The sequence below is a fragment of the Pholcus phalangioides genome, unplaced genomic scaffold (genome assembly GCF_987345545.1).
Source record: "Pholcus phalangioides strain wild (caught in Gottingen) unplaced genomic scaffold, Ppha-v1.0 ptg000002l_1, whole genome shotgun sequence".
NCBI lineage: Eukaryota > Metazoa > Arthropoda > Arachnida > Araneae > Pholcidae > Pholcus > Pholcus phalangioides.
In genome coordinates, this window is record NW_028301595.1 from 6683287 (window position 1) to 6962478 (window position 279192).

The following is a 279192-nucleotide window of genomic DNA, read 5'->3' on the forward strand; positions in this document are numbered from 1 at the left end:
CTCAATCCTCAAATTTGCCGACCTTCTGAACTTGCCGCCCTGGGCTATAGCCCATTTAGTTCTGTAAATAGGACATTGTCTTCAGTAACGGGGCATGAGGATGGTTAAAATCAGTGTTGCAAAAAAAAAAATTGAGGGGAAAAACTGAAAAATTACCAGCAAAAAAAAAAAAAGGCTGATGGAATTCAATTTTTCTAGAACTAATAGAGATATGAATTATTAGTAAAGTAGACTCTCGCTAATCTGGCACATATCACACCAGGGTGTACTGGGTTAACGAAATCGCCGAATTACTGCAGATTGATTGAAAAAGTCCATTTAAATAACAAACTTCTGCTCATAAACATGTGCGCACTATGTTTTCCTCTTCTATGCTCGGAGAAAACCGGCCTAAAAACACCGGATTACTGGAGGGATTATTGAAAGTCTGACTCTATACGTAGTAGGATGGGAAACTTTATTTGAAGACATAAATGGGTTTCAGACGCAAAATATTTTCATAAATCGGGTATACAAAGCTGGAAATTTTTAATTTTTTTAAATTTTATCGTCTTGTTTGAAAATTATAAGTGATAAATGAGGAAGTTAAAGGTATTATTTGTAAATACATGTCATAAATGGGTGTTTTATTGTGTGTAGTACTTATTTTCATTTTAAGAAAGGATACAAGTTTGGTGTGCTATAAAATTGTTCACAGAAAGAAAAATTAACTGTCTAGAACGTGAGTAACTGAAAGAAGACTGCTTAATGTTCTCTACATCAATCGCCAAGGCCTCGAAGCGTATACGTGAACACGAAAAGTTGCTGGAGTGAGTGTAGCTCGGCTTTGGATGCTTGAGTTTCCAGCAGCGGTTCCGAACCTTTTCAGTGCATACGCCAAGCAGATCATGAGTAAATACTAAACAAGGTATTGAGCGAAACAAGAGGGACCACCTTAGGGACCCCATGGATGGAAACAAAGTCCCTTTGGTCGGGTCCAGTGCCGAGTGGGGAGTACTGAGCTGATATGAATTAGTACGAGACAAGCAGAGCCAGTTGAGGGCCCCACATGGATCTGCCGGCAAATAGATAGAATTCTCTATCGAACGAGACAGACCACAGAGGGTTCAGCTGGAATCACTGATGTAAACAAAGCTCATTTGGCCGATCCCATCACCCAGCTGACAGGGCCGGGGACGATTCTCATCATTTTTTTTGTTTTTTTAAGCTATAAATTAACTATAAAGGGGCCCGTGAAAAGTCTGGTCTGGGGGCCCACTAGAGGCTTTAGCCTCGGGGCCCGCTCTTGGATGTGGAGGCCATGGTCAGGGCTTTAGATAATTTTTTTTCCTTCAAATGTTCAAGGATCGTCTCTCTTAAACGAGGTTTCTTGTATCCGAGTTAGCTTAGAATTCATTTCCTCTGGTTGACCGAGATCCTTATTTTATTCATATTAATTTGCCTAATTGTTATCATAACGTCACAAAGAGAAACGTTTAATACTTTCACAGGGATCAAAAAAATTAAATTTAAACGGAAAGTAGCTCTCTACTTTGACTTGAAAAGCTGGAAAAAAGCATTTATCGAACACATTCGGATGAATTTTTATTTGTGCACATTGTTTTGTCCGGTTAACTGTGAGCCTTAATTTTTATCAAGCGAAGGAGGAAGAAGTAGTATTCTAGGAACATTTTAAAATACCAATTCTTCATACGCTTTTCATATTCTGCTCTCTTTTCATATGCAAAGTTTTTATTTATTTGTACAATTGCTCATGATACTGTTAATAAAAAAACATTTTTAACTGGTAATGTGCATCAGAATTCCTTACAATGTTTATAAATATAACACACATTATTCAGTCTGCACCTCAACCTTTTTTTTCGTACGGTATTTTTTGCGAGGGTAGCCGGCACAAACGTTCAAATTTATTATCAAAAACAGCTTATTCATTAATTGTAACACCAGTTGCTGCAAGCAAGTTTTTAAATAAGTATGCTGCATATTGAAAAAATATAATTTTTATAAATATAAATTTTAATTTAGATTTAATTTTTAACTGCCTTCAATTTTTAATTAATTTTTATTTTCAATTAAAATGTAATCGTAATTAATTTTAATGTTAATTTTAATTAATTTTTTAAATGAAAATTAATTGAAAGTTTTAAATAATTTTAATTCTTAATTAATTTTTTATTAGTTTTTTTATTTTAAGTACGTTTGGCACCTGCGGACACTAGGTTGGGTCTCACCGATCGACATCTTCATTGTGAAAAATCGCCCCCCCCCCAACACATCACCCTGGATCCGCGCCTGGCTGTAATACCTGTCGCTGCCCGGGTTTTCTTCAATGAGGCTTTTTGGATCACGTGATATCTCCCTCCTTCTTTGAGGGACATACCAACTGTGTCCACGTTAACCAATATGGCGACTTCCTGCGCTACTCATGAAAGAAACATCTAGATTTAGAGAAACGTAGAAATGAATATACAGGGTGTTTCAAAAGGAATCATCCGATTTTAAAAAAATAACTATTCAGCTTTTAATCCGTTTGGATCGAATAATGTATAGGTAAAAAGAGGGAAATCTCGAGTTTTTCCACGCAGTTGCCGACAGTATATCGCTAACGCTCTTCCCTCGGCCACCAATTCAGTGTTTGTCAAGATTAGCTACTCCCACAGTTAGAAACCGATTCGGATGACTTCATTTTCCAGCAGAAAGGGGCACCACCACCATCACACTGGAGCTTGGACGTTCGAGAATTTTTGAACAATCGCATTCCTAAACGGTGGATAGGCCGTACGGGACCTGACGATTCAGATGAGCATCACTGGTCTCCAAGATCGCCAGACCTCACAGTGTGTGCGATTTCTTCTTGTGGTCTCGCCGTCATGTGCCTCCCCCTTCCAGCTACATTCGCCGAACTGAAGATACGCATAACAGCCGCCGTGGAAGCAGTCGACGCTAATATGCTCACAAAACTTTGGGAGACGAATTTCACTACCGTATAGGCATATGCCAGGCATCCCAAGGTGGACATATTAAGCACCTTTAATTTGGTTTGTAAAGAAACTTGATGATGAGTCACGTAATATAAAATTAATCTTAAGTGTCTATCTTCAGTAGTTTCTGTAATATACGTATTTCAAATCGGGCGATTCTTTTTGAAACACCCTGTATTTTTTTCCCCTTTTCCAAGGGGCACTAGGTTTTTCGATTCCCCCCCCCCCTCCCTCCCTCCCTTGAACTTGAAGTTACTCCGTCTGCTCAGTCTCGCTTGCCGGATTCGGGGTTCGAGTCCCCGTGGGGGCAGTGATGAATTTTCTTCCTTGTAATCTTCGTCGCCACAAATAACCAGTCTTTCAATGAATCTTGTATTAACGAGTGGAGAGGACATTTCTATATGTATTATACATATACTGGCAGCGTTAAAGAAGTGACAGACCATTGTAAAGGCATATACACGTCTCAAATGCATTGCTAGAGAACCACGGTAACTAAAATAAACATGCCGAAAGTGATTGTTGAGGCCCAGAAAAAAACCATTGTTGCCCGACAATTTTTTGCCCTGCTCTGACGAAATTTTAAAGTAGCCCATCATTCACGTCGGGCCCCATTTGGTATATATATGCAAAATTTTGGGATGATCGGTCTAAAATTTGTAGATTTGTATAGAGAACGTACACACACGCAGACAGAGTATTAGAATAAAAAAATAAACCAGTGGTTCTCAACCGCGGGCCATTATGCCCCCCTAGTGGTACTGGGATACTTCAAGGGGGCCACAGAAGAAAATGGAGAAAGAGGCAACGACAGGTGGTTTGGAGGGTTGCAGAGAGATGAGAAGAAATATTAAGGTGTGAAGAAATAAAGCTCTTATATATTAGTGACTATAAACTTACAGAATCCAACGAAAAAAAAGCCACCCATAAAGCCGGGGCCGTCTTAGGGCATGGACCCGCACGGGCCACATCACCTACATTTTACAGTAGGTTCGCTAGGATGGGGGTTTTCCGCAGGTCCCCGGCTAGATTTTTCACTGAACCCCTCCCCCTATATTAAATTTATAGAGTAAAAAAAAAACAAAAAATGGATGAAACCCTATCAGGCCCCGGGGCTGCAGCTCTGTCGGTCCCACTCTTGTGAGAGGTCATGCCCATAAGCGACCTCTGATATTTCATATATTACAATAAATTTTGCAAATAAGTAGGAAATATGTAGACTGTTTATTTCCAGCTAAGTATGGGACTACCATAGCATAGCATCACTTTTCCTGAGGGGGGCCCATGATGTTGAGACGGTCCTGAATAGAACTCGGATTAGCGGGGAGCTCAATAAATTCTAGGCCAGTGGTCTGGAGACCGATCTTATTTCTCAAAATTTTCGTTCAATATAAATTCACTGAAAAAATCAATTCAGTACGTATAAAGGACCTTGCCTTTAGATGAAGGTCGAAGACTCTGGGTAAGACGGGGGAGCCACGAGGGAAAAAAAATGCTTTAAAGGGGGGCCGCAGGCAAAAAAGGTTAAAAAACGCTGATCTAACCCATAGGATCCTATGTTATACCCGTAGCTTCTACCGCCCCTCTGGAACATTCTACCCAACGCCCACATTGGGAATCACTGCTCTACAGCAGTGTTTCTTAACCTTTTTTTGCCCGTGGCCCCCTTTGAACCATATATTTTTCCTCGTGGCTCCCTTGTCTTATCCAGAGTCTCTTCGACCCTCATCTAGAAGCAAAATCCTTTATATGTATTGAATTGATTTTTCTCAGTGAATTAATACTGAACGAAAATTTCGCAAATAAGATTGGTCTCCAGACCACTGGCCTAGAATTTATTGAGCTCTCCGCTAGGCCGAGTTCTATTCAGGGCCATCTCAACATCATAGACCCCCCCCCCCCCCCCAGGTAAAGTGATGCTATGGTAGTCCCATACTTTGGTGGAAATAAACAGCCTACATATTTCCTACTTATTTCCAAAATTTATTGTATTATACAAATATCATGAGGTGGGGTTACTTATGGACATGAGAGCCCCGGGCATGACAAGAGTGGGACTGATAGAGCTGCAGCCCGTGGGCCTGATATGTTTTTCATTTTTTTTTGTTTTTTCACGCTATAAATTTAATATAGAAGGGTCTGGGAAAAATCTAGATGGGGGAGCCTGCGAAAACCCCCATCCCGCCCAAGGAACCTGCTGCAAAATGTAGGCGGTGAGGCCCGGGTGAGTCCATGCCCTAAAATGGCCCTTGTTTTATGGGTAGTTTTGTTGGATTCTGTAAGTGTATAGTCACTGATATAAAGCTTTATTTCTTCACACCTTTTAATTTTTCTTCTCAGTTCTCTGTAGCCCTCTAACTACCTGTCATGGTCATGGCCACTTTATCCATTTTCTTCCGTGGCCTCCTTGAAGTATCCCAGTACCCCTAGAGGGACCCCAGGTTGAGAATCACTGCTCTATGACCATGTCCCCTGATTGAAAGGATTGCTCTTTAAGAAGACACAGTTGATCCCGCTTATAACGTTTTCCCCCGCTTAGTGCGAGTTATTATTGTGGTCCCACGCAACCAGTGGCCCCTTTACAAGAGAGGGGGGGGGGGGTGGGCTTAGCGGGTTATAGCCCTGGGCGGCAGATTTGAATAATGAGTGACCAAGAAAATCAGTAGAACGGCAGAAGGGCGGCGAAATTTGTACGACCCTAAATAAATCCGCCTCTGCCAAGGCAGCAAGGGACTAGATCAGTGGGTGACCTAGAGAGTTTGCAAGCACGTGAGTGAGCAGAAGAGGGACTTGGAGCGTGAGCAAGCATGTGGACGACCAAAAGAGTGGCATACAGAGCGAGGAACCAAGTCAGTGAGTGACCTAGAGCGTGTGCAAGCATGCGAATGACTAAAAGAGTGATCTAGAGCGCGTGCAAGCATGTGAACGACGAAAAGAATGATCTGGAGCATGTGTAAACGGGTAGATGACCAAAAGAGTTACCTATAAAACCAGAAACCCATGCCAGTGTGGTGCCATTCACACTAGCATGCGAGCGACCTAGAGCGTGTGCAAGCATGTAAGTGATCGAAAGTGTGCAAGCATGTAAGTGATCGAAAGTGTGCAAGCATGTAAGCGATCGAAAGTGTGCAAGCATGTAAGCGATCGAAAGTGTGCAAGCATGTAAGTGATCGAAAGTGTGCAAGCATGAAAGTGATCGAAAGTGTGCAAACATGTGAGTGACCAAAACAGTGTGAAAGCATGTGACTGACCAACAGTTTGCAAACATGTGAGTGACCAAAACAGTGTGAAAGCATGTGAGTGACCAAAACAGTGTGCAAACATGTGAGTGACCAAAACAGTGTGCAAGCATGCGAGTGACCAACAGTTTACAAGCATGTGAGTGACCAACAGTTTACAAGCATGTGAGTGACCAACATATTGCAAGCATGTGAGTGACTAAGAGTGATTTAGAGAGTGTGTGGGCGCGAGACTGACCAAAACAGTGACTTTAGAGACACGGTATACTTGCAGGACGGGGAGAGGCGGGGGAAGGCCAAGTGGGTTATAGCGCAGGGTGTCGAATTCGCGGAATGAGAAGCCAAGAAAATTAGACTATAATGGGACTAAAATGGCGACAAAAATTCGCGTGTCCACAGGCGGCAAAAAACATAAATACGCCACTGCACACTCAACTCTAACTAATTCTCATTAAGATTTCCCGTTTAAAACGTTTTCGCGCTCACAAAAACTTTTGAAAACGTTATAAGCGGGAAGCACTGTGCATTGTGAGCCTGATCAACACCGTTGGGGACAGTTCTGCAGTGAATTTTGCTTATGTAATGCACGAGGATCATTTTTCACAGACCGATGAACACACAGTATACATATATATATATAACCTTGTGTTTTCAGTTTCGAGAGTTGCTAGGGATGACTAATGCAGAGGTGGGGGGTTTACAATCTTTTCAATCCACGGGCCAGACACAGTAGACGCCGCTTATTAGAATAACGGACAATGAATGATGCTGTGTGTGTGTGTCATCCGTTATAGCTGAGGGCGGAATGGACCACTATATACGATGAAATTCATCAGGACTGCGGTTTATTCGTAGAGAAAGACGTCCTCTTGCTTTTTAACGCGATAAAAACGGGAAAAGTGGCTGCGTGTGAAGAGATGTTTTAGGAAAGGCAAATCCCCATATTTGCCCTCACGAGGGCACTCGAATCCCGGTCTCTCGTATTCCGGACGCATACTTGCCGGCTACTACGGAATTTCCGTAGCGTCTAGGGATTTCTGCATCGAGCTTATATTTACTGGAGCGGAGTGTATGACGTCTCTCAACGTTGGTTGGTTGGTTGGTTGGCAGTGCTGAGAACGCCGTCCGCGACATCATTCGCCGGATGATCACGTGACTCGTTGAATATCGGTGCAATCTGCGCTATTTTTTTCGTGTGGCATCAATAGGAGTTTAAAACAATAAATGAAAGAAATAATTTCAACTTCGAAGAGATAATTCCAGCATTAATTAAAGATCATTTCATAATTGATGAAAGAGATAATTCCAAAATTAATGAAAAAGTGATAATTCCAAAACTAATGAAAAAAAAATTCCAGAATTAATGAAAGAGATGATTTCAGCATCGATGAAAGTGATAATTCCAAAATCAATGAAAGAGGTAATTCCTGAATAAATGAAAGACATAATTTCAGTATTAATAAAAGATAATTCCAGAATTAAGGAAAGAGATTATTCAAAAATTCGAAAATTAATGAAAGATAATTCCGGATTGATGAAAGTGATAATTCCAAAATTAATGAGGGTGAAAATTCCGGAATTCATGAAAGATAACTCCAGATTGATGAAAGTGATAATTCAAAGTTGATGAAAGTGATAATTCAAAGTTAATGAAAGTGATATTCGCAGAAAGAGAATTCCAGAATTAGTTAGATATAATTCCAGAATCAATGAAATAAATAATTCGAGCATTAATAAAAGAAATAATTCCATCATTAATAAAAGAAATAATTCCATCATTAATTAAAGATAATTGCATCATTAATTAAAGATAATTGCATCATTAATTAAAGATAATTGCATCATTAATTAAAGAAAATTTCATAATTAATGAAAAAAATAATTCCAAAATTAATGAAAGAGATAATTCCAAAATTAATGAAAAAGTGATATTCCAAAATTAATAAAAGAAAAATTTTAGAATTAATGAGAGAGAGAGAGAGAGAGAGATGATTTCAGCATCGATGAAAGTGATAATTCCAAAATCAATGAAAGAGGTAATTCCAGAATCAATGAAAGACATAATTTCAATATCAATGAAAGATAATTCCAAAATTAATGAAAGATAATTCCAAAATTAATGAAAGAGAAAACTCGAAAATTAATGAAGGAAAAACTCTAGAATTAATGAAAGAGGTAAATTTCAACATCGATGAAAGTGATAATTCCAAAATAAATGAGAGATAATTCCAAAATAAATGAAAGATAATTCCAAAATTAATGAGGGTGACAATTCCAGAATTAATGAAAGATAACTCCAGATTGATGAAAGTGATAATTCGAAGTTAATGAAAGTGATAATTCGAAGTTAATTAGATATAATTCCAGAAGTAATGAGATATAATTCCAGAATCAATGAAATGAATAATTCGAGCATTAATAAAAAATAATTCCAGCATTAATTAAAGATAATTTCATAATTAATGAAAGATATAATTCCAAAATTAATGAAAAAGTGATATTCCAAAATTAATAAAAGAAAAATTCTAGAATTAATGAGAGAGAGAGAGAGAGATGATTTCAGCATCGATGAAAGTGATAATTCCAAAATCAATGAAAGAGGTAATTCCAGAATCAATGAAAGACATAACTTCAATATTAATTAAAGATAATTCCAAAATTATGGAAAGATAATTCCAAAATTATGGAAAGATAATTCCAAAATTATGGAAAGATAATTCCAGAATTAAGGAAAGAGAAAACTCGAAAATTAATGAAAGAAAAATTCCAGAGTTAATGAGAGAGGTAAATTTCGACATCGGTGAAAGTGATAATTCCAAAATAAATGAAAGATAATTCGAAAATTATTGAGGGTTATAATTCCAGAATTAATGAAAGAGATAATTCAAAGTTAATGAAAGAAAACTCCAGAATCAATGAAATGAAGCGAAAGAAATTAATCTTTATCTTCAGAAAAGTTCTCTATCATTTTCTTTTACTCTTTAAAACGCAATATTTAGAGACCGAACTGTACATTCCGATGGGGAAACTGAATTCCAGGCAGGGATTGTGTTATTCAACGAGTCACGTGATTTCCTTGCATTCGATGTTGATGCCGTCGCAGCGGCTCCCTCTCCAGTAATACGTAGATAAGCTCGACGGATTTCTACCATAAAACACGGAACTACGGCGGGAATCGTGAGAAACTACGGAAACCTGTTCTTTCTCTTTTGGAAACTTCTTTCGTTCAATGGATTCCATTGAATTCTCCATTATCGTGTCGAGTGCAAAATGACGTCACGCATCTCAAAAAGGTATAAATATCAAGCCACGAATGAATACGTATCAAACTAATATTCATATCAAATCAAACCAATCGAAAGATGTGAGGTTTGCATTCGTATAACTTATCGTGGCCTAGAACTCTTTTTTATATATAAAGTTCACAAATTTCACTCCCAGATGGCGTTGTAAAACGAAAAACTCGTTGTATATATTTATATTATCGGGTCAGTTTTTGGAAATCCCAATTGTTGTCTATGGAGTTTTAACGTTACCAAATCCCGCTTAAGGAATATTTTTTGTGTGAAAGCACTCTTTCGAAAATTACCATTCAAATATGAAACTCTGTGTACAAGTGCAAGGTTCACCCTTACCCATGGGCCCCCACAAGAAGTGGTGGGCTGACAAGGCTCAAGCCCTGGGGGGTCCGGGACGATTTTCACAATTTTTTTGCTTTTTCACGCTATAAATTCGTCATAAAGGGGCCCGTGAAAGTGTGGTCGGGGGGGGGGGGGCCGCAAAAGATCTTACCGTGTCAGAGATCTAACTCCTCTGTAGCAGAAAGCCTAGCTCGTGCGAAGCTCATGACGTCACTGAAGTCGGCCATTTCACCTGTAGTCACTGGAATGGAAAGATTTCGCATACGTCGGGACTGCTATATCCAATGGCTACATATGAAATGGACGGCTTCAGTGACGTCAAAGCTTCGTTCGATCGGAGGCTTTCTGCAATAGAAGCTGTTGCCACTGCAGCTTCCATTTCTCCCCTCCTTCCTCCCTTCACTACTACCAGTACTGAACACCACACATGCACCTCGTCCATATTCCTCTGCGGAATTTCTAACGAAATGGTACATGTTGGAATGTGCTTGCACGTGTAGTGTTCGCAACATCAAATTTTTGTTTCTGCGTAATGTTTGCTATGTGTAATGCTGCCATCCGTCGTCAATTTTTCTAACTATGAAGGAAGTGTTATATATCTCTCTTATATATATATATGTGTCTATAGTTATTCGTGGGCCCCCCTTCGAGGCCTGCTGGCGACGTGCGTATGCACCTGCCTACGTAACATGAACTTTTGTCTCCTTGCCCGCTGGTGGTTTTCCGGTGCTTAGTGCTGCTCACCACAGTGGTGGTCGGCTGAAGTTGGTTTCCTGTGGTTCCCAAAATGGAGGCGTAAATGTGAGCCCAATAAAAAGACTCGCCAGAGAGCAACAGGCCTGCAACGACGATATCTTCGAACATTACACTTCACTCATAGTTCAAAAAAATAGGTGGTAGATGGCAGCACTATAACAAGCATTGCACAGAAACAAGCTTCATGTTAGGTTCACAGCACGGACACGCACATTCCAACATGTACCAATTCTTTAGAAGTTCCACAGAGGAACATTGACGAGGTACATGTGGGGTTTAGTAGTAGTAGTAGTAGTGGTGGTGCTTGGTGCTCCGGACGTTGCATCGCACTTCCACCTTGGCCCAAACACTCTGGGTGACCAGCTCATATTCCCCCTATGGGGACAACGCGGGGGGGTTATGGTCGGTTTCGGGTCCTCGCGATGCGAGTCCGTCACTACGACCACTTGAACATCACAGCGCCCCCTTTTCACAACTGCTACTCTCAATCGTACATACACCTCGTACACATTCCTCTACGGAATTTCTAACGAAATTGATACATGTCGGAACGTGTTGTGTGAGAGTATGTATTTCCCTAACGTATCCTTACTAGTTCTGCCATCTGCGTTCCATATTTCGAAGTAAAGATGGCAGAATTCGGGTTAATTTTCATGTTATGTGCGTAAGTATCATGTTAAAGTGTCAGCCCGCTCTTAGGGCCGTCTTAAGAGCATCATAGCCCCCCCCCCCCACGGGGCCAAATGATTTTTCTGAACCCTGCGTGGCGAATTCTCAGAAATTTCAACCACGTTTAATTTTGTGAGGCCTCTTTTCTCTTGAGGCCCCCCGGGCCGTGACCGGGTGGGCCCATGCGTTAAGACTGCCCGCTCTCTCCGCAGATAGTTTTTCAAATGGGAGACCGGAATCGTCTTCACACCTTGAAGTTGGAAGCCCCCGCGGGACAATGCAGGACGTCCCATCCACAACAGTGTACGAAAATCACCCCTCCCAACAGCGAGCTCTATATCAGCTCCTGGTTGTAGGTGTTGGGAGGAGGCATGGGTGGAGATACGGGGGGGGGGGGGTCGTTGGGGCACCCCCCCCCCCACCTCCCAGCGTGAAAGCCAAAGTCGACTGATCTAATGCATATATGAATTGACATCATCATCATCGCGGTGCCCCCCCCCCCCCCAGACTTCCAAGTCTATCTCCACCTATGCAGGGGAGCCAAAAGCTTAAAGTACGGGGAGTTCAATTAGAGCAAAGAGTAGTCAAGGAAATTAGACTAGAATGGGAGACAGCAAGGCGACAAATGTGTAGTCCGGTGCAGCCAACACCAGCTAGAGCTCATCGCCGGTGTTGGTGTAGCCAACAGGCGGTTGAACCATATCAATGCACCTCAGCCCGTCGACCACTCCGTGAGGACGGGCTCTGCTTTTATCTATACAAGTAGGGTTACCAGACGTCCTCCTTTGTGATGCAATTTCCTCTTCATTGACATGGGGGGGGGGGCACACACATCTGAAATTAACAGATTTGTTTTTTGCGTTTTTGTTTCAGTCGGGAAAAATCACTTTCGTAGTCATTTTCATTGGTTAGAATAGTGACGCCATCTGTTGTGGAAATTGGTGAAAGTGATGTCATGTGTTGCATACGCAGGTGTCCTCATTTTTCAGTTTTCGAATGTAGTACCTCCATTTAGGGGGGAAGCTGATAAGCTCGTTGAATGTATGGTTACAGCCATCGTTCTTTAGGAGAGGATATGTCCTCCTACGTTTCGGAAAATTCGCCCTTTTTCTGTCCTCCCTTTCAAGTTTTTCACTTTGAAACATAAATTTCTTCATTGTAGTGTTCATATGAGTGTTTGTGTGTGTGTTTTTCCCCCACACGCATTCATCAATAGCCACCGAAATTCTCAAAACTTTTTTTCTATTTCTGCTTTTTTAACAGTTTTGTTTTACAATTGGGAAAAATTATTGTTATTACTGGTTTTTACTGATCATATGTGGCGCCATCTATTGTGAAAAGTGGGATAAGTGGCATCACTAAAGGTTCATGCGCAAGCGTCTTCCTTTCTCAATTTTCCACTCTCCTAACCCTAGTTAAATGGGAATTTCCACTGTTTGATTGATATAGTTGCTGCTGCCATCTATTCTCGAAATTAGAGGTGATTACTGCAATGATCAGGTCAAGGAGTAGAATTTCTTCATACCGTACGGTCCCTTGTGAGAAAAACTCACAAGTTTAGCTGGGTGAAAAATTCAGTTCTTTTGTTAGCACATAAGGAGCCGTCCAAAACGAAGAACGAGGGGAGGAAACAGAAAACAAATTAAGGTTTTGAAAACTAAGGACTCCTGTGTGTGTGTGTGTGTGCGTGCGTGCGCTCTCACTCTTACTTTCAGTCACTTTTTTTCATTTTCCACAACAGATGACGCCACAATTCCGACAAATTAAAAAAAACCAACCATAACAATTAGGGTGACCATACGTCCCGTATTTCCCGGGACAGTCCCGGTTTTTTTCCTTTTTCTGGCCGTCCCGACTTTTTTGCAAAAGTGTCCCGGTTTTTACATGACGCCTACTTGGATTTTTATCCTTCATTGAAGTCAACGATTGAAATTATTTTTCATCTCATAAATTATATTATGATAATTACAACTATAAATAAGAACATTAATCTCCCGCATTTGTCTTATTGAACGTTTTATTTCGTGGAATTCATTTTAATACACTGCAATTCGCAGTAACACTTCGTTTCCCGCCATTTCGATTTTTCTGTATTTTCAGCTATAGTTGGCAACTTTGTGCACTTTTGGCGTCGTTCTTGGCGATAATTGGCGATGTCCCGTATTTGGAATTCCAATTTCCCGTATTTCTCTGGAGGAAATATGGTCAGCCTAATAACAACAGTTTTTCCAGCTCTCAAACAGCACCGCTAAAAGAAGCAGAAACAGAAAAAAATTCTTTGACGTTCGACGGCCATTGGTCAATGTGTGTGGATAAAAAAACTCTAATAAAACACTCATATCAATGAGGTGCATATAAGCGGTGTTTCAAAGCGGGAAAAAATATGACCCCCAGAAAAAACAAAATAACAATTCCGAAAACCTGAAAAGAGGATGAATTTTCCAGAATGTAGGAGGACGCGCGAATTGACATAAAAAAATAAGGCATGCCCTCCTGATACAGGACATCTGGTAACCCTAGGGCAAATGAGGTATAAATTCCCACTGTTTGATCCATAGTGTTTGTGCTGCCATCTAGTCGTGAAATTGTAGACGACTCGAACGGTGATGGGATCGAGAAGCAGAAATTTTCATTCAGTAGGGCTCCCTACGTGCGAAGCTACAAAAAACTGAACCGGAAAGCAAGTTCAGTTCTTTCTTCGGGGCACAAGGAAACGTCCAAAACAAACAGCCTAGGAGAAAGCAGACGACAGCAGAAACTTTTCGTTCCGTACAGTTCCTTACTAGCGAAGCTCATAAACTGAACTGAATGGAAAGTTCAGTTCTTTGTTGTTCTGGGCATATAAGGAGGCATCTAAAAACAAACAACCTGTCGTCCATTCACATTTTTGATATTTAGAAACCCGTCTGCAAGTTCACCAACTGATCGCTAGATGGCTGTACACGCCGACAGGTATCACATACCCAATACTAAATCAAACTTGTTCACAGCCATTGAGTCTGAGTTTAAATTTTTATCAACAGATTGCAGCAGCGGCATTTTGATTTATTTCCAATGAAATCAGGTATCTGCGTAAATTAATCTCGAAACATTGTCGAAATGAAAAAAATCATGTGGGCGGGGGGAGGGAGAGCGAGACATTAGGTCAGTGAGTGACTAAACGAGTGAACTACAGGGTTTGCAAGCATGTGAGTAAAATAACATGCAAGCACGTGAGGGATCAAAAGAGCGACCAAGAGAGCAAAGATCTGTCGATTAGTTACCAAAAGAGTTACCTCTAGACTTTCTGGGCCCGAGGAGTAACCTGGATATCAAGTGATTAGTGAGTGATCAAAAGAGTGACTAAACAGTTTGTAAGCGCGTGAATGACCAAACTGTTTGTAAGCATGCAAATGACCAAAAAGAGTGACTTAGAGATCCAAGGAATACATCAGTAAGCGACCGAAACATTGACTTGCAGAGCGAGGAACGAGGTCAGTGACCTACTGAAAGAGTGACCTAGAGCGTTTCTCAGCAAAAGGAGTGACCTGGATATCAAGAGAACCGGTGAGTGAGTGATCAAACAGTTTGTAAGCATCTATCTTGAGTGACCAAAAGAGTGACCTACAGAACCAGGGACTACGTCAGTAAGCGACCCAAACATTGACCTAGAGAGCGAGGGGCCAGGTCAGTATGGATCGAAGGAGTGACCAAGAAAGTGTGCAAGCATGTGAGGGACGAAGAGACTGACCTTAGAGAGCGAGGTATTATATCAGTGAGTGACCAAAAATGTGAGCTACAGATCAAGTCAACAGGTTAATGAGCGATGAATTGTGTAAACATGTGAATGACCAACACAGTGACATAGAAAGCGCGAAACCAAGATGATGAGCGACCAAAAAAGAGTGTGCGAGCCTAGAGCGTGTGCGAGCATGTAAGTGACCAAAACAGTGTGTGAGCATGGGAGTGACCTATAGAGAGAGAGAGAGGGGGGAACCATTATACCGAGCGACTAAAAGAGTGACCTACAAGTGTGAAAGCATGTAAGTGACCAAAAGAGTGTGTGCGTTTCACGTATCGGTTGAGATACCGCTAGCAGAGCCTGACTTTGACCTAAAGGGAGGGGGGAGCTGAGCAAAGAAGAAATTGGGGAACCCTGCGAATGATGTCAAAAGTGTTTGTTGATTAGGGGCCGTTCAAGTATTACGTCATCATCGATGGGGGGGGGGGTTACCGATTTGCTGTCTTTTGATGACAAGGGGGGGGGGGTTTGGATAATGCTTACGTCATCAACCACCTTTTATGAAAATATGAGTTGGATTCAGAGGGGCAGAGCTGATGACGAAATTTTGCTGACAAGTGCGGGGAGGGGGGGTCAAAAATGGCTAAAAATTTGCTTACGTAATACTTGAACGGCCCCCTGTTTCACTGGAAACATGTTAACTGTTTAATTATTCGTCTAGTCGAATTTTCTCGACCACTCATTTCTCAAATTACCGACCTGGGTTACAGCCCGTTATCCCCCCCCCCCCCGAAACCTCCGAAAATACGCCTCTGTCTCTAAAATCTTATTTCACAGACCCTTCTTTACCATATAATTTGACTCCTGGGAGAGATGATAATCCGTTATTTGAATCTGGGCCTAGCCAGGATTCCAGAGATTGATCTGATTTATTAAAATTTCATTCATAATAAAAAAAATAGAAAGTATCTCACTCTTGGATGAGGGTAGAGGGGGGGGGCCTGGATAGGACAGGGGGCCACGAGAACAAAAATGTGATCCATGGGGGGGGGCATGAGCTGAAAAAGGTTAAGAAACACTGCTCTAGGTCACACTTTGGGTCACTTCTATTCTATGCTTACACACTCTCTCTCGGTCTCTCCCATTCTCGTGCAATCTCCGTGTTTGGTCGTTCATTGGCTTGGGGTGTCTTTCGGGTTCATAGGGGCACATGATAATGGGATCATGTGCTGTGGTAAATAGGTGCCGCTTGGGCAAATACTGCATATTTCCACGCGGAAATTCCAGCAATGTTAACAAGGGCCACACAGTTTCAGAGCGCTCTGATTAGGCTTCACCCGGGGTTCCCTGAAGCGAATTTATGTTGTCTCTGTGTCTATGTCACTCTTTTGGTCGTTTTCACATACCTGCATACTGTTCTGGTCACTCATATGCTTACTCACGCTCTAGGGTGGTGTTTCCCAAAGTGGGTAATGTAGTCCCTTGTGGGTTGATGAAAGGGTCGGGGGGGGGGGGTAGAAGCTTAGGGTTCAGCATAGGATCCTATGGGTTGGCTTGAGTTGGAGGGTGGTGAGAAGAGTGAAAAATTGAAAAGGGGGGGGCGATGTAACGAAAAGTTTGAGAAACTATGTTCTAACGTCTAGAGCAGTGATTCCCAACGTGGGCGTTAACGCCCCCTTGGGGGCGATGGAAAGTTCCAGGGGAGCGGTAGAAGCTACTGGTATAAGATAGGATCCTATTGGTGGGATTGCGTTGGGGGGGAGGGGTGCGATGGGAGGCAAAAATTTCTGAAGAAGGCGGCGATGGGCCAAAAAAGGTTGGGAAACTATGGTCTAGAGAGTTTGCATGTGGCCAAAAATGTTGTGCAAGCTGGTTAATGATCAACAGAGTGTTGGAACTAACGGCTAATTTTGCTATGCACATTTATTTTATTTTTTGCAGATGGCAGCAGTGGTTCCAGTGTGAAAAAAACCTCTAATATTAAACACTGTGGGACCCCTGCTGCCACCTATCAAATCAAAAACATAACCGTTTGCAATAATTCTTAATTAAAATCGGGAAGTTGGTAAATCCGGACGTAAGATCTGTTATTGGTTTTAAACCGGTGTTCAGCATAAATAGTCACTCACCGACATCACCCCTCACTCTTTCGGTCACTCACCGACCTAGTATCTCACTCCCTAGGTCACTCTTTCGGCGCTCATTGACCGATTCCCTCGACTTCTTGGTCACTGCCATGCTCAAACACTATCTAGGTTTTTCTTTTGGTTACTAACATGCTTGCACACATCTGTGGTCACTCTTTTTGCCGCTCACCGACCTGTTCCTTCGCTCTCTAGATCACTCCTTTGGTCACTCACATGCTCACAAACTCTAGGTGTTTCTTTTGGTCACTCACTCACCTATTTCCTCGCTCTGTAAGGCCATTCTTTCTGGTCACCCATATGTTTGCAAACTCTATGGATCGCTCGTTTTGTTGTTCACCAAGTCCCCGAGCACACGCGTATTGATGATTTTCCCGCCTGTGTGGTATATTATAGAAATTTTTCCACCCTTCTCCCACTCTACTCTAATTTTCTTTTAATCGCTCCTTTCTAATATTTTCCGCCCCTCTTTCTCCTGTAAATACACCTTTGTGAGGGGACCACCACTACTACTAAACCACACATGCACCTCGTCCATATTCCTCTGCGGAACCTCTAACGAATGCGGGAATGTGTGTGTGTACGTGTAGTGAAACTGACTTGAAGTTTGTTTCTGTGTAATGCTTGTTATGTGTCATGCTGCCATCTGTCACCAGTTTTTCTAACTGTGAGTGAAGTGTAATGATTGAATAATTTATCGTTGTAGGCGTGTTGCTCTCTGTGGCGAGACTTTTTAATGGGGAGATCGGCTCGCATTTCCGAGCCACAGGAAACCAACTTCAGCCGACCACCGCTGCGGTGACGGTGGGGTTCGAACCCGGATCCCCGCGATGCGAGTCCGTCATTATGACCACTCGACCACCACAGCGGCTTGTCAGGGGACCAAAAAACACAACATAAATCATTCAAAAAAATCCGTTGGCAATAAAATTTCATGAGAACTTTTATTGTACAAAAAAAAAAAAAAAAACGTACACAAAACATAACGCAGTATCAAACAATGGCGCACAAAAAACAAGACTTTGTAATAAAATTATCATCACATCATAATATATACAGTAAAACCCCCTTTTAACGGACACCCCCTTTTCCCCCAGATGCGGTCGCCCTTCTTTTAGGGACGATTTTTTTTTTGTTCCACCTGTGAGAGAGGTTTTACTGTAATTATGTACAAAAAACATATACTACATTTATTATGCTGACACGCACATAGATAAAATCAGTAGGGTTGCCAGGAGTCCCGTATTAAGAAATCCAAGTGTCCCGGAAAATGTTTGACTATTTAATTCTTTGCAAATAGGATCAATGACAATAAAATTTTAAAACTCAGTTAAAAACATCCTGTAGAGAATTTTGAGATCCTCCACGACAGGGTGATTCTAAACCAGGGCCGTCCAGTGTCATGGGGGCTGCCGGACCAAGTGATGTTTCAGTCCCACAGGGATGAAATTATCTACCTATCAATTCTTACGCGCGAAAATCACAATATTAGATCTATGGCCCCTTGGGCTAGAATCTTTGCAGGCACTAATATAGTTAATATATAGTAGGGAAAAAAACAACAATCCCATGCACCCCCGGGAGAGAGCTGTGTCAGCTCCATCCTTGTCGGGGGGAAGCATGACTAGATCCCCAAAAATATTATTATTATTGTTGCCTTGAGTCTGTGACTAGATTACATAAAATTGTCAAGAGCCAATAAAGTTGTCAGTTACGGTCAAAAATTGTCATAAGAAAGTTTTGTTGGCAATTACAGCCAAAAAAAAAAAAAAAAAAAAATGTCAAAGGCAGATAAAGTTATCAATTACAGCAAAAAAAATTGTCGTAGGCTAGTGAAGTTATCAATTGCAGCCAAAAATTGCCATAGGAAAGTTGTCAATTATAGGCAAAAAAAATATATTAAAGGTAAGTTGAGTTGCTAATTACAGCCAAAAAAATTGCCATATGCAAGTAAAGCAAACTGTGTAATATGCAAGCAGCCAAAAAATGTCAATTAAAAGTTAAAAGTTGGCCCAGAAAGTTACCATCCTCCCATGCTAACGCGATAAGACGGCCCGGTCTCAAAAGCATCATACCGTCCCAACCGGGCAAAAATTGTAACAAACGGGTGAGAAAGGGAGAAAAAACTAATTCGTTCAGATACCTCCGGGGCCATTAATAGTAGCGCCATCTATCGCAGACGGAAAGAAATCTTCAGGAAATATTTGACATGGAAAAACCATTCGATGGGCAGGTGAGGATCAAGGGCAATGTGTATTGACCAAATAAGAGATCTATTTTTGAGTCGCGAGCACCGTTCATGTCCCAAGAGCACTATATGGCAACTATCACACGTGTTCAAACTTAACGCAGAAAGTTTAATGGTGGCGGGAGAGATGCTTAAAAACGAGTTCAAATCTTTCACAGGCATCATCAGGCACTTTTCGAGTCTTCAGTGAGCACTTTGTTGAAGATGCCTGTTTCAGACGATGACTGTTTCATGGATGGTAAAGATGAATACACATTAAAAACGCATAAAAACGATGATATCTATACAAATGTGACAAACAAATGAATTGTACCGCTGAGCACTGGAAAGTAATGAGCACTGTTTGTCGGAAGGCACTTTCATAAACGATATTTACAACGTGACTAATTTCACCAATGAAAAAGTCATTTCAATTTCAAAATAGCCATCCTGCGACGCATGTCCGAAGTCTTGGCACTTCAAACATTGGCCATGCTTCGGAAATTGGCAGTAAGATATATGATGTTGCGACAAATTTCTGAATTGTCATTAATGCTTGAATTATATCATTTAGAAATTATATTTTATCAGTTCTGAAATTATCTTTTATCAGTTCTGAAATTATCTTTTAATCAATTCTGAAATTATCTTTTAATCAATTCTGAAATTATCTTTTAATCAATTCTGAAATTATCTTTTAATCAATTCTGAAATTATCTTTTAATCAATTCTGAAATTATCTTTTAATCAATTCTGAAATTATCTTTTAATCAATTCTGAAATTATCTTTTAATCAATTCTGAAATTATCTTTTAATCAATTCTGAAATTATCTTTTAATCAATTCTGAAATTATATCTTTTAATGAAATGATATCGTTTAATACTTCCGAGTTGTCTTTAATTGTGAAATAATCTTTTATTAATTCTGGAATTTTATTGATTATCAGAAATTATCTCTTAGCAATTCTGAAATGGCTTTAATTCTGAAATTATATCATTCAGAAATTCTTAATTTATAATGACTCTGAAATTTTCTCTCTCTTTTAATAATTCTCAATTGTCTTTAATTCGGAAAATACTCCGTTTCTTATTTAGGAATAGTCTTATTATAAGACACTTTTTAGTATAATTCTTATTTAGGAATTCTGAAATTATATTCTTCATTCCTTATGAATAATTTTGTGAATTCTGAAATTATTATTTTTCATAAATTCTATATTTCCATAGATTCTGAAATTATCTTTTCTATTAATTACGAATTATCTTTGGTTTCGAAACTATATACTCTATAAATTACTTTTCTTTGGTTATGAAATTCGGTGAATTTTCCCAGCGGTGATTTCTCCTTCTGGAAATCATTTGCCGGTGAATTTTCCCTGCGGTGGTTTTTAGCGTCGGTAAATTTCTTTGGCGTGTCTTTTCCCTCTGAATTTAACAGCGGCGATTTTTCCGTCCGGAAATTGTTCTTCGGTGGATTTTCCCAGTGGGGATTTTTTTGTCGGTGAATTTGCACAGCGGTGGTATTTTGTGCCGATAAATTTTCTTAGCGGTGGTTTGTCCCTCGGTGAATTTTCGCAGCAGTGACTTTTTCTTAGCGGTGGTTTGTCCCTCGGTGAATTTTCGCAGCAGTGACTTTTTCTTAGTGGCGGTTTGTCCCTCGGTGAATTTTCGCAGCAGTGACTTTTTCTTAGCGGTGGTTTGTCCCTCGGTGAATTTTCGCAGCAGTGATTTTTCTTAGCGGTGGTTTGTCCCTCGCTGAATTTTCGCAGCAGTGACTTTTTCTTAGTGGCGGTTTGTCCCTCGGTGAATTTTCGCAGCAGTGACTTTTTCTTAGCGGTGGTTTGTCCCTCGGTGAATTTTCGCAGCAGTGACTTTTTCTTAGTGGCGGTTTGTCCCTCGGTGAATTTTCGCAGCAGTGACTTTTTCTTAGCGGCGGTTTGTCCCTCGGTGAATTTTCGCAGCAGTGACTTTTTCTTAGCGGTGGTTTGTCCCTCGGTGAATTTTCGCAGCAGTGATTTTTCTTAGCGGTGGTTTGTCCCTCGCTGAATTTTCGCAGCAGTGACTTTTTCTTAGCGGTTGGTTGTCCCTCGGTGAATTTTCGCAGCAGTGACTTTTTCTTAGCGGTGGTTTGTCCCTCGGTGAATTTTCGCAGCAGTGACTTTTTCTTAGCGGTGGTTTGTCCCTCGCTGAATTTTCGCAGCAGTGACTTTTTCTTAGCGGTGGTTTGGCCCTCGGTGAATTTTCGCAGCGGGGATTTTTCGCACCGGTGATTTTTCGCGTCGGTGAATTTTCCCAGCGGTGATTTTTCCGTCGGTAATATTTCCTATCAGTGAATTGCACGGCGGTGAATTTTCCGTGTAAATGGCACGCCACACATTTCTGTGCGAGTCCAGTCCCGTTTCCATAGAAACAACAAAAAAGGCCACTTTGGTCAATCCTTTGATGAACCCGCGAATCCACACAGGGCAGTTTCATCAGCACTTTGTACTCGTTTCAAATTCTTTCATTCTTTTCAGAAATCCTGTGAAAAAAAAGAAAAGAAACAGAATAATATAATATGTATATTCATCAGAGAGAGAAGGTGGCGAACTTTTCATTCTATTCGAGAATGATCACGAGCTGCGTCGAGGGCAGCAAAATTTTTCGGGAACTCAATTAAAAGTAAAATCGGCATGTGTTTTTCAAAGAAATAATTATATGTGCTCTCACAAAAATATATTTACGGGGGGGGGGGCCCAGTGCATGGCCGTAATGTGCCTTCTCGGGGCCCCGGGACCCAGACTTTTTCTTGAGGGCCCCTCTTGAAAGAGTTATTGTTATATAAAAGATGGGTAAATTTTTGTAGGCCCCCATTTTTCTCGGGACCCCTGTTGCCCCAGCCTGGTTACGGGCCTGGCCCAGGGCAGCAAGTTCGGAGTGGCGGCGAATTTGAGTAATGAGTGATTAAGAAAGTTATTAGAATGGAAGAAGGGTGGGAAAATTTGTATGGCCCACCATCAAATCGCGTCTGCCACGAGAGCAAGGAAATAAGTTAGAGCAGTGTTTCTCAAAGTGTGCGTCGCGCCTCTCAGGGGCGTCTCCAACCTTTGTCAGGGACGTCACGATGTGTTGGAGATATTCATTTGTGTGTCTATTTATGCTTTGAAGTAGTTATTTTCTAAGCGAAAATATCTACTAAACTAGTCTGGGAAGCCGCGAAGTTTGAGATCTTGGGCCATATCAGATGACTCAGAGGGTCACATTTGGGCCGCGGGAAATTCATTGAGCATGTATGGTTTAGGCCATAGTTTCCCAAACTTTTTTGTTCCACATCGCCCCCTTCTTAAAAATTTTTTTTCTCCCACCGATTCAATCGAACCCATAGGATTCTATATGTTATACTTTTAGTTTCTATCGCCCCTCCCCCTTGGACCATTCCATCGCCCACCAAGGGGCGATATTGCCCACTTTGGGAAACACTGGTTTAGGCCAACGGTTCTAACCTTTTTCAGCCGTTACCCGAAATCAAGAACAGAATCAGCTTCGTGACCCATGGGACTGTTTGTTTTTCAAAATTAATCAAGCCAGTAACCCAATAATTGCATTTATAGCAAGACCGTAAATGGAGTTTACGACTCATCTAGGAAGCTCCTGAAAATTAGAATCGGATCGCGACTCAAAGCTCAAGAATCCGTGGCTGCAAGTGGATTTGAACGATCCCTCTCGGAAGCCTCTGAGAATCAAGTTTGGGTCATGAGACATAGCTCGAGAATCCCTTTCTCCAAGTGAATTTTTACGACCCATCTCGAAAGACCCTGCGAATCAAGTTTGGGATCGCGACCCATGGCTCAAGAATTTCTGTCAATAAGTGGATTTGTACGACCCATCTCGAAAGACCCTGCGAATCAAGTTTGGATCGCGATCCATGGCTCAAGAATTTCTGTCAGTTAGTGGATTTGTACGACCCATCTCGAAAGAACCTGCGAATCAAGTTTGGATCGCGACCCATGGCTCAAGAATTTCTGTCAGTTAGTGGATTTGTACGACCCATCTCGAAAGACCCTGCGAATCAAGTTTGTATCGCGACCCATGGCTCAAGAATTTCTGTCAGTTAGTGGATTTGTACGACCCATCTCGAAAGACCCTGCGAATCAAGTTTGTATCGCGACCCATGGCTCAAGAATTTCTGTCAGTTAGTGGATTTGTACGACCCATCTCGAAAGACCCTGCGAATCAAGTTTGTATCGCGACCCATGGCTCAAGAATTTCTGTCAGTTAGTGGATTTGTACGACCCATCTCGAAAGACCCTGCGAATCAAGTTTGTATCGCGACCCATGGCTCAAGAATTTCTGTCAGTTAGTGGATTTGTACGACCCATCTCGAAAGACCCTGCGAATCAAGTTTGGATCGTGACCCATGGCTCAAGAATTTCTGTCAGTAAGTGGATTTGCACGACCCATCTTGGAACCCCCCTGCGAATCAAGTTTGGGTCATGACACATAGCTCAAGAATTCCTGGCTGCAAGTGGATTTGAACGACCCATCTTCGAAGTCTCCGCGACCCATAAGTTAAGGGTTTAGGCAACCTGGGTTGAACCCCTGGGTTTAGGTAATTCCTTTCCTACGAATTGCTAGCAAAAAAAGTGGGGAAACTAAATTACCATTCACGTATTTCATGTGCTTCTCGGAACGGGTGCTCTCGAAGAACACCGAGTCGTCGTCGTCATCCGACTTGGAGTGGTTGTGCTCGGAGTTCGACTCCATGCTCAGGTAACCGGCTGATATGGCATCGTCGAAGCTCAGCGACCTCTTCATGTTCAGTTTCTTCTTGCCGTTGGTCGTCGTGACCCTGGGCTCGCTGTTCCAGGAGAAGCTCTCCAGTTGGATCATGGGCACGACCTCCATCGGCACCTTTGGCACGGGACCGTCACCGACTGGTCTGACGGCGGGGATGTTGTCGTAGGTGTTCTGCAGGGCTTTCGCGTTCTTTTCTAGGTTCTGCATGCTGGTGTAGCTCTCGGCACGGGACTTGTCCATCTGAAGGTAGTCGTTGTTGTTGAAGAGCTCCTCGTTCATGTGCTGGTAGGGCGCGTTCAGCTCCACGTAGTACTGAAAACATAAATAATGAGAAAGAATTAGTCCTCATACAGGATGATTCAGAAGCTCATGGGGGCAGTGCCCGAGTGGTGCTGTGGTAAGAAGCTCGTCTACTACCATGAAGGCTACCACTACTGAACCACACATGCACCTCGTTCACATTCCTCTGCGGAACTTCTAACAAATTGGTCCATGAAGGCTACCGTCAGCTCCGTGGGTTCGATCCCAGGGAGAACATAGATAACCAGTTCTTTCCCGACCGGCCCTGAGGTGAACCACCGATAGATGGCGCCTTCATTTCAGACCCAAGTTTTAATTATAAACCTGTTGTTTTCTATCAAAATTACTTCTTGCGTGAATTTCGGGACACTCTTTATATATATAAAATTAATTTTCTGTCTGTATGTTTGCTATACAAATCTACAATTTTAGACCGATCGTCGCTAAATTTTGCGTCGACGTATGACGGCGGGACATCGTGGTAAATAGTTCCAGATAATTTTTGCACAAGATTTCGAGATTGCAAAACAAGAAGCGGTTCGCGACGGACAAACACAGATTTATTTGCAGAATAGCAATTTAGGGGTCATTCAAGTATTACGTCAGTATCGAGGGGGGGGGGGAGGAAGTTTCGCATTTGCTGACTTTTGATGACAGGGGGGGGGGGCGTTTGAAGGTTGCTTACGTCATCGACCACCCCTTGTTTGAAGATTTGAAATATTCTAAGCTGCTGACGAAATTTTGCTGACGGGGGCGTCAGTGTTTTGCTGACTTTTGCTGACAGGGGGTGAAGGGGGTCAAAAATGGCTGAAAATCTGCTTACGTAATACTTAAATGGCCCCTTACACGTATTTACAGGCTAATCAGAGAGATAACAACTTCCTCGCAAAGTTAAATCACAACTGACTTTTCATCGAAATCTCTCTAATCTGGAATCTAGCACAGGCCCGTCATTTGGGGGGGGGGTGCAATGGCTTTCCCCCGCCCCCCCCCGGCTTTTGAAAATACTCTAAAAATGATATATATATACAAATATAAATATACATACATTGAGTACATGTGCTTTGCCCCCCCCCCCCCCTGGAAAAAGTTGAAATGACAGCCCTGAGAGATCTAGCATCAAATTTCACACAACTCCCTACTATTTATAGGTCTGTCGAAACTTCGAGAAAAGGAACATTCTACAAAATTCTACTTCACAGTTTCCAAGTTGGCGGCGCCACCGTACGTAGGTGCGGAACCACTGCCTGGAGGGGTGGTACCTTCTAGAATGTCCAATCGCACCTTTTTTCCTATAAACCGAAACCAGTATCAACTCTCGTGCCCGAGTGGCATGGTGGTAAGATGCTAGTCTATCATCGTGAAGGTTGTTGTCAGGGTCCCGGGCAGTGCCGTCTTAACGCATGGGCCCACCCGGGCACGGCCTCAAAAGAGCAGGGGCCTCTCAAAAATGAGAACTAATTGAAGTTTTCGAGAATTTTCCAGGTAGGGCCTCAGAAAAACCAGTTGGCCCGGGGACCCATGATGCTCTTAAGACGGCCCTGGTCCCGGGTTCGAACCCAAGGGAGGATATAGATAAGATATTTTCCCTAACGAACTCGAGGCGACCACCGATAGACAGCGCCTTCACTTTGAACCATCTCACTAATGGCAGTAAATTGCAATATAGCGATATGGAAAGACTTGGTGTTTGGTGAAGTAGTATCAACTCTCGTTGCCAACAGAAGATTGCGATAAAGAGTCGCCCCATCTATCATCTATAGTTCGTAACAATATATATATACGAAGCGGAACCCGATTTGAAGGATAGGCTGCTTTAAAATTAGAAGTTGTCAGAGCATTGCCAATCCCCGAAATGGGCAAAAAAAAAAAAAAAACTGTCAAGCAACAATGGTTTTAGGGCTTCAACAATGACTTTCGTAGTGTTTTACTTTGGCTACCGTAGTTCGCAAACAATATACACTGCTGGCCACCGTAAATGCAACACCCTGAAGGAAGCATGCAAATAATATGAAATTTACAACATGCATTAGCGGAGGTGAGATATGCAAATGATTAGAATTTCAGCGCAGACGCACATCACGCGCGCCTGTGGCGCCACTTCAAAGCGCTATTTAAGGATTGGAGATTTCGACGATTTGAAGTACGGCAATTGTGTTTTTCTTGTGGTTTTTTCAAAAAAACGATCAACTATGCCTCGTAGAAAACAGCGATCATCTTTTGATCAAGTATCCGAGTTCGACAGAGGAAGGATACTGGCCTACCGAGATTGTGGATTATCTTTCAGGGAAATCGGTAGTCGTGTTGGACGAAACCAAACAACTGTAATGCGGATATGTGATTGTTGGATGCAGGAGGGTACGATGGACCGACGTGTTCGATCGCATCCACCTTAGTGCACCACTTCACGTGATGACAGGCGTATTGTGCGTATGGCAGTGACGGATCGCTCAGCCACATCACGAACCATAGCACAGCACATTCAGTCTGTACCGCATCATCCAGTGTCTGCGCGTACCATTCGACGCCGTTTACAGCAGAGTGGTTTGTCCGCAAGACGTCCATTGCTTCGTCTACCCTTGACGCCGAATCACAGATATCTCCGCCGCCAATGGTGCGATGAAAGAAGGATGTGGACGGCACAATGGAATGAAATTGTCTTTACTGACGAGTCACGCTTCTGTCTGCAACACCACGATGGTCGGATTCGAGTCTGGAGACACCGTGGAGAGAGGATGCTGAACAGCTGCGTTATGCCCCGCCACACTGGTCCTGCACCGGGTATTATGGTATGGGGCGGTATTGGATATCACTCTCGCACTCCTCTAGTACGCATTGCCGGTACTTTAAAAAGCCAGCGTTACATCTCCGAGGTGTTGGAGCCAGTTGTCCTTCCTTACCTTCAGGGCTTGCCCACAGCCATATTTAAACAGGATATTGCGCGACCACACGTGGCACGCATTGTCCAAAGGTTCTTCGTCAATCGCCAGATTGAATTGCTTCCCTGGCCAGCTCGCTCTCCGGATCTTTCGCCGATAGAAAACATGTGGCCCATGGTTGCTCAACGATTGACCCAGATTACATCCCCCAGCTGCCACACCAGATCAACTTTGGCAACGCGTGGAAGCTGCTTGGTCTGCTGTACCCCAAGAACACATCCAAAGTCTCTTTGAATCAATGCCGAGGCGTGTGGCAGCGGTGATCTCCAACAATGGCGGCTACTTTGGCTACTGATTTTGGCAGGAACCACACTTCACAGAAGTCTATAAATTTAATAATTTGATGCTTGGTCAACATGTTATCTACAAAATAAATATTGTTGCGATATCTCTTGTCTTTCTTGGTGTTGCAATTTGGGTGGCCAGCAGTGTATTTCAAACATGTATTACGCCTTTACAATGGTTTGCGACTTCTTTAATGCTGCCAGTATAGTTCGTTCGTATATAGGACTATATATGATAGTTTATTCCTTTATAGTGGTTTGCCACTTTTTCGATCGTCCCAGTAATTCAAAAAAACCCGGGCAGTGCCGGGTATTATAATATACAAATACAGAAATTATACGCAAAGACACACAATATTACTTGCACTATGTAATCCCAAGGGATTGTAAGGTTCTTCCAGCAGGCTTATAGGATTCTTATCATTGATTTTTTGTTTACTTTATGATTCAGATTTCAATGCATGTACGAAAAATGTATGACATGTTTCTTATATTAAAATGCAGGATGAAAGATCCTCACCTTCCGAACGCCTCCTTCCAAGAAAGATCCAATCTTTTCACTCAATTCACTGAAACTTGGCCTCCTCGCTGGATCACTCAGCCAACAAGCCATCATTATGTCGTACCTGTAATATTTTTGTAAAGGGAAGAATATATAACGTTGAAGAAAGTACAATATTAGATGAAATCACAATGTATTTGGCGGCAGAATAATACGATCAAGACCATTTACGAAAAATTCACCGACAACAATTCGCCGCTGGAGAAATTCGTCGGCAACAATTCACAGCCACGCAATTCCCCGACACGAAAATTAAACGACGCAAAAGTCACTACTGGGAAAACCCATCGACAACAGATCGTCATCAGTGAATGACTTGAAAGAGTGATTAAGCAAATTAGTGAATGTGACCGAATGAGTTGATGAATCATCTAGCGAGTGACCGCACTACTGTCAGGCGCGCGTGCAAACTTCCGACACAACGCAACAGTACGTTCGGTAGTAAATTGTCCATGTGGCGCTAGACTACTTCACCGAACACCAACTCTAGTCATATTGCAATTTACTGCCATTAGGGGTCATTCAAGTATTACGTCAGCATCGAGGGGGGGGGGGTTTCGGATTTGCTGACTTTTGATGACAAGGGGGGGAGGGGGTTTTGAAGATTGCTTACGTCATCAACCACCCCTTTTTGAAGATATGAAATATTCTAAGCTGCTGACGAAATTTTGCTGACGGGGGGGGGGGGGGGTCAGTGTTTTGCTGACAAGGGGAGGGGGTCAAAATTTGCTGAAAATCTGCTTACGTAATACTTGAATGGCCCCTTAATGATTATTGAGATGGGTTGGAAATTAAGGCACTGTCTATCGGTGGTCGCCTCAAGCTCGTTAAGGGAAAATATCTTAACTACATCCTCCCTCGGATTCGAACCCGGGACCGTAACAGTATCCACCACGTCACTCGGGCACGATAACGATAAACTGGAGTTGTGTTAGATTTGACACACGAAACAAAAAAACCTGCTCACTCACTTGCTCAGTCACTAACCCGTTTGCTCACCCACTAACTCTGACTCACCTGATTCATCACTCACTTGCTCACTGACTCACCAATCTGCTCATCCACTCACGAACTGTGTCCCTTTGAAGATGAATTGTTGCTCAGGTGCATTTTCCTAGCGGTAAATCTGCATGTTGGTGAATTGTTGGCGACAAATTTTCCCCAGCGTTGAATTTTCCTCTGCCGCGAATTGCGTGGCGATGAATTTTTTTTCAGCCACAGATCAAGAGAGCACAATTTTTAAAAAAAAATGGGAGAGCTTTAACCCAGCGTTTCGCAAAGTGGGAAGTATCGCCCCCTGGTGGACGATAGAATGGTCCAGTGGGGCGGCAGATGCAACGGATTTACTATAGGATCCTATGGGTTCACTTGAGCTGGGGGCGATGAGAGAAAACAAATATCTGATCGAGGGGGCGATAGAACGAAGAGTTTGGGAAACTATGCTTTAACCCGATCCATCTCTATACAGTCTTTGAGGAGAACTTGATTCTAAACCAGTCAACTTCGAAGCTGTTGCTGACGAGCACCTGGAAAGTGCTCGGTGCTCAATTTATTTTTTCATGGAAAAATATTTGTTTAAGATTCTTATGCCACGTCACGAAAATGTCTGTTACATGATCGAAGTTTTAAATATCAAGCCTGTCACAATACAGCTTATCAATTATATAACTTTATGGAAAAATAATTAAATATATTATAAAATGGTCTTACACGCTGTCAGGTGCATGCTCCGGCTGTTCCATTCGGTAGCCATTTTTGAGTTTTTTGAAGAACTCGTCATTTATATCGGTCCCGGGATACGGGTTGCCACCGAGAGTGAATATCTCCCACAGCAGAACGCCAAATGACCACCTTCGAAGACAACGAAACATGTAGAATTAGTTATCACTCGTCTCTATAGAAAGAGTAGTCATCCAGAAAGTTCTCAGGCATTTCACTTGTAAGTTCTTGAGCGAAGACAGGTTCAAGACTTAAGGCAGCACCTCCTAGAGATACAAGGTCTACGCCAACACCTACAGCAGAAAGCCTCCAATTACGGCCAATTTCCTTCTATAGTAATAAGCAAAGCTTTGGCGTCATTGAAGTCGTCCATTTATCCTGTAGCCATTGGATAAAGCAGATCGACGTATGCGAAATCTTTGCTTTTCTATCCAGTGACTATAAGTGAAATGGACGACTTCAGTGACGTCACGAGCTTGGCGCGTGTTACCTCCGCACGTTGCTCGTGACGTCAACAAGTAGACCATCCTCACTCAGAATATTCACAGAAAAAAATTCCGCTGCACGTGCCAGTATCATCATTGTGTGGAAAAGAAACAATTGGGCTCAGAATTGGCGATTTCTATGCCCCACATCCAATCGCCATGCGGTATTTGTGAGCCAACCAGGAATTCCACGCCAAAATAAGAAGAAACGAAATAGGATGCTGTGGTTCAAAATGAGGCAAACTGGCGATCTTAACGACGTTACAGATGAATTTGGAAATCCACGCGGAGGCCTTCTATCTCTAGGAGGAGCTGCTTAAGAGGCCACTACATACTACCCCGAGCTGCGTGTAGCGGCCTTTAGGCTGGTCATCCACTAGAAGCTACTACGAGCGATGAAGAGGATGAAGAGTCACGTGTATGCGCTATAATAGTCTTGCGAATACACGCAGAGCCGCACTTAAGAGAGTGCGTTACAGCTGTTTTGGGAGTTGGGGGGGGGGATGGACTGCATTTACGGTAATTGAAGTGAAAATACAGTCGAGTCCCGTTATAACGAACTCCAAGAGACCGGAGAAATCACTTCGTTACAACGAAATTTCGTTGCGTTTTTGCATTGTTCCTAGGTAAAATTATCTGGGGATTCGAAAAAGTGTTCGTTAAAACGAGATTTTTGCTATAACAGTTTTCGTTAAAACGGGATTTGACTGTATATACATATATACGTATACATATATACGTATACATATATACGTATACTCAAAAATACATTTTTTTTTTTTTGAATAAGGTGTCTAAGCTCCAACTGATTTAATTCTGGAATTATTTCTCTCATTAATTCTTAATTCCCATCAGTTCTGGGATCTTTACAGAAGCCCCGAAATTACTTTCGCCCCGGGCCCGCGTCTGATAAGGGCGGTCCTGAATACACGGGACTTGTTTTCTCTCGCAGTACCTTCCAGTGGTCGAGACCAGCCCTAATCTTCAAAGAGTGCCCAATAAGTTCCTTTAAGCTATTTTCTTAAGTGCGTATTTCCAAAATTATACACTTTGGCTGATTTTGGATGCAAAAATGCGCATTTGCGTCCTCTAACGATTGCAGCATTTATGCATTATGCAATAATGCAGCTAAAAAATGTTGAGAACTTTCTGGACGACGGTCTGCATATTATTTGTAAATGTGCGTGGATGAGAAGAAGGTGCTTAATACTCACACGTCGCTCTTTGATGTGAAAACTCTGTCGCAAATCGATTCTATCGCCATCCATTTGACAGGTAAGAGACCCTTCGCAAGAATAGAAAAATTTGAAATCAATACTGAATTACACCGAGACGTCCATATAAAATCCCATGTACATCGCTCGGAGTTGGGGTCCTGTTCCATTCCCCCCATTATGGAACAGGACCCCCTATGCTGGGATTTTTGACTGCCGCCCCCAAGAAAGACTTCTCATGGGCCTTTCTACACTCATTGCCATAAAAATTTGCGCACCCAGAAGAAGTCGTCAAAATGACACGAAATTTTACACATGTAAGTACTACGTTGATATAAGTAAGTGATTAGAAAATCCAAGAAAAAGGATAATTTATTGCAGAAAAAAGTACAGATGAACAGAAGTTTTAGTACTCTGTTGGACCCCCTCTAGCGCGAATGCACGATGCGATAAGAGCGGGCATTGAGGCATACAAGTTCCGTATGATGTCCCGAGACATCTCGTTCCACAGTTGCTGTAAATGCGCCTCTAGTTCGACCAACCTCGTAGGGTGTCCAACTTGCCGTCCCAAATGATCCCAGATATGCTCGATTGGTGACAAATCTGGGGATAGAGCAGGCCAGGGAAGGGTGGTAATATGGCGGAGGCAGTCTTGTGACATCCTTGCTGTGTGTGGCCTAGCATTGTCTTGTTGAAAAATGGCTCCTGGGAGCCCTGCCATGAGTGGCAACACATGTGGCTGAAGGATGTTATGGACGTACCGCTGGGTTGTCATTGTGCCATGGATCAATATTAGGGGTGACCGTGTATCGTAAGCAATGGCACCACATACCATGACACCAGCTGTGAGAGCGGTGTGTCGCTGTAAAGCGAAGGCAGGATTGAAGCGTTCACCACGGGGCCTCCACACACGAACACGATTGTCATCACTGCTCAAGTTGAATCTCGATTCGTCGCTGAAGACGACCTGGTTCCATTCCGTTGCAGCCCAATCCCGTCGTGCTCGACACCACTCCAAACGGAGGCGTTGGTGGGTGGGTGTCATTGGCAGCACACGTAATGGGCGCCGCGATACCAGATGTCCTTCAGCCAGGCGCCTTGCGATGGTTCGGGAAGAGACAGGGGCCCGTAGTGAAGCTGCTGCCTGTGTCTGGATAGCGGCCAATGAGGCAGTTGGCTCTACGCGTGCGTTTCGGATGATGTGACGGTCTTCTCGACGACTGGTCTGTCGAGGGCGTCCTGAACCTGGTCGCCGTGTAAATGACGTCTCTTCTGTCCACTGGTCCCAACACCTCCTCACAGTAAAATGAGAACGGCCTAGTTGACGAGCTACTCGCCGAGCTGACCACCCAGCTTCCATCATCCCGATGATTCTTCCCCTATCGAACTCTGACAACTGCTCATATGGTCTTCGACGGCGGCGTAACGGCGTGCCTACCTCAACATTTCCTTTGCAAACGATTAAATACACTCCAGCATGCTCTGCTTACCTGTTTTATACTCCAAGGAGAACGAAGTTCAACGCCCTCTAGTGGCATTACGCAATGCGCAAAATCGCTGCATTTCTAATCATTTGCATATCTGCCCGACATGTACCTTCAGGCCAACTTTCGTTTCGATCCCACAATTATTTCTTGGTGCGCAAATTTTTATGAAAATATTCTAACAAGTTTGTTCAGTTTAAATGTTATAAGGTTGTTATTCGCTGTAATGGGATTTTTTATGGATAAATCATCTAATTACATACGTAAAATAAAAATACATCATGTAATTATCTCGAAAACGACATCTTCGGTTACAACGACACAATTTCCCGATACTATGGGAGCCGTTATAAGCGGAAGCGGATTTTAGTCGGTTGAGGCCCAGGGCGCAAGAGAAAAACATTGTGCCCCTTAAATTAGAAAAAAAAGTGTTAAGTCTGGGTTTTTCGGGGCCCTTCAGAAGTCAGGCGCCCGCCGTTAAATCCGCTTCTTGTTATAACCGAGTTTGACCCGTACTCGATTCGATTATGCAAAAGCAACTTACGTTCGTCTTTTTGACGTAATTTGAATACTTGTTGCAGTCTTTGGCCAAACCGAAGTCACAGATTTTCACGACATTGTCTTTAGCGAGCAGCACGTTGCGGGCTGCGAGGTCCCTATGAATCAGCTGAAAAGGAATCATGGGTAATTATTCATTTTCGCAATGCAAAATTACTTCGTGCTGCATAAAAATACTTATGCTTTCTATACCGAGGTTTCCAACGTTTTAGTTCACGTGGAACCCCCTTGATGATTACGGGACTGTTACACGGAACCCCCGATGATTATGAGACTGTTTCATGGAACCCTGGATGATTACAAGACTGTTTCATGGAACCCTGGATGATTACAAGACTGTTTCATGGAACCCTGGATGATTACAAGACTGTTACACGAAATACTTATTATTACGGGACTGTTTGGCGGAGCCCTTTGCTATTACAAGACTTTCATATGAAACCTTCGATGAGAGAGAGAGAGAAAGACTGTCACAAGGAACCCTCGATGATTTGAGAGACTGTTACATGGAACTCTCAGATGCGAGACTGTCATAAGGAAGCCTTAGTGATTATGAGACTTGTTAATCACGTGACGTCTACACAGAATCTTTGATGATTTTGACACTGTTATAGGAAACCCTTGATTTTGACACTATTACACGGAACCCTTGATGATTTTGAGACTAACACAGAACCCTCGATTACTGCGAGACTTTTACATGGAACATTAAGTGAGAGAAAGAGAGAGAGAGGGATGGATTACGGAACTGATCTATTGAAAACCCTTGATGATTGTGAGACTGTTACGCGGAACCCTTATTATCACCAGATTGCTGGACGGAACCCCTGTCCTTCATTATTACGAGACTACTACTACTGGTAGTAGTAGTAGTATTACGCAGGGCCGTAACTAGAATTTTTGCGACGGAGGAGCATAATTTTGTCCTTACCCAACCGGAAAATTCGCTGATTTCACAACGGCGGTTTTGTTACCACCTAGTTACCTATATATATACTGCCCCTAATTTCCGCTGCCCGGAGCAACTGCCCCTTCCCCTAGTTCCGGCCTTGGTATTACGACTTATTCAGAACACTTGATGATGGCGAGATTGTTACGCGGAACCCTCGATAAAATTACTGGATTGTCCAATGAAAACCAAACAAACATGAACATTTCTCTTATAGTACCACTATCAGTGCCTATAAAAAGTTTCACAGCTTTTGATACCGCGGAGTCCCCCCCGAAAAGCTCTTACGCAAACCCCAGGGTTCCACGGAACAACAGTTGGAAAGCTACGTTCCGCACTATTGATAAACACCATACCTTCTTAGAAGCCAAATATTCCATCCCCCTCGCGCACTGGAAAGCATAGCACAAAAGGTGGCACGTGGTCAGGTACTGCACATCCCTGTCCTCATCGTCCAGGGAATCGCTCTCGACCGACGCTTGCCTGGTGAAAGACGAAAGGGGCCCGTTTCTGTGGCACCAGCCTTTAGGCGAAGTAGGGAGTGAAGACAATGAACCCTCGGTCCCAGAATCAGAGTTGCGCTGCTGCTGCTGTTGGTGCGTCAGGTCAGCGTAATTCAGAAGGTTCTCTCTGAAAGAAAAAAATACGTTAGGGGAAGGTGAAACCAGTGCGTAAAGTTCAACTTTACATGATTACTGGTGAGTGACATTGGAAGTAAAGCAAAAGGATGCCCAACCTCTGGGAGAGCGCGGGCCACTTCATTACTTTGAAAACGGGTCGCGGGCCATTGAATTCAGTGATCTGGGACAACGTCTCAAGTCACGTAAGTGATCTAAATGTGCCGCGGGTCAATTAAATGATCTGGAAATGTGCCGGGGGGGCCCACCTAAGTCATCTGTAAATGTGCCGCGTACCTCTTAAGTGCCCTGGAGCTGTGATACCGGACGGTTCAGTGATCTGAAACTGTACTGTGGGCCACTTGAGTGACCTGGAAATGCGCTGCGGACCGCTTAAGTGCTCTAGAACTGTGCCACGTGACAATCAAGTGATCCTTAAATATTTCGCGGGTCACTTAAGTGATCTGTAAATGTGCCGAGGGTCACTTAAGTGATCTGTAAATGTGCCAAGGGTCATTTAAGTGATCTGGGAATGTGCCAGGGGCCACTTAAGTTTACTCAAGTGATATGCAATTATGCCGCTGGTCGCATTGATATAGAACTGCACCGCGGGTAGTTTAAGAGATCTGTTCGCGTGCCGCTTAGTTCGCTTTTACAAAATTACGTTTGAGGTCACGCTCCGGGTGACTCAACAGATGACTCCGGGAGGGGGGGGGGTCACATTTCGCCCGCGGGACATGATGGTGGGTTGAGCATGTATGTCGTAAACCAAGTCCAGAATTCACCATATTACCTGTAAGTAGGATTATCCATCCCCAATCCCATTATGTTGGCGTACGTCACAACGTTGTTCTCTTTGGTACCATCGACTGCAGGAGGCTGAGACCAGGTAAGGTCTGGATCGAGTTTCCCGGTTTCGGGATTCAGCTGATTTATGTAAGTGCCTTTGTGCTTCAGGAGATAGTGACGGAGGTTCCCGTAACAGCAATATTCCACAATTACCATGAGCTCTCCTAGTAATAGGGAGAAAAGCAAACAAAATTAAGTCATTTTTTATTTGTACTCGATATCCTAGCAATTTCGACGCTCAAATATTGAACTGAGAAATGACTGCGCGACAAACAATGTTCTCTTTTACGGAAGACATCTATCGCGAGGATTGGAATAGGGTAAACTAGATCTCCTTGGCTGTCCAAAGACAGTTTTCTGATTGGAGAGTTTTGTGAGGTCTCCTTGGCTGTCCAAAGACAGTTTTCTGATTGGAGAGTTTTGTGAGGTCTCCTTGGCTGTCCAAAGACAGTTTTCTGATTGGAGAGTTTTGTGAGGTCTCCTTGGTGGACCAAAAAAGTTTTTTATACCATTGACTATCCAGTCCATAGCCTAAAAGCTTTAGCTTTGTGATCTTCTTGGCTGTCCAAAAGAGTTTTCTGAAGTCATGGCTGTCCAAAGAAGACTGAATATCTTGTTTCATCAATGACTAAACATAGATGATCAAAAGTTTTACGATCTTCTTGGCAGCCCAAAGATAGTTTTCTGACCAAAAAGCCTTTTGTTCTCTTCGGTGACCAAAAGCTTTATGATCTCGGCTGTCAGAAGACAGTTTTCTGACTCGAAAGTTCTGTGAGTTTTCTCCTTGGCGGACTAAAAACCTTGTGATTGAATACCATTGAATGTCCATAGACGACTGTCTTTGTGATCTCTTTAGCTATTCGAAGTTTTCATTCATCTTTCGACTGCCAAGAAGATTACAATGCTTCAGTCGTCTTTGGACAGCAAAGAAGACTTAATCAACACTGCTCCATCAGTCACCACCAAAGATATCGACCACCATAATTAGTCTGGAAAGTCGGGACTTCGGATGCATTGTTAAATAAGTGAATAAATATTTTTTACAGAATTTCAAGTGATGCATTTCATAGTTTAGAGTTGAAGAAATTTTAGAAATTAAAGGAAACTCTGGCATTACGTAAGAAATTCCTATGAACACTGATTCTCACTCCTTGACCAAACTTCCCGTCAATATTACACAAAAAATCTCACTCAGTCTTTAAGAAAGGAAGCGCTTACCCTTGATGAAGTTCTTCGTGACAGCTCCAAGTACATTGAGGATGTTCAGATGCCGTCCCAAGTGTATCAGGATTTTCAATTCCGCGATCAACGCTCGGCGCTGCTCTGCATTCGCATTTTCTACAATAGAGAGGTTAGATTTAGAACTTTCGTGGCTAAGTTTATTTATGCTCTACGTAGATTAATATGAGAGAACTATCCTTTGGTCAATACCTTTCAGCATTTTCACAGCAACAGTCGTGGAAGCTTCACCCCGTACAAGGCCTATAGCTTCTGCTTTTACGACTCTTCCAAACGCACCTTGACCAAGAGTCTTACCTGTAAAGTAAGAGGGTTTTGAGTATTTTGGTTGTGAAGAGCAACATGTGCGTGTATGTGTGATTAAGTAATCTGCGATGGGAAGTAAACATTTTGATAATTAGAGAATTTAATGTTCAAGCTAATGTTATTGTGACGTGTTGATGTAAAACGACAAACCAAGTTTGAGTCTTTCTTTAGGAAATTCAAACTGGTGTTTGTAAGGTAACAGCTCCACTTGATCCTGCAGAGGTAGGTTCGGGTTCAAAATATCGACGTAACCTCTTTCGAAACTGGTCTGGTTCAAGAAATCCAGCTCCTTCTTTTGTTTCTAGAATAGAACAAATTAAAATAGGTGAATGTAGGTACGAAAAAAACCGACACCGAAGTAATTACGCACTCTGAATGTCCTTGCGTTTTACCTTGATCAAGGAGGAATAAGTCAGAGCGGTCTGTATATAAAGATAACTAAGCTTCCGGAGGTGTTTGATGTCTAAAGAGATCACAAAGCTTTTGATCATCTTGCTTACGGAAGCTTATAGATATCTGAGAAGATCCTGAAGCTTTCGTATGTTCTCAGACATCCAACGATTTCCCTTCTCGGATATCTTTGGACAGCCAAGAAGATCACAAAGCTTTCAATCGTCATTTCAATTTTAACATTGCATATTGGACATGATATACGTTACATGACTCACTACTACGTTCAAAAAGTTCCGGAACTTATTTTGTTTCGGAAGAATGAGCACAGATGGAGCCTGCTTATTTGGTTTTTTCTTCGAAGTAACAACCCTGTGCAGTTAGGCATTTTTGCCATCTTTCATACAAAGATGTAAATGCGGATTACAAGCCTCGTTTTACCACATCCTCCAGTATCTTCGTCGCTGCTCACTGCACTTCTTCGGAACCTGAGAATCGTTGAACATTTAAGCAAATTATTTATCCGAGGAGAAAAAGAAAAAGTCACATGGGGTAAGATCAGGGAGAATGAGCTGGTTGTGGAAGTGTGGAAATGTGAGTTTTTTGACAGTAAATCTGACACCAAGAGGGACCCCGTGAGTTCTTAAACGTTTGCATGATCCGGTGAAACGCAAGCAACCAGATCTTCGGAAGGCGAATTCATTAAGACAATGTGCTAGCTCACGGGTCCCTCCTGGCAGGGCCGGAACTAGATATTTTGTCACCCAGGGGCAAGGCGGCATTTTGGCGCCCCTTGTAATGTAGAAGAAACAGTTAAAGGGTTAAAATTCAGCGCCCGGGGCACCAGACCCGCCTGCCCCCCCCCCTCTAGTTGCGGCCCTGCCTCCTGGTGTCAGAGATTTCACCTGTCAAAACATTCAATTCCGATACTTTCACAACCAATTTATTCCCCATGATCTCACCGCATGCGACTTCTTCTCTTTTCCACGGATGAAGAATTTGCTTAATGGGCAACGATTTCCAGGTTCCCAGTGAGTAGCGACGTAGGCGCTGGGAGGATGTGGCAAAAGGAGGCTTGCAATCATCATTCACATATCGGTACGAACGATGGCAAAAATGCGCAATTGCACAGGATAGTTACTTCGAAGGAAACACCAAATGAACAGTTCTAACACACAATATATTCTCTAATAAAATGAAATCCAACTGATAGATTTTGTTAATAAGTTCATCCAAGATCAGAAATCATGTATTGCGGCAGAATATATGAGATGAAGGTTTCATAAAAACTAAAACTTCAAAGCAAAAAAGAAAAAAATAATCGAATTTTACGTGCCTCATAGAACAGAATCAAATTTCAATATGCTACGTAGATTTACGTCACAAAGGAGTGTTTCTCATTCTTGCTACATGAACCTCAAATGTTTTCGTGAGGCAAGCACTATGTCAAAATTCACTTAGTCCTTGAACAAGGAAGTACTGAGGTCAAAATCTTTACTCAAATCGATCCGAAAGAGGCTGGAGTGCTGCTAGCACGTGGTGAGCTTTATCGAGACTTGGAATGCGCCGAGTGACCAGTTTACGTTAAGACAGAAAAATACGAGTGATTGCCTCCGCAAAACAAAAACACCGTGAAATGAAACACAGAACAGGATCGAATATTCCGAGAGAAAACTGTTCATGGATGAATTCACGAAGTCCGCTTTTGCAAAACAGCAAAATGATCCTTCCCGTAGCGTCACCATAAGCAAGAGCAATTGGACTGTTTGATGTTGTAAAAAGCAACGGCAATCACACAGGAAGTTACTTAAATAAATCATTTGCATGATTTCTAGAAAAGAGTATCTAAGATTTGTGCCTAAACTTTTGTGGTATGTATTTTCATTTGACCATTTTCGTCGCACCGCGGCCATTTCCTGCACACGAGGGCTAATCAGACCGGGACCTACAATTTATTGCCGATTCCGAACGGCAGGATTGTTTTTTTTATACTCATCTAGGGGTTGGTGCGCTAACCCCTCGATGGGGGACTGCGGTAGCAGTTTTTTCTTCGGTCACGTCGCCGGGAATGTATTTTCATTGCTTTCCCTACAATGTAACGAATACTCAAGATCAGATATCCCCGAGGATGGTCCGCGGGACGTGGGTTCAGCTTGTATGGCTAAGAGGGTGGGTCGCAATGAATTTCGTAAAAAGAAATTTTGAGTTCTTAGGCTTCAAAATAGCATTGGAATATTAACAGAGATTTATTATAATAGCAGATACAGGGTGGGCAAAAAGTCCGTAAAAACTCATAGAAACCGGAAAAATAACCGAAATAGAAAACGGTTTGCATGGTTAGCATCGCTAGGTCACGGGAATTTTTTTAATACAGGGAAAAAAAACTAAAATAACAGCCGATAGATGGTGCTGACGTACACAAGTCAAAGATAAGATACGCGAATAACGAACAGAATGCCTCCAAAAATCGTTTATTACAGCAGTATGTGTTCCACGCGACCACCACCGCATGGGATAACACATTGCAGGCGAGTCGCAAATCCAGCAACGGCAGAGTGCAGCAGGTTTCTTACAACCGTCTCATTTGCATATTCCCACCGAAGTCGCTCGTACTAGCGCCACCTATCGGCGGTTTTTTGAGTTTTTTTCCCCCCTGTCTTAAAAAAATTCCCATGATCTAGCGATGCTAACCCTGCAAACAGTTATTTTATTTCGATTATTTTTCCGGTTTTTGTGAATTTTCAAATTTTCTACGGACTTTTTGCCCCACCCTGTATAAAGATATTTTCTCTTTTATACAAAGTATTTTTTTGCATTACTCCGCGTACGTCTGTGATCTCACCATGCGTTAGGATATAGTGAGCGGGGGGGGGGGGGGGCAGAGTTTTACTGACTTTTTCTGACGGGGGGGAGGGGCCAAAAATTGGCTAAAAATCTGTTGACGTAATACTTGAACGGCCTTGATACAATAATTCTGGTTACATACCTTCTCCCTCAGAACTTTCTTCGCCAGTGCAAGTGACACAATCAGGAGCACGACTGCGAAAAGTGCGGATAATATTATCACTGATATCTCTGTGGTTGTCAAGGTGCTGTTCATATATACGCCACCTTTGCGAGACGGAAAAAAATAATTGTTAAGACTATTCCATGAAAAATTGAGAGAGAAAAAAATTGGCAGATTTCCAAGAAAAGGCGGTGTTGGGGCGGGGGCGACTTACCGGACAGGACTTTGAGGGTTGTGTTGGCCTTGACTTGACCACCGCGGTTTCCCACGATGCACTCGTAGAAGCCGGAATCCTTTTCGACGACTCGTTTCAGAATGAGGCTCTGGTTCCTTCTCACGAGTTCCACGCCGGACATGTTGCGGACATCAAACAACTTCCCGTCTTTCGTCCAAATTATCTGTGGTTGCGGGACGCCCCGGGCATTGCAATAGAATTCGTGGAGAGTTGCCGGGGATGCCGTTATGGTCTTGCCCTTCATGTTGGTTTCTTCTACGACCGGACTCTGTATATCTGGAAGGAGGGAGTAAGCGAAAAAAATCCATTTTAGAGTCACTCATTGCATTCGCGTTTCTGTGATTTCAATAATTTTTTTTGAATTTACATTATTTTCTGGATCCTTAATAATTCTGAAATTATTTTTCAAATTTATTCTGAACTTCCAATAGCTGCGTAATTGCTTTTTTCATTGATTCTGAAATTATTCCTCGTTGTAATTATGGATTTTTGTTTTTAATAATTCTGAAATTATTGAAATTGTTCTGAATTTTCACTAATTCATATTTTTTTTTTACATTCTGAAACTATTTTTCTTATGAATTCTGAAGTTTTCTAATTTTTTATAGTTTCTAAATTGTCTATATTTTTTGCTTTCATCGATTCTGAAATTATTTCCTTTGTCTATTCTGTAACTATTTCTTCCATCGATTATGAAATTATTTCTTGCATCGGTTATAAAATTATTTCTTCCATCGATTATGAAATTATTTCTTTCATCGGTTATGAAATTATTTCTTCCATCGATTATGAAATTATTTCTTTCATCGGTTATGAAATTATTTCTTCCATCGATTATGAAATTATTTCTTTCATCGATTATGAAATTATTTCTTTCACCGGTTATGAAATTATTTCTTTCACCGGTTATGAAATTCTTTCACCAGTTATGAAATTATTCTTCAATCGATTATGAAATTATTTCTTTCACCAGCTATGAAATTATTTCTTTCATCGGTTATGAAATTATTTCTTCCATCGATTATGAAATTATTTCTTTCACCGGTTATGAAATTATTTCTTCCATCGATTATGAAATTATTTCTTTCACCGGTTATGAAATTATTTCTTCCATCGATTATGAAATTATTTCTTTCACCGGCTATGAAATTATTTCTTTCACCGGTTATGAAATTATTCTTCAATCGATTATGAAATTATTTCTTTCACCGGCTATGAAATTATTACTTTCATCGGTTATGAAATTATTTCTTCCATTTTCTTTCACCGGTTATGAAATTATTTCTTTCACCGGTTATGAAATTCTTTCATCGGTTATGAAATTATTTCTTTCACCGGTTATGAAATTATTTCTGTCACCGGTTATGAAATTATTTCTTTCATCGATTATGAAATTATTTCTTTCACCGGTTATGAAACTATTCTTCCATCGATTATGAAATTATTTCTTTCACCAGCTATGAAATTATTTCTTTCATCGGTTATGAAATTATTTCTTTCACCGGCTATGAAATTATTTCTTTCATCGACTATGAAATTATTTCTTCCATCAATTATGAAATTATATCTTCCATCGATTATGAAATTATTTCTTTCATCGGTTATGAAATTATTTCTTTCACCGGCTATGAAATTATTTCTTTCATCGACTATGAAATTATTTCTTCCATCGATTATGAAATTATTTATTTCATCGGTTATGAAATTATTTCTTTCACCAGTTATGAAATTCTTTCATCGGTTATGAAATTATTTCTTTCATCGGTTAAAAAATTATTTCTTCCATCGATTATGAAATTATTTCTTTCACCGGCTATGAAATTATTTCTTTCATCGGTTATGAAATTATTTCTTTCACCGGTTATGAAATTCTTTTATCGGTTATGAAATTCTTTTATCGGTTATGAAATTATTTCTTTCATCGGTTATGAAATTATTTCTTTCACCGGCTATGAAATTATTTCTTCCATCGATTATGAAATTATTTCTTCCATCGATTATGAAATTATTTCTTCCATCGATTATGAAATTATTTCTTCCATCGATTATGAAATTATTTCTTTCACCGGCTATGAAATTATTTCTTCCATCGATTATGAAATTATTTCTTCCATTGATTATGAAATTATTTCTTCCACCGGCTATGAAATTATTTTTTCCACCGGCTATGAAATTATTTCTTTCATCGATTATGAAATTATTTCTTCCATCAATTATGAAATTATTTCTTCCATCGATTATGAAATTATTTCTTCCATCGATTATGAAATTATTTCTTCCATCGATTATGAAATTATTTCTTCCATCGATTATGAAATTATTTCTTTCACCGGCTATGAAATTATTTCTTCCATCGATTATGAAATTATTTCTTCCATTGATTATGAAATTATTTCTTCCACCGGCTATGAAATTATTTTTTCCACCGGCTATGAAATTATTTCTTTCATCGATTATGAAATTATTTCTTCCATCAATTATGAAATTATTTCTTCCATCGATTATGAAATTATTTCTTTCATCGGTTATGAAATTATTTCTTTCACCGGTTATGAAATTCTTTCATCGGTTATGAAATTATTTCTTTCATCGGTTATGAAATTATTTCTTTCATCGGTTATGAAATTATTTCTTCCATCGATTATGAAATTATTTCTTTCATCGGTTATGAAATTATTTCTTCCATCGATTATGAAATTATTTCTTCCATCGATTATGAAATTATTTCTTTCACCGGTTATGAAATTCTTTTATTGGTTATGAAATTATTTCTTTCACCGGCTATGAAATTATTTCTTTCACCGGCTATGACATTATCCATCGATTATGAAATTATTTCTTTCACCGGCTATGAAATTATTTCTTTCATCGGTTATGAAATTATATCTTTCACCGGTTATGAAATTATTTCTTCCATCGATTATGACATTATTTCTTTCACCGGCTATGAAATTATTTCTTTTATCGATTCTGAAATTATTTCTTTCACCGGCTATGAAATTATCCATCGATTATGAAATTATTTCTTCCATCGATTATGAAATTATTTCTTTCACCGGCTATGAAATTATTTCTTTCATCGGTTATGAAATTATTTCTTCCATCGATTATGACATTATTTCTTTCACCGGCTATGAAATTATTTCTTTTATCGATTCTGAAATTATTTCTTTCACCGGCTATGAAATTATCCATCGATTATGAAATTATTTCTTCCATCGATTATGAAATTATTTCTTTCACCGGCTATGAAATTATTTCTTTCATCGGTTATGAAATTATTTCTTCCATCGATTATGACATTATTTCTTTCACCGGCTATGAAATTATTTCTTTTATCGATTCTGAAATTATTTCTTTCACCGGCTATGAAATTATCCATCGATTATGAAATTATTTCTTCCATCGATTATGAAATTATTTCTTTCACCGGCTATGAAATTATTTCTTTCATCGGTTATGAAATTATTTCTTCCATCGATTATGACATTATTTCTTTCACCGGCTATGAAATTATTTCTTTTATCGATTCTGAAATTATTTCTTTCATTGATTCTGAAATTATCTCCTTTGTCTATCCTGTAATAATTTTTTTATAAATATTCTGAAATTATTTCTTTCATCGAATCTGAAATTATTTCTTTCAGTTATTCTGGAATCATTTCACGCAACCGATAACAATCGGGGAAGTGGCTCCAAGTTCATAGGGAGCCTCATTCATGCAAATTTGTAGGCAAGCATTCAGCCAGTTGAGGGGCCTGAGTATTTTGCCAGGGGAACCCACGATGCTCTGGGGTGTTTGCCCTGCACGCCACCCTTTACTTTTTGCTTTCAAATTTGTCACGAATGTCTAGCATAAAAGACAAGGACAATCCCCGGGACCCTCGAAGAAAGAAAAAAAAAATGGGGGCCTGTCGCCCTTCTCCTCGTTGGGGGGAGCCAAGGGCATACAACAAAACAGATCATTTCCTCGGAATCGAAGAATTAACTCACTTTGCACATCAATGACAGCACTGATCACCGTCTTGTTTCCATCGTCCGCAACCGCAAAACATTCGTATTCGCCACTGGAGTTGCGATGAACAGGTTCGAATAAAATCGCTGAAACGTGTGAGTACTTGGTGCTCCATTCGAGAACCTTCGAGTCTGTCAATAAAAGAAAGAGCACTTAAAGAGCACCGATTGCACTTAAAAAAGAGACATACAAATAGCATGTGATACGTTTCATTAAATCATTAGTAATGTAGTTGAGTAGTGTATTCTATTTGTTTTATTTATTATACCAAGGGCGCGCCACCTTTGGATGACTGTGCGCCACTTCATTGGTTTGAAAACGGGTCTCGCGGGCCACTTGATTCGGTGAGCTGCTGACACCACCACAGGTCACTTAACTGATCTGCAAATGTGTCGCGAGCCGCTTGCGTGATCTAGAACTGTGCCACGGGTCACTTAGTTAATCTGTAAATATGCCGCGGACTGCTTAAGTGCTCTGAAACTGTGCTACGGATCATTCAAGTGCTGTGAAACTGTGCTGCGGTCACTCAAGTGGTTTGTAAATTTGGCGCGGGTAACTCAAGTGATCCATAAATCTATCGAGTGTCAGTTAAGTGATCTGTAAATGTTCTGCGGGCGACTTGGAGTCATCTGTAACTGCGCCGTGGGCCATTTGAAGGATCTGGGACTGTGCCGAGGAACTCGGTTTGTAAGTATGCCGCGTGTTATTCAAGTGATTCGTAAATATATCGAGTGTCACATTTACAGATCACGTACGATATGTGAATGGGCCACTTCAGTCATCTGCCTACCGACTTGCAGAGGCGAAATGCACGGGGGGGGGGGTGAAGGGTGAAACGTGCTAGGGGTTAAATTTCAGTGGCGAAGCTTCCGTAAATCAATGTAATCAATAGACTAATTGGTTGGCTTTTTTTCAAGTTTTGTAGAAGACTTTTTATCAATTTTTTAGTGTATTCCCGACAGATGGCAGCACTACACATAACAAGCATTACACGGTAACAAAATTCACGTCAGGTTCACAACACGTACACGCACATTCTAACATGTACTAATTCGTTAGAGATTCTGCAGAGGAATTGGGGACGCGGTGTACGTGTGGGCTAGTAGTAGTAGTAGTAGTAGTAGCGCGGTCCCGGCCTAAGATTCACACACGAAACTACGATGAAGATTAATTGAAGAAAAAATTGTCGTGTACTTACTAGTGTTATTGACGATAAGAACAGCTTCAGAATTTTCTCCAACAACACGTTTCTTCCTCCAAGAAACTTTGTCGAAGGTGAAGACGTTCGCTTTACACGTCAATGCCAAGACGTCGCCGACAACAGGGCGACTGTCCGAGATGGACACCTCAAATCCCCCTTTGGCATCTGCAACACACATGAGGAAAACACCACAATAGAAATTTCAACAACAGTGCTTAATACATTCATGTCACGTTTTCATGATACATGGGTCCTTAACCTGCAGGTCGCGACCGAAACTTGGATCGCACTGGCTCCTGAGATGAGTCGTACGATCCCGCTTATAATTTGGTTTTAAATCCATTTGCTGTACCGCTGGTTTCAGAGGCACCTCAACAATTTCGATGGCCAGGGCCGTCTTAACTGCATCATGCCCCCCCCCCCCGGGCCAAGTAATTTTTCTGAAGCCCTACCTGGCAAGTTCTTGAAAATTTCAATCAGTTCTCATTTTTGTGAGGTCCCCCTCGTTCTTCTTTCTTGAGGCCTCCGGTCAGCGCCCGGGTAGGCCATGCGTTGAGACGGCACTAGCCTTGGGCTGAGACCCAGACATTTTTTGGGGCCAAGTAAATCCTGTTTAGCCATGATTTTGCATACAGTATTTCTGGGGGAGAAGTCGGCATCCGAAATGATACGCTATTGTTACAGAATGCAAAAAAATGAATGGAAATTCGGAACTAGGGGAAGAAATAATTTGAGAACTAGTGAAAATTCAGAATTCAGGAAAGAAATAATTTCGGAATTGGTTAAAATTCAGAATTCAGGAAAAATAATTTCAGAATTGGTTAAAATTCAGAATTCAGGAAAAATAATTTCAGAATTGGTTAAAATTCAGAATTCAGGAAAAATAATTTCAGAATGAATGAAAATTCAGAATTCAGGAAAGAAATAATTTCAGAATTAGTGAAAATTCAGAATTCAGGAAAGAAATAATTTCAGAATTAGTGAAAAGTCAGAACTCAGGAAAGAAATAATTTCAGAATTAGTGAAAGTCAGAACTTAGGAAAGAAATAATTTGAGAATGAATAAAAATTCAGAACTCAGGAAAGAAATAATTTCAGAATTAATGAAAATTCAGAATTTAGGAAAGAAATAATTTGAGAATGAATAAAAATTCAGAACTCAGGAAAGAAATAATTTCAGAATTAATGAAAATTCAGAATTTAGGAAAGAAATAATTTGAGAATGAATAAAAATTCAGAACTCAGGAAAGAAATAATTTCAGAATTAATGAAAATTTTGAATTTCTGAATGAAATAATTTAAGAATGGATAAAAATTCAGAACTCAGGAAAGAAATAATTTCAGAACTAGTGAAAAGTCAGAACTTAGAAAAGAAATAATTTGAGAATGAATGAAAATTCTGAATTTCTGAATGAAATAATTTCAGAATGAATGAAAATTCAGAACTCAGGAAAGAAATAATTTCAGAACTCAGGAAAGAAATAATTTCAGAACTCAGGAAAGAAATAATTTCAGAATTAATGAAAATTCTGAATTTCTGAATGAAATAATTTCAGAATGAATAAAAATTCAGAACTCGGGAAAGAAATAATTTCAGAATTAGTGGAAGTCAGAACTCAGAAAAGAAATAATTTCAGAATTAATGAAAATTCTGAATCTCTGAATGAAATAATTTCAGAATGAATGAAAATTCAGAACTCAGGAAAGAAATAATTTCAGAATTAGTGGAAGTCAGAACTTAGAAAAGAAATAATTTGAGAATGAATGAAAATTCTGAATTTCTGAATGAAATAATTTCAGAATGAATGAAAATTCAGAACTCAGGAAAGAAATAATTTCAGAACTCAGGAAAGAAATAATTTCAGAATTAATGAAAATTCTGAATCTCTGAATGAAATAATTTCAGAAGGAATGAAAATTCAGAACTCAGGAAAGAAATAATTTCAGAATTAATGAAAATTCTGAATTTCTGAATGAAATAATTTCAGAAGGAATGAAAATTCAGAACTCAGGAAAGAAATAATTTCAGAATTAATGAAAATTCTGAATTTCTGAATGAAATAATTTCAGAATGAATGAAAATTCAGAACTCAGGAAAGAAATAATTTCAGAATTAATGAAAATTCTGAATTTCTGAATGAAATAATTTCAGAAGGAATGAAAATTCAGAACTCAGGAAAGAAATAATTTCAGAAGGAATGAAAATTCAGAACTCAGGAAAGAAATAATTTCAGAATTAATGAAAATTCTGAATTTCTGAATGAAATAATTTAAGAATGGATAAAAATTCAGAACTCGGGAAAGAAATAATTTCAGAATTAGTGGAAGTCAGAACTCAGAAAAGAAATAATTTCAGAATTAATGAAAATTCTGAATTTCTGAATGAAATAATTTCAGAATGAATGAAAATTCAGAACTCAGGAAAGAAATAATTTCAGAATTAGTAGAAGCTTTCAGTAATTTGGGGGGGAGTAGGCTTTTTTTAATTCGGAACCCCAAGCATAGGCTTTGTTGGCCCACCTGCTAAGACACCATGAACTGATTTCACTGATTTGTAAAACGACAGCCTTTGTTAATCAGAAATATTTAATTGATACTTTCAAATTTAAAAGATGGATCGGCGAGTTGCAAAGTTGATCCTGTCGTTGATTTTGGGTCACGGCTGAAAAATGTTAAGAACCCCTGCATTAAGTTATTCAGAATCATAAAAGTCAAACACCGACTAGAATTTCGATCCAAGTGGATTTTACCTGTCACGATGAAGGGTGCGATTTGTTCGTCTTGACCCATGACATTACTGGCCATACACATGTAATGTCCAGATGCGTTCGGCATCACATGCAAGTTGGACACAGCTGAATAATTCCGCTCTCCGTGAACCACGTAGCTGACATTGTCTCTGTTGGGATAATCGTTTCCGTATTCCACATCGATCCAACCATCGAATCCACCAGGACTACAGTTGTGTATCTCTCCGCACGGCTTCCAGCGCCACCATGCGACTGGTGTCGGGAAACCGTTGGCGTGGCACTGGAGGGTGTATTCTTCGCCGACTATGTACATCTTCTGCACACCGACCAGCTTCACAATCGGTTTATCTATGAGGAAAGTCAAAGATGTAATGAGTAAACTATATTCAGTGAGAGCTAAAAACAAGTGCCGTGCAGGCGCGAATCCAGAGAGCCGGATAATATGGGGGAAAATGGGTCCATATCCCGCAAAATACGGGATGCGGTGACCATGACTACACATTAAATTGCCCTCCCCTCCACGACACATCATCACTTGAAGACCCATTGGCTAGCTACACTTTAAGAACCTTACTCGTGGGAAGGCAACAGCTGCGCCGCATAGGCAACTGTCGCGAGGCAGCGCCCTTAAAACCGCGCAGATTAGTCAACTGCTCGCGAGGCGGCTGATTTTTGAAGGCTGGGCCACAACTGGCCCGATGTCGCGGGGCAGCTGTGTGCACTATGTGTTTATTTGTATGCTTTGTATACATCCCTTTCAGACCCTGGTGCCACAAATGTGTGTGGGTTGTTTTTTTCTCACTGTAGAATTTCTTATTTTGACCTTAGGGGAGTTGAGCTCCGACTTGAAGGATTGCGTAAGTTTTAAGATACATTCATTCATTCAAACCGAGCACAACTCCGGTCTAAAGTTTTAAGATAGAAATATGGTGAATATGAACTTTGGGTAGGGACTTTCATAAGAGAGCAGCACTTAAAGTTGAAATTTCAGGGGACATTTAAGATGGCTTCCAAGAGAAAAGTGCCTCCGGGAAATGTGTAATTTATTACATAAAATTTAGATCTGAAAGAGGTATAATCGTTTTCAGTGGCCCGCCCGCCCAGGGGGCTCGGAATCTGAGAATTTTGCCTCCGACATTTCACCCTTTGTGCGTTTCGTCTCCGGTACATTTTGACCTCCAATATCCTCCCCCCCCCCCGACATTTCGCCTGCCCCTGACTGTATGAGTGACCAAGTGTGTGATCGTATGAGAAGTGAGGGATGCGCATATGACTACATGGTTGTAGTAATGGTTGAGTAAATGACCATATGAATGATCAAGTGAGTGACCGTTTGAGCAAGTGATTGTGAGTGACTGTATGGTTGAGTAAATGACTTGATGAATGATCAAGTCACGCAATTGGTCACTCATACGTCACGCAATTGGTCACTCATACGATCACTCACTTGGCCACTCATACGATCACTCACTTGGCCACTCATACGATCACTCACTTGGCCACTCATACGTTCAGGGAAGGTGGACGATCAGGGACGAAATGTCCGGGGCAAAGTTTCCGTAAACCAGGGCAGTAGTGTAGTTCTGTTATTATAATTGTAATGTAATGTAAACTGTTAACCCCGGGGGCCAATAGTGCTCCCTGGGGTAGGATGTAAATCTTTTTCTTTTTATTGAGAAAATAACTTCTCCCTCCGGTGAACCCCCGTATGGCGAATCATATTCACCGGGCTGGGGTAAAAACTGGAAAAATCGGGGATTCGGGGGGGGGGAGGGAAAGCACCAACACGACTCAATCGGTAGTAAATTGCCACTGGCGATACACCAGAGTTGTGCTCGGTTTGATTAAATGACACATCACTCTCTCTGGATCCGCGCCTGGTGCTGTAAGTACGAGAATGAAGTCTATCTACAAGAGACCTACCTTTCACATCCAAAATAATGGATATATTGTTGACCGTATCAGTCGTCTTCCCAATCAGAGTGTAGGTTCCAGCATCAGACCGAGACAGTTGACCGATCTCGAGTTTGACAGTGAATGCAGTGATCTTCAGTTGGTACCGGGTATCGGATGGCAGGACCTCGCCGTCTTTAAGCCAATACAGGCTGACATCGGACATGCTGGGGAAAGCGTGGATGCCGATGACGAACTTGACATCTTGACCAGCTTTGTATATGACTGGTTGAGAGAGGTCCATGTCTGTTGTGAAGTTCACGTGAGTTGGCTGACGGGATGCTGCAATCAAACAAATGTAAATGAATTTCATTTTGATGCCATCATTGGACGGACGCATCTACCGTTTATTTATAAATCAAATTTTTGTATAAAACAAATACAGTCGAATCCCGTTATAACGAACTCCAAGAGACCAGAGAAATCGCTTCGTTACAACGAAATTTCGTTATAAAGGAATCCCAGATTTTTACATTGTTCCTATGTAAACTTATCAGGAGGATTAGAAAATTTTTCGTTATATAAAACGAGATTTTCGCTACAACGGTGTTCGTTAAAACGGGATTCGACTGTATGATATGAATATTCGAGCATGTGAGCGTCCTCGCGCACTAACAAGCATCTCTTCACGTCTTAGAGCGTCCATTGGGCTACACTAGGGCAACCATTGTGATCTTCGATATAGTTCTTCACGTCCGCCTTAAGGTGGAGGCAAAGGTGTCGCTTATTTCCTATCAATGTCTCACGGTCTTGTCTCACGATAGCAATAGACAAATTCCAATGTGAATACTGAATGGACAACTGATGTGATGACAACTTTGTGATCTACTTTGACTGTCTGAAGATGACTGACAGCTTTGCGATGTCTTTTCCTGTCGAAATGGTTGACTGAAAGTTAGGGTTCTTCACTTGGCTGTCCGAAGACGACTGGAAGTTTTGTGATTTACTTTGGTTGTCCGAAGACGACTGAAAGCTTTGTGACATACTTCGCCTGCCTGAAGATGACTGAAAGCTTTGTGACATACTTCGCCTGCCTGAAGTTGACTGAAAGCTATGCAATCGCTTTTGGCTGTCCGAAGACGACTGGAAGTTTTGTGGTTTACTTTGGCTGTCCGAAGACGACTGGAAGTTTTGTGATTTACTTTGGTTGTCCGAAGACGACTGAAAGCTTTGTGACATACTTCGCCTGCCTGAAGATGACTGAAAGCTTTGTGACATACTTCGCCTGCCTGAAGTTGACTGAAAGCTATGCAATCGCTTTTGGCTGTCCGAAGACGACTGGAAGTTTTGTGATTTACTTTGGTTGTCCGAAGACGACTGAAAGCTTTGTGACATACTTCGCCTGCCTGAAGTTGACTGAAAGCTTTGTGACATACTTCGCCTGCCTGAAGTTGACTGAAAGCTATGCAATCGCTTTTGGCTGTCCGAAGACGACTGGAAGTTTTGTGATTTACTTTGGTTGTCCGAAGACGACTGAAAGCTTTGTGACATACTTCGCCTGCCTGAAGTTGACTGAAAGCTATGCAATCGCGTTTGGCTGTCCGAAGACGACTGGAAGTTTTGTGATTTACTTTGGCTGTCCGAAGACGACTGAAAGCTTTGTGACATACTTCGACTGCTCGAAGACGACTGGAAGCTTTATGATCTCCTTTGCCTGTCCAAAAACTAACCAATTTTTTTTGTCTTTGACTGTCCGAAGACTATTAAAAGATTTTAGAATTCCCTTGGCTGCTCAAAGACGACAGATAGTTCTGTTGCCTTCTCAGCTGACCAAAGTTGCCTGAAAGCTTTGTGATCACCTTAGCTAAAAACGAAACCCACTCTAAAAACGAAATCTTTGTGATATTATTAGCTGTCCGTAGGTGATTGAAAACTCTGTAATTATCAGTCTTTACCAAAGAGAGATTGAACTTCACCCTAGATATCCAAAGACGACGAAAAGGTTCGAATAATGAAGGAGGATTTCTGCGACACCCCCCCCCCCCCACATTTCCAAAGTTGTAATCCAAAGAAATGAATGGAGGTTTTAATTCCACTGAAACTCAGTTCCCTATGCTAGAACTATATTCTCATTCTCATCATGACATTGGCCTTGGAAGCCTATTTTATTCTACGGTCGAATTACTTCAGTTGAGAAGAGCGAATAAAAAAAAAGCTTACCATACACAAAGATTTGAACTTTATCGCTACCAGTCTTTTCAGAGTGGTCAGTAACCGAGCACCTGTAGGTGCCGCTATCACTGGGAATAACTTCCTTCACTGTTAGGTATGCAGTGACTTCTTCATGAGTGTAGTCCCTGACAGTCTTCCTATGCGGTGGTCCTACTGTATTGGTGATACGAGTCGTGCTCTGAAAGAGAAAGAAAAAATTACAATGTAATTACTCGAGGGACTCCTTGCGGTAGCAATTTTTTTTCTGCTATCATGTCACTGTTTCTGTTGTACCCCTGTGTCAGGAAAGTTTTCTGACGAGGACGAACCTGGTATCGAATTCGCGATACCTCTAAACATCCTTTGGAACTTTAGGCGAGTATCTTATCGACCTGGGCTACCGCGCCCCCCGTAATGAAAGTTACCTTCAAAGTCCACGGGGGATGGACAGCGAAAATAAGTTCCTTACTTACCGATCCTGAGGGTGACTGACGATATAGATGGCGCTTTCATTTCCCACCCAACTCCACTGGTAGGAAATTGCCGTATGGCGATGTATGACCGGCGTATGACCGTGTAAAATAAATACTGCTATTCTGCAGTAGTTCTGAAACTTTTGTCACGCGCGGCTCTTTTGCCTAATTCAGGGGTCATATGCGGCTCACCAGAATAGTTTGGTGGATTCGAGGCGGCAAAATCAAGTTTGCCTTTCTGACAAAAATCCTAGTTATGGTTCCTCCTGAGAGGCGCATGCCCCTCCTTTGAGGGCGGTGCTGGCAGGGATTATACTCGGGGACCCGGGTACGGTTTCTGTCATTTTTTTTTTATTTTCTCACACTATAAATTTACTATATAGAGAACTGTGGAAATTCCAGATAGGGTTCCCACCGAAGGTACAAGCCTAGGAGTCCTATTAGTTCCCCCAATGCCGTCTTAACGCATGGGCCCTCCCGGGCGCTGCCTCGGGCTTCACAACAATGATATCTTGCTGAAATTTTTTGGCCCGAGGGACTAATGATGCTCCTAAGACGGCCCTGCTACTACTCAACCGTACAATGCAACTCGTACACATTCTTCTACGGAATTTCTAACGAATCCGTACAAGCGTTAGAATAAACGCGCTGCGCTATCGTAATTATGTTGTAGGAGTTGTGCTCGTTTCGTTTTTCGCTGGTGCTTCCATCTGTCTGGACGGGCCCAGTTACAGAATGTGGAAGTCGTGGTATTCGAGTCCATATTATCTGTATTTCCCGGGACATTCTCGTATATTTGGACGGGACTGAAGTTCTTATTCATTTTCAAATAAATAACTACACAATTATTTTGTGATGCTCGACTCACCGAGCATCTAGTTGCGGCCTGAGTGAGTGGTCCATTGTTTTATTTTTAGCCATTTATTCCCGATTTACCGTGTGCATGGCCGTAGTTTTCCCTCAACAAAATATGGTCAGACGAGTGCTCTTGTACAAATGATGCATAGAATCAATTAAAAAATAAATAGATTTATTATCACAAAAATGAGAAACTTTGCCTGGTTTTAATTTATACAAAAATTGCCACGTTTTTAAGACAAATAAATTCAATTGGTCGAATGGTCGACCCGTTTCGGCTCTTCAATGGAGAGCCGTCATCAGGACCTCGTGGTCAGAATTCACACGAATGAGTCGTGGAGGGGTGATGTTTACGTCTGGTCGTCCGAAGAATTCGCCTTTGTATTTGCTGCGTCCGAGTGGTCTTTGGATGCGAATTGGGGAGCCATCTGTTGCAAAGTGTTGAAAGGTTTGTCACGACTGAGGTTAATAAAGCCTGCAGAATTGTGTGTTGCTTTTTTAAAAACAAACGCTTTATCAAAATCAAAATAATGTGAACGTTGCCAACAGTGTTGGGCAATAGCCGAATTATCCGTCCGTCCCTTCTCAACATGCTTTCGGTGTTCGAGAACTCGAATATTTAGATTTCTTCTAGTTTGGCCAATATATCCATTTTCACAATTCTTGCATGGGATGAAGTAGATACCAGATTCTTTGGAGGGTGAGATAGGATCTTTCAGATGGGAAAAGGTGAGTATATTTGTTGGCTGGAATATTGCATGGAAGTCAAATTTCTTGAAGATAGAAGAGATCATGAAACTTGAAGAATCGAATGGAAGAACGACGGTATTAGAAAACTGTTTTGAGTCAGCTGGGAGCAGGTTCGTGGTGCATGTCTGGGTCATTTTTCTGAGGACCTTGTCGATGATAAAAGGTGAAAAACCCCGATTAGAAGCGATGTCAAGAAGGATATTGAGTTCATTCTGGAGGGAGGCTGAATCACTGCAAAGTTTTAGTGCTCGATGAACAAAAGAAGAAAATGCCGAAAGTTTCTGATTGGGAGGATGAGATAGCAAAAGTCGTGACGAAACTTTCAACACTTTGCAACAGATGGCTCCCCAATTCGCATCCAAAGACAGCTATCTCCATGCCACCTCATGCAAAATCCCTTCATCCTCCCAATCAGAAACTTTCGGCATTTTCTTCTTTTGTTCATCGAGCACTAAAACTTTGCAGTGATTCAGATGTAGATCAGATGCAGTGATTCCTGATGACGGCTCTCCATTGAAGAGCCGAAATGCGTCGACCAGTCCGCCAATTGCATTTATTTGTCTTAAAAACGTGGCAATTTTTGTATAAAATAAAAGAAAAAAAAAAAAATAGAATTTAAAAAAAAAAAAAAAAACCCAACCACAATTTCAGTGCTGCCATCTCTTAGAGATAAACACAAACAAAACGTATCAAGTTGATATAAACATTGTTAAGTGCTGCCACCTAGTGCGGAAATAACGAAACCAAATTAATTTCCGGATTTTTCAGAAATCGCAATCAAAACGTTAACGCAGCTCCCTTTTTACTGCAAAAAATTGCTTTTTTGGGAATAATTTGTCATTTTAAAAACAGTTAATTCCAGAGATAACACTAAATATTTTTCTTCTAATGTTTCTGATTGAATCTACTTTTCTTTTCTCATCAATTAAAAATTTTATCGAAACCTGCATTTACGGAAACAATTTTTTTCAGGTTTGAATTCCTTTTTCCCACGAAAAACGCTGACTTTTTTTTAACTTTTCACACTATATACAGTACATGCATTTCTATATCACGTCAATTGAAGAACCTTTATTTTTATAATAACATTTCCTTCATAACAGGTATCCCACGTGGTCTAGTGGTTAGGATACCTGGCTCTCACCCAGGAGGCCCGGGTTCGATTCCCGGCGTGGGAAGCGTTTTTTTTTTCTTTTCAGGACATCCTTAGTGTGATGTTTTTTTGAAGTTTGGGGAAGGCGAAGATGTTTAATCTGCGATGAAGAGTGCGGGCCACTTCTTTTCCATTGATCTGAAAACGTCTCGCAGACCACTCAACTATCGCGACCTTGAACTGTGCCGTCTTAAGCCACGGCCCGGTGGCCTCAAGAAAAAAGGGAGCCCTCACAAAAATCAGATCTGGTTGAAATTTCCGAGAATTTGCCTGGTAGGGCCTCAGAAAAATCACTTGGCCCGGGGGCCCCCCATGATGCTCTTCAGACGGCCCTGCCGCAAGTCACTCGCTGAATGTGGCGAGGGTCACTCATGACCTGTAAATGTGCCACGGGCCACTTGGGTTATCTGAGACTGAAGCCATAGGTCACTTAAGTGCTCTTTAACTGTGCTACAATGATCTATAAATTTGTCGCAGGTCACCTAAGCGGAACATGGGCGGAGCGTCAAAGGTGGAGCCTACTGATCTAATGTATATGCGTATATATGAACTGACATCATTATCATCTTGCCCCCCTCCCCCACCAGACTTGTAAGTCTGTCTCCGCCTATGAAGTGGAGCTGTGCCGCGGGTCCTTGAAGTAATCTGAAATTGTGCAATGAGAGTCACTCGAGTGATCTGTGGAACTGTGGCGCAGGTCATTTAAGTAATCTGGAACTATAGGCGCCGAAACCTAGTGGCTAAGTCCCTTTGACCCCGCCCCCCCCCCCAATAAATTTTGTAAAGGACCTGACCCTTCCCCCCCCCCCTCGCCGATAATTTCTGAAGAAAAAACAATGCAATGCACCTTCTCTCTCTCTCGTGCATATGTGTTTTGAGTCCCGTATATGTATACGGGACGACCAGCAACCAGGGCCGTCTCAAGAACATCATGGGCCCCCGGGCCAAGTGATGTTTTTGAGGCCCTTACCTGGAAAATTCTCGAAAATTGCAATCACTTTTCGTTTTTGTGAGGCCCCTCTCCTCTTGAGGCCCTCGGGCCGTGCCCGAGTGGGCCCATGCGTTAAGACGGCACTGCCAGCAACTTTGCGCACCCCCCTCAATATTTTCTTCATGTCGGTGCCTCTGTCTGGAACTGTGCCGCGGGGATGAAAATATACCGCGCGTCACTTGTGAGCTTGAACGGTGCCGTGCATCAATAAAGTGATCATTGACTGTGCCGCGGGTCACTTAAGTGATCCGTTAATGTGACCCTTAGTTCATTTTTACAAAATTAGGGTTGAGGTCATGGGTGACGTTTACGAACTATCTAGGTCAATCTTCTGTGGCCACTCATTTTTCTTCAGAAAACCCTTATGCGGTCCCGGGCTGTACCCGGATTGGCCCTCATGCGTTAAGACGACCCTGATTGTGGAACACTTGTACGCGGCGGGCTCCAGCGCATTGTTTTGCCCGATATGCGGAGTTTTCAAACCGATAATGCAATGAAATTTTTCTCGACTTACGTTCACGTTCGGATACGTCCAATCGAAGAACAGCCTGGTTCCCGGATCGACGTTCACTGTGCATTTCAGGGTGAATGTCCCGTTTACGACAGGGTGAAGGGCTTCGCTGGTGTCGATGAATGGTTGCGGGTCCCGTAGGGTGTCGGCTGTGATTAGAAACAACAACAAATATGTAATCAACACAAAAATGGTCACACCAAATGGTCATATAATGGTCACTCACGTTTCAAGATGATAATAATAATAAAAAAAATGCCTTACGTAGGTAAAACAGGGTGATGTTGATCTCCTGGGAGTTTTTGCCCAGGGCAGCCCTGCACTGGAACAAGCCGCTGAAGTATATGGTCGGGTAATCCAAGATGAACCCTTCCCTGGGGTCGAACGAGATGTCGGTTCCCAGAGAGACGATCTCGCCCCCTTCCATCTCGCCTTCGGTCTTCCAGAGAGTGACGTTCGTCTTGGAGTTGGTGGGTAGGCAGCCGATCACGGCCTTGCGGTTCTGTTGTAGGGCCACGAACATGTAGCCCTTGAACATCGATGATCGTTCGATGAACAGGTTCACGGGGTCTGCAAAAAATTACAATTGAAAAAAATAAATAAATATATATATATATATACACACACACAATTATTACCAAGTACTTCTCAGTGACCAGTGGCCCTCACATCCTGCAGCGGGGCCCCCCCCTTCCCCCAGGCTGGGATCTCTGGCAGGCCAGACATTCCATTGGCCTCTTTTTTTTACAGTGAAGTGTACAAAATAAAACAAAAAAATATGAAAATCGTTCATAGCGCCTGGGTTGTAGCTGCTGGGGCGCATGCTATACCAGCCCAGAGCCACTATTAGGGTTGTGGCCAAGGCCGGATTTCCCCATGGGCAAGAGCGGCATTCTACAAGAGTCCCCAAGGCCACACAAAAATGTTCACTGATTAACCCATAATTTCGAAAACTTTTTGTTGTTTTTCAACCCCCCCCCCCCCGAATGATCTCGTAGGATCCTATATTGTACGGGTTCTTAACCTATGGGTCTTGACCCAAGCAAGTTCGGGTCGCAATGACTTATGAGATAGTCATCCACTAACAGACACGGATTCCTTGAGCTATGATCACGACCCAAACTCGATTTGCAGGGGGGGCTTGCGAGATGTGTCGGATGTGTCGAGCAGGGCCGTCTTAAGAGCATAGTGGGCCCCCGGGCCAATTGGTTTTCCTGAGGCCCTACCTCGTAAATTCTAGAAAATTTCAACCGAATCTCCTTTATGTGAGGCCCCTCTTCTCCTGAGGCCCCCGGGCCGTGCGCGGGTGGGCCCATGCGTTAAGACGGCACTGGTGTCGAGATGTCGTGAGTTACGGGTCGCTACCCAAACTTGATTCGCAGATGGGGAATAAGCCCGGGATTCTGGAGCTTGAGTTGTTCGGAACCTAAAGGACTTACTCCTGAAATCTCTAGGTTCCGAACAACTCGAGATTTCAGGAGGCTTCCAAGATGGGACGTAAAAATCCACTTACGGTCCGGGATTCAGGAGCTTTAGGTCACGACCGAAACTCGATTCGTGGGGGCCTCCGAGATGGGTCGTGAACGTCCACTGACAGCCGCGAGCTGTAAGTGGCGAATTATTGCAGCCGCAATGAGGGCCGTCTTAAAGAGCGTCATGTGCTCTTGTGTGATGTAATTTTTCTGAAGTGGCCCTTCACTGGTCAGATATTTACATGTGCCCACTCTCGAATTATTTTTTCAGACCTCATTTTCATGAGGCCCCGGGGCCACACGTGAAAATGGGCTAATGCGTTTAAACGTCACTGATCACGGCTTGCATCCATTAGGGTTGTAACTAAAGGAGGGCGCAGGTAGGGGGCCCCCAGGCACTAAATTAGAGCGGGTACTGAAATTACTCTTTTCCTGTTTTAAATTATGGGGAGGGGGGCCACCAAAATGGCGTTGGCCCTGAGAGACAGAGCAAATTTCCGTTTCTAGTTGTGGCCATGGTATCTATTGTATCCAGACAACACAAGAATATTGTAAGCCAAGGGTTGTTCAATCTTTTAGGAGAGTGCGGGCCACTCTCTTCATTGGTTTGAAACTACATCACGGGCCACTTCACTGATTTGAAAACTTGTCGCAGACCACTTAATTGAGTGATCAGAAACGACATCGCAGGTTACTTGAGTTATGGGTAAATGTGCCGTAGGTCACTCATTTGATCTGTGAATATGCCGCGGGACGCTTGGGTGAACTGGAGCTGTGCTGCGGGTGCTTTAAGTTATCTGTAAATTTGTCTTTTGGGTCACTCAAGTGATCACTTGAGTGCTCTGGAACTGTTCCGCGGTGAAGTGTAAATATGCTGCCGGTCATTTAAGTGACCTCGCAATGTACCGCGAGACACTTAAATGACGTGGAATTGCATCAGGGGCCACTTACGTGACGCTGAATTGCATCGCGGGTCTCTTAAGTGATCCTGAAATTTTGCGGGGTCTCTTGTGGATGGTTTTATAGACGTGCTGCGAGGGCCACTCACGTGTCCGGGGAATACGTCACGGGCCAATTAAGTGATTTTGAACTGCACTGCGGGCACTTACGCGATCTGGAAATGTGCTACCGAGTTCATTTTTAGAGCTTGAGGTCCCGGGCCACATCAGTTGACTCCGAGGGCCACATTTGGCCCACTGGCCATGGGTTGAGCGTGTAAAGCCGTAAATGACCAGGCAGGGCGGCATCTCTGCTCGAGTTACGTCCTTCCTTGAAGACATTCAACGTGTTGATCTTACCGGTTGAGGACACAGAGGAAAAGCTTCTTCTTAGAGGACTTATTACGCCACTGGCCTTCGTCGGTCTTTTTTTAAGGTTGTGACTAGTCAACCGCGCAGTAGAAAAACACTATTTTCCCAATGATAATCCGCGAATTATTCTGAGAATAATGCTTTGTTTTCCTTTTCGTCAAATTACGGTGCTCGGGTGTCACGTGATCAGAAGTGATTATCCCCAGGTAAATCTCGAGTTAAAAATAGAGTTACGAGACGGCAACGAAAACACGTAATCAAATGAGGATCGACCCTTACCACAGCCATTGGCATCGGAACCTGGAGGCTGAGGCTATTCCCGCCCCACTCTCCCAATTAATATTATGAGGGGACTCAACCCCCCCCCAATAAATTCTGTGAGGGGACTGAGCCCCCCGCTCCCCCAATAATTCATTAATATACGCACCATTCCGCTTCCTGCGTACAGGCTTTAGTCCCGTATATATACGGGACGAATGTCGATTTTCAGTTCCCTCTTTCATGTTTGCGCCTCTGACCACAGCTGCCTTATAGCTCGACGTGGTATGTATTAAACATGGCGTCAGGGTGGGACTGACCGGGCTCCAGTCCGGGACGATTCTTACCATTTTCTTGTTTTTCGCACTATAAATTCGGTAAGTGGGGGCCAGGGCCGTCTTGAGAGCATCATGGGGCCCCCGAGCCAAGTGATTTTTTTGCTGAGGCCCTTACCTGACAAATTTTCGAAAATTTCAACCGGTTCTAATTTTTCCTGAGGGGCCCCGGGCCGCGCTCGGGTGGGCGAATAGTGGGTATTAAGACGGCACTGAGTGGGGACAGTGAAGACTCTGATCGGGGGGGGGGGGTGGGGGGTCCGCCAAAGATCCTAGCATAGAGGCCACGCTACAGTATGTGGGGGGAGAGGGATGGCATATAAAGCAGTTTTCTCCAACCGCTGGTCCACGGAGTGGTCCGAGGGAATTCCCCACCGGCCCGCGAAATATTTTGCGTAATTCATATAGACACTAAATCATTTTATAGATTTTATTTCCAATATTACAGCCTACCGTATCTATATTGGTTTTTTATTTCTGTCTTAGCCGCCAGCGGTCTGCAAATTATATTCTTTACCTGTCTGCAAGTTATCTGTCTTATGTATTTATTTCTTTGCCGATCAGCAAATTATTTCTCTCACGTATATATATTTTTCGGCCGGTCCGCAGAACCCATGAAAGTAATTCAAAAATTACGCGGACCGATGGAAATCGGAGAAATAATTTGCGGACTGGCAATTAGTATAAATGGGGGGAAAATAAGTAATGAGAGTAGTTTGCGGTAGTTAAAATGAATAAATAGAAGAAAAAATTAATTGTAGAAATAATTTGCGGACCAGCGAAAAACAAATAAACGACAGAAAAATAATTTGTGTCGTAATTTTATCATTATATTTACTTTTTTTCTCCTCTTCATTTTTTGATGGTCCGCAAATTATTGCTGCAATTAATTTTTCTACTCCCATTTATTTTTTGATGGTCCGCCAATTATTGCTGCAATTAATTTTTCTTCTCCCATTTATTTTTTGATGGTCCGCAAATTATTGCTACAACTAATTTTTTCCCCCCATTCACTTTTTGATGGTCCGCAAATTATTGCTACAACTAATTTTTCCCCCATTCACTTTTTGATGGTCCGCAAATTATTGCTACAACTAATTTTTTTCCCCATTCACTTTTTGATGGTCCGCAAATTATTGCTACAACTAATTTTTCCCCCATTCACTTTTTGATGGTCCGCAAATTATTTCTACAACTAATTTTTTCCCTCATTCACTTTTTGATGGTCCGCAAATTATTGCTACAACTAATTTTTCCCCCATTCACTTTTTGATGGTCCGCAAATTATTGCTACAACTAATTTTTCCCCCATTCACTTTTTGATGGTCCGCAAATTATTGCTACAACTAATTTTTTCCCCCCATTCACTTTTTGATGGTCCGCAAATTATTGCTACAACTAATTTTTCCCCCCCATTCACTTTTTGATGGTCCGCAAATTATTGCTACAACTAATTTTTCCCCCATTCACTTTTTGATGGTCCGCAAATTATTGCTACAACTAATTTTTCCCCCCATTCACTTTTTGATGGTCAGCAAATTATTGCTACAACTAATTTTTCCCCCATTCACTTTTTGATGGTCCGCAAATTATTTCTACAACTAATTTTTTCCCCCATTCACTTTTTGATGGTCCGCAAATTATTGCTACAACTAATTTTTTCCCCCATTCACTTTTTGATGGTCCGCAAATTATTGCTACAACTAATTTTCCCCCATTCACTTTTTGATGGTCCGCAAATTATTGCTACAACTAATTTTTTCCCCCCATTCACTTTTTGATGGTCCGCAAATTATTGCTACAACTAATTTTTTTCCCCATTCACTTTTTGATGGTCCGCAAATTATTGCTACAACTAATTTTTCCCCCCCATTCACTTTTTGATGGTCCGCAAATTATTGCTACAACTAATTTTTCCCCCATTCACTTTTTGATGGTCCGCAAATTATTTCTACAACTAATTTTTCCCCCATTCACTTTTTGATGGTCCGCAAATTATTGCTACAACTAATTTTTCCCCCCATTCACTTTTTGATGGTCAGCAAATTATTGCTACAACTAATTTTTCCCCCATTCACTTTTTGATGGTCCGCAAATTATTTCTACAACTAATTTTTTCCCCCATTCACTTTTTGATGGTCCGCAAATTATTGCTACAACTAATTTTTTTCCCCCATTCACTTTTTGATGGTCCGCAAATTATTGCTACAACTAATTTTTTTCCCCCATTCACTTTTTGATGGTCCGCAAATTATTGCTACAACTAATTTTTTCCCCCATTCACTTTTTGATGGTCCGCAAATTATTGCTGCAGTCAATTTTTTTAACCATTTTGTTTTTAATTGGTCCGCATATTATTGCTAGTTAATTTTTCCTCCCATTTATTTTTTTTCTCTTTGCCCGGAAATTATTTCTCCTATTTTATATATTTTTTGCCGGTCCGCAATATATTTCGACAAATTATTTTTCCCTCATTTATTTATTTTTCGTGCAGGGGTCCGCAATATATTTCTACAATTAATATTTTTTCTTCTAATTTATTTTTACCTACAGCAAACTACTCTTATTACTTATTTGCCCCATTTATTTTTTTTGCCGGTCCGCAAATTATTTCTCCGATTTCCATCGGTCCGCGTAATTTTTGAATTAGTTTTATCGGTCTGTTGATGGGTAAATAATGATAATTGTCCTGTAATGTATTTGAATACGTCCCTGGAACTGTGAAAAAAAATGAAGAGCACTGATAAGCCTAGTCAACAGCTAGACCCAAGGGTGGCCAACCCGCGGCACGCTTGCCACAAATGCCACGTCATGATGTCGGGAGTGGCACGCGAACGCTTTTCAAAAATTGAAGGGATTCTATTCCATTTTTCAACCAAAGAGAAATTCTCTCTCCAACTTCCAAGCAATCCTTTTCTTACGAACGGTAGCCTTGTAGGCTATCAAACTTATATTTAGTAGGCCTATGATAGGCTCTCTTAAAAATAATTACTGGTGATTTTCTATTCAATGCGTTTCTGTCCGGTTTTTCATCTTTGGTCATAGTTGCTGGACGAATATCCCGTCTCAGGATCGTCCGCAATGGGGGACGTGCATCGTATAATAAAATTAAATTGTACGTCCATGAAGGTTTTGGGGGAAGGGAGGGGGCTAAGCCCTCTTACAAAGTTTGGGGGGGGGGACTCCAAGCGCCCTTCGGTGTCTATGTCCAACATTGTGCAGGTAAGATGAGCATCTACCAATACACGTAGGATACATGCATTGCGATAATCGAATGGAAAGAATGCTAGTGTCCCGTAAAAACGGGACGCATGGTCTGCATGTTAAAATTCGTGGGGTCACGCGCATGGGAAGAAAAGCCTCGATGATAATACAGTGGTCAAACATAAGCACAGCAAGGGTTTAAGAACGAGCCAAAACTCACTGACCGTTGACGAACACGTAAATGGACGTGACGTTGTCCCTGAAACTGAAGTCGACGGTACCTTCGTAGTAGCAGGAATAATAGCCGGTGTCCAGGTACGAGAGGTCGAGCAGAATGAGTCGAGACCTGTACTTATTGACCGCTTTGGTGAGGTTGACGGAGTTGAAGATGGCCAGCCGGCTGTCGTCCACCTGAGCGCCGTCGTCCTTGATCATCAATCAAAACCACAATTATCATTATGGTTTCAGAAATAATAGAGGACGAGAATAAAATTGAACGTATTTATATTCAATTAATAGAGATGGCAGTAAAATGCTCACCCGAATGTCCGGCAACCTCCAAGACACAGGGTTCTTGCCGAAGCAGCTGATGTCCAGGGCATTCGTAGTGTTGATGTCGATGTACGAGGCGTCGAGTTCCAGGATTGGCGGGTGATAGAAGTAAACACCATTCTCTGGCTTTCCTGAGTACATAAATAATATTGATGTCCATTATGACACTTAAAAATAAAACACTCTAATATCATTATATCTGGGCATTAATACAAACAGGGCACTATTGGGGGGGGGCAGGAGGGTGTCATGCCCTGGGTGCTGAATGGCCTTTCTTTGACCACTCGTTACATATTAGGGGGGGGGGGGTGCCAAAATGCATTCTTGCCTTGGCAGAGAAAGTTGCGGACTCTGATTACAAGGGATTACTTATTTGTAAATAACTGTACTCCTCACATCCTGGAGCCATCGATAATTTTCATGCGTCCTCCTTACTCCTAGGCCTAAATAACTAGGGCCGCAACTAGCGGGACTGCTTTACTTGACAGCATGATTAGAATACATGACATAGAAGAGACATTAGAATACGAGACATAGAAGTCGCGCCACAGAGAGCAGCAGTTCTACAAACAGTACAAATATTCAGTCACTACACATCACTCACTTCACTTCTGAGATATAGATGGCAGCACTGCAAAATCATACACAACACTAGATGCTCACTCAGACTGTTAGGTACACGCACTTACACTTCCAGCACAACTCACTTAGGTAGTAAATTGCCTATGGCAATAGACCTGAGTTGTGCTCGGTTTGAGAAAAAAAAAGAGAGATTAGAATACAGACTGTGTGCAGCGCAGCAGTTATTTTGTACTAATTATTGTACTTCATTTTGCACACCACAGGCTGTGGGGTAATAATTTTGCCAAATAAATGTTTTCCTACTTATTATTGGCCTTTTTGTCCCGTTCGACCTCACACACTTCATAAGCATTTTTGGCGATTTTTACCGACTAAACGTGGTTTGCGATGCCACGGTCTACGGCAATTTTTGTTCCTCTTGATGCCTAATATCACTCCTTTGAGTTTTGTCGCCACTTCAAAACGGCAACACCCTGTGTGTAATAATAGGAAAGCATCTGTAAAAACTCTGATATGCGTTTTTTTTTTCAATTTGAAACTAGTCAGTATTAACCAATATTGTATTGTTGTGACAGCGGAATTGTGACGTGATAGAGAAAAACTGGCTTTAGTACTGAATTCAGCGCCCCAAAAATTAGGTAAAGACGCCCATTTGCTAAGCAGATACAGAAAAAAATGGTTAATTTGTTGACCAACGTGTAATTAATCCTCCCGAAAAAAAAGTAGCACATTAATGTCAATATAGATTATCCAATATGTCTGATCGTTTGGCGCCAAATGTTTATTCCTGCCAAATAAGAATCATTGATTGTGTGTGTGTATAGTATACAGGAATGAAAGATTCCGACGCGGGTTGGAAGAATTTAATCGCTCGAAGTGTGGTATTTTGTTTGGCAGTTCATGTTTGTTTGCGTGGTGTCGGTGAGAATCCCCTCGAGAGAAATAGACTTCGTGATTATTCATTTATGCGCCGCGCGGCTGCAAACATTTCCGTTCAACAACCAATACAAATTCGGCGCCATTTTTTTTCTTCCCCCCAGCTCCAATGCCCATATGTTAACATTTCATGTTCGGGTCCTTGAATGGTGTTTCCCCTTTTCTTCGTACGATTATGTGCAAATTTCCTATCGGTTCACTCAGGGCCACCCTTACCAGACGCGAGGCCCGTTGCGAAAGTAATAGCGAGGGTCTTCCTTAGTCTCGATTTTTGTTTCTTCCGTGAGGGAGGGGAATCGAAAATTCAGGAAATGAAAATCATGAAAATTGCCCAAAGAAATGCCCAAGAAATAATTCTATTACTCACGGAATTCAGAATATATTATGAAAGAAATAGTTCCAGAATGAATGGAAATTTAGAATAAATGGAATGGAAATTTAGAATGAATGGAATGGAAATTTAGAATGAATGGAATGGAAATTTAGAATAAATGGAATGTAAATTTAGAATGAATGGAATGTAAATTTAGAATAAATGGAATGTAAATTTAGAATAAATGGAATGGAAATTTAGAATAAATGGAATGAAAAATTCCAGAATGAATGTAAATTTAGAATAAATGGAATGTAAATTTAGAATAAATGGAATGTAAATTTAGAATAAATGGAATGTAAATTTAGAATAAATGGAATGAAAATTTAGAATGAATGGAATGGAAATTTAGAATAAATGGAATGTAAATTTAGAATGAATGGAATGGAAATTTAGAATAAATGGAATAGAAATTTAGAATAAATGGAATGAAAAATTCCAGAATGAATGTAAATTTAGAATAAATGGAATGTAAATTTAGAATAAATGGAATGAAAAATTCCAGAATGAATGTAAATTTAGAATAAATGGAATGTAAATTTAGAATAAATGGAATGAAAATTTAGAATAAATGGAATGGAAATTTAGAATAAATGGAATGAAAATTTAGAATAAATGGAATGGAAATTTAGAATAAATGGAGTGAAAATTTAGAATAAATGGAATGGAAATTTAGAATAAATGGAATGGAAATTTAGAATAAATGGAGTGAAAATTTAGAATAAATGGAATGTAAATTTAGAATAAATGGAATGGAAATTTAGAATAAATGAAATGGAAATTTAGAATAAATGGAATGGAAATTTAGAATAAATGGAATGAAAAATTCCAGAATGAATGAAAATTTAGAATAAATGGAATGTAAATTTAGAATAAATGGAATGAAAATTTAGAATAAATGGAATGTAAATTTAGAATGAATGGAATGGAAATTTAGAATAAATGGAATGTAAATTTAGAATAAATGGAATGGAAATTTAGAATAAATGGAATGAAAAATTCCAGAATGAATGTAAATTTAGAATAAATGGAATGTAAATTTAGAATAAATGGAGTGAAAATTTAGAATAAATGGAATGTAAATTTAGAATAAATGGAATGGAAATTTAGAATAAATGGAATGGAAATTTAGAATAAATGGAATGGAAATTTAGAATAAATGGAATGAAAAATTCCAGAATGAATGAAAATTTAGAATAAATGGAATGTAAATTTAGAATGAATGGAATGGAAATTTAGAATAAATGGAATGTAAATTTAGAATGAATGGAATGGAAATTTAGAATAAATGGAATGTAAATTTAGAATAAATGGAATGGAAATTTAGAATAAATGGAATGAAAAATTCCAGAATGAATGTAAATTTAGAATAAATGGAATGTAAATTTAGAATAAATGGAATGAAAATTTAGAATAAATGGAATGGAAATTTAGAATAAATGGAATGAAAATTTAGAATAAATGAAATGGAAATTTAGAATAAATGGAGTGAAAATTTAGAATAAATGGAATGGAAATTTAGAATAAATGGAATGGAAATTTAGAATAAATGGAGTGAAAATTTAGAATAAATGGAATGTAAATTTAGAATAAATGGAATGGAAATTTAGAATAAATGGAATGAAAAATTCCAGAATGAATGAAAATTTAGAATAAATGGAATGTAAATTTAGAATAAATGGAATGTAAATTTAGAATAAATGGAATGAAAATTTAGAATAAATGGAATGAAAATTTAGAATAAATGGAGTGAAAATTTAGAATAAATGGAATGGAAATTTAGAATAAATGGAATGGAAATTTAGAATAAATGGAATGAAAATTTAGAATAAATGGAATGAAAAATTCCAGAATTAATGAAAATTCAGAATTCATTTTTAAAAAAAATCCAAATATGGTGGAAATTCGGAATTTATGAAAGAAATAATTCCTTTCTAGATGAAATGCAGAATTCCAGAATTGATGAAAATTCAGAATTTATGGAAGATATTATTGACCCGTCGTGACCACACCTGTCACACACACACACACACCCTGAAGCTGGGTTTTCCTTGGAGTAGGATTTCAGCGCCGGGTGCAGCGTGAAAAAAAAAAACTGTTCCAAGGAAAACCCGGCTTAAGGGCGGCTGCGGGTTTAGTTCGAGCGGGATCCCCTGACTACCCAAAGGACTTGGTAACCCAAACAAACGCGAACATACCTTGAGTGAAGCGCCCACAGTTTAGAGCAAATAAGCTATAGCGCCACACTGTTCTGTAATTTTGGCCATGTAATAATATAATATAAAATATAATGCTTGCATTTGCACTTTTCTAGTGCCGATGCGAACGTTTTTAGGTGACCGACAAAAAATTGAAAAAGAAATAACAAAAATGGTTCTGACCATTTTGACCATTTGTATCATGAAAAAAGCTGCAAATGATTAGCAACTTTTACAGAATATTTTACCCACTTTTTGGTCACATAATGCGTGGTCCAATCGCAATAGCAAAGGCGGTATAGGGTGTTTTTAGAGAGTTCTCAACAGCACTTCAGGAAAAACAAATATGTTTTCCCATTTTTCTGCTGCAATATGTGCTATCAATCACACACACTTTCTCATGAAGAAGGCCTACCCCATTACAATACCCTGTACCCTCACTCGAATGGGTGATGTTCGCAGCAAAGTCTTATAGGGGGGGGGGGGGGAGTTCACAACCATAAAGTAGACCAAGTCCATTTATCTTTATTATGCATAATATCACCTTAAAGTCTTTGATAGACAATTAATTCAGTTCCAGTGATGTAAAGGAATTAAATATGTCAAAGAAGTTCTGAAACAAAAAAAGAAAAAACAAAAAAAGTTCTTTTCTGTTAAAACTATCATTTTTTAGTGCCCTGCTTTTACCAAAACTTTGAGGAGTTAGTATCCATGATAAAGATAAATGGACTTGGTCTATACCAGTGTTTCTTAACCTTTTTCAGCGCATGGCTCCCTATGGATCAGATTTTTTTCTCGTGACCCCCCCTGTCTTATCCAGGGCCCCCTCTACCCTCATGCAAGAGTGAGATACTTTCTATTTTTTTAATATGAATATGAAATTTTAATAAATCGGATCAATCTCTGGAATCCTGGCTAGGCACAGACTCAAATGGTGGATTATCATCATCTCTCCTAGGAGTCAAATTATATTGTAAAAAAACGGTCTGTGTAAAATACAGGACGATCCAACGAACACATACACGACCCTCCCAACACATCAACGGTTGCTCCATACTTAGCTGGACGTAACAGCTTACATATGAAAATCATAGTACCAGATCCCATATAGTGCAGTCCCCCTCCCTCCATTATAGACATGAAGACCCGGGTCATGCCCACATAGACCCAAGGGTTAAGATGTCCCTTGTTCCATGGACGGATCTGATGGATTCTGAAAGTAGTGATATTTTTCAACCATGTTTCACTTTTAAAGCTTTTTTCTCTTCACAGCTCTCTATGACTTCCTTTACCACCTGTCGAGGGGATCACCTTTCTTCTGCGATGGGGCAAAAAGGTTGGGGAACGTCTTAACCAGGGGTGGCCAACTTCTTTCTGTTCGCGGGACAACATAAGCGTCGCGGACCGCATCAGTGTATAAGCCGCTCCATTATTAACTGAATTAATTAGTTAGTTATTAAATTAATTTCGTAATTAGAAATAAGAAATTTATAAGCAGATTGTTAATCACGAAATTTGCTGTTGGAACCGATAGTTCAAATAATGATTACAAATTTAATTTTTTCACGGTACTTTTACCTTGTCTTGGGCCCGTACAAAATCACTTCACGGGCCAGCTGTTGGCCACCCCGGTCTATAATATAGATAGCATAGTTTCTTTTTTCCAGCTCTTTTACGTGGCAAGTGTCTTAATCTGCAATACGAAGGTATTATGGAAACATCAAAAGACGGAATAAGACAACTAGGGGCTAAGGATTATCGTCATCAACCGATTCGAACCGCTCAATTAAGATTAATACAGTATATCACGGAGCGTATTTAAGCTGATGCTATCCATCCGGAATCGCTGTCAACACGCGCACGCAAGCGTATATCCAGCACCGAAACCAGCTGTAATCATACGGTGCACGCAAATTATCTATCTATATACCAATCCGCTTGTATTTATGTTCTAGATTTTTCTATTTACATCCCCGCATTTTTTTTTCTGTCTTACAATACAATACAATGCTTTTCTGTGTCTTTCATTTCCCTTCATCAACTAGAGAAAGCTTGAAAAAAAGCGGGTAATATAACGGATGCTTTCCTACGGCTTTCACTTTTCCCTTGTAAACCTTCATGCATGCATGCATGCATGTAATGGCGGTTTTACCTTGTCATTAACAAACCGTATATAACTCCACCTGTGTGTTATATCATTTCCCCAAAAATACACACAGTGTATTCAAAGACAGTTTTATGGTTCTATCATGGCCGTCTTAAGAGCATTATGCACCCCTGGGCAAATAGATTTTATTGAGGCCCACGATCTGACTGGCAATGTCTGCCTAACAATGCACGTGCTAAATCTCGAATGTCTAAAAACCAGCTGTCATTATCCTGAGGCTCCCCTCTGCACTTGGGCCGCTTCCGGGCCGCGCACGGAGGCCCATGTGTTAAGACGTCAGTGAATTTTGTCGCTTGTGGACTACACAAATTTTAACCTCCTCCCTCCATTCTGGCCTATAGCCCGTTTAGCCCCCGCCAATGTAAATACGCCTCCGTCTCCAAGTCATTCTCTTGGTCTCATTAATGTGCTTCAACACTTTCTTGGAAATATTTTGGTCACTCTTTTTGTCGATCTCTGACCTGGTTCCTCGCTCTCTAGGTCACTCCCATGCTTTCACAATCTCTAGGTCAGTATTTCTCAACCTTTGGAAGCCCGCGGTCCGGTTTAATTTATTTTTGTAAGTGCAAAACCCAGTCAAGCCCACGACCAACGGAAAAAGAATAGGCGAAAAAGGAAACGGTCAATCACTCGCGGCCTAGAACGAGTGATGTCAGAGTTTCAACCCGGCGGTTGAGAAACACTGCTCTAGGTCACTCAAATGCTTATACACTTTCTAAATATCACTTTTTTGGTCTCTCTCATGCTCACACACTCTGTGGGTCACCCTTTTGGTCGCTTACTAGTGTGGTCATACTCCAAGTCACTCTTTTGATTATTCACATGCTCGCCCACTCTTGTTTTGATTGTTCACATGCTGGCACACTCTTTTTTTGATTGTTGACATGCTGGCACACTCTTGTTTCAGTCGCTCTCATACTTGCACAGATTTAAGTCACACTTTTATTCATTCACAAGTTTACACACTGTTTTTGTTGCTCACATGCTTGCACACACTCTACACTTTTTCGGTCGCGCATCGACCTGGTCCCCCCCCCCCCCGCTCTCTCGGTCAATCTTTAGGTCATTCACATGCTTACACACTATTTCGGTCGCTCACATCGTTGTGAGTACATCATCATCATTTCACACTCTCGATCCCTCTTCTCATCACTAACATGCTTGCTCTCTTTCATAGTCACTTTTTTGGTTACTCTTTTCGTAACTCACTAACATTTTTAGTCCCTGCCCCCCTCCCCCCCCCAGGCTGAAGCGGATTTATGGTTTTGCCAACTGTGGGTTATACTTATTTTGGCGCACTTCTCCCATTCTGCTCTGATTTTCTCGACCATAACTAATTCCTCAAATTTTCAGCCCCTCCGAACTTGCCGCATTGGGCCGCTCCCCCCCCCCCCCGTAAACGCGCTTCTTCTGAGCAGCGTTGTCCGAAAATGTATTTTTTGTATCAGTGAGAAATAACTCCTACTATAAAATTTTTTGAAGGAGTATTTACACTCCTGAAGGAAATTAGGGAGAGGGAAATCGAATTTTGATATTTGAGTCGAGTGTATTGGCAAACACTGGTACCAGGGATCCTTCTTTTACCCCCAGATAGGGCACATTCTCTTTTATTTCACCTGCACAGAATTTCGATATCTGCGAGCAATGACAAAACAACATGTTACCTTATTCAATTACAGGAAATGTTTTCCTACGCAGTAAAAAATTCTGTGTACACGGCAGCATTCTCAGTCTTTCTCAGACCCTAAAAACGTCCATATTTTGTAAACTTATTCACCATGAAAAAATGGTGCCTTTCTTGGTTACTTTTATCCTTAACCGTAAACGGGTAAAAACTGAATTTTATCAGGAAAAATATGCCTTCTGGAAAATAGTGAAAATAACTGTACAGTACAGCAGTGTTCGTCAGTACGCATCACTCATGAAAATTCATTGAAGAGTGAAAATACTCCTTCAAATTTTACGTTTTTCTTTTAACAGAGTTATTTCTCTGTTTTCTTTACAAAAATGTTTTCCTCTAAACAAAACTACCCTTAAATTTTTAGAAAAAAGTGAAATTACTCTTAAAAATTATGTCATCGGATAACACCGAGTACAGTATTATGTAACATGTAAGAAAAATCATTGATCTGGAGATCCTCCTGCCATCTATCATATAAAAAACACAACTACTGTAATTCTGCGATTAAAATTGACGATCGATTTTTGATCAGATGCACCGCACAAAAAAAAATATGTGTATGATATTACTGAACATTTTATATAAGTTATAATATTAGTTTAATTATTAAGTTTGCTTCGAAATTTTGAAAGTAGTTATTATTTTTGAGTTGTAAGATATCATTAGTAATGCAAAATGTAGCCCTTAGCTTTATGTAATTCTAATCGAAGGGAAAAAATTAGAATCGACCTGTTTCTGGTCTCTATTTTTAAATCAAGGAAACCAGACCAGAATTGAATTTTGGCTGATTCCCAGCCCTATGGGCCGCCTGTCAGCATACAAACTGGCCAAGAAGGCCTATGAAGAAAGGAAAGTATATATTGTATGTGTATGATAGAAAGAAGTCCAATCGGTCATGGTCTGTCTGTCTTCCTTAACACATTCAACACCACCACATGACACACAATATCATCACACACATCCCCAAGAGAGAAAGGAGAGCAACGTTTTACTTTACTAACGTTATTTTACAACACAAAAACAGCAACTGTTAAAATTTCGAAGCAAACTTGATAATTTAACTAATATTATAGCGTATAAAATATTTAGTAATATCATACCTTTTTTTTTTGCGCGGCACATCAATCAAAAACTGGTCATCGATTTTAATCGCAGAATTATAATAGTTGCGCTTTTTATATTATAGGTGGCAGCACGATCTCCAGTTCGATGATTTTTCTTACGTGTTACATAATACTGTATCCAGTATTATCCGATAAAGTAATTTTGAAGAGTTAACTTGAATTCTTTCTAAAATTTTAAGGGATTGTTTTGTTTAAAAAAGGGGACTTTTTTTAAAAGAAAAACAGAGAAATAACTCTATTAAATTAAGAACCTAAAATTTGAAGTAGTACTTTTACTCTTCAATGAAATCTGCAGGATAAAAATCGAATTTTGATGCGTGAATCACTCATCTAGATGCGTATTGGTGAACACCGCTTCTGAGTGTACAAACTTTTCTATTCCGCAGGTGTAATATCCGGGTTGGCCTATGCGTAAAGTAACTCATAGTCCTCTAGGTCCCTTTATATAAATACATATTGTTATATTTTGAATATAATTGATTCCTGGACGTATACAGTGTAATATAGATATGTATATGAAAGGGACGCGGATGCGACAAATCCGCGTTCACCGACTCCATGGATTACGCGTGTTTATGTGAACGTCGATAAAAATCCCATAAAAAAACTGAATCCATGATGAAAGATGACAGCAGGATGCAAGGGTTTGAACACTTAAGCATCAAGACAATGTCGCGCGTAATTACACTGTTGCAGGTGGCACCTGCACCTGAATAGAATAGTAGTTAGTTATATTCAGAACGTAGAGTATTCGATAGTATCTGAAAGATAGGTATTTGTGTGGTTACGGGATATTTGACTACCATTGTATACCTAATTTTAGAAAACTTGGTGTATCACTTTGTTCTCCAAGGGATACAAAACACACTCATGGAGCACCCGGATACAAATTTAGCTCTAGTTACATCCCCCCTATCGTTTTGGAAACAGCAGTGTCGATTCAGTTGTGTCGCTTCCAATGGATGTTGTGACATTGATTGTTTATTTCGGGGAGAAGAAAATCACGTGAATAAACATTTAGCCTTCGTGAAACATCACAAGTGCCATTCTTAATAGCTATTATCAGTTTCGCTCACCTAATCGCCAGCCCTGGCATTTGCCCCCACCCCCCATCCTACCCATTGCTATGAGGTCAGTACCTTCCGCTTTGAATCACCAAACTTTTAACATTTATACGCACATGCTGTAGATGCAAACACGGTTAGATTTTTTTTTTCCCCCAGAACATTTCGAGGAAAATCGACGAAAATTAAAGGATTTGTTTGAACAGATTGAGGTTTTTGTTTTGCCTATAGTTTACTGCGATGGTGTTTGCAGCAGCATCCGAAAAATTAAAGCTGTGCCAACGTTCATCTACCTCTACAATTCGAGATACATACAGTATTTTCAATATTGATATTCTCACGACAAGATGTACAGGGTGTCCCATAAATTCATAGACAGTTTAGAAATTCATAAATATTGAAAGAAATTGTATATTTGAATGCGGTTCGTTGTTAAAAAAAGTTATTCTCATGGAGGGGGATTTTTTTTAGTAGTTCAAAATTGTGTCTTTTGAGGGTGCTGAGCTAAAGCAAATCCCAGAAATCTGGACCTGAACCTTTCTTCCATCCCTTCTGTGTCTGAAAATTTCGTAAAGTTTCAGCTGGCGATTCGTGACTGAGGTAAAACTATTTCACCTATTTATTTCACCTTCATCAATCAATGAAAACCTTATGTGAGCGCCATTAACAAGAAAATACAGAAATCAGCTGTTAACCGCACACCATGCATTTTACAGGACTCTGATTTGCATATTTCCAGTGATTTGATTTCGTTCAGCGCCTCTACCAACGAAAATTTGAACTATTTTTTCTGTAATGGAAAAAAAAAAATCATCCTTCGTGAGAATAACATTTTCGCGAACCGCATTCGAATATAGTTATTCCTTAATTTTTCATGAATTTTTTTTGACCATTTACGAATTTATGGGGACACCCTGTATTAAGCTCATTAAGAGCTACTACACAGGTGGGTTACGATTCGAAAAAAAGCTGGCTTTTGAAATTTCAAAGATTTTAACTGGAATATTTTAAACACCTAAATGAAGATGTAAATGCTGTCGTTAAACGTTTTTATTTCTATTTATATATGATTTCTGTGGGTACCTAAAACTTTTAAGCCTAAACGCAAATACCCTGCATGATTCAGTAAACATATTGTTTATAATCAGGGCCGTAACTAGGCTGGCGCAACCGGGGCACTGCCCCTGTGCCATGAGCCGAATGGGACCCCACAAAAGTTTACACTTGTTTTGCATAATAATAATAACCCTTTCAAGAGGACCCCCACCCCTCAAGGTGCTCTCGCCACAGAGAGCAACAGTCCTACAACGATAAATCATTCAATCATAACACTTCACTCATAGTTAGAAAAACTGGTGGCAGATGGCAGCACTACACATAACAAGCATTACAGAGAAACAAAAAAAAACTTCATGTCAGGTTTCACTACGCGTACACGCACATTATTTTTTGATTGAATATGACTTGTCCATAAATCGTAACCAAGGTTATGAGGGGCCATAGGTGCGTTCGTATGTACTATATACTGATACACATTATACAAATACAACGCCACAACAGGCAAATTGCCCAACGAGGTGGCTGACTTAAGAACATCATGGATCCCCGAGCCATTTTTTGGAGGCCCTACCTACTACTGCTACACCACACATGCACCCCCCCCCCCGCGGAATCCCCAACGAATCGGTACATGCGGGAATGTGCGTGTACGTGTAGTGAAACCAGACGTGAAGTTTGTAAGTAGGACTGTTGCTCTCTGTGGCGAGACTTTTTAACGGGGAGATCGGCTCGCATTTGCGCCTTGAAGTTGGGAACCACAGAAAACCAACTTCAGCCGACCACCACTGTGGGGTTCGAACCCGGATCCTCGCATCGCGAGTCCGTCACTATAAACACTCGACCACCACAGCGGCCACAGTCTTTTTTTCATGGTGGAGCGACCACCACAGTCATTTTTTCATATGACGCATTTATGAATCGATAAAATTTCAATTTATTGCTTTGTTAAAGACAAAATTTGATAACGTAACAATGTATGAAGGCTCCAGAAGGCAATCAATCTAATTCCTCAAACATTAAGTATTGACGGGGTAAAAAAATGCCTATTTTTCTGGCGCCATCTGCTGTTGCAATATAAAGAGAGCCGATCTCCCCGACTCGCCACAAAGAGCAAGAGGCCAACAACAGTACAATTATGCAATCATTACGCTTTATTCGTAGTAGGAAAAAGTTGATGACAGATGACAGCACTGCACATAACAAGCATTACATAGAAACAAACTTTACATTAGGTTCATAACACGTACACGCACATTCGTTAGAAGTTCCGCAGAGGAATATGAATGACGTGCATGTGTGGAAAAGAAAGAAATGTAAAGAAAGCGACTTGAATGCTTTGGCAACCGGGGAATTTCAACAATGAAGAGGCACTTGTAGGCTGACCATATTTCCTCGAGAGAAATACAGGAAATTGGGATTCCAAATACGGGACATCGCCAATTACCGTCAAAAATGAGGCCAAAACTAAACAAAGTTGCCAAATATTGGTGAAATAACGGAAAAAAAATCACAATGGCGATGGCGGGAAATGGAGCATTACAGCAAATTCCAGTGGATTAAAATGAATTCCACGAAATAAAACGTTCACCAAGATTGATGCACTAATTTATAATTGTAATTATCATGATATAATCTATGAGTTGAAAAATAATTTCAATCTCTGACTTCAATAAAGAATAAGAATTCAATTAGGCTTCGTGTAAAAAACGGGGAAAACCGGGACACTTGTTCCAATAAGTCGGGACGGCCGAGGAAAACAAAAAATACCGGGAGTGTCCCGGAAATACGGGACGTATGGTCACTCCAGGTACTTGGAATACGTAAGTCATTAAAAGAAAAAAATTGACTTATATGGCTTCTAAACTTTCTATATATATTGAAATCTATTTCAACGGCCCTTAATATTTTGCGACCCGATACAATCGTACTGGATATAACTTTGTTTCTAGGCTCAAAAACTTCAGGATTCGGATACAACTTCCTCAACTGTCTTTCCGGTTCAACAATGGTTATTAGAGGGAACCGATTCCTTTTTTTTTCCTCTCAACAATGATTTTGCTTCAACAATGGGTTTCTTGATTCTCATTCAAGCGGGAGATATAGAATGTAAGAAGCTAGCTCTTCCTCTATTCGAGAAACTTCTTGGAAAAGACTACGAAGAGAAATTGACACGAATCCCCACGTAAGAAAGCAGTTCCTTATAACGATGACCTTCCGTATATTCTTAAATGCGACACAGGGTAGAGAGAAGAGGGGGCCCCTTTCGCAGATAGAAAAAAATAATGGTAAACCGTTATTACTGTGCCCTCTTCCGGTCCACGAAATATTTTCTGGCACGGAACCTTCAAAAAAGCACAACACAACCTCGCTTGTAATAGCCCCCCGTGTTTTCGCAACGTCGGCCAAGCGTTTATTTGCATCGAGTGGTGTAGGTGATTGTGGCTCCTACCGCAGAACCTGCACGTGAATATGGATGTCGAGACCGAGTCCGGTTATAGCGATGACATGCGTAGCATGAGAACACTTCGTGCCCATTTTTTTTTTCGTACCCCCTTCTCTCTCTTACGCGCACGCTTCGGTTGATTATGGCTGCTGCTGTTTAGCCGTGTACGTACGAAATACGGGTGAAGATTGATGATGGAAATACACATACATTTAAAACAATTAATGATTCCCCCTCTCCAGCCCCTGTAGAATCTCATCAGGCACCCGTATCCGTCCGCACCATGATTTGGAACAATTATCTCATCAATCACTGTGTTTCTGCTATGGGATGTCCGTGCACACTGATTTAACAGCTTTTCCAAAGTTTGTGACGCTTAGTGTCCCGAGGAATGAATAGATGCTCTGGGTCAGTGTTTCTTAACCATTTTGAGCCCATGACCACCCCCCCCCCCCGGATCGCGTTTTCTAATTGTGGCTCCCTTGTCTTAACAGGGGCTCCCTAATATTCTCGAGCATCGTACGCATAGTATTGTGAAGCCTTATAATATTAGAAATGTTGACCGGAACTAATTTACATGTGGACAAAAGAGTGATAAATGTTGCCGGTCTTTGGACCTCTTGGGATAGAGTTTAAAAAAAGTCCTTCCAGAGAAGGTTCTGTGCAGAGCATTTCACATTCAGGCTAGAGAATATTAGACATGCGTACGAGGCCCGAAAAAATGTAGAAACGCGTACTATGCTTAAAAATTTAGAAACGCGTACTATGCTTAAAAATTTAGAAACGCGTACTATGCTTAAAAATTTAGAAACGCGTACTATGTTTAAAAATGTTAGAAATGCGCACATGGCTTGAGAATATTAGAAATGCGTAGATAACTTGTTTTCCATCCATAATGAAGGCGTACAAAAGGGCAAATCAAACCTATCGGTGGTCGTGGCTTATGAACATCGCTTCTAAATTGGGCCTGGGCACGCTCGACACAACGTTGGCCTTTTCTATTTTCAGATAATTATCATCACACTCGGGTGGTGTTATATTGAGAATAGTCGTAGCGGTGGGGGACAGAGAGAGAACATCCGGGCCACAAACAATCCTCAGAAACATTAACATCTAAAAAGGCGTCGAAATTACCACAAACATATTTTTCCAACGAATGAAGAGTTTTCGGGATGTTTTGACTGTTTCTGGCATTCATTCTTGCACAGGGCAGCAAGCGGCGCATTTTTGCCTAAGTGGGGGGGGGGGGGGGTTCACATAATCGTCAAGAAATTTTAGTAAAATATATTCACAGACTCTGACAAGATATTTTTGTTCCAAGTCCAAGTGGTGGGGGTGGGAGAAGATATGTCTCTAACGCAGGGGTTCTTAACCTATGGATCGCGATCGAAGTTTTGGTCGCAGGGGCGTCCGAGATGGGTCGTAAAAATTCATTTATAGCCGGGGATTCTTGAACCATAAGTCACGACCCAAACTTGATTCGCAGGGGCCCACTAGTTGAGTCATTCGAATCCACTTACAGCCTGTTGTAAGTGTACTTATTGCGTTACTGGTTGCACTCAATTCGAAAAACAAACGGTCCCAAGGGTCGTGAAGCTGATCTTTTCGTTGGTTTTGGGTCGCGGCTGAGAAAGGTTCAGTACCCCCTGCTCAAAGTGAAAGTTCAACCCCCTTTCGAGTGAAATTCTGGTCTTACTGCCACGTTTTGGTAACTGTACATGCTTTCTCAGTCACTCTTTCAATCGCTCACTGACCTGGGCCCTCGCTCTCTAGGTCCCTCTTTTGGTCAAACCCATGTTTAAAGGTTGTTTTCGTCACTCAAGTGCTTGCATACGCTTTCGGTTCCCTCTTCAGGTGACTGAAAACTCCACCAACTCTGGCCATATTGCAATTTTACTGCCATTAGTGAGATGGGTTGGAAGCAAAGGCGCTGTCTATCGGCGCTCACCTCGAGTTCGTTAGGGAAAATATCTTATCTATATCCTTCCTTGGGTTCGAACCCGGGACCCTGAAAACAATCTTCACGATGGTAGACGAGCATCTTACCACCATGCCACTCGGGCACAATTCTCTTCAGGTGACTGACCCGGTCTCTTGCTATCTTAGTCACTCTTCTGTTCACTATCATGCTTGAAAACTCTCTATGTCACTCGTTTGGTCACTCACTGACCTAGTCCCTCGCTGTTTAGGCAGAAGAGGGTTTATTGCTTCACTGTGTGTGGGCTGTGAAAATGTTTCCACCCTTCTCCAGTTTTACTAATTCTCTTTACCACCCATTCCTCAACTTTGCCACCCTCTGCTGCGAGCGATTTCAGCGACTGGAACTATGCAGCAAATCACATAAGTGATATGGAACTGTGCAGAGGCCTAGAAAGAGGTGACTAAAGTGGCTTGTAGATATGCCGCAGGCCTCCACTTAAGTGATCTGGAAATACTGGAAATACACCACGGAAGACTTAAGTAACCTGTAAATGTGCCGGGAATCACTCAAGTGATTTGGAGCTATGCAGCGGGTCACTTGAGTGATCTGAAAATGTGCTGCGAAGTGTTCCGTAACTGTGCCGCAGTACACTCAAGTGATCTTTAGATAGCACTACAAGTCACTTACGTGATTAGGAACTGCACCGCGGCTAAGTTAAGAGATCTCTAAATGTGCCCCTCGATGAATTTTTACAAAATTATGTTTATACGTCACGGGCTACATCAGATGACTTCAAGGGGCCTCAATTGGCCCTTGGGTTGAGCAAGTAGGATTTACATTATCAAGTGAGGCAAGTGCGGCTGTGCTGCCCATCTTCACTTCAATCCAATGATATGTGAATGCTTCTAAACCAGTGATCCTCGACGTTTGGAAGCCCGCAGCCCGCGGTTGTATTATTTATTTTTATTTTTTTGTGAGTGGAATCCCCGGTCCTGCACAGGACTTATGGGAAGTAAATGGGGAAAAATGAAACACAGCGAATCACTCACAGCCTGGTTTGGCTGATGTCAGGATCTAGGACGGGGCGCCGGCTCAGCCCGTCGGTTGCGAAACACTGCTCTCTAAACCTAAACCCATGGTTCTCAACCCGGGAATGTTATGTGACCCCCTTGCGGTACTGAGATATTCTAGAGGGGGGGGGGACCACGGGCGAAAACCACATGAAAGGGGAACCCGGAAAGTGGGTGAATGGGTAGGGGGCATAGAGAGCAGTGAAGAAATAACGCTTTCAAGGGGAATACGATGGGAAAAAATGTGACTTTTAGAATCCGGCAGAGCTGTTCATAGAACAAAGGTCATCTTAACCTATAGACTTATGTGGACATGAATCCATAGGCCTCATATCCATAGGGGGCCTACAGAATGAGATCTGGTACTATGATTTTCAAATGTAAGCTGTTTTTTCCGGCTAAGCATGGGAATCCCAGGACAACAAGTTGCCTGGGTATCTCCGATGTCGAGACGGCCATGCAAAACAAAATTTCACAAGAAGTAAGCTTACCGAAATCTAGTCCAGGGTAGACAGTTGCGCACACCTATATTTCCCGTATAATTCGGTTCTAAGGAGAGATGATCACGCACTTCTTTCTCGATCCGTGCCTGTGCGGCTTCCAGGGTTCCAGAAATAAAACTTAATTTCAAAATTATTGTTCATCACAAATTTAGTTTTGATTAAATTCAATTCGATAAGTAAAAGGATCTGATTCGTGAATAAGTAGGGGGCGCTGGATAAGGCAGGGGAACCACGAGAAGAAAATATGGTCCAAAGGGGACCATGGGCTGAAAAAAATTGAGAAATAGTGCTCTAAACCAGTGGTTCTCAACCGGAGGCCATATGTTCCCTCTTGTGGTACTGAGATATTTCAAGGAAGGGGGGGGGGGCACGGGAGCAAATGAAGTGGAAAGGGAGCCGTGACAGGTAATTTGAAGGGCCACAAAGAGCTGAGAAGAAAAATTTAGGTGTGAAGAAGTAAAGCTTTTCAGTCAAGGGTGCTCAACCTTTTGAAGGGTACGGTCCACTTCATTGGTTTGAAAATGTGCCGCGGGGCAATCAAGTGATTTGGAAATGTTCCACAGGTGACTTAAGTGAGGTAAGAGTGTGCCGCTGGCCACTTAGCTGATCCAGTGTCATGGGTCACTTAAGTGGTCTGGTTATGTGCTGCTTCGTTAATTTTTACAAAATTAAGTTTGAGGTCAAGACCCACCACAGACGACTCCAAGGGACACATTTGGCCCACGGGCCATGGGTTGAGCATATATGTTTCTAGTGAAATATCGTGGGAGGGAAGTGTGACTACTTACAGAATCCAGCAAAACCATCTCTAAAAACAGGGCCATCTTAAGTCCCCCCGTCCTAACCTTCTCCTCAGGGCCGTCTTAAGAGCAACATGGGCCCCCGGGCCAAGTGATTTTTCTGAGACCCTACCTTAAAAATTTTTGAAAAATTCAACTACTTCTCGTTTTCCTGAGGCCCCTCTTCTCTTGAGGCCTCCAGGCCGTGCCCGGGTAGGCCCATGCGTTAAGACGGCACTGCTTCTCCTCCCCATATTTTGCAACAGGGCCCCTAGAATGGGAGGGGGGGTCTTTCACTCGCCTCCTTTGCTAGATTTTTCACAGGTCCCGTCATATTAAATTTATAGTGTGATGAGATAAAATGATGAGAATCATATCGGGCTGTAACTCTGCCAGTCCCATTCTTGTGAGGAGGGCCGTGCTAGGACATGTTTCGCATGTCCATAAGTGACCTCACCTCATGAGGTTTCGCACAGTACAATGAATTTTGAAGGTAAGTGATAAATATGTAAGCTGTGTGTGTTATACTTCCACGTCACTTTGCCAAGGATGTTGAGAACGGCTCTGAATGGAACTCGGACTAGAGGGGGGGGGGGGAGAAAGCTCAATAAATTCTAGCCCAGTGGCCTGGAGACCAATCTCATTCACAAAATTTTTAGTATAGAAAGATTCTCGCTTCTGGATGAGGGTCAGAAAGACCCTGGGTAAAACAGGGGGGGGGGGGTCCCAAGGGCAAAAAAAGGTTAAGAAACACTGCCCTAAACCAGCCAAACAAAAATCTTGATACGATCAGAGTCCCCCATACGCATGCGCACGCACACACTATAAATATTTCGCGTGGATTTTGCGTTTCTGCTCGTCTCAAAAATAATGCATCGCAATGTTTTTTAACCGATTGTAAAAGTTCAGTTTCATGCTGGTGTATGTGTTATCATGTTATCAGGCTTCCCATGCGACTGAAGACGGAAACGGAAAAGACTTTTTCTGGTGTAGGAACCGTTCCTCTCTTCCATTCCAGGAACCAGAGGAAGAGAGAGAGAAACACCCTTTCTCTCTTCTCTTCTCTTCTCTATTTATATACACACACGCTCTTTAACGCTCGCATATACTGTTGCCATAAGGACCCAATATTGTACCCACTTCCTCTGGTTGTTGTTTATTATCTCGAAGGGGGTACGATAGGAATTTCAATTTGTCTCGTAATCGGAAATAAATACGGTCAGGCTTGGTTATCGGGGGGTCATTTGTGGGCAATTTACCGACAAACAAATAACCGACGGAAACCTCACCACTGGGAAAATTCACCGACAACGATTCGTTACCAGTGAGTGAGTGAGGGAGTGACCGAGTGATTGCGCAAGTGAGTAAATGTGTGAGTGAGTGACCGAATGAGTTGGTGAATGAGCTAGCGAATAAGCTAGTGAGGGAGAAAGTATGAGTGACGAAGTGAACAACTTTATGAGTAACCTATGAGTGACAAAGTGAATAACTTTATGAGTAACCTATGAGTGGCAAAGTGAATAACTTTATGAGTAACCTATGAGTGTGACAAAGTGAATAACTTTATGAGTAACCTATGAGTGACAAAGTGAATAACTTTTATGAGTTACCAAGTGAGTAACTTCATGAGTGACCGAATGAGTGTATAAGTGGACGTTATGTCCCTTGTGGCCCAATATGATTATTGTGTTCATGCCTTTTTTTTTCTACGTGGTTTTTTGTTCTGTCTTTTATATGTATTTTGTGTTTGTTTTTGCAAGTAAAAAAGTGAGTTACCGCATGATTAGCAGAGTGAGTGACCATATGAGTTATGAAGTGAGTGATTGGATGACAAAATGAGTGAGTGGTTGGTTGGACAAATAAGTGAGTGACCGTATGAGTGAACCTGTGAATGGGTAAGTGATAATACCGAATGGTTGATCATCAGTCACTCATTCATCTGCTCACTCACTCGCTCATTCACTCACTCTCGATCATTTGCTCAACTGCTCACTCACTTGCCACTCATTGATTCCTCACTCACTCGCTTACCTGCTCACTCACTCTCTTACCTGCTCACCCACCCACTCATTCACTCACTCGTTCGTTCATTTGCTCACCTGCTCACTAACTCCTGACTCACTTGATCAATCATTCACTTGCTCACTTAAGCCCCGTTCACATGGGAAATAGAAAAGCGGGTTTAAAACCCGCTTCAAGAATATTTACCAATGACTGCACTTCATTTCTTCCCTTACGAAGGAAAAAAGTCGTCAAGCGGGTGCTAGCACTTCCAATGCTACCGGAATATTTGCACATGTGAACGGGGCTTCAGGTGGTATTCACCGACAGGATTATAACTATAATCACAATTTTTGGATGGGAGATAGACACGGATTGGTTGAATTCAGATTTTTAATCAATCCGTGCCGATCCAGGTCGATCTCCTATCCAAAAATCGCGACTATAGTCACTCACTTGTTCACTTACTAACTGGCTCAATCAAATGCTCATCGCACTCTCTCACTTTATCGATGAATTGTTGGCGATGAATTTCCCGCACACGGAGTTTGACTACGTATATCAAAACAGGAAACGAAAATTTGATGGGAAAAAACGAAAAAACACGAGTGTGCGTCACCGGTGATTTCGGCTCAAAATGTAAAGATCACAAAAAAGGTCATAATACGGAGTATATTTAATAAGGATTTGCTTTTACCGAGAAAACAGAAATCGAATTCAGTGGAAATCGTAATGCGTTAAACACACCGTGACTAACAGCGTGTGACCCTGCTAATCATTTTTCAATTTTTCTGAGTCCTTGGTTAGGGATTTTCTTCCTTTTTTTGGCGGACAAGTTGGTTTGTTGATCCCGATAAAATGACACGGACGAAGGACAGACACCGACGACGTCACTTTTACATGTGCATAATATACGTTTTTTTCCCCCTTTTCCCTCTTGTAGAAATTGTTTGTCAGGACATGATCGTTGGTTAAACAAAGAAGTTAAGTATGAAATGACGGATATTTGGTCCTATTACAATGTATTAACGTGGCTTTTTAAGCAAAAAACACTGGAATTTCGGTTCATAGAGGATGCATGGAAAAAGGAATGGAAAATATGAAGGGTTCGTCTTAGACTGACCGGGGGAGGGGGGGGGGTGCGCAACCAATATACGGGCACATGGGCCAAATGCAGCCCGTGAAGGGGTTCCATCCGTCCATGAGCGTATCCAGAGAGACGCGACGAGGGCGATCGCTCCTCCCAAGAGCCGAAAAATGAGGGGGAAATTTATCAGTTGCGTAATAAAAACGGGACGATTCAACGAACCTAATTGGGTCTGCCTCCACTACATTCGCAGCTGATGGTGTCTGCCTCCTCTCAAATCAAAACTGAATACGTCCGAGTCAGCTCTTGGATTTGGAGGTATCTGCCTCGGCTTTATTCGCAGCTGACGGTGACTGCCTCATTCCCAGCTGAAGGTGTCTATCTCCGCTTCGTTCACAACTAAAGATATCTGCCTCTCAGCACCGTCTTAAGAGCATCATGGGCCTCCTGGCCAAGTGGTTTTTCTGAGGCACTACCTGGTAAATTCTAGAAACTTTCAACTATATTTCATTATCATGAGGCCCCTCCCACCAGGCCGTGTCCGGGTGGGCCCATGCGTTAAGACGGCGCTGCTGCCTCTGCTCTAGTCACTGTTGAAGATGTCCGACACCGCTTTATTTGTAGCTGGAGATATTATTTTGCCGCTGATGGTCCCTGCCTCGGCTATATTCGCAGCTGAAAATATCTGACTAGGCCTTATTCCCAGCCGAAGACGTCTACCTTGGCTCATGCGCGGATCCAGAGGGAAGAGATGGAGGCAATCTCCCCTCCGAAGAAAAAAATTCCTCTGTCCCGTAAAATACGGGTCGGTTCAAGGATCCCAAACAATAAATCGACCCTCCCAACACCATAGATCTGCCTCCTGTCCGCCCCGCGAGAGTTGTTCTGGTAGAAAAATATCAATACACACACACACGGTAATTTATTTTTCCACAAAAACACAGCATATTGTTGTCAAAAGGAGAGGGAAGTTACCAATTACAAAAATTGTCAAAGGTGCTGTCAAAACGAAGCTGCCAATTACGGCGAAAAAATAAAAGTTCTCGCCAGGCAGCTGAAGTTGTCAACTATCGCTAAATTTGCTGAAATGAACTTATAAACAACTAAACAAAGTTATACAACTTTGTTTAGTTGTTAGTTGACTTTTGACTCGCGATACCCATCATTTTCCACAATTGTCGGCATTTCAGCAAATTTAGCGATATTTGCCAACTTATAGATGAATTGCAGAAACATATGTTTGACAAAATATGTGAGATGAATATATTTATATGATTATAATTATACGATCGAGTCATGATTATTATATAACAATTATTTAAGTCATGAAAATAACCTTCATTCTTGATTTCAAAAATTAAATTCAAATTGCGGAAAAAACGAGTCATTTTATATTTAAAAAAAACGCTGAGCCGGCGTCATGTGTGGGCCCCATTTATGCACAAAAATTTCCCATAAAATACGGGACATGTAATAAATTTGTGGTCCGTTGATTTACAATGGTGGAAGAAACCACAGGGCCAGGTGCAAAAAATGGCGATTAAGAACATGTACCTGTCAGAATATTCCCAAGTGGGCGTTAATGCCCCCGGGGGGGGGGGGAGATGGAATGTTCCGGGCGGGAGTGGTAGAAGCTACGGGTATAACATAGGATCCTATGGGTTAGATTGCGTTGGGGAGCGATGTGGAGAAAAATATTCCTGAAGAAGGGGGCGATGGGACAAAATAAGGTTGAGAAACTGTGCTGTAGACCAGAGGTGGCCAACAGTCGACCCGTGAAGTGGTTTTGTGCGGCCCGCGACAAAAGTAAAAGTACCGTGAAAAAATTAAATTTGCGGTCATTATTTGAACCAACAGCTGATTTCTTGAGTAACAGAACAAACTTCTTATTTCTAGTGACGCGAAATTAATTTAATAACTAACTAATTAATTCAGTTAATAAATGGAGCGGCTTATACATCCAAGTTGCACCACTGATGTGGTCCGCGACGCTATAGCTGACCATTATGTTGGCCCGCGAACAGAAAGAAATTAGCCACCTCTGCTATAGACTACAGAAAAACGTAAGATCCCCGCAAGAACGTATAAATCCTTGAAAACGTAACGATCCCCGTAAAAACGTAAGGCTATAGAAAAACGTAAGATTCCCGTTTCAATGACAGGGGCCTTCAACCTTTCAGGCATTGCGGGCCGAATTGAAACTTTCCATGTAGCCCGAGGGCCGCTAAGTCATACCCCGTTATTAAACAGGGTTCTCCAAATTACTGAACACTTTTATTTACCTCTGAAATTATTTCTTTCATATATATTAATTCTGAAATTTGTCCGCTAATTATGAAATTATTTTTGTTATTGATATTAAGTTCAAATTAATTATTAATTTTTTTTATTGGATTAAAAAATTAATTTCATAATTAATTAATTATTAATTTTTTATTGAAATTAAGATTTCATTAATTATGAATTATTTTTATTGGTATTAAGTATTCATTACTTGAAATTGTTTTTCACCAATTCTTAGTTATTTTTCATCAATTATTAATTTCAAAAAATCTGAAATTGTTCTCAATGATTCTGAAAATACTTCTTTCATTAATTCCGCATCTATTTTTCATTAGTTACAAATTTTCAATTATGAAATTATTATTTTTTCTGTAATTTTGAAATAATTTCTTTCATTAAGGTATTTTTCAGCATTTCTGTAACATTATGGGTATTAGTATTCTGTAATGTTTCTAGCTCTGGGTCTCCCGAATCCATTACGACGGACGGTCCTTTTAATGTATCGCATTTTCACAGCATTATTATTGAATCTCTGGGAAGTATGTATATCACAGTTCTAAATACAGCAGTGCAGATTTCAGTGGTCAGAGAGAGCGATCTCTTTAAAGACATTTTTTTTGTAATTCTAACGTTTTTCTATGTAAAGTAGGTGTTTTCGCAAAACGGTTGGCAAGCCACGGCAAGAAACTCCGAGGGCCATATTTGGCCCGCGGGATATGGGTTGAAGACCCTGGCTATAAGAGACGGCCTTTTGCATCGTCCCATTTTCATGAAATGAGATTTTTCACGGAAAACAACCAAGTCTTGTTATTCGAGAGGCTTAAGGGGGTTGGTACACGTAAAAAGTTTCCAAAAAAACACATTTTTTTTCGATTTCCCAATACTATGAAATTTTCTGTGTCTATAACTGTATTAAAAATTCTGTTCTATCTGTACTGAAAATATTTCAATATAAACTGCTGGCAGGCATTACACATGCTAATGTTTTTCTCGAAACTAAGTTTTTTGTTAGGTAAGGAAAATTTTTTCGAACAACACTCGTCCCAAATGTCTTGGAACTGTGTGTTTCTCGACACTATGGTGTTACATACAGGGTGATTATAAAAAAACTATCCCGACATATGGGCCCCTAACTATCATACCATTCACAGAAACTGAATGAAATTTTGGCATAAGGTATTTTGAGGTATGCGCTCAAGAATGATATGGAAAACAACAGTGTCACTCTAACGGTTACAGTGAGAAAATTTCGAAAATATCAAATGGCAACACCAAGTTTTTGTATTGGAATGTGATCTCCATTGTGGAAAACCCTAAATAGCGTTCGAACGGCAACTGTAGCATGAAAATCACCGGCGGTAGATAGGCTAAAAGTGAGGACAACCAATAAGGACAGAGAAGCAGCATAAAATAAAGCATTTTATTGTGTTTCACAAATTTTCCACATGACCTTGTGGAGGACTAATCAGGCTGGGATCTCAGCCGAAGAAACGAATGAAACGAACATTAATGCTCACGGCAAAGTCCTTTTTACTTTTTCCTTGCATAGCTCCGGGGATTTTCGTGCTACAGGTGCCATTCCAACGCTATTTAGTGTTTTTCAGTATGGAGATCGCATTCCAATACAAAAAACTTGGTGTTGCCATTTGATATTTTCGAAATTTTCGCACTGTAACCGTAACTGTTAGAGTGACACTGTTGTTTTCCATATCATTCTTGAGCGCATACCTCAAAATACCTTATGCAAAAATTTCATTCAGTTTCTGTGAATGGTATGATAGTTAAGGGCCCATATGTCGGGTTAGTTTTTTTATAATCACCCCGTACTTTAACGCGAGATTTTTTTTATTAAAATTATTTAAAAAAATTTTATGGCACAAAATATAGGTAAATTTCGGTGAATTTTGAAAAAGTTCCATGTTTTTGGGGTTACAATTCGTTAAAAAAATAATCAACAATCAAAATCCTAAAAAGCTCGAGTTAAAGTACGTAAATCCCTATAGTGTTGGGAGACACACAAAGTTTCAAGACATTTGGACGAGTGGTGTTCGAAAAAATGTTCCTTATCTAACAAAAAACTTAGTTTTGAGAAAAACGCATTTTAGTGAAAAACATTAGCATGTGTAATGCCTGACAGCAGTTTATATTAAAATAAAGTCAAACCTCGTTAGTGCGTCACCCGGTTAACACGTCACTCCGCTTTCCGGAAGCCCCAATTGTCCTCAGGTAGGAATTTGCACAGCTATGGCTTACTCCGTTTAACAAGTCACTCCGCTTACTGAGTCGTATTTTTGCTCTCCTAAGAGTGACTCATTAACGAGGTTTGACTGTATTTTCAGTACAGGTAGAACAAAACTTTTAACACAGTTGTAGACACAGAAAATTTCATTAGCATTGGAAAATTGGGGAAAATGTGTTTTTCGGAAAATTTACGTGCACCAACCCCCTTAAAGAAAAGTCCAGCCAAAAGGATATGCAAATAAGGTAAGTGACGCGAGTAAAGGGGAGTGACCTTATAGTTTTTTTTTCCATTTATCTGATTAGATAAGAGATAAAACAATTTTTTACTGGAAGAAGTATTCCGAATTTTCGAATAAGTTTCCAAGATGATCATTTCTCACATTTGTATTTGTCAGATCTGGAAAAAATTTCGAAAAATTCTGACTTTTTTCGCCTATTTTCACTAGGCCTTACAATTTCTGTCAACCAATGTATTTCATACGTTTTACTGGTCCTCGGGTACAAGAAGATTGAGGAACGCTGGTCTACGTGATTCCTCTTCGTATGCGTGAACACTGAATCTCCGGTATGATGAGGATCAGTGGCGTATTTACGGTGGAGGAGAGGGGGGGGGGTTAGTGGACTTTTTATAGCCTAGGGAGAAAAATTCAGAGGTATGTGGCAAATTTGAGGAATGAAATTAGTAGAATGGTAGAACAGCGGTAAAATTTGTATACCCCCCCCCCCCAATAAATCTGCCTCTGAACATACAGCTGGTGATTAAGTCAGTGAGTGACCATAAAAATGAACTAGAGAGTTTGCAAGCACGTGAGTAAGCAAAAAGTAACTTGGAGCGTGTGCAAGCATGTGAATGACCAAAAGAGTGACCCACAGTACATGTCATTCTTTTGGTCATTCACATGCTTGCATGCACTTTAGGTCCTAGAGCATGTGTAAACATGTAGATGAGTGTCCCATAAAGCAAGGAACCATGTCAGTGAGCAACCAAAAGAGTGGCCTAGAGTGTGTGTAAGTATGTGAGTGATCATAACAATGTGCAAGCATGTGAGTGACCAAAACAGTGTGGAATGGCTAAAACAGTGACTCAGAGCAGTGGTTCTCAACTTTTGGAAGCCCCCAGCCCGGTTGAGTATTTCTTTTTCGAGTGTAAGTCCCGCCATAAAAACGACTAATGGGAAATAAAGGAGGAAGTATTGAAAGATGAATCACTCACTCACGGCCCGGCTCGACTGACGCCAGGGCCCGACGGTTGAGAAACACTGACTTGGAGAGTACGTGAGCATGGGAGTGACCAAAAGAGTGACTTACAGACACAGCTGTACTCGCAAGCGGGTGGCGAATCCGAAGAAAGAGTAGTCAAGGAAATTAGACTAGAACTGGAAGGAGAAGTGCGGAAAAATTCGTGTAGAGCCCACAGGAGACAAAACCATAAATGCGACTGTGATGATGATCATTATCTTACCATTGTAAATACCTTTATAGAGTGCTTTAATGAAAGCTACGGTTTCATACAGGAAAAATCTCATGTTTGCACGTCAGCGAGTCTCACTCCGAAAGGACACCATAATGACACAGAAAGAAAAAAGACCGTCGCGCGAAGGTCAGTCTCTTCTTTCGAAACGTTATACAAATCATATTTCCAGGTGAAAAATAGAATAACACGGAAAATGTATGTAGTTCTTTTTCTCTATATTTGTATGTAAACGTGTAAACAATGGTTTTCTCTCTCTCCCTGTATAATAGGAAAAGAGAGAGAGAGACACAGAGTATTAGATATGCCAATGTTTGCACCACTACAGGGAAAACCGCAAAAAACTCAGACAATGGCTTCTCCAATCAAATTATTCGGGAAAGAGAAAATACAATAAAGGACGATATCGTGCTTAAAAAAAAAAAAATTGAAAATTTTTCTCCTAAATGGCATCCATCTTGAGAGGGGGAAAAAAACGCGATATATCGTGAGTCATGTTTGAAAAATTTTGGTTACAGTGTATTTTTTATTGGCTTCTTTCACGCGCGTATGCACTGCAATAAGAAGTTCCCATGTTCCAGTTGTTTCCTTTACTCGCCAGAAAATGCAATTATTGATTTAAAATTGCCAAATAAAATGGAAAACTGACTGCCTTTCTTTGTGCACCAGGACCAGATGATATCTATCCCAGGGTCCTCAGGGAATGTGCTAATGAATTGTTGGGGCCAGTCGCACAGATATACAGGAGTTGTGTTGCTGAGGGTATCGTCCCAAGGGATTGGTAACTTGCTAATGTTGTTCCGATGTTTAAGAAGTGTAGTAGAGAAGCTGTGTCCAGTTATCGTCCAGTGAGTTTGACGAGCTCCCTCTCGGAAATCGATCAAGGTATCGATGGGATTACTAGCAAATTCGCAGATGATGTGAAGCTAATGGGGGTAATCGGGAATCAAAACGATAGGGGGTTGCTGCAGACAAACTTAAACAGAATTGCAGCATGGGCAAATGAGTGGAGCAAGACGTTTAGCGTTGATAAGTGCATGGTCGCTCATTTTGGTTCGAACAACCCACGGTTCTCTTACGAGGTGAATGGTATCACTATCCCGGATGAAACTAGGGTCACCGATTTGGGAATTCTCATTGACGAGCGGCTTAGTTTTTCTGAACATTGTTCAGCGGTGGTCAAAAAAGCGAATAGAATGCTTGGTCCCATTTTCAAAAAGGTCTCTTCGCGTTCTCCTAAAGTCATTCTTCCGCTTTTTCGAGGCTTAGTTCGTCCTGGACTGGAGTATGCTGTAACGTTTTGGAGACCATACGTACAGAGGGACATAGACTTGGTTGAAGGGGTTCAGAGAAGAGCTACGCATGTCCTTATTGGCACACGGGGCATAAGTATTCTTTATGGGCATTGTATAATATTTAATAATGTATATATAGTATATATATATATTGTTTGTAATTGCATTTTTAATTGGGTTGCTGTATTTTTGAAATATATGGCATCTGTATTTGTTATGGACATCTTTTTCTCAGCCACCTCGTTGGGCATTTTGCCTGTTGTGGCGTTGTATTTGTATTTGTATTTCATACCGTCCACAACCCCGTCCTATCGCAATCGCGGCAATTTACTACCGTTTTTAACCGGAAGAGGTGAGTGAGTTGTGTCGGAATGATATATATATTATTAATTATATTATATATAATTAATAATATATAAATAATTATATTATATTTATTGGTATTATATTTGGTGTACCTACAGCATACATGATCAACCGGTGGCCTTTGGAATCATCTGATATGGTCCGCAACCTCAAACATGATTTTGTAACAATAAATTAAGCAACAAATAACCAGATTCACTTAAGTGATCCGCGGCACATTCCTAGATATCTTAAGATATCTTAGCTTTACATTTCAAGATCATTTGAGCGACCCGCGGCACGTTTCCAAATCACCGAAGTCACCCGCGGCACATTTCCAGATCACCTGAGTCTGCACGCGACATGTTTTCAAACCAATTAATCGGCCCGCACTCTTTAAAAGGTTAAGCACCCTTGACCTACAGCATTTTGTGTATTTTGTACGTAACGACATGCGCGATTTAGTCATCAGTCTTCCGAATCGGCGTGTAGTGTTAGAATGTATATGGGTCTCACGAAATCGTCCTAAATTGCGTCCCCAGCAGTTTACATAAATATGTTCGGCATTGAATTCTTTTTCCCCATCACTTTCTATTTAAATGCCTGTCTCTGACGTGTCGTAACTCTATTACCTATCGATTTTTTTCATCAATAGATTTTTGGTATTCGCTTGAACAAATTTTCATTTTCTTAAGGAAATGTCCTTTTCCCTGCTCTGCCCCTAACCCATTTTTCAAATTCTACACTCATAACTGGAGCCCGGAAGTTCAGGCACTAAAAATGGTTGAAATAGGCACTAAAAAAAGGCATTTATAATTTATAGAAGGAAGAAAATTGTAACTAAAAAATATGCCAAAAACTATGGCTGAAAAATTGGTTGCACTTAATCCGTCTACTGTTTAAATTATAGCTTATAATAACTGCATTATTATCCAAGTTAAATTGATATCAAGCCAAAAATAAAGTATTTGAGGTCCCTCGGGTCAATTCCAGGGCCACCATTAATAGACGAGGAGCCCGAAGAGAAAATGAGCTGTGGGGGAACCTTCGAGTTGCGAATAATTCACGTTTGTTTGTTACATTTATTTAGACTAATCGTTATCATTTCTATAGTTGAAACATACTTTGTTCTTTCGTTGTAAAAAAATTTAACTTTTTTTTTATATCACCACACGTGCGGGACTCCTTCAAGAAAGGGACCCCCGTGTTTTCGCATCTGTCAGACACCCCCTAAGGACGACTCTGGCCAATTCAAACGAATACTAAATATTTATGTAAAATAAGTAGGAGTTATGGTTGTTTACAGTGTACTTATGATGCAAATAATAAAATTTGAAAAAATAGTGGCATCAGAGTCCTGTCTGCTCCTAACCCGCCTTGTGTGAGCCATGACGAAGAGGAATGAGCGACTCAGGAACAGGGCAGAGACGGTACGCATAGCTGAGCAGAGCGAATCAGAAAGCAGAGCGGGAACAGGAAGATTTTTGCCATGCCTGTACGGGCCCTACCGAGCAATGTGGGCTCAGTTGGGAGCACAGCACCCAAAGACCCATTGGCTGGCCTCAATGCCGGCTGGAAACAATGGCGAGGCAGCAAGGGCTCACTTGGGAAACCACCACTCAACTGCCCACAAGATCTGCGGACGTTACTCGAAGGAGGGCAAAGGCTGCGCCGTATGGGCAACTGTCGCGAGACAGCGCAATGAAAACAGCGCCAATTAGGCAACTGCTCGCGAAGAGGCTGAACTTTGAAGCTGGGTCGCGACTGGCCAAATGTCGCGAGGCAGCTTTGTGTATTATGTGTAATGTATATATTGTGTATAATCGTATTGTGTGTGTATTTTGTGAGATGTATATATATTGCATTTAATCGTTTTCACGGCCTGGAGGACCCAGGAGATTTGGAGGGGGGGGGGACACTCATACTTCCTCCACAACTCAATCGGTAGTAAATTGCCTAGGGCGATAGACAGGAGTTGTGCTCGGTTTGAATGAATGAATGAATGAATGAATGAGTCATGACATCAATTGATGACCTCTTGGGACAGTCATCGGCCAGCTATACATGTACAATGCAGTTTAATGCCTGAGCGAAATATGTGAAGCATGTGGAGAGAAGTAAATTTACAATTTTTCCCTGCTTTTCTAATATGGGGTGCGTTCATCTGAAACAAAATCACTCACGACTAACACTATCCGGTCATTTGTTGGCAACACCAAATTCCCTATCTCTCGGATCACTCATTCCAGTTTAAATGGGCCTGAAAGTTGAGGGACTTGCTTTCTGATGATAATCCATACTGAGAGTTGTGGGAAATTCTAAAAAGAGCAATTCTTTCGTTCTTAATGCTCAAAACATCCAAGTTTTGCGTAATATGGCTTCTGAAAATCAGTAATAAACTTAAAACTGTTAAACTAGGCATTTATGGCTGGAAAAGTTCAAAAAAGGCATTTTTACAAAAAAAATTAGGCTAGAATGGGGAAAAGGGCGGAAAAACCATAAATGTGCTATTAACTTGTCAAATCTGTTGACAAATACGTCCCACAAATGCTCCAGATCCCTTGCGACAAAAGTATACAATATGATTATCCATACATTTTGAACCGAACTAGTTTCCTCCAGTATAAAACCCAAGATTTCGGTGTTGATAAATATTTATTATCCCATAAAAATTTAAGGCAATTTAAGCTGCTATTAATTCTGCCAAAATTTTCACAACTCTAAAGTTACTTCTTTCATTAATTCTGAGAATCCGTCCTGGACTGGAGACCATACCTGTAGAGGGACATGGACTTGGTTGAAGGGGTGCAGACAAAGGGTCCTTGTTTGTTGGCACACGTGGCTTGAGTCATGGAGAGAAACTTCCTTTTTTTTTTCTATTATGTTTGTATTGGATGAACGCGCAGGTGTCGTGGAGATATGTTCGAAATTTTCAACGGGATGGATAGGATGGACCATGAATCATTAATAAGCCATCAATCCACTGCTTTTACACGGGGGCACCAGTATCCATTGGTAAAGGGACAATTCTAGGTTATGGTGTCGCAGGGAATTTTTCTCTAATAGGGGTTGTTAATAAATGGAATAGCTTACCCCCGGAGGTAGTAAATAGACACGTTTAAAAAGAAATACAATAAACATGTTGGGGTAAATCAAGAAACTCTATCCATACTTAGAATAAGACAATCATAAATACATTTTATGAGTATTGTATAATATTTTATCATGTAGATATATATATACAGTCAAACCTCGTTAGTGCGTCACCCGGTTAACACGTCACTCCGCTTACCAGGTCACTTTTTGGAAGTTCTAATTGTCCTCAGGCAGGAATTGGCACAGCTATGGCTTCCTCCGTTTAACGAGTCACTCCGCCTACTAAGTCATATTTTTGCTCTTCCAAGAGTGACTCATTAACGAGGTTCGACTGTATATTGTTTATAATTTTTGTAATTGCATTTTTAATTGGGTTGCTGTATTTAAGTAATATATGGCATCCATATTTGTTATGGGCATCTTTTTGCTCAGCCACCTCGTTGGGTATTTTGTCTTTTGTGGTGTTGTATTTGTATTTCCACACAATTCTAAAATCACTTCTTTCATTAATTCTGGGAATTTTCACAATTTTAAATTACTTCTTTCGCTGATATTCTGAATCCTCGCACAATTCCAAAATTATCGCATCAGTTCTGAGAATTTTCATAGTTGTAAAATTATTTCTTTCACTATAATTCTGAATTTCCACACTCCCGAAATTATTCCTTTCATTACTTGTGGGAATTTTCACAATTCCAAAATTATTTATTTAACTAAAAAATTCAGCATTTTCACAATCGTAAAATTATTTCTTTCACTAATTTTGAGAATTTTCATATAGATTCTGGAATAATTTTTTCAATTACTTTTTACAATTTATCAATTCGAAATTATTAGGTTTTATGTCAATTTGCATGATTTTTTTGTTTTGAATAGGCAATCCTATCGATTCTTCAATAATATGTGAATTTCTGAATGTCAATTCCCCTCCCCCACAAAACATATAAAATCGGGCGAAAGGGGTGGTCCCACACATTTCTTGGGTCCCGACACTGTCGCATATTCCCCCCAGTCCAGCAGTACAATGATTCCCGCACCGGACCCCGCTTCTGCTGGGGGCGGCCCTTGAAACTCAGTCATGAGTTTATCATGATTCACGATTCCTTTCGTTGCAATACGATTACACGTAAAATGACAGCGTCAATATTCCGATAACATTGATATTTTTCTCGAAATAGATGCGAATGTTTTCGTAGGGAAATGAGAAAACATACACGGTGTGGGGTTGGCCGATTTCCTGACTCGGAAGAAGATAATAATAATGAGTAAATAAACAAATAAATACTCTCGCGGAGGTGTTGGGTGTCGGTGTTCTCTCTCTCTATTCGGCATTATTGCGTACAGAGTATCTACGCGAAACCCGATGTTATTTCCGATTCCGCGTTTGTTTGCGGGTTTTTCGTGTAAAAACGCACTTCCGCTCAGATAAAATACAAAATGAGAAAGCGGTCCCAAACCCACCACCACCTGGGCGAGGCCGAGAGCGTCATGCCCCGTGTTGATATTACTTTGAAAAGAGGGGGAGGGGCCCCCGCGTTTTTCTTATCATTCATCGGAAACGTATTTACTTTCTAGTTTTCAATGGCTTCTCGGTACTCTTTCTTTTATCCAACGAAATCTCGTCAGATTTAAAATCCATAACTATTTAAATTGGGGGGGGGGGGGGCTACGAACTGCAGAGATTCCGTAGCTGATTAATATCCGGGCTCTTCCCCGGATGTTACTCGCATCTAATTAGCTTTAATGAAGGTAGAGCCATCTCAACAGCATCACTAAGCCTTCCAGAAAACTGATGTTTCGGGGGGGGGGGGGGTTCCTACCAGACTGACCATCAGCGGGGGCGAAATCACTCACTGAACTGGTTTTTCACTCTTTTGGTAACCCACATCTGCAAGTATGAGAGTAACCAAAAGAGTGACACAGAGCATGTGCAAGCACGTGAGTGACCCCAAAAAGCGCGACCTAGCGACCAAGTCAGTTAAAATCTAAAAGAGTGGCCTATATATAGAGCAAGGGACCAGCTCGGTGAGCGACCGGAAGAGTGGCCTAGAGTGTGTGCAAGCACCTGCGTGACTAAAAGTGTGATTTAGGGAGCATAGGAACAGGTCACAGTGACGGAAATCTCGGATTTTGCCGTTAAAACCGGATTTTTTTTCCCTAGGAGCAGGTTTTTCTGCGCCGCGCGCGTGAAACGGGAATCGCCCAGAGCGACACGCCGTCCGCTCACTAATAGGAAAAGCGACACGACTGTTTTCTTACAGAGCTCGACACGCCTCACGCCAGCGTTTTACGTCGGGCGTGATTGGCCGGCTAATTCTGGAGGAGGAGGATACACGCAAACGCGTCGTACGCCGTGCGTTTTTTCCACTCATCTTCTCACACTTTTTTTTTTTAATGTTTACTTTCCATTTCTTTGTGTCTCACTCATTGTACGAAATGTCAAAAATACGTTGCTATGCGGAGTGGCTCTCAAAGTTGGCGTCGCGGTGAGCTGGCGATATCGATATATATTCAATGCTCTGAAGTGGTACTTCGTTAGACTACTCTGAGGCAATGCCGTCTTAAGACATGGGCCCGGGGGCCTAAAAAAAATGAAATCAGGTTGAAATTTTCGAGAATTTGTTTGGTAGGGCCTCAGAAAAATCAATTGACCCGGGGGCCCAATTGATTTTTGAGGAGCCGCGAAAAAGCGTTGACTAGGGCAAGGGAATCACCGGTGGAAAAGTTTGAGAACCACTGAACTAACGCGATTTTAAAGCCAAAGCTCGTACTTGTCATGAATACGGCACCAACCCATTCGAAGCGAACTGCCAAAGCAAGCATCAAACAACGCTTATGGCACTAGACCTTCCGTCATTCCAGGCGGAAAAACACCACTGTTGCAACCAGCGGATGAATGTATACAGGAACAAGTGTTGGCTGGAGGAAAAATTCTCTACCCGTGAGGGACCTAGTTTTGGCTCCCCCAATCACGTTATTTTAGAACAACAAAGCTTTTTTTCCCCTACCTTTTCAACTCGGATTTGGCGGCACTCCTGTGATGCACAATAACACATTCATAACACATTCAGTGTTATGAAGAGGATTTTATTTTTCTAGACTATTCTCTGGGGAACCGTGGATAAACGATGACCAATGCCGATTCTGGACAAATTTGAAGTGTAAGCGAATCACATTTTAGTGATGAAAAAACCGCCCCCCCCCCCTCCTGTTAGCGCTTTCTGCGGCCGCATAGTTCGCAGGATTCAAGATCCGGCCCTGGCGACGATTAATCCAAAGTAGCTGCGGGTGGGAAAAAGTTTGAGAGAAGCACTGAACTAAGCCATTGAATTGAGAGCAAAATAGTACGAATACGAAAGTCTAAAGCACCACCACCTCCTCCACCCCTAATAGACGATGTTGTTTGGATAATCCGAGTTTTCAGTAATCCGAGGTTGAGGGGATTATCGAGACTCTCTCTCACTTTCAAGAAGTATAATACCAGAGTCCCTTGGTGATTGTGGTTGGCCCATACGTTAAGACGGATCTACCTGGGGGGGGGGGGCGTCCTTGAAGTTTGGGTTGCCCCTGAATAGTTAATATAATTATTACGTCACGAATTCATTAAGAAAACGTATTGATTTGAAATCCCTCTGGTGATCAAAACTTAATAACACCAAGCAGTATGACAGTAGAGGTCTTTCAGGATGGAAGTCCTGCTGCATGAAGGAGGCTGATACAGCTTTAAGACCAGGCAGGGCACTCTTAACAGTATTATAGTCTTCCCCGGGTTAAAAATGTTCCCTCGTGCTAAATGATGTTCCGCACCACCCCACTATTAGGCTGGAGAGAAGTATTTACCTAATTACATGTCTCTCATTATCACTCTAAAAAATATAGGACCAGATCACATTACCATCGTTCCGTGTGGGGCCACGTGTTGAGACGACACTGGACATAGGAAAAAAACACTGGGCCAGGAATTTCTTTAGAGGGATCACAAAAATACACGCTTGCTCCAGGTGACTAAAATGTTCCCTCCTTATTGGTAACTAGCTATAATACCCGGCGTTGTCCGGGCTTTCTTCAATGAGGCTTTTTGGATCATGCGATATCTCCCTATTTCTTTGACGGACATGCAAACCGTGTCAAAGTTAACCAATATGGCGACTTCCAGCGCGACTCATGAAAGAAACAAATTTAGATTTAAAGAAACGTAGAAATGAATATTTTTTCTCCTTTTTCAAGGGCGCAAAGTATTTCGATTCCCTTCCCTCCCTTGAACTTCGAATTATCCATCTCTGCCTATTCCAGCTTCCAAAAATGCTTAATTAAAGCTGTGGAATTTCTTCGATGTACTTTATGAGCCCATAATTAATTTTTAAACAACTTAAACTATATGAATTGATGCAGTTAATATTAAAAGACAATACAGACACATTTTCATTTTCGAGCTTGAGAAGATATAAATAAAATGTTGAAATCAATGTTATTTTGCATGGATATCAAACTCAAAAGTAGGTCCGGGCCTAATTATTTCATATTTAATTTTTTGGGCTTCGTATATCTCTAAGCGAACTCAATATTTCAAAAATCGAGCATTCAATACAATTTTTAAAATTATTTATGTGACAGAAAACGCCACTAAATTACCGCATTTCTACGCCAAAATCGGCAATTTTAACACTGATTTCTCTCTCTCTCTATGAGGATCACCTAAAAAGCCTCATTACTGAGAGTATTGAAAATGTGGCAAACCATTATAAAGACACAAACTATTATTCATATTCTGGAAAGCGTTGAAGAAGTGACAAACCATTGTAAAGGCATATGCACATCTGAAACGCATTGCTAGGGAACCACGGTAACCAAAGTAAACGTTCCGAAAGTGATTGTTGAGGTCCAAAAACCATTGTTGCCCGACAGCTTTTTGCCCGTTTGGGGCATTTTCCCTACTCTGACGAAATTTTAAAGTAGCCTATCGTTCAAGTCGGGTCCCATTTGGTATATATGCAAAATTTGGCGACGATCGATCTAAAATTGTAGATTTGTATAGCGAACATACACACACAGACAGAAAGAAAATCAATTTTATATACATAGAAGATTGGGCAGAAGGGAACCAGAGCCTCGAATCAATCAGGGTGGAACCTCAAATTATTTTGATGGCTTTCACCAATATATTCTTGAATTATTTCTTCCCTTAAATCTGAATTTTCATCAGCTCTGGAACAATTTCTTACGTTAATTCTAAATTTCCATCAATTGCGGAACAATTCTTTCCATTAGGTTCTAATTTCCATTAATCTTGGAGAATCATCTCTTTCATTAATAAAAAAATTCTCCAGGTATGAATTTTCATTGATTCGAAATTTTCACTAATTTTTGCGTTAATTTACATTTAATTGTTTTTCCCCCACAAAATATATAACATCGATTCCAGAGGGGGGCGGGGGACCCCAAACATTTTTAGGGGCCACAGAAAATTGCTAAGACTCCCCTGGCCTGATATTACTTCCACACCGAGCTCCGCTCCTGCCTGTCAGGGGTTGGCCCCCCTTATGATGAACAGCTCGTTCTAATTACTTCCCAGCAGAAAAAAAAATACAACTTAGTACGTAAACTTACCATCGCAGAAATCGGTGGTTGTCAAAAACAGCAAAACGAACGCGTCGATAATTCCCTTGCATTTCTTCATACTCGATGTGGTCTTCTTTTTCAATGGTAGTAGAACCAGCTTTTCTTAATCATTGCACGTGTCTTCATTTTCACAACAACAATGAATTTCACAAACAATCATAATATCCACGGATATCAAATTATTCCGCACGTGCACACAATCATGCCAATAATTTCCGTCTCTCTCTCACTCACTGCTCTTGGAAAATTATATAATAATTTTACACTTTTATTATCCGAAATATACACATGAGAGTGTGTGTGTCCCGTTACGAACACTATTGACGGAAGACGCAGGTGGAAATAATTTCACCGAAGAGCGCGCTCGCTCTCTCTCTCCAGCGGACGGAGCCCTGTGACGTCATTTCTTTCCGCGGCTCATAGAGGGCGCTCTCTCTCTCTCCAAAAGAAATGAGAAATTCCTCCTCTTCAATCAGTTTCGGTTTCATTCGTTCCGCTCGTTGGAATGTTCTATAACAACAGACATCTTCAACCCGTTGCTCGCGAGCACCGTGGGAAGCGGCAAGAGCGCTAAATGCTCGTGGCAGATTTCGTGCTCGCGAGCACTTGATCAGTTCTTAAATTATGTACCCTCTCTAAAAAATTGCGTTTAAGAATTGAGATTTTACGCAGATTTCTCAAGCATGCGTATGTATAAACGTTGTTGTAAGGCATGCATGCTCACCTCGTGGCCGCGGGCCTAATGTGGCCCTCGGAGTGATATGATGTGGCCTGCTACCTCAATCCCTAATTTTGTGAAAATGAACTAAGCGGAATATATACAGCGACACTTGAGTGACCACGGTAATGTGATTACATCACTTTAAGTGACTACATCACTTAAGTGACTCGCGGTACGTTTGCAGATCACTTAAATGGGCCGCAGCACATCTACAGATCATTTGAGTGAACCGCCGCACATCTACAGTGATCTGTAAAAAGTGACCCTCTTAAGTGGTCCTGGACATATCTCCAGATTATTTAAGCAAGCAACCCGCGGCACATTTACAGATCACTTAAGTGAACAGCAGCACATGGGTATAATTCCTTCCATTGTATATGTACTTTTTGTCCTTGAATAAATAAATGAAAGGAAAATGAAAAAAAAAAATCACAGATCACTCATTCGGCCCACAACACATTTCCAAATCACTACAGTGGCCCGCAACACATTTTCAGATCACTACAGTGGCCCGCAACACATTTCCAGATCACTACAGTGGCCCGCAACACATTTACAGATCACGTAAAAGATCCGCAGCACATTCACAGATCACTTGGGTGGCCCACCGCCCAGTTACAGGCCATTTAAGTGACCCGCGGATTTCAGATGACTGAAATGACTGTAGCAGGCCCATAATTTAGGGTGGGCGGGAAGTCGTTGCCCCCCCCCCCCGGCTTTTGAAAATACACTAAAAATTATATATACACACATACATTGAGTACATGTGCTTTGTTCCCCCCCCCCCCGGAAAAAGTTAAAATGACGGGCCTGGACTGTAGCGTATTTAAATGGCCCACGACACGTTTTCAAACCAATGAAGTGGTCCCCGCGCTCCTAAAGGTTGAGCACTCTAGCCGTAAGGGGGTGCTCCTTGCTTGATGATAAGTACACAGTGGAACTTCGGTTAACGAGCTTAATTCGTTCCGCGAACTTGCTCGTTATACGAATCGCTCGTTATTCGAATAAAACTCCCCCCATAGGAAATACTGGAAACACGAATACTTCGTTCCAGAATTATTCATTCACATAAAAATGACGAATAAGAACGACACTTAATCAATAACACAATGCAATAATAATATATATATATATGTATATACGCGCTTATCCTAGGCTAGAAATCAGTGAACTTTCCTCTTGCGGGGAGGTCTTCTTAACATCATGGGTCCTCAGGAAAAGTGTAGGGTCGCCTTAAGAGCCCCATCGGCTTCCCCCTACCCCTTGGATACAGTCATTTTTCTGAGGTCCCGTACTTGGATAGAAATGCCTGACTAGTATGCTATTCACATATTGAAGCTCTCGAAAATTTTCACCAAATATCGTTATCATGAGGCCCTCCCTTTCAAACTTGAGGCCCATGGGCCGTTCCAGGGTGGGCCAACGCATTAAGATGACACTGACAAAGTGTTCTGGGGTCATCCGTACTTGGCTGGAAAGAAGAAATAACTTACATATTAATTAAATCCAGAAATTGCAGTACCAGATCTCATCACGTGCCCCCCCCCCCTTATGGATATGAGGGCACGGGCCCTGCCCATATGGGCCCGTGGATTTAGATGGTCCTGGTTCCATGCTGTGCTGGATTCAGAAAGTATTAACATTTTCTCCCACCATAATTCACTTGAAATATATCACCTCTCTCTTTGAGGCCCTTCTTCAATATTCTTTCTCTTGTCGTGGTTCCCCTCCATCTGATTTTCACCTGTACCCCCCCCCCCCCCAGAATATCCCAGAGACGCTAGGCCATATGGCACCACTGCAATCTAACATGTCAATAACATAAATCATTGATCTGAAACATCTGCTGCCACCTACCGAATAAAACTAATATGATTTTTCAATTGATATTGGTAAAAGGTTTCCAATTGGTGATCTATATTGTAAAAATAATATAATACAGTATGATAAAATATTTTTATAAACAATAATATGTACTAAATTGTCAAATTTGTCTCAAAATTTTAACGGTTGATATTTTTGTAAAGTAAAATAACATTAGTAGGCTGAAGAAAAAGGACTGTCCGTGGCTTAACAAGGACGCAGATTGACTTGCGTTAGCATTCTTTTCGATCTCAATGAAAGTGAGATATTATTGCTTTCTAAAATATTATAAATATGATGCAAATATTTATTTTTTTATTATTTTATTCTGCTGTTCTGAAGCCTGTCAGCAACTTCAATCAGAAAATTATAATAGTTTTATTCGATAGGTGACAGCAAAAGTTCCAGGGAAACGATTTTTCTTTGCATGTCATATAATACTACAGTAGTTCGCAACCTGATGCTACGTGGCCCGTTTGTAGCCCTGGGATACTCTAAAAGAGGGCCACAAATGGAAAGGGGAGCCACGACAAGTGCTGGGGGGGGGGGGGTTGCCACACACACAAAAAAAGAGGTGAAGAATTAGAGCTTTTTCAAGTGAAATATGTACAGTATATATAATGTAATAACGCCATAAACAAACATGCGATATGATATATGCGATATATATACATAATGTATGCAAATTAGCTTACTCTAAACAACGAGAGAAAGGAAGACTATCTCATGTTGGACGATTTACGAACTCACTGTTGTTTGCATTCTTTTTGTGTGATTTTAAAAAGAACGTATATCCAATGGCACTTGATTTTTGCCTCTTTTTTAGGATTTCTCGGAGATGGGAACAGAATTGCACTGTCGTTGGACAGATTTATTGCTTGCTTTCTATTCATTTCTATTTCATTGTTACTTTTCTACAGAACTTTGCAAGGATTCCCACATTTTACACATCTCTAATCACATTTGGAAAGTGAGGGACTTCTCTCTTCCTCAGAAAAAGATACCCTCAATATAAGCTCTTGCTGTTGCACGCAATGGAGGTCCATCAGTACGTCTATGTCCAACTCCTGGCCAAGCAGAATTTATATAAAAAACAAGCGCACATACGCGCAATTACAATGCAACATCTAGTTTCGTATAATAGTCACACTCAATTTTTCCAATGAGGCACGCTGACCGGACACTGTAGGGGTGAATATTACCTACAATTCCACAGTACGTGTGTGTGCACGAAAGCGAAAAATCCTCAGCTTAGTTATGAAAACGTGACAATGAATACACAAAGCGCAAAATTTTTGCTCGTGATGCGAATCATCGCTCGTTAATCGAATCAATTTTTTTTTCAAAATTTTTGTTCGTTATGTGATTTGCTCGCTCACCGAACCACTCGTTAACCGAAGTTCCACTGTATAGGCAGTGCTAATGAGAGAGGTTGAAGACACCCCCCCCCTCCCCCGTTCTACAAAGTGGGTCTCCAACGTGTGGCCCACGGGCCACTTTCGGGCTGTTTTTCGCGGCCTGCCGAGGGTCACTCCAGCAATCTAAAAATGTACTGCGGTCAGCTTAAGTGATCTGGGACTGTGTCGAGGATCGCTGAAATCATGTGTAAATATGCCACAAGTCCCTTAAGTCGAGGGAACCGTGTCGCGTGTCACCCAAGTGATCTAAAAGCGTGCCGCGGCCACTTAATTGATGTGGGAACTGCACTTCAGGTCACTTAAGTGATCCTGAAATGTGCATTTTAGTTCCCTTTCACAAAATTAGGTTTGAGGTTGCGGGCCACGTTTTGGCCCTTGGGGTGGATTAGCATGTGTGTCCTACAACAAATGTGCTTAGGCCTGACCATATTTCTTCGAGAAAATACGGGGAAATCACCAGCTGTCACCAAAAATGATGCCTAAGGTAATAGAGGTTTCAAATTACCACTAAATTCACCGATATCAAGAAAAGAAGCTATAACTGAAAGGGGGGTTCTTTGCTTTCAGTGCTTACCAGTAAGATGATATCCACGGTCTCCCTGTGCTAGGGTGGCCAGAGCACGTGACTGAGAAATTGGGCAAATCCGTATAAAAACCGGAGACGTAATGCAAATTCACTGACAAAAACATCTTAAAAACTTTTTCAACAAGGGCATTTACAGTGTCGAATTGCAGAGCAAAGGCTATGATTATCTATTGACAATGAAGCCTGATCCTTGAACGGTTTCGACCAGAGGTATCAAACTCGCCCCTCCACCCCGAAAGAACTGTTGGTGGCCCGCGATCCAAAAACATTGGTTTTTTTTAGTAAAAACGTATAAGAAGAATTTACGTCAAGAAATTACAAATCCGAATGAATCGGCAGTAACAGCAACCATTACAGTAGACTTTGGATAATCCGGCCGTGCTCTAATCCGGCGTTTTTTCTTCAAGCATAAAAGAGGAAAACATACCACTGCATATGTTTGCGCACAGAAAGTTTATACAGTGCACGCCACTTGATGTGATCACATCGGGATTCGGAGTATCTGATAACAATAATATCGATTGATAAGTATATCCGAAAGAATATCCAAAAGCAAATACGATGATAGTTTAATCGAACGGGACGTTATTAAAACGGGAAAATTCTTTGCCACACAACTGGTTGCTAAATATGTTCAATCATGCCGTTTTCTTTTTCCCAGTCCAAAACCAGGATATTTTTGCTTTAAGCTGAAATCCTGCGTTTATAATTTTTATTTAGCCGTGACGAGGAATTCGAATGGAATTATCAACATGTTTTACGAATCATGATAAGTTTTTTATCTATGGTACGTTCCACTGATCCCGTTCTGCGTCTGAAAGTCTTTCGGCCGAGTAGCTGGTCTATTGAAAAAACACTAACCAATAACTGAAGGAAGAGTCTTTTGTGTTTACATTACATTTGTCTCCACTATAGGTGGCGCTTTGCAAAAAGTAACTTCATGCGTTCATGGGTTACCGCGGCTAATACTGCCCAAACAGGGCATTGTGGACCGAGTATGGGAAACGATTGTCGACAAGGAAAGGGTACACCTTTTGCACTCTTACATAGTCTTGTAGAGGATTTATGATTATAATTTATCAGGGAAAAAGTTTGGCATAACCTCAGCGTCAAAAATGCGCTAAAAAACTTTGGACGGGAAAAAAAAATTGATAACACAAACCGGAATTCTGATAACTATGAATGAATTTTTTCCCATACTATGATATCGGTCCGTTCCGTACTTTGCAAAGATCATAACGCAGTTCCCGAATTAAATAACATTATCACTGGTCCTAATAAGCGGTGTCTAATTTGTTTTTCAAATTAGATTTTTCAACTAACTTCCAGTAATTTCGATAATTCGGCACACCCTGGTCTGATATGTGCCGGATTAGCGAGAGTCTACTGTATAATGAAATCAGCTACAGTTTCGAGAAAAATGTCAAGCATTTTAGTGACGAAATGGATGGATAGTGACGAATGGTTCCCTTGGTTAAGGAATGGATAATAAAAACAGCAGAAAATGTCTGTCTTGAATATGTTCAAGCATTTCATGATACTTTTTATACCGAGACGTATTGTGGTCTAAAGAATAACAGCAGTAGTAGTAGATGCTGACTTGCGTGACCAGTGCGAAGTGTAATATGCTCAAATGTACATTGTTTTTCAATAGCGCTCAACGAAATTTCAAGAATTCAAGACGTGGCGCAAATAACTCTGCTTCTTCGAGCTTGCGATGACAATCTAGAAATCACTGAATCTAAACCCCCAAAAAGGGAAAGATATTTCCAATGTCTTAGCAAAATGTACTATCAAATTATGCACTGTATAAGTGTGAGGAAATAATATCAATTTCCTGTGAACAAATTCGTAGCAGTGAGAAAGGGCCAGCAATCCAGCAATGGTTGGCAAAAATATAAATTTTGCTTCAAGACTTACAGCAAAATTGAAGGAAATGCATTCAGAAAATATTTGAACTGCAAAAAAAAAAAAAAAATGTTCATTGCGTCATTTATCAGCATGTCCTTTGCTGCAAAAAGCTGCAAATACCGCAGCGGCATTCACAAGCCAGTGACGAACACTTTGAAGTTTATCTGATCCAGAAGCGTCAGGCAGAAGTTATTCTTGTTTATGTTTCTTAATGACTTAAGAGTGAATACGACTGTCTACCTCAGGGGCAGGGACGTAACTAGGCTGGGGAAACCGGGACACTGCCTCAAGGCCCCGAACAGAATGGGAGACCCCTCCCCCCCAAAAAAAAAAAAAATTATACTTACTTTGAATAACAACAACCCTTTCAGGAAGAGACCCCAAGAAAAAGTCTGCCCGCAGTCCCCGAAAAGGCACACTATGCCCCTGCTCAGAGGTGGCCAACCCGTGACATTTATCGCACGCAATGGTATCAGAAGTGACACGCGAACGCTTTTTCAAAAGTTATAGAAATTCTATTCGATTTTTCAATCAAAGGATTTCTCTCCAATTTTTAAACAACCCTTATCTTATGAACGATGGTCTGGTAGGCTGCCAGACCTATATTTAGTAAGGGAGGCACTTATAAATCAGAATTATGTGATGACTTTCTATTCAATGCATTTCTGTTCGTTTTTCACCTTTGGGCATAATTGGCTCTATTGGCACCTTTGGCTCGATGTCTCATTTGTACAATATCGTAAGGAACGTCCGGATGGGAAACACATGCATTGCGTGATAAAACTATACATTGTATATTTATGAGTTTGAAGGATCATTGATCATTTTTGTCGCACCACGGTCATTTTCTGCACACGAGGGCTAATTAGACCGGGACCTACAATTTATTGCCGATTCCGAACGGCAGGCTTGTTTTATACTCATAGGGGGGGGGGGTTGGTGCGCTAACGCTTCGATAGGGGACTCCCTGCTTAGCAATTATTTCCTGCTGTCATTTCGCCGTTTCTGCTGTACCCCTATGTAAGGAAATTTTTCTGACAAGGACGAACGGGGTACTGAACTCGCGATACCTCTAAACATCCTTTGGTACTTTAAGCGAGTATCTTTTTTGACCTGGGCTACCGCACCCGAGTTTGAAGGAGGGGGTGGTTAAGCCTCTCTCACAAAGTTTATTGGAGGGGGGGATAAGCACCCCTGAACCCTCAGGTTTCGGTATCTATGCCCAACATGGTGTGGGTAGGCTGAACTTTTCTACCGATAATACGTACATACACAATCAGCATTGCGTAATCGAATTTTTGATTCAAAAATAAAAATAATTTAGAACTCAAAAAGAGTGGCAAACTGAACATTTTCACGAAAATAAGAGGACAGTCACTGTTAAGGGCCTGTAGTGGGGTTTTCCACCTCAAAAATGATTTTAAAAGCTGAATCGAATTCTCAATTTTCGAAATATTGAGTTCGCTTAGAGATACAAAGCTCAGGAAATTGAATATAAGATAATTAGCCGGACCTACTTCTGAGTTGAATATTCATACAATAACATTGATTTCAACTTTTTATTTATATCTTGTAAAGCACCAAAATGAAAATTAATGTCTCTGTATTGTCCTACAATATTCAACTGCGTCAATTCATATACTTTAGGGTGTTTTGAAATTAATTATGGGCGCCATAAATTACATTGAAGAAATTCCGCAGCTTTAATCAAGCATTTTTTGAAGCAAAAAATGGCAAATCGCCAACTTGAACTTCAAGAAAATTTTCGAAATATCTAGCGCACATCAAAAAGAAAAGAAAAACTATTCATTTCTACGTTTCTTAGATTTGGATCTTTCATGAGTCGCGCGGGAAGTCGCCATATTGGTTACCTTGTCTACGGTTTGTATGTCTCTCAAAGAAAGAGGGAAATGTCACGTGATCCAAAAAAGCCTCATTCGGAAGTATCAGAATCCTGATGCAATTCGTTTCAAAGGCTCAATTCGACTTGGAGTAGCTAATCGACCATGTTTTTGTGATTGTGAAGAGTGATATTTGACGAGTTTTTGAGAAAGTTTTTTTTGTTGAGTATTTTAAGTGTTTTTATTTCTTTTTGAAGAGAAGTAATACATTTCTATAGAGTCTGACGATGACTTTTTACCTCGAGAAGTGCTGGTCAAGATCTTCTCTTATTATATCGAAACAAAGACCCGCGAAGTTCCTGCGAAACATCGCGCCAGTCTGCAAGCCATGGAGGGACCTGTGTCCTTCTCTTTGTGAAGAAGTAAGTTGGAGATTGATGAAATGGAATTTAGATAATTTTCTCACGCTTTTGGTGAAAGAGGATTTCTGGCGTCAACCCGTACTTTAAATCTGTCGCGTGGAGCTTTGACAGGAGAGGAATCGCAAATAATTAATAAATCCGTTCTCACCCGTGGAAATTTGACGATTTGCTTCAATTGATTGATTACTGTCACAACCTGAGAGTCCTCTATGTTTCTGACATCCATTTTGGTATAACTGAAACGACAATGCAGTTCATTGCAAGAAAGTGCCCTCTCTTTAAGAGATGCCTCGCGATCTGATGTCACGATTTGTTCACGACGGTGGAGTAATCTCGAAAGTTGCCGATAGCTGCCCATTTCTCGAAGAGTTTCATTTCTGTGACGTACATGTCGATGATATGAAAACCAATCTCCTATTTCCAATTGACGAGATTCAAAGAGGATGTCCTAAACTTCGAGTGCTGAAAATTTCCTACTGTAACTTGTGGTGGCCGAATGTCGAAGAACTCGAAGGGTTCAAAGAGATGAGGACATTCTCCGCTGGTCGCAGTGACTGGTCCGCTGGTCACGAAGTAAGATTTTCAAGAACTCCACGGTACTAGAAGATCTGAATTTTTCTTAATTGCCGTAACTTAACATTCGCCCTCGTATCCGAGATCGTAACGGAAAATCTGAAATCTCTGGGAATGAATTCTTCGGAAGATCTTTCGGAGCATCTCGGGAAAGGAGTCAAAAAATATAAACTAACGTTAAGGAAGTATAAATATTATCATGTATTCGGGAGACTAGTGCGAAGGTTTTTAACAACTGGCTGTTGCGGAGATGAATTTTTTTTGAAAAGAGAGAAAATTCAACCGCATTTGCGGGGAATCGAACCCACGTCCTTTCACTTTCCGGGTGAACGCCCTAGACCAGCGTTTCTTAACCTTTTTTTGCCCGTGGCCTCCTTTTAACCATTTTTTTTTTCTCGTGGCCCCCCTTCCTTACCCTGAGTCTTCAACTCCCGTCTAGAAGCAAGATCCTTTATACGTGTTGAAATAATTTTTTCATTGAATTTATACTGAACGAAAATTTTGCAAAGAAAATTGGCATCCAGACCACTGGCCTAGAATTTATTGATCTCCCCGCTAGTCCGAGTTCTATCAGAACCGTCTCAACGCTCCCCCCCCCCCCCCAGGGAAAGTGATGCTATGTTAGTCCCATACTTAGCTGGAAATAAACAGCCTACACATTTCCTACTTATTTTCAAAATTTATTGTACCATACAAATATCATAATGTCCCTACCTTACTTATGGACATGAAGGCCCCGGGCATGACCCCTCACAAAAGTGGGACAGTCAGAGCTGTAGCCCGGGGCCTGATATGGTTTTCACACTATAATTCAATATAGAGAAGAGGGTCTGTGAAAAATCTAGCCAAGGACCTGCGAAAAACTTCATCCTAGGGAACTTATTGCAAAATGTAGGCGGTGAGGCCCGGGTAGGTCCATGCCCTAAGACGGCCCTGGTTTTATGGGTGGTTTTGTTGGATTCTGTAAGTGTATAGTCACTAATGTAAAAGCTTTATTTCTTCACACCTTAATTTTTCTTCTCAGCTCTCTGAAGCCCTCCAAACCACATGTCATGGCCCCATTTTCTTCCGTGGCCCCCTTGAGGTATCCCAGTACCACTAGGGGGCCATATGGCCCTCGGTTGAGAACCACTGCCCTAGACTACAAAGGCAACGAATCTCTAAATCTTTCCTTCGAGCTCGTGTGCACTGAATGGGACCGTACATGGACGGCCGGACGTGACTCAGGCCAAGCTCGCAACTGCTGACGCTGCCACCAGATGGCAACTTATGCAAGGATGACGTCACTCTCTTGCCATACGAGGGTTTTTTTTTAACTGGCTGTTGCGAAGACGAATTTTTGGAAAGAGAGAAAATACAACTGCCTTTTTTTTTCTCCGAGGAATCGACGAATCACTGTCGTATATTAATGTTGAGCATTGCAATTTACGTTTCAACTACGACACGTGAAAGTCTTTTGCATTCTGTTGAGCTGAACAGTGTGTTAATTAAAGCAATGAGTAATTAATATGAGTAGATATTTTCACGTTGACATTTCAATTTTATAACAAAAGTAATGCTTATACTGATGATATGCAAGGGCTCGTGGAAAAAAAAGTAGCCTAGCGTTTGAATCAAGGGTGCTCAACCTTTGGGAGAGTGCGGGTCACTTTATTAAGTGATCTGGGACAGCATTGCAGGTCACGTATGTGATCTGTAAATGCACACCACAGGCCGCTTGGGTGATCTAAAATTATTCCCTATCTGATCTGTGAATGTGCCTGAGACCGCTCAAACGATCTGGAGTAGTGTCATGATCTGGAACAGCCCACGGGTCACTTGGGGATCTGCGGTGAGCCACTTGACAGACCTGAGACTGTTCTGCGGGTCACCTAAGTTCTTTGTAAAGTTATCGTGGGCCACCTAAGTGATCTGAAAATGTGCAGCGGGCAGTTGAGGGACCTGAAACTTCTTCGCGGATCACTTAAGTTGAGCCGCTTAAGTGTTCTAAAACAGTGTGACACATTACTCAAGTGATGTAAATATGCCCTTGGTAACTCAAGAATCGCAAATTTGCTATTGATGACACAAGTGATGTAGAACTGCACAGCAGATCAGTTGAGAGATATGTGCATGTGCCACTTCGTTCATTTTTACAAAATTGGGTGTGAGATCGTGGGCCAATATCAGATGTCTCCGATGGGTTAGTAAATATGGCCTGAATCTTATTTATACATAGATGTCTACTGAGACAAAAAAAATTGTTTAAACGTGAAGCGATTCACCATATCTACCCGTAGACACCGAAAACGCTCATAGGTTTCGTTTACGTCTTAAGATATGAGCGATTGATTCCCCCCTCCCTCCCCGGTTCCGCTTATGAAGGCAACATATATCTCACGGCACAGTGTTTGGGCAACACCTTCTAGTATAACAGAAAGCCTCCGCACGAAGCTCGTGACGTCACTGAAGTCGTCCATTTCACCTATAGTCGTTAGACATGCTGCAAACAAAAAAAAAAGGTTAAGATTTCGCATACGTCGGCCTGCTGTATCCAATGGCTACAGGTGAAATGAACGACTTAAGTGACGTCAAAGCTTCGCGCGGAGGCTTTTTGCTATAGAAAGTGTTGATTTGGGTGTCTTTTAAATCTTATCTCAGACCACTCGGTCGTACAGGGCCAACACCTGTTGACAGGGCTCCTTGTCTTGGATTCGGGGACAGATCCAGAGCTGTGCAACGCGTGCGGAATAGGGGGGGGGGGGATCAGAAAAATATGACGAGACGTATTTTGTATGTAACATTCAAACTATGAATTTATTGCGTGTCGTAATTTACAGAGAAAACTCATTTTTTATTCATTGCTATGCTGGTAATGCAGATACAAAACCAAATATAAATCAGCCAAAAAAGTTCTAATGCAATATGGTGTCTTTTTTTGATAATAAAGTCATGAGAATCCAGTTGGCGACACTGCATAGGGGTGGTCGACTGAAATGTCGACTGAAATTGGTTCTCCGCGATCTCCCAACTTCAAGGCCTGAATGAGAGCCTGTATTCCATTTGAAAAAGCCTCAAAGAGCAGGCAGACCTTCAACACTATCCTCATATAATATGAAAATTCAAGCATTTAACATCTTCAGTGAAAAATATGGAAGGCAGATGGCATCACTAGCGAAAACACGACACTATAGACACTTAGTTGGTTGAGCACTCGGGTGGCACCTGAGGGACCCGGGTTCGAGTCTCTGCTGCTCTTACCTTACTGCTGTGGTGGCGAGATCGGGTTTGCCGTCAGGTCAGCGAGGTAGGAACCGAGTTCAAATCCGGACCTGAAAAGCTGAGTTTACTTTCGGCACTGCAGTGGTAAGATGCTCGTCTTACACCACGATGGTTACCGTCAGGGTCCACGGGGAAGAACATAGAAAACAATTATTTACCTGCCGAGCATGGAGCGACCACCGATAGATGGAATTTTCATTTCCCGCAAATTGCCGTATGGCAATATTACCGGAGTGGGTGTGCAGTAAAGTATTCAAGAACAAGAAACAAAAGCCCAACTATGACAGCATAAATACGTTAGGGGGGGGGGGGGAAAACCACACATAAATCCACATTCCGGCATGTACTTTAGAAATTCCGCAGAGGAATACGTACGGTTAAATAGTAGTGAAAGCAAACCATTCTGGCTGCGCTTCTACTATACTGTATAAAAATGATAACGAATAATATACTACTGAAGAAGAAAAACATTGGTCTGAGGAAAAGTCTCCGCGTCTGGTCAGGGCCATTCCAAAGGAGTTCGGAGATCTAAGGCCCGACACATAGGCGGATACGAAAGTGGGGGACAGTGCCGTCTTAACGCATGGGCCCACCCGGGCACGGCCCGGGGGCTTCAAGAGAAGAGGGGCCTCACAAAAATGAGATGCGGTTGAAATTTTCTAGAATTTACCAGGTAGGGCCTCAGAAAAACCACTTGGCCCGACACCCACGATGCTCTTAAGACGGCCCTGGTGGGGGAGGGGCAACCACCAGTCGTTCCCTAAGAAATTTGAAGAGAGCCTGTATCCGGTTGCAGCAGTGTTTCTCTGTTCGTCGCCAACCTTTGTCAGGGTCGTCGCGGTGAGCAGAAGATATTGATTTGTATGTCTATTAATGCTTTGTAGTGATTGTTTTATATAAGGAAAATACCTACAAAACTATTCTGGGGAACCACATATGAACCATGAATTAGGCAAGGGAGCCGCTGGTGACATAAGTTTGAAAACCTGTCTTATAGCCTGAAAATGGTGTTTGCGGGGCATCTTAAGACCCCGAATTAAAAAACACTGCTTGTGGGGGGGGGGGCAGGAAGTCGGCATCCAGGTGAGCAAAATAACTACCGTAAAAACCCCCCACCCCCTCATGAACAAGAAGCTCCTATCAATACAGGTTGTTGTCCCTACGCCCAAAGTCCAACACTACTCCAACGATTTTCACTGTTTTTGTTCACTTATGTAATAAATAGATGTCAGCACATATCTACCATAAAAAACAAAAACGTCCTACCGATTTCGCAACACATACTTTGTGATTCGTCGATATCTTTTCTGAATCAAAGATCCGTGAGCGGAGATACGGGGGGGGGGGCATTGCCCCCAGCGTCAAAGGTAGAGTCGACTGATCTAATGTATATATGCATGTATAAATTTGCATCATCATCATCATCGAGCCGCCCCCCCCCCCAGACTTCCAGGTCTATCCCCGCCTATGCCAAGACCGGACAACATGAATACAGAAACAATAGTACAAAAAAATAGCATTTCAAGAAACACAAATTGTGTTAATTCATCAAAATTTTTAATTTGAAACCAATAAATTTTCTATTGGAAATATTTTTATGAATAACTACTTGAGTGCGGTTACAAAGTCGGTAGATAACCTGTTAGCTGTCATAATAATAACAATAATCTTTCTTTTTTATGGCAATCATAGTTGGCAACACCGGAAATGTCGTCTTTTATTTGTTTATTTACCGTTTATATTGATTATTTTGATAGTGAGTGAGAGTGGGTTAACTTGAATGGTGACTGTGGTCGTCCTCTTCCATGTGAATGAGTCAACTGATGAATGAGGGGGAAGCTTGTTGCTCATCATCCGTCATTTTCGACTCGATCATGATCATGAAACGGGCTCCAAAACAGTTTTTAATAATCTAACGGAAACAAGATTAACGATCTCATCATCATTATTTTGAAGTGATAATGTTTTACATTGAATTGAACTCGCTTTATTTAGTTAATTAGCGGGTCATGGGTGCATGTATTGGATGTTGTCCCATAAAAACTGTTCCCCAAAGGTATAAACGCTCGACACATATCTTGTAATATTGAATTATCAGTATTATCATTGATGTATTAATTATTATCTATTAATTAGAAGCGCAAAATTATGGTTTGCCACCTGTGGGGCGCATGAATTTCGCCGCTTTCTCGCATTCTAGTATAGTTTTACTGATCACTCATTCAGGCGTGGATCCAGCATGATTTGTCGGGAATGGTGAATTGGGTAAGTTTGTTGGGTCGTCCTGTGTTTTATGGGACAGATAAATTTTCCCATATCATTAGGGCGTGTGAGGAGTGATCGTTCCTATCCCCTGGATCCTTCATCCCCGGATTGTTGCTATCCTGGATTCCTGCCTTACTGGCAGACATCCGCAGCTGCGATTGGAGTCTAGGCAGGCATCTTCAGCTGCAAATAGAGCCGAAGCAGATATCTTCAGCTGTGACTGGAGTAGAAGCAGGCATCTTCAGCTGTGACTGGAGTAGAAGCAGGCATCTTCAGCTGCGAATAGAGTGGAACCAGACATCCTGAGCTGCGATTGGAGTCTAGGCAGGCATCTTCAGCCTCAAATCGAGCAGAAGCAGATATCTTCAGCTGTGACTGGAGTAGAAGCAGGCATCTTCCGCTGCAAATAGAGTAGAACAAGATATCCTGAGCTGCGATTGGAGTCTAGGCAGGCATCTTCAGCTGCAAATAGAGCCGAAGCAGATATCTTCAGCTGTGACTGGAGTAGAAGCAGGCATCTTCAGCTGCGAATAGAGTGGAACCAAACATCCTGAGCTGTGACTGGAGCATAGGCAGACATCTTCAGCTGCGAATGAAGCAGAGGCAGGCGGATCCAGAGTGATGTGTCAGGGAATCGACTTATTGTGTGACCACATCTGATCATCCTGTATTTTATTTCCCTAACCCATAAACCCAGGACTGATTGCCAATGATTACTGTGTGAAAGAAATTTAGATCACTGTTCACAGTCTCCAAATGGAGTTGCTACTGCTCAATCATTAGCAGCTGTGGCACAAAGGCCGCTGAGATTCTCCCAAAACCCCAATCCGTTGTCAAAAATTCATTCAAGATGAAATGAATCCAATTCTGATGCTTGCATTGTTTGCAAGTTCTCTGATCGTGATTCAACAATCCTGTATCACCAGGGTCACAATAACAATCCCATTTATGGATCTACCAGTAGGTGCTTCACTCCCCACTGATGTATGGCGATCTTTGAAGTGGTTGTACTGCTCCATTATCTGTGTAATTACCATTGCTTTGCCCCACAGCCCCATGGAATCTTACAGATCTTTGTACTTAAGAATCTCCAAACTTTACACAAAATTTAATGCAGTAGCATTGCTCAAGTTTTTCTGCCATCATCACTTACACTTCCTCAATCATCACCGTTCTGCCAGTGACTGACAGCTTCTGCAGGCAGGAAAAAAATTCAAGCGAGCACAATAAGATTTCATACATAGGTCCACCAAACCACTCCTCCCTAGCTTCATTTGTTTGCGCGTGAAAAACAATGGTAGGATATTTTTCAAACAAACCTTGTAAGTTGTATTATGTGAATAGCGTTCCTTATCTAAATCTGGATTTTTGTTTTTTTTTGTGCTCTAATTTGTTTTTTTCTTACGAGAGATCATTTTCATTGTTTAGTTCTTTTGTGTGTGTGTGTTTTATATCATTTATTAAAGACGAATGTTCTTTATCTTGATGCAATACTCAATTACTTTTCATTCCAGAAATCAAAATCCCAAAAAAATTTCAAGATCAATAAAAACACTTGAGGTATGTGTATTAATGCAGAGCATAACGGTATTTATTACAAGTGACTTTTTATAAGATGTGAATAAGTGATGCCATCATTCAATTTCGATTCTTAATCTCTAGCAAGTTAAGGTTTATTTTATCCCCTTTTTAGTCTTTTATTTAATTTTCATTTCTGATTCATTTAGTTCAGTGATATCAACCTAAAAAATTTCCAAAGAAGGAAAAAATGCTGTATATGTTTTAAATGCATGTGAATCTATTTCTGATGTTATAAGTTTTTGAATATGTATACAGTAGAACCTCATTGAACAGACCTGATTATAATGGACAGTTAAAAAAAATTGTAATAATAAATTATGCTTATTTTTATATATGAACTAGCTGTAATGCCTGGCGCTGCCGAGTTTTCTTCAATTACTGGCAGGATTGGAAAAGTGACAAACCGATAAATTGGAATAAACTATTATATGCATAATACTGGCAGCATTAAAGAAGTGACAAAGTGTAAAGTCATATTCATGTCCGAAACACATCGCCAAGGAACCATGGTAACCAAAGTAAACATTCTGAAAGTGATTGTGTTGAGGCCCAGAAACCATTATTGCCGAAAGGTTTTTTTGCCAATTTTGGGTATTTGCCCAGCTCTGACAAACTTTTAAAGTAGCCTATCATTCAAGCTGGGTCCCATTTGGTATATATGAAAAATTTAACGACAATAGATTTAAAATTGTAGATTTTTCATATTGATGTTGTCTGCTGTAACAAGGATTTTTGTGATGAGATCTTCCACAGATGTCTCATACACAAATGCTCTCATGGTTCCCCACAAGAAGGAAGTCCCTTAGACTTAGGTCTGGTGAGCATGGAAGCCATGCCATCCAAACTACCGATAATCGGAAGCATTGAGGATGTAGCGCTTCTAAAAGATCAACTTTGCTTCAGTCCGGCTTTGACCTTGGTCAGCCAATTAGCTGTAACTGTTGCTGCTTTTTCTTCTACAAATATGAATAAGACGAATGGTTGACAATTATGTTCTAGAGGAGTGCTGCTTCTCCAGCAGAGCAGAAATGAAGTCAGAAGGACTTGTGCTTGCTGGAGGATTTTCTGACACTCTGAGTGGATTGAGACCGTAAATTCTATTGTAAATAGTGTTCGTCTCAATGAGTGTTATTACCCCTCCAATTTTTTTTAACAGTACATAAACACCCTATATTCCATTTATAACGATATAACTTCTTTATAGAGAATATAGATACATTTCTCCGGATCTTGAATATCACTATACAGCATGTCCTGTAAGTGCTAACAGAGGCTCAACAGCCATCTGTCATAGAGGAATAGTTTCAGTTTAAAAAATGCTCAAAAGCTTTCAAAAATTACCCTGTACTAGTTTTCAGAGTGAAAATACACTGTGTAACGAAATAAAAAAATCTAAATTTTTATACGGTCCCCCCTGTGCTCCAACCTACAACTATGAAGTTGTTTCCTGCGTCTAATGAGGCCAATAGAAAAAATTCGATGTTTCTTTGTGCAATATTCACTGAGATATTTGAATTCAAAAATAGGAGAAAACGTTGGGAAAGGACAGCATAAATGAGAGAAAGGAGCATTAACCGTTAGTTTTTGCTGTCCTTTCATAACTTCAAATATCTTAGTGAATATTGCACCTGAAAACATAGAATTTTTTTTCCTGTTGGCATCAGGAGAGACCGGGCAAAAACTTTATAATTGGAAATTAGAGCAGGGGTATAATTATCCGCATAAAAATTTAGATTTTTTCATTTTGTGCCACGCTGTATCTTCGCTCTCAAAACTGGTACAGCATAATTTTTGAACACATGTTAAGCATTTTTTAAATTGGAATACCTATACGACGGATGATTGATGAGATAAAGGCCCCCCATTAGCACTCACAGGACACCCTGTATAGGTGTTGTGCACTGCATATGCAAGAAATTATGCTAGTTATTATTAGACAACCGTTGTCATTTCTTCGTCCATTTTAAAATAAAGTTACTTATTTGGTCTTTTTCGTATCTCTCCCTAATAGGATGCCAAAATCTATAGGTGCATGCCAGCTTGGTAATTTTTTTGTTTTGTTAATTTTCATTATAATTTTCATGCATTTATGATTTGCGATATTTTTATTTATGCTTTTCTTTCTTTTTTTCATTTGCATAAAATTTGTTATGAGCATCCGAATGAAACAGGAAAGGCTAATAATATTGTGCAATTTTCAATGTTTTTTCTTTTGTTTTTTTATCGTTATTCTGAGTAGATATATTTACACTCTTCTACAATTTCAGTCGATGCTCGCTATAATGACCATGTGTTACTGCATCTATTCTGTTATGGCGGCTGGTACAATAGGTCTTGGATTTATTCCTTTTCATCCCATGTTGTTTTCCCATCCAACATGACGACCCACAAAAACCATTCAATCCAATACAACATCTGAACTAAGCTTTGGCCCGTTCTTTTTTTTTTTGCAAAGAAATGAGTTTAATTTATGTGATGAAATTTTGTTTGACCTTGACCTTTAATGTTGAAGAATTCATTACACATAGGTAGATACACGCATGTGATTATAACAATTCCATTATTTTATAACCTGGTCTATTTTAATTGCAACTGCTTACATTTGACAAGGTGTGTACTACCATCCACAAATTGGAAAAGTCACAAAATGAGAAGGTCACGAAATCAAGTAAAATCTCATGAAATAAGAGAGGTCACAGATTTTTTAAGGACCGATTTTCTGATTTTCCTGCACTCTATTTTATTTCTATGGACTTTTATCAGGTACATTGCAAAAGTCAGATAGATTTTTGCGATCATGCATTCATGGTCAGCTGAGATTAATTTGCTAATTTCTCTAAATAACGAGTGTTAAATCGCCAATGTCACCTCATAACAAATGCTAAATCGCCATGACGTCACCAAATAAAAAATTTAAAGCCACTAATATTGCACACAAAAAAGTCTTGAATCACGGATGTTATCAAATGTAAGTGTTAAATCACCAATTTTGCCAAATGACAAGTACTGAATTGCCAAACATTGTGCTGATCTGCTCAGCCTTTTCTCCCATTTGGCAACAAATTTTTTCTGAGTAGCCAAATTGCTAAAAACTAACAAGAATCCAAAAGGAATAATGTGCATAAAATTGAAGGGAGTGGGGGAATTTATCGCAAATATTTGTTCATCATCAGTTTCTCACTTCTGATGTGCAACTTAAATGACAGCACCTCCTGCAAGCATAACACTGATGTATCAAAGAACAGTTAGAAGTTTTGTGATTTTATATAAAATCAGCTCGGTCCTTGTCAAAATCTTTTTGACAACTTTAGGTGTCTAGAAATACATGCATAATTTTAGTGCGAGAATGGTGGCTGCAAATACCAAATTTTATTGCTCTGTACTTTTACTTCATTAGCCTTTTGAGCGGCATTGACAAGATATCTCATCTCCTTAAAGGCCTCCTTACTGAAGTATTGACAAGCTCAGATATTTCATAATGTTGATTTCTCAATGGAAAACTTTTTCCCTATACCCCTTAGTTTTCATCTACTGGAAATCGGAAGAAAGCCTACTTAATTAAAAAAAATTATGCTTTGCTTGCATTTTATAGGGGCTTAGTGATTTCTGTTATGCCGGTTGAAGGGTTAACTGTGACATAGTTGTTATCATTGATGTATAGCGACTTGTTTGTCGTTTGCAATGGTGTTGTTGGGTATCACTGCTGTAACAAAAGAGTGCATCAGAGGTCAAGAGAAAGTCGTGGAAAAGTCACAGAATTTTCCTTTGGTTATGTGGTAGACACCCTATTATAGCAAAATGATTTTTTGTTAATGAACGTTGATGAATTTTTTTCCCCCTCATTGAAACATGGATTCTCTTCAGATGTAAATTTTTTTTCCAAAATGATTTTTTACTGCCTCACAGTATAACATTCGTTTTCCGTGGAACAAGAGCAGTCGTTATAATGATCTGCAACTGTATTTCAGCATGTTTTAGCTTTTTTTGATTTTCCAATCGAAACTGCATAGATTAAATTACAGATTTCATCAAAATTTCTTAGATTTTGTTTTTTGTTGCGCTGTTGCTGAGTTGTCTCTTGAAGAAATATTCTATTCTTTTTTTTTTTACTAAACATTGCTTTTCCTGTGCTCGTCCTTGTCTAGGAGCCATATACAGTTGAGCCTACTTATAACGAAATCTGATATTTCGATTACAAAGTATCGGTTATAATGATTTTTTTCATCCCAGTGAATCTGCAATAGCAAAATAATGTTAGGAAATCACTTATAACGAAGTGTCATATTTATGAATATTGGTTATAATGATGTATTTGACACATTGAATGGATTTTTTCAGGAAGTAAGTTCCACCAGATCTGGAATTCTTTTTCAGAAAAAAAAGTCTAAATGAGAAGTGCTACTGAGCTATTCAGAGGCTCTATCGGTGTTTTCTGACAGTGCCATCTATTGCTGGATGTAGATCCTTTTAGCTATAGATAGCTCTGATTCTGTTCATTTTCAGAACCACTCAAATAAACAAAACTGCAGTTATATGATCCCTCTTTATGTCAATGTTTCTCTATTTTGTGAACCCCCAATTTTCTCCAGATTCCAATAAAGAACCTCTTCAAAGTACTGAACATACACAATACGCATCATTATCGATTGCTCGCCTTTGACAAAGGTTGGTGATGCACACTTTGAGACCCACATACAGTATATGGGTCTAACATTTTATTCAACTCTATGTGAATATTGTTAATATTGTCAGACATATGTGAATAATTTTCATTTTAATTATAATTCAATTTTTAAGTCTGTCCGAGAACCACCTGTCTCATCTTCGTGAACCACCTCTAGTCTGTGGACCATAGGTGAGAAAGGTTGCTTTAAGTTCATTCCGCTCATTAAAATCGAGTATTTATTGTGTATCGGTTATAACGAACATCGGGTATTGCAAATGTTTTTCACGTTACCATGTGACTTTGTTATATCCAAGATCGACTGTAAACTAAAATAATTCCTAAGGGTTCTGAAAAACAGGATACTCTTAAATGCATCTTACAGCTCAGTGGTCACACAATACTTGGTATTGGGTTGTGCGTGTTAACAAAAAAAAAAATAATGTGAAATCTTAGATGCTGCCAAATATATATTTGCTTGTGATGATGAAAGTAATTTTCAGTGGAATATTAATGATAACCATGATTCATTCTCCTTTGATAACAGGTTCCTAGTCACCATGAAATGCTGGAAATGGAACAGAAAACCAACATGGGGTCTAAACCGACAGCCGGTCATTCGGGGAGGCTCTTTCCATCCAACATAGCCAAACCGACTCGGCTGATATTCAGGTAATAACTATTCAGTCATAATAAGTCTCTCGATATAATAGTCTAGTTTATTTCTTCTATCAATGTTAGCATCATTTCTGGTGTAATCCTAAAGGCACTCTCTCGCACCGCTCATGTGGCTTGAGCTTGCGAGTACGAGATGACAAGCAACATGCCAGACTAAATGCAGATTTTTTGTTGAATTGCGTCTAGATATGCATGCTTTAGGTTGCCCTTTAGTGGTTTGCTGAAATTCTCTTCAATTTGTATGGTTTTGTGCATTGTCAGGGAAAGGAGAAGAAAAAACAGAGTGGGGGGGGGGAGGCAAAAGCTGGGCATATTTATTATTTATTACCCCACAGTCAAAGTGAGGTAGTAGAATATGTAGAAGCATTGTTGAAGGTGCTTTTAGGGCCTTCTGACATGGGATGCTCGAATCGATCTCGAGTAGCTTCGACAGGAGAATCGATATGATATGAACGAGTTGAGTTGCCTGTCTTCCCTCACATGGTGGTACTAAGACTAAATTTCAAAGCCCAGAAAAATGACAAAAAATTACGCAGTGTTTAGTTTACCTTCTTATCCTCCCATACCTCATAAATTAGAATAGAAAAAAAAGATCAAATTTCTACATAATCTAGCAGCTATGAAATATTATTATATTATAAATTATGTTATCATCTCCACTGTTAAGACAAATTAGAAGGAAACTATAGGTACATCCATTCATTGAAAAAATTATTCATTGTAGGCTACTTGTTTCAGCACAGGGTCATCTTAACAGCATCATGATTTTAGTGATTTTTCACTTTGACCCAGGGCAAAGTGATTTTTCTGAGGCCCCCTACCTGGCAAGCAACATGCCTTCAAATTCACATGCTCACTTTCGAAAATTTGATCCAGATTTCATTTTTATGAGGCCCTGGTCCATGCCCCAAGGCGGCACTGTTTCGGCTACAGAATTACAGAAATCGTATTCTAGATTCATTGTATTCTGCAGAATGAGGAAATAACTTACCTGGAATTATATATAATTCTTGACATATATATATATACCTACATTGAAGACATGACAATTTAACCGTTTAAAGGCCAAACTATGAAAAAAGTCACTTATTGTTTTTAAATTTGGAATTCGGGGTTCTTTTGCATGCCTATACGTAGATCAACTTTGAAATTTGAAGAAAAAAAAGTGATATGTTATATAAGAATATAAAAATTTGTAGCATTTATACACATTTTTGGCAAACCTGCATGTCGTCCTCGCAACACAATATAATGGCCATCAAATGACCTGATATCTTTTTTTCAGTTGACAATGTGGATCCGGATAAATAATTAACCCCTCCTTCGTTCGTAGAATGTTCATTGTCATTTCTCTTCGAAATTTCAAATGTGAAATACGACCCGCTTCTCGAAACTCTGAATGAACTATCCAACGTGCTATAATGGTCATATGGCAAATCTTTTTCAATGGAATCCAGAGCCGAGGTTTTGATCGAATTCTAAAAAGAACTTTTTTATCCCATGCAATAATTTTTTTTTTCATATTGCTCAAAACTGTTTTGCCTTTTCTTGAAACTTGAGTGTTACACTTACGTTTTGGTCCTTTTTTTCTGCCATTCATCTTTTGAAGAACACATTTTAGGAGTTTACTAACACCCCATCCTCGTTGTTGAAAAATTACCTAGCATTTCTCATACATCAGCTGTAACTGTTGATGCTAGATCATTTTCAACTATATCATCTTCATCCATGATGTCATTTTCATTAGCACGTAATTCGCATATATATACATCCTCTAATTCAGAATCTGAAAGAGTTTCTAAATATCATACATATTCTTCTAATGTGAGATATCTTTTTGATATGGTTACACTCAGCTGAACACAACTAGACTATCTAGGATTGTCGAACTCGGTTTGATTAGTCTGCAGTTCACAAAAATATGCATTTCTAAGAATGCAAGAATAAAATGTACTCAACCAATACAAACAATCCACTCCAGAGAACACATTCCTCTGTGTCATATTACCCAGAATTAGCCCCTATAACCATGTCAAATGATGACAACAGCCTGGGGTTCGAACGGGAAAATCAAAGCAGCGCACTGCACATTAGATATTCCTAGAATCCCGCTGAATTGAAAGGCCAATGTTCCATAAATGGAACATGCATTTTTGAAAGCGTGTAGCTTTTTAACGTTTAACAGTACAAAGAAACTAATTGATTTACTTTGATTGATATATTAAGTGGTAGAAACACACACAATAATTTTCAATTTACTTCAAAATTGAAATTTTGGCAAATTTTAATCAAAATGGAGAAAAATGCCCAGAAAATGCCAAATTTCAAAATTATGTCAAAAATGTTTATATCAACCTAAATTTTCCGAATATATTTCAAAAAATACTTTGAACTCTCGTCTATATATGATAAAAAAACCAGAAATGTTTGAATCAATTTTTATCTGATATTTTTGTAAATAAAAACTATGTTCCCTTTATGGAACATTGGCCTTTAAATGGTTAAGGAATGTGTGAGCACTGATGAACATATAATTTCTCATAGGTAAGTCTAATTCACGAGTAAATATTCATTATTTTGAGCATGTAGTATTTCTATAAGATGAAGAAGCTTTATTTCCTTTAAGAGCTGAATATGCTGCTACCATACAGAGAGGAAAATATAACTGTGTTTATCTTGGAAGGGGCACAGGGTTTTCTTTTTCCCCATAAACTAAACTCCCACACGCATGTGTGTATATGACTTATATTTATATTTCATGCATTCCATTTGAAAGGGATTTGGGGTTAGGGTTTGCATTAGACAACATTTCTTAAGAAAATACAAGTTACCTCGTAAAATATAACTGGTGGTTATCTTGTTTAGAAATTCCATGTTGGCTCACCCCTGACGATTTCGCCCGACAATAATATGAAGTATTCAAGAGCTGCATTACTTTTGTTGTATTCGGCAACATTGTACACTGGCACAATGTTGCCAGTGAATCCCTCCCATAGGGCATTTAGTCTCCAATACGCCAATATCCTTGTGTGAGGAGCTCCTTAGAAATATACGTGTTCAATCCTCTGATGCCAAGTCTTCTATCAGTCATAAGACTTCAGTATCCCTGTGTGACCTCCTTACACTTACATAGCAAGTACCTAGGTTCCTCAGAGAGTAATCAAATGAAAATTCCTGACTTTACTACCCACACGCACACACACCAGTTAGCACTGCATTGCCACAGTCTTCCTTCATGCGAGGATTTTATAAGAAAGTGTATAAAGAATGAAGAGTCGCATCATTTTCATTATTTTTTTACTCCAAGGAAAGATATTCGTTGCTTCTGTAGTGTAGTTGTCTAATTTACAGCACACCAACTCTAGTCATGTATCGCCATATGGCAATATGGTGATGTCCTGTGCACATCTACTGAAATTTCAGCAATTAACTCAAGGAGAATATGAATAGCATGTGTTATGTAGACAGACCTTTGCAGTTTATTAACAAAAGAGAAAAATTAATGTCTTTGCTCTGTGGACTTTTTCCCCAAATTTCATTTATCTTTTTTCTCAATTTTTGTATTTTGCAGGAACAGAAATGTTGCGGAGGAGGCAGTATCGCCTACTGATGCCACAATGCCTCTATTACCAAGTGAGTATTTGCATCCTCAAGAGCCATTTTTTATAAACTGCAACTTCTAGCAGAGCAAAGGAACTATAGGGAAATCTTTTTGAAGAGAGTTGGTCACCTTCCACTAGGGCAGATTTTTGTTGGACCATAGGCCCAAGTCAGGAATGGTTCCCTACGTAATATTTTATGTCTATTAAGGGGAATTCTTACCTTAGTTACCGTGGTTCCCAAACGATGCATTTCCATTTTTACAAGTTTATTCCTTTACAATGGTTTGTCACTTCTCTTATGCTCTCAGTATATAAAAAACCTGGGCAGCGCACCGGGTATTATATTACCGGTATATTATAGTTTTTGGTAAAATTCTGGGAAAAATTATGTGAAGGAACTAAAAAAACATTTGTAAGGTTAGGATTGTGCATTATATTGATTTCTTCAGGATTTTTGGTCAGAGCCAAAATCCTGAAGCAACCAAGCAGATTTTGCTTGGAACCCCGTATTTGTAGACAGGCCTATAAGACATGTTAGGGTTACACATTCATTCACAACACACGTTCTGCCATGCACCAATTAGTTAGAAATTCCCCAGAGGAATTTTTACAAGCTGCATGTGTGGTTAATGTACATATGTGATTTATATATATAGTACATACGTATGCACGGTGTGTACATATTCCTATAACACAAATGTGAGCTGATCTTCCATTTGAGAAAGTCTCTGCACATAGAGCCTACAGCATCTAAAATTCACGCATAATAAACATAATACAGCAGGCAAAATAATCTGCAGAGTTGTTTGTTTCCAAATTCAGAAGGCAGATGGTACTTTCTAAACTCCTTAACAGGGATTCCTCCTCAGCAACAAATGTCACATTAGATACAGACCACATATATGGCAAACTCTGACCAGCATCAATTAGTTAGAATTTTCGCAAAGGAATGTTTTCGAAGTGCATGTTTGGTTTAGCAGTAGTAGTTGTCTTATTACACATATCAGATTTAACTTCCACTAAATTGTCAAACAATAAATCCAATGAAGAGATCGAAAAAAGTTTGAAAAATTCTGACATACTTTTAACACACGCACACACAGTAAATAATGGGTGTTGTTTTCAAAAGGAGTAGAAAATGTGTTAACTATAATATTTTAATCATAATTTTATACATATTCAAGCAGATGTCCTGTCAGAGCCATTACTGATAGGGAACCTGGGTCAGCAAGAAAATACAGTCAATTTTTAATTATCTAATCCTTTCTTTGAAAGCGATACCAATTTTAAATTTTTATTTACTCTTATGAATGGGCATGAATTCCCCCCCCCCCCTCCTGTGTGAGACATCATTTTGGCGTCCCTCTGGAGTATAAACCGGACCTGTAAAAGCCCTCAAAAAACTTGGTGCTGCATTATTCTCTGCTAGATGAGATGCATAAAAAATTAGTTTTCTCTGCGAATCATTCCATCCAATCCATTCGTAGCTTGAATTTCATTTTGATTTATATTATTTATATTAAATTGCAGAATTTTTTTTTTTCACAGTTAATTTGCTACCCCCGAACCCCCCTTTGGAAATCCCATCCTTCCCTCCCACAGTGGCAGCAAGCACTCTGTGCAGCTAAACAGCCTTAGAACTGCCCTATGCTCTCAAATAATTATAATATAATTTCTACACACACACATAAACTCATTTTCCCAAGAGATATGTTCAGAAAAACCCATCATTGTTAGTATATATCAGGGGTTCTCAACATTTTTTCATTCGCGAAGCCCTTTTTGTTAAAATAAAACTCCTATGGCGGAGCCCCGTAGTCTTATTTTTTCATTTATTCATCAAAGTTACTGATTCATTTTTATTATTTAAAAATGTTTCCAATTTTTTTTTTCAAATTTACTGGTTTTTTTTCCTTGAGTGGTTGCGGGGCCCCTGGAGAGTGCATATGAAGCACTGGTTGAGAACTGCTGGTATACCTAAATGATAGAACTGGGATTTCTTCGTACACCACCTGCATAGCCATAAACTAACCACTCAACTGCCAGGCAACATTATAGTTAGATTTACTGTTTAACAATTTGTAGACAGAGCAATTATTTATTCTATCAAATACAGGCTACTATTTCTGGAACAATGGTTCGCAGATGAATTGTCTCAATGTAGTTTTATTTATATTTTTTTAATATATATTTCTGTTTGATAGAGGAACGTTTGTGTTTTCAGTTATTTAGTGCACACACAACCATTTTAAATGAAATTTTAATATCTCATTTCAGGTGAAATATCTCTGGCTGACAGCTGCAGTCAAACGGGTAGTCAGGGATGGGAACGCATCGGTTCGAATGCAACTCCTGGCTCTTCTGTTGACTTGGAATGGGAGAATGAAATAGGTATATCGAGTTTGGCCCTCTCTTTCATTTGTTTTTTTAGTCTTAATTTTACCACTATTCATATGCCCCCAATAGTTATGTATTTTTTCCTTTAATGTTTTTCTTGAAATATTTTTTTCCTTTGTGTCGTTCATAGTATCCATTCCTTATTTATATTCTTGTTAGATACCAACTGCACTTTATTTGGTATATACTGAAAATCCTTTATAATGATAATCTCACCTGTATAACTATATCATTCTCTAAGACACACTTCTGTGTTAAGTGTTACTTGTCTCCAGTCCCTAGAGTGTTGTTATACAGTGTTTCAAAACTCATTGGGCATACGTTAGGAGAGTAATAAAACAGAATTAGACGAGCACAAATCACCATACAACTCAAGTGCGGAACTTGAGTGGTGAAGCACTAGAGAGAATATAAATATGTTGTTTGCAGCAGCCATCGTCATTTGTGCTATGGATCACAGCGAGATGGATGTTTACACAAATCAGGAGAAGGCTGACATGTGTTACATGTACAGGGTAGTGCAATAAACTGGCTGGTGCACTCACACGATCTCTTATGTCTTGATTTTTTTCTGGGCTCATCTGAAGTGCCTCATCTATGATGGGAGACCTGTTGATTCTGATACAGACCTTTTCAACCAGGATTTCTGTTGCTGCTGGCACCATATGAGACATGTCTGGTGTTTTCACTAATGTTTGGCAGTCACTACATCGACAGTGTGAAGCCTGTGTCACTATTGGCAGCTGCAATGTTGAGCAGTTTCTGTGATGTCTTCATGTGGAAGTTGTTGAATAAAACATTTTTCCTTAAATTCATTGTGTCCTCTCATTATGTTTGTCTTATTTTTCGTCATTTTATTTCATGACACAGCACATACTACCCTCTATCGCTAAACCACTTGTGTTCTGGGCATGGGTTGTATGGTGATTTGTGCTTGTCTAATTGTGTTCTATCAACTCTAATGTATGTACTATAAGGTGTGAAAAATCCTGCATAAGTTTCACTGCAAAAGGCATATTCAAAATATGACACCATTTCAGTTTAAAAAATGTTATTAGCAAAAGTACGATTAAAATGAATATACTTCACTCTTAAAAATGTTTTATACATTGTTATTATCTTTCCAATGTTGGTTTGACAAGTCTGATGAATATTGTTTTAAAGGAATATTAATTCTTCCTTCGAATATTTACAGGTTTAACACCACCTATGAATGCAAACGAAGAACTGAAATGGATGGCCTTGACAGAAACTACTAATAACACATCTTGGCAGTCTTCCCCAGTTTCTAACGGATTAGAATGGGATGGAGATTTTGCCTCGTAAGTAGCTATTCATGCCTCGTTACAATCATTATCAGTGTTGATTTTTCATCTGTTCAAAAATATGATGTGAAAGTGTTTATTGCTTTTGCAATTTTGTTCCTATCCACTCCTTCTTTTTGTATTGCATGTGCACAAAATTTGGAAAATCAAAAGAGCTCTCTGGTGATACCTTCGCTATGAACTTTTTTAGCTAACAAAGATTGTTTTCACATTTTTTCATCCTCGGCTAACACGTTTTGTTGATATGAATGCAGATACTAACATAACACAGCCGCTTTATAGCTGAAATTGTTACTCAAGCCCAATTAATTTTTATACGCCTTGGAATCACTCTCCAGATATACTTCTGTTTCTTTTTCATGATGTTTTCAAATCATTTTATGTAAAATGAGAGATTGGGCTAAGAGAAAATTTATAAGACAAAAAGCTTAGACTTGGATATTTCAGCACACATGAACTGAACTCATTGAACTGAATGGCCTGGATATTCTGAGAGCTTATCTTTTCTATCTGCATGCTTGAGACAAATGAGCTGATCATATCATATAAGCAGATACCTATGCACCTGACAAGGTTGTGTCAAAGCCTCCCAGACTACTATGTCTAAGACAGTGGTTCTCAACCTTTTGAAACCCACAGCCTGGGTAATATCCCTTTGTGTGTGGATGGCTCAGTCATACACATAACTATGGGATAATAGATGAAGAAAAATTAAACAGTGTGTGAATTATTCACTGTCAGGTTTGACTGATATCAGGGCCCAGCAGTTGAGAAACACTGGTCTAAGAGTTTTGGATTTTGTAAATAGTGTCAAGTACACAAATCTCTCCGGTTTCTCATCATCATATTGTCACGTAGTTTGTTGAATTAATCAAGGCTTAACAACAAAAAACTTATGATTGGATTTATTCTTCAAACACTCACTAAGGTAATCATTACAGGAGAGAACAATTGAGTGCACTAGTAATTGTTCTGTGCCAGGTTATATACTGCTCTTGGAACATTTTGGAAACTAGTATGTAAATCAATATCAAACATATTTCTGGTTTGAGAGAACATTCTAGAAATCACACTGATGCACCTTGAAAAATAAAATTTTTTTGTCTGTGCCACGATTCGAACCCAGGGTCACGGGATGAGAGACACGTACACTACCACTACACTATACCTGCTTGTGATGTCTTTCGTTGCAATATAAATTCTTCTTTATTTGGTTTTGAAGCTGTCGGTTAGTTTTTGTCTTTTTTACAGTGCTTCTTGGTGTTTCATATAACATATCTTCAAATTGTGGGCATTACCTGAAATAAACTAAATGATTTTACATGAAACTGAAAACCTCGCTCAAAATTGTGTTTCAGCTGTTGTAGAAGGAATGTGGGGGTTGAAGACAAACACTTCCTTCACAATTCATAGATAATTAACATTTATTATACAATTAAACCTACAAGAATGTGCAGACCGTGTGACTATCTCGTTTTAGCGGCGAAACGTAAGTTCAGTTCCTCCATCGCGCAGGCACACTCTTTTCCTATCACTCGGACTGAGCCATCCATTGGTAGACACTGTTGCCACACAGCTTAGGAAGACTTTGGTTAACGAACATGATTCTGGAATAAATTATCTTCATGAGCTGAGGTATCACTGTAATGCAACCACATAAATTTTCACAAATTGGATTTTATTTTGTTATAAATTGGAGCAATAATCAATGGTTTTGAGACATGTCTTCAGTTTTGTGCTGCAATTTATAAAAACTAATTGGATGAATTTTTGTCATTTGTTTCTTGTGCAGTGTGGAAATATCAACTATCATATCTGATACCCATCATCTCATAGAAAGTATGGATGAGCGAGAATCCGAAAACCCATGATACCTTTGGTGCTAATTGTTCAACAGTTTGGCTACTTAGCAGTGTGTTGTAATACAGTGAGTTTTTATTTTTATTTCCAATATAACTTTTTGCAATCTTGTTACTGTTTTGTACTTCATAAGTGTGTAAAATCACACACACACAAACTTTGATTTTTTTTCATTGTGTTCTATAAAAGGATTTGAATTTCAATTTTATTTCCCTTCTCAGTCTAGCGGAGCTTATGGATGTGCTACCTAATCCCCCAGATCCCCTCAACGTGTAAATATGCAAATATTGAGAAGAGTTTACAGAACGCACATGTGCCTATCAACAATGAACAAATTATATACCAAGGGGCCAGTATGTTCCGAAGTATGCTCTGGCGAAAACAAAAATTATTATTAGCTACGAAAATAAATATTGTGATTTGGAGAGCTCACTGTTGAAACCTTTATTGTGTTGTTGCATGGGTATTTTCGAAAAACTGTTGTAGAAAATCAAATTGTTAGCTAGTCACCTATTTTTTTAAAATATACCCGAGCGAGAAAAATGTTGTGTGTAGTACTTCCTGTAATATATTAGGTCATCCCATGAGCAATGTTCCCTTTTAGCCACAATACTTCCAGCATATAGTTTTTATTGAAGAAAACTATGGGAATTCACTATATTGTATATGGTGCCATTTCATATGCTGTCATAAGGTGCAGGTAAAAAAAAAATACTGAGTATGTTGCCAATGAGTGATGTTAAAATTTTTTCTAAAATTTTTGTGAAGTCAAATGATAGAAAGGAACATCTGGATGAAATTTCGTGTATTTTTAAAACATAAACCAAATTTCAAGACAAAATCCTAGGTGAGCAGTGTTCTAAAACTTCCTTATGGTCCATTCTGAAGAGGAAACTTCTTAGTATTATCATGTTTTGCATGACAATCTGACAAATGAATTACAAACTCCAAGGTCATGAGATTAACACTCTATAGCAGTGATTTTCTTCCCGCTATCATATGGGTTCCCCCACGTGTGGTCCTAAGATATCCTGGCTGAATGGGGTATTATCAAATGAAATGAGAGTCACTATAGATTGTTCAGGAGGTCCACAGAGAGCTGTGAAAAAAAAAATCACAGAAGAAATGCTTTTAAGTGAAATATCGTGGGGGAAAGATGTGAATATTTTCAAAATACAACAGAATTGCCTATAAAACCTGTACCATCTGGGCATGACATGGAGAGTCCTATGTGGATGGGGGGGGGGAGCAATCTTCACGATGATATGTGGTACTGATGACTTTTGCAAATATGTATGCAAATATTTAAGCTGTTACTTCCAGCTTTGTATGGAGCCCCAGAACATCATATATTTATTTCCCATATATTGGCTCTTGGCAGGGTTGATGTTACCATCCCCCCCCCCTTTTCCCCAGACCTGTGTCTGGCACAGGGGTCCAGAGATCATCTGTATTTATAATATTTTTGTTTATTAATGAACTTAGTTTTGACTGAATTCTATTAAATACGTATAAAACGTCTCGCTCTTGGATGAGGACTCTGGATAATTATAAATTTCACAGAGGAATGTATAAGAGCTGCATGTACGGGTTAAGTAGTAGTAGTCTCAATAGAAAAAAATGCTGGAATGTCGAGGGTATGAAATAGGGCAGCAACTTGGGGAGGCAGAGGAACCTGGTGTGTACTGGACCAGGAAGGGGATATCAGAAAGGACACTAGCCCTGGGAGACAGTAAATTTCAATTTCTAGTTGCGGCCCTGGTACCAAAATTTTCTAAGTGCTTGCTGTATCTGAAAATTTTTTCTCCCTATCATGTGCTTTAGGTGTCCATTTGATTCGTGTGAAAAAAAATTATCTATGGGATGACCCAATATATAGAAAAAATATGCATGAAAAAAATTTATTTGACATGGTAATAAATAACATTGAAGTTTTATAAAATGCTTGCTCATTTCTTTATTAAAAATGTTGTTTTTCGAAATAATAACAACAATATGGATTCATCGGAAAAGAGTATAAAACCATTTATTTGTGTCTTCAAAACAAGTGCCTCAAAAAAAAAATCACAGTTCACACAATACAATGGCAGTGTGTGTGTGTAAGTGTAAAAAGAGCGGCTCTGATATGAGCTCATGCTTTATTTTATAGCGTCAAAAAACTAAATGCACATACAAAATTTTGGCACTTTTTTTCAAATCTGATAGTCGAAAATTATAATAATACATATGAACACGCTCACACACCAATTGGCACAGGATCATAAATTAAGCACATCATAAACCAGCGATAAGTACCAATGAAAAAAATAATAATAGCATATATTTAGCAGGTATTTCAAGTTCTTTTTTCCTTGTTCTTCGCTACGGAAATATAATGGTGAAGCTTAGTTCACAAATTGCAATTGCATTTATTTAAATCATAGAAGTAAATTGGTTAGCAAAAATGGCTTTCACGATTTGCATAATGCATTTAAAAAAATTGCAGGTACACAAATAGAGATGGGACTACTAATTATAATGATACTATGAGACCAAGTCACATGCACACAGATAGCATCGTTCAATATTGCTTTGACATCTGATGAATATCAGTTTTAGTGTATCGTTGTTTCTATAGGGCAGTTAGCCATTTCTGTTTCTGTGTATGATGGCGCATTTATCTTGGATTTCATCTAAAAAAGAAAATGAAATTATTAATCCTAATTAATGCTCATTGAATTTAATAATGCTAATAATGCTGTTGTGATTCAATTTCATTTTTTTCTATGGTCAAATACCATCTATAACAGGGGTGCACCCCAATCCATGGGCCGAATGTAGCCCACAAAAGGTGTTCCAATATAAAATTATTGATACACACAGCACAAGAAATGCTGAGGTTCCTTCATGAAAATACGGGAAATGGGGAATATTGGAAAAAATTGTCAAAGGCAAGTAAAGTTATCAATTACAGCCAAAAAAATGTGCAAAGGCTAGTGAAATCACCAATTACATCTAAAATAATTGTCGAAGGCCTTAATTCATAAGTCATGAAAATAATCTTAATTCTTGCTTTCGAAAATTTGAGTGAGCCTCATTGAAAATAAGGGTAAAAAACTGGCCTTTTTTGATGAAAAGTAGGGATTAACAAGGGGTAACACCAAATTTATCGGGAAATGTCCCTCAAAATAAGAGTCATATGGTTACCTATATAAACTAGTTTCTATCCCACGAGTAGCGAGTGGTAGAAATATTGGACATCTGGCTCATGGACTGAAAAAGCTGTGCACCCTTGATCTTAAAGGTGATCAACAAAAAATTTGAAACAAATATTTTTGATTTCAATCATAGTTTTTCTCATACCAGAGGTAAAAAAATATTGAGAATTTTTATATGGTGAGATTAGTTACTCCTGCAATCGTCCAGTATGCGAAACACATTGAAGACAAATTTTTTATCGTACAAGGTTTTGGAAAAAAATTCAGATTATCTGTATTAGATGAGGTAGATAAGAGTTTTTTCAGTCCACTTTTTTCCCCTCACCCCATGAATTTTCTTTCGCTCTTACTTACATGTAGTAGAAACTTACATTATAAAGAAAGGAGGGGAAGAAAAAACAACTTCTCCCAATAAATAAATATATATACAATAAATGGGCTGTACGAAGTACAGATGACTGGATACCAAGCAAAGACAATTCGTTCTATAATAGGGTTGCTATAAAGCTTCGAGGTGGTGAAGAGAGAGGAAAGAAGACACAGGGAACTTGTTTGAATTTATTCCACTGGTGTTTGGACGTAATATTATGCCAGTGATTGTAAAGAGGTTAAAACACAGCATTGAAATAAATGTGTGTTTGAAACTTACCACTTTTTAGTCCCAGGCATTCACCCCACTCGTGCAAAGTGATGGTATGGTCGTCATCAGCATCACAACCATCAAGGAATGGTGCAATGCAATGTTCCATGGCCATCAGTGGCGCTCGTATGGGGAAAAGTTCGTGACGAGAAACTTTCCTGTAAATAAAAGTCTCAAATATGTACAATGATGATAGGGGAAAAAAATGAGATGCTGAAAAATTAATGAATTTAGATTTTAATAAATTTATGTTCTGATTATTGATAATAAGTAGGGTTTCGATTTTTATGGCATGTCATTTTAGGAATTGTCAAGCAATGGATCTTTTTTTTTTTTTGGTAATTTATTAGCGAAAATTTTAATCTGTCCCCATTTTTTTCCCATTCTCTCTTTTTTTGGAAAAAGAAAAAACGTTTGCATTCCCAGTAGCCACTTCTTTGTTCTCGGATGATTCTCTTGGTATATTTCTGAAGGGAACTCTGAATGGCACGGCAAGCACATGCAAAAGATCTTATTCATTCGGACATTCAAAATCAATGCATTTTCATCATGCTTAAACATAGGGATTTCGCCAGGAGGAGCAGATTTGGTTTTGCCACCGCTCCCCGTCACTGTAAAATTCCAAAGCTGTATAACTATGTTTTTGTTTTTTTTTGCATTGTCTGAGAGCAAAAATTATTTTTTTCATTTCTATCCCTAAAATTGTCTCTCCCCTCAAGTTTAGTATTCCCCACCCCCTTGTCCCTTCCTGTAATTCTGGCGCTGCCTAAAGTTAAGTGTTCAGTGTGAAAAGTTATGGAATTTTTTCAAGGGCTTTGGGGAGATTTTCAGCACTGATGGTAGCTGGTGTTTGGTAATGTGGACATTGTGAGATATTTGCATCATGAGGACATTGCTTTGAATCACACTGATGGCACAGTGGTGCTTGGCTTTCTGTTGTTTTCCAGCTTCAGGCCCAAATCTTAGTTGATCTCTCTGTTAAAAAAAATCTCGCAACAGATCCTACAACCAAGACCGCAACCAAACACAATTGTCACTTGGGCTACCCATTTTGGTGCTCCCTCCTCATCATTTTAAACAAAAAGCTTGGTACCCTTCCTGGTCCATTGCCCACTTGCTCTCTGCGACCCTGCCTGAAACTGTACAAATGTTCAAGCATTAAACTTCAGTCAAAATTCAAAATACAGATGGTAGCACTAACTTCAAGCACAACACTAGACAGTTATGTATATTAGGTACCAGTTAAGTAAGTATATACATACTCTTTCGGCACAACTCACCTCTGAAAAGGGGTAAAACCTCTGAAAGGGGTAAAGGGGTGTATCATATTTTTTGTTAAACATGTTAAAAGTTCCAGCACAAAACCGATTTAATGTGCATTTTTAATGTTTATAGGCCATGAAAAATTTAAGCCCTAATAATAAGTGTAGTTATTACTGTAAAAAAATTATTTTCATTGACCATGTCGATGGGGTAATCATTAGGCTGAAAACAAGCAATTTATGAACATGAAATCTAAAGATTATGGCAGCATAATAGAGGATGAATCAGAAAATTTTGGAAACAAACAAAGTATGTGTGTTACATATATTTTCTGACCTGTCATGAGGATGGACATCCAGGTCACAGAACTTCCAAATAACAGCGTTCACCCATTTTCTGTTGTTACTCCTCTCTGCTTCCTTTTCCAACTCTAAAGCTTCACCTTGAAGTTCTTCTCTTCGGGCTAAGTCTTGCATTACATTGAAGAGCCACTCACGCATTCTGCGAGGGAAATCTTCCATCTCATCATCCGAACATTCACCAATATCTGTATAAGAGAGATAAAAAACAATTAAGAGTTCAGGAAAAAAAGTAACCTCCCCTGTTTTGTAGACACCGACGGGACAAATTTTTTTTTTCTGTAAAAGAGGGATGACTGTTAATTATGGTTTGAAATGCATACTTTAATTATATAAGGGAAACTATTATTTGACCATAATTGGAAGTGACCGTTAGGAGGGGTTTTACTATAATCAGAATAACTTCATTATTATTTTACAGAAAATGAACCAAAAAGCTTTTCAAGCTATAGATAATCAATTTTGCACATGAAGTAAACAACATTATAATTGAAGAAACTGTTATTAGTTTTTCAGGTTATTTTAATTGATTTATATCTAGAAGCAGCATAATCCCGTAAAATTTTGCGGAGATTCACTTGTGCAGAGTAAAAAAAAACCTGTTTCTTCACAGAAGTAGTGCCTGTTCCTGGTACATCCGGGGCCTTGAGCAAATACAAATTTTTGGGAAGCCCTCATACGTAATCTTCTTTGAAACAGAGGAATGTGCAGGAAAAGGGAGGTCTTTTAAATCCTTTTAAAAGGATTTAAAAATCTTGGACACTGATTTATGACCAAACCTTTGCAAGTTCCATAGTAGTCGATATGAACATGTTTGTATTTGTCTAGTTGGCATTCTTCCTTATCTTTGGGGCACATGGGCAGTGCCTAATATACAAAAGGCAGCCAATTTTGAGGCCCCTGAAAATTAGTGGGGCCTGGGAACATGTCCCTTTGCCCATAAGAGAAGCAGGACAACATGGCCATGAGCCAAATTCAGAGGGAGGATGCGAATGTTTAATCAAAAATTCAGTTTACTGTTTCATGGATGATCCTCAGACTAGCTTAGACATGCTCTTATACACATTAAAATATGGTAAATTCCATCATATAAGTGTTGTAAAAAAGCCTCAATGTACCTTCATGTATTAAAACATTTACTGATTTGTATGACATCACACATGCACACACACACTCACACACACAACTTCTTCAAAATGATTCAAAGATGTTTTTAAAAAATCTTAAACGATAATTCATGACCAAACCTTTGCAAGTTCCATAGTAGTCTATATGAACATGTTTGTATTTGTCTAGTCGGCATTCTTCCCTATCTTCGGTGCAGAAGCAACGCATCTGGTAGAGCTCACAATCACTTGACCATGTTTCGTTGTGGTTACTGCAAACCTAATAATGATGAACATGCACATTTAAATTTAAGTATATAAAACGATTAGAAATTTCTTAAAGAATGGTGAAATATAATTAAGAAATTTTAGTAATTACCCTTCTCCTCTCGTCTAACTCGTCTGGGCATTTTTCGATGCATACACATTTCGGGTCTCCATTCAAATCTCTTTCACAAACTTTTCCTGGACCGCACTTATGCTTGGCACATGGATCTTTAGTAAAATAAAATATGAATGAAATTTTGAGAAATAAACAGCATTGTACACAGGATCAAATTAGGGAGGGGACGAATAGTGATTTGGTAGAATATAGCCAAATATTCGGTTAATTTATTGGCAGAACAACAAATATGTGGCAACCGAACATCCATTTTCTTAAAATTCATCACAATTATAAATAAAATTGGTGTTTTTAATTGAAAATTTTCTATGATTAAAACCGAATTTCAATTATGCAATTTATGTAAAGTTTTGGAGAGCAAATGCCTACAGAGATACATCGACTTGGTTGAGAGGACGCAGAGAAGAGCTATGCATGCTCTTTTTTGTTGGCACATAAGGCTTAACAATGATAGGCCTATACCTTATTTTAAAAAAATCATTGTTTTTTTCACCAGTTGTTACAATTTTACATCTGATTAAGAAAATTTCAAACATTATTTTCTCAACTGGTAATGGATAATAAAATTTACGACTGATTTTCTTGCTTTTCCTCTTTAACTGCTCTTTGCCCTTTTCCAGTAGCTTAATACAGTGATACTCATACCTACGAAGATAAGCTACCGAAGATAATTCCTTCCAGAATCACAGTCATTAGCCAAAACACTATTTTCCATAAGTTTATATGGAAAATAGCTTAATTCATTCTAGGAATTGCCCAAAATTTCAGAGTAACTTGTATAAAATACCGAAAAAGTATGTGAGGTGTTGTGTGTTACAGTCAGCTTGTTTCTCTCTCTCTCACACATATGCAGATGGAAAAGATGTTTCCAGACTGTCCAGTTTGGTATTAAGAATTCTGCATACACTGAAACTATTCAACTCTTAAGTTTTTTTTTTCTTTTAAAGAATTTTCTCTTAGCTTAATCATTTATTTTACCTGAAATGGCTGAAAATCTTTCTGAAAGAAAAGAGATTCAAAGGTGGCAAAACGTTAATCAATTGGCAACTAGCTCAAGTGACAGTTACTGATTGGATTCATTTTGATTCGTATGAAAATTTACGACGAGGCTGTTTTATAAGAGCTGATGCATCCATATCAACTAAAATGTCTGGTAGCTGAATCAGTATTTGTTAGGTGAGGCAGAAGAACATTGAATAGGTATATACAGGGTGTCCCTGAGCTCATGAACCAACCTTTGAGGGAATGTAAAATACACATAAGGAAACATTTTTTGTATAGCAATGTGGGTTGGAAATGAAAAATATTGGTGAAAAAACTCTGATGAGGACCTCATTGCAAAACTTGCAGTCACTGCTGCAACTGTTCGTGAAACACCTGGCATCTTCAAAAGAGTACACAAATCACTTGCTAGACACTGACAGGCCTGTATCGGTGATGGTACATTTAAGCACTTACGGTAATTATTAATGTAGATAAAAAACTTTTTCATTTCCTTAGCATTCCGTGTTTTTTCTGCCAACACTTTTCATTTCCAACCCTACATTGCTGTACAAAAAATGTTTCTTTATGGGCATTTTACCTTCCCCCAAAGTTTGGCCCATGAGTTCAAGGAGCACTCAGTATATATCCCTGCATCTTGATACATCCTTCAGTAGTGAACTTGATTTGTGCAATTAATTCATGCTCACTTCCACCTTATTGCAGTAGGATTATATTTTCAGTTTCATGTTTTCCCTATCCTAGAAATTCACCCTGACATAACCTCTTTCACAGAGAAGATGAACACCGCACAATGGAATATTATCAGTGAATTTTTCATTTATGGAAAATTGTGAATGAAAATTTGTGGAAAATTCTGATCAATATAATTTTTTTAAAATCAGTTTGATGTACTTAACTTAAATTTACGTAGATATTCGGCCGAACCGAATATTTTTCAATAGAGCAGACTAGGCTGAATACCGGATACTAACAGAATATTCGTCCCATCTCTAGCCTAGATTATATATGCTATTTCGGATTAGCAAATACAACAGAATGAGACTAAAGGAAATCGCTTAAGTGAAGAATACTCGAGAAGTCTCATTACCATCAATTTCAGTCTTCTTGTCAGATTCGGGGATGATGTTCTCGAATTCAAACTTGTCTTTCTTCTTCTTTTCATCTTCTTCGTCATTAGCTAAGATATCAAACACATCATCATTCGCAGCATCTTTGGGAAAATGTTTTTTCTCATGATGCCTGTGAGCCTGAGAGGAAAATATGCAATAAAATAATAAAAATCAGAAATTTCGTATAACCATGCTTTCAATTAATGAGCTAATAGTGCATATGTTACTGCCAGTTCTCGAACTGGTCGCCCCAGTTGACCCGGCCAATGTCCGAATTTCGGGCATTCACCGGCTCCTGTACATGGATCCATAAGATATCGATATTCCGATTCCTTTGATCTCGTTAGGGGTTGACATAACTAACCATAATTATGAAGTTCCGTAATTATCACAAAAAAATACGTCAACGTAGCGATGACCCCCCCCCCCCCCTCCCCCCGAATCATTTCATTTCATACCGTGCACCGCCCAGGGGCCCTCGAATCGTAGGGATCGATATATATATATATATGTTACTGCCAAAGCCCGAAATTGGCCACTTCGCGGAGTAGCCTGCCCAGTTAACCCGGCCAATTTCCGAAATTCGGGCTCTCGCCGGTCCCTATATGTGTATCACTAAGATACCGATATTCAGATTTATTTGATCGTTAAGGTCGCCATAGTTAACCATAATTATTATGGTTAGCTATAATTACAAATGGCAATAATTATCACAAAAAAATACGCCAACGCGGCGATGATCCCGAACCGTAGGGATCGATATATGGGGGGCCGGCTATAACGCACGAATTTCAGACACTGGCCGGGTCAACTGGGCTGGCCACTTGGCGAAGTGAACAACTTCGGGCTTTGACAGTAACATATATATATAGAGCCCGCCGCAAGCCCGAAATTTGGATATTAGCCGGCCCAGTTGACCCGGCCAATTTCAGATTTCGGCAGTTACATATGCATAACTCATCCAAAAATCATTTCAATATTGTATTATAAACGACACTTTATGTTTCGTAAATTATTAATGTTTTTCTCCTATTATGTTGTATCAGGGGTGTCAAGAGTGTTTTAGACAAAAGGTCTAACTTTTTACATCTGCAGGTCGGTGGAAGTAGTTAAGAAATTTCGCGGACAGGGGGAAATAGGAGAAATATCCGAGGATGATGCCACTTTCCACTATTCATACAAAGGTTTTTAACAACTGGCTGAGGCGAAGATATACTTTGGAAAAAGAGAAAATTCAACTGCCCCTGCGGAGAATCGAACCCACGTCCTTTCATTTTCCGGGTGAACGCCCTGCACTACAGAGGCAACGAACATCTCTATCTTTCCTACGAGCTCGTGTGCACGGAACTGGACCGTACATGGACGGTCGGACCTAACTCAGGCCAAAGCTCACAGTTGTTGGCAATGCCACCAGATGGCGACTTATCCGAGGATGATGTCACTCTCCGCTATCCATACAAAGGTTTTTAACAGCTGACTGATGCGAAGACATATTTTGGAAAGAGAAAATTCATGCAGGGGCAGTTGAATTTTCTCTGTCGCCAAAATATATCTTCGCAATAGCCAGCTGTTAAAAGCCCTTTGTACAGGAGAAATAATTTGCAAACCGGCGGAAAAAAAAAAACATAACAAAAATATATTTATACAGTCGAATACTGTTTTAACGAATACCGTTATAGCGAAAATCTCGATTTAACGAACACTTTTCTAATCCTCCAAATAAGTTTACATAAGAACAATGCAAAAACTTGGAATTCCTTTATAAAAAAAATTTCGTTATAACGAAGTGAATTCTCCGGTCTCTTGGAGTTCGTTAAAACGGTGTTCAACTGTAGCAGAAATAACTTGACCGACAAAAATAAATGGGAGAAACAATTTCCCGACTGGCAAAAAAAAAGAAAAATACATTGAAATAATGTACAGACCTGCGAGGTAAAAAAAAAAATAGAAAATAATTTGCGGACCAGCCAAAAAAGAAATAGGAATATTTCGCTCACCAGCAAAAATGAACAAGTGAATAAATAAATACAGTAGTGTAATAATATACGGACCACCGCGGCAAAAAAACATAATAATTTATGGGTCCGCAAAAAATAAATGAGAGAAATAATTAATTCGCGGACAGGGGCAAAAATAAAATGTAATTCGCGCTGAGGTAAAGATTGAATAAATATAAGAAAAGGTATACCGTAATGTTTAGAATTATACATTACATAGTATCGATATGAATTTGGGGAAATATTTCGCGGACCGACAACAGCCAATACCTCGATAGAAAATGTTACGTCTAAGCTATCTAGGAAGTGAGATATAGATGACTTTTTTTCTCAGCCAGTGATATCAAGGAAACAGTTATTTTCCGGATATTATGCTGAGGTGAGCTCGGAAAGAAAAGTCATCACGTCTCCGCCGGGACTCGAACCCAGGCCCTCTTGCATACCGGGCAAGCATGCGTGATATTAGGAAGGCAGATTCATGTGTCTCCAGTGGTGTAGATGGTAGCATGCTTGCCCGGTATGCAAGAGGGCCTGGGTTCGAGTCCCGGCGGAGACGTGATGACTTTTCTTTCCGAGCTCACCTCAGCATAATATCCGGAAAATAACTGTTTCCTTGATATCTCTGGCTGAGAAAGAAGCCATCTATATCTCTCTAAACCGTCCCACCCGGGGGCCATTTCCTGAAGTTAAGAGAGGCTACTGATGCCTCTACTTCAGCGCCTCACGACACAGTGCGTGAAATTAGGAAGGCAGATTCATGTGTCTCCAGTGGTGTAGATGGCAGCATGCTTGCCCGGTATGCAAGAGGGCCTGGGTTCGAGTCCCGGCGGAGACGTGATGACTTTTCTTTCCGAGCTCACCTCAGCATAATATCCGGAAAATAACTGTTTCCTTGATATCTAGGAAGTATTGCATCGGTCCGTGGACCGGAGGTTGAAGAGAACACTATTTTAGACCTCTCGAACGACCACAGCTAGAACCCCCTTGTACCCCTTTTAGCTCTGACGTTAATGTGCCGACTGTATATTTCTCAGAATTATCAGACTACACGCGAAAAAAAAAAACCGTCTAAAACTGTAAACGTAAGTATTTGTTTTAGATCGCACTTGAAAATCTAGTCAGTTCGGTCTGAGACACTGAAACATCAAAAAGCAACGAGCTTTTATCTCTTCCTCCCTCCATTTTCTGTCTTTTTCTTATCTTCATATTCTTTTTTACGTGAATAAATTTTCTATTTCCGATGATATGGGGCTCAATTCCAAGGATATAACGACTAGAATCTTGATAAACAAAGGTTAAAGGAGAGAGAACTTTGATCGCGTGGTCAATGCATTTTGACGAGGAAAAGAAAACATTTTGGAACTTTCCCGTTAATTGCCAAAAATCTTTATTCAGTCTCATATCATTGATTTTTCTCTATTAATGCAAATTTTTCAATCATTCAAATTACTACAACCACTGCAACCTTGACTTGTTTCCTTCAAGGGTAATTTGGCACCCTAAAAATTTATTTAAACGATTTTTTTACTGACAAGCCAAACATCTTTGACCTTGGTCATGCCCCCCCCCCCCCAAATGACCACTTGGCCCAGGGTTCTCTTGAAACGAAGTCGATTCCTAGTTTTGTAAATTTTCCCTCTCAATAACTTATAATTAATAAATAGCATAACACAGCGGTTCTCAACCTTTTTTGACTCGCGGAGCCCTTTTTTAGTAAAAAAATTCTATGGCGGAGCCCCGTAGGCCCATTTCTTAATTATTCATCAAAGTTACTGATTTATTTTTATTATTTAAAAATATTTCTAATTATTTTTTTAAATTTTACTGGTTTTTTTTTTTTTTTTTTTTTCCTTAAGCGGCCGCGGAGCCCCGGTTGAGAACCGCTGGCACAACACATCAAATATCATATGAGTCGTCCAGTTGCAAAACTCGTTAAGCACCAATCAGATTATTTTACAGAAAGTGAAAAAGTGCTTGAAATTTAAGAATTTTAACAGCATAACATTAACATTTTAAGAAAAAAAATACACTCTGCGAAAGTTTGTTTTTCACTTTCTGTAGAATAGTCTGATTGGCGCTTAACGAGTTTTGCAACTGGACGACTCATGTGGACCGTACAGAAATGAAATTAATGAATTTATGTAAATGAACTCTATATAAATTTTACCTTTTTCGCTGATGCCACCGCAACCAATACCAAGAAGAATAAAAGGATTTTCCTCTGCATCATGTACCTAAAGACAGAAATACCGTGTGAAGATAATTGAAATTTATTAATATAGTGTGTGATACCTGAGATGAAGAAAATACTCCGTTCCCCCAGAATCACATTCGTTAGCCGAAACACGATTTTCCATAGGTTCTAATGCGAAATAGTTTAATTCGTTCCAGGAACTACCCAAAATTTCGAAGTAACTTTCTTAAATCCCTAACGAGAGAAACCGATGAGATGAATAACTTAATAATTGGATAAAGGAGAATTCGAAGAAAGATGAAAATCTGAACCTTTTTTTTCTGATTTACATCAGGGGTCTTCAACCTTTCAGACATCGCGAGCCATGGGAGAGAAACTTATGAAATGAAAAAAAAGAGTTCAAATTTCGACCACCAGGTGAAAAAGTAGCGCTTTTAATTATATTTCACATTTTTCCATGGTCTATAAAGTGTATATACCAAGTTTCAATGGAATACGTCCATCAGAACGGGCACTACATGTCTCAGTAGTTTCAGTATACTGACACTGCTTAGAACGAACGTAGCTTCCCAAACATATTGGTCCATCGCCCCCAATTCTTCAAAACGATTTTCTTCTCATCGCCCCCAACCCCAACATCAACCCATAGGATCCCACACTAAACCCAAAGCTTCTACCGCTACCCCCGGACCTTTCCATCGTCCCTGGGGGGCGATATTGCCCACTTTGGAAAACACTGGCTTAGACCAATGTAGCAACCTGTCAGTATACTCACACTACCCCGACCTACGTAGCGCCCGTTCTGGTGGACGTATTCCATTGAAACTTGGCATGTACCATGGAGAAATGTAAAATTTAATTAAAAAGCACTAAGTTTTCACCTAGTGGTCGAAAATTGAACTTTTTATTATTTGTTCCGTAAATCTCTCTCTCCCACGGTCTCATTAAGATATCTTTCATAAAAATTTGGCTGTATTCGGATAATCAGTTTTTGAGAAAAACTACTCAGAGTGCGGAAACTTAATCATATAATCACCAAGTTATATTTACGGTGTTCTATCTTTTAACAGAAGGGTCAACAAGTGCCCAAAATAATTGAGGGCTTCATTTCTCTTGAGAAAAATTATACCTTTCACTAATTCTAAAATCTTTCTTCCTGAATAATTTCTGAGCAATTATTTCTTGTTAATCACCCTGAAGTTACTTCAATTTACAATTATTATTCACTTTAAGTATTTATTCCGGTGATTCTGTAATTCCGAAAATATTATCTTCATCAATGTGGAGAAATAATTTCTTTCAATAATTCTAGAATTATTATTATTTTTATATAATCAATTATATAAAATAATCTTCTTACGAACCTACATTAATGGGAACCTGGCTGAAAAATCGGTGCCGAGTTTTCGCACGACCTCACAAAATTAATGTAATGAGTGTTTAATTCAAGATATACAGAAGACTGGATGTGGTGAAGATATTTATTATTTGAGATGTTAATTTTTTAAGGAAGGAAAAAAACTCATCTCTGCCTCTACCGGGAGTCGAACCCGGGTCCCTCGATTGCCGGACGAGTGCTCTGACCACTAAGCTACAGACGAGGTAGAGATTTCCCTTCGCTAGAGCGTATATGTGCCGAACGGAACCGTGCAATGGACGGTGAATCGATCAGCTAATAGCTCATGGACGACGAGCCACCAGATGGCTATATATATGACATGAATGTCGCTCTCCACTTGTTAATACAAGATATACAGAAGACTGGATGTGGTGAAGATATTTATTATTTTAGATGTTAATTTTTTAAGGAAGGAAAAAACTCATCTCTGTCTCTAAAGGGAGTCGAACCCGGGCACTACCTCCTATATACATGTATATAGGAGGTAGTGACCCGGGTCCCTCGATTGCCGGACGAGCGCTCTGACCACTAAGCTACAGAGGAGATAGAGATTCGCTAGAGCGTATATGTGCCGAACGGTTAATTCTTGTTTAAAAAAATACGATTTTTTGTTTGCCAGTCAGTGTATTAGCATAGCATATTCGTGTTCTTAAACGGAAAAATTTTCGCAGGGTAAAAAAAGCAAATATTTCCCACATCAGGAAGAGGATTAGGGCAACGAAAAAAAAAAGAAGGGGTTAAAGTTCAAAATGTGGCTTTCTTTCATCACACAAGGCCTCCACGAGGCTCTCCCTCTTCTTCACCATCACTGGGGTAGAAAGGGCATGATATTGCGTGGGCGGTCATCTGTTCAGAACAAACTCTGCACAACGATGGCCGTCAGCGAAAAAATGATAACCAAAGAAAAAATATCCCATCGCTAAAAAAGATGGCTGAGAGAGAGAGAGAGTGTCTCATGATGATGATATACTGTACGTGGGCATCCACTTCCCAAGGATAGAAGACAGACACTGTGTGTGTGTGTCTGAGTGGATTTTCCTTGCCTTGTAAACACTCTTCTCGTCTTTTTTTTTGTTGCTCCTCCTCGTTTGTCGACGTGGAAGGAAGGTCAGAAATAGCTATTCCATCAGCAGCAGCAGCACATACACAGGGTTGGCCTAGCTTTCTTTTCGCTCTCGATACAGATTATTTACAGCGATGAATTCCAGCCCAATGATGCAATGGAATGAAGAAAAAAAAATCAACAGCAACGAAAAACGCCAAAACACGGCCGCATCTGTCGTTTATAATTATCGGGAAATTACGAGCTGTGTAGACAACTATTGGTGAGGATGACAATAATAATGATAATCATATAAAAAAAAATGTGTTTCCGGTGACGTCACATAGAATGTAGAGAAATCGTGCATATTTGGTTTTGATACACGACCACCATTGGCTGCTAAGGGCGTGTTAAAATGTCTTCATCTACTTAGTTTACTAAGAGAAAGGGCAAGCGGAAAAGGGCTCACGGGCAAGCTTTGCTATTGCATCTAACAATGGGAAAAAAATGACAGCAAACATACAGTAGTGACAGTCCGGGCTGGACAAATCCCAGGCGCCCTAGCGACTAAAAAATTGGTATTGGTACCTAAAATTTTCTTTGTGTGGTTACTAAATTGCAGGCTGAGAGCAGCACAAAATGTTTGGAATTTATAGCAGCTCATCTGCCAACATGAAAGAGGGCCGCCACGGCCTGAAAACGTCAAAAGAAGCGTTATTTTGGACCTTTTCCTTCGTGTAAAAAAAAAATTTGGCACCTAAAAAATTGTTCTGGAACCTAGACTTTTTTTTTTGCGATTTTTCCAGCCCCTTCTGGCCTAAATACTGCAACCGGATTTAGGAATAATTCAGAAAAATAAGCAAAAGTATTTTAAAGCAGGAGGTTCTTACGGGGTCTTTCATATACGTTAAGGCAGAGTTTCTCAAAGTGTGCGTCACCAAAGGATCAAGGCTTGGGAATCACTGCGTTTATGGGATTAGTTAACCCATACTTTTCCAATGAAACGACGAACCTCTCCACCAATTACATAAAGTACAATTGCCTGGATACCAAGCTAGGAATTTCAGAAAGGATATTCACATTCCTCTGTGGGGAATCGAACCACTAACCTCTTTACAGTCCAGGCTAGTGCTCTAACATAGTACAGACATTTCCTTCCTCGGAACAGCCTCCTTCTAGCCTATATCTACAGCGCAGTCTCGTTTAGCTTAATATATGTTCCAGGGCAGTGGTTCTTAACCGGGAGGGGGGGGGGATTATACGGCTCCTTTGCGGTCCTAGGATATTCCAGGGGAGGGGGGGGGCATGGGTTAAAATCAGCTGGGGGGGGGCGGCACGGCGTGTAATGAAGGGGGCCATAGAGAGCTGTCAAGAAATAACGTTCTCAAATGGGAAAAAAATTCGACTACTTTCAGAATCCAATAGAGCTGTCCATGGAACCCGTGCCATCTTAACCCACGAGAGGCCATGGCGCGAGTCCTCGTGTCCATGGGGGGGGGGGGGGGGGTGCTACATGATGAAATTTCATGCTGTGATACTTCCAGCTAAGAGTATGAGGAATCAATGAGGAAAACATCAATTTGCCTAGGGGCTTATGACGGTAAAATGGCCATACATACAACTCCTACAAGAAGTAAGTTCATTGACCTGAGCAGCCCAGGGTAGGCGCGGGCTTGGGCGTGTCGGGAGGAGCAATTTATTATACAGGTCCTTGGATCATCTCGTATTTTACGCAGGGCAATTCTTTCTATATAATTCAGTCATGTCCCCCCATCCTGGAGCAAGGCTATTCGGGTAGGCACCCAGTCCAAACTTCTCACGAACCCCTCTGTGAATTTAAGGCGTGAAAAAAACAAAAAAAGCTGAGAATCGTCCAGGGCCCCAGGGCTGGAGGACCGTTGGGGAAAGGATTATCTACCCCCCCCCCTCCCCCTTCTGGATCCGTGCCTGGCCCACGGTTCCACCAGAGATCCATCTTATGTATAAAAACAGAAATTCAGTTTTGACCAAATTCAATTCAGTAAGCATAAAGGATCGCGCTCCTGAATGAGGGCAGTACCCTGGGTAAGACCCGGGAAGGGGGTATACGAGAAAAAAATATAGCCCAACATATATATTGTTTACAATGTTTGTTAATTGCATTTTTAATTGGGTTGCTATATTTTTGAATGCTACTACTAAACCACACATGCACCTCGCCCATATTCCTATGCGGAACCTCTAACGAATTGGTACATGCGGGAATGTGCATGTACGTGTAGTGAAATCTGACGTGAAGTTTGTTTCTGTGTAATGCTTGTTACGTGTAGTGCTGCCATCTGCCACCAGTTTCTCAAACTTTGAGTGAAGTGTAATGATTGAATAATTTATCGTTGTAGGCCTGTTGCTCTCTGTGGCGAGACTTTTTAATGGGGGAATCGACTTGCATTTGCTCCTCGAAGTTGGGAACCACAGGAAACCAACTTCAGCCGACCACCACTGTTGTGACGGTGGGGTTCGAATCCGGATCCTCGCGATGCGAGTCCGTCATTATGACCACTCGACCACCGCAGCGGCACACAAGGGCGGGGCTGACAAGGATTCATCCGGGGCGAGACTCTTATCATTTTTTGTTTTTCGTGCAATAAATTCACTACATCGGGACCCGTGAAACATCTGGCAAGTTGGCCCCGCCAAAGATAACAGCCTAGGAACCCTGCTGCAGGATGTTAGGGCCATGCACGCAATATAATAATACTGTGTGTGTACTGTATAGGTGTTTTCAGTATTTTGTAGAAGTCATATTTTTGCTAACAAAATTTTATACTCGTTTATTGGTTATGGACAAAGGTAACTAAGGCCGGGATTACACTATAAAAGTTTGATAAAATTTCGTTTATAAAACTTGAAAAATTCCACCAATAGGCGGTTCAGTTAAGCTCGCTCGAATGTAACAGATGTGCTTATTAGTTACATTTTTCAAGTTTTATAAAAGAATTTTTGTCAAACTTTTATAGTGTAATACCGGCCTAAGAAAGGCACCATTTTTTCCATGGTGAATAAATTTACAAAATATGGACGTACGTTTTTAAAGTCTCAGAATGCTTCCGTATACATAGTGTTTTGCTGTGTAGTAATAAAATAACTAATGAAAAGAAAATCCCAAATCTGTATGAGGCTGCATGTTATTTTGTCATTCTCCGCACGGATACCGAAATTTTGTGAGCAGAGAAACCGTTCTGTGCACGGGAGGAATCTTGTAATCACCGAAATATAAAAATTGTCATTCAGCTCAGCAAGATTTTTCAAGCAGACTGATTTTACTGACGTGATTTTTTGACGTGACTTGACACGTTTAAAAAGAAATACGATAAACATGTTGGGGTAAATCGAGAAGCTATCCGAACTTGATTAAGACAACCATAAGTATTCTTTATGGGCATTGTATAATATTTTATGTTCATATATTGTTTCTAATTGCATTTTTAATTGGGTTGCTGTATTTTTGAAATATATGACATCCGTGTTTATTATGGGCATCTTTCTCTCAGCCACCTCGTTGGGCATTTTGCCTGTTGTGGCGTTGTATTTGTATTTATGTTTTTATATAGATGGCAGCCGGGTTCCTTCCACGTGTAACGATAGGTATTTATTATTTACGTACTAAATATTCGATCGAAAGCGTTGAAGTAAGGTTACTAGAAATTCCTGAACTTGGACTAGAGGTCGCATTCGCATGTTCCCAGGGCCACAACTACGGGGGTCTGGTGCCCCGGGCGCTGAACCAGAAGGGGTGTCGAATTCACCATTTAACTGCTTTCCGGCTTGCCCCGGGTGACAAAGTATCTAGTTGCTGCGACACTGTATGTTCCTTACATAGAAAGTGTGTTATATGTTAGATATATGTTCCCTTATATGTTTGCAACTGATTACGCCACTAAACCAACAATGAAAAACAATTGTTTTCCAATTTCCAAAACGGAACCGCTTTTAATATGTATACATTTTTGTAATAATGCTTTTCAACGGGAGGCATTTATTTAATCAGGCAATTGGGTATTGTTTCACCCATTTTGTTTGTCTCTCGACGATTTTTCGTCCACTTCTCGTACAAGGTTTTGGCAACAAATTTGGATTATCTCTACTCAGGGCTGCAACTAGATGCTTGGTCACCAGTGGCAAGTGCACATTTTGGCGCCCCCCCCCCTTGTAATGTTGAAAGTAAGGTTTGAGGATGAAATTTGCGCCCCTCTGGTCCAGCCTGCCCCCCCCCCCATTTGCGGCCCTGTCTCTATCTCACCGATAAATCTAGCTATCGGTCTATCGGCGATAAATCTGGTAAAGCCATCCTAACCTAGCCAAACTTTAGAAAAAGGAAGGGGATAGGAAAAAATATATATAAAAGGAAAAAGTAAAATAGATAAGAGAGTTTTCACTCTCTCACTACGTGTGCTCTTTCGCTCTTACATGTATATGGTAGAGAAAACTACATTATATGTGGGGGTAAAAAATCGTGAACAGGAGTATAGAAAAAAAAAGGAAGAAAATGGAAAACGCATTTTCAATTGATAGGGTTACTATAAAGCAGGCATCTTCAACCCGTTGCTCGCGAGCACCACGGTGCTCTCTGAAGTACCCAAAGTGCTCGATGCTCGTGTCCGATTTCGTGCTCGCGAGCACTTGATCGATGCTCGAATTAAACCAACTAGTACAAATTGCATTCAGGAATTGAAATCATCCTGATTTTCACGAATTTGCATGCTAACCTTGCCTTAAGGGTGCTCCTCTTTTGATGATGAGTACAGAAAGTGCTCGCGACTGGGAGAAAGGTTGAAGACCACTGTGCTACAAAGCTTCCCGATGGATAAGAGAGAGGAAAGAAGACACAAAGAATTTGCTCGAATTTATTGCACTGGCGTTTAGACGCAATAATACGTTTGTGATCATAAAGAGGTTTGTCAATAATGTTAATCAGGGCCGTTTTTAGAGCATCATGGACCCACGGGCCAAGTGATTTTTCCGAGGCCCTACTAGGCAAATTCTCGAAAATTTCAACCAGATCTCATTTTTGTGAGGCCCCGGGCCGTGCCCGGGTGAGCCCATGCCTTAAGACGGCACTGTTGTTAGTAAACCGCAGTCCAGGACCGTCTCATGAGGAAACAGGTGGAGGGGAGGGAGGTTCCAGCTTCTCTATATCATTTCAACCAAACATCGACATCGAACGGACACAAGAAAATTTACATCTTGGTAAGCGTTTACATCTTTTACATCATCAGCGTTACATCGTTTACATCTCCCTGCGTTTAGTTTTAAATGATTCTACGTTCCCAACGTAAAAAATGCAAATACACCGTCAAAAACAAAATTAATAATTTTCCAAAAACATGAAATTAATTATAAAGTTCTTTCCAAACGAGAAGTACCGCAACAAAGAAAATATTTTCGAGGTCAACCATTCAATTATTATAAGGATAATAATAATAATAATAAAGTGAGCACCGAAGTGTTTATCACCAAACATGGTGTTATTCGCGGGAGGAATCGACCGGTTTTTTAAGGGATGGATCACATTCCTCCGACATTCATCATTAAGATGAGGTAAAACAATCATAACATTACATGGAAATGAATATTTTTGCGGAATAGAGATGAGGAAAAGACACTCACTGTGATGAAAAAGAGATCTTTTGATGAGGAAAAAATTGTACACACACACAACAGAACACTGATATAATAACAATAATAGAGGAGACGCGGGTCGGAAAGAAAACAACTCGCACCACAATTCGACGCGCTAAAGGAGACGCGTTCAGCAGCCGCCGCCGCCGCCCAATAACTGACGGCTTTTGTGCGTCCGTGTGTGAAGTTACGAGGTTTCCCTTGGGGTCGGAAGCGGATCTCGTTCCCTATTGGTCGAGGTTCCCCCTCCGCTTCGTGACGTCATCGCGCGAGCGTCTCCCGTTTTTGATTATTTTGCCGATTCAACAATTTCTTGGGAGGGCCCTTACAAGACCAGGGGCTCAGTGAGGAAAAAAAAAAAAGCAGAGCCAATGACGTCTCAACAATTTTGGAGCACCTTTGCCCCCCCCCCCCTTCCCGTCATCATCTAAATATTCATACAGAATATGCAGAATATATATACTAAAGAAATTTAGTACACGAAACAATTTTCATACACAATAAAAATTATTGAATTTTTATTGTGTATCCAAAACAAAGGACAAGAATTTGGAATTGATGGAGATTCAGAACTGAAAAGTATTTTTCATTAATGAAAAAGATAATTCTGACGCTAATGAAAATTAATACCTAATAAGGGAACAAGTTCCAGAATTCATGATAATTCGGTATTAATGGAAGAAATAACATATATATATATAGTTCCAGAATTGGTGAAAATACAGAATTAATGGAGGAACTAGAGTTCTAGAATTAGCGAAAATTCAATTAATGGAATAGTTCTTAATGGAAATATGGCTCCAGAATCTGAACAAAATTCAGAATTAATGAAATAATTCTATGATTCATGAAAATTCAGAATTAATGAAATAATTCTATGATTCATGAAAATTCAGAATTAATGAAATAATTCTATGATTCATGAAAATTCAGAATTAATGAAATAATTCTATGATTCATGAAAATTCAGAATTAATGAAATAATTCTATGATTCATGAAAATTCAGAATTAATGCCAAAAATAATTCCATGATACAAATGTCAGAAATAATTCCATGATTAAAATGTCAGAAATAATTCCATGATTAAAATGTCAGAAATAATTCCATGATTCATTAAAATTCAAAATTATGAGAGAAATAATTCGAGAACTGCTGAAAATTCGGAATTGATAGAAGAAATAGTTGCCGAATTTGTGAAAATTAGGAATTAATGGAAGAACTAGTTCTAAAATTGTTGAAAATTCAGAATTAATGGAGGAACTAGAGTTCTAGAAGTGGTGAAAATTCGGAATTAATGAGAGAAATAATTCCAGAATTAGTGAAAATTCAATTAATGGAATAGCTCTTAATGGAACTAGTTCCAGAATCTGAACAAAACTCAGAATTAATCAAAGAAATAATTCTATGATTCATTAAAATTCAGAAAGAATGAAAGAAATGCTTTTGGAATTGTTGAAAATTCAGAATTCCATAATTGGTAAAAATTCAGAAAAAATAAAAGAAATATTCTTTTAATAAATATTCAGAACTTTAGAGTTGATGACAATTCGGAATTCCAGAATTGTTGAAAATTCAGAACTTAAGAAGAAACAACTTCAGAATTGGTTGAAATCCAGAATCATTTCTTCCTTCAGATGAAGATGCAGATTCTCTTTCAGAATATATTTCTTTTTAGATAAAAGTGCAAAATTTTCAGAATTATAAAAATGCTGAATTTCAGAACTATTTCTTTCTAGATTAAAAATGAAAAATTTCAGAATAATTTCTCTTTGATGAAAATGCAGAATTTCTGAGCAACATATTTCTTTGTAGATAAAAACGCAAAATTTTCAGAATTACTCCTCTTTTCGGATGAAGATGCAGAATTTCAAAACCACATGCAGTATTTCTTTCTAGATGAAAATGTAGAGTTTTATTTGTGTAATTATTATTTAAATTCATTCTGTAATTATTATTTTTTAGATGAAGATACAGAATTTCGGAACTACTCATACTTCTATCTAGATAAAAATTCTGAATTTTCAGAATATTATTTCTTTCCAGTTGAAATGCAAATTTCCAGAGTTCGAAAAAAATTGAATTTATGAGAGAAATTATTATTATTATCATGATTGCAAGGCCTCCTGAAACGCGGGGGGCCCGTGCGATAGCACCTAGCTAGAGCACTGAAATAGAGAAGGAGGAGGGTGGAAAAATTTGTATATAGACCGCACTTATTTATTAGCAGCTTAACCTGGGGCCCAGGGTAATATCCAACTAAAGGCAATGATTTCTCCCAAGGGGTTCTTTTCTCGTAAACTTTTAGCAATACTGTAATTAACAAAAATAATAATAAATAAATCTGAACTCGGTTATAGACCTGTCAGCTTCTCCCATGTAAGGTCATGTTATTTGTTACACGAATAAGGAAAAATAGTTTTTCAGTGAAACCTCGATATAACGATATTCTGCGGGCCGAGGAAAAATATCGTTGTAGAGAAGGACTCTCGTTACATCGAGACATTACTCGTTACATAGTCATCACGTGCCACCAAATTTATGCTGGTGTTTGCATCTGCTTTGTTAGTACCATCAGAAATGATAGATTGCAAACAATTAGTTGATCAATAAAATTCATTCAGATGCATCGATCGCCCTTGTAAAGAGGTATGAGAGAGACGGTATTGCACTTTTGTGTCTTACAAAATAAGGCAAAGTGGCAATACCAACAGCTTTATCAACATTTTCGGTAAATATGTGCTGCTAAGGGGTCATTTAAGTATTACGTCAGCATCGATGGAGGCGGAGGGGGGGGGGGTTCCGATTTGCTTATTTTTGATGGCAAGAGGGGGAAGGAGGGGGTTTGGATGATGCTTACGTCATCAACCAACCTTTATGAAGATATGAAATATTCTTACTGGCATCTCATTCGGTGCACCAGAAACGGGAAAAAACCTTTCGATAGTTATTGGGCACCTGAACTGACATTCTCTCTATTGATAAGTCCCCTACAGTGGTGACACATTAGTGATCATTAGTGCCACATTAGTGATCTCTGAATGTTTCACGGATCCTTCAAGTGCTCTGGAAATGTTTCTGAACCGTTTAAGTGCTCTGGAACTATGCCACGCATCACTCAAGTGATCCACGGATCTCTTAAGTAATCTGGGAATGTTTCGCGGATAACTTGAGTGATGTAGAACCGCACTGGGGGAGGGGGGGCGCCTAAGTACTCTAAAATTTGATCTTCGAGTGTGCCACGGGCGTACTGCAGTGATCGAAAAATGTTAATAAATGCTCTGCAATTGTGCCACGGGTCATTTAAGCGATCTGTAAAAATGTGCCACTTGGTTCATTTAAGTGCTATTGGGCTATTTTTTATGGGCATCTTTTTCTCAGCCACCTTGTTGGGCATTTTGCCTGTTGTGGCGTTGTATTTGTATTTGTATTAAACTGTGCGTTCTGTAACTGTATCGCGTGTTACTTAGGTGATCTTTGAATGTGAAAGTGATCTCTGAGGCCTGCTTCAGTGATCTGAAAGTGTGCCACGGGCCCCCTCAAATGCTCTGGAATTGTGCCACAGGTCATTTAAGTGATTTGTAAAAATGCGCCACTTAGTTCATTTTTACAAAATTAGGTTTGAAGGGTGCAAGCCACATCAGATAACCTTCAGGGCCATATTTGGTCTGAGGGTCAAGGGTTTACCATATGTGGCTAAAAGGGTGGGTCGCAATGAATTTCTCAAGAGGAGAAATTTTGAGTTCTTACTCTTCAAATAGCATTGAAATTAACAGAAATCGATTATAGTAACATATAAAGGTATTGTCTTTTGAAATTTTAATTTTGCGTTAGGAGGTAGGGAGCAACGAAAATTTGCTGACAAGGGGGGGGGGGGGGTTAGAGTTTTGCTGACAAGGGGGGTCAAAAATGGCTAAAAATTTACGTAATACTTGAACGGCCCCTAAACACCGATGTTATTAGATGCTTTTGTAAGAATGGAAACAAGTGAGAGCCGAAGTTCAAATTAAATTCAAGATGATTTTGAGCGAAATACAAAAAAAAAAAAAATATCGTTACAGCGGTTTTAAAATCTCTTCAAAAATATCGTAATAGAGGGATTTATATCGTAGTAGAGGATATCGTTGAACGAGAGGTGTTTAACATTAGACTATAAGCCATTTCCAAACAAGATTTGAAAAAACTGCCGTTGTATATGGATTTATCGTTGTATCGAGTGCCGTTGTAGCGAGGTTTCATTGTATGTACATGGTTTCTGAATCCTTCTATGTTTATTGCGCTCGCGGCATGTCGTCATGTGCAGGGCAATGGCGGGAGCTTCTGTAACTGCGCAACTTTTTCGGCCGCCTTTTTTTTTGAACAGACTGGAGGAGAGGAAAAAATTATTTGTTTTTTTTAATCTTTATTTTTTATTATTATTACTATTACTTTGTGCTGAGCTCAGCGGCTGATGCTCAAGAAGGAAGATCAACAAATCCGGTTCTTCTTCTTTCTTCAGTTGGCAGGGGTTACTTTGAAGAGAAGATGCTCTGCTGGGCAATTTTGTTTCTCAGAGTGTCAGCCATGGCGTGCGTTTCATACCTTTGGCGATTTGGCAATTTTTTTCAATAGCAATCGAAAAAAACCGTTGTTATTGGTTAATGTGTTTTTGTTTTCATTGATTCAATTAGTTTGAATGATTTACACTAAATTTACGATTCATCCTAAACCATCGATGTATGGTTTTGCCGTCCTTTTACCAGGGCCGCAACTAGATATTTGTCTAGCCCTGGCAAGAGCGCATTTTGGCGCCCCCGTGTGATGCTGAAGGAGGAGGAGTTGATTGGTGAAATCTACGCCCCCCCTCTGGTTCGGCGCTAGGAGCACCAGATCCGCTTGCACCCCAGTATAGTTGCGGCCCTGCCTTTTACCATTCTAGTCTAATTTTCTTGACGGCTCATTCCTGAAATTTGACGATGTGTGCTATACCCCCCTCGGACCCAACCTTGTAAATGCGCCTGTGTCTCTAAGTCAGGGCCCTCAGGCCAGGATTTTTCGCCCCCCCCCCTTTCCCGAGCTGACATTATGGTTTATTTTTGCAGTAATAAAAAACAAAAAAAAAAACGAAACCTCATTCGGGAAGGAAAAATAATGCTGAGTGAATGCTTTCCCTCCCCCCTCCGCGATGAGAAAATCCTACGTACGCTACGGAGTTTGTATACAGTCGAATCCCGTTTTAACGAATACCGTTATAGTGAAAATCTCGTTTTGACGAACACTTTTCCAATCCCCCAGATAAGTTCACATAGGAAAATACCTAGAATTCCTTTATAACGAAATTTTTCATTATAGCGAAGTGATTTCTCCGGTCTCTTGGGGTTCGTTATAACGGGATTCGACTGTATACAGTAAAACCTCGCTACAACGACACTCGATGATCTAAATGCCTCTACAGTGATATTTTTAAAATCTTGTTTGGAATTGCCTAGTAAATATAATGTTCAACTATCGATGCAGCGATATCCCTTACAACAAATCCTTCTAGAACGATATTGTTTTACAGAATTTAAAACCAGTATACAAAGATATATTTTTTTATATTTCGCTCGAAATTCCCGTTTTATATTTGAAAATTCTTAAAAAGTTTTTGTTCTTTTGAGTGTGTTTGATAAACATTGGTATTTTGCGCTATCTACCTTTCGAAAGTGTTTATTAAGTTGCCGCGGAGCTACATACTTTCTGTGTAGTACACAAAAGAGCTGTGCAGTAAATCATTTTATAGTATGGAAAGTATGGAAGTTTCCGGTGGTCCGTGGTCACAGGGCCGTAAGTGGGATGAGGGGAACAAGTGGATCTCTCTCTCTCTCTTGCCCCGGACCAGAAGGGAGCGAAAATTTCACCTTTTAACGTCTCGTTGAACATTAAACGGGGGTGATAAAATGTGTTCTTGCCGTAGGCGGAGATAGACTTGGAAGTCTGGGGGGCAGCACGGTCATTATTGCTTTGGGGTCAGGATTATGATGTCAGTTCATATATACATTAGATCAGTCGACTCCACCTTTGACGCTGGGGGGCACTGCCCCCCCCCCCCGCATCTCCGCCCATGGTGCTTGCCTCAGCTGATCAAGCATCTAGTTGCTGCCCTGGTTGTTGGTATTTCAATTCCAAAGTCTTTCAATTTAACGATAACAGCTCTACTACGATATTTTTCTTCGACCACAGAATATCGTTATATCGAGATTTCACTTAGTTCTATTATGAATATACACAGTGTCAAATTTATCCTGAGTTTCTCTCACATGAGATATCCACCGCATCTCATCAGTTTCTTTGCTCATCAAGCGAGTATACTCATAATATTCTGCAATATTGTTGGAAATAATGTAATTTTATATTTAAAAAAAACTTATTTAGAAAAATTTACTTAATTACAGAATAATCCATTTTTTTCCCCTTTCGGAGGAATTTCAATATTTATAGAACAATCCGTCAAACAATTTGAGCTAGTTACAGTGATCTCTCACTTATACGTTTCCACGGTTAAGCCGGGTTTTCCTAGGAGTAGAATTTCTGCGCCGCGTGCAGCGTGGAAATGCTGATTGGTTAAAAACCTGAAATTCAGGATTTTTCGACCAATCAGCGTTTTCACGCTGCAAATACTGCAAAAACCTGCTCCTAGAAAAACCCGGCTTTTTATAAGAGGATTTTCTGCACTCCCGGTCGAAGATATGCTATTCCATTATACGCCTCTCTCACTTATGCGTCTTTTTTTTTTTTTTCTTGTTGCCTTGCGCCGACGCTTAAGTAAGAGATCAGATCACTGCTCATTTTATGTTTCAAAATTGAAAAACAAAAAAATTTATTGACTTAGTTTTGGAACAGAGATTTGCCGTTGCAAAAAGGTTTCACGTCCTGAACTTACGGTGGCTCCCCCACTAGTTAATGAATGAATTCAAATGAATGAAAAATAAAGACCTCTGATTCAAGTTACTTATCTATATATATAAAATTGATTTTCTGTGTGTGTGTCTGTGTGTGTGTGTGTGTGTGTGTATGTTCTCTATACAAATCTACAATTTTAGATCGATCGTCGCCAAATTTTGCATATATACCAAATGGGACCCGACTTGAACGATAGGCTACTTTAAAATTTCGCCAGACCAGGGCAAATGCCCTAAACGGGCAAAAAACTGTCCGGCAACAATGGTTTTTGGGCCTCAACAATCACTTTCCGAACGTTTACTTTGGTTACCGTGGTTCCCTAGCAATGCGTTTCAGACGTGTATATGCCTTTACAACGGTTTGTCACTTCTTTAATCCTGTTAGTATATGTATAACAGTTTATGCTTTTATAACGGTTTGCCACATTTTCAATATACTCTCAGTAATGAGGCTTTTTGAATAGACGTCATAATCATCATCAGCATCGCTTTGAAAGTCAGGAAAAGGGTGATCCTCATAGAAATCAGTGCTAAAATTGTCGATTTTACTGTAGAAATGCGGAAATTAGTGGGATTTTCCGCCCCATCAATAATTTTAAAAACTGTATTGAATTCTCGATTTTTGAAATATTCAGTTCGCTTAGAGAAATACGAAGCCCAGGAGATTAAATATGAAGTAATTAGCCAAACCTATACTTTTGAGTTGGATATTCGAGCAATATCATTGATTTCATTTATATCTTCTCAAGCATGAAAATTAATGTCTCCATATTGTCTCTTTTGATATTTATTTGCATAAATTCATGTGGGTTAGGATATTTTAAAATTAGTTATGAGCCCGTGAAAAGTGCATCGAAAAAATTCCACAGCTTTAACTAAGGATTTTTGGAAGCTGTAACAGACAGATGGATAACTTGAAGTTCAAGGGGGGGGGGGATCGAAATACCTAGCGCCCCTTAAAAAAAGAATAATATACATTCATTTCTACGTTTCTGTGTAAATCTAGATTTGTTTATTTCATGAATCGCGCAGGTCGCCATATTGGTTAACTTGGACGCGATTTGTACGTCCCTCAAGAAAAAGAGAGGGAGATATCACGTGATCCAAAAAAGCCTCATTGAAAAGAACCCGGGCAGCGCCGGGTATTATAGCTAGTTCATTATATTCTTACTGCCAATCAAATTAATGGAAATGTTTTCAACATTTCAAAATGTCTGAGCTTGCCAATGCTAAAATAAGGGGAAAGAGAGAGATTTATTAGACATCTCGTCAAAATGCCGCGACTGTGGTTAAACACAGTGTACGCCGGTATGCAAGAGGGCCTGGGTTTGAGTCCCGGTGGAGACAAGATGACTTTTCTTTTGAAGTTCACCTCAGCATAATACCCGGAAAATATGTTTCCTTGATAACTTGGGCTGAAAAAAAGCTGTCTAGCTCTTTCTACCGTCCCACCTGAGGAAGGAGGGGCATTTTGTGAAGTTGAGGCTGCTAAGGCTTCTACTTTAGTGCCTCACGCCATAGTGCGTGAAATAAGAAAGGCAGGGTTGTCTCCAGTGGTGTAGACGGTAGCATGCTTTACCGGTATTCAGGAGGGCCTGGGTTCGAGTCCTGGTTGGAGACAAGATAAATGTTCTTTCCAAGTTTATATCTCATCATAATATCCGGAAAATGTTTCCCTGACACTGTGTGCAATTTGATAATTTATCTAAGTTTAATTTTATTTCGAAATTTAATGATTGCAGCTTCTATAAAATGCATGCTTTTGGTGATAAAAATTACTTAGGTATGTCTAGTTCAGTATACAAATATAATCTAGTTCAACCCTATTCTTTTTCAGAGACAACTCTCGTCAAATTATTGGGGGGGAGGGGCTCACTCAGTCCCTAACAAAATTTATTGTAGGGCCCAAATGGCCTCGGCCCCTAGGTTGCAGCGCCTATGACTACAGTAATACCGGTTTTTTTTAGGTTTTTAGTGATACCAGCTTTTTTTTTATCAAGTACATAAAAAGAATGTTGAGAAACTGTTTATTACCTCACCGCCATTTTTTATTATACAACGCAATATTCTCGTAATTAAAGCGTTACCAACCCAAAAGAAACTGAATTAGTTGATGAATGAGTATTATCGCACGTAATAGGTGTGGCGCCATCTTGAACTTGTTATTGTCCGTTGTTATTTATTACAGTCTAGCTTCTAAATAAGGTCAGTTTCAAAAGGTTTCACCATGTTCATGATATGTTATATAGCCAAGTGCTGTCACTTCCGCGAGAAGGCCCCCCCCCCCCCGTTCAATCTAACTGTATAAACCAGGCATCTTCAACCCGTTGCTCGCGAGCAACTCCGTGCTCTCTGAAGCATCCAGAGTACTCGATGCTTGTGTTCGAATTCGTGCTCGCGAGCACTTGGTCAACGTTGCAATTAAACACCTCGCGCTAATTGTATTCAAGGATTAAAATCAGCCTGATCACGTGTGCATTCGTATGTCAAACTCGCCGTAAGAGTGCTGCTCCCCTTTTGATGATTAGCACAGGCATTTCATTTCATACCGTGCACCACACAGGCTCTATCGACCACTGCCAATTTTAGCCCTTGTCCCGGATGGGGGGGGGGGCTGGGCGGTGTCGGGGGACTTTATTATGCATATAAAATACAGTACATGAATATAAAACACATTATTAAAGAAAGGGGGGTATATGCAGATTTAAAAATTTCTATTATACAAAATTTTTGTCAATGAGCTCTTATAATGCCTTTGTAGCTCTAGTGAGCCCTTTGTTGTTTTCTGTGGTCAGGCGCCAGGTCCTGGACCACGTTTTCCCTCGTTGGCTTGTGGGCTCGGGTGAGTCTCCGCCGTGGCTAGGCCAGGTCCTGAACCACGTCTTTCCTCCTTCACCAGGTGGAAATTAGTACAGGCAGTGCTCGCGACTAGAAAAGGTTGAAGACCTTTATGGCGTCTAAACCATACATGCTCTAACCCATGGCCCACGGGCCAAATGTGGTCCTCGAAATTATCTGATGTGTGTTCCGCGAATTTCTTTTCTTTCTTTCAAACCGAGCACAACTCATGGTCTATTGCCACGGGCAATGCTCCTCCTAGTAAGTTGTTCCGAAAGTGTAAGAAAGAGAGAGAGTGTGTGTACCTAACAGTCTGAGTGCGTATCTAGTATTGTGCATGATTTTTCAGTACTGCCATCTATGTTTCAGAAGTGAAGTGCGTGAAGTGTAATGATTGAATATTTGTACTGTTTGCAGGTCTGCTCTCTGTGGTGAGTCTTTTAAGGGGGAGATTGGCTCGCATTTGCGCCTGGAAGTTGGGAACCACAGAAAACCAACTTCAGCCGACCACCACTGCCGCGGCAGTGGGGCTCGAACACGGGGCCCCTCGATGCGAGTCTGTCACACAGGCGGAGACGTGTTAAAAGATTTTTCTCAGCTCAGATTTTGGACGGAGTTTTTCTTTTCTTTTCTCTTTTTTCTCCCTGTATAATTTTGTTTATCTCCTACTGCAAGTTTCATTCTTTGTAACCGTCACTGGGGATTCAGCTTGAACTTCATGGGCTCCTCAGCGAGTTGCTGAGTGGGAGCGCGAGATGTTCTCCGATAGACCATCGGATGGCAGCAGCCCTCTCCTTGGCAGACGGCTAGGAGAGTTGCTCCCTGGCAGATGGCCAGGTGGGAGCTGAACGGTCGTCTCCCTGGTGGCGGAGAAGAGCTTCTATTGTACCCCCAAGATTGGTGGTTCTTGTGAATCACTGGTGATGCGTGGCCAGTCTGCGCCTACCAAAGTTGCATTAATAGTTAAGACCGATGTTTCTTTTGTCTCCTGCCTTCGGAGAAGAGGGTCTTGTTATTTTGTTAAGCTCAATAGATGGCCCTCTGTGTTTCGTTTCAGGGTGGTTGGTGCCGGTGGCATGCGTAGCCTGGGGGACTCGCCCTTTCTCAGGCTTTTCTGAGGGTTGGTCTCTTCTTGTCGACGGGGGCTGTTCCGGCGTGGATCGCTGGTGGGTGCGCACTGTGGGGAGCCGATGGGTTGTCCGCGAGAAATCTTTTCAAATCAATGAAGTGACTCCGCAGTCTCCAAAAGATTGTGCACCCTCGATTTGCATATCCAGATGTAGATAGCTTAAGGAAGCTATCATAAGCTCGAGAAATCCAAAATGGCACTGGTCTGTCTTCAGGAAGAACAGGAAGAAGCCTCGCCATATGTTTCGCGTTTCTTTCAACCAAAAAACACCCTCGCGTGGACCACCATTTTGTTTTTGTTTTCTAATTCCAAAGATGGCCTCGGGCCAATTATTACTTAAGAAGAGGAGACCGGCTGTTTATTATTATTTACTCGAATTATCTTTGCCCTTTTTCTGTTATCCTCTCTGGAAGTGCACGCGAACTTCTTAAAGAATGAATAAAGCTCACTCACTGGGCTTATTTTTTTTTTTTCTATTTTCTTGCTTGTTCGGTGTCATATGGCGGAAACTGTGGACAGTTTTCGCGCCCACGTCCAGCGTCTCGAGCTGTTTGTCTGCGGAGGCCATTTAGATTATTATTATTATTAATCCGCGTCATTAATCATCTACTACCATAGTGCAGTGGATCCCGCTTATAACGTTTTCTAAAAGAAAACCCGCCATGAAAAACGTTATAACCGCGAAAATGCTATGAACGTTTATATGAAATTTACACGAAACTTCTATGAGTTTCAGTAAGAGCTGCCACAGCCACCCCATTAGGGGGTACGCGATAAGTGCGGTACATTGAGTAAGAATAAAAATATTATTCTGTATATGTCTGTAGTGCGGTCGCATCGGACCCAGGGATTTGTGAGGCCCCCCCGCACCAATATCCTAATGCATCCTGAATATTCATCGATTTGTGGAATCATTTCTTTTGTGAATTTTGAATATTCATCGATTCTGGAATTATTTCTTTTGTGAATTTTTGGAATATTCATCGATTTGTGTAATCATTTTTTTGATCAATTCAGAATATTCATCGATTCTGGAATAATTTCTTTCATCAATCCTGAATATTCATCGATTCTGGAATAATTAATTTCTTTCATAATTTCTGAACATTCATAGGTTCGGGAACTGTTTCTTTCAACAATTTTTTAATTCATCAGTTCTAAAATTTTCATGAGTTTCGTGAATTGTTTCTCTCATTAGTTTAAAATGACCTTCGGTGCCGAATTTTCATGAATTTTTGTGTTAATCTACATTTAATTTCGTATTCCAGAATTCCCGCTTATTCTGAAACAACGGATGCCGATTATCTTCCACTACGAAATATATAAAATCAGGATCAAAATGGGGGGCGGGGGGGGGAGTGTTCACAAACATTTTCGGTGCCCCGAAATTGTTGACACGCACCTGGCCCCGGTTTCTGGTAAGGGCGGCCCTGAGAGTTGTGACCACAAAAGTAGGTCGAACGTAATAAGCGGGAAAACGTTCTAAAGATAAGAGCGTTACAGACGGGATCTACTGTATTTTTTTAAATCTTGGTAATAGTCATTGAAAAATGTGTCGTAAGCACTTCCCGTCAGGGGCACTGACTTCACATAGAAAGGGGGGGGGGCCCTTCCTAAATCGAATAATAGGGTCAAATATTTTTTGTTATTTTTATGAGAACAACTCCTAAGCACCTGACCTACCGGGTAGACCAGGGGTCTTGAACGCGTCAAGGTCCCTCGAAGCTTTTGCAGTGGAGCGCCGAAGAAAAAGCTTACTTTGTTACGGAATATATAGAAATGCTGCCAAAAACGTGAATGAAAATAAAGTATATTAAATTGGTGAAAGAAGTAATTTCAAAATTTTAAAATTACTTTTTAGAAATCATTCAAGAACTAATGAGATATAATGTTATCTATATAATGAGAGGAAATATTTTCATAATGTATGATAGTATTTCCAGAATTAATAAAAGAAATATTTTCGAAATTAATGAAAGAAATATTTTCGAAATTAATGGAAAATATTATTAATGAAAAAAAAATTGGGCTTACAAGCTAGCTTAACCACGAAATTTTTTGCATTTATGTTTCAACTGGTTAATTACCTTATCTAATATTTTCAGAATTAATGAAATAGTTTCAGAATTAGTCAAAAAAAATATTTTAAAAATTAGTGAAAGAAACATTTCCATAATTAATGAAAGAAATATTTTCAGAATTAATGAAATAGTTTCAGAATTAGTCAAAAAAAATATTTTAAAAATTAGTGAAAGAAACATTTCCATAATTAATGAAAGAAATATTTTCAGAATTAATGAAATAGTTTCAGAATTAGTCAAAAAAAATATTTTAAAAATTAGTGAAAGAAACATTTCCATAATTAATGAAAGAAATATTTTCAGAATTAATGAAATAGTTTCAGAATTAGTCAAAAAAAATATTTTAAAAATTAGTGAAAGAAACATTTCCATAATTAATGAAAGAAATATTTTCAGAATTAGTGAAAATTATTTTCAAAATTGATGAATGGAAACATTTTCTGAAATAACGAAAAAAGTATTTTAATAATTAAAGAAAAAAAATATTTTCACAGAATTAATTGAAAATATTTCCAGAATAAAAAAGAAGTAAAAGAAATATTTATTAAAGTTGAAAAAGACGGAGGAAAAACGGGACATTTTCATAATAAAAAAAAGTCGGGACGGCTGAAAATATAGAAATACGGGTCATATCATAGTCCGCTAAACAGTTATATACGTCCAGCCGAATGAATATCTCGTCGGAACGTGGTCAAATGACAAATCAAAAAGAACAATTTTCTTTAATCATAAAATAACATTCTTGCATCATTATTACAAAAAGGAACAGGGTGTTCTATAAGTGTTGATGCGGCCATGATTTCATCGACAGTTCGTCGTAGAGGTATGGTTCCAATTTAAGAAACGCTCAAAATGTGTTCAAGAATTTCTTCATCAGTTTTGGGAGTGAAAAGACAGTGTGCCACAAAATAAAACAATCTAAATTTTTATACGGTTCCCCACTGTCCCTCTAACTTCAAATTAGAAAATTGTTGGCCCTTCCTCTCCCGAGGCGAACAAAACAACAGAGACACAGAGAGACAGAGCAACAACTTTTTAATTGCAAGTTAGAGGATGGAAGGGCCTTATAAAAATTTAGATTTTTTTTTAAATTTTGTTACGCACTGTATTTCCACTCTCGAAACTAGAACATGGTGATTTCTGAACACAGATTGGGCATTTTTTAAATTGAAACCACACTTCTACGACGAACGGTTGATGAGATAAAGGCCGCAGTTATGGGACACCCTGTATAGCAAGTAATCATCTGCTGAAACGAAGAATTAGCTTTCTTTGTTCAATATCGGCACGGCTGTCAACAGCTGTACGTAGTCGGAGCTGAATGAACTGTTTCAAAATGGCTCGCGGAGTGGATATTCCGGGTGATCAGTCAACCTGTAATTATACGTGTATAAAAATACGTCATTTATTGTCTCATTATTGTATATTGCCGTTTGAAATAAAGACATTTTTTGGCAGTATGATGCAAGTTTGAGCATTTTGCCCATGCGCAGTAATGTCTACGGAAATCCCTTGCAACAGCGAACCAATTTTGAACCACTTCGGCTTTGAAGTTACTGAAAATGTGTAAAAAAAAGAGTGGAAAAACCACCGACCAGCAAAGGGGTTCTCCGGGCTGCAAATAAAAACAAAAATTTACTCTGCAGCCCGGGGACAATATTAATTTCTGCTTTCTCTCTCTCTCCCCCCCCCCCCCGTAATTTTCACCGCAAAAAGAGTAAACTGAGCGCCCTTCCTGGTCTAGGAACTATGCACCAGACACTCCCTCACCGGCGACACTGGGTGTTTCTTCCCTTAGAGGAGACGTATTACCCTTCAGGTATTCCGCTTGAAGAGTATCCAAGACCCGGAAGCTGACAATATTTACTTCATAAACATACGGGAAATCGGTACACACACGCGACACCGCTAATGCCGGATTTTCCTAGAAGTAGAATTTCTGAGCCGCGTGAAGCGTGAAAATGCTGATTGGTTAAAAATCACAAATTCAGATTTATTGGACCGATCAGCGTTTTCACGCTGCGCGCACCATAGAAAATTTGTTCCTAGGAAAACACGGCTTAACTATCCCTAAAGAAATAATCACAGGTAAAAAAAGTTGCCAACTGTAGCAAAAACTGATGAGAATCGCCAAGGTCCAAAAATTCAAATTTCAATTTTGTGAATTCATTAAAATAAAATTCACTAAAAAAACCGTGCATGTTAGTTAACTATATGAGATCGATTGGCTGACCATATGATCAGTATTTCATAGCATACACTCGTATTTACCAGTAATTTTGCCGTCAAAACTTTTCATAAAAATAGCCAGTATTTTCTACGAAGTCCACTCAAATATATCATTCTCGATGAAATGGGATCGAAATTATTTTCCAACTTATAAATTTTTCGGAGGAGTTTCGGCTGCAAGGGGATGTAGCTCATAGGTAGAGCGTTCGCTTTGCATGTGAAAGGCCCCGGGTTCAATCCCCGGCATCTCCAAGATGTGAACATTCAATTGTCGTGGACTGTTAGTTGACATTTATTTGAATGTCTTTAAAAAAAGAATTTCTTTTATCCATGCTAGTTAATGCGCGAATTCGAGTTTCGCCTGCATGGGGATGTAGCTCATAGGTAGAGCGTTCGCTTTGCATGTGAAAGGCCCTGGGTTCGATCCCCGGCATCTCCAAGATGTGAACATTAAATTGTCGTGGACTGTTAGTTGACATTTATTTGAATGTCTTTAAAAAAAGAATTTCTTTTATCCATGCTAGTTAATGCGCGAATTCGAGTTTCGCCTGCATGGGGATGTAGCTCATAGGTAGAGCGTTCGCTTTGCATGTGAAAGGCCCCGGGTTCAATCCCCGGCATCTCCAAGATGTGAACATTCAATTGTCGTGGACTATTGGTGTACTTTTATTTGAATATTTTTTAAAAAAGAATTTCTTTTATCCATGCTAGTTAATGCGCGAATTCGAGTTTCGCCTGCATGGGGATGTAGCTCAGAGGTAGAGCGTTCGCTTTGCATGTGAAAGGCCCTGGGTTCGATCCCCGGCATCTCCAAGATGTGAACATTAAATTGTCGTGGACTGTTAGTTGACATTTATTTGAATGTCTTTAAAAAAAGAATTTCTTTTATCCATGCTAGTTAATGCGCGAATTCGAGTTTCGCCTGCATGGGGATGTAGCTCATAGGTAGAGCGTTCGCTTTGCATGTGAAAGGCCCTGGGTTCGATCCCCGGCATCTCCAAGATGTGAACATTAAATTGTCGTGGACTGTTAGTTGACATTTATTTGAATGTCTTTAAAAAAAGAATTTCTTTTATCCATGCTAGTTAATGCGCGAATTCGAGTTTCGCCTGCATGGGGATGTAGCTCATAGGTAGAGCGTTCGCTTTGCATGTGAAAGGCCCCGGGTTCAATCCCCGGCATCTCCAAGATGTGAACATTCAATTGTCGTGGACTATTGGTGTACTTTTATTTGAATATTTTTTAAAAAAGAATTTCTTTTATCCATGCTAGTTAATGCGCGAATTCGAGTTTCGCCTGCATGGGGATGTAGCTCAGAGGTAGAGCGTTCGCTTTGCATGTGAAAGGCCCTGGGTTCGATCCCCGGCATCTCCAAGATGTGAACATTAAATTGTCGTGGACTGTTAGTTGACATTTATTTGAATGTCTTTAAAAAAAGAATTTCTTTTATCCATGCTAGTTAATGCGCGAATTCGAGTTTCGCCTGCATGGGGATGTAGCTCAGAGGTAGAGCGTTCGCTTTGCATGTGAAAGGCCCCCGGTTCAATCCTCGGCATCTCCAAGATGTGAACATGCAATTGTCGTGGAATGTTGTGTTGACATTTATTTAAATATTTTTAAAAAAAGAATTTCTTTTATCCATGCTAGTTAATGCGCGAATTCGAGTTTCGCTTGCATGGGGATGTAGCTCAGAGGTAGAGCGTTCGCTTTGCATGTGGAAGGCCCCCGGTTCAATCCTCGGCATCTCCAAGATGTGAACATGCAATTGTCGTGGAATGTTGTGTTGACATTTATTTAAATATTTTTAAAGAAAGAATTTCTTTTATCCATGCTAGTTAATGCGCGAATTCGAGTTTCGCTTGCATGGGGATGTAGCTCAGAGGTAGAGCGTTCGCTTTGCATGTGAAAGGCCCCGGGTTCAATCCCCGGCATCTCCAAGATGAGAACATGCAATTGTCGTGGAATGTTGGTTGACATTTATTTAAATATCTTTAAAGAAAGAATTTCTTTTATCCATGCTAGTTAATGCGCGAATTCGAGTTTCGCTTGCATGGGGATGTAGCTCAGAGGTAGAGCGTTCGCTTTGCATGTGAAAGGCCCCGCGTTCAATCCCCGGCATCTCCAAGATGTGAACGTGGAATGTTGTGTTGACATTTATTTAAATATTTTTAAAAAAAGAATTTCTTTTATCCATGCTAGTTAATGCGCGAATTCGAGTTTTGCCTGCATGGGGATGTAGCTCAGAGGTAGAGCGTTCGCTTTGCATGTGAAAGGCCCCGGGTTCAATCCCCGGCATCTCCAAGATGTGAACATTCAATTGTCGTGGAATGTTGGTTGACATTTATTTAAATATCTTTAAAGAAAGAATTTCTTTTATCCATGCTAGTTAATGCGCGAATTCGAGTTTTGCCTGCATGGGGATGTAGCTCAGAGGTAGAGCGTTCGCTTTGCATGTGAAAGGCCCCGGGTTCAATCCCCGGCATCCCCAAGATGTGAACATGCAATTGTCGTGGGATGTTGTGTTGACATTTATTTAAATATTTTTAAAAAAAGAATTTCTTTTATCCATGCTAGTTAATGGGCGACTTCGAGTTTCGCCTGCATGGGGATGTAGCTCAGAGGTAGAGCGTTCGCTTTGCATGTGAAAGGCCCCGGGTTCAATCCCCGGCATTTCCAAGATGTGAACATTCAATTGTCGTGGAATGTTGGTTGACATTTATTTAAATATTTTTAAAAAAAGAATTTCTTTTATCCATGCTAGTTAATGCGCGAATTCGAGTTTCGCCTGCATGGGGATGTAGCTCAGAGGTAGAGCGTTCGCTTTGCATGTGAAAGGCCCCGGGTTCAATCCCCGGCATCTCCAAGATGTGAACATTCAATTGTCGTGGAATGTTGGTTGACATTTATTTAAATATCTTTAAAGAAAGAATTTCTTTTATCCATGCTAGTTAATGCGCGAATTCGAGTTTTGCCTGCATGGGGATGTAGCTCAGAGGTAGAGCGTTCGCTTCGCATGTGAAAGGCCCCGGGTTCGATCCCCGGCATCCCCAAGATGTGAACATGCAATTGTCGTGGGATGTTGTGTTGACATTTATTTAAATATTTTTAAAAAAAGAATTTCTTTTATCCATGCTAGTTAATGCGCGACTTCGAGTTTCACCTGCATGGGGATGTAGCTCAGAGGTAGAGCGTTCGCTTTGCATGTGAAAGGCCCCGGGTTCAATCCCCGGCATCTCCAAGATGTGAACATTCAATTGTCGTGGAATGTTGGTTGACATTTATTTAAATATTTTTAAAAAAAGAATTTCTTTTATCCATGCTAGTTAATGCGCGAATTCGAGTTTCGCTTGCATGGGGATGTAGCTCAGAGGTAGAGCGTTCGCTTTGCATGTGAAAGGCCCTGGGTTCAATCCCCGGCATCTCCAAGATTTGAACATTCAATTGTCGTGGAATGTTGTGTTGACATTTATTTAAATATTTTTAAAAAAAGAATTTCTTTTATCCATGCTAGTTAATGCGCGACTTCGAGTTTCGCCTGCATGGGGATGTAGCTCAGAGGTAGAGCGTTCGCTTCGCATGTGAAAGGCCCCGGGTTCGATCCCCGGCATCTCCAAGATGTGAACATTCAATTGTCGTGGAACGTTGGTTGACATTTATTTAAATATTTTTAAAAAAAGAATTTCTTTTATCCATGCTAGTTAATGCGCGAATTCGAGTTTTGCCTGCATGGCGATGTAGCTCAGAGGTAGAGCGTTCGCTTTGCATGTGAAAGGCCCCGGGTTCAATCCCCGGCATCCCCAAGATGTGAACATGCAATTGTCGTGGGATGTTGTGTTGACATTTATTTAAATATTTTTAAAAAAAGAATTTCTTTTATCCATGCTAGTTAATGGGCGACTTCGAGTTTCGCCTGCATGGGGATGTAGCTCAGAGGTAGAGCGTTCGCTTTGCATGTGAAAGGCCCCGGGTTCAATCCCCGGCATCTCCAAGATGTGAACATTCAATTGTCGTGGAATGTTGGTTGACATTTATTTAAATATTTTTAAAAAAAGAATTTCTTTTATCCATGCTAGTTAATGCGCGAATTCGAGTTTCGCTTGCATGGGGATGTAGCTCAGAGGTAGAGCGTTCGCTTTGCATGTGAAAGGCCCTGGGTTCAATCCCCGGCATCTCCAAGATGTGAACATGCAATTCTCGTGGAATGTTGTGTTGACATTTATTTAAATATTTTTAAAAAAAGAATTTCTTTTATCCATGCTAGTTAATGCGCGACTTCGAGTTTCGCCTGCATGGGGATGTAGCTCTGAGGTAGAGCGTTCGCTTTGCATGTGAAAGGCCCCGGGTTCAATCCCCGGCATCTCCAAGATGTGAACATTCAATTGTCGTGGAACGTTGGTTGACATTTATTTAAATATTTTTAAAAAAAGAATTTCTTTTATCCATGCTAGTTAATGCGCGAATTCGAGTTTCGCCTGCATGGGGATGTAGCTCAGAGGTAGGGCGTTCGCTTTGCATGTGAAAGGCCCCGGGTTCAATCCCCGGCATCTCCAAGATGTGAACATTCAATTGTCGTGGAACGTTGGTTGACATTTATTTAAATATTTTTAAAAAAAGAATTTCTTTTATCCATGCTAGTTAATGCGCGACTTCGAGTTTCGCCTGCATGGGGATGTAGCTCAGAGGTAGGGCGTTCGCTTTGCATGTGAAAGGCCCCGGGTTCAATCCCCGGCATCTCCAAGATGTGAACATTCAATTGTCGTGGAATGTTGGTTGACATTTATTTAAATATTTTTAAAAAAATAATTTCTTTTATCCATGCTAGTTAATGCGCGAATTCGAGTTTCGCCTGCATGGGGATGTAGCTCAGAGGTAGGGCGTTCGCTTTGCATGTGAAAGGCCCCGGGTTCAATCCCCGGCATCTCCAGGATGTGAACATTCAATTGTCGTGGACTATTGGTGTACTTTTATTTGAATATTTTTAAAAAAAGAATTTCTTTTATCCATGCTAGTTAATGCGCGAATTCCAATTTCGGCTGCATGGGGATGTAGCTCAGAGGTAGAGCGTTCGCTTCGCATGTGAAAGGGCCCGGGTTCAATCCCCGGCATCTCCAAGATGTGAACATTCAATTGTCGTGGAATGTTGGTTGACATTTATTTAAATATCTTTAAAGAAAGAATTTCTTTTATCCATGCTAGTTAATGCGCGAATTCGAGTTTTGCCTGCATGTGGATGTAGCTCCGAGGTAGAGCGTTCGCTTTGCATGTGAAAGGCCCCGGGTTCAATCCCCGGCATCTCCAAGATGTGAACATTCAATTGTCGTGGAATGTTGGTTGACATTTATTTAAATATCTTTAAAGAAAGAATTTCTTTTATCCATGCTAGTTAATGCGCGAATTCGAGTTTTGCCTGCATGGGGATGTAGCTCAGAGGTAGAGCGTTCGCTTTGCATGTGAAAGGCCCCGGTTTCAATCCCCGGCATCTCCAAGATGTGAACATTCAATTGTCGTGGAATGTTGGTTGACATTTATTTAAATATCTTTAAAGAAAGAATTTCTTTTATCCATGCTAGTTAATGCGCGAATTCGAGCTTTGCCTGCATGTGGATGTAGCTCCGAGGTAGAGCGTTCGCTTTGCATGTGAAAGGCCCCGGGTTCAATCCCCGGCATCTCCAAGATGTGAACATTCAATTGTCGTGGAATGTTGGTTGACATTTATTTAAATATCTTTAAAGAAAGAATTTCTTTTATCCATGCTAGTTAATGCCCGAATTCGAGTTTTGCCTGCATGTGGATGTAGCTCCGAGGTAGAGCGTTCGCTTTGCATGTGAAAGGCCCCGGGTTCAATCCCCGGCATCTCCAAGATGTGAACATGCAATTGTCGTGGAATGTTGTGTTGACATTTATTTAAATATTTTTAAAAAAAGAATTTCTGTTATCCATGCTAGTTAATGCGCGAATTCGAGTTTCGCCTGCATGGGGATGTAGCTCAGAGGTAGAGCGTTCGCTTTGCATGTGAAAGGCCCCGGGTTCAATCCCCGGCATCTCCAAGATGTGAACATGCAATTGTCGTGGAATGTTGTGTTGACATTTATTTAAATATTTTTAAAAAAAGAATTTCTGTTATCCATGCTAGTTAATGCGCGAATTCGAGTTTCGCCTGCATGGGGATGTAGCTCAGAGGTAGAGCGTTCGCTTTGCATGTGAAAGGCCCCGGGTTCAATCCCCGGCGTCTCCAAGATGTGAACATTCAATTGTCGTGGAATGTTGGTTGACATTTATTTAAATATCTTTAAAGAAAGAATTTCTTTTATCCATGCTAGTTAATGCGCGAATTCGAGTTTTGCCTGCATGGGGATGTAGCTCAGAGGTAGAGCGTTCGCTTTGCATGTGAAAGGCCCCGGGTTCAATCCCCGGCATCTCCAAGATGTGAACATGCAATTGTCGTGGAATGTTGTGTTGACATTTATATTATTATTTTTAAAAAAAGAATTTCTTTTATCCATGCTAGTTAATGCGCGAATTCGAGTTTCGCCTGCATGGGGATGTAGCTCAGAGGTAGAGCGTTCGCTTTGCATGTGAAAGGCCCCGGGTTCAATCCCCGGCATCTCCAAGATGTGAACATTCAATTGTCGTGGGATGTTGGTTGACATTTATTTAAATATCTTTAAAGAAAGAATTTCTTTTATCCATGCTAGTTAATGCGCGAATTCGAGTTTTGCCTGCATGTGGATGTAGCTCCAAGGTAGAGCGTTCGCTTTGCATGTGAAAGGCCCCGGGTTCAATCCCCGGCATCTCCAAGATGTGAACATTCAATTGTCGTGGAATGTTGGTTGACATTTATTTAAATATCTTTAAAGAAAGAATTTCTTTTATCCATGCTAGTTAATGCGCGAATTCGTGTTTCGCCTGCATGGGGATGTAGCTCAGAGGTAGAGCGTTCGCTTTGCATGTGAAAGGCCCCGGGTTCAATCCCCGGCATCTCCAAGATGTGAACATTCAATTGTCGTGGAATGTTGGTTGACATTTATTTAAATATCTTTAAAGAAAGAATTTCTTTTATCCATGCTAGTTAATGCGCGAATTCGAGTTTTGCCTGCATGTGGATGTAGCTCCGAGGTAGAGCGTTCGCTTTGCATGTGAAAGGCCCCGGGTTCAATCCCCGGCATCTCCAAGATGTGAACATTCAATTGTCGTGGAATGTTGTGTTGACGTTTATATAAATATTTTTAAAAAAAGAATTTCTTTTATCCATGCTAGTTAATGCGCGAATTCGAGTTTCGCCTGCATGGGGATGTAGCTCAGAGGTAGAGCGTTTGCTTTGCATGTGAAAGGCCCCGGGTTCAATCTCCGGCATCTCCAAGATGTGAACATTCAATTGTCGTGGAATGTTGGTTGACATTTATTTAAATATCTTTAAAGAAAGAATTTCTTTTATCCATGCTAGTTAATGCGCGAATTCGAGCTTTGCCTGCATGTGGATGTAGCTCCGAGGTAGAGCGTTCGCTTTGCATGTGAAAGGCCCCGGGTTCAATCCCCGGCATCTCCAAGATGTGAACATGCAATTGTCGTGGAATGTTGTGTTGACATTTATTTAAATATTTTTAAAAAAAGAATTTCTTTTATCCATGCTAGTTAATGCGCGAATTCGAGTTTCGCCTGCATGGGGATGTAGCTCATAGGTAGAGCGTTCGCTTTGCATGTGAAAGGCCCCGGGTTCAATCCCCGGCATCTCCAAGCTGTGAACATGCAATTGTCGTGGACTATTGGTGTACTTTAATTTGAATATTTTTTAAAAAAGAATTTCTTTTATCCATGCTAGTTAATGCGCGAATTCGAGTTTCGCCTGCATGGGGATGTAGCTCAGAGGTAGAGCGTTCGCTTTGCATGTGAAAGGCCCCGGGTTCAATCCCCGGCATCTCCAAGATGTGAACATTCAATTGTCGTGGACTATTGGTGTACTTTTATTTGAATATTTTTAAAAAAGAATTTCTTTTATCCATGCTAGTTAATGCGCGAATTCGAGTTTTGCCTGCATGGGGATGTAGCTCAGAGGTAGAGCGTTCGCTTTGCATGTGAAAGGCCCCGGGTTCAATCCCCGGCATCTCCAAGATGTGAACGTGCAATTGTCGTGGAATGTTGTGTTGACATTTATATTATTATTTTTAAAAAAAGAATTTCTTTTATCCATGCTAGTTAATGCGCGAATTCGAGTTTCGCCTGCATGGGGATGTAGCTCAGAGGTAGAGCGTTCGCTTTGCATGTGAAAGGCCCCGGGTTCAATCCCCGGCATCTCCAAGATGTGAACATTCAATTGTCGTGGGATGTTGGTTGACATTTATTTAAATATCTTTAAAGAAAGAATTTCTTTTATCCATGCTAGTTAATGCGCGAATTCGAGTTTTGCCTGCATGTGGATGTAGCTCCAAGGTAGAGCGTTCGCTTTGCATGTGAAAGGCCCCGGGTTCAATCCCCGGCATCTCCAAGATGTGAACATTCAATTGTCGTGGAATGTTGGTTGACATTTATTTAAATATCTTTAAAGAAAGAATTTCTTTTATCCATGCTAGTTAATGCGCGAATTCGTGTTTCGCCTGCATGGGGATGTAGCTCAGAGGTAGAGCGTTCGCTTTGCATGTGAAAGGCCCCGGGTTCAATCCCCGGCATCTCCAAGATGTGAACATTCAATTGTCGTGGAATGTTGGTTGACATTTATTTAAATATCTTTAAAGAAAGAATTTCTTTTATCCATGCTAGTTAATGCGCGAATTCGAGTTTTGCCTGCATGTGGATGTAGCTCCGAGGTAGAGCGTTCGCTTTGCATGTGAAAGGCCCCGGGTTCAATCCCCGGCATCTCCAAGATGTGAACATTCAATTGTCGTGGAATGTTGTGTTGACGTTTATATAAATATTTTTAAAAAAAGAATTTCTTTTATCCATGCTAGTTAATGCGCGAATTCGAGTTTCGCCTGCATGGGGATGTAGCTCAGAGGTAGAGCGTTTGCTTTGCATGTGAAAGGCCCCGGGTTCAATCTCCGGCATCTCCAAGATGTGAACATTCAATTGTCGTGGAATGTTGGTTGACATTTATTTAAATATCTTTAAAGAAAGAATTTCTTTTATCCATGCTAGTTAATGCGCGAATTCGAGCTTTGCCTGCATGTGGATGTAGCTCCGAGGTAGAGCGTTCGCTTTGCATGTGAAAGGCCCCGGGTTCAATCCCCGGCATCTCCAAGATGTGAACATGCAATTGTCGTGGAATGTTGTGTTGACATTTATTTAAATATTTTTAAAAAAAGAATTTCTTTTATCCATGCTAGTTAATGTGCGAATTCGAGTTTCGCCTGCATGGGGATGTAGCTCATAGGTAGAGCGTTCGCTTTGCATGTGAAAGGCCCCGGGTTCAATCCCCGGCATCTCCAAGCTGTGAACATGCAATTGTCGTGGACTATTGGTGTACTTTAATTTGAATATTTTTTAAAAAAGAATTTCTTTTATCCATGCTAGTTAATGCGCGAATTCGAGTTTCGCCTGCATGGGGATGTAGCTCAGAGGTAGAGCGTTCGCTTTGCATGTGAAAGGCCCCGGGTTCAATCCCCGGCATCTCCAAGATGTGAACATTCAATTGTCGTGGACTATTGGTGTACTTTTATTTGAATATTTTTTAAAAAAGAATTTCTTTTATCCATGCTAGTTAATGCGCGAATTCGAGTTTCGCCTGCATGGGGATGTAGCTCAGAGGTAGAGCGTTCGCTTTGCATGTGAAAGGCCCTGGGTTCGATCCCCGGCATCTCCAAGATGTGAACATTAAATTGTCGTGGACTGTTAGTTGACATTTATTTGAATATTTTTTAAAAAAGAATTTCTTTTATCCATGCTAGTTAATGCGCGAATTCGAGTTTCGCCTGCATGGGGATGTAGCTCAGAGGTAGAGCGTTCTCTTTGCATGTGAAAGGCCCTGGGTTCGATCCCCGGCATCTCCAAGATGTGAACATTAAATTGTCGTGGACTGTTAGTTGACATTTATTTGAATGTCTTTAAAAAAAGAATTTCTTTTATCCATGCTAGTTAATGCGCGAATTCGAGTTTCGCCTGCATGGGGATGTAGCTCAGAGGTAGAGCGTTCGCTTTGCATGTGAAAGGCCCCCGGTTCAATCCTCGGCATCTCCAAGATGTGAACATGCAATTGTCGTGGAATGTTGTGTTGACATTTATTTAAATATTTTTAAAGAAAGAATTTCTTTTATCCATGCTAGTTAATGCGCGAATTCGAGTTTCGCTTGCATGGGGATGTAGCTCAGAGGTAGAGCGTTCGCTTTGCATGTGGAAGGCCCCCGGTTCAATCCTCGGCATCTCCAAGATGTGAACATGCAATTGTCGTGGAATGTTGTGTTGACATTTATTTAAATATTTTTAAAAAAAGAATTTCTTTTATCCATGCTAGTTAATGCGCGAATTCGAGTTTAGCTTGCATGGGGATGTAGCTCAGAGGTAGAGCGTTCGCTTTGCATGTGGAAGGCCCCCGGTTCAATCCTCGGCATCTCCAAGATGTGAACATGCAATTGTCGTGGAATGTTGTGTTGACATTTATTTAAATATTTTTAAAGAAAGAATTTCTTTTATCCATGCTAGTTAATGCGCGAATTCGAGTTTCGCTTGCATGGGGATGTAACTCAGAGGTAGAGCGTTCGCTTTGCATGTGAAAGGCCCCGGGTTCAATCCCCGGCATCTCCAAGATGTGAACATGCAATTGTCGTGGAATGTTGGTTGACATTTATTTAAATATCTTTAAAGAAAGAATTTCTTTTATCCATGCTAGTTAATGCGCGAATTCGAGTTTCGCTTGCATGGGGATGTAGCTCAGAGGTAGAGCGTTCGCTTTGCATGTGAAAGGCCCCGCGTTCAATCCCCGGCATCTCCAAGATGTGAACGTGGAATGTTGTGTTGACATTTATTTAAATATTTTTAAAAAAAGAATTTCTTTTATCCATGCTAGTTAATGCGCGAATTCGAGTTTTGCCTGCATGGGGATGTAGCTCAGAGGTAGAGCGTTCGCTTTGCATGTGAAAGGCCCCGGGTTCAATCCCCGGCATCTCCAAGATGTGAACATTCAATTGTCGTGGAATGTTGGTTGACATTTATTTAAATATCTTTAAAGAAAGAATTTCTTTTATCCATGCTAGTTAATGCGCGAATTCGAGTTTTGCCTGCATGGCGATGTAGCTCAGAGGTAGAGCGTTCGCTTTGCATGTGAAAGGCCCCGGGTTCAATCCCCGGCATCCCCAAGATGTGAACATGCAATTGTCGTGGGATGTTGTGTTGACATTTATTTAAATATTTTTAAAAAAAGAATTTCTTTTATCCATGCTAGTTAATGGGCGACTTCGAGTTTCGCCTGCATGGGGATGTAGCTCAGAGGTAGAGCGTTCGCTTTGCATGTGAAAGGCCCCGGGTTCAATCCCCGGCATTTCCAAGATGTGAACATTCAATTGTCGTGGAATGTTGTTTGACATTTATTTAAATATTTTTAAAAAAAGAATTTCTTTTATCCATGCTAGTTAATGCGCGAATTCGAGTTTCGCCTGCATGGGGATGTAGCTCAGAGGTAGAGCGTTCGCTTTGCATGTGAAAGTCCCCGGGTTCAATCCCCGGCATCTCCAAGATGTGAACATTCAATTGTCGTGGAATGTTGGTTGACATTTATTTAAATATCTTTAAAGAAAGAATTTCTTTTATCCATGCTAGTTAATGCGCGAATTCGAGTTTTGCCTGCATGGGGATGTAGCTCAGAGGTAGAGCGTTCGCTTCGCATGTGAAAGGCCCCGGGTTCGATCCCCGGCATCCCCAAGATGTGAACATGCAATTGTCGTGGGATGTTGTGTTGACATTTATTTAAATATTTTTAAAAAAAGAATTTCTTTTATCCATGCTAGTTAATGCGCGACTTCGAGTTTCACCTGCATGGGGATGTAGCTCAGAGGTAGAGCGTTCGCTTTGCATGTGAAAGGCCCCGGGTTCAATCCCCGGCATCTCCAAGATGTGAACATTCAATTGTCGTGGAATGTTGGTTGACATTTATTTAAATATATTTAAAAAAAGAATTTCTTTTATCCATGCTAGTTAATGCGCGAATTCGAGTTTCGCTTGCATGGGGATGTAGCTCAGAGGTAGAGCGTTCGCTTTGCACGTGAAAGGCCCTGGGTTCAATCCCCGGCATCTCCAAGATTTGAACATTCAATTGTCGTGGAATGTTGTGTTGACATTTATTTAAATATTTTTAAAAAAAGAATTTCTTTTATCCATGCTAGTTAATGCGCGACTTCGAGTTTCGCCTGCATGGGGATGTAGCTCAGAGGTAGAGCGTTCGCTTCGCATGTGAAAGGCCCCGGGTTCGATCCCCGGCATCTCCAAGATGTGAACATGCAATTGTCGTGGAATGTTGTGTTGACATTTATTTAAATATTTTTAAAAAAATAATTTCTTTTATCCATGCTAGTTAATGCGCGAATTCCAAATTCGCCTGCATGGGGATGTAGCTCAGAGGTAGAGCGTTCGCTTTGCATGTGAAAGGCCCCGGGTTCAATCCCCGGCATCTCCAAGATGTGAACATTCAATTGTCGTGGAACGTTGGTTGACATTTATTTAAATATTTTTAAAAAAAGAATTTCTTTTATCCATGCTAGTTAATGCGCGAATTCGAGTTTCGCCTGCATGGGGATGTAGCTCAGAGGTAGGGCGTTCGCTTTGCATGTGAAAGGCCCCGGGTTCAATCCCCGGCATCTCCAAGATGTGAACATTCAATTGTCGTGGAACGTTGGTTGACATTTATTTAAATATTTTTAAAAAAAGAATTTCTTTTATCCATGCTAGTTAATGCGCGACTTCGAGTTTCGCCTGCATGGGGATGTAGCTCAGAGGAAGAGCGTTCGCTTTGCATGTGAAAGGCCCCGGGTTCAATCCCCGGCATCTCCAAGATGTGAACATTCAATTGTCGTGGAATGTTGGTTGACATTTATTTAAATATTTTTAAAAAAATAATTTCTTTTATCCATGCTAGTTAATGCGCGAATTCGAGTTTCGCCTGCATGGGGATGTAGCTCAGAGGTAGGGCGTTCGCTTTGCATGTGAAAGGCCCCGGGTTCAATCCCCGGCATCTCCAGGATGTGAACATTCAATTGTCGTGGACTATTGGTGTACTTTTATTTGAATATTTTTAAAAAAAGAATTTCTTTTATCCATGCTAGTTAATGCGCGAATTCCAATTTCGGCTGCATGGGGATGTAGCTCAGAGGTAGAGCGTTCGCTTCGCATGTGAAAGGGCCCGGGTTCAATCCCCGGCATCTCCAAGATGTGAACATTCAATTGTCGTGGAATGTTGGTTGACATTTATTTAAATATCTTTAAAGAAAGAATTTCTTTTATCCATGCTAGTTAATGCGCGAATTCGAGTTTTGCCTGCATGTGGATGTAGCTCCGAGGTAGAGCGTTCGCTTTGCATGTGAAAGGCCCCGGGTTCAATCCCCGGCATCTCCAAGATGTGAACATTCAATTGTCGTGGAATGTTGGTTGACATTTATTTAAATATCTTTAAAGAAAGAATTTCTTTTATCCATGCTAGTTAATGCGCGAATTCGAGTTTTGCCTGCATGGGGATGTAGCTCAGAGGTAGAGCGTTCGCTTTGCATGTGAAAGGCCCCGGTTTCAATCCCCGGCATCTCCAAGATGTGAACATTCAATTGTCGTGGAATGTTGGTTGACATTTATTTAAATATCTTTAAAGAAAGAATTTCTTTTATCCATGCTAGTTAATGCGCGAATTCGAGTTTTGCCTGCATGTGGATGTAGCTCCGAGGTAGAGCGTTCGCTTTGCATGTGAAAGGCCCCGGGTTCAATCCCCGGCATCTCCAAGATGTGAACATGCAATTGTCGTGGAATGTTGTGTTGACATTTATTTAAATATTTTTAAAAAAAGAATTTCTGTTATCCATGCTAGTTAATGCGCGAATTCGAGTTTCGCCTGCATGGGGATGTAGCTCAGAGGTAGAGCGTTCGCTTTGCATGTGAAAGGCCCCGGGTTCAATCCCCGGCATCTCCAAGATGTGAACATGCAATTGTCGTGGAATGTTGTGTTGACATTTATTTAAATATTTTTAAAAAAAGAATTTCTGTTATCCATGCTAGTTAATGCGCGAATTCGAGTTTCGCCTGCATGGGGATGTAGCTCAGAGGTAGAGCGTTCGCTTTGCATGTGAAAGGCCCCGGGTTCAATCCCCGGCATCTCCAAGATGTGAACATTCAATTGTCGTGGAATGTTGGTTGACATTTATTTAAATATCTTTAAAGAAAGAATTTCTTTTATCCATGCTAGTTAATGCGCGAATTCGAGTTTTGCCTGCATGGGGATGTAGCTCAGAGGTAGAGCGTTCGCTTTGCATGTGAAAGGCCCCGGGTTCAATCCCCGGCATCTCCAAGATGTGAACATGCAATTGTCGTGGAATGTTGTGTTGACATTTATATTATTATTTTTAAAAAAAGAATTTCTTTTATCCATGCTAGTTAATGCGCGAATTCGAGTTCTGCCTGCATGTGGATGTAGCTCCGAGGTAGAGCGTTCGCTTTGCATGTGAAAGGCCCCGGGTTCAATCCCCGGCATCTCCAAGATGTGAACATTCAATTGTCGTGGAATGTTGGTTGACATTTATTTAAATATCTTTAAAGAAAGAATTTCTTTTATCCATGCTAGTTAATGCGCGAATTCGTGTTTCGCCTGCATGGGGATGTAGCTCAGAGGTAGAGCGTTCGCTTTGCATGTGAAAGGCCCCGGGTTCAATCCCCGGCATCTCCAAGATGTGAACATTCAATTGTCGTGGAATGTTGGTTGACATTTATTTAAATATCTTTAAAGAAAGAATTTCTTTTATCCATGCTAGTTAATGCGCGAATTCGAGTTTTGCCTGCATGTGGATGTAGCTCCGAGGTAGAGCGTTCGCTTTGCATGTGAAAGGCCCCGGGTTCAATCCCCGGCATCTCCAAGATGTGAACATTCAATTGTCGTGGAATGTTGTGTTGACATTTATATAAATATTTTTAAAAAAAGAATTTCTTTTATCCATGCTAGTTAATGCGCGAATTCGAGTTTCGCCTGCATGGGGATGTAGCTCAGAGGTAGAGCGTTTGCTTTGCATGTGAAAGGCCCCGGGTTCAATCTCCGGCATCTCCAAGATGTGAACATTCAATTGTCGTGGAATGTTGGTTGACATTTATTTAAATATCTTTAAAGAAAGAATTTCTTTTATCCATGCTAGTTAATGCGCGAATTCGAGCTTTGCCTGCATGTGGATGCAGCTCCGAGGTAGAGCGTTCGCTTTGCATGTGAAAGGCCCCGGGTTCAATCCCCGGCATCCCCAAGATGTGAACATGCAATTGTCGTGGGATGTTGTGTTGACATTTATTTAAATATTTTTAAAAAAAGAATTTCTTTTATCCATGCTAGTTAATGCGCGACTTCGAGTTTCACCTGCATGGGGATGTAGCTCAGAGGTAGAGCGTTCGCTTTGCATGTGAAAGGCCCCGGGTTCAATCCCCGGCATCTCCAAGATGTGAACATTCAATTGTCGTGGAATGTTGGTTGACATTTATTTAAATATATTTAAAAAAAGAATTTCTTTTATCCATGCTAGTTAATGCGCGAATTCGAGTTTCGCTTGCATGGGGATGTAGCTCAGAGGTAGAGCGTTCGCTTTGCATGTGAAAGGCCCTGGGTTCAATCCCCGGCATCTCCAAGATTTGAACATTCAATTGTCGTGGAATGTTGTGTTGACATTTATTTAAATATTTTTAAAAAAAGAATTTCTTTTATCCATGCTAGTTAATGCGCGACTTCGAGTTTCGCCTGCATGGGGATGTAGCTCAGAGGTAGAGCGTTCGCTTCGCATGTGAAAGGCCCCGGGTTCGATCCCCGGCATCTCCAAGATGTGAACATGCAATTGTCGTGGAATGTTGTGTTGACATTTATTTAAATATTTTTAAAAAAATAATTTCTTTTATCCATGCTAGTTAATGCGCGAATTCCAAATTCGCCTGCATGGGGATGTAGCTCAGAGGTAGAGCGTTCGCTTTGCATGTGAAAGGCCCCGGGTTCAATCCCCGGCATCTCCAAGATGTGAACATTCAATTGTCGTGGAACGTTGGTTGACATTTATTTAAATATTTTTAAAAAAAGAATTTCTTTTATCCATGCTAGTTAATGCGCGAATTCGAGTTTCGCCTGCATGGGGATGTAGCTCAGAGGTAGGGCGTTCGCTTTGCATGTGAAAGGCCCCGGGTTCAATCCCCGGCATCTCCAAGATGTGAACATTCAATTGTCGTGGAACGTTGGTTGACATTTATTTAAATATTTTTAAAAAAAGAATTTCTTTTATCCATGCTAGTTAATGCGCGACTTCGAGTTTCGCCTGCATGGGGATGTAGCTCAGAGGAAGAGCGTTCGCTTTGCATGTGAAAGGCCCCGGGTTCAATCCCCGGCATCTCCAAGATGTGAACATTCAATTGTCGTGGAATGTTGGTTGACATTTATTTAAATATTTTTAAAAAAATAATTTCTTTTATCCATGCTAGTTAATGCGCGAATTCGAGTTTCGCCTGCATGGGGATGTAGCTCAGAGGTAGGGCGTTCGCTTTGCATGTGAAAGGCCCCGGGTTCAATCCCCGGCATCTCCAGGATGTGAACATTCAATTGTCGTGGACTATTGGTGTACTTTTATTTGAATATTTTTAAAAAAAGAATTTCTTTTATCCATGCTAGTTAATGCGCGAATTCCAATTTCGGCTGCATGGGGATGTAGCTCAGAGGTAGAGCGTTCGCTTCGCATGTGAAAGGGCCCGGGTTCAATCCCCGGCATCTCCAAGATGTGAACATTCAATTGTCGTGGAATGTTGGTTGACATTTATTTAAATATCTTTAAAGAAAGAATTTCTTTTATCCATGCTAGTTAATGCGCGAATTCGAGTTTTGCCTGCATGTGGATGTAGCTCCGAGGTAGAGCGTTCGCTTTGCATGTGAAAGGCCCCGGGTTCAATCCCCGGCATCTCCAAGATGTGAACATTCAATTGTCGTGGAATGTTGGTTGACATTTATTTAAATATCTTTAAAGAAAGAATTTCTTTTATCCATGCTAGTTAATGCGCGAATTCGAGTTTTGCCTGCATGGGGATGTAGCTCAGAGGTAGAGCGTTCGCTTTGCATGTGAAAGGCCCCGGTTTCAATCCCCGGCATCTCCAAGATGTGAACATTCAATTGTCGTGGAATGTTGGTTGACATTTATTTAAATATCTTTAAAGAAAGAATTTCTTTTATCCATGCTAGTTAATGCGCGAATTCGAGTTTTGCCTGCATGTGGATGTAGCTCCGAGGTAGAGCGTTCGCTTTGCATGTGAAAGGCCCCGGGTTCAATCCCCGGCATCTCCAAGATGTGAACATGCAATTGTCGTGGAATGTTGTGTTGACATTTATTTAAATATTTTTAAAAAAAGAATTTCTGTTATCCATGCTAGTTAATGCGCGAATTCGAGTTTCGCCTGCATGGGGATGTAGCTCAGAGGTAGAGCGTTCGCTTTGCATGTGAAAGGCCCCGGGTTCAATCCCCGGCATCTCCAAGATGTGAACATGCAATTGTCGTGGAATGTTGTGTTGACATTTATTTAAATATTTTTAAAAAAAGAATTTCTGTTATCCATGCTAGTTAATGCGCGAATTCGAGTTTCGCCTGCATGGGGATGTAGCTCAGAGGTAGAGCGTTCGCTTTGCATGTGAAAGGCCCCGGGTTCAATCCCCGGCATCTCCAAGATGTGAACATTCAATTGTCGTGGAATGTTGGTTGACATTTATTTAAATATCTTTAAAGAAAGAATTTCTTTTATCCATGCTAGTTAATGCGCGAATTCGAGTTTTGCCTGCATGGGGATGTAGCTCAGAGGTAGAGCGTTCGCTTTGCATGTGAAAGGCCCCGGGTTCAATCCCCGGCATCTCCAAGATGTGAACATGCAATTGTCGTGGAATGTTGTGTTGACATTTATATTATTATTTTTAAAAAAAGAATTTCTTTTATCCATGCTAGTTAATGCGCGAATTCGAGTTCTGCCTGCATGTGGATGTAGCTCCGAGGTAGAGCGTTCGCTTTGCATGTGAAAGGCCCCGGGTTCAATCCCCGGCATCTCCAAGATGTGAACATTCAATTGTCGTGGAATGTTGGTTGACATTTATTTAAATATCTTTAAAGAAAGAATTTCTTTTATCCATGCTAGTTAATGCGCGAATTCGTGTTTCGCCTGCATGGGGATGTAGCTCAGAGGTAGAGCGTTCGCTTTGCATGTGAAAGGCCCCGGGTTCAATCCCCGGCATCTCCAAGATGTGAACATTCAATTGTCGTGGAATGTTGGTTGACATTTATTTAAATATCTTTAAAGAAAGAATTTCTTTTATCCATGCTAGTTAATGCGCGAATTCGAGTTTTGCCTGCATGTGGATGTAGCTCCGAGGTAGAGCGTTCGCTTTGCATGTGAAAGGCCCCGGGTTCAATCCCCGGCATCTCCAAGATGTGAACATTCAATTGTCGTGGAATGTTGTGTTGACATTTATATAAATATTTTTAAAAAAAGAATTTCTTTTATCCATGCTAGTTAATGCGCGAATTCGAGTTTCGCCTGCGTGGGGATGTAGCTCAGAGGTAGAGCGTTTGCTTTGCATGTGAAAGGCCCCGGGTTCAATCTCCGGCATCTCCAAGATGTGAACATTCAATTGTCGTGGAATGTTGGTTGACATTTATTTAAATATCTTTAAAGAAAGAATTTCTTTTATCCATGCTAGTTAATGCGCGAATTCGAGCTTTGCCTGCATGTGGATGCAGCTCCGAGGTAGAGCGTTCGCTTTGCATGTGAAAGGCCCCGGGTTCAATCCCCGGCATCTCCAAGATGTGAACATGCAATTGTCGTGGAATGTTGTGTTGACATTTATTTAAATATTTTTAAAAAAAGAATTTCTTTTATCCATGCTAGTTAATGCGCGAATTCGAGTTTCGCCTGCATGGGGATGTAGCTCAGACGTAGAGCGTTCGCTTCGCATGTGAAAGGCCCCGGGTTCGATCCCCGGCATCCCCAAGATGTGAACATGCAATTGTCGTGGGATGTTGTGTTGACATTTATTTAAATATTTTTAAAAAAAGAATTTCTTTTATCCATGCTAGTTAATGCGCGAAATCGAGTTTCGCCTGCATGGGGATGTAGCTCAGAGGTAGAGCGTTCGCTTTGCATGTGAAAGGCCCCGGGTTCAATCCCCGGCATCTCCAAGATGTGAACATTCAATTGTCGTGGAATGTTGTGTTGACATTTATTTAAATATTTTTAAAAAAAGAATTTCTTTTATCCATGCTAGTTAATGCGCGAATTCGAGTTTCCCCTGCATGGGGATGTAGCTCAGAGGTAGAGCGTTCGCTTCGCATGTGAAAGGCCCCGGGTTCGATCCCCGGCATCCCCAAGATGTGAACATGCAATTGTCGTGGGATGTTGTGTTGACATTTATTTAAATATTTTTAAAAAAAGAATTTCTTTTATCCATGCTAGTTAATGCGCGACTTCGAGTTTCACCTGCATGGGGATGTAGCTCAGAGGTAGAGCGTTCGCTTTGCATGTGAAAGGCCCCGGGTTCAATCCCCGGCATCTCCAAGATGTGAACATTCAATTGTCGTGGAATGTTGGTTGACATTTATTTAAATATTTTTAAAAAAAGAATTTCTTTTATCCATGCTAGTTAATGCGCGAATTCGAGTTTCGCTTGCATGGGGATGTAGCTCAGAGGTAGAGCGTTCGCTTCGCATGTGAAAGGCCCCGGGTTCGATCCCCGGCATCTCCAAGATGTGAACATGCAATTGTCGTGGATTGTTGTGTTGACATTTATTTAAATATTTTTAAAAAAATAATTTCTTTTATCCATGCTAGTTAATGCGCGACTTCGAGTTTCGCCTGCATGGGGATGTAGCTCAGAGGAAGAGCGTTCGCTTTGCATGTGAAAGGCCCCGGGTTCAATCCCCGGCATCTCCAAGATGTGAACATTCAATTGTCGTGGAATGTTGGTTGACATTTATTTAAATATTTTTAAAAAAATAATTTCTTTTATCCATGCTAGTTAATGCGCGAATTCGAGTTTCGCCTGCATGGGGATGTAGCTCAGAGGTAGGGCGTTCGCTTTGCATGTGAAAGGCCCCGGGTTCAATCCCCGGCATCTCCAAGATGTGAACATTCAATTGTCGTTGACTATTGGTGTACTTTTATTTGAATATTTTTAAAAAAAGAATTTCTTTTATCCATGCTAGTTAATGCGCGAATTCCAATTTCGGCTGCATGGGGATGTAGCTCAGAGGTAGAGCGTTCGCTTCGCATGTGAAAGGGCCCGGGTTCAATCCCCGGCATCTCCAAGATGTGAACATTCAATTGTCGTGGAATGTTGGTTGACATTTATTTAAATATCTTTAAAGAAAGAATTTCTTTTATCCATGCTAGTTAATGCGCGAATTCGAGTTTTGCCTGCATGTGGATGTAGCTCCGAGGTAGAGCGTTCGCTTTGCATGTGAAAGGCCCCGGGTTCAATCCCCGGCATCTCCAAGATGTGAACATTCAATTGTCGTGGAATGTTGGTTGACATTTATTTAAATATCTTTAAAGAAAGAATTTCTTTTATCCATGCTAGTTAAAGCGCGAATTCGAGTTTCGCCTGCATGGGGATGTAGCTCAGAGGTAGAGCGTTCGCTTTGCATGTGAAAGGCCCCGGGTTCAATCCCCGGCATCTCCAAGATGTGAACATTCAATTGTCGTGGAATGTTGGTTGACATTTATTTAAATATCTTTAAAGAAAGAATTTCTTTTATCCATGCTAGTTAATGCGCGAATTCGAGTTTTGCCTGCATGTGGATGTAGCTCCGAGGTAGAGCGTTCGCTTTACATGTGAAAGGCCCCGGGTTCAATCCCCGGCATCTCCAAGATGTGAACATTCAATTGTCGTGGAATGTTGTGTTGACATTTATATAAATATTTTTAAAAAAAGAATTTCTTTTATCCATGCTAGTTAAAGCGCGAATTCGAGTTTCGCCTGCATGGGGATGTAGCTCAGAGGTAGAGCGTTTGCTTTGCTTGTGAAAGGCCCCGGGTTCAATCCCCGGCATCTCCAAGATGTGAACATTCAATTGTCGTGGAATGTTGGTTGACATTTATTTAAATATCTTTAAAGAAAGAATTTCTTTTATCCATGCTAGTTAATGCGCGAATTCGAGTTTTGCCTGCATGTGGATGTAGCTCCGAGGTAGAGCGTTCGCTTTGCATGTGAAATGCCCCGGGTCCAATCCCCGGCATCTCCAAGATGTGAACATGCAATTGTCGTGGAATGTTGTGTTGACATTTATTTAAATATTTTTAAAAAAAGAATTTCTTTTATCCATGCTAGTTAATGCGCGAATTCGAGTTTCGCCTGCATGGGGATGTAGCTCAGAGGTAGAGCGTTCGCTTCGCATGTGAAAGGCCCCGGGTTCGATCCCGGCATTTCCAAGATGTGAACATTCAATTGTCGTGGACTATTGGTGTACTTTTATTTGAATATTTTTAAAAAAAGAATTTCTTTTATCCATGCTAGTTAATGCGCGAATTCGAGAAATGCCTGCATGGGGATGTAGCTCAGAGGTAGAGCGTTCGCTTCGCATGTGAAAGGCCCCGGGTTCGGTCCCCGGCATCCCCAAGATGTGAACATGCAATTGTCGTGGGATGTTGTGTTGACATTTATTTAAATATTTTTAAAAAAAGAATTTCTTTTATCCATGCTAGTTAATGCGCGACTTCGAGTTTCACCTGCATGGGGATGTAGCTCAGAGGTAGAGCGTTCGCTTTGCATGTGAAAGGCCCCGGGTTCAATCCTCGGCATCTCCAAGATGTGAACATTCAATTGTCGTGGAATGTTGGTTGACATTTATTTAAATATTTTTAAAAAAAGAATTTCTTTTATCCATGCTAGTTAATGCGCGAATTCGAGTTTCGCTTGCATGGGGATGTAGCTCAGAGGTAGAGCGTTCGCTTTGCATGTGAAAGGCCCTGGGTTCAATCCCCGGCATCTCCAAGATTTGAACATTCAATTGTCGTGGAATGTTGTGTTGACATTTATTTAAATATTTTTAAAAAAAGAATTTCTTTTATCCATGCTAGTTAATGCGCGACTTCGACTTTCGCCTGCATGGGGATGTAGATCAGAGGTAGAGCGTTCGCTTCGCATGTGAAAGGCCCCGGGTTCGATCCCCGGCATCCCCAAGATGTGAACATGCAATTGTCGTGGAATGTTGTGTTGACATTTATTTAAATATTTTTAAAAAAATAATTTCTTTTATCCATGCTAGTTAATGCGCGAATTCCAATTTCGGCTGCATGGGGATGTAGCTCAGAGGTAGAGCGTTCGCTTCGCATGTGAAAGGCCCCGGGTTCGATCCCCGGCATCTCCAAGATGTGAACATGCAATTGTCGTGGATTGTTGTGTTGACATTTATTTAAATATTTTTAAAAAAATAATTTCTTTTATCCATGCTAGTTAATGCGCGACTTCGAGTTTCGCCTGCATGGGGATGTAGCTCAGAGGAAGAGCGTTCGCTTTGCATGTGAAAGGCCCCGGGTTCAATCCCCGGCATCTCCAAGATGTGAACATTCAATTGTCGTGGAATGTTGGTTGACATTTATTTAAATATTTAAAAAAAAATAATTTCTTTTATCCATGCTAGTTAATGCGCGAATTCGAGTTTCGCCTGCATGGGGATGTAGCTCAGAGGTAGGGCGTTCGCTTTGCATGTGAAAGGCCCCGGGTTCAATCCCCGGCATCTCCAAGATGTGAACATTCAATTGTCGTGGACTATCGGTGTACTTTTATTTGAATATTTTTAAAAAAAGAATTTCTTTTATCCATGCTAGTTAATGCGCGAATTCCAATTTCGGCTGCATGGGGATGTAGCTCCGAGGTAGAGCGTTCGCTTTGCATGTGAAAGGCCCCGGGTTCAATCCCCGGCATCTCCAAGATGTGAACATTCAATTGTCGTGGAATGTTGGTTGACATTTATTTAAATATCTTTAAAGAAAGAATTTCTTTTATCCATGCTAGTTAATGCGCGAATTCGAGTTTCGCCTGCATGGGGATGTAGCTCAGAGGTAGAGCGTTCGCTTTGCATGTGAAAGGCCCCGGGTTCAATCCCCGGCATCTCCAAGATGTGAACATTCAATTGTCGTGGAATGTTGGTTGACATTTATTTAAATATTTTTAAAAAAAGAATTTCTTTTATCCATGCTAGTTAATGCGCGAATTCGAGTTTCGCCTGCATGGGGATGTAGCTCAGAGGTAGAGCGTTTGCTTTGCATGTGAAAGGCCCCGGGTTCAATCCCCGGCATCTCCAAGATGTGAACATTCAATTGTCGTGGAATGTTGGTTGACATTTATTTAAATATCTTTAAAGAAAGAATTTCTTTTATCCATGCTAGTTAATGCGCGAATTCGAGTTTTGCCTGCATGTGGATGTAGCTCCGAGGTAGAGCGTTCGCTTTGCATGTGAAAGGCCCCGGGTCCAATCCCCGGCATCTCCAAGATGTGAACATGCAATTGTCGTGGAATGTTGTGTTGACATTTATTTAAATATTTTTAAAAAAAGAATTTCTTTTATCCATGCTAGTTAATGCGCGAATTCGAGTTTCGCCTGCATGGGGATGTAGCTCAGAGGTAGAGCGTTCGCTTCGCATGTGAAAGGCCCCGGGTTCGATCCCCGGCATTTCCAAGATGTGAACATTCAATTGTCGTGGACTATTGGTGTACTTTTATTTGAATATTTTTAAAAAAAGAATTTCTTTTATCCATGCTAGTTAATGCGCGAATTCGAGAAATGCCTGCATGGGGATGTAGCTCAGAGGTAGAGCGTTCGCTTTGCATGTGAAAGGCCCCGGGTTCAATCCCCGGCATCTCCAAGATGTGAACATTCAATTGTCGTGGAATGTTGGTTGACATTTATTTAAATATTTTTAAAAAAAGAATTTCTTTTATCCATGCTAGTTAATGCGCGAATTCGAGTTTCGCTTGCATGGGGATGTAGCTCAGAGGTAGAGCGTTCGCTTTGCATGTGAAAGGCCCTGGGTTCAATCCCCGGCATCTCCAAGATGTGAACATTCAATTGTCGTGGAATGTTGGTTGACATTTATTTAAATATTTTTAAAAAAAGAATTTCTTTTATCCATGCTAGTTAATGCGCGAATTCGAGTTTCTCCTGCATGGGGATGTAGCTCAGAGGTATAGCGTTCGCTTTGCATGTGAAAGGCCCCGGGTTCAATCCCCGGCATCTCCAAGATGTGAACATTCAATTGTCGTGGAATGTTGGTTGACATTTATTTAAATATCTTTAAAGAAAGAATTTCTTTTATCCATGATAGTTAATGCGCGAATTCGAGTTTTGCCTGCATGTGGATGTAGCTCCGAGGTAGAGCGTTCGCTTTGCATGTGAAAGGCCCCGGGTTCAATCCTCGGCATCTCCAAGATGTGAACATTCAATTGTCGTGGAATGTTGGTTGACATTTATTTAAATATCTTTAAAGAAAGAATTTCTTTTATCCATGCTAGTTAATGCGCGAATTCGAGTTTTGCATGCATGTGGATGTAGCTCCGAGGTAGAGCGTTCGCTTTGCATGTGAAAGGCCCCAGGTTCAATCCCCGGCATCTCCAAGATGTGAACATGCAATTGTCGTGGAATGTTGTGTTGACATTTATATAAATATTTTTAAAAAAAGAATTTCTTTTATCCATGCTAGTTAATGCGCGAATTCGAGTTTCGCCTGTATGGGGATGTAGCTCAGAGGTAGAGCGTTCGCTTTGCATGTGAAAGGCCCCGGGTTCAATCCTCGGCATCTCCAAGATGTGAACATTCAATTGTCGTGGAATGTTGGTTGACATTTATTTAAATATCTTTAAAGAAAGAATTTCTTTTATCCATGCTAGTTAATGCGCGAATTCGAGTTTTGCCTGCATGTGGATGTAGCTCCGAGGTAGAGCGTTCGCTTTGCATGTGAAAGGCCCCGGGTTCAATCCTCGGCATCTCCAAGATGTGAACATTCAATTGTCGTGGAATGTTGGTTGACATTTATTTAAATATCTTTAAAGAAAGAATTTCTTTTATCCATGCTAGTTAATGCGCGAATTCGAGTTTTGCCTGTATGTGGATGTAGCTCAGAGGTAGAGCGTTCGCTTTGCATGTGAAAAGCCCCGGGTTCAATCCCCGGCATCTCCAAGATGTGAACATGCAATTGTCGTGGAATGTTGTGTTGACATTTATATAAATATTTCTTAAAAAAGAATTTCTTTTATCCATGCTAGTTAATGCGCGAATTCGAGTTTCGCCTGCATGGGGAAGTAGCTCAGAGGTAAAGCGTTCGCTTTGCATGTGAAAGGCCCCGGGTTCAATCCCCGGCATCTCCAAGATGTGAACATGCAATTGTCGTGGAATGTTGTGTTGACATTTATATAAATATTTTTAAAAAAAGAATTTCTTTTATCCATGCTAGTTAATGCGCGAATTCGAGTTTCGCCTGCATGGGGATGTAGCTCAGAGGTAGAGCGTTCGCTTTGCATGTGAAAGGCCCCGGTTTCAATCCCCGGCATCTCCAAGATGTGAACATTCAATTGTCGTGGAATGTTGGTTGACATTTATTTAAATATCTTTAAAGAAAGAATTTCTTTAATCCATGCTAGTTAATGCGCGAATTCAAGTTTTGCCTGCATGGGGATGTAGCTGAGAGGTAGAGCGTTCGCTTTGCATGTGAAAGGCCCCGGGTTCAATCCCCGGCATCTCCAAGATGTGAACATGCAATTGTCGTGGAATGTTGTGTTGACATTTATTTAAATATTTTTAAAAAAAGAATTTCTGTTATCCATGCTAGTTAATGCGCGAATTCGAGTTTCGCCTGCATGGGGATGTAGCTCAGAGGTAGAGCGTTCCCTTTGCATGTGAAAGGCCCCGGGTTCAATCCCCGGCATCTCCAAGATGTGAACATTCAATTGTCGTGGAATGTTGGTTGACATTTATTTAAATATCTTTAAAGAAAGAATTTCTTTAATCCATGCTAGTTAATGCGCGAATTCGAGTTTTGCATGCATGTGGATGTAGCTCAGAGGTAGAGCGTTCGCTTTGCATGTGAAAGGCCCCGGGTTCAATCCCCGGCATCTCCAAGATGTGAACATGCAATTGTCGTGGAATGTTGTGTTGACATTTATATAAATTTTTTTAAAAAAAGAATTTCTTTTATCCATGCTAGTTAATGCGCGAATTCGAGTTTCGCGTGCATGGGGATGTAGCTCAGAGGTAGAGCGTTCGCTTTGCATGTGAAAGGCCCCGGTTTCAATCCCCGGCATCTCCAAGATGTGAACATTCAATTGTCGTGGAATGTTGGTTGACATTTATTTAAATATCTTTAAAGAAAGAATTTCTTTAATCCATGCTAGTTAATGCGCGAATTCAAGTTTTGCCTGCATGGGGATGTAGCTCAGAGGTAGAGCGTTCGCTTTGCATGTGAAAGGCCCCGGGTTCAATCCCCGGCATCTCCAAGATGTGAACATGCAATTGTCGTGGAATGTTGTGTTGACATTTATATAAATATTTTTAAAAAAAGAATTTCTTTTATCCATGCTAGTTAATGCGCGAATTCGAGTTTCGCCTGCATGGGGATGTAGCTCAGAGGTAGAGCGTTCGCTTTGCATGTGAAAGGCCCCGGTTTCAATCCCCGGCATCTCCAAGATGTGAACATTCAATTGTCGTGGAATGTTGGTTGACATTTATTTAAATATCTTTAAAGAAAGAATTTCTTTTATCCATGCTAGTTAATGCGCGAATTCGAGTTTTGCCTGCATGTGGATGTAGCTCCGAGGTAGAGCGTTCGCTTTGCATGTGAAAGGCCCCGGGTTCAATCCCCGGCATCTCCAAGATGTGAACATTCAATTGTCGTGGAATGTTGGTTGACATTTATTTAAATATCTTTAAAGAAAGAATTTCTTTTATCCATGCTAGTTAATGCGCGAATTCGAGTTTTGCCTGCATGTGGATGTAGCTCCGAGGTAGAGCGTTCGCTTTGCATGTGAAAGGCCCCGGGTTCAATCCCCGGCATCTCCAAGATGTGAACATTCAATTGTCGTGGAATGTTGTGTTGACATTTATATAAATATTTTTAAAAAAAGAATTTCTTTTATCCATGCTAGTTAATGCGCGAATTCGAGTTTCGCCTGCATGGGGATGTAGCTCAGAGGTAGAGCGTTCGCTTTGCATGTGAAAGGCCCCGGGTTCAATCCCCGGCATCTCCAAGATGTGAACATTCAATTGTCGTGGAATGTTGGTTGACATTTATTTAAATATCTTTAAAGAAAGAATTTCTTTTATCCATGCTAGTTAATGCGCGAATTCGAGTTTTGCCTGCATGTGGATGTAGCTCCGAGGTAGAGCGTTCGCTTTGCATGTGAAAGGCCCCGGGTTCAATCCCCGGCATCTCCAAGATGTGAACATGCAATTGTCGTGGAATGTTGTGTTGACATTTATTTAAATATTTTTAAAAAAAGAATTTCTTTTATCCATGCTAGTTAATGCGCGAATTCGAGTTTCGCCTGCATGGGGATGTAGCTCAGAGGTAGAGCGTTCGCTTTGCATGTGAAAGGCCCCGGGTTCAATCCCCGGCATTTCCAAGATGTGAACATTCAATTGTCGTGGAATGTTGGTTGACATTTATTTAAATATTTTTAAAAAAAGAATTTCTTTTATCCATGCTAGTTAATGCGCGAATTCGAGTTTCGCCTGCATGGGGATGTAGCTCAGAGGTAGAGCGTTCGCTTTGCATGTGAAAGGCCCCGGGTTCAATCCCCGGCATCTCCAAGATGTGAACATTCAATTGTCGTGGAATGTTGGTTGACATTTATTTAAATATCTTTAAAGAAAGAATTTCTTTTATCCATGCTAGTTAATGCGCGAATTCGAGTTTTGCCTGCATGTGGATGTAGCTCCGAGGTAGAGCGTTCGCTTTGCATGTGAAAGGCCCCGGGTTCAATCCCCGGCATCTCCAAGATGTGAACATGCAATTGTCGTGGAATGTTGTGTTGACATTTATTTAAATATTTTTAAAAAAAGAATTTCTTTTATCCATGCTAGTTAATGCGCGAATTCGAGTTTCGCCTGCATGGGGATGTAGCTCAGAGGTAGAGCGTTCGCTTTGCACGTGAAAGGCCCCGGGTTCAATCCCCGTCATCTCTAGGATGTGAACATTCAATTGTCGTAGACTGTTAGGTGACTATTATTTGAATATTTTCAAAAAAAGAATTGCTTTTATCCATGCTAGTTAATGCGCGAATTCGAGTTTGCGCATACCGCTTGAGTGGGCACATACATTTAAAATATAATACAGACTTTCAGCGATGATTGCTCCATGTAAACTTGAAACCTTGCCCCTTATTACGGGGTTGAATTTTGAAAAACGCCTTCCAGTGTGTCTCTGCATTTAAATACATTCCCTACATTCTCCCATTTTTTTTTTTTTCGCCATGCCCCACCTAAGCATCTTGTAAATCCTTTCGTCGTCGTCCCCTTTAAGAGACACATACATGGGGAGGGGGGGGGGCGAAGACAGTCAGAAATTGAAAAAATATATATATAAACGTTAAGCTATTGAAAAAAAACAACAACTTTAAATGCTATTTTAATCAGTTTCTGTGAATTTGAAATGATTTTTTTCAAAGTTAAAAACTCAAAATCTTTTTGGAGAGATCTCTCCAAACGCCTCTCTCAACGCTCCCCCTCAAACGCCGAATTAACCTGGCACTCCCGAAAGTAGGTCCTACTTACGCTTACCCCGTCCCCTTTCAAAAAACCCTTTCTTTCTTTGTCTTTACGTCATGACATGAATACATTCAGTGTCGGAGTGGCGTATTTCTCTATATATTAACTTTGAACCCTCTTTGGGGTTGAATTTCGAAGAACCCCCTTCTAAGTTGGGTTTTAACGTTATGGAAATGAAACCTCCGACCAAATTTTATGACCATAGATTTAGCGAGTGGGCCTGATTTCTCTACGTTACCTATGAACTCCACTTATGACCCTCATAGGTGTCGAATTTTGAAGAACCCCTTCTTAGTTGGTCTCAGCGATATAAACTATAACTTCTGATCAAATTTCATGACTATATTTAGCGGCTTCGGCTTAGCGTGATTTCTCTGTGTAAACTTATGGCCCCTTCCCCCCATGGAATTTTGAAAAACACCTTCTTGGTTCGCATGTTTACGTAATGAAGTAAAACTTCTGAACACAAATTTCATGACTATAGCTTCAGCAGTTTTTGTTCGGCATGATTTCTACACGTTACTTTCGAACCCCTGCCCCCTTAGAGGTCGAATTGAAAGAAAACCCCCCCTCCTTTACGTCATGAAACAAAATTATTGATCAAATTTCATAGCTTCCGGCTCGGTGATGAATCAGTCAGTCAGGACATGCTATTTCTTCTATTTATTATTATTATTTTTTTTTAATAACGTGATCTTCACGTATTCCCAAGGGATTAGCATGTTCCGTCCAGGGAATTTGTTAGTGTTAGATTAGTAGACATCCATGCCCGAACCGGGATTCGAACCCAGACCTGCACAGTGAGAAGCTAGTTCCCTAACCACTCAACTGCCAGGTGGCTATATATGTATGTATATTGTTTGAATTTTTTTTTTATCCATGTTAGCTACAGCGGGAATTCGGGTTTTGACTGCAAGGGGATGTAACTAGCTCAGTTGTAGAGCGTTCGCGCTCAGCATGTGAAAGGCCCCGGTATCTACATGATCTGAACATTCGTTTGTTGCGGATAGGGGTGTTGGCGTTTGATTATACAGTTGTTTCAGTTTTTTCTTTCATGCGTTTTAGCTGAAAGCGAGATTTTAGGTCTCGAATCCAAGTTTATGAATCTCAATATTAGGTCGTTCGCTTTAAAATTTCCCGTGTTCTCTAAATCTTCTTCATCCCCATAATCTAAATATTGGATTGCCATGGACGGATATTTGCCTAATGGTATATTCAGAGAATTACCGTATATATATCTGTCTCGTTGTCTGAAGAGGTTTATGAACCTCTTTAAAACGCACGCTTCATAAATCTATATATATAAAATTGATTTTCTGTGTGTGTGTGTGTTCTCTATACAAATCTACAATTTTAGATCGATCGTCACCAAATTTTGCATACATATCAAATGGGACCCGACTTGAACGATAGGCTACGTCAAAATTTCGTCAGAGCAGGGCAAATGCCCCAAATGGACAAAAAAACTGTCGGGCAACAATGGTTTTAGAGCCTCAACAATAACTTTCGGAACGTTTACTTTGGTTACCGTGGTTCCCTAGCAATGCGTTTCAGACGTGTATATGCCTTTACAATGATTTGTTACTTCTCTAATCCTGTTAGTATATGTATATATATATATATATATATATGCATAATATGACATGAATGTCACTCTCCACTTGTTAATACAAGATATACGGAAGACTGGATGTTGTGAAGATATTTATTATTTGAGATGTTACATCGAGGGGCCCGGGTTCGACTCCCGGTAGAGGCAGAGATGAGTTTTTTCCTTCCTTAAAAAAGTAACATCTCAAATAATAAATATCTTCACAACATCCAGTCTTCCGTATATCTTTTATATGCATAATAGTTTATGCCTTTATATATGCATAATAGTTCGCCACATTTTCAATACTCTCAGTAATGAGGCATTTTGAATAGACGTCATAATCATCATCAGCATCGCTTTGAGGGTCAGGCAAAGGAGAGAGAGATGATCACTGTTAAAATTGCCGATTTTACTGTAGAAATGCAGAAATTTAGGGGTTTTCCACCACATCAATAATTTTAAAAATTGTATTGAATTCTCGATTTTTGAAATATTCAGTTCGCTTAGAGATATACGAAGCCCAGGGGATTAAATATGAAGTAATTAGCCGGACCTACTTTTGAGCTGGACATTCATGCAATAACATTGATTTCAACTTTTTATTTACATCTTCTGAAGAACGAAAATTAATGTCTCCGTATTGTCTTTTGATATTCAACTGCATAAATTCATGTAGGTTAGGATATTTTAAAATTTATTATGGGCCCGTAAAAAGTACATCGAAAAAATTCCACAGCTTTAATTAAGCATTTTTGAAAGCTAATATAGGCAGATGGATAACTAAGTTCAAGGGTGGGGGAATCGAAATATTTAGCTCCCCTTAAAAAAGGAAAAAAAGTATATTCATTTCTACGTTTCTTTAGATTTGTTTATTTCATGAGTCGCCCAGGAAGTCGCCATATTGGTTAACTTAGACACGGTTTGTATGTCCCTCAAAGAAAGAGGAGATATCACGTGATCCAAAAAGCCGCATTAAGGAAAACCCGGGCAGCGCCAGGTATTATAGCTAGTAGCTAGTGATTCATAATGGTGTCTGTTATTTTGGTAGACATTGCGCATGTGCAGTCACACTAACATACATTTCCAGTAGATATTGGGCACACATGGGATTATTTTGTTGAAAAAGAGCTTTCGCAAAATTTCACGTGATGAATGAGTTGTTCTTATTCTCACCCTGGGATGGAGTCGAATGTGAAATACCGGAACCCGTTCGCCAGAGACTTGATAACTTCCATCTCCTCACTGGACAACATGAAATCAAAAATCTATAAAAGAAAAGAGTAAAATGTGTTAAAAAAGACAAGATGATTCAAAATTCTTGGGGAGGGGGTGACAGGATTACAGGTTTATTCATTATTTTGTCGCCTGTGTGCAATGTGTGTTTGCTGTTTTTCTACCTACCATTCTAGTCTAATTTCCTGATTGCTCGAACATTCCTCAAATCACTGTTTTGGCAGGTAGAAAGACGCGCGCGTCACTCTTCCCCCGTTAATACAACAAATACGGAAAACTGGTTGAATGAAGCGATATCGTTGTTTCAGGAAGGGAAATTCATCTCATTCATTCAGCCAATTTTCCGTATTTGTTGTATTAATGGGGAGAGTGACGCCTCTCTACACATACGTCACCATCTTGTGGCCCTGATATCATTTACGACGAGCTGTAACAGGATTTTGCCGCCGTCCATTGCACGGAGTGATTTAACTGAATTGGATAGAATCGTGATTAAGAGATAGGTCGCAACGAGTTATGGTGAACGAGGAATTATCTGGTTGGACAGGCGTCACAAGTGGAGTTCCTCAAGGTTTAGTCACTCACATGTTCGCACATTCTTTAGATCATGCTTTTGGTCACTCACTGACCTGATTCCCTGCTCTCTAGTTCACTTTTCACTGCCCCTCAGCCTTCGCCCCTTATACACGCCATAGTTTTTACGTCACTCACATGCCTGTTTTTTTTTTGTTTTTTTTTGGCATTTTATTTTTCTGGCCATTCTTTTGTTCGTTCAATCACCTGGTCCTTAACGGTCTGGGCCACTCTTTGGATCGCTCACGATGCTCACATATTCGATGTGATTTGGTTCGCTCTTTTGGGGTCACCCTCTTGGTCACGCGCACGCAATCTTGCGAATTGTTTAAGCTACTCTCTCTGTCGCTCACTGACCTGATATTTTGCTCTCTATGTGAATCCATTAGTCACTCACGTGCTTGCAGACAGTTTTGATCACTGATATACTTGCAAATTCTTTAGGCCAGTCTGTTTGTCGTTCACCGACCAGGTTTCTTGCTGTATATGCCAATCTTTTGATCACTTACTGACGTATTTTCTCCGTCTCTAGGCAGATTCGGATTTATGAGTTTTTACCACGTGAGAGGTGTTGTTGTTGTTGTTGTTTTAATGTTTCTGTGTTAAATGTCGTATATTTTATTTCTTTTTATCATGTAAGTTTCCGCTCATCCGTACAGGCATCATAGCCTTTGGATGGCGTGAATATGTTTTTACAAAATTATTAATTTTAATTCTTTCGGTTTGCGTGTAAGTAAATAAATCTCATTTGATGTTAGCCGCCCTGCGAAGTGTGCGCGGAACCCTAGAGGCTCCAGGGAGCACAGGATGAGAACCCCTGTCTTATTGCATGTTTAGCGTCGTGGTCCGGCGGTTGAAGATACACTGATCTAGAGAGTGTGTAAGCATGGAGTGACCAAACGAGTCATTAGGAAACAGAGACGTATTTACAGGAGCTAGGGGGCTACGGGCTATATATACACAGGGCACTCTTAAGAGCATCTTGCACCACCGGCGAAGTAATTTTTCGGAGGCCTTCTATCTGGTGAGACATGTTTATTTTCGAAAATTTCAATCAGATCACATTTTCACGAGGGTCCCCCCCCCTCTCTGCACTTGAGGCCCCCCGGGCCGTGCTCGGGCGGGATCCATGCGTCAAGACAGCGCTGGCTATATACAGGCTTTCCCAAATTATTTGTACAGTGGATATCCCTGCAACCGCTGACTTTAGAAACATACTTTTAGTTACAAAAAGTTTTTAAAAACCACACCGTGTGATTATTCCAATATGTCTTAAATTTCCCAAGGGGACGTATACATAAAGAAATAGAAAAATTAACTTATGTAGTAATTAATAATGTGTGCTAAAATTTCCAATCAGTGAAATGTAAATGCTGCTCTGAGATGTCATTTACAAAAAATTGCATATTTACAAATGCAATACTAACGGAGATATTTGGCTTTGATGTTTTAAGCATTTCTCGCCAACGATTGAGGATATGGTTCACAAATTGCGGAATTCAAAGTTGTAAAATTCTGTAACTGCCTAAATAATAGTCAAAAAATTTAATATAATTTTTATCCAGTGAAATCTCGCTACAATGATTCTCGATATTACAATAATTCCCTCTACAACCGATGTTTGTTCAAGTCCTGTTTGGAAACTGTACTGTGACGCTTATGTGTTACCGCTTCCTCTCGATATAACAATAACTCCTCTGCAACGATTTTTTTTTGGTCCGTAGAGTAACGTAATATCGAGATTTCACTGTATACTGTGATTGAAAAATTAAAATTGTTGAGTTCATACTAGTTTTGCTCAGTCCCGAAAAATGACAACTTCCGAGCAAATTAAAACTTGCCAACACAGGGATGAATTGCCAAAACATAGTGATTTTATATATTTACTATCTCGTGATAAATATTACATTTAAAGATATGCAATTTTTTGCAAATGAATTTTCCGAGCGGGATCTATATTTCAATAATTGTACACGCAGACTGTATGAAAAGTTAATTTGTTCACTTTTTTATGTGTACGACCCATGCTCCAGCCCTGGGGCCCGGGTGATTTTCACAGTTTTTTTGCTTTTTCACGCTATAAATTCATCATAAAGGGGCCCTTGAAAGTCTGGAAAATCCCATAGACTGGAAAATCTGGAAAGTTCAAAGATCCCAGCCTAGGGGCCTTGTTCCAGGATGTGGAGGCCTCTCAGGCAAATTTTGAGATTTTAAGAGCCTGCACATCATTTGAAAACTTTTTGTAATCGAAAGTATGTTTTCCAAAGTCAACGGTTGCAGAAATATCTGCTGTGCAAACAATTTGGGACAGACTGTATAGAGCCCAGACAGGAGGAATAGTGGGATCGTGTACTGTGTTGAAAAGTAAAGGCACAGGAATGTGCGGCAACGCGAATCAAATCAATCGAATTTCATTAGTTGAGCATAAATGAGCAGCTTGTTTTCAAAAGGGAACGCATTTCCACTTTCGCTAAATTTACAGTGACGTTATACACTGAAGTGCCAAAAGTGTCATGGGATATCTCTTAATATTGCTTCACTTCACCAGGTAAAAGGAGGTCCCACACGATATCAAGAGGAATTAATAAGATTACATGACTTAAGTGCTGAAGTGCCAAAAGTCATGGGATACCTCTTAATATCGTGTGGGACCTCTTTTTACCCGGTGAAGTGCAGCAATATTAAGACACCTTCCAGCCGTGTCTTTTCTCCACACGCATTTTCCGACGCCTCAGACACTATGCGAATGCATCTTTTAACTGCTTGGGGTTATGGTATGAATATTTTACCCATGGCTTCAAACTTTTACTATACTAAATAATTTTATACATTTAATAATAGGCAGTAAAAATAAATTTTCATTCTCTGCCTATACTGTTTTTCCGGTGAAATAATCGATTATTTAGCTCTTTAGTTTTTAATTCAAAATTTACGTAAAAATCGATTTTTGACAAATATTTAAGTGTCTTGGGGAAGAAATTAATTGAAGTTGAAAAATTTTTGCATTTATGCTAGTATGCTTAGACAACTTTTGCAGCTCAAGCCGATTCTTTTATCCACATTTCGATTTTTCGATTCACCTTAGTGTACATATTAGATGCGAAGTTAGTAGAGGTGTGTCCGTTATGGGAGGTTGCACTGCTGAATGATCGTGTTTCTTATGTTACTGACGAGGGGGGCAGTAAGGGTACTTTCCTGGGCTAGGTAAAACCTTCTGGAATCGACAGGCGTCGTAGAAATTTCCGAATTTTCAGACTTGACCAGCTCAAATTTTATAATCGAAAAATTTCCTTTTTTTTTCAAATTTTCTTTCAAAACGGAACATTTCCAAAATTCCAATGTAGATAACTCCCTTGAATGTTGATTAAGAAACGTGGCATTTAAATATTCTTCTACCATTCCTACACGCTACCTCTCCGTTGGGCTATTTTCTACTTTTCTAAAGCAACGGAATACGTTTGCTTTAGAAAAGTAGAAAGGGGCCGTTCAAGTATTACGTCAGCAGGTTTTTAGCCATTTTTGACCACCCTCCCCCCCCCGTTACCAAAATTTCGTCAGCCTTGCCCCCCCCCACCTCCCAACTCCTAGGAATCAGAGACGTACGTGGAAGGAGGGGGGAGAAGGGTCACGAGCCTCCCTATGCCCCCCATAAGACGATTTATAGGTTATTATAACCAATTTCTGTCAATTTAAATACTATTTGAAGGCTAAGAACTCAAAATTTCATTTTAAGAAATTCATTGCGGCCCGTCCTCTAGGCCAACCTTTTTTGACTCGCGGAGCCCTATCCAGTATATAATTTTTATGACGGAGCCTGTTTGACTCAAGGAGCCCTTTTTTGTACATAATTTTTGTGTGAGAGAGAGAGAGAACCTGTAGGCCTCTTTTATTTATCTATCGAATTTACTGATTTATATTGTTTTCTTCGAGTCGCCGCGGAGCACCGGTGAGAACCCCTGTTCTAGGCCATATACGCTAAACGAATAAAAATGCCCGCGGGAAAATGTGGCTCTCGTGGTTATCTGATGTGGCCCGCTACTTCAAACCTAATTTTGTAAAAATGAACTAAGCGACACATTTACAAATTGCTTAAGTGACCCGCAACCCAATTCCAGAGCATTTAAGCGGCCCGTGGCTCATTTCCAGATTACTCAAGTAAGTCCGTGGCACATTCACAGATCACAAGTGACCCGTGACACCGTTTCAGAACACTTAAGTGGTCCGTTACATACGTTTAGAGATCTTTTATGTGACATGCGGCACAGTTTTAGAGCACTTAAGTGACTCGGAGTGCAGTTCAACATCACTCAAATCACCCGCGACACATTCCAAGATTACTTAAGTGATCTGTGGCATAATTACGGATCGCGGCGCAGTTGTAGAGCACTCAAACGGCCCGCGCGACACATTTCCAGATGACTTGAAGGATCTGCGAAGTATTTAGAGATCACTAAAAAGGCTCTTTTCTATTACAGGACTTTTCAATAGGAGAAATGTTAGTTCGGGTGCCCACAAACTAGGGAAAGACCACTTCCCGTTTTATTCTGGCTCACTCAGTAAAGATGCCATTAAGAATATTTCATATTTTTATAAAGGGTGGTTGATGACGTAAGCATCATTCGAAGCGCATAAGAATAGTGAAAGAATATTTAAATACCATGTCTGTTGATCAACATTCACGGGAGTTATCTACATTTGAATTTTGAAAATGTTTTGAAAGAAAATTAGGGGGAAAAAAAGGAAATGTTATCTTTTGATTAAAATTTGATCTGGTCAAGTCTGAAAATTTGGAAATTTCCACGTCACCTGTTAATTGCAGAAGATTTCACCTGTCCTGGTAAGGTACCCTTACTGCCCTCTCGTCATTATCATAAGTAACTCGATCATTCTATAGAGTGGAACCTCTCATAACGGACACTCCCGTTCAAAGGCGTACACAGAATTTTCTAGGGGGGGGGGGAAGATTTACTTTCTTTACCTGCAAAATAACACTATAATCTTGGCTCAAGAGGGGGGGGGGGGTATTAGAACTCCAATCCCCCCCCCCCCCGCGTACGCCAATGCTCCCGTTATCGGAACACGTTTTTGAATTACGCCTGTGGGGCCCAATGCACACAACAATACTATCCATCAAATGACAGTCCTCTCGTTAGCAGACAAAATTTTAGGTCTCATGGGTGACTGTTATGGAGAGGTTCTACTAAGAAATACCGAAGTCAGATTGTAATTTTTGCCAAAAATATTTCCATTGGAATAAACCCTGGTGCATAATCAGATAGAGCTCATCCCGAATATTTAGAAACCGTAGAAAAATAATATATAAGCTCCCCTCAAATGTGAGTGATGATCAGGGCCGTATTAACCATCAAGCAAAATAAGCAACGTGCTTAGGGCACCAAGAGAAAAGGGGCACCACAAAAAATGATCAAATAGTACTTTTTTTTTCTTAATTTAAATTTTTCTCCCCAGAATCAACTATCCGGTAGGAAATCCTAAAACTTTAAGGCAACTTGACTGTACAGTTGAAGATCTTTATCGAAAGATTGTCCAGGGCTGCAACTAATTGAGTGCGGGGAGGGGGGTCTGGTGCCCGGCTCTGTACCAAGAAGGGAGAATTTCAATTCACATTAAGCTAAAGGAAAACCCGCTGGTGCAGGGCGCTGGGCAGCCCACCAGCGTGAGAATTTCACTTGGTCAAAATCTCAAGACCCCGCTGGTGCCTGGCGCTGAGATGGCCACCAGCGTGAGAACATCCACAAAAATCAATATTTTTGTTAATACACTGCTGGCCACCCAAATTGCAACACCAAGAAAGACAAGAGATATCGCAACAATATTTATTTTGTAGATAACATGTTGACCAAGCATCAAATGATTAAATTTATAGACTTCTGTGAAGTGTGGTTCCTGCCAAAATCAGTAGCCAGAGTAGCCGCCATTGTTGGAGATCACCGCTGCCACACGCCTCGGCATTGATTCAAAGAGACTTTGGATGTGTTCTTGGGGTACAGCAGACCAAGCAGCTTCCACGCGTTGCCAAAGTTGATCTGGTGTGGCAGCTGGGCATGTAATCTGGGTCAATCGTTGAGCAACCATGGACCACATGTTTTCTATCGGTGAAAGATCCGGAGAGCGAGTTGGCTAAGGAAGCAATTCAATCTGGCGATTGACGAAGAACCTTTGGACAATGCGTGCCACGTGTGGTCGCGCATTATCCTGTTGAAATATGGCTGTGGGCAAGCCCTGAAGGTAAGGAAGGACAACTGGCTCCAACACCTCGGAGATGTAGCGCTGGCTTTTTAAAGTACCGGCAATGCGTACTAGAGGAGTGCGAGAGTGATATTCAATACCGCCCCATACCATAATACCCGGTGCAGGACCAGTGTGGCGGGGCATAACGCAGCTGTTCAGCATCCTCTCTCCACGGTGTCTCCAGACTCGAATCCGACCATCGTGGTGTTGCAGACAGAAGCGTGACTCGTCAGTAAAGACAATTTCATTCCATTGTGCCGTCCACATCCTTCTTTCATCGCACCATTGGCGGCGGAGACGTCTGTGGTTCTGCGTCAAGGGTAGACGAAGCAATGAACGTCTTGCGGACAGACCACTCTGCTGTAAACGGCGTCGAATGGTACGCGCAGACACCGGATGATGCGGTACAGACTGAATGTGCTGTGCTATGGTTCGTGATGCGGCTGAGCGATCCGTCACTGCCATACGCACAATACGCCTGTCATCACGTGAAGTGGTGCACTGAGGTGGATGCGATCGAACACGTCGGTCCGTCGTACCCTCCTGCATCCAACGATCACATATCCGCATTACAGTTGTTTGGTTTTGTCCAACACGACTACCGATTTCCCTGAAAGATAATCCACAATCTCGGTAGGCCACTATCCTTCCTCTGTCGAACTCGGATACGTGATCAAAAGATGATCGTTGTTTTCTACGAGGCATAATTGATCGTTTTTTTGAAAAAACCACAAGAAAAACACAGTTGCCGTACTTCAAATCGTCGAAATCTCCAAGCCTTAAATAGCGCTTTGAAGTGGCGCCACAGGCGCGCGTGATATGCGTCTGCGCTGAAATTCTAATCATTTGCATATCTCACCTCCGCTAATGCATGTTGTAAATTTCATATTATTTGCATGCTTCCTTCAGGGTGTTGCATTTACGGTGGCCAGCAGTGTAATTAGTTTAATAGTTATATCATGTATACGCAAAGCTATTCTTTTTTTCCATGTCGCGAGGCGATTATCTGCCGCATGGATCTGCACAAAATTTACTGGGATACATTATAAATGGCTCTCCCGGTTTCTTCTTCGGGGCAGGGGCGCGGCCAAGTTGCGGGCTGGTTGCTTGGGAGCCGGAGCTTGTTTCTTGGCTCCGTTCTGGCTAGCTGGCTGGTTGGGGGGTGCTGTGGGATGGAGTGAGGTGAGAGTGACTGAGCTCGGGGAGTGTTGGTGATGAATCTCCGCTTCAGCTCAACCATCTCTTTGGGTAAAAAGGCAGTAAAGTCAGGTAATGATAGGCCTGAGCTGCTGTCGGTCTTTGTTGTTGTTGTACCAAGACGGGTGCTGAGTTTACTATTTTTTCGTTAAAAATTGTGGGGGGAGGAGCACCAAAAGGGATACAGATTCCCCAAGTGACAGAAAAATTTCGTTTCCAGTTGCGGCCCTACGGGTGACACAAAAGCGGAGGAAACTAAGTTAATTGCGAACAAGAACTTGTGCCAATGCTAAGTGTTAGGATTGAAATTTTGCTCTATTTCCATAAAGTACCGTAAGCCCAGAGCTATCTTAACAGCATCATAAGCACCCCCCCCCCGAGTAAAACAAATTTTTCCGAGACTACCTCCCCCCCCCCTTAGCTATAAATACCTGCCTACTAATTTGCATGCTTACTCATTCCAAAACTTTAACCAGCTCAAATTGTCATGAGGCCTACCGGCAATCGATGCTCCCGACCCGTGGGATCACAGGCCTTGATCAAAATGATCTTTCTGATCCCCCCACCCAGCCCCACTTAAAAATACTCGCTTACCACTTTACCCACTTATTCTTAAAAAATTGTAAACAGATCTAATTGTCATGAGGTCCTGTGTCATGCGTTAAGGTTAAAAGTAAGGGGGACGGCATCAAAATCACTTGCGTGCTTATGGCTTTCATATGGGTTAATCAAAAACCTCCTAGAGATAGAAGTCCTCTGCAGTGTTCGCCATAAACGCCATTCAGACTACCTAGCAAGTTTGCCACATTTTGAAACACAGCGTCCCCTACGTCGTTTCTTCTTATTTTGGCGTAGAATCTTCCCGATTGGCTCACAAATACCGCATAGTGATTGGATGTGGGACATAGAAATCGCCAATTCCGAGCCCGATCTCATTTCTTTTCCCCCTCACAACGATGATACTGTCATACCAGACACGACCCAGGCTCTGTCCCTTCCGGGATGTAAGCCTTTTAGGGCCGTATTCACCGACGTGGTTTAAACTGCAGTCACAATTTTTGGATAAGAGATCAGCATAGATTGGTTAAAAACCGGAATTTAACCAATCCGTGTCGATCTCTTATCAAAAAATTGTGACTATAGTTTAAACGATGTCGGTGAATACCGCCCTTACCCGTGCGGACAACGATGATACTGGTACGAGCAGGGAATTTTTTTTCCCCTGAATATTCTGACGTCACAAGCAGACTGCAGAGGCCTTCTATCTCTAGGAGGTGCTGGTTAATACGGCCCTGGTGATGATTCTCGGATGTGAGTAAGAAAGAAAACAAAGCAAGAGATTCTATTTCTGCTTCTTACTTGAATATTTTGTTTGATTCGGTCCGGATTTGAACTCTTCGGAATCACGGCGATGCCCCGTTGGACCAGATATCGCAGCAGGACCTGTAAAAAAATAGTCTTCAAAATGGTTCACGGAAAATTCACCGACCAACAATTAATTCACTGAGGGAAAATTCACCGCTGGCAAAATCCCCAGACCAACAATTTACCCCGACAACAGTTCGACACCAGTCAGTGAACCAGTAAGTTAGCGAGGAATGACCGAGTGAGCGAGTCAGTAAATGGGATTAGGGAGTGAGTAACCTAGTGGGTGAGTCTTGACACTCGCCCGCTGTCCGTAGACTGAGTGATTTAGTGAATGAACGAGTGGCAGAATGAGAGACTTAGTGAGTGAGTGAGTGCGTGACCTGGTGACTGAGTGTGTGTGACAGAGTGAGCGACCTAGTGAGTTAGCGATAAAATGAGCGACCTAGTGAGTTAGTGATAAAATGAGTGACCTAGTCAGGGAGTAACAGAATGAGTGACCGACCTAATTAGTGTGTGAGCGAGTGACTGACCTAGGAAGTAAGTGAGCGAACTAGGGTGCAAATCAGCGGGTGAGCGACCTACTGAGAGTAATCGAGTGACATAGTGAGTGAGTAGCCTAGGGAGTGAGTGATATAATGAGAGAGCTAGTGAGTGGCCTAGGGAGTAAGTGAGTGGCCTAGGGAGTAAGTGAGTGATATAATGAGCGACCAAGTGAGTGACCTTATGAGTGAACGACATAATAAGTGACCTTGTGAGTGAACGACATAATAAGTGACCTTGTGAGTGAACGACATAATAAGTGACCTTGTGAGTGAACGACATAATAAGTGACCTTGTGAGTGAACGACATAATAAGTGACCTTGCGAGTGAACGACATAATAAGTGACCTTGTGAGTGAACGACATAATAAGTGACCTAGCAAGCAAGTGAGCGAGACGGTGAGTGTGTGATAAAATGAGCTGTGTGTCTAGTAATTGAGTGAATGACCTGGTGAGTCAGTGAGCTAAGTCATTCGTTCATTCATTGATTTGCTCATTCTCTGATTCATTCACTGTTATCGAACTGTTGTCGGTGAATTTTCCAGACACGCTTCAAAACAAATCATGACGAATGCATGCACACAAGACTTAAGATTTGAAGAGTTTCACTCTAACACCATGTTTCGGTTAGGCCAGGATAAGAGGGCAACATACACACGGGACACCCCGTATATACGTATTCTCCCCTCACTCCTCGTACCTGAGCTGTCGTCTTATTGTGCCTTTCAGAAATCGGTTTCAGCTTCGACTCATCCAGTAAACTCGGCAGCTGAGCTTCCCTGGGAAATAAAAATTAATGAATAAATAAAAATATACAGTGCCTTCCAGAAAAATTATATATGTTTTGCCGTGTAAAAGCCCGGAGACTGTGGTTGAGCCTAGGTTTCGGCAGTAAAACTTAAGTTTTACCAAGGCGAGTTGGTGAAAGTCCGAAAACCGCCTGCAAACGTTTTTATTCTTTTAGGTAACTACAGTCGAATCCCGTTATAACGAACTCTAAGAGACCGGAGAAACCATTTCGTTACAACGAAATTTCGTTATAAACGAATTCCAGGTCTTCGCATTGTTCCCATGTAAACTTATTTGGGGGACTAGAAAAGCATTCGTTATAACGAGATTTTTGCTATAACGGTATTCGTTAAAAAGGGATTTGACTGTATAACAATTTATTATTAGAATCAGGGACTATTAAGTTCATGAGGGTTAATTGATTCTTTAAAAACGGGCTTTGACTTTGTAAAATTCCAAAATGAAAACCTTTCGGACTTTAACCAACTCGCTTTGGAACCTAGGCCCTAGGCCTTCCCGCTAGGTTTTAACAGTATTCACTCTTTTACCGCGACATATACACCAAATACACTGAAGTGCCATAAAAACTGGTACAGACGAGCGTTGGCAAATAACAAGCGAAATGCGACCTGTCAACAGTCAATGTAATGTCCGCGGTGTGGATATGTGTGTCCAGACCTTAAACTCGATGCGGTCAGCACCGTTTGTATAAAGGCGCGTATACATTAGCTCGCCGATCTTGCAACGTACGACTCCACCCCCCCCCCCCCCCCCCCCCCGCCGCAGCGGCTCTTATCCGTTCGTGGGGGCACAAACTTCCCTTGTGTTCGTTGAAAAGACCAATTCCAGGTGGGTCCAGTGAAAACAGCTCAAGAATCCTTTCACAACACTGTTCAAATTACTGAACAACCAATTGCGAATGCTTTCATTGCATGGTCCGCGCGCTAATGTATACGCGCCTTTTTTGACCACGGGTTTCCAACTGGTGTTCCATGGCAATTTCCCTTGGGGTTCCGCGCGATCAAACACCACGGAATCCTTAAAAATGTCCCGGATACCGGAGAGCTCTTCAAAGAAGAAAACTTTCTTGTTGCTGAGATATTCGCAAGACTGGTCTTTGTTTTGAATTTTAACGAGATAGTGTCGCGCTATGGATGACTAACCTAGAGAATGCGGAAGTTTGTGAGTGACCAAAAAGAATGACCTGGTGAGCGAGGGACGAAAACAGTGACCTAGAGGGCTGTGGAAGCATGTGAATGGGAGGCGGGGTAAAGCAGTCCGGCTTTACCCCGCACCCTGTGGTGGTCGAGTGGTCATAATGACGGACTCGCATCGCGAGGATCCGCGTTCGAACCCCACCGTCGCCATGGTGGTGTCGGCTGAAGTTGGTTTCCTGTGGTTCCCAACTTCGAGGCGCAAATGCGAGCCGATCTCCCCATTAAAAAGTCTCGCCACAGAGAGCAACAGGCCTACAACGATTAATTATTCAATCATTACACTTCATTCATAGTTAGAAAAACTGGTGACAGATGGCAGCACTACACATAACAAGCATTACACAGAAACAAACTTTACGTCAGGTTTCACTACACATACATACACATTCCCGCATGTACCGACTCGTTGGGGGGTTTCGCGGGGGGGGGGGGTGCATGTGTGGTGTAGCAGTAGTAGGTAGGGGATCCATGATGTTCTTAAGTCAGCCACCTCGTTGGGCAATTTGCCTGTTGTGGCGTTGTATTTGTATTTGTATAATCAAGAACAATAAATTAGAATGGATGAATGGATTGCGGCAAAATTTTTTATAGCCCACAGGCCACAAAACGATGAATCCTCATCCGGTATGGGGGGGGGGGGACATCGGAGGGCCTAAAATTATGTGGTCCTTCAATAAATTGCTGGAATTTCGTGGGGAAAATTAGGATGAAATGAGGAAAAAAAATCCTGTTGAGCTGAATAAAAATTTTTTATTTCGGTGGTACCAAGGGTCCTTTTTATTCTCCCTATAGTGGGCAGATTCTCTTTAATTTCACCTGCATAGACCCCTTTTTTCTGCTCAGCAGTTATTTCTGTGTACACAGAAATATCCTCATTCTTAGTCATTCTGAGAATCTAAATTTCTATATTTCGTAAACTTATTAATCATGAAAAAATTACGTCTTTCTTAGTTACATACCAACATTAACAACAACATTATAACACACATTTCTTAGTCCATAACCAACAAACGGGTAAAAAGAAAATTTAATCAGCCGAGAAAGGCCTTCTAGAAAATAACAATACAGTATTATATTGAGAAACATCGGTCGATAGCCCAGGTCGATAAGATACTCGCCTAAAGTACCAAAGGATGTTTAGAGGTGCCGATACCCAATTCGTCCCTGTCAGAAAACTTTCCTGACACAGGGGTACAACAGAAACGGCGACACGACAGCAGCAAAAAATTACTACCGCAGGGAGTCCCTCCATCGAGGGGGTTAGCGCACCAACCTCTCGATGAGTATAAAAACAAAACAAGCCTGCAGTTCGGAATCGGCAATAATTTGTAGGTCGCGGTCTAATTAGCCCTCGTGTGAAGAAAATGACCGCGGTGCGATAAAGAAGGATCGGAATTCGCTACCGAGTTGCTCCAGGAACATTCTTCCGATTTCAGCACCCTCCGTAGGCCTCCAGACACAAACATCATCAAGTACATATGGGATACCCTGCAGCGTGATGTGCAAAATCGCGTCTCACCGCTATGTAACTGTGGACTGCCCCGGGAGAATCATGGGTGTGAATTGCCTTCAGAATACCCCCTTCATACATATTAGTTTTGCCACGTCGTGTTGCGGCAGTTCTGATTGCTCGAGGGGGGCACCTGCACGATGTTATGTGGTTGTACCAGCTTCTTTCTGGCACTTCAGTGTAAATTTTAGTTTTGGCGTGTGTGTGTTATGTATTAGTGTCTTTTTTTTTTCCTTCAAAAAATTGTACGAAATCTGTACGTAAAAGCGTACTTTCCGAAATTCTTTTTGTAGTAAGGTCCCAATCCTGGAGAACCCAGTGGCGAGTAAGCGGTGAACAAGATCCCGTTCTCGTTGCAAAACTTGTGAAGTTCGTACTGTGGAAGGTAAGCGTGACACTCCACCTGTAATACAGAAAATAAATTGACGCTTTACGATCAAAATTCATCCATTTAGGGGTCATTCAAATATTACGTCAGCATCGGGGGGGGTTCGGATTTGTTGACTTTTGATGACAAGGGGGAGGGGTTTGAAGGTCACTTACGTCATCAACCACCCCTTTTTGAAGATATGAAATATTCCAAGCTGACAACGAAATTTTTCTGACGAGAAGGGGGGTCAGTGTTTTGCTGACGGGGGGGGGGGGTCAAAAATGGCTGAAAATCTGCTTACGTAATACTTGAATGGCCCCCTACGTAAATACCGACTCGTATTTGTCACCCATCGCGAACACTGAATATTTCATTACGCGACTGCCGCTTCTGATGAGTGGTCATGGAACAGTATTATACTGTACCTGTAAGTTGGATGGCTTTATGGTGGCGCAGTCCAATATCCTTTGTATTTGTTTGCTGTTGAAGTTCGACAATCCGATCGATTTCGCCAGATTTTTCTTTACCAGTGATTCCATCGCCTACGAGGGAAAAAGAAATCAGTGAAATAATTTTACTTCGGCATTAAAATACGCACACAACGGTACAATTATTCAATCGTTGCACTTCATTCGTGGTTGGAAAAATTGACGACAGCGCGACGCATGACAAGCGTTGCCCAGTGACAAACTTTACGTTAAGGTTCGCAACAGTTGCACGCACATTCCAACATGTACCGATCATCGAGCCGCTGTGCTACGGGGTCAACATCGAATGCAAGGGAATCACGTGATTCGTTGAATAACACAGTTCCTGCCTCTGGAAATCAATTTTCCCCATTGGAATGTACAGTTCAGTCTCTAAATATTGCGCTTTAAAGATTTGAATAAAAAATAATAGACAACTCATCTAATGGTAAAAAAAGATTAAATTATTTATTTCATTAATAATGGAATAATTTCTTTAATCAATTCTCGAATTATCTCTTTCATTAATTTTGGAATTATCACTCTCATCGACGCTGAGATTATCTCCTTCGTTAATTCTAGAATTTTTTCTTTTCATTAATTCTAGAATTATCTCTTTCCTTAACTCTGTGATTATTGTTTCCATTAGTTTTGGAATTATCACTTCCATCAATCTGGAATTATCTTTTATTAATGCTGGAATTATCGCTTTCATTAATTTTGGAATTATCTCTTTCCTTTATTTTGGAATTATCTCTTTCCTTTATTTTGGAATTATCTCTTTCCTTTATTCTGGAATTACAGTATCTTTCGTTAATACTGAAATTATCTCTTTCATTAATTTTTGAATTATCACTCTCATCGACGCTGAGATTATCTCCTTCATTAATTCTAGAATTTTTTCTTTTCATTAATTCTAGAATTTTTTCTTTTCATTAATTCTAGAATTATCTCTTTTCATTAATTCTAGAATTATCTCTTTCCTTAACTCTGTTGATTATTACTTTCATTAGTTTTGGAATTATCACTTCAATCAATCTGGAATTATCTTTTATTAATGCTGGAATTATCGCTTTCATTAGTTTTGGAATTATCACTTTCCTTTATTCTGGAATTACAGTATCTTTCATTGGTACTGAAATTATTTCTTTCATTGATTTTGGAATTATCTCATCAATGCTGAAATTATTTCTAATGTTTATTGTTTTAAACTCCTATTTTTATGCCATTAGAAAATAACGGGATATTGGCGTGTGTTTTCACCGAGTCACGTGATCCCCCGACGAATGATGTTGGCGACGCCGTTCTCAACACTGCCAAGGCGGAGACCGCTGACGTCATACTCGCTCCCGTAATATAAGCTGGATGGAACCGATTCGTTAGAAATTCCACAGAGGAATGTGGACGAGGTGCATACATGGTTTAGTAGTAGAAGTCCTACTAAAATACACGTCATATTAATGCAAATTAATTAATTTACTAAATAAATTAATCAATCAAATTAATTAATCAAAATGAACGTCATATTGATTCAATTAATGAATTTTTACGGCAGCATCGAAATACACGTCATGGATTTTTTTTTTCATCCCTAAATTTTCGTATAGGGCTATCGGAATTGAACATTCCCCAACTCAGGGGTTTGCAGAACGCGTTGTTAGTGCAGTGTTTTTTACAGTTGCGGACCGGCAGAGAAACAATTCAAACATTTCTCAAACACGGAGAACCCCCTGAAAGGGAAGAAATAATTTGCGGTCCGGCCAAACATGAATAAATAGGAGAGTAATTTTTCAAACCGTTAAAAAATAAATAAATATTAGAAATACCGTAATTTGAGGACCGACAAAAAATAAATAAATAGGAGAAATAATCTGTGGGCCTAATTTGTGGAATAATTTGTTTGAGAATTATCCGTTATCTCCCGTACTATAGTTTTGGTGCCTCCTCCAAACTTACGTCTTCGGGTGCAGCCCGCTTAGTTCCCCCCCCCCCCCGTGAATACGCTACTGTGTGCAATCGTGTGAGGTGACCACAAAAGTGTACAAACATGTGAGTGACTACGAGCAGTGGTTCTCGACCTTTGGGAGGCCCGTGGGCCGGTAAATGTTTTTTGCGTAAGTGAAAGGCCCGGTCATACACACAACTAATGAGAAATTTATGTAAAAATGAAACTGCGAATCACGCACGGCCCGGTTTGACTAGTGTTAGGGCCCGGCGGTTGAGAAACACTGACCTAGAGAGCGAAAGGACCAAGTGAGTGAGCGAGAAGGAGATTGACCTAGAGTTGGCGTGGAGTTACAAAGAGAGTGCTTAAGCATGTGAGTGACCAAAAGAGGGACTTGAAGACACAGAAGTACAGTCAAATCCCGTTTTAACGAATACCGTTATAGCGAAAATCTCGTTGTAACGAACACTTCTCTAATCCATAAAATAAGTTTACGTAGGGGAAATGCAAATACCTCGAATTACTTTATAACGAAATTTCGTTATAACGAAGTGATAACGTCTAATAATAATCTCCGGTCTCTTGGAGTGCGTTCTAACGGAATTCGACTGTATTTACACGGGGGAAGGGGGGGGGGCTAAGTGGGCTATATATATATATAGCATGGGGGAAAAGGTTGGAAAAATTTGTGTAGCCCACGGGTGGTAAAACCATAAATCTGCCTCTGTCTGAGGGCAGCTCATTAAAACCGGAGGAGCGTTTATGGTTTTGCCACCCATGGGTTACACGAATTTTGCCGCCCTTCTCCCATTCCAGTCTAATTTTGTTGACTACGCTTTTCTCGAATTTGCCACCCTGTGCTATAACCCACTTGGCCTTCACTCCTGCAAGTGCACTTTATCTCTAAGTCACTCTTTTAGTCATTCACATGCTGGCACACTGTTTTGGTCACTCACATGCTTGCACACTGTTCTGGTCACTCACATGCTTGCACACTGTTTTGGTCACATATGTTTGTAAACTGTTTTGGAAACTGACATATATACTTACACACGCTCTCGGTCACTGTTTTAGTCGCTCACTGACATGGTTCCATGCAGACCCGTAACTAGGCTGAGGCAACCGGGGCACTGATCCGGGGCCTCCAGCCCAGTGGGGAACCTCACAAAAAATGTACACTTCTTTTGCAAAATAATAACCTTTTCAAGGGACACCAAGAAAAAGTCTGCCCGGGCCCCGAGAAAGCACGCTACGCCCGTGGGTGGTTCCTTGTTTTATAGGTCATCCATTTGACCATTCGCACACGTTTACACATTCTCTTGGTCATTTATATGCTTGCACGTGCTCTAGATGGATCCCTCACATACTTGTACGCGCTCTAGGTCACCCTTTTGGTTGCTCACTGACATTATTCCTTGCTTAATGGGTCACTCTTTTGATCATTTATACGTTTACACATGTTCTAGTTAACTCTTTTTGTCATTTACGTGCTTCCCTTTTCTATAGGTCACTATTTTGATCATTAAAATGATTACCCACGTTCTAAGTAAGTCTTTTGATCACTCACGTGCTTGCAAACTCTCTAGGTCAGCGTTTCTTAACCTTCTTTTACCCACGGTCCCCTTTGAAGCATATTTTTTTTTTCTCGTGGCTGCCCCTGTCTTACCCGGAGTCTTCAACTCTCATCTAGAAGCAAAATCTTTTATACGTATTGAAATGATTTTTTCAGTGAATTTATTGTGAACGAAAATTTTGCAAAGAATATTTGTCTCCGAACCACTGGCCTAGGATTTATTGATCTCCCTGCTAGTCCGAGTTCTATTCAGGACCGTCTCAACATCATGGGCCCCCTAGGCAAAGTGATGCCATGGTAATCCCATACTTAACTGGAAATAAACAGCCTACATATTTTGTATTTATTTTCAAAATTAATTGCACTATACAAAATATCATGAGGTCGGGGTCACTTATAGACGTGAGACTCCCGGGCATGACCCCTCACAAGAGTGGGACTGACAGAGCTGCAGCCCGGGGCCTGATATGGTTTTCACCATTTTTTGTTTTTCACACTATAAATTTAATACAGAGGAGGGCACTGTCAAAAATCTAGCCGGGGGAGGGCCTGCGAAAAAACCCATCCTAAGGAACCTGCTGCAAAATGTAGGTGGTCAGGTACGGGTGGGTCCATGCCCTGGTTTTATGGGTGGTTCTGTTGGATTCTGTAAGTGTATAGTCACTAATATAAAAGCATTACTTCTTCACACATTAATTTTTCTTCTCAGCTCTCTGCAGCCCTCCAAACCACCTGTCATGGCCCCTCTCTCCATTTTCTTCCGTGCCCCCCCCTGAAGTACCTCAGTACCACTAGGGGGGCCATGTGGCCCCCGGTTGAGAACCACTGCTCTAGGTCACTGACTTAGTCCCTTTCTGTCTCGCAGATGCCGATTTATTTAAGGTTAAGCAAATTTTGCTGACCTTCTCCCGTTCTACTAATTTTCTTGGGCACCCCTTCTTCAAAGTTGCCACCCCTCTGAACATTGCAACCTGGGTCATAGCCCGCTAAACCCCCCACCCCTGTAAATACGCCACTGATTAAAACGTCAAACGTGGCCCTGCAACGGTTGAAGACACCTGCTGTAACGTAAATTCAAAAGCAATTTGAAATAGAATTAGTAAGTGCAAGAAAAAAAAATTTCAAAATGGAAGTTTTCGTACAGTAATGTTAAGTACTATTCAGAGGCCACTCACTTTCCAGGTGTCCCTGAGGTCGACATCGGGTCCCCTGGCATAGGCACCATCGGTCATTGGCCAGCCTTCGTCGTCATTCTCTCTTTTCTATTATTAGAAATATTTATAAATGGTTTACGTTATGAGCATTAAAAGAAACCGCGAATTTCAAAACGAAACTTGACAAAAATTGAAGCAGAAAAAAGTAGGCCAGCCCGAGAGGGCCAAAATCTGGCCCATCCCGAAATCATATATCGGACCCACAAAAAAATATATAATATTATTTTAAAATACTCTGCAAGTTCCTTTCCAGTTCGCGGCCAGAAAGTAGTAGGTATATTGTACTAGTTTCTAGTTCTCTAGGATTTAACAGGACAACCCCGGGTGTCCTGTAAGTCCTAAAAGTCAGGGAGGTTCTTAACTTTTTCAGCCTCGACCCAAAATCAAAAATAGAATCAACTTTGCGACCCATGGGACTGGGTTTTTTTTCGAAATTAGCGAAACTAGTGACCCAATAAGTGCATTTATAACAGGACCGTAAATGGAGTTTTACAACTCATCTAGGAGGCCCCCTGCAAGTCACGTTTGGGCCGTGACGAATAGCTCAAGAATCCCTGATCGTAAGGGGCCGTTCCAGTATTACGTAAGCAAAGTTTTAGCTATTTTTGACTCCCCCCCCCCCCGTCAGCAAAATTTCGTCATCAGCTCTGCCCTTCTGAATCTTAACTCATATTTTCATAAAGGGTGGTTGATAACGTAAGCATTATTCAACCCCCCCCCGCCTTGCCATCAAAAGTCAGCAAATCGGTAACCCCCCCCCCCCCATCGATGATGATGTAATACTTGAACGGCCCCTAAGTGGATTTGAACCTGTGAATCAAGTTTGGGTTAAGAATCCCTGCGCTGTAAGTCTTAATTTGGCCTTTATCTCCTCAACCCCCAGGCCAACCGTGACCCCCGCTCTGTCTCCCCCCCCCCTATGGCATTGTGTCCCAAACTTTTCATTCTGTCGCCCCCTTCTTCACAATTTTTTTCTCTCATCGCCCCTCCAACTCAAGCGAACCCATGGGATCCTATGTTATACGTGTAGCTTCTATCGCTCCTTGGAGTATTCCATCGCCCTCCAGGGGGCGATATTGCCCACAAACACTGCCCTATGGAATTAAGGATTATACGGTCGAATGCCGTTATAACGAACTCCAAGAGACCGGAAAAATCACTTCGTAACAATAAAAATTTCGTTTTACAAAGGAATTCCAAATATTTACATTGTTCCTATTTAAACTTTTCTGAGAGATTAAAATAGTTTTCGTTGGAAACGAGGTTTTCGCTATAACGATATTCGTTGAAACAGGATTCGACTGTATCTCATCAACCACTCGTCGTAGAGGTTAGATCCTAATTTAGGGTTTCCAGATTCGAAAACTGAGAAAGGAGGACGCTTGCGCGAGCCTCATTGGTAACGTCACTTTTCCCGATTTCCAAAACAGATGACGCCATTAAATCCTACCAAAAAAAAAATCTTCCGCCACAATAATTTTTCCCAACTAAACTAAAAGGATAATGAATTGTTCACATAGTCTGGGCAGTTTTATTACTTTGCCTAGAGTATGGCAACCAGATTCGAAAACTGAGAAAGGGGAACGCCAGGGCAGGGCCGTCTCAAGAGCATCATGAGCCCCCCCCCCCGGGCAAAGTGGCATTTCTGAGGCCCGAGAGTCCGGGTGGGCCCCATCGGCACTGCGTGTGCGCGTACACCAATTAGTCATCATTTTTCGCAGTTTTCACAACAGATGGTGCCACTATTCTGCCCAATAAAACCGGCCACAGCAATTCTTTTTCCCAAAGGAAGCCCCGCAAAAACAGAGAAAATTCTGGGAATTTCGACGGCTATTGGACAATGGAAAAAAACCCACAAAAAACACTCATGTCAATGAATAGATATACATAGGGCGGCCATGCGTCCCGTATTTCTCGGGACAGTCCCGTTTTTTTTTGTCTTTTTTTTCCTGCCGTCCTGACTTTTTGGCAAAAGTGTCCCGCTTTTTTCCCGTTATTTATACGAGGCCTTGAATTTTTATTCTTTATTGAAGTCAAAGATTGAAATTATTTTTCAACTCATAAGCTATATTATGATGACTACAACTATAAAAAAGAACATTAATCTCCCACATTTGTCTCGGTGAACGTTTTATTTCGTGGAATTCATTTGAATCCACTGCAATTTGCAGTAATGCTTCATTTTCCGCCAATTTTTTTTTCAACAATATTTGGCAACTTTGCATACTTTTGGCTTCATTTTTGGTGGTAATCGACGCTGTCACGTATTTGGAATCCCAATTTCCCATATTTTTCTTGAAATATGGTCAACCTAGATATAGATGTTTCAGGGGGGGGGGAAAGAAAAATAATTCCGGAAACCTGAAAAGGCGGACGAAAGGGCGAATTTTCTGAAACGTAGGAGGATAACATCAAAAAGGAGGACGTTTGGTAACTCTATTCAAATTTAAAAAATGCTCTGATTCTCACTATTTTCAATTTCAGATACTGTGTTCTACGGAAGTGTTGCCATCTATTGAGCGATGTTACAAAAAAAATCTTGAATGCTTTTCTTTATTTTTATGTATCACAGATTAATATCACAGATGTTTAACAGTTTTGGAAGTACGAATTTTTAAAATCGTGTCGTTCATTTGTGCAAACCCTGTACTGAGGATCCGACATTTGTAATACTATACCAAGATTTGTGCATGCATATAGAGAACTAGAACTATGCAAATGGAGTTCGTAAAACACAAAGAATCCTAAAATGCAGCAGAGTTCAAATCAACTAAATTCAATCGAGTCCAGATATTTTAGAATTTCCCGGGAATTTGTGACTCGAATTTCCTGCCATGCCGGATAGTGCGGGGGAATACGGTAAATGCATAAAAACTTCAAGAAAACCTGTTTAGTTGATCAAACGAAGCGAAAGATTGAAATTTCATTCATTACTTTAAAATCAAATTCAAAATTTCAAAAAAAATCATTTAGAAATTTAAAAAAATAAATTGATTAAGAAGGTTTACCTATAATTAACCATCAGTTTATTCATTGTATTTACTGACCTCAGCGTACAACGGACTGTGCACCAAGTAGAGATCAACGTAATCAAGCTGAAGAGCTGCCAAGGACTTCCTTAAGAAGTATTCAACGTACTGTTCGGCCAAACCATTTGAAGGAAGCTGCAATTTAGAAGATACAGTATCATAAACATTAGACTGAAATTATTTCATGAAGCCCGTGGGCCAATAAGTCATACTCGGGGCTATTATAACAAGGGCTTGTTTCATGACACGCCGGAGCACGACCTCCTATGTAAGAGGCCTCTGCACAAGTGATTAAGTATGCTGTGATGTCAGCAAGAGTAGTGCTATCGTTTCCCTATGGCCCTACCCAGCGAAGCCACGACCTCCTATATGACCTATAGACCTCCTATATATATAGGAGGTCGTGGCCGGAGTGGGTACCAGCAGGCGTCATGCGTGACGTCATTGCTCAAATAGAACCTAGTGGGCCGGCTTCGCTACCCTGTCAATTAGGATAGTTTGCAATTGCTTTTTTTACTGCCCATTTCAATGAATTATTTCCAAAATTATCTTTTCGATTATTGTCATTAGTATATGAATGTTTATTGGTTTGTTATTGGTTGAGCACCACTGTGCTCGCCGAAGCACCCAGAGTGCTCGAAGCTCGTGTTCGATTTCGTGCTCACGAGAACTTGAACAACATTCCAATTAAATAACTTAGAGCAGTGGATCTCAACCGGTGCTCCGTGTGCACTTCTTAGGGGCTCCACGGTGACTTAAGGAAAATAAAATAAAATAAGTAAATTTGATAGATATATATAAAATGAAAAAAAAAACAAAAAGAGGCCTACAGGGTTCTACCATAAAAATTATATACAAAAAGGGCTCCTCGAGTCAAACAGGGCTCCGATATAAAAGTTATGTACTGAAAAGGGCTCCGCGAGTCAAAAAAAGGTTGAGAACCGCTGATCTATATACTATATAAGTTGTTCCTGAAACGCGGATGTGTATCAATTTTGAAGCACACGTTACAAACAGGGCCGTCTTAAGAGCATCATGGGCCCCTGGGCCAAGTGATTTTTGCTGAGGCCCTACCAGACAAATTCTTGAAAATTTCCACCAGATGTCTTTTTCGTGAGGCCCCCGGGCCGTGCCCGGGTGAGCCCATGCCTTAAGACGACACTGGTTACAAAACATCTTAGGAAAATAGCTTCCATAGAGTAACATGGGTAGAGAATTTTTTTTGCGAGGACATTGCACATTCGTGATTCTGGCATGACGTAGCAGATATATTGGTTATTGTACAAGCAGAATTTGACAAAATTACGTTACAAAACAAATTACAGTATGATACATGGTAATTAGCTCGGCTGAATAAAGGCATTCTTTTGACCCCCCCCCCCCCCCAGTTCATTGACACGACCCACGGTTTGCGCACCACTGTGATTCGCTCTTACTGCAGTTGAATAACAATGTGTTCAACAAATACTTTCTCGCTCATTATTGAGCAACGGAATCTCTTAAAAATACATTTTGGAGGTGTTGAAACGTCTGTTGAAAATCATTCGTGTTGGAGATTCCATTCCGGTAAGACGTGTGTTTGCGTCTAACCTCGAAGGAAGGCCTCTGTATGAGGCTTAATCTAGATTCAGGTAAGAATCACAGTTTTTAGGGCTTCGGTCGTGGGCATTGACACGATTAGGTAGCGCCGGGAAGGGTTCCCAACGTCTTCGTTTGATGTTTTTGTGGTTCGTTGTTCTTTCTCCCCTGTTAGTTTGGCTTAGCTCTGTGGACCAGAGAGGTACCGAGCATCGTGACCCCCGGCAGTTTGAGTGAGCGAACCCTTTGCGTTCGTCCTCTCTGCGTTTGGAGGTCAGTTGCTCAGCCACTTACACTCAACATCGTCGTGGCAATGGTATCACTGGCTCGTTGTTTCGAGTCACTGTGCCAATGGTGCCGGGTTTTGAGGTGGTGGGCTAAGGGTTCGCAGAGCTGAGCAGAAACCATTTCATTCAAGACTACTACAGTCAAACTTAGGTATGTACACTAAACCACTGTGGTGGTCGAATGTGAGAACCCGGGTTCGAACTCTACCGTCACCACAGTGGTGGGGAAGTTGGTTCATCTGAAGTTGGTTTTCTGTGGTTCCCATAAAATTTTCATCGGGATGGATAGGATTGACCACATGAGTTATCAATACACCGTCAATCGAGTGCTTCGACAAGAGGACACTAGTACCGTTTGAATTGTCTGAGCGGAATGGGGTGCTCCACCCCTCTGTCATGTAATCCTTGGTCGATCAAACTTTTGATTGCTCCTGTGATATGATTTGACACAACTTCCTGTAATTTATTATTGGTGCCCGTTGCACTTTGACTTTCACTTGATTTATTTGATTCTCCGATTTACATAATGTTCATTACGATGGCACTACATTTAATCTTTGGCATATCAATAAATTCTGGTTTTACCTGAGATACCCGGTTTCCCCCGGGGGGGGGGCGAAGTGCTTACGTTGATTTTTGCGTCAGTCTGGGTGTCTCGCGGTTTCTCCAGTTATAACCGCAGTGACTCCACGTTGATCCAAGGAAAGCCGCCCATTAAGTAAAGCCACCCATTAGCTTAAGATATTTAGAAAGTATTCCTCGGCTGTAATAATTGACTGTTCGTACTCATTCCCATGAAGAATAATGTTAATGAACATTGCTTATAGCGTCGATAAAATGCCACCACCTCGGATACAACGACGAATTAAATTATTAAATTAAATTTGTGATCCTCACGTATTCCCAAGGGACCAGCATGATCCGTCCATCCGTCCAGGGACTTTGTTAGCAAACATTGATGCCCGAACCGGGATTCGAACCCAGACCTGCACAGTGAAAAGCTAGCTTCCTAACGGCTCGACTGCCAGGCAGCAAGCATCACTTTTGTTTCCACGATTCGTCTGTTTTTTATACCTAACGTTGGGGAAAAAGATTTATTACATGTAAATCGTAACAATCGTAAAATTTGTCAAACAGGCGTTTGTTATATCGAGGTCAGGTTTCAGAATTCGTCAAATATGAGCTAATTATAGGTGTTATTTCGAAGATGTTCGGAAAAATTCGCTAAATCAGAGTTCATTATATCCGATTCAGATAGTCATCTGAATAATAATGTTATCACGGACCGATTTATCCCACCTACCAATACGAAATGTCGATTATGCATAATAACCGGCAAATGTGATGAATTTAGTACGATTCATCATGTCATGGACGACGCTTGGGTATTATGCATAATCGACGCGGTAAAAGTGATAAATCTAGGGAAGTTTAGCAAACTTACAAAAATGGTGGGTGATTACGCAAAATAAACGGATTTATCCCATTTACCGTAACATTATCACCCTAATTATTATAAAGAACACTGATTATAACAGGGGAAAAAAAACGAGTCGCTATAACCGCGGGGTCGTTGCATTTTCATTGACAATAATGTGGGATGATAATTAATTATAGTCATACTGAGTCATAATTATCATGATATAATTTATAAGTCATGTAAATAATCTTAATTATTGATTTCAAAACTTCAACTAAGCCTTGTTGGAAATAGAGAAAAATAAAAGGCAAGGTTCGTTAACATTATTCTCTATGGGAATTAGTTACAACCGCCGCTGATTGACGTTATAACAGAGCTGTCGTAACAACCGTGGTCGTTGTAACCGAATTAAAATGTATTTGTAAACGTAATGACCGAGAAAACATAGGTCCCACTTGATGGACAAAAAAATATCTCTAAAAGAAGGAAAATCTCTATCTCCTCTGTAGCTTAGTGGTCAGAGCACTCGTCCGGCAATCGAGGGACCCGGGTTCGACTCCCGGTAGAGGCAGAGATGAGTTTTTTTCCTCCCTTAAAAAATTAACATCTAAAATAATAAATATCTTCACAACATCCAGTCTTCTGTATATCTTGTATTAACAAGTGGAGAGCGACATTCATGTCATAAATAATAATTTATATAATTATATAGATACAGGTTCTGTCAAATTTTGACAAAAGCAATCGGTCAGCGGTCATACCCGTCTTTTAAAATTTTGAAGAAGAAAAAAATGATTACCGCATTGTGACTGTGATATGATGAATTGCCATTAGCGAACATGATTATCGCGAAAAAATACGCTAAATGGTGATGACCCCGAATCACCTTTTCTTTTCGGACTTTGGCCAGGGATCTCTAGCCACTTCGCGCGAACTGGCCGGGCTCAGGCTTTAGTAGTGACATATATATACAAGGTTGTGCACCCCTATATTAGAATGTTCGTTAGCCGAATCTGTAATTGCAGTAAAAAACCCCTCCTAACGAACAGCCCAAATAATAATTCCCCCTTGTATAATAAAACTATGCTTTTTTAAACCGTTGATTCATCACCCCTATTTTACAGACCAATTTTTTTGTGTCCCATCGGCGTTCGCGAAAGGGAGGTTTCAGCGTATTAGCCAAGGAACCTCTTGTCACCAGATTCGTCCCGTCGCGCGGATCTCTCCAGGGTTCTTCGCCGAGGACTTAAACATGGGTAGACAATCACACGAACGAGAATTCGAGATCAAATACTCGCCTTTGTTTACATAAACTGCTAAAACTAGAGCAGCCTTCCAAACGTCTTCTCCCTTCGAATTCTCTTGTCCGAGTCCATTTGGAATCCCGTTCTTCTATTATCACAATCGCATGCCACGCGAACCTTGCATGCGTTAACCAAGCCTTTTCAAATTCTACCCTTCGTAACAATATGATAAAGACCATTCCAAATAATGCAACAAATAAACGACAATTAATTATTCGCAACTTGGAGGAGTCCCACGGGTCATTTTCTCTACGGGCTCCGCGTCTGGTAATTGTGGTCCTGGAACTGACCTAATAGTGAGGGTCTACTGACATTTTATTTTGGGCTTGAAATTAGTTTACCTTGCATTATAATGCAGTTATTATAAACCATAATTAAGTGGGGATTAAATGCAACTAATTTTTCAGCTAGTGTTTGGACCCTTAGTTTTAGTTATTTTTTCTTTTTTTCCCATAAATTATAAATGCCTTTTTCTTAGTGCCTATTTTAGGCATTTTTAGTGCCTTTTTGCTTGCCCATTTTGACAATTTTTAGTGCCTAAACTTCCGGGCTCTATTAATGATCAACTAAAACGTTGGGGGGGGGGGAAAGAGCACGTTTCGTGTGCTGCTGTCGTCTGCTATAAAAAAGTGCTTGAGCAGTGACGTCACGAAGCGGCTCCAAGACCCCGCCCACTGAGCCAAAGCGGCAAGCGCGACTTCAAAGGCATATGAAACAGCCCTTATTATTATTATATATCCCTGGCCATATACTGAGATTTATAGAATTGTTAAGATTTCGAATGACGCAACCGGACAAACCTTGGTGACAATGAAAAGGTCACTGCGCTTGACTTTTCCTTCTTGGAATATTTTCTTGAGGGCGTTGCCAATGTAATGCTCATTGTGGTACACGTAGGCTGTGTCGATGTGCCTGTATCCTGCATCGAGAGCTGCTCGAAGTGCTTGCTCCACTTCACTTTCTTCGCTGGACTGAGAAGAAATGAACAAAGAAAAAAGATAATATTAAAAGGTTTTTTACACAGCAGGGTGTTTACCAGGCGTAGCCGGTCAATTCGTCGCGGTACAAATTCGTCGCAGAGCCAATTCGTCGCGATACAAATTCATCGCAAAGCCAATTCGTCGCGATACAAATTCATCGCAAAGCCAATTCGTCGCGGTACAAATTCGTCGCAGAGCCAATTCGTCGCGATACAAATTCATCGCAAAGCCAATTCGTCGCGGTACAAATTCGTCGCAGAGCCAATTCGTCGCGATACAAATTCATCGCAGAGCCAATTCGTCGCGGTACAAATTCGTCGCAGAGCCAATTCGTCGCGATACAAATTCATCGCAGAGCCAATTCGTCGCGGTACAAATTCGTCGCAGAGCCAATTCGTCGCGGTACAAATTCGTCGCAGAGCCAATTCGTCGCGATACAAATTCATCGCAAAGCCAATTCGTCGCGGTACAAATTCGTCGCGGTACAAATTCGTCGCGGTACAAATTCGTCGCAGAGCCAATTCGTCGCGATACAAATTCATCGCAAAGCCAATTCGTCGCGGTACAAATTCGTCGCAGAGCCAATTCGTCGCGATACAAATTCATCGCAAAGCCAATTCGTCGCGGTACAAATTCATCGCAAAGCCAATTCGTCGCGGTACAAATTCGTCGCAGAGCCAATTCGTCGCGGTACAAATTCGTCGCAGAGCCAATTCGTCGCGGTACAAATTCGTCGCAGAGCCAATTCGTTGCGATACAAATTCATCGCAGAGCCAATTCGTCGCGGTACAAATTCGTCGCAGAGCCAATTCGTCGCGATACAAATTCGTCGCAGAGCCAATTCGTCGCGGTACAAATTCGTCGCAGTGACAATTTGTCGTGTAACCAATTCGTCGGGACGTCAATTTATCGCAGAGTCAACTCGTCACGCGATCTGTATGTAGGTTTTTGTCTCATACGTGAAAAAATAAACATGAAGAAAAGTTTTTTTCCATCAAGAAATGCACACAGTTTACTAAAATTTTTTTTTTGTCATTTCGAAAAAAATCATCGAAATTACATCGAAATTAAAATTACAATTGATATTAATGTTTTATTATTCAATTATTGTAAATGTTAAAAAAATCATTTTTTCTATGATAAAATTTTAAAATTCTGTAAAAAAATGTCGGTGTTTATGATATTCCCCAAATTACAGTACAGCGGAGGCTCTCTTTAAGTGTAAACTTGTATCTGTCCCATGTGGATCGAGATTCCCACCAACATTAACCACTACAGTATCTCCACAAGAACCTGAAATAATTAATAATTTAATTTAATTAATATTTCATTTTCACCGGATAAGCCACACTTGTCGTTTCTCTCGAGATTTCCATTACTCGTAGCGAGGGGAGTTGGGGCGCACACCGAGATGATAAATTGCGATCACATACATTTTCAAAATTTAATTTGCACCGGATAAGTTGCTCAAGTTAAAAACAAAAAATCCAACCAATAAAGTTCATAGGTTACATTCGAGCAAATGCAACCGATAATCTTATTGGTTGAATTTTTCAAGTTTTATAAAAGGACTTTTAGAACACTTTCATAGTGTAATGCTGGCCTTAGATATATTGTCGGTAAAAAATTCCTCAAAGATGTATTCTCTACATGGCAGATACATATTCAATAGTGAATTAGGGCCATTCAAGTATTACGTAAGCAGATTTTCAGCCATTTTTGACCCCCCCCCCCTTGTCAGCAAAAATCAGCAAAAGACTGACCCCCATCCCCTCCCCTGTTAGCAAAATTTCACCAGCAGCTTAGAATATTTCATATCTTCAAAAAGGGGTTGTTGATGACGTAAGCGACCTTCAACCCCCCCCCCCCCGCCATCAAAAGTCAACAAATCCGAAACTCCCTCCCCGATCCTGACGTAATACTTGAATGACCCCTTAGGCAAATTGTGCTTTGGGATGGGAATTGATCCTAATTTATCATCTTGGTGTGTTCCCGCAACACCCCTCGCTGCGAGAAATGGAGATCCCGCCAGAAAGCGGGAGTGCGGCTTATACGGTGAAAATTGAATTTTAAAAATTTGTTTTATTGTAATTTATCATCTTGGTGTGTTCGCCCAACGCCCCTCGCTGCGAGAAATGGAGATCCCGCCAGAAAGCGGGAAGTGTGGCATGAATACCATGAAAACTGAATTTTGAAAATTTATTTGATCGGCGTACTGACTCTGCGACAAATTCGTACCGCGATGAACTGACTCTGCGACAAATTCGTACCGCGACGAACAGATTCTGCGACAAATTTGTACCGCGACGAAATGAGTCTGCGACAAATTTGTACCGCGATGAACTGACTCTGCGACAAATTCGTACCGCGACGAACTGACTCTGCGACAAATTTGTACCGCGACGAAATGAGTCTGCGACGAACTGACTCTGCGACAAATTTGTACCGCGTCGAAATGAGTCTGCGACAAATTTGCACCGCGACGAACTGACTCTGCGACAAATTTGTACCGCGACGAACTGACTCTGCGACAAATTTGTACCCCGACGAGTTTGTAGCACGACGAATTGACGCTGCGACAAATTGATTGCGACGAATTGTCGCGCGACAAGTTGAGCGCGACGAATTGACCTAGACCCTTTACCAGGGCCACTTTACCGCACGCCAACTCCGGTCAAACATCTGCCATACGGCAATTTCCAACCAGTGGACTTAGTTGAGAAATGAAAATGTCATCCCCATCTCGGTGGCTGCCCCGGGGCTCGGTAGGTAGAGAAATTGTTTCTGAGGTCCTTGCCCGGATTTGAACCCGTGGACCTTGACGGTAACCTTCACAGTAGAAGGCAAGCATCTTACCACTGCGACACTCGGGCGTAAGCATGTCTACCAGGGCTCGACAAATCTCTAAAAACGTACATGCCCCGTCGGGCATGTGATTTAAAATAATACATGCCCGAAGGATATTACTAAAAGTCAGAGCCGCCCTGGGGTTTTTTTTTTATCACTTCTTGGATATTTTCCTTCATCAATTCTGGAGCCATTTTTCTCATCTATTCCGAATTTTGATCAATTCTGGGATTTTTATTCTTTCATTAATTCTGAATTTTCATTGGTAAATATGCATTTTTCAGCATTTCTGTATATTTTGTGGTAATGCACGAATCTTTGGATACCGATTCCACACCCCCCTCCCCACAAAAGCAGGGAGTATTCGCGCCGGGCTCCCTCTTCTGATGAGGGCGGCCCTGCCAAAAGTTATAACTGGATTTACATATTTCATTGTAAATATGAGCCCGCTAGTGGTGGATCAAATGAACAGGAATAGTTGTTATAACTTGGTTTATTTTTGTATGAGTGTGGCGACGTTTAAGTATATGTAGAGCGAAGGTGAGGAACGCAACCCTCACTGGAGGAATGGACTCGCCCTAGGTAGTCGCTCAGAAGCACCTGATGTGTGTTGGCGGTCGGTGAAAACTGCGTCTGCGGAATGCTTGCGAGTAAAGAAGAGCAACGTAGTGTCTTTTTTTTTTTTTTTTTTTAGTGGCAGAAACAGTTGCGAAGTGCGTCGGCGAACGACTACACGTATAACATGCACTGTCATAGTCCATGCAAATGGACTGTCCTGGTAATTTCAGTAGCATAAATATTAGTCTTTTCAGGCCTACATTCCACCTAGCGAGCCATGCCCAGGTGGGCGCATGAGTGGAGACGGCTGTTCCACAGCCGCAATATTCTTAAGAATATCATGAGCCTAGGACAATGGGATTTTTTGAGCCTCTCACCTCCTGGCTATAAAAGCCTGTTTGCCAATTTATATGCTTACTCCTTCGAAAATTTAACCCAGATTTCATTTTCACGAAGTCCCAGACCATGCCTTGTCGGGTGTAAATGAACAAAATGTGTTTGGACGGAATTGCGGCTGTACCCAGAGCCGTCTTAAGAACATCGGGGAGGAGGGGGGGGGGGAGGTTAAAAAACCTTTCTGAGGCCCTCCACTTCGTAAGATTCAATGCTTACGTTTAAAAATTTAAACCAGATATCATTTTCATCAAGCCTCACACACACACTGTCCGAATGGGCCCATAAGTTAAGACGGCATATTTCATCATGGGCCTCCGAGCAAAAATATTCTTACGAGGTCCCTCTACCTGGCTAGAAATGCCTGTCTACCGATTTACATGCTTACTCTAAAAAATTTGAACCTGATCCCATTTTCATGAGGCTACTTTGTTCTTGAAGCTTCTGTGCTGTGTCCGGATGGGCCCATGAGCTGAGACGGCATTGCGACACATCCAGGGCCGTCTTAAGAACATTATATATGTGTCTCCGCAAGGAGGGTTTTTGAAGGCCCTTTCCCTACACGGCTAGAAATTCCTGACTACCAATTTGTATGCTCGAAATTTAAATCCCGATCTCATTTTCATCAGGCCCAAGACACAATGGCCGATGAGTTAAGAAGCCATGCTGTGGTTCCACCCAGTGCCGTCTGAAGAACATCATAGGTCATCATAGCCTAAGACTCTTAGGTCAAAAATATTTTTAGTAGTATAGTTAGAAATGTAGTAGTTAGAAATGTTAGGCTCAAGACACAATGGCCGATGAGTTAAGAAGCCATGCTGTGGTTCCACCCAGTGCCGTCTGAAGAACATCATAGGTCATCATAGCCTAAGACTCTTAGGTCAAAAATATTTTTAGTAGTATAGTTAGAAATGTAGTAGTTAGAAATGTTAGGCTCAAGACACAATGGCCGATGAGTTAAGAAGCCATGCTGTGGTTCCACCCAGTGCCGTCTGAAGAACATCATAGGTCATCATAGCCTAAGACTCTTAGGCCAAAAATATTTTTAGTAGTATAGTTAGAAATGTAGTAGTTAGAAATGTTAGGCCCAAGACACAATGGCCGATGAGTTAAGAAGCCATGCTGTGGTTCCACCCAGTGCCGTCTGAAGAACATCATAGGTCATCATAGCCTAAGACTCTTAGGTCAAAAATATTTTTAGTAGTATAGTTAGAAATGTAGTAGTTAGAAATGTCTGTCCACCATTTGCACTTGAGGCCTGAGGCCTCTGGTCCATGTCAGGGTGAGTTGAGACGAAATTCCGGCCGCACCCAGAGCCATCTTAAGATCACCATGGGCTAAAGGGAATTTTTAAGGGTCCCTATCTGGCTAGAAATTCCTAACTGCCAATTCATATATGCTTACTCTCGAAATAAAAGTCAGATCTCATTTTCATGAGATACCCGAGCCGAATCCTTGTGGCCTCACTGCGAAAGAGCGGATCCAGAAGGGACGATGGAGGCGATCGCCCCTCCCAAGAGCCCGAATAATATGGAGTAAATTTGTCTGTCCTGTAAAATATGGGATTATCCGATGTACCTACACAATTAGTCACTCCGGTAATCACCTGCCTTCGCTCCATTCGCTGCTGAAGATATCTGCCTCTGTCTCCATACCATTCACAGCTAAAGACGTCTGCATTCTTTCAGACTCGAATCCAAAGGGTGGGGAGAGGACTATCACCTCGCCCAACAGCCGAATAGCAGTGCTGCCTTAAGGCATGGGGCCACCTGGGCGCGGCCCGGGGGGGTCTCAAGCGAAGAAGGGCCTCACAAAAATGAGATCTGGCTGAAATTTTCGAGAATTCGCTTGGTAGGCCCTCAGAAAAATCAATTGGCCCGGCGGCCCATGATACTCTTGAGACGGCCCTGCCGAATAGTATGGGAAATTTGTCCGTCCCGTAAAATATTCAATGAACGTACGCAATTCGCCCCTCTTGGCACATCGTCCTGAATCCGCACCTGGCACGCACTTGCTCGGGTTGGGACTACTATAACACCAAACATGGCCCCCGCTCTGTCCCTTGCGGGATATAAGCGGATTACCTTGCGGCTGGGACATGCTGGAAGAACTGTCCTGACACACATCCAGGCCCGGCGAACATCCCCCGACTCGCAAGCCACCGGGTCCGTCCCGCCGGGATGTGCATGTAATTTTCGACATTTGCAAATACGTAAATTGGTAGCCATGCATCTCTCGGGTGTGGGGGGGGGGGGGGTGGGGGGAGGTATTTCTAAGGCGGAGGTTCCAGAAAAAACACTCGTAATCGGCGGGGGGGGGGGCAGGGTTATGACGCTCTTGAGACGGCCCTGCCACCAGTTAGCAGGGTGAGGAAAAATGCGAGAAAAACCTACGAGGAAACGAAATGAAAATCTCACCTGCCACGTTCCGAGACCAACCAGAGGCATGTAATGACCATCCGACAACCGGACGGTGTGTTCCTGTCCGGCCATGCTCGTTTCGCGCTCTGTTTTTGTTAATGCTCGCGAGTGGTTGTTCGAGAGCGCTCGCACAAAATGGTCGCTACAATTCCGCGAAAAACAACCGCCTTCTCTATGATAACGAGCAAAAAAAGTGGTAAAAAAGAAGACGGAGAGATGTTATCACTCGAGGTTCAAGGTGAACACACACATATCAAAAAGCAAAGCTCTCTCTCTCTTTTTTGTCTATGAATGGGTCCCATGCGAAATATTCGCATGTGAAAAATCCCATTATTATAACACACAAGGGGCAAAAAAGGGGAAGGGCAAGCCACGAGAGAATAAAAAAAGCACAGGGAACCGACACATATCTCCCGGACACTTACGCTTCGATAGACATCTTCTGTGTGTTTCGAATGGTTTTGGACCAGGGCCTGATTTCTGAGTGGGCCCTGGTTTTTAGAAGAGGCGGATTTATGGTTTTGCCGGCCTTACAGGGCCACGGAGGGTCCCGTGCGAAAATAATTTCGGGGCTTCTTTAGCCCCGATTTTGTATAATTTTTGTGTGTGGGGGGGGGGGGATCGGCATCCCCCCAAGCATTCATGAATTATTATCATCGAATATACGCAGGGCACAGGAATTCTGAAAAATTTCAACTCGCTAATGAAATTTCAGAATTAATCAAAGGGGAAAAAATCCCAGAATTCATGAAAATTCAGAATTAATCAAAGGGGAAAAAATCCCAGAATTCATGAAAATTCAGAATTAATCAAAGGGGAAAAAATCCCAGAATTCATGAAAATTCAGAATTAATCAAAGGGAAAAAAATCCCAGAATTCATGAAAATTCAGAATTAATCAAAGGGAAAAAAATCTCAGAATTCATGAAAATTCAGAATTAATCAAAGGGAAAAAATCCCAGATTTCATGAAAATTCAGAATTAATGAGGATAAAATACCTAGAATGTTGATGAAAAATCCCAAAATTAACGGAAGAATTGATGACAGTTCAGAATTAATGAGAGGAAAAATCCCAGAATTGATGGAAATTATAAATTAATGAGTGAACACGCATCTTTTTTTTTCTTTTTCAAATTCAGAATTAAGTCCAGGGGATACCCAGCTATTACACGAACTGGCTGGCCAAAGCCCGAATTTTCAGATATTGACCGGGTCAACTAACCGATTTCGGGCTTTATTTTCTGAGAAATACAAACAACACAATACATACTGACCATATTTTTTCGAGACAATCGTAGATGGCGCAAGCTCCGTCGCCTGGTGCCAATTTCAGCCTTTGTTTAGGGACCGTCAAAAATAATCGTAAATAAGATAGACAAAATCGCTAATTACACTCCAAACAGGATACCAAGAGAAAGCAAAGTTGCCAATTATTTCGTAAATGAACCCAAAAATCGCCAACTGCAGGAAAGGAGGAACTGCTATGAATCACAGTGTAAAAATGATTGAAATGTTCTTTCTTTCACTAGTCGAAGAAACATAGGTCAGCCTAGTTATTCGTCAAATATTTTTGGTGTATTGTGTTTTTTAATTGGGTTGCTGTATTTTTGTAATATATGACATCCATATTTGTTATGGGCATCTTCTTTTTCAACCACCTCGTTGGGCATTTTACCTGTTGTGGCGTTGTATTTGTAAATTTCGGGTGGGGGGGGGGAAGCTATGTGTCAAATGTGACGTCAAATGCAGACTTTTTCACATGAAGAGCCCAGGGCAGCGAATTTTAGGAAGTCTAGAGCAGTGTTTCTCAACCTTTCTCAACCCAAGGACCAGTAAAATGTCTAAAACAATTCGACGGACCACTAACGTACAGTGTGAGGGACGAGATCATGCGCCCCGTAATACGGGACATTCAAATTCATTAACAAAATACATATGCATGAATGTGCCGTGTTTTGAGTGATTTTTCCTGCATTTTTTGTCATTCTCATTGTGTTTCATAGATTTATCTCGTTTCTTTCTACGAGGCATGTTTGGATTTGTAATCTGTACTGAAATTACGGAGGAAAATAATTTTCATCACTTATAAATTATATTACGATAATCACGATTATTCCTCTGAACATATTTGTCATAATATGTTCTAAAATTTTTATCCGTAAACTATATTTCAATTCTTTACAAATACAAATACAACGCCACAACAGGCAAAATGCCCAATGAGGTGGCTGCTAAAAAGATGCCCATAAAAATATGGATGTCATATATTTCAAAAATACAGCAACCCAATTCAAAATGCAATTAACACAAATTATAAACAATATATACACATGATAAAATATTATACAATGCCCATAAAGAATACTTATGGTTGTCTTATTCTAAGAATGGATAGCTTCTCGATTTACCCCAACATGTTTATCGTATTTCTTTTTAAACGTGTCAATTGTGTTACAATTTACTACCTCCGGGGGTAAACTATTCCATTTATTAACAACCCTATTAGAGAAAAATTCCCTGCGACACCATAACCTTGCATTGTCCCTCACCAATCGATACTGGTGTCCCCTTGTAAAAGCGGTTGATTGGCGGTGTACTAAAAGTTCATGGTCCATCCTATCCATCCCATTGAAAATTTTGAACACTTCGATCATATCTCCTCGACACCTGCGTTCATCCAATGTAAACATATTCAAAAAATGAAGTCTCTCTTCATAACTCAAGCCCTGTGCGCCAATAAGGACACACGTAGCTCTTCTCTGCACCCCTCCAATCAAGTCTATGTCCCTCTGTAGGTATGGTCTCCAAAACCTTACACTCCAGTCCAGGACGAACTAAGCCTCGAAAAAGCGGAAGAATGACTTTAGGAGAACGCGAAGAGACCTTTTTGAAAATGAGACCAAACATTCTATTCGCTTTTTTGACCACCGCTGAACAATGTTCAGAAAACCTAAACCGCTCGTCAATGAGAATTCCCAAATCGGTGACCCTAGTTTCATCCGGGATAGTGACACCATTCAACTCGTAAGAGAACCGTGGGTTGTTCGAACCAAAATGAGCGACCATGCACTTATCAACGCTAAACGTCATGCCCCATTCATTTGCCCATGCTGCAATCCTGTTTAAGTTGGTCTGGAGCAACTCCCTATCGCTTTCATTCCCGATTACCCCCATTAGCTTCACGTCATCTGCGAATTTGCTAGTAATTCCATCGATACCCTGATCGAGTTTATCGATAAAAAGTGAAAAAAGTATGGGGTCAAGGACACTTCCCTGAGGAACTACACTTGTGACGCCTGTCCAACCAGAGAATTCCCCGTTCACCATAACTCGTTGCGACCTATCTCTTAACCACGATTCTATCCAATTCAGCAAGTTGCCCCCTATTCCAATCTCGTGTAAACGCTTCAAGAGATTGCCATGTTGGACCCGATCGAATGCCTTCTGGAAATCAAGGTAAACAACGTCTACATTTTTGCGTCTACGTCTTTACTTGGAAATAATTACCAAATTGGTCGTAAATTGAATTTTTTTGCCTACAGTCATATCCCGTATTTAGAATGACAATTTCCCGTATTTTTCTAGATGAGATATGGAGATATGGTTAACCTAAGAACAGGCTTGTGTTATTTCAACTTTTTCGGGAAAGGGGGGGGGGGGGCAAAGAATATTGTTCACCCACGCTGAGTTGGCCTCTGGCTTCGTCATGAAACGTCACGGTGGGTGATTCCATTCGTCTTCTTTCGGTAAAAATGTCGCAGGCAAAAGGAGCAGGTTGGCATTTTCCGTTGGCGTCTTTTGCGCTATTTTGGCGAGTTTCCCCCCCCCCTTCTCCTAGTTGAAAAATTAACCCTCCCTTCACGCGTCAAGGCCAGAGGCAAACTCAGTATGGGTATCAATACTAAATATATGCACACATATATTTCACCTTGTTTGCCCATTTCTATTGTGTTTTTAAAGTCAGGGCACCCCCATCCCCACCCCAAATGACGGACCCACCTAAGAACGAAAGGCCATTTTAAGCCATGAGGAGATGTCACTGTACTTATATTCATAACAAAAATTCAGTCAGTTAGAATTTTATTACCAAGTCTGCCTGTGGACCATCTGTGCTATCGTCGCGGAACAAAGGTGATCCGGGGACCATAGGTTGAGAAACGCTGGTCTAGAGGGTGCGTTAGAGATCAAACGCGTGATCTATACAGGTCATGAGACCAGGTCAGTGGACGATCAAAGAAGGACCTGGCGCTCCAGTATAAGCATGCGAGTGACGAAAACAGTGAGTGAGCATGCGAATGACCAAAAGAGTGATCTGGACCTAGAGCATCGAGGCGTAAAAAATTCCGGAACCCGAGAGTTTCCAAAGAAAAGAACTTTATACAAATACAAATACAAATACAACGCCACAACAGGCAAAATGCCCAACGAGGTGGCTGATAAAAAGATGCCCATAAAAATATGGATGTCATATGACGTGGATATATATGGATGTCTTTTGTTACTGATAAAGCTGTTCTTTGTTTTGAGTTTTAACGAGATCGTGCCGTTAAAAAATAAAAAATATGTGAGTGACCAAAAGAATGACCTGCTGAGTGAGGGACGAAAACAGCGGACCTAGACAGTGTGAAAACATTTGAACGACGGAAATGATTACTTAGACATAGAGACATATTTACGGGGAGGGGGGCCGCCTAAGCCGGCTATAGTCCAGGGTGGCAAATTCGGAGGATTCAGAGGTCAAGAAAACTAGACTAGAATGGGTGAAGGGTGGCCAAATTTATATAGCCCATAGGACAAAAAATATATAAATCCACCTCCGGAAATGTCCCCCGGACTGAGCACTCATCGGAGGGCACTAAAATTACATGGTCAAGTCAATTGATCGAATTTCTGCGTCAAAAAATGAGACATTTGTCCAAGCGGCACCTGCTTTTTATCGTAGCACTTGATCCAATTATCGAGGGGGGAGTGCCCCTCTGCACCCGAGAAGGCCCATGCGTTAAGACGGCCCTGGGGTAATTTATTAAAGAATCAAGCAGTATCTTCCTTCTCCAATTCAGAAACAAACAGAATGGCTGAAACAATACTCAACGCCTGATAATCAATAAATACTGTCCGTTGAATAACACCGATTTATCAAATTTGTACACATAAAAAGCGGTTCTATTTTGGTTGGAAAACAATTGTTGATCATTGCTGGTGTAGTTGCGCCATCTGTTGTAAACATATGTAGGGAACATGGCCAAAAATATGTGTCCATGCGTCCCCCATGTCCAAGTTTAGGGGAATTTCTGGAAACCCTACTTCAACAACGCAAGCATATTTTGTAAGCTTAGGGGCCATTCAAGTATTACGTAAGCAGATTTTTAGCCATTTTTGACCCCCCCTTCCCCCCCCCCCCCCCGGTCAGCAAAATTTCGTCAGCAGCTTAGAATATTTCATATCTTCAAAAAAGGTGGTTGATGACGTAAGCAACCTTCAAATCCCCCCCCCCCCCCCCGCTGTCATCTAAAGTCAGCAAATCCGAAACCCTCCCCCCCTCGATGCTGACGTAATACTTGAATGACCCCCTTATTCACAGAAAATAATTGAAAATAATTATACTTGGATTATAATACATGTAAAAGAAAAATTATGGTAAAATAATGTTAGTACAAAACCCACAAAGGAAAACGGTCCTCCTTGGCATTTTGTAACTGTGGCCAAAGTGAAACAATATGCGAACTCCTCTTTGATCCATTCACGGAAAAGCTAAGGAAGACCGCAAACTTTTTAGCGGGTCTGACTAACGTTGTTTCACCACACGCATACAAACAACAACTGTTTTTCCAATCAAATTTGATAATTTAATTTATATTTATAGCTCAAAAAATATTTAATAATATCATATTGTTTTCTTCCACGCAAGGCATCAATCGAAAAACGGTTACCAACTTCGATCAAAGAATTATAACAGTTGACGCTTTTTGTTGATAGGTGGCAGTAAATTCCCCCCACTTCGTATATAAAGTAGCATGCTATTCCGTGAAAAGTTAGAGGGCACATTTCATGTTGGAATTGAATTTCTCCTTTATCCGCGAGCATCTCGGTGCTCATCGTGCCCCTTCCCCAGACAGACATTTAGTGGGGGTCTCCTCTATATTGAATTCAGTGTAAAAAATAATAATGTGATTTGTCCCGGGTCCCCGTGCCCTGTCAGCCCTACCCTTGTGGGGAGGGGGGGGGGTCATGGTGCTCAATTAAACCATTAAGGATAGATGCTTGATTTCGTAATCAGGAAATATTCACCACGAGTCTCCCCAGTCTGCCAGCCCCACCTCCTTGTGTGGGCCATCGCGGGGACCTCAGTTAGACTTGGGCTTCCACGATAAGATCTGGGCCCTGGGAATATGACGTTGTGGAGACGGCAATAGGTGACAGGGACACACTTTTTTTTTTTTGAATAAATGTTCAAAAAATTTGTTGAGTTCCGTAGGACAGCCTTATATTCAACAAGGGTCCCGCAGAACGGCCTTATGCTGAACCAAGGGTTCACCGAGAAACTTTGCGTTGGAAACCCCTGACCTAGAGAGAGTGTGTGAGACCAAAATAAGGACTAGCGAGTAAGACCACAGGTCCGTGAGCGATCAAAATAGTGACCTAGAGCGTGTGTAAGCATGTGAGTGACGATTTCGGGGGTGTCAATTTCTCGTATTTCTCTCGAGGAAATACACTGAAGTGCCAAAAGTCATGGGATACCGCTTAATATTGCTGCACTTCGCCGGGTAAAAGGAGGGTCCAAACGATATTAAGAGGTATCCCATGACTTCAGTGCCCAAAATCATGGGATACATCTTAATATCGTGCTGGGCCTCCTTTTACCCGGCGAAGGGTAGCAATATTTAAGATATATATTAGAAGTCATCACCAACTTGGTGTTTTTGTTATAATTATGGACATTTACGGTATAAATTATGGTTAGCTACGGCAACCTCTGTCGATCAAAGGAATCGGAACACCGTTTAAGCATCAACATCTTAGGTGATTGATATCAGTATTTGGCAGTAACTTATTGATGCTTTTCCACCAAAACACTTTTTGCCCGCCCTCAGTAGACCAATGGGGCCCGTATTTTTATTCATTTCATGAAATTCGCTTATATTCAGTGGAGGGAAGGCATAAAATGGTTTGCACAAACAAAACCCATTGAATTAATAAATTTCATTAATTAATTAAATTTGAATTAAATAATCAATTCCAGAATTAATGAAAGAAATAATTTCACTCTTATTGATGCGAAGAAATTCGAAAGCAAGATGGATCTCAGTTATTTTGACGTCAGAAATCACTTTTATTGATATGAAAGCTACACACATGATTATACATAGCGCACATACCCTTTATAAGCCATGTAAAGAGTTGCACGAAATAACGAAGTAAACACGTAAAACTCCACCGTCCGTTTCGTTCCAATCGACAATTGCAGGCTCAAAATGGTTCGTTGAATGGATATTCCGGATGTTCCAGCATCCTGTAACATGAAAGGAACTCATTGAATTATGAATCAACCTATTTATATTCATTAGTTCTGATGAATAACTGCTGTCGGAATGGATTGATTTCCCTGTATATTGCGCACACAATCCTTGACTGCTGATTTCAAAGACAGATGGCAGAACATATTGACTCATATATAGCAGTGTTTCTTAACCTTTTTCAGCTCATGGACCCCCACAGATCACATTTTTTTCTCGTGCCCCCCCCCCCCACCCTCATTCAAGAGAGAGTTCCTGGAGTCAAATTATATGGTAAAAAATGGTCTGTGAAAAATACGGGACGATCCAACGAGCCTGCACGATAACTCGACCCTCCCAACACATCAATCGTTGCTCTGGCGTCCCTCCATACTTAGCTGGAAATGACAGCTTACGTATGAAAATCATAGTACCAAATCCCATATAGTGCAGTCCCCTCCCTCCATTATAGACATGAAGACCCGCGTCATGCCCACACAGACCCAAGGGTTAAGATACCCCTGGTTCTATAGACGGATCTGATGGATTCTAAAAGTAGTAATATTTTTCAACCATGTTTCATTTTTAAAGCTTTTCTCTTCACAGCTCTCTACTTCACAGCTCCTTCACCACCTGTCGTGAATCACCTTACTTCTGATTTTCTCCCGTGGCTCCCTTAGAACATCCCAGGACCGCAAGGGGGCCATATGGCCCCAGGTTGAGAACCACTGATATATAGTACGAGACAAACATGCACCATCTACCATCTTCATCAAAGCATTCCGGAACGTTTTCCTTAGGGATTTGAGAACCAGATGATCTTATTTATGAGGACATGTCCTCATTTTTTATGTCATTCCGAACATTTTCATATGTTTCCGAAATTTCCTCCTTTTCATGGAAATAATTTTTCGGATATTATGCTGAGGTGAACTAGGAAAGAAAAGTCATCGCGTTTCAGGCCGGGACTCGAACCCAGGCCCCTCTTGCATACCGGGCAAGCATGCTACCATCAACATCACTGGAGACATGACCCTGCCTTCCTGATTTCACGCATTATGGCGTGAGGCGCTGAAGTAGAGGCAGTAGTCTCTCAACTTCAGGAAATGGCCTCCGGGTGGGACGGTTTACAGAGAGATAGATGGCTTTTTCTCAGCTCGAGATATCAAGGAAACACAGTATGCAAGGGGGGCCTGGGTTCGAGTCCCGGTGGAGACGTGATGACTTTTCTTTCCGAGTTCACCTGAGCATAATATCCGGAAAATAACTGTTTCCTTGATATATCGAGCTGAGAAAAAGCCTTTTCCCTCCTTTTGTCCTCATTTTTAGAGTTCCTGAATCATTTTCCTTCCTTCCTTCTTTTCCAGGAAAATGGATTTTTTCTATCGCACCGTGAAACAAAAATATGTTCATCATTCCTTTTTTTACTCATAATTTATACTTTTAGGGGGGGGGGGGGGAAGCTGTACTTGCCCTGCAGGGAAAACGACTTCCCGCCCCGTAAGAAGAGAATACCGTATATATTAATACGCGTCTTTCTTTGATTTGGTTGGAAAACGATCGTCAGAGGCGCCATCTGTCGTAAAAATTTGTTTTGCGTCGTTTCCGAGAGCGTGCGTGTGTTTGTTTTCATTTCTAAGTTTCTATATATCCGGTAACCCTTGGTGGCTAAGATTTCATAAGTAAGGTTGCACCAAATTTTTCGCCAGCTGATTATCTTTAGAGTTTTTACTCGTTCAAGATTTTTTGTTGGCGACACAATCAGGGCCGTCATTTCAACTTTTTTCGGGGGGGGGGGGAAAGCCTATGTACTCAATGTATGTATATATATATTTGTGTATATATATATATATATATATATATATATATATATATATATATATACCATTTTTAGTATATTTTCAAGAGCCGGGGGGGGGGGGCGTTCATTATCACCTACGTCCCAGGTCTGATTATCGTGTTCGTCATCGTTGAAATTTATTAATCAATACGACGAGCTTAAACCAACACCGATGGCCTCACAAAAGAGTGGCTGACAGGGCTCTAGCCCTGGGGCAGTTCTCATCATTTTTGCTTTCCACGCTATAAATTAACTACAGAAGGGGCCCGTGAAAAGTCTGAGTGGGGGCCTGAAAGATCCTACCCTAGGGGTCCCACTCCAGGATGTGGGGGGGGGGGCATGCCAACGCCATCTATAGCTGTAGTTATAGGAGTGGTTGCTGAAACCCTGTGTTCGTCATCGTGCATCCTTTGGTTGCAAATTTTTCAATTTTTTATGGATGAACACTTCTCCAATCAAACCGCTTCAGTTTTGACAGAATTCGGCATAATACCTGCTACTTCCCCAACTCTGGCCATATCACTATATTTCAACTTTACTGCCTAAATTCTATTGCAATTTACTGCCATCAATGAGATGGGTTGGAAAGGCGCTGTATATCGGTGGTTAGTGGCCTCAAATTCGCTAGGAAAAATACCACGGATTCGAACTCAGGACTGATAGCTACCTTCTCGGTGGTAGACGAGCATCTCACCACCACACCACTCGGGTGCCGGCATGATACCTGGAACAGAAATTATAGTTCCTTGACCAAAATCGTTGCCGCTATCGTGGTTTTGAACAGCCGTGGCCGCAACTAGATGCTTGACCAGCCGAAGTAAGCAAGCATTTTGGCATCCCCTTGTAATATTGGAGAGGTTAAAGATGAAATTTGGGCCCCAGACCCGCCTGCTTCTTCTTCCTAGTTGTGATCTTGTGATCCTGCGAACAGCGATCGCACCAGGAAATTTGGTTGGAGTTGGGTTGCCGGAATAGGAACACACAAAATCCAAATGTGCAGGGTCAGCATGGACGGAGATACGGGGTGGGGGGGGGGACCAGCATCAAAGCAGGAGTCGTCCGATGTAATGTATATGTGTGTATATGAATTGACATCACATGAAATCACCATGGTCCCCCAGCAATAATGACCGTGCCTCCGCAGACTTTCAGGTCTATCTCCGCCCATGTGGGTGAGCGAATCCCGTGGCCCAATACTTTCTTCCATTAGTTAAAGAATTCTTCCTCACCATGCTCTAACACAGTGGTTTTCTCAACCTTTGGAAGCCCGCGGGGGGGGGGGGGGGGGGGGGAGGGGGTGAGGCCTTGTCATACACATACGACTAATAGGGAATAAGTTGGGGAAAATGAGACAGTGTATCATTCACAGCCCGGTTTGACTGATCGACCCGGCGCTTGAGAAACACTGCTCTAGCATGAAGAAAAAGAATTGCCGAATTTCTGTTTTGTTTGTCGCCCATCTTGATTTTCCTGATGTTTGGCGACCGAAAAAATTCTAGATTACTTTAGAAGCAAAAAATCTCCGCGAAATTGGAAATCGCCAAATTTAGCGCAATCTCGCTAACGGAATCTTAGCTTCCCCTTGGTCAAAGGCCGAAAAAAAAAATTCTGTTTTGATTGGTAAACTATCAAGATTTTTAAGTATACTGGCGCCGTCTGTTATGAACTGAGATAAATGAATCTTTACCAATGCGACACGCGCGAGCTTGCGTTCTCATTTTGGAGTTTCCGAATTGTGACAACCCTAGTTCCCTTCCTTTGGCTGCAATTTATGGCCCTGAAGGAAAAACCACACACACACACACACACACACACACACGATAAGCAACTTACCCTGGGATAAAATCAAAGTTGCAAATACGATTTTTGACTGCTCCCATCGATTTCAAAACATCCATATCTTCATCGGACAGAGCAAAATTGTAAATCTATAACAAAGGGATGAAAGTAGAATAATTTTAAAATTGTAAAATATAGGTTTTTGGAACATAAACTAACGTGCGGTCATTAATCACCCTACTTAATAATATAATGTATTATACAGCAGTGTTTACCCCCTAATCTGTGGTCCGAGGAACCCTGAGGGCCGGTCTGTGAGTATTCTGCAAAGGGTCCACGCGATCATTTCCATTTACTGCCACTGAAAGAATGACGCATTTTGTGCTGTGAAATTGTAATTTTTTTCTATGAACGTGGTTATGCAATCGTGACGCCAGCAACATGGTTATTGGGTAAATACAAAACGCTCGTTATATCTGAAAGAGATTTCATGCTCGATGTACCATGTGCAGCTATGTAGGCTCGAGTGTTGACAGTGCACAATGCTATCATGTAAGTGGTAACAGTGTGTGTAGTGACAATATCAAGCAAGCATGGTGCAGTTACGCACGCCCGACACCTGCAAAATGCGATGTTATGAGAGCGCGACACTGGCAACTTAGTTATGCAAGTGTGAAACCCGCAATGCAGAAAATCAAGCGTGGTGCAATTGTGCGAGTCTGATACCGACAACGTAGTTATTCAAGCGTGATATCGGCAATGCAGTTATGCAAGTGTGTCACATGCAATGTGGGTATGCAAGCGTGAAGCCAGAAATTTAGTTATGCAAGCGTGAAACCAGAAATTTTGTTACGCAAGCGTGAAACCGGCAATGTAGTTATGCAAGCTTGATATTGGCAATGCAGTTATGCAAGTGTGTCACATGCAATGCAGGTATGCAAGCGTGAAACCAGAAATTGTTACGCAAGCGTGAAACCAGAAATTTAGTTATGCAAGCGTGAAACCGGCAATGTAGTTATGCAAGCGTGATATTGGCAATGCAGGTATGCAAGCGTGAAACCAGAAATTTAGTTATGCAAGCGTGAAACCTGCAATGTAGTTATGCAAGCGTGGTGCGGTTATGCAAATGTGTCGCCAGCAATATAGTTATGCAAGCGAGATACCTGCAATGCATTTGTGCAAGCGTGTTGTGGTTCAAGTGTGACAAAGTTGAATGTGGTATAACAAAGAGTGACACCGGCAATGTAATATAACAAGCGTTATGTAGTAATGGAAATGCGACACAGTTCAATCTGGCTATCCAAAAGTGACATCGAAATGTAATTACGCAAACATGACACCAGAAACGCATCGATTGCCGCACTTTTCCAAATGTGAAGATGAATTCAGGAAAGAAAGAAAATTCAATTACCCTTGTGAGGAATCAAACCTATGTCCTCTCACTTACCGAATGAGCGCTACAAGGGCAACGAACCTCAATCTCTCTTTAGAGCTTGTGTGCACTGAAAAGGATCGTACATGGACGGTCAGACCTAACTCAGGCCATGGCTCACAATTGCTGACACTGGTACCAGATGGCAACTTTACCAAGGATGATGTCACTCTCTGCTAATCCACGCGAGCGATGAATAGAGTTTCCATGACTAGAGTTTATCGAATAAGTCTCGGCGAAACGCAATTCTTTAGAAAAGGTCCACTTTGTAGGCGTCGAACGTTTTGTACATCATGACATTGGTGACACAATGATACTTAATTACTTACCCTGTTCCAGATAACGCCTCAGCGATCATATGTATAGATAATATACAAATTACCCTTTGATTGGCGTTTACGTTACAAATTACGTTTCCCGATCACGCTTTCATTACCTGAATGTGATTCAGTTTTTATAACCGCCCTATTTTCCCTCAAAGTTTTCAACCATCCTGGCTTGGATAACAAGAAGTATTTAGTTCTTGGATTCCAAGCATTACCCGCATCGCTTACAAGCGATTGGCAAGAAATTTGGATGATCTTTGTTTGACGAATTGTCGATAAATATGATAGCCTTGTTCTAACGGAATGCCATGTTAGAAAAGTAAGAAAAGAAACAAATGAAAGCAAAAACAGCTTATTACTATACTGTCCCTCTCTCTTACCTGTAAGTATTACAGGTAACAGAGAGCAGGTATGAAGTATATTTTTCTTTTCACCCTCACCCCCTACCTGTTCTATTTCTCTTATGTACATGTATATAGTAGAACCTATTTAACCTCAAGAGTAGGAGCTTTTTACCTCCTCATCACGGAGGAAAAAAGAACTATTTTTTTAATAGGGTTGCAACAAAGTTTCATGCTGATGAGGCGACAGGAAAGAAAACAGATAGACTTGTTTGAATTTATTGCATCGGCGTTTGGACGCAATATTACGTCCTTGGTCGTAAAGTGGTTAAATACTTTTGATACAGAGAACCAAAAATTGAGTAAAGAAAGAACGGACGCCAATATTACTCACGTCGATATTTTGCTTTATTCGGTCCGGATTCGAACTCTTCGGTATCACGATGATGTCCCGCTGAACCAAATAGCGAAGAAGAATCTAGAAAGACGATGACGTGTTGAAGAATCGTGTACAATTTAGCATATACGGGGTGAATTTCACCTAATCTTCCAAACGATAAAGGGTTGATAGACGAGCCCGTGTGGCACATAAAACACCATACCAAATTTTGTCCTATCTCCAACCGTTTTCGAGTTACGGTAATGGATTATGGAAGGGAAATGCGTCAAGTCTTGAAAAACCCTAATTTGTGAAGTTTCTGAAACACCTGACACGCAAACTAAGTGCATATCTGGAAAAAACTGACAAAGTCCCATTAAAGATGACATTACTTCCACCAGAGATTCCTGTAGATTTGTTATTGAGCTACAAACACTGATAGATTGGCGAAGTGCGAAATCAAATTGTCGCCCAAATCTGTAATCGCCAATCTATGCTAGTCGGTCGAATTCACCAAAAAACTTGTTCATTTCTCTAGCTTTCGAAAGAACTTACAAGAAAGTATATCATATACTATCGATATTACAGTAGAAAATTCGCCTTTTGTTTGCTATACATCATAGTTTCCCAAACTTCTTGTTCCATCGCCCCCAACTCAAGTGAACCCATAGGATCCCATGTTGAATCCATAGCTTCTATCGCCCCCCCCCCATACCATTGCATCGCCCACCAGGGGGTAATATTGCCTGCTTTGGGAAACACTGCTTTACATCATGGGTTTCTAACTGGTGTTCCGTGAAACGCTGGGGTTGCATGACAGCTTTTTAGGGATTCCGCATGATCAAACGCCACGGAACCTTTAAAAATCCCGGAACACAGAGAGCTTTCAAAGAAAAGTTTCTTGTTACTAATACTCGGAAAGCTGTTTTTATTTTGAGTTTTAACGAGATAGTGTCTCAAAAAATTAGCAGATTCAAAGAATCAGAGAAAGAAGCGTTGTTCGTTAGTTTACGGTTTTTTTTCCAACTTTGCCTTGTTTTTGAATTTAAATATCTCTGCGAATATTACGCTTAGAGACATGGATTTTTTTCTCTTTTTTTTTGGCCTCTGGAGGACAGGGTGACAAGTTTCTAATCGAATTTTTAAGGACAGGGTGCTTACAGAGTCGTATAAAAAGTAGCTTTTGTTTATTTGGATAACTATACAACACAACCCTTGAAACATGCATGATGTATCTGAGTTCCACACGTTATTTGGACACTTTTCTAATCGGAAGTATGCCTCTAGAACAGCGGTTCTCAACCGGTGCTCCACGGGGCCCTTGGGGCTCCTCGTGTACTCTCCAGGGGCTCCGCGGCCGCTCGAGGAAAATAAAAAAAAACAGTAAAATAAAAAAATAATAATTATAAATATTTTTAAGTAGTAAAAATAAATCAATAACTTTGATGAATAATTAAAAAATTAGCCTACGGGGCTCCGCCATAGAATTTCTTTCCTTAAAAGTGCTCCGCGAGTCAAAAAGGTTGAGAACCGCTGCTCTAGAATAAACAGTTTACCAGTAAAATGCGGTAAAGCGGAATTGAGTGATCATTCTGAATATATTTATTATATGTAAGAAACATCACTGAACTGCTGTCACCTATCAAATAAAAAATACAACTGTTGTGATTCTTCGATTGGGATGGCCAGTTTTTGATTAATGCGCTGCATAGCAAAAGTCAATGCAGTTTGTGATACTCATAAATGTTTTTTAAAGAATAATATCAGTTGAACTGTCGAGTTTGCTTAAAAATTTTAACTGTTGATGTTTGTGAGCGGTAAATGAACATTAATAAGTTGTGCAGAACTTTCCACAATCTTATTACCCACAGGTTACTATGTCATATACAAACAGCAACTGTTAAAATTTTAAAGCGAATTCGACAATTAAACTGATATTATTGTCCAAAAAATATATATCAATATGATGCTATATTGACTTTTTCTACGCGGTGCATTAATCAAAAACCAATTTCAATCGAAAAATCACAAAAGTTGTGTATTTTATTTGATAGGTGACAGCAGAAGTTCCAGTTAAATAATGTTTTATATGCAATTTTACAGGCCTATAATGTAGGCCACTCACTAATTTTCAATATTTTCCAGAAGGCACATTTTTACTGATAAAATGTTATTTTTACACGTTTATAGGTTTTGGATAAAAGTAATGAAGAAAGGAAGGCACAATTTTTTCATGATGAATAAGTTTGCAAAGTGTGGATGTTTAGAGTCTGAAAGTGACTGAGAACGCTTCCCTGTGTATAGAGTTTTTTGCTGAGAAGAGAAAAATTCCCTGTAGTGTATAAGGTAGCATTTTATTTCGTCATATCGCGCAGATATCGAGATATCAAAATTCTGTGCGCAGAGAAACAACAGGTCTGTGCTGGTGAAATAAAAGAGAATGCGCCCACTATCTGGAAAAAAATTTAATGGACATTTTTTAATGCAGGAATAAAGTTTTCTCTTTCCACCATGACAATCACGGTGCTCACAACCCCCCCCCCCCTTCCACACAACCTAGAGCCAGGCTCCCTGTACTGATGAACACCCTATGATTCACAATGATTAGCATCATGATCACTTCTGTTGAAGAATATATCAGAGTTCTTGTCCGGGAGATTTTTCTCCTGTGTGGTGATGGTTATAATCAAACCTCTTCATTCTTTTTTTGGAAATTTTTTTTATTCACTAGAAGTGAAGATTCTTTAATTGAAGAATTTACGTGTACTTTAGGGACATCCAGGGACATCTAAACACGTGAATCCCATCCGGGCACAGCACGGGGACCCATGGCCTCCACATCCTGTAGTAGGAACCCTAGGCTGGGATCTTTAGCGGGTGCCCAGGTCAGGCTGTTAACGGGCTCACCTATTATGCATTTGTAGCGGTAAAAAAAAATAATGAGAGAGAATCATCTCGGACCACCGGGCTGGAGCCCTGTTAGACTTACCCCCCTCCCCTCCCCATTTTGACGGTCATGCGAGGACCTGATTGTATAGGGGCTTCTATGATAAGGCACAATTATTTATGAAAATAAATATGATTTATCAGAGGTGGTGCCTAAGCCCTCTTTCATTTTGCCCTTTTGAGACGGCAGTAGGGACATTATTATTATTATATTAGATAAATATTCAAATAATGTTTGTTTGAGTTACGTAGTTGTTTACGCCTTATCATAAAGAGTTCCGTGGAACAGCCTTATAACTATGAAAGGTTCCGTGCGAAACTTTACGTTGGAAACCCCTGCCATGCATAATTGAAATCGTTGTATGAGATCGGGTATTTGCTGAATTGGCGGTTATTCTGGTGACAGTTCGATTTTGCACTTCGTCAAACTATCAGGGATTGTAGCTCACCGACAAGTGGATATTTGGATATGCTGGTGGAAATACAGTAATCTTTAACCACTTCGCGTTCAAGCTTGCCAAGAAATTTGGATTACCTCTGTTTTAACGAAACTGCGATAAATCTGGTAACCTTGTCCTAACCTAACCACACGTTAGAAAAGGAAGGGGGAAAGAAAAGAAATGGTATAATAGATAAGGTAGATAAGAAAGGTTTTTTTAGAGTCCTCTTTTCACCCAAACCCTACGTATTCTCTTTCGTTCTTACGCGTATATAGTAGAAAGATACATTATAAAGACACAGCAACTTTCGTAGATAATAGCGTTTCTATGAAGCTTCGCGATAGTGAAGAGCTAGGAAGGAAAATATAGAGAACTTGTTTGAATTTATTCTGCTGGTTTTTGGATAATATTACGCCCTTGTGATCGTAAAGAGGTTAATAGGTTTTTTTTTTCTGATCATTCCAAATATGTGCTTAGTTTGAGAGTGTTAGGTCTTTCAAAAATTTCACGAATTTGGGTTTTTCAGACTTGACGCATTTTCTTTCTTTTCACCATAACGTGGAAACGATTAGAGGTAGAATAGAGTTGCTACAGCGTTTTATGCTTCTCATGGGCTCGTCTATCACCCGCTTGCGTTTGGCAGATTAGGTGAAATTCAATCAGTACTCCTCCAAATGAATACTCCTTTTAATTGACTAGCACTTGAAATGCATAATCAAGCTGTACCTGCGCTGGTGTCTTGCTGTACTTCTCGGCAAGGGATTTTATCTTCGGATCCCCCAGCAAATCAGGTATTTTTACGTCCCTAGAAACACAACAGATTAAAGAAAAATCCAGGTTAGTTAACAATAAAATTTTCATGCTATAGAAATTTTCAAATACAGTCGAATTCCGTTTTAACGAATACCATTATAGCGAAAATCTCATTTTAACGAGTACCATAATAACGAAAAAATCTCATTTTAACGAATACCATAATAACGAAAAAATCTCATTTTAACGAATAAGTTTACGTAGGAATAATGCAAAAACCTGGAATTTCTTTATAACGAAGTGATTTCTCTGGTCTCTTGGAGTTCTTTGTAACGGGATTTGACTGCATAATTTTTTTTTTCATTTTTAACATGGTGAACAACTTCCTCAAAATTTTACAAGTTCATACATAAATAATTATAATTAAAGCTGCGATTTCACAATGCTGTGAAATAAGAACCACTTTCTTTCTTTGAAACCGCGCACAACTCCGGCCGATCGCCATGGGAAATTTAACCCCTTCACGTCAAGCTTTAGGCAACAAATTTAGATCATCTATACTTGACGAAAGGGCGATAAGTCTGGTAACCTAGTCCGAATCTAACTGCAAGTTAGAAAAAGGAAGAAGGGAAAAGTAGAGAATAGAAGAAAAAATAAATAGAAAAAGAGGGAAAACTGGTATATAATAGGTAAGTAGAGAGTATACAGTAGATTTCTCTTTTCACCCTGATCCTACGTGTTCTATTTCACTCTTACATGTAGAAAGACGCATTATACGTGGAGGTATCCCTAACCGAAGTATAGAAAAAATGGGGAGGGAAAAAACAACTTCAGTTCACAATGTTAAAGTAAAGCTCCGCGATGACGAGGAGAGAGGAAGGAAAACGCAGATAACTGAATTGAATTTATTCACTAGCGTTTGATCCTAAAGAGGGTTAATAGGAACCACTGGACAGAATGCCGAGAATTCGCGTGAATGCTACTGAAGCAAAGGGGAAAAAATATATTTAGAATTTCATTGATAGGTGGCACTGTATTCGCGAAACACTGGAAGCTTGTTCTCAGAATGAAAACAATAGCAGTAAGGGCAAAAATGACAATTTATTCACCATCGTAAAACTTCATAATTCATGGAAACAGCATAAAAACGGTATTCATCATTTTTGAGGTACCTCCACAGCAATACCACTCAATCTTTGTGGGACAAGCAGAACACGGTGAACAACATGTTGAGCATTTCTTGCGTAAAGTTGTGGTCTTTGTTTCGTGGCTTTCGTGCTTTTCCCTATAAATTACGAAGTTTCGCGATATCACCTAAATTTTGCACTGACTCTAACTGACCACTATTTCCATTCTGCGAGTGAATTTCCCGTATTTTACGAATACGTTACTCCCCCCATCGGTAAATTTCTGAGCATATTTTTTTTCCCCTCCTTCATCAAACAAAATTCCATTGCATCAGGAGTATTGATGCAAATTTTCAAATCGGAATGGACGCCTGTTTTACAGCGTTTTGAAACCGCAACTTCAATTATAATCAATTTCATATAACAATTATACAACATAACAATTCCAATATACAGGGTGACAAAAATATAAGTCTATCGCATTTTCTGACTAGCGAAAGTTTAGTGATCACGTAAGGCTAATTTTTCCTGTTTTCATCACATCTGCTGAATGGCCACCATATCCCCCTGATCTCAATGGATTACAGCATATGGTCTATTTTGGAGAACAAGGCTTATGCTAAGAACCACCAAAGTTTGGCATCGCCCTGAAGAAAGCTCTGAGTCGGGAATGGAACAAACTTTCTAACTAAGAGGTGCGGTGTGCAGCTCAAAATTTGCCGTAATATTAAAGAACATATTTTCATGTATAACTTGTGATCTTGCTTAACTTTCTGCGCGTTTTATTTTTCGTGACAAAAAATGTCAAGTAACAGTCGTTGTATCAGAAGGGCAAACGTAATTGTGAAATCACTTGGTATTTCCCGTTCACTTGCTTCAAGGGCAATTAAGCTATTTAAGGAGCGAGGTCATGAAGGTGACTGTCGAGGTCGAGGAAGTAGAAAAGCACTCTCAACACAACCAGGAACCAACAGCTCATCGGAAAAAGGGTCATTCGAAATGCAAGAGTCTCAATAACAAATATCACCAGTGAAACTAGCAATATAACCGAGAATCCACTGTGTCGGATAAATACATGAGAATGTGTGTTTCATGTTTTTTATGTACGAACACACTATTTTTCTCACGAGAACTGGTTGGCTTCGGTCTTAATGCTGAGGTTTTCGATGAACATGGACGAATCTTGAAAATCGCAAGGAAGCACCGTAGACAAGCTCCACCTCAGTGGACACTGAACAAACACACACACGAAACATTTGTTTTCTGAGGTGGACACTTGAACATTGACGGAGCGGGGTGTGTCCGGTCCTTCAATGTTCAAGTGTCCATCTCAGTAAACAAATTTTGTGTGTGTGCGTTACGAACGGTCAATTTTCTTGAATTTTAATTACTGTTTACAGTTAATTTTTGTCACCATGTATGATGGGCTATTTACATTTTGAAACGTTCCTTGAAGTAATCGGGCAACCCAGGGGTTCCCAGAGGGGAATAGGCAGTCACGGATATTCCATTCTTCTTGCAGAAATCGTGCAGTTCGTACTGAGGTAACAAAACGTGACACTCGACCTATAAACAAATAGAAACAAATCAATACTTCGAGGACATTTGAAAACGATAATGAATGATATGAATCTAATTTGTATGGCTACTCAATGCACCAGAAATGAGCTAAATTGCACACAAGTGAGATTCATTTTTGGCAACGGTATATTTTTGAAAAATACACGTTCGTGATTTTGCACATACAGCCAAACTTGGTTACAACGACATTGAAGGTTCCGTTACAATTTGTCGTTATAACCAAGGCGTTGTTACAACCGAATGTGACATTTTTCACACCTTTGGCGAATTTTTTTTGGCGAAAAATATAATAGGATGCAATCAAATAAAATCCAATCATGAAGTTATTACTTTGTCAGTGTGACCATATTTAATCAAAATACGTAAAATTGGGATCATTAAAATTCGAGACTTAACAGATTCTGTCTTACCATGGTGTCAGCTATCGGAGAAACTGCCTAGTATTGTAATTATAACCATTGGCAATAAATACAGTGCCACAGTAAGGGCGGTAATCACCGACTTGGTTTAAGCTGTAGTCACAATTTTTTGGTAAGAGATCGACACGGATTGGTTAAATTCAGGTTTTTAACCAATCTACTGTATGTTGATCTCTTATCCAAAAATTGTGACCTCAGTTTAAACCATGTCGGTGAATAAGGCCCTAAGGCCCCTTTCACACGGAGCGGATGCGGATGCGGACGCGGGTCCGCATACCCTTTCAAACGAGCACTGAAGATGCGGGCGATTCGTCCGCATCTTTAGTTCGAAATTCGTGAATAAAAACTGTTTTTTCGCAATTTTTGTAATTATTTTTCTCCTTCACCCCTGATTCAGTGCCCATAGGCAGCCTAGAGGCATTCTTTGGTGGTTTTTATCATTGAGCCTAAAGATGCCTCCATTCCGATCCTCACAAGTAGTCGATGGGAGAAAATATCTTGAAATATTTTCAAAAAATTTTGAAAAAAAATCTGTCTTTTCGGAAAAATATGAAAGAAAATTCCAAAAACACATCCAATGTTCGAAAAATCCAATCCAAAAACATCCAAAGCATTCGATGTTCCAAAAAAAAAAAAAAAAAAAATTCAGCAAATATCAAAGAATTTGCAAGTATAAAAAAAGGGAGGGGTTGGGACTTTCAAAATGTCTGTGCTTAGAAATATTCACATCACAATTCTGTCTTCAGGCCGGGATTACACTATAAAAGTTTTGTAAAAGCTCTTTGATAAAACGTGAAAAATTCAACCATTAAGATCACCGGTTGCATTTGCTTGAATGCAACCGATGCGCCTATTGGTTGAATTTTTCAACTTTTATAAAAGATCTTTTACAAAACCTTATAGTATAATCCCGGCCTCAAGTATGGATTACACTATAAAAATTTCATAATAATTCTTTTAAAAAAGCAACTAATATATTTATCGGTTGCACTTGCAATTTATTAGTTGCTTTTTTCAAGTTTTATAAAATAACTTTCATAAACCTTTTAGAGTGAAATCCTATCCTTAGATTAGTCTCACTTCTGAAATATAAAATTTCATTTTTTTAAGTTTATAGACTAAATATTGAGTAAAATAAACTTGTAGGTATTCGGGGGGAACCACCAAAAATATTCAAGTGCAAGGGTCTTCAAACGTCTTAATCCGGCCCTGAGTGAACACCGTACGTGGGTAACGTTGTTTAATAAAAGTTGTTGTTTTTAAAATTTAAAAAAATTAACAGATTAAAAATTTAAAAAAATTAACAGATTAAAAATTTAAAAAAATCAACAGATTAAAAATTAAAAAAAATAACAAATATTTAAAATAATATTTCAGATATTTATATTTTTAAATAATTTTAAAAATTTAAAAAGAAAAAAAATTAAAATTTTTAAATTAAATTTAAAAGTTATTAAAGTATTTAGTCAATTAAATATTCGTAATGAACGGCTTATAATTTTGGTCCCGTCAGTGGCCGTTGTTGGCAGGTTTTATTGTATAAAATTGTGAAATATGGACAAAAGGCAGTTGAAGTTGCTATATCTCAATCTCAGAAGGAAACGAAGGGATACACGTATGTAGGTACATTATATTAATGAGCAGGGACCATCATATGGTGTTTTTAAGGGTATTTATGGCAAATAATTAAAAAAATTCCGTGAAAAATCACCTTCAAAAAGTAGCCAAAGATGCGGACGAATTCGCTCCGCATCCGCATCGTCTGAATAGCTCCGAATAAACCTATTGTCAAAACTTCTATGTGCGGATGCGGAGCCCGCACTTAGGTTTTGACACATGCGGACGACGTCCGGACCCGCATGAACATTTCCTAGGTGCGGAGATTTTTCGGCTCGTCTGAAAGGCGCAGTATATTCCAATTGTTAAAACTTCTTCATCGCTTCATCAAACTTCTTCTTCGCATCCGCATCCGCTCCGTGTGAAAGGGCCCTAAGGGCCCTTTCACACGGAGCGGATGCGGGTCCGGAAGAAGTTTTAACAATTGGAATATACTGCGCCTTTCACACGAGCCGAAAAATCTCCGCACCTAGGAAATGTTCATGCGGGTCCGGACGTCGTCCGCATGTGTCAAAACCTAAGTGCGGGCTCCGCATCCGCACATAGAAGTTTTGACAATAGGTTTTTCGGAGCTATTCAGACGATGCGGATGCGGAGCGAATTCGTCCGCATCTTTGGCTACTTTTTGAAGGTGATTTTTCACGGAATTTTTTTAATTATTTGCCATAAATACCCTTAAAAACACCATATGATGGTCCCTGCTCATTAATATAATGTACCTACATACGTGTATCCCTTCGTTTCCTTCTGAGATTGAGATATAGCAACTTCAACTGCCTTTTGTCCATATTTCACAATTTTATACAATAAAACCTGCCAACAACGGCCACTGACGGGACCAAAATTATAAGCCGTTCTGTTCATTACGAATATTTAATTGACTACATACTTTAATAACTTTCAAATTTAATTTAAAAATGATAATTTTTTTCTTTTTAAATTTTTAAAATATAAACATCTGAAATATTATTTTAAATATTTGTTATTTTTTTAAATTTTTAATCTTAATTTTTTTAAACTTTAAAAAAAATACTTTTATTAAACAACGTTATCCACGTACGGTGTTCACTCAGGGCCGGATCAAGACGTTTGAAGACCCTAGCGCTTGAATAGTTTTGGTGGTTCCCCCCGAATACCTACAAGTATATTTTACTCAATATTTAGTCTATAAACTTAAAAAAATGAAATTTTATATTTCAGAAGTGACTAATCTAGGGATAGGATTTCACTCTAAAAGGTTTATGAAAGTTATTTTATAAAACTTGAAAAAGCAACTAATAAATTGCAAGTGCAACCGATAAATATATTAGTTGCTTTTTTAAAAGAATTATTATAAAATTTTTATAGAGTAATCCATACTTGAGGCCGGGATTACACTATAAGGTTTTGTAAAAGATCTTTTATAAAAGCTGAAAAATTCAACCAATAGGCGCATCGGTTGCATTCAAGCAAATGCAACCGGTGATCTTAATGGTTGAATTTTTCACGTTTTATCAAAGAGCTTTTACAAAACTTTTATAGTGTAATCCCGGCCTAAGACAGAATTGTGATGTGAATATTTCTAAGCATAGACATTTTGAAAGTCCCAACCCCTCCCTTTTTTTATACTTGCAAATTCTTTGATATGGATTTTTCGAACATTGGATGTGTTTTTGGAATTTTCTTTCATATTTTTCCGAAAAGACAGATTTTTTTTCAAAATTTTTTGAAAATATTTTAAGATATTTTCTCCCATTGACTACTTGTGAGGATCGGAATGGAGGCATCTTTAGGCTCAATGATAAAAACCACCAAAGAATGCCCCTAGGCTGCCTATGGGCACTGAATCAGGGGTGAAGGAGAAAAATAATTACAAAAATTGCGAAAAAACAGTTTTTATGCACGAATTTCGAACTAAAGATGCGGGCGATTCGTCCGCATCTTCAGTGCTCGTTTGAAAGGGTATGCGGACCCGCGTCCGCTCCGTGTGAAAGGGGCCTAAGTAATACTGCTAAAATGTGTTTCTCGGGAAGAAAATGGAAACGGCAAATGCGAGATAAATATTAAAAGTTAAATTAACATAGGAAAATTACCTTCTCATCCCCGATTCTAGTGAAGATTAGGAACAAAGGCAACCTTCGTTGGAGAAATTGGGAAAAACAGGACATTTTTTTATCTATATATACAGGGTGTCCTGTAAGTGCTAATGCGGCCTTTATCTGATCAACCGTCCATTGTAGAGGTATGATTTCAATTTGAAAAATACTCTCAAAAGGCGTTCAATACTTACCCTGTACCAGTTTTGTCAGTGAAAATGTAGTGTGTAACGAAATAAGAATCTGCATATGGTATCCCCCCCTGTGCTCTAACTTCCAATAAAAAGTTTTTTGGTATCAGGAGAGACGAGGCAGTAACTTTTTAATTGGAATTTAGAGCACGGGGGATAGTACAAAAATTTAGATTTTTTTTATTTTGTTACACACTGCATTTTCACTGTCAAAACTGGTCCAGGGCAATTACTGAACGCCTTTTGAGCATTTTTTAAACTGGAATCATACCTCTACGACGGACGGTTGATGAGATAAAGCTAGCCATGCCAGCACTTACAGGACACCTTGTATATAATATCATGTCCTGGCTGACTGATTCATCACCACCGAGCCAAAACCACTGGAGCTACAAATATGAAATTTGATCAGTAGTTTTATTTAATGACGTAAAACTCAAAAAAAGAGCTTTTTAAAATCGACCCTTAAGGGGGTCATAAGGGAGTTATAAAGTTATATGGAACGAAGTTCGACTTCTAAGGCCATAATGGGGGATTCCAAGGTTATATGGGGGCACAATCATCGCTGAGCACAAAACCACTGAAGCTATAAATATTGGTCACTCAAAAAATCGTCGACGAATAAGGCAAGTACCAGGAAATACGAAAAAAATCCCTAATGCATTTCGACACGCTATGGGTGTCGTCTTCAGAGGGTAAGAGTATCACACTGACCGAGTTTCGAATTGAGTAGCAAATCTTCAATCTCGGTGGAACGAAAAACTATACGTCCGTTCAAGTCAAAGCCTGGGTGCAAGTTTTTGCAACAACCTGATTGGCTGCTTGCGAAATGTAGCTATCCGATTGGTCTATTCGAATTTTCTCGAATTCCCGCTCGTAGTGAATTTAAGCCATGGCGATGCGATTGGTGGTGTAGATTTACTGAATAAATGAATGAACGCGAGAACTTTGCGCCACTGGACTTTCATTCACTTTGTGAAAAACACTCGCTCCCGGAAATTTGAATCTGTGGCCCTCTTGCAAGCAGTGAGAGCGGCGATGTTCGATTTCTCCACATTCTTGATTTTTAACACAGCAAACATGTTAATTTAATCTAGTTTTTATGGATCTCCGTGTTTGTCCTATGTAGCCAAGCGGACATGGAATATAATAAATGCCCCAATGTTTATGGAGGCCATGATGGTCATTGTTAGAAAACCGTTTAAACTATACCTGAAGGTTGGCTGGCTTTATCCTGGCGCTGTCTAAGATGCTCTGGATTTGTTTACTGTTGAAGTTTGACAATCCAATCGATCTGGTCAAGCCTTTGTCGACCATCGCCTCCATCCCCTTCATTGGTAAATATAAAAGCATCACAAAACCATTCTTCAAATTTCATTGATTTCAATGTTACTTTATTTGAAGGTGGGGGGGAAAGAACTTACATGCCATGTGCTTCGCAGATCCATGTCCGGACCTCTAACATAGACACCATTTTCTAACGGGAAAATGTCATTATCATCCTCTTTTTTCTGGGGGGAAAGAAAAGGTTATTTGATTACAAATGAAATTGTAATTAAATTATAATTAGCAGAGATCACTGACCCCCCTTTATATAAAAATGCCATGTATATATTTTTTTTAATAAAGTAGCCTTTCTTCCGATTTTCAGTAAATGCAAACTAAGGGATGCAGGGAAAATTGCTCCATTGACAAAAATGAAGTTTACGAAACATCTAGGCTTGTCAATGGCCATCTTTTTCCTTTTTTTTCGGTCATTTTCTCACATTTCGGGGGCACCACTCCCAAGTCCCCCCCCCCCCACGCTACGGCCTTAATAATAATAATTCTTTATAACAATGTCCCGTGAAGGATTATTTTAAAAAAAGAAATGGCCACCATAATGTGACAGGTCTGTCTCAATATAATCATGCACCGCCGGGCTGAGTAAACTTACTGAGACCCCCTATTAGAAGCCATTGCTCGTAATTGCTATCGAGGTCTGATACAGTGTTTCTTGACCTTTTCCCACCCGTGCACTCTATTTTCCTCTGGTGGCCCCCGAATCCCTCAACAAGGAGCGAAACCCTTTCTTCTTACCAGATTGATATTTTTGGAAAAAAATAGTGTACGGAACGTTATGAACATAGTCACTGGAAATTTTAGCAAGAATCCAGCGAGCTTTTCCCTTGCGAGGGTTCTGGGGCAGGGCCAACTGAACATTTCTTCACTTCTATATTTTTATCAAAGCTCTCTGTGGTCCCCTTGACTACTTTTCATGGCTCTCCCCCTTTCACTTAATTTCATCCGTGGCCCCCTTTTAAGACCCAGGAGTCCCAAGTCCACAAGTGTGCCGTATGGTTCCAGATTGAGAACCACTTTTGTGCTGGAGAAATAAACTTCATTAAAAATACGGGGGAAAAAAAGAGCATTTTTCCAACAAAAAAAAATTGGGACCACAAAAATAACATCCCGTAAAATACGAGCTGCGTGGTCATCTTACTCTTGCACTAACAGTCCCCCCCCCCCACCCTTCCCAAGGAGCTGGCCGGTTGAGCTCAAGTGTCAAGAAGTCAAGGTTTCTTCTTAACCCTTTTCTTAATCCCATGGACCCTGTTGCACCATATTTTCTTTTCGTAGCCCTTCGGCTTATTCAAAGCCTACCACCCTCATGCAGGAGCAAAACCCAATTTTTATTTATTGAAATGAAATTAGTCAAAAACTAAATTTGCAAGGAGCGAAAATTTCATAAATTAGGTTACTTTCTATGTACTCTAAAGAAAAACAAGTAACCAGAACTCATCATGTAGGCTTCCTATGGATTTAAGGGCCCAGGCCTGATAACCCCCCTGGATCCAGGTGCGAATCCGCTGGGGACAATGAGTGGCGCTCATCCCTATAAAGAGCCGAATGATATGGGAACTGTCTCGTAAAATCCAACGACAATCCAATGAGCCTGGATCATATCACCCTGGATCAGCGCCTATCATGTCGCTTTAGCACATGGGGGCCACTTGTGCACAGCCAGGCCCTCCCTCAAGTACAGAAAGGAGCCTCTGAAAATGAGATCTGATTAAAAATTTCAATGGTAAGAATGCAAATTGGGTCGGAGGACATTTCTAGCGAGGTAGGGGACGTTAGAAAAGTCACTTCGTTCCAAGGCCAACGATGCTCTTAAGACGACCCTGCTTTGAGCTAGAGTTCAGTAGGCTTCCTTCTTGGGGGAGGGACGTCTACGCAAGGCCGTCTCAACATCATTGGTCCCCGGGAAAAATTATGTTTTGCGGCCGTTCTGGGGCCCTATACTTAGCTGGCAGAAACAACTCACATATGTGTTACTCACGGAGATCATGGTACTAGATCTCATCATGAAGGCCTTCAATGGGTTTTAGGCCCCTTTCCTCCTTTTTCAGGTCATTCCCGGATAAGCCTATGCATTAAGATTGTCCAGGGTCTATGGGCTCCAGGGCCGTATCAAGAAATCTTTTGACCATGTTATTCTAAACATATCAATTACTTTCTATCATTTCTTTGGGCAGCGGAGCCCCTGGTCTCCCATATTATCCATCCCCATATACTCCATCCGAGCGTTAGTGGGCTCGGAAAGTATATATATATATACATATATATATAGAGTCACATTCTTTCCCACTATATTTCACTTTAGAGCTACAATTCTTCACATGAATTTTTTTTTTTTTTTCACAGCTCTCTGTGACTATTAACGGCCTCCTATTAACTACCTGTTGTGGCACCCCTTTCACTTGATTTTAACCTGTGCCCCCTCAAAAAATAAGGACCGCAAGGGAGTCATGTGGCCCCAGGTTGATAGCCTAGTATATTAAGTTATGTGTTGAGGTCATCGCTATGCAGGCACTCATAACGATGGCCTTATAATAAAGTCTTTTCACATGAAGTCACGCGCTACCGATGTAATAAAATAGTTATCGACCTACCTCAGCATAGAATGGACAATGGACGAGATACAGGTCGACGTAGTCCAGCCGCAACGCTGACAGTGACTTCCGTAAGTAAAGTTCGACATGCTTCTCTGACATTCCTGTAGGTGGTAGCTACGAGACGTGTGAAAAATACACAATTAGTACATCCTCGTGCGTTCAACATGGTTATCATGATCGATCTCTAATACAATTAAAAACAATTTTAAATTACATTAGTCTGGGGGGGGGGTCTTCAGTCTTTCTCAGACATTGCGGGGGGGGGGGAAGTAAATAAATAAGTGGCCACTTGGGCAGGGGAGTTGCCAGAAATTTCGTTCGGGGGGGACCACTTTCATTTCGGGGGGGGGGGGGGGGCAAAGTGACAGAACAATGGATTTGGCCATCTTTTTCCCTTTCTTCGGTCATTTTCTCACATTTCGGGGGGAGGGGGGGGGGCAGACCCCCCAAGTCCCCTCCCCTCGCTACGCCCTTGCACTTGGGAGTCAAGCACCGGGATCACCCGTGCAGGCCCCGATGCGGTCGTCCTGTCCATTCAAAGTTTGAGAATATGTCGAGGTCGTATCGGGCCCCAAGGCTTCTAATCATTCGCTTTATTAGACCCGACTTCGTATTTCCCCTCTCGAGAGTTCAAATTATTCTACAAATATTCTACCTAATAGAGGGGAAAAAATTCAAATTAGCTCATAACGGCAATTTTTCTAGCGATTGCGAATTCTCGTTAGAACGAACTTTTACCGATATCCCATAACGTAATACATTACAGGAGAGAGTGGGAAATCTCGATTCTGTGCATCAATGTAGTACGCAAATATAAGGTAGGCTGCATCGCTTGTAGTATCGCACCAGTGTGGAATGCGCCTAATATTGAGTGAGATCACATAGACGGCCAGGATACGAATGGTTCTACTAACTACAGATTAAAGCCAGGGCGTGATGGTTTTTGAAAAGTTATTGAGTTGGAATTTGCAAAAGTCTCCTAGATACAGGGTCTTTATAATTAAAGTTCCACTTTGAAATGGCCAAAAAAGTAGAACTACTGGACAAAATGTTATCAAACTTGGTAATAGTTTACAGGAGGTCATGGGATTCGATTTTCCGCAAAAAGAAAAAGTTCAAAAACTCACCACCAGCAGGGAATGGCGCTGTATGCAATATTGTTAAACGAAATAAGAGCTGAAGACATCCACCTGAGGACGGGGTTCCACCTCACATTGGTACAGGTGTCGAACAGTTACTTTAGCACCATTTCACGGATGACCGGATTATAAGCCGACGCTTCCCCATTTCTTGGCCACCCCGGTCACCAGACCTCAACCCCTGTGACTTCTGGTTATGGGGTTACCTCAAACCCACTGTTTATGGCGATGATAAACAATTTGGCCGAATTGAAAATGCTGTACACCGACATGTCCGTAGCATTCCTCCTGATATGCTAAGAGCTACTGTTCAGAACGCAGTAATGCCATTTAACTTGCTTTCAGGAAATGGTGGAAGCCACATTGAACATGCTTCGTAATACGTTTTAGAAACGATTAAAAACATTTCAAACCGATGTGTCTTCATGTCTTACTTCGTTTAACAATGTTGCATACAGCCGCTGTGGTGGTCGAGTGGTCATAATGACGGACTCGCATCGCGGGGACCCGGGTTCCAGCCCCACCGTCACCACAGTGGTGGTCGGCTGAAGTTGGTTTTCTGTGGTTCCCAACTTCAAGGCGCAAATGCGAGCCGATTTCCCCGTTAAAAAGTCTCGCCACAGAGAGCGACAGTCCTACAAACAGTACAAATATTCAGTCATTATACTTCACTTATGAGATATAGATGGCAGCACTAAAAAATCATACACAACACTAGATACGCACTCAGACTGTTAGGTACGCATACTTACACTTCCGGCACAACTCACTAGGTAGTAAATTGCCCATGGCAATAGACCTGAGTTGTGCTCGGCTTGAGAAAAAAAAATATTGCATACAGCACCATTCCCCGCTGGTGGTGAGTTTTTGACCTTTTTTTTTTGGGAAAATTGAATCCCATGACCTCCTGTAAACCATTACCAAGTTTGATAACATTTTGTCTAGCAATTTTCCTTTTATGGCCATTTCAAAGTAGAACTTTAATTATGACGACCTTGTAGTAGTATCTAGGAACAGTGGCGTCGGAGCCGGGGGTGCTGTGGGTGCTCAAGCACCCACGATAATTTGTGGCATGCATCCGAGCACCCCCAGAATTGATTCAGAAATTAAAATTTCCGATATAAAACTAAAGACGAGCACCCACAGTTTCGAAACACTTCCGACGCCCCTGTCTAGGAAGCTTTTCGAATGTATTCTTCGCTCTAGTCATTTTTAACGGTTTTATAATGAGTCTTTTTTCAAGTTAAGACCTGAAATACAGAAATGTGTGCCTAATTCAAATAGTCCAAGTAAAGATATTGACTGAAATTATGAATTAAGTAATAAGAAATATTTTCTTTTTAAAGGACATTTGACATAAGCACTAACCAATCAAAAAATAAAAAGTTTTTAATGGGGTCAGTTCAGGCGCGAAGAGGCTTTCTCATGAAAGGATTCGAAACAATGCGTCTAGAATGCGCTTGGCTTCGGGACATTGTTGAAGTGGAACCTTTTTTTTTTTCTTTCGAACAGTCGATGTAACGAATTGCATTGTTGTTGCTCGACAAATGAGCGTTGAAAGTAATTTTTCATTCAGAGACGATTTGGTCACGTTACAGTGCTGGTACTCGAAACAGGAGCGGAGCTTATTCGTTCAACGAGCATGCTGAAGAAAACGAGGTGAGTAATTTCACACGTTTTGCGTTATCGTTTGAGTTTTTTTTATCACACTTACAAACATCGTAAGCTATTAATGTTGAGAGCGCTGTCTACTTCGTATTATCCGGAGCTGAGTATAATATCACGATTTTTGTCTCTCCTAAAACATCCGAACTTTTGCATAACATAGGGTCGAGTGTCTGCCACCCGAAGACATCGAATATTTCGAACATGCTGTTGCTATTTTGAGGTGATAATAGTTGATAAATAACGCAAATGAATTTTCTAATATTTTCAGGATGTCAAACGATTAAATTATGCGATAAATTTTGGTTTAAATCTCACCCTTCACACGATTCATCTTTCGAGTTACCTTTCTCACCCCCCGTAACATTAATAAGTAGAGTTCGGAAGTTCAAGCCCTCAGAAAATGCTTGAAATAGGCGCTGAAAAAACGATCGATAATCAATTGAAAAAAAGGGAGAAGTAATTAAAAGCTTAGATATTAAATGTCTAAAATTGGCTAAAAATTGTTTTTTGCATTCGCTGAATCTACTGTTTTATCAGTACATTATAATAACTGCATTATATTAGCTAAGTAAATACTATTATGCCTAAGAAGAAATGTTTGCGGTCATTAAAAGTTAGGTCGGAGTTCGATTCAATTGAATACTTAATAATAATAACAACGTGATCTTCACGTATTCCCAAGGGATCAGCATGATCCGTCCAGGGAATTTGTTAGTGTTAGTAGACATCCATGCCCAGACTTGCACAGTGAGAAGCTAGTTCCCTAACCACTCGACTGCCAGGCGGCTTAATATGTAAATTTTTCTGACATGCAAAATAGTGTTAGCTGAAACTAAAGAATAGAAAAGCTATAACCTTTTCATATGCGATTATTCAAAAAAAAAAAACACTTTTATACTAACGACATATTTCCTCTTGAAATCTTCCATTACTGCATCGATTCGGAAATGATATTTCTCAAATTCTGGAGATGATTTTTGTATATCTAAAATAAAGTGGGGTGGGAGCTCCAGGGCTGGAGCCCTGTCAGCTCCCAACCCACCCTGTTAGAGCCATGAAGTCAACTGATGGGATATTGCGACAGCAGTAGAATGGAACAGCATTGTAGATATGGACAGTCATTGGTCAGCTATGCATCTGTAATGCCGTGCGATACGTGAGCAACATATATTATGTGAAGCCTATGGAGAAGCAAATTTCCTGATTTATTCACACCTTTATTTGCTTTCGTCTAGAAGAGCTCTTACAGTTTTGATACGAGTTCGACGGAATCTTGAAGCTGTATGAAAGCAATGAAGTGGACTGGTGAAAAGTATTTTTCCTTGTGTTTTTCAAACCGAGCACAACTCGGGTCTATCGCCATTGGCAATTTACTACCTCGTGAGTTGTGCCGGAAGTGTAAGTGTGTGTATACCTAAAAGTCTGAGTGAGTATCTAGTGTTGTGTGTGATTTTTCAGTGCTGCCATCTATATCTCAGAAGTGAAGTGAGTGATGTGTAGTCAATGAATATTTGTGCTGTTTACAGGCCTGTTGTGCCCTCTGTGGCGGGACTTTTTGACGGGGAGATCGGTTCGCATTTGCGCCTCGAAGTTGGGAACCACAGGAAACCAACTTCGGCCGACAACAGATGAAAAGTTTACTACTACTACCACACATGCACCTCGTCCATATTCCTCTGCGGAACCTCTAACGAATTGGTACATGCGGGAATGTGCGTGTAGTGAAATCTGACGTGAAGTTTGTTTCCTGTGTAATCCTTGTTACGTGTAGTGCTGCCACCTGCCACCAGTTTTTCTAGCTATGAGTGAAGTGTAATGATTAAAGAATTTATCGTTGTAGGCCTGTTGCTCTCTGTGGCGAGACTTTTTAATGGGGAGATCGGGTCGCATTTGCGCCTCGAAGTTGGGAACCACAGGAAGCCAACTTCAGCCGACCACCACTGCGACGACGGTGGGGTTCGAACCCGGATCGTCACGATGCGAGTCCGTCACTATGACCCCTCGACCACCGCAGCGGCAGATGAAAGGTCTGATCCTATCTCTCAGACACTTACACCTATTTGCGTTTAACCCCTTCACGTATAAGCGGTTGACGATAAATTTGAATGATCTGTATTGAAAATAGGCTAATTAAGGCACTCGTGGCATTTTGCCTGAACTTCCGGTGTTCAGTGGTGTAATGGGAGTTGACAAGTGACGCAATGGATTTCTAATTCTCTCTCTCTCAATGTGTCAAACGTGAACAAATTTTTGATAAATCTTGTAAGTATGGTTGACAAAAATTCTAGAATGTCCCCATTAAATACGGGTCATTCCGCTTATATATACAGGCTAACCAATGGTCAGTGACATGTTTCTTCAAGAAAAATAAAGGAATTCCGGATCCCAAATACACACATGAAATCAGTATTTGACACCAAAGATAAGCGAAACCTTCAATTGTGACTGAAATAACCGAAAAATTGCCGAACGGCAAGGATACGAAGCACTACACCAGTTCTTCAAACTTTTTGTTCCATCACCCCCTTCATCAGCAATTTTTTCCCCATCGCCCCCAACTCAAGTGAATCCATAGGATCCTATGTTAAATCCGTATCTTCTATCGCCCCCTGGACCTTTCCATCGCCCACCAGGGGGCCGATATTGCCCACTTTGGAAAACACTGCACTACACCAAATCGCAGTGGATTGAAATATATTTCATATATAACATAATAAATATATATATATAAATCTATTATATATATATTTTATATATACAGTCAAACCTCGTTAGTGCTAACCAATGGTCAGTGACATGTTTCTTCAAGAAAAATAAAGGAATTCCGGATCCCAAATACACACATGAAATCAGTATTTGACACCAAAGATAAGCGAAACCTTCAATTGTGACTGAAATAACCGAAAAATTGCCGAACGGCAAGGATACGAAGCACTACACCAGTTCTTCAAACTTTTTGTTCCATCACCCCCTTCATCAGCAATTTTTTCCCCATCGCCCCCAACTCAAGTGAATCCATAGGATCCTATGTTAAATCCGTATCTTCTATCGCCCCCTGGACCTTTCCATCGCCCACCAGGGGGCCGATATTGCCCACTTTGGAAAACACTGCACTACACCAAATCGCAGTGGATTGAAATATATTTCATATATAACATAATAAATATATATATATAAATCTATTATATATATATTTTATATATACAGTCAAACCTCGTTAGTGCGTCACCCGGTTAACACGTCACTCCGCTTACCGGGTCACTTTTTGGAAGTCCCAATTGTCCTCAGGCAGGAATTGGCACGGCTATGGCCTACTCCGTTTAACGAGACACTCCGCTTACTAAGTCGTATTTTTGCTCTCCCAAGAGTGACTCATTAACGAGGTTTGACTGGATAATAATAATAATATATAGAAAATATAAAAAATTAACATATCACAAATACAGTATGTGTGAAATGAATATCAATTATTTAATTAAAATTATCACATTATAATTAATCGATTATTGGGGAAATAAAATAATTCAATGTTTGATTTCAGTAAGGAATTAGAATTTACGTAGATCTCATTGCAAACTACGGGGAAAAACGGGACATTTTTATGGCAGAGTCGGAATAGCCAAAGTTATGGCAAAATAAGGGAATGTCCCGTTGTGTAAACAGGTCGGTTCTACCCATGCACAAATTTTTATGGTCGTTTGTTCAGAAATAAAAATTTCCCTCCATATTCGTTGAAACAGGAAGTTCTGCCAATTTTAGGCATTTTCCTGCGAAAAGAAAATGCTGACGTCATCGGAATATGGCGATTATATACAGTATATGGCCACCTGCTAGCTATATAAAACTTTGTTTCCCTTTGGTTCATTAGTAGAAGAAAATAACATTTTTACGAAATGTAAACGAAATATTATTCAGTATGTACGCAATTATTATTAGCAAATAAAGAGGACATTACTTCGATCAAATGGCATAAAAGGATATTCGTCGGGCATCATCTAAGGCTGACCATATTTCGTACAGGGAAATTGGGATCTCAAATACGAGGAAATCGCCAAACATGACACCGAAATCCAACAAAGTTGCCAATTATCGATCGCCAATCGCGGGAAACGATGCTCAACTGCCAATTGCAGTGGATTGAAATGAATACGAGGAAAAAAGGGTACTTATAGGTATTATCCGTGTCAGGTTGGCTTTCTTTGGCGGCAAAATAATTTTGCATCACAATATGGTATTTCATTTTCCGGCGTGAACCGCTATGCCATTTTTTTCAACATATTCAGCTCATGACCTCAGTTCTTCCTTCACACCTCCCTTTACATCTCTGAATTTTTTATATTTTTTTTGAGGATTTTTGATTATTTTTCTTTGTTATCTGTACTCAAAGCCGATAGTTAGCTTTCCGGCATTCCCGGAGGGTAAGACCTGCGCGGGGCCCCTTCAGTACTCTGGAACAGTGCCGCGAAGATCCGTAAATATGTTGCGAGGCACTTAATTGATCTAAGAAGGAGCCGCGGTCCACTTAAGTGTCCCACACATATTTACACATCATTGTGGCACAATTCCAGAGCACTTATGTGATCCGCGGCACAGTTCCAGAGCACTTAAGTGATCCGCGGCACAGTTCTAGAGCACTTGGGTGACCCACGGTACATTGCCTAATCACTGAATTTAATGGTCCGCGACAACGTTTTCAAATCAATGAAGTGGCCCGCACTCACCTAAAGGTTGAACACTCTTGAAATATTTTGTGTAAATCAGCTCTTCCCCCCCCCCCCCCCGCATCCTGTAATAGGAGTCTTTGGCGGCATTCCCAGGTTTTTAGCCTTCTATGATGAAAAAAATACCCACTGATATATATATAAGATTCCTGTCGGCCTTTCAGTCCCACCCATATGTGTGCCCCCCCCCCCCCCCCGATGATATAATTTATAAATTACCTTGGTGACGATGAAGAGGTCGCTGCGCTTTATTTTACCCTCCGCGAATATCTTCTTCAGGGTGTTGCCTATGAATTGTTCATTGCGGTAGGCGAAAGCCGTGTCGATGTGCCGATATCCAGCATCCAATGCAGCTTTCAGGCTTTTCTCCAGGTCGGCCTCATCAGTAGTCTGAAAAAAAAAATACATATGTTGATTGTATTATAATTCCTAGTACTATTTTGTAGGCATACTTATATTATAAAAAAATATATATATATCAGCGGATTATGGTCCATTTAGAGAAGAAATGTTACAGTAGTATAATTTTAATTGAGGAATGGGTAGGGTGACCATACGTCCCGTATTTACCGGGACAGTCCCGGTATTTTCTGTTTTTTTTGGCCGTCCCAACTTTTCGGCAAAAGTGTCCCGTTTTTTCCCGTATTTTACACGAAGCCAACTTGAATTTTTATTCTTTATTGAAGTCAAAGATTGACATTATTTTTCCAACTCATAAATTATTTTACGATAATTACAACTATATATGAGAATATTAATCTCCCACATTTGCCTTGAACGTTTGTCTTTCGTGGAATACATTGTAATCCACTGCAATTTGCACCATTTCTCGCCATTGTGATTTTTCCGTAATTACAACAATATTTGGCAACTTTGTTTGGTTTTGGCGTTGTTTTTGGCGGTAGTTGGTGATGTCCCGTATTTTGAAACGCAATGTCCCGTATTTCTCTCGAGGAAATATGGTCAGCCTAGGAATGGGTGACTTTTCCAGGTTGTTAGATAGCCCATACAGCCCACTAGGAGTCCTGTCAAAGTACGACCGTCCTTAGGGGTGTGCACAAGGAAAGGGTCCAAAAGTGTCATCCTCAAAAAATTATGAAAAAAATATATAAGTGCATTCATCACCAGCATCAGACTTTGACCCCCTCTGTATGTCAAAGGTATGGTAGGCCTATTGCTCTCTGCTGCGAGACTTTTCAACGAGGAGATCGGCTCCCACCCGCGCCTCGAAGTTGGGAACCGCAGGAAACCAACTTCAGCCGACCACCACTGCGGCTATACCTTACTCACTATGAGTTGAGAAAAAACTCATCGTTTATAATAAAATTGATTGCAGATGGCAGCACTTCACATAACAAGCATTACACAGAAGCAAACTTCGCGGAAGGTTCACTATTCATACACACACATTCCAATATGTACCAATTCGTTAGAAGTTCCGCAGAGGAATATGTATGGCTCCCACAAGGCCGGGGCTGACAGAGCTTGGGGCCCGGGACGATTCTCATAATTTTTTGCTTCTTCACACTATACATGAACTATAGAAGGGCCCGTGAGAAGTCTGACCGGGATCCCCGCGGAAGATCCCAGCCTAGGGGCCTTCGTACTCGCTTCGGCAGTACATATACTAAAATTGGAACGATACAGAGAAGATAAGCATGGCCCTTGCCTAGGGGACTCTACACCCTGGATGTATAGTAATAATAGATCCCAGCCTAGCGGCGATGCTCCAGGTTGTGTGGGGGGGAGGGGAGAGGACATGCTCTTATGAATTTGAGAGGGGAATCGAATTAAGTAAGTACAGTATATCTGTTGTTAAACGTCGCCAGGAAAAATGTTGGTGCTAACCAACAGCGGTTAAGAAAAAAACGCGCCAAACGGATCAAAAGTTGCGGTCCAACGACTGAGACCTACACTAGTTGGTCGTTGGGTGATGAAAAAGATCCGACTTGAATGGGAGAGAAGGGCGGCAAAATTCATATTGCCTGCGAAATGAAAGAAATAATTCCCGAATTTAATGAAAGAAATAATTCCCGAACTATATAATGAAAATTCAGACCTAGTTATTGCATTGTGGTGTGCCAGCGCCCTCAGTTCATATTTCACTCGCCAGATGGCGTCGCCATACCATAGTGTACTTCCATACTCAGTACATATTTTTCCTTTCTTGTATGAAGTGTACAACTCCACGACGGCATTTATTTTTATCAGTTGTCATCGAGAATGGGGAGGGCAGCCCCCTTGGTTAATAACGGTACTAATCTAAGAGGTTTTGGTCCAGTTTACTTGATTTTGCTGACAAGTGGGGTTGGGGAGGGGTAAAAACCCATAAAATTTTGCTTAAGTAATACTTCAACGGTACGGCCCAACCACTTCCTTCTGGAACTATTTTAACTTTTCTCCAGCTCGGAAGGCTTCAATCTGTTGTTTACACTTCTCTTACAGTGTTTACGTGCGCTAAATTTACGGTTCGAGAGTAACTCATTCCCGCTCCTCTGTGATTGGTCGAGTTCACTAGGGAATGTCGGATTTTTAGCCGCTAGTGTCTACACGCGCCGGAGACGAGGCACGTTGGTTGTCTTACAGCATAATCGATGACAATCCAGATTCATTGGAAGCAATAATTCCAGAGAATCAACGAAAGAAATAATTTAATAATTGATGAAAGCATTCTCAATAATTTCGTCGCCCCCCCCCTCCCCAAGTTCGATTCAGGGCTCTGGGGGGGGGGGGGGGTCAGTGCCGGCTTAAGGCATGGGGCCCACCCGGGGGGGCCTCACAAAAATGGGATCTGGTTGAGATTGTCAAAAATTTGCCTGGTAGGGGGCCTCGGAAAAATCATTTGGCCCGGGAGCCCCATGATGCCCTTAACACGGTCCTGTCTAGGGTCCCTTTGGCCGACAAATGAGAAACTTGAAAAGGCATTTATTCACCTTGGGCAGCGAAGTCCTTCCTCTTCGCGGAGAAGAATAAGTTTCCACAATATGTGTAATTGTTTCACAATAGGCGTAATAGATGTATTTTAATCACGTATTTATAGCCTGGCCCTACAGTAGGGCCATTTTTCAATTACATACAGTAGTTAAAATTTTTTTGAAACGGTCCTAGAATTTTTTCTGTCAAATTCATGCGGAAGCTTTCTTTATTTTGCGTACCAGATTTAAAATTGGAATTTGGAGGATTATGAGAAATCACTGACCTGCCATGTCCCAAGGCCGACTTGCGGCATGGAATAGCCATTCGGTAACTCGATGGCCTGAACTTTTACGGTGGACATTTCCTCCCCGTAAATGACCAACAGATGATGTAGTGAAACAAACAGCGGGTAGAGGTAGAAGAATATCACGTAAGTGTTCTCGCTGGAGTTCGCGGTGAAGCGGAAATGCACAAGACGGAAAGCCCTTGTCACGCGGCCCTTGTCAAAATCAAATGTATCAATGCGCGAGTTCTGTTATCTGAAGTCGCGCATGCGTTAAGTCGACCCTACCGCCACCATCGTGATATCTCAGAGATATGTACTAGCGGGATATCAAATCATATCAGTAGCAAAGCCGCTTGTGAGTAACTCTTAATGCAGCTTTGATCAGTAGCGACCAAAGCCGCTTGAAAGATGCTCTTAAAAGAAATTCTTAATGCAGCTTTGCTAGCGACCCTACCTTCTCCCGACTTTTTGAAAACACCGGGGGCAGGGCCGCCCTTACCAGACGCGAGGCCAGGTCTGGCGCGTTTCGATAATTTCGGGGCACCAAGAATATTTAGGACGCCCTTTGTAACGATTTTATAGGGAAAGGGGGAAATCGGTATCGATTATTTCAAACACTTGAATGAAGATTCAGGCCGGGATTACACCATAAAAATTTGATAAAAGTTGTTTTATAAAACTTGGAAAATACAACTAATAAGCGAGCGAATGTAACCAATAGGCTTACTGGTTTTTTGTCTCAAGTTTTGTAAAAGAAGTTCTCTAAAACTTTTATAGTGTAATGCTGGCCTAAATCTGGCACTACACTATAAAAGTTTTATAAAAGTCATTTTTATAAAAATTCAACTACAGTCGAATCTCGTTTTAACGAATTCCGTTATAGCGAAAATCTCGTTTTAACGAACACTTGTCTAATATCTCAGATAAGTTTAGATACAAACAATGCAAATACCTGGAATTCCTTTATAACGAAATTTTTCGTTATAACGAAGTGATTTCTCTAGTCTCTTGGAGTTTGTTATAATGGGATTCGACTGTAATGCGTTTATCGGTTGCATTTGCTCGAATGTAACCTACGAGCTTTATTGGTAGGATTCTTTGAGTTTTATAAAAGGGATTTTACCAAATTTTTATAGCGGAATTACACTATAAAAGTTTGATAAAAGATCTTTTATAAAACTGAAAAAATTCAACCAATAAGCGCATCGGTTACATTCGAGAAAATGCAACTGGTGATCTTATTGGTTGAATTTCTATTGTTTTATCAAAGAGCTTTTACTAAACTTTTATAGTGTAATCCCGGCTTTTATAAACCCTGAAAACAAGTTTTATAGAAGAATTAACTTTTAAAACTTTTACAGTGTCATTCCGGCCTTAGGCTGGGGTTACACTATAAAAGTTTGATAAAATTTCTTTTATGAAATTTCAAAAATTCAACCAATAAGCGTCTCGGTTAGTTGACATAACTAACGTGGACATAATTATTACAAAAAAAACACGCCAACGACGACGATCTTGAATCATGTCTTTTGTTATCGGACTTTGGCCAGGTATCACCGGCCACTTCGCGAACTGGCCGGACAATGTCCGAATTTCAAACATTGGCCGGGTCGATATTTAATTGACCAATTCGTAAAGTGGCCGGTCCGGTCACGATTGGCCAATTTCGGGCTTTGGTAGTAACATATATACTGTATGTCCTGTAAGTCCTAATGTGGCCCTTATCTCATCAACCGTTCGTCATAGAGGGGTATGGTTCCAATTTAAAAAAATGCTGCAAATATGTTCAGGAATAACTTTGTACCAGTGAAAATACAGTGCGTCATAAAATAAAAAAATCTAAATTTTTATAGTCCCCCTTGTCCTCATTAATGCTGTCCTTTCCCAACTTTTCTCCGATTTTTGAGATCGAATATCTCAGCGAATATTGCACTTAGAAACAAGGAATGTTGTTGTTGTTGTTGGCACCATGAGAGACAGGGACAACTTTCTAATTGGAAATTAGAGGGCAGTTGGGCCGTATAAAAATTTAGATTTTTTATTTTATGACACACTGTATTTTCACTCTTGGAATTGGAACAGAGCGATTTCTGAACGCATTTGAACATTTTTTTTAAGTTAAAACCATGCCTATACGACGGATGGTTGAGAGCACATAAAGGCCGCATTATGACTTGCAGGACACCCTGTATATCTTTCACAGCTTTTTAAAATTGTTTAAAAAATAAGGTCAGGACTTCTGAACCACACACACCACCTAGGATTTTATGCAAATACAGACATGCTATATAGCAAGGGGTCTTCAACGCATGGGCCCTAGGGCTACATTTGGCCCTCGAAGCTTTTTATCGTGGTCATTTGCATGGTCATTGCGTGATCATTTGCAGAAAATGGTTGAAAACGATTAATTCTAGAATTAATGAAGAAAATAATTCCGGAACAAATTCGATGAAAACTCAGAATTAGTGAAAGAAATAATTTCAGAATTGACAAAATTTCGGAATTAATGAAGGAAATAATTTTTCAATTTTTGAAACATAATTTCATAGAATTAGTGAAAAAAGAATAACTTTAGATCAACAAGAGAAATAATTTCGTAATTTTCGCAATTATTTTATAATCAAAGAATAATTGCATAATTACTGAAAGTAATTATTTCAAGATATATATATTGAGAAGTAAAATAATTTCAGAATTACCGAAACAAATAATTAAAGAATCATTTAAAGTGATTTCAGTTTAAAATTAATCTCGAAATTAATTAATTTGATCAGCAGTTAATCAAAAAATTTCAGAATTAGTGGAAGAAATTATTTCAGAAGTAATCAAAATTGATAATTAAGAAAAGAAATAATTTCAGAATAAATGAAAGTCTCCAATTATTTTTGTCGCTGTTTAACTCGTGGCCCCATTGTCTCCTTCTATTAAGAGGTCACTAATTTGCATGCGTTGGTGGCCCACGAGTTTCGTGGGAAGTTCCGGTTTGGCCCACCGGGCCTGAAAGGTTGAAAACCCCTGCCACATACGTTTGGCTAAAGCGACTGGAATAGAGGCATACCTGCATCCAGTGGCTGCAGGTTTGGCCACCGCATCAGTACCGTCTTAACGCATGTGTCCACCCGGGCACGGCCCGGGGGCCTCAAGAGAAGAGAGGGCCTTCACAAAAACAAGAATCGGTTGAAATTTTCGAAAATTTGCCAGGCATGGTCTCAGAAAAATTACTTGGCCCGGGGGCCCATGATGCCTTTAAGACGGCCCTGCTCCGCGTCACTAAAGGTGGACATGTAGAAATTTTGTAGCAGGTAAAAAAAAAAATTTCAAACCTTCTCTTTCAAATGCTTCAAGCCGTTTCTCTCTATCTTTAATAGCTTTTTTTTTTGAAGCAGGATCAGGACTTTTGGGCAACCCTGTATTTTCCCAAATCATTTATTTTGAAAAGTGAAATTACTGATTCAAAATTTAGTGATAAGTTTCGGCTCTAATATCATAGATGATATAGGAAAAAAATCCAATTTCTCCGCATATACGCCACTTATAAGAACTACATTTTTCGAGCGGAAGGATACAGTCTTCATCTCACGTGTACGAAAAGTAAACAAACCTCTACTTAGCGTCGTAATGAGACAAGGTCATCTTTATCAAACAACAAAGCCTATATATTCTAGAAACCTTGCAACAAAGCATTCCCAAACACGCCCACTTCCGTACTACGATATTATCGTAATTTGTCGCACAACCTTGGATAATGAGCATTACTCTTTTAGAATTATTATATACATCACTTCTCCAAAAAAGATTGGATAATTACTTGTAGCGGCGTCCCCAGATTAATTCCGAATTGGATTTGCAATAATTTTGAGATTGTGTGCAGTGGAACCTCGGTATAACGGTTCTCTGCGGACGAGGAAAAACTATCATTGTAGAGAGCAGAAGGTATTGGCAGATTGGTATAGCCGCCCTTAGTGGGGTGTGCGGCAAGTTCGGTCGCACGGAGCCCCGCGGTTTGGGGGGGGGGGGGCACACCTACTATAATAGAATAGGTGGAGATCGATTTGAAAGTCTGGGGGGCGGGGCACGATAATTGCTGGAGGGAGGCATGATAATGATGTC

The 279192-nt window shown here is 40.6% G+C and overlaps 5 protein-coding genes and 141 non-coding genes across 147 annotated transcripts; 142 read left to right on the forward strand and 4 right to left on the reverse strand.

Annotated features, from left to right (window-relative positions):
* Nucleotides 1-20392: 20392 nt before the first annotated feature.
* Pvr (PDGF- and VEGF-receptor related) lies at nucleotides 20393-102898 on the reverse strand. Its single transcript, XM_089237585.1, has 23 exons — nucleotides 102555-102898; nucleotides 65217-65359; nucleotides 64901-65102; nucleotides 58362-58667; nucleotides 58101-58246; nucleotides 53371-53560; nucleotides 51181-51492; nucleotides 49258-49605; nucleotides 46506-46673; nucleotides 45286-45438; nucleotides 41272-41568; nucleotides 41037-41161; nucleotides 37811-37961; nucleotides 37547-37651; nucleotides 37334-37453; nucleotides 36060-36279; nucleotides 35006-35279; nucleotides 33687-33809; nucleotides 31659-31729; nucleotides 29951-30091; nucleotides 28199-28304; nucleotides 24020-24467; nucleotides 20393-21900 (listed from the first exon to the last, which is right to left on the reverse strand). Exons 1-23 carry the CDS (start codon nucleotides 102622-102624, stop codon nucleotides 21854-21856), a joined length of 4266 nt encoding a protein of 1421 aa, XP_089093711.1. The 5' UTR covers nucleotides 102625-102898; the 3' UTR covers nucleotides 20393-21853.
* On the forward strand, nucleotides 56549-56620 carry TRNAE-CUC (transfer RNA glutamic acid (anticodon CUC)). Its single transcript has one exon. It is a non-coding gene; the product is annotated as a tRNA-Glu (tRNA).
* A 13995-nt stretch (nucleotides 102899-116893) lies between the features above and the next one.
* LOC149089151 (uncharacterized) lies at nucleotides 116894-135475 on the forward strand. 2 transcript variants are annotated; one of them, XM_089237605.1, is made up of 9 exons: nucleotides 116894-117218; nucleotides 118942-118987; nucleotides 121020-121051; nucleotides 124219-124343; nucleotides 127921-127982; nucleotides 130229-130342; nucleotides 131544-131670; nucleotides 133466-133600; nucleotides 133755-135475. In XM_089237605.1, exons 4-8 carry the CDS (start codon nucleotides 124237-124239, stop codon nucleotides 133542-133544), a joined length of 489 nt encoding a protein of 162 aa, XP_089093731.1. In that variant the 5' UTR covers nucleotides 116894-117218; nucleotides 118942-118987; nucleotides 121020-121051; nucleotides 124219-124236; the 3' UTR covers nucleotides 133545-133600; nucleotides 133755-135475. The 2 variants fall into 2 exon arrangements, with proteins under 2 accessions (XP_089093731.1, XP_089093723.1); XM_089237597.1 differs by lacking the exon at nucleotides 121020-121051 and having other exon boundaries at nucleotides 116907-117218.
* A 58-nt stretch (nucleotides 135476-135533) lies between these two features.
* On the reverse strand, nucleotides 135534-155071 carry SPARC (secreted protein, acidic, cysteine-rich). Its single transcript, XM_089237618.1, has 8 exons — nucleotides 154894-155071; nucleotides 146780-146846; nucleotides 142594-142753; nucleotides 140478-140593; nucleotides 140240-140378; nucleotides 138970-139180; nucleotides 137380-137528; nucleotides 135534-136205 (listed from the first exon to the last, which is right to left on the reverse strand). The coding sequence occupies exons 2-8, from the start codon at nucleotides 146840-146842 to the stop codon at nucleotides 136156-136158; spliced, it is 888 nt and encodes a 295-aa protein (XP_089093744.1). The 5' UTR covers nucleotides 146843-146846; nucleotides 154894-155071; the 3' UTR covers nucleotides 135534-136155.
* A 13328-nt stretch (nucleotides 155072-168399) lies between these two features.
* On the reverse strand, nucleotides 168400-236016 carry LOC149089153 (aldo-keto reductase family 1 member A1-like). Its single transcript, XM_089237630.1, has 10 exons — nucleotides 235673-236016; nucleotides 229278-229448; nucleotides 223907-224023; nucleotides 220821-220907; nucleotides 216086-216202; nucleotides 215563-215693; nucleotides 212475-212553; nucleotides 211226-211309; nucleotides 201785-201876; nucleotides 168400-169246 (listed from the first exon to the last, which is right to left on the reverse strand). Exons 1-10 carry the CDS (start codon nucleotides 235745-235747, stop codon nucleotides 169204-169206), a joined length of 996 nt encoding a protein of 331 aa, XP_089093756.1. The 5' UTR covers nucleotides 235748-236016; the 3' UTR covers nucleotides 168400-169203.
* Nucleotides 170282-170353, forward strand: TRNAA-UGC (transfer RNA alanine (anticodon UGC)). The gene has a single exon. It is a non-coding gene; the product is annotated as a tRNA-Ala (tRNA).
* Nucleotides 170469-170540, forward strand: TRNAA-UGC (transfer RNA alanine (anticodon UGC)). Its single transcript has one exon. It is a non-coding gene; the product is annotated as a tRNA-Ala (tRNA).
* TRNAA-UGC (transfer RNA alanine (anticodon UGC)) lies at nucleotides 170656-170727 on the forward strand. The gene has a single exon. It is a non-coding gene; the product is annotated as a tRNA-Ala (tRNA).
* On the forward strand, nucleotides 170843-170914 carry TRNAA-UGC (transfer RNA alanine (anticodon UGC)). Its single transcript has one exon. It is a non-coding gene; the product is annotated as a tRNA-Ala (tRNA).
* Nucleotides 171030-171101, forward strand: TRNAA-UGC (transfer RNA alanine (anticodon UGC)). The gene has a single exon. It is a non-coding gene; the product is annotated as a tRNA-Ala (tRNA).
* Nucleotides 171217-171288, forward strand: TRNAA-UGC (transfer RNA alanine (anticodon UGC)). The gene has a single exon. It is a non-coding gene; the product is annotated as a tRNA-Ala (tRNA).
* On the forward strand, nucleotides 171404-171475 carry TRNAA-UGC (transfer RNA alanine (anticodon UGC)). The gene has a single exon. It is a non-coding gene; the product is annotated as a tRNA-Ala (tRNA).
* Nucleotides 171591-171662, forward strand: TRNAA-UGC (transfer RNA alanine (anticodon UGC)). Its single transcript has one exon. It is a non-coding gene; the product is annotated as a tRNA-Ala (tRNA).
* TRNAA-UGC (transfer RNA alanine (anticodon UGC)) lies at nucleotides 171967-172038 on the forward strand. Its single transcript has one exon. It is a non-coding gene; the product is annotated as a tRNA-Ala (tRNA).
* Nucleotides 172154-172225, forward strand: TRNAA-UGC (transfer RNA alanine (anticodon UGC)). Its single transcript has one exon. It is a non-coding gene; the product is annotated as a tRNA-Ala (tRNA).
* Nucleotides 172331-172402, forward strand: TRNAA-UGC (transfer RNA alanine (anticodon UGC)). The gene has a single exon. It is a non-coding gene; the product is annotated as a tRNA-Ala (tRNA).
* TRNAA-UGC (transfer RNA alanine (anticodon UGC)) lies at nucleotides 172518-172589 on the forward strand. Its single transcript has one exon. It is a non-coding gene; the product is annotated as a tRNA-Ala (tRNA).
* On the forward strand, nucleotides 172706-172777 carry TRNAA-UGC (transfer RNA alanine (anticodon UGC)). The gene has a single exon. It is a non-coding gene; the product is annotated as a tRNA-Ala (tRNA).
* On the forward strand, nucleotides 172893-172964 carry TRNAA-UGC (transfer RNA alanine (anticodon UGC)). Its single transcript has one exon. It is a non-coding gene; the product is annotated as a tRNA-Ala (tRNA).
* On the forward strand, nucleotides 173080-173151 carry TRNAA-CGC (transfer RNA alanine (anticodon CGC)). Its single transcript has one exon. It is a non-coding gene; the product is annotated as a tRNA-Ala (tRNA).
* TRNAA-UGC (transfer RNA alanine (anticodon UGC)) lies at nucleotides 173268-173339 on the forward strand. The gene has a single exon. It is a non-coding gene; the product is annotated as a tRNA-Ala (tRNA).
* On the forward strand, nucleotides 173455-173526 carry TRNAA-UGC (transfer RNA alanine (anticodon UGC)). Its single transcript has one exon. It is a non-coding gene; the product is annotated as a tRNA-Ala (tRNA).
* Nucleotides 173643-173714, forward strand: TRNAA-CGC (transfer RNA alanine (anticodon CGC)). The gene has a single exon. It is a non-coding gene; the product is annotated as a tRNA-Ala (tRNA).
* Nucleotides 173830-173901, forward strand: TRNAA-UGC (transfer RNA alanine (anticodon UGC)). The gene has a single exon. It is a non-coding gene; the product is annotated as a tRNA-Ala (tRNA).
* TRNAA-UGC (transfer RNA alanine (anticodon UGC)) lies at nucleotides 174018-174089 on the forward strand. The gene has a single exon. It is a non-coding gene; the product is annotated as a tRNA-Ala (tRNA).
* On the forward strand, nucleotides 174205-174276 carry TRNAA-UGC (transfer RNA alanine (anticodon UGC)). The gene has a single exon. It is a non-coding gene; the product is annotated as a tRNA-Ala (tRNA).
* Nucleotides 174393-174464, forward strand: TRNAA-UGC (transfer RNA alanine (anticodon UGC)). Its single transcript has one exon. It is a non-coding gene; the product is annotated as a tRNA-Ala (tRNA).
* TRNAA-UGC (transfer RNA alanine (anticodon UGC)) lies at nucleotides 174580-174651 on the forward strand. Its single transcript has one exon. It is a non-coding gene; the product is annotated as a tRNA-Ala (tRNA).
* Nucleotides 174767-174838, forward strand: TRNAA-UGC (transfer RNA alanine (anticodon UGC)). Its single transcript has one exon. It is a non-coding gene; the product is annotated as a tRNA-Ala (tRNA).
* On the forward strand, nucleotides 174954-175025 carry TRNAA-UGC (transfer RNA alanine (anticodon UGC)). The gene has a single exon. It is a non-coding gene; the product is annotated as a tRNA-Ala (tRNA).
* On the forward strand, nucleotides 175141-175212 carry TRNAA-CGC (transfer RNA alanine (anticodon CGC)). The gene has a single exon. It is a non-coding gene; the product is annotated as a tRNA-Ala (tRNA).
* Nucleotides 175328-175399, forward strand: TRNAA-UGC (transfer RNA alanine (anticodon UGC)). Its single transcript has one exon. It is a non-coding gene; the product is annotated as a tRNA-Ala (tRNA).
* Nucleotides 175515-175586, forward strand: TRNAA-UGC (transfer RNA alanine (anticodon UGC)). Its single transcript has one exon. It is a non-coding gene; the product is annotated as a tRNA-Ala (tRNA).
* Nucleotides 175702-175773, forward strand: TRNAA-UGC (transfer RNA alanine (anticodon UGC)). The gene has a single exon. It is a non-coding gene; the product is annotated as a tRNA-Ala (tRNA).
* TRNAA-UGC (transfer RNA alanine (anticodon UGC)) lies at nucleotides 175889-175960 on the forward strand. Its single transcript has one exon. It is a non-coding gene; the product is annotated as a tRNA-Ala (tRNA).
* On the forward strand, nucleotides 176077-176148 carry TRNAA-UGC (transfer RNA alanine (anticodon UGC)). Its single transcript has one exon. It is a non-coding gene; the product is annotated as a tRNA-Ala (tRNA).
* On the forward strand, nucleotides 176265-176336 carry TRNAA-UGC (transfer RNA alanine (anticodon UGC)). Its single transcript has one exon. It is a non-coding gene; the product is annotated as a tRNA-Ala (tRNA).
* Nucleotides 176452-176523, forward strand: TRNAA-UGC (transfer RNA alanine (anticodon UGC)). The gene has a single exon. It is a non-coding gene; the product is annotated as a tRNA-Ala (tRNA).
* Nucleotides 176640-176711, forward strand: TRNAA-UGC (transfer RNA alanine (anticodon UGC)). The gene has a single exon. It is a non-coding gene; the product is annotated as a tRNA-Ala (tRNA).
* On the forward strand, nucleotides 177014-177085 carry TRNAA-UGC (transfer RNA alanine (anticodon UGC)). Its single transcript has one exon. It is a non-coding gene; the product is annotated as a tRNA-Ala (tRNA).
* TRNAA-UGC (transfer RNA alanine (anticodon UGC)) lies at nucleotides 177201-177272 on the forward strand. The gene has a single exon. It is a non-coding gene; the product is annotated as a tRNA-Ala (tRNA).
* Nucleotides 177389-177460, forward strand: TRNAA-UGC (transfer RNA alanine (anticodon UGC)). The gene has a single exon. It is a non-coding gene; the product is annotated as a tRNA-Ala (tRNA).
* Nucleotides 177576-177647, forward strand: TRNAA-UGC (transfer RNA alanine (anticodon UGC)). The gene has a single exon. It is a non-coding gene; the product is annotated as a tRNA-Ala (tRNA).
* TRNAA-UGC (transfer RNA alanine (anticodon UGC)) lies at nucleotides 177764-177835 on the forward strand. Its single transcript has one exon. It is a non-coding gene; the product is annotated as a tRNA-Ala (tRNA).
* Nucleotides 177951-178022, forward strand: TRNAA-UGC (transfer RNA alanine (anticodon UGC)). The gene has a single exon. It is a non-coding gene; the product is annotated as a tRNA-Ala (tRNA).
* Nucleotides 178137-178208, forward strand: TRNAA-UGC (transfer RNA alanine (anticodon UGC)). The gene has a single exon. It is a non-coding gene; the product is annotated as a tRNA-Ala (tRNA).
* TRNAA-UGC (transfer RNA alanine (anticodon UGC)) lies at nucleotides 178325-178396 on the forward strand. Its single transcript has one exon. It is a non-coding gene; the product is annotated as a tRNA-Ala (tRNA).
* Nucleotides 178699-178770, forward strand: TRNAA-UGC (transfer RNA alanine (anticodon UGC)). Its single transcript has one exon. It is a non-coding gene; the product is annotated as a tRNA-Ala (tRNA).
* Nucleotides 178886-178957, forward strand: TRNAA-UGC (transfer RNA alanine (anticodon UGC)). The gene has a single exon. It is a non-coding gene; the product is annotated as a tRNA-Ala (tRNA).
* Nucleotides 179074-179145, forward strand: TRNAA-UGC (transfer RNA alanine (anticodon UGC)). The gene has a single exon. It is a non-coding gene; the product is annotated as a tRNA-Ala (tRNA).
* TRNAA-UGC (transfer RNA alanine (anticodon UGC)) lies at nucleotides 179261-179332 on the forward strand. The gene has a single exon. It is a non-coding gene; the product is annotated as a tRNA-Ala (tRNA).
* TRNAA-UGC (transfer RNA alanine (anticodon UGC)) lies at nucleotides 179449-179520 on the forward strand. Its single transcript has one exon. It is a non-coding gene; the product is annotated as a tRNA-Ala (tRNA).
* TRNAA-UGC (transfer RNA alanine (anticodon UGC)) lies at nucleotides 179636-179707 on the forward strand. Its single transcript has one exon. It is a non-coding gene; the product is annotated as a tRNA-Ala (tRNA).
* TRNAA-UGC (transfer RNA alanine (anticodon UGC)) lies at nucleotides 179823-179894 on the forward strand. The gene has a single exon. It is a non-coding gene; the product is annotated as a tRNA-Ala (tRNA).
* On the forward strand, nucleotides 180010-180081 carry TRNAA-UGC (transfer RNA alanine (anticodon UGC)). Its single transcript has one exon. It is a non-coding gene; the product is annotated as a tRNA-Ala (tRNA).
* Nucleotides 180197-180268, forward strand: TRNAA-UGC (transfer RNA alanine (anticodon UGC)). Its single transcript has one exon. It is a non-coding gene; the product is annotated as a tRNA-Ala (tRNA).
* TRNAA-UGC (transfer RNA alanine (anticodon UGC)) lies at nucleotides 180761-180832 on the forward strand. The gene has a single exon. It is a non-coding gene; the product is annotated as a tRNA-Ala (tRNA).
* On the forward strand, nucleotides 180948-181019 carry TRNAA-UGC (transfer RNA alanine (anticodon UGC)). Its single transcript has one exon. It is a non-coding gene; the product is annotated as a tRNA-Ala (tRNA).
* Nucleotides 181125-181196, forward strand: TRNAA-UGC (transfer RNA alanine (anticodon UGC)). Its single transcript has one exon. It is a non-coding gene; the product is annotated as a tRNA-Ala (tRNA).
* Nucleotides 181312-181383, forward strand: TRNAA-UGC (transfer RNA alanine (anticodon UGC)). The gene has a single exon. It is a non-coding gene; the product is annotated as a tRNA-Ala (tRNA).
* Nucleotides 181500-181571, forward strand: TRNAA-UGC (transfer RNA alanine (anticodon UGC)). Its single transcript has one exon. It is a non-coding gene; the product is annotated as a tRNA-Ala (tRNA).
* Nucleotides 181687-181758, forward strand: TRNAA-UGC (transfer RNA alanine (anticodon UGC)). The gene has a single exon. It is a non-coding gene; the product is annotated as a tRNA-Ala (tRNA).
* Nucleotides 181874-181945, forward strand: TRNAA-CGC (transfer RNA alanine (anticodon CGC)). The gene has a single exon. It is a non-coding gene; the product is annotated as a tRNA-Ala (tRNA).
* TRNAA-UGC (transfer RNA alanine (anticodon UGC)) lies at nucleotides 182062-182133 on the forward strand. Its single transcript has one exon. It is a non-coding gene; the product is annotated as a tRNA-Ala (tRNA).
* TRNAA-UGC (transfer RNA alanine (anticodon UGC)) lies at nucleotides 182249-182320 on the forward strand. The gene has a single exon. It is a non-coding gene; the product is annotated as a tRNA-Ala (tRNA).
* On the forward strand, nucleotides 182437-182508 carry TRNAA-CGC (transfer RNA alanine (anticodon CGC)). Its single transcript has one exon. It is a non-coding gene; the product is annotated as a tRNA-Ala (tRNA).
* TRNAA-UGC (transfer RNA alanine (anticodon UGC)) lies at nucleotides 182625-182696 on the forward strand. The gene has a single exon. It is a non-coding gene; the product is annotated as a tRNA-Ala (tRNA).
* On the forward strand, nucleotides 182812-182883 carry TRNAA-UGC (transfer RNA alanine (anticodon UGC)). Its single transcript has one exon. It is a non-coding gene; the product is annotated as a tRNA-Ala (tRNA).
* TRNAA-UGC (transfer RNA alanine (anticodon UGC)) lies at nucleotides 182999-183070 on the forward strand. The gene has a single exon. It is a non-coding gene; the product is annotated as a tRNA-Ala (tRNA).
* On the forward strand, nucleotides 183186-183257 carry TRNAA-UGC (transfer RNA alanine (anticodon UGC)). The gene has a single exon. It is a non-coding gene; the product is annotated as a tRNA-Ala (tRNA).
* Nucleotides 183373-183444, forward strand: TRNAA-CGC (transfer RNA alanine (anticodon CGC)). Its single transcript has one exon. It is a non-coding gene; the product is annotated as a tRNA-Ala (tRNA).
* TRNAA-UGC (transfer RNA alanine (anticodon UGC)) lies at nucleotides 183560-183631 on the forward strand. The gene has a single exon. It is a non-coding gene; the product is annotated as a tRNA-Ala (tRNA).
* On the forward strand, nucleotides 183747-183818 carry TRNAA-UGC (transfer RNA alanine (anticodon UGC)). The gene has a single exon. It is a non-coding gene; the product is annotated as a tRNA-Ala (tRNA).
* TRNAA-UGC (transfer RNA alanine (anticodon UGC)) lies at nucleotides 183934-184005 on the forward strand. The gene has a single exon. It is a non-coding gene; the product is annotated as a tRNA-Ala (tRNA).
* TRNAA-UGC (transfer RNA alanine (anticodon UGC)) lies at nucleotides 184122-184193 on the forward strand. Its single transcript has one exon. It is a non-coding gene; the product is annotated as a tRNA-Ala (tRNA).
* Nucleotides 184310-184381, forward strand: TRNAA-UGC (transfer RNA alanine (anticodon UGC)). Its single transcript has one exon. It is a non-coding gene; the product is annotated as a tRNA-Ala (tRNA).
* TRNAA-UGC (transfer RNA alanine (anticodon UGC)) lies at nucleotides 184497-184568 on the forward strand. The gene has a single exon. It is a non-coding gene; the product is annotated as a tRNA-Ala (tRNA).
* TRNAA-UGC (transfer RNA alanine (anticodon UGC)) lies at nucleotides 184685-184756 on the forward strand. Its single transcript has one exon. It is a non-coding gene; the product is annotated as a tRNA-Ala (tRNA).
* Nucleotides 184872-184943, forward strand: TRNAA-UGC (transfer RNA alanine (anticodon UGC)). The gene has a single exon. It is a non-coding gene; the product is annotated as a tRNA-Ala (tRNA).
* On the forward strand, nucleotides 185059-185130 carry TRNAA-UGC (transfer RNA alanine (anticodon UGC)). The gene has a single exon. It is a non-coding gene; the product is annotated as a tRNA-Ala (tRNA).
* On the forward strand, nucleotides 185247-185318 carry TRNAA-UGC (transfer RNA alanine (anticodon UGC)). Its single transcript has one exon. It is a non-coding gene; the product is annotated as a tRNA-Ala (tRNA).
* TRNAA-UGC (transfer RNA alanine (anticodon UGC)) lies at nucleotides 185622-185693 on the forward strand. The gene has a single exon. It is a non-coding gene; the product is annotated as a tRNA-Ala (tRNA).
* On the forward strand, nucleotides 185809-185880 carry TRNAA-UGC (transfer RNA alanine (anticodon UGC)). Its single transcript has one exon. It is a non-coding gene; the product is annotated as a tRNA-Ala (tRNA).
* Nucleotides 185997-186068, forward strand: TRNAA-CGC (transfer RNA alanine (anticodon CGC)). The gene has a single exon. It is a non-coding gene; the product is annotated as a tRNA-Ala (tRNA).
* On the forward strand, nucleotides 186185-186256 carry TRNAA-UGC (transfer RNA alanine (anticodon UGC)). The gene has a single exon. It is a non-coding gene; the product is annotated as a tRNA-Ala (tRNA).
* TRNAA-UGC (transfer RNA alanine (anticodon UGC)) lies at nucleotides 186372-186443 on the forward strand. Its single transcript has one exon. It is a non-coding gene; the product is annotated as a tRNA-Ala (tRNA).
* TRNAA-UGC (transfer RNA alanine (anticodon UGC)) lies at nucleotides 186559-186630 on the forward strand. Its single transcript has one exon. It is a non-coding gene; the product is annotated as a tRNA-Ala (tRNA).
* Nucleotides 186746-186817, forward strand: TRNAA-UGC (transfer RNA alanine (anticodon UGC)). The gene has a single exon. It is a non-coding gene; the product is annotated as a tRNA-Ala (tRNA).
* On the forward strand, nucleotides 186933-187004 carry TRNAA-CGC (transfer RNA alanine (anticodon CGC)). The gene has a single exon. It is a non-coding gene; the product is annotated as a tRNA-Ala (tRNA).
* Nucleotides 187120-187191, forward strand: TRNAA-UGC (transfer RNA alanine (anticodon UGC)). Its single transcript has one exon. It is a non-coding gene; the product is annotated as a tRNA-Ala (tRNA).
* TRNAA-UGC (transfer RNA alanine (anticodon UGC)) lies at nucleotides 187307-187378 on the forward strand. Its single transcript has one exon. It is a non-coding gene; the product is annotated as a tRNA-Ala (tRNA).
* Nucleotides 187494-187565, forward strand: TRNAA-UGC (transfer RNA alanine (anticodon UGC)). The gene has a single exon. It is a non-coding gene; the product is annotated as a tRNA-Ala (tRNA).
* TRNAA-UGC (transfer RNA alanine (anticodon UGC)) lies at nucleotides 187682-187753 on the forward strand. The gene has a single exon. It is a non-coding gene; the product is annotated as a tRNA-Ala (tRNA).
* TRNAA-UGC (transfer RNA alanine (anticodon UGC)) lies at nucleotides 187870-187941 on the forward strand. Its single transcript has one exon. It is a non-coding gene; the product is annotated as a tRNA-Ala (tRNA).
* Nucleotides 188057-188128, forward strand: TRNAA-UGC (transfer RNA alanine (anticodon UGC)). The gene has a single exon. It is a non-coding gene; the product is annotated as a tRNA-Ala (tRNA).
* TRNAA-UGC (transfer RNA alanine (anticodon UGC)) lies at nucleotides 188245-188316 on the forward strand. Its single transcript has one exon. It is a non-coding gene; the product is annotated as a tRNA-Ala (tRNA).
* On the forward strand, nucleotides 188432-188503 carry TRNAA-UGC (transfer RNA alanine (anticodon UGC)). Its single transcript has one exon. It is a non-coding gene; the product is annotated as a tRNA-Ala (tRNA).
* On the forward strand, nucleotides 188619-188690 carry TRNAA-UGC (transfer RNA alanine (anticodon UGC)). The gene has a single exon. It is a non-coding gene; the product is annotated as a tRNA-Ala (tRNA).
* On the forward strand, nucleotides 188807-188878 carry TRNAA-UGC (transfer RNA alanine (anticodon UGC)). The gene has a single exon. It is a non-coding gene; the product is annotated as a tRNA-Ala (tRNA).
* On the forward strand, nucleotides 189182-189253 carry TRNAA-CGC (transfer RNA alanine (anticodon CGC)). Its single transcript has one exon. It is a non-coding gene; the product is annotated as a tRNA-Ala (tRNA).
* Nucleotides 189370-189441, forward strand: TRNAA-UGC (transfer RNA alanine (anticodon UGC)). Its single transcript has one exon. It is a non-coding gene; the product is annotated as a tRNA-Ala (tRNA).
* TRNAA-CGC (transfer RNA alanine (anticodon CGC)) lies at nucleotides 189558-189629 on the forward strand. The gene has a single exon. It is a non-coding gene; the product is annotated as a tRNA-Ala (tRNA).
* TRNAA-UGC (transfer RNA alanine (anticodon UGC)) lies at nucleotides 189746-189817 on the forward strand. Its single transcript has one exon. It is a non-coding gene; the product is annotated as a tRNA-Ala (tRNA).
* Nucleotides 189933-190004, forward strand: TRNAA-CGC (transfer RNA alanine (anticodon CGC)). Its single transcript has one exon. It is a non-coding gene; the product is annotated as a tRNA-Ala (tRNA).
* TRNAA-UGC (transfer RNA alanine (anticodon UGC)) lies at nucleotides 190121-190192 on the forward strand. Its single transcript has one exon. It is a non-coding gene; the product is annotated as a tRNA-Ala (tRNA).
* Nucleotides 190308-190379, forward strand: TRNAA-UGC (transfer RNA alanine (anticodon UGC)). Its single transcript has one exon. It is a non-coding gene; the product is annotated as a tRNA-Ala (tRNA).
* On the forward strand, nucleotides 190495-190566 carry TRNAA-CGC (transfer RNA alanine (anticodon CGC)). Its single transcript has one exon. It is a non-coding gene; the product is annotated as a tRNA-Ala (tRNA).
* TRNAA-UGC (transfer RNA alanine (anticodon UGC)) lies at nucleotides 190682-190753 on the forward strand. The gene has a single exon. It is a non-coding gene; the product is annotated as a tRNA-Ala (tRNA).
* TRNAA-UGC (transfer RNA alanine (anticodon UGC)) lies at nucleotides 190869-190940 on the forward strand. The gene has a single exon. It is a non-coding gene; the product is annotated as a tRNA-Ala (tRNA).
* On the forward strand, nucleotides 191056-191127 carry TRNAV-UAC (transfer RNA valine (anticodon UAC)). The gene has a single exon. It is a non-coding gene; the product is annotated as a tRNA-Val (tRNA).
* Nucleotides 191244-191315, forward strand: TRNAA-UGC (transfer RNA alanine (anticodon UGC)). Its single transcript has one exon. It is a non-coding gene; the product is annotated as a tRNA-Ala (tRNA).
* Nucleotides 191619-191689, forward strand: TRNAA-CGC (transfer RNA alanine (anticodon CGC)). Its single transcript has one exon. It is a non-coding gene; the product is annotated as a tRNA-Ala (tRNA).
* Nucleotides 191805-191876, forward strand: TRNAA-CGC (transfer RNA alanine (anticodon CGC)). Its single transcript has one exon. It is a non-coding gene; the product is annotated as a tRNA-Ala (tRNA).
* On the forward strand, nucleotides 191993-192064 carry TRNAA-UGC (transfer RNA alanine (anticodon UGC)). The gene has a single exon. It is a non-coding gene; the product is annotated as a tRNA-Ala (tRNA).
* Nucleotides 192180-192251, forward strand: TRNAA-UGC (transfer RNA alanine (anticodon UGC)). The gene has a single exon. It is a non-coding gene; the product is annotated as a tRNA-Ala (tRNA).
* TRNAA-CGC (transfer RNA alanine (anticodon CGC)) lies at nucleotides 192368-192439 on the forward strand. The gene has a single exon. It is a non-coding gene; the product is annotated as a tRNA-Ala (tRNA).
* TRNAA-CGC (transfer RNA alanine (anticodon CGC)) lies at nucleotides 192556-192627 on the forward strand. The gene has a single exon. It is a non-coding gene; the product is annotated as a tRNA-Ala (tRNA).
* Nucleotides 192744-192815, forward strand: TRNAA-UGC (transfer RNA alanine (anticodon UGC)). Its single transcript has one exon. It is a non-coding gene; the product is annotated as a tRNA-Ala (tRNA).
* On the forward strand, nucleotides 192931-193002 carry TRNAA-UGC (transfer RNA alanine (anticodon UGC)). Its single transcript has one exon. It is a non-coding gene; the product is annotated as a tRNA-Ala (tRNA).
* On the forward strand, nucleotides 193118-193189 carry TRNAA-UGC (transfer RNA alanine (anticodon UGC)). The gene has a single exon. It is a non-coding gene; the product is annotated as a tRNA-Ala (tRNA).
* TRNAA-UGC (transfer RNA alanine (anticodon UGC)) lies at nucleotides 193305-193376 on the forward strand. The gene has a single exon. It is a non-coding gene; the product is annotated as a tRNA-Ala (tRNA).
* TRNAA-UGC (transfer RNA alanine (anticodon UGC)) lies at nucleotides 193492-193563 on the forward strand. Its single transcript has one exon. It is a non-coding gene; the product is annotated as a tRNA-Ala (tRNA).
* TRNAA-CGC (transfer RNA alanine (anticodon CGC)) lies at nucleotides 193867-193938 on the forward strand. Its single transcript has one exon. It is a non-coding gene; the product is annotated as a tRNA-Ala (tRNA).
* On the forward strand, nucleotides 194054-194125 carry TRNAA-UGC (transfer RNA alanine (anticodon UGC)). The gene has a single exon. It is a non-coding gene; the product is annotated as a tRNA-Ala (tRNA).
* On the forward strand, nucleotides 194241-194312 carry TRNAA-UGC (transfer RNA alanine (anticodon UGC)). The gene has a single exon. It is a non-coding gene; the product is annotated as a tRNA-Ala (tRNA).
* Nucleotides 194428-194499, forward strand: TRNAA-UGC (transfer RNA alanine (anticodon UGC)). The gene has a single exon. It is a non-coding gene; the product is annotated as a tRNA-Ala (tRNA).
* TRNAA-UGC (transfer RNA alanine (anticodon UGC)) lies at nucleotides 194990-195061 on the forward strand. Its single transcript has one exon. It is a non-coding gene; the product is annotated as a tRNA-Ala (tRNA).
* Nucleotides 195364-195435, forward strand: TRNAA-UGC (transfer RNA alanine (anticodon UGC)). The gene has a single exon. It is a non-coding gene; the product is annotated as a tRNA-Ala (tRNA).
* On the forward strand, nucleotides 195552-195623 carry TRNAA-UGC (transfer RNA alanine (anticodon UGC)). Its single transcript has one exon. It is a non-coding gene; the product is annotated as a tRNA-Ala (tRNA).
* On the forward strand, nucleotides 195740-195811 carry TRNAA-UGC (transfer RNA alanine (anticodon UGC)). The gene has a single exon. It is a non-coding gene; the product is annotated as a tRNA-Ala (tRNA).
* TRNAA-UGC (transfer RNA alanine (anticodon UGC)) lies at nucleotides 195927-195998 on the forward strand. Its single transcript has one exon. It is a non-coding gene; the product is annotated as a tRNA-Ala (tRNA).
* On the forward strand, nucleotides 196115-196186 carry TRNAA-UGC (transfer RNA alanine (anticodon UGC)). Its single transcript has one exon. It is a non-coding gene; the product is annotated as a tRNA-Ala (tRNA).
* Nucleotides 196302-196373, forward strand: TRNAA-UGC (transfer RNA alanine (anticodon UGC)). The gene has a single exon. It is a non-coding gene; the product is annotated as a tRNA-Ala (tRNA).
* TRNAA-UGC (transfer RNA alanine (anticodon UGC)) lies at nucleotides 196490-196561 on the forward strand. Its single transcript has one exon. It is a non-coding gene; the product is annotated as a tRNA-Ala (tRNA).
* TRNAA-UGC (transfer RNA alanine (anticodon UGC)) lies at nucleotides 196677-196748 on the forward strand. Its single transcript has one exon. It is a non-coding gene; the product is annotated as a tRNA-Ala (tRNA).
* TRNAA-UGC (transfer RNA alanine (anticodon UGC)) lies at nucleotides 196865-196936 on the forward strand. The gene has a single exon. It is a non-coding gene; the product is annotated as a tRNA-Ala (tRNA).
* Nucleotides 197052-197123, forward strand: TRNAA-UGC (transfer RNA alanine (anticodon UGC)). Its single transcript has one exon. It is a non-coding gene; the product is annotated as a tRNA-Ala (tRNA).
* On the forward strand, nucleotides 197239-197310 carry TRNAA-UGC (transfer RNA alanine (anticodon UGC)). Its single transcript has one exon. It is a non-coding gene; the product is annotated as a tRNA-Ala (tRNA).
* TRNAA-UGC (transfer RNA alanine (anticodon UGC)) lies at nucleotides 197427-197498 on the forward strand. The gene has a single exon. It is a non-coding gene; the product is annotated as a tRNA-Ala (tRNA).
* On the forward strand, nucleotides 197614-197685 carry TRNAA-UGC (transfer RNA alanine (anticodon UGC)). Its single transcript has one exon. It is a non-coding gene; the product is annotated as a tRNA-Ala (tRNA).
* Nucleotides 197802-197873, forward strand: TRNAA-UGC (transfer RNA alanine (anticodon UGC)). Its single transcript has one exon. It is a non-coding gene; the product is annotated as a tRNA-Ala (tRNA).
* On the forward strand, nucleotides 197989-198060 carry TRNAA-UGC (transfer RNA alanine (anticodon UGC)). The gene has a single exon. It is a non-coding gene; the product is annotated as a tRNA-Ala (tRNA).
* TRNAA-UGC (transfer RNA alanine (anticodon UGC)) lies at nucleotides 198176-198247 on the forward strand. Its single transcript has one exon. It is a non-coding gene; the product is annotated as a tRNA-Ala (tRNA).
* Nucleotides 198364-198435, forward strand: TRNAA-UGC (transfer RNA alanine (anticodon UGC)). Its single transcript has one exon. It is a non-coding gene; the product is annotated as a tRNA-Ala (tRNA).
* Nucleotides 236017-242981: 6965 nt separating the features above from the next.
* LOC149089293 (aldose reductase-related protein 2) lies at nucleotides 242982-275296 on the reverse strand. Its single transcript, XM_089237641.1, has 10 exons — nucleotides 275080-275296; nucleotides 272100-272270; nucleotides 264350-264466; nucleotides 261839-261925; nucleotides 261627-261743; nucleotides 255967-256097; nucleotides 253378-253456; nucleotides 249281-249364; nucleotides 246842-246936; nucleotides 242982-243185 (listed from the first exon to the last, which is right to left on the reverse strand). The coding sequence occupies exons 1-10, from the start codon at nucleotides 275155-275157 to the stop codon at nucleotides 243143-243145; spliced, it is 1002 nt and encodes a 333-aa protein (XP_089093767.1). The 5' UTR covers nucleotides 275158-275296; the 3' UTR covers nucleotides 242982-243142.
* LOC149089294 (U6 spliceosomal RNA) lies at nucleotides 273484-273587 on the forward strand. The gene has a single exon (XR_016193713.1). It is a non-coding gene; the product is annotated as a U6 spliceosomal RNA (small nuclear RNA).
* Nucleotides 275297-279192: the final 3896 nt, after the last annotated feature.

Excerpts from the sequence above, each read along its gene's own strand:
- LOC149089151 (XM_089237597.1), top strand. The coding sequence starts at position 117,172 with ATGGGTGCATGTATTGGATGTTGTCCCATAAAAACTGTTCCCCAAAG. Across the intron at positions 127,983-130,228 it reads CACAATGCCTCTATTACCAA|GTGAAATATCTCTGGCTGAC; the intron begins GTGAGTATTTGC and ends ATCTCATTTCAG. Across the intron at positions 130,343-131,543 it reads GGAATGGGAGAATGAAATAG|GTTTAACACCACCTATGAAT; the intron begins GTATATCGAGTT and ends GAATATTTACAG.
- Pvr (XM_089237585.1), bottom strand. The coding sequence starts at position 102,624 with ATGAAGAAATGCAAGGGAATTATCGACGCGTTCGTTTTGCTGTTTTTG. Across the intron at positions 37,962-41,036 it reads AGAAAGTTCTGAGGGAGAAG|AAACAAAAGAAGGAGCTGGA; the intron begins GTATGTAACCAG and ends GTTCTATTCTAG. Across the intron at positions 24,468-28,198 it reads TGGAAGGAGGCGTTCGGAAG|TACTACGTGGAGCTGAACGC; the intron begins GTGAGGATCTTT and ends TTATGTTTTCAG.
- LOC149089293 (XM_089237641.1), bottom strand. The coding sequence starts at position 275,157 with ATGTCCACCGTAAAAGTTCAGGCCATCGAGTTACCGAATGGCTATTCC. Across the intron at positions 264,467-272,099 it reads ACCTCTTCATCGTCACCAAG|CTACCACCTACAGGAATGTC; the intron begins GTAATTTATAAA and ends CACGTCTCGTAG. Across the intron at positions 261,926-264,349 it reads ATTGTCCATTCTATGCTGAG|AAAAAAGAGGATGATAATGA; the intron begins GTAGGTCGATAA and ends CTTTCCCCCCAG.
- LOC149089153 (XM_089237630.1), bottom strand. The coding sequence starts at position 235,747 with ATGGCCGGACAGGAACACACCGTCCGGTTGTCGGATGGTCATTACATG. Across the intron at positions 211,310-212,474 it reads ACAATAAGACGACAGCTCAG|GTCCTGCTGCGATATCTGGT; the intron begins GTACGAGGAGTG and ends ATTTTTTTACAG. Across the intron at positions 169,247-201,784 it reads ACATTCGACTCCATCCCAGG|GTTGACTGATCACCCGGAAT; the intron begins GTGAGAATAAGA and ends GTATAATTACAG.
- SPARC (XM_089237618.1), bottom strand. The coding sequence starts at position 146,842 with ATGATGCAGAGGAAAATCCTTTTATTCTTCTTGGTATTGGTTGCGGTG. Across the intron at positions 142,754-146,779 it reads CGGTGGCATCAGCGAAAAAG|GCTCACAGGCATCATGAGAA; the intron begins GTAAAATTTATA and ends TTTTCCTCTCAG. Across the intron at positions 140,594-142,593 it reads CAAGAAGACTGAAATTGATG|ATCCATGTGCCAAGCATAAG; the intron begins GTAATGAGACTT and ends ATTTTACTAAAG.